Genomic DNA, 216237 nt, shown 5'->3' with positions numbered 1-216237 from the left:
TGCTGGAGACTGTGAACAGCGATCCCAGCTTCCTCAACACAGTGATCACTGGCGATGAGTCCTGGGTTTATGGGTACGACCCAGAAACCAAGTTGCAGTCATCACAATGGAAGCATCCAACATCCCCGAGGCCAAAAAACACAAAATTTGATGCAGTAGCGTTGTTCAAGTTTTTCCGTCATTTTGTCAAAAACGAAAATCCGACGGCGCTCACTTAAATGTCCTCACCCATCGGCGGTCTGCCGTCGAATGACAGCTTCTGCAGGTGGGAAAAAATTCACGCGTGTGCATTAGGATCGCCTACATACGTGCACCAATCAACGCCTCCCTAACTTCTTTTTTTTTACGCACGAAAAATAAAGGTCTGATACTTTTTGAACACACTACGTATTCTGAAAATTTGGTGTCCATCGGACTAACAGTTGCAGGGGAATTTTTGTTTTATTCATACTGATCAGATCAAGCGTTGTACTTGTCGAATTATGACGTCATAATTAAGGCACCGATGACATCACCATCAACATATCAACACGTAAGACCTTCTTCTAGTCTTCAGTAGTCCACTGGCGGTGCTTCATGGCCCAGGCAAGTCTCTTTTTCTTATTTTGCCATCTTAGCAATGGCTGTCTTACTGCCACTCGACCTGTCAAACCTGCAGCTCGAAGTCTTCTCTTCACAGATGAAACTGAGACTTGATTACTTCGACCAGTTAACACTGGTCAAAGTAGCTGTTGTCCTTGTTGACAAGTTGACAGCTGTGCTTGAAGCTGTTGTCCTGTGAGCCGCCTATCACGCAAGCTGTTGACTCTCAGAAACTTGTCTTCTGATTCTGTTGTGGCTTTGGGTCTGCCAGACCTCTTCCTGTCAGAGTTTCCTCCAGTTTCCAAGTGCCTTTTGATGGTGTAGGAAACTGTACTCACTGACACCTTGGTTTTCTTTGCAATTTCTCTAAAGGAAAGACCGACACTTTTAAGGGTTATAATGGTCTGTCTGTCTTCCATTGTTAATTGCCTTTTTCTCGCCATTGTGATAGCAATATACTACTTCCTGCAGTGCAATATTGTCCAAATAATGCTTCAGAGGGTGTAATAACAGTCTGTTCCAATACTGCTTTTATACAGACAGGGGGTTTGTAATCAAGTAATCAGCAGAGGTTGGGACACCTGTAGGAATTCTTTGCATTAACTTTCAAGGCTTAATTTACTTTCATTGCTGCAGAACAGCTGTAAGTTGTTAACCCATTACTTGTTCCCTGAAGAAGGCCTTTTTTTTTTCTTTTACAATATAACTGCAATTTACATTATTTTCCCGTTTTTGCAAACCTAAACTTTTTTTAAAGCCTCGAGCGGTTTACTGCTTACCTTTGTAGCATTTCAGGTTATTCACTGGACTTGAATTGCTTAAATTTCAATAAAAACTGGAAAAATTGAGGTGTTCAAAAACTTTTGAACGGTCTGTATATATCTTCTTCTTCTTCTATTCTATATTATTTTATTTTATTTTTTATTTTATTATATTATATTATATTATATTATTTTTTATCTCTTCTCTCTTCTGTTCTCTTCTCTTCTCTTCTCTTCTCTTCTCTTCTCTTCTCTTCTCTGCTCTTCTCTCTATATTATAAAATAAAGTTTTTGTTTGTTTGTCTGCGCAAGCTAATCTCCTGAACGGTGAAAGATAGGAGGTAACCTCTAATACAAAAAATGTCGGGATGGGCCCCAGGAAGGTTTTAGGCTAGGTGGCGAGACCGGTCGAGGCCCACCTCGGCCGGGCCGGGCCCATTTCGCAATTAAAAGCTGAGCTGAATTACAGTGGTCAATCTTCTACGGCCGCGAGTAAAAGCTGAATTATGGTAGTAAATTCATTCAAAAAGAACCAAAAATGTCGGGACGGGCCCCGGGAAGGTTATAGGCTAGGTGGCGAGGCCGGTCGAGGCCGCTTCGGCCGGGCTGGGCCCATTTCACAATTATAAGCTGAGCTAAATTATAGTAGTCAATCTTCTACGCAACGCCGGGTGCTTTCGGCTAGTATATACATACACAAGCGAAATGTCCGTTTGTTTGTTTGTTTGTGTGTGAACTTACTCCACTGAGCTCCCAAGGTTAATCGCCACAAATCTGTATCGGATAAAATATTGTTGCTGTTTTGGGAAACCACTAAAAATCATGGCAACGACCATACAGATCCCTTAGAATAGTTATTTCATAGCAGACCATTATCTTAGTCCCTTTCCCTTATTTCAGGTTATTATGTCTTTATGCGATGGGGAAAGGAAAGATAGGTCCTCCACCCATAAGGGATATTGTAACAGGCAATGCACCAGGCTCCAAGGCACACCATGGTGTCCAGGTTCAGAAACCCACCAATCAGGGTGAAAGTTACTTTGGGGGAACCTGTGGGGCGGAGTAACGGTCTCCACCAATAGGGAGCCAGGACACCTCCAATATTCCCCCCTCCCTCCACGAGGGTGAACAAAGGGATTTGAACATGTTTTTGCACTCTCTTGGCTCTTGGACATTGTGGACCTGACATGTGCCTGTATTGAGTCTCTCTCTGGCCGCTCTCTCCCGCCCCACTGAACACGTGGCCATTTTTGCTCTTGGCTGGTCTCCCTCTCTCAGGCCTCTACACCTGCATTATTCCACTCTGGGCCTGTCTCTTGTGTACTCACCACGTGTCTGCAAGATTGCTACACTCTGGGCCTGTCTCTCTCTGCCGGGTTCACTCAGCCTCTGCACGTGATTACTCTCCCTGCTCCCTCTCGCTGCGCGTGGACACGACAAAGAGGCCTTGAACTTGCTCATTTTGTACGTGTTCATTCTTCTCAGCTGGCTGCCGGACTCTCTCTTTGTGCACGTGCGCACGACCTTACCTGCCCAAGTCCGTGCTGATAATCGACTTCACTCTGCTGTGCTGGGAGGCATCTGGAGCATTGTAGCCTTTGTGCTATCAGGTTTCCTACGTTTGTTTGTTTGTTCCCCTCCCCTCTCCGTGAAAGTGTGCTGGGCCCATGTGGTGTTTATTTGTAGTAACCGTCATAAGGCATAGAATAAGCTAAGTTTCTACTTCTCGTCCATTTTTCTTTCCTATTGAAATAATCACATTGTAAATATCTGTAATAAATCAAATTGTTAAACGTTTCATTCCTCTCCATCAGTGAAAGTCTTTTCCTTCATTGATCCGCCATTGTTTGTACCCAGAGTAAAGATTGGCCATAACGACAGAAGCATTACCTTGGCGGTTACCAATGGTTTTCGCTCGCCCATCTAAATTGGTGTGCCGCCGGAGGGTACGGTACGTTCCCCGATTGGGACCGTCACGTGGTGCAGGTAAGCTATCGCTTGACGGATCAATCGGCGTTCCTAGTTGCTGATTCGCAACCTGCTAAGCACAAAGTTATTTGTGTGTGGCAGCCACAGGTCCAGTAAGTTCAGGAGGGAACGGAAGTTAACCCCCTCGTAGTAAACCCGAATCCTGGGTCGTAACCATTTGGTGTTCAGGAGTGGGATTCCTATCCGAGCACCGTAACACATTGGTGCCAGGAGTGGGATTCCGCTCCGGCGACCGTAACAATATTTTACGACCCTGCACCTAAATAGGGGTTTAAAACAGTTATTTTCTCACAATTCATAACTTATAGACATCCGAGCTGCTACCTGTCGCCATGATCTCCAAGGGTCGATCCACAAAAACAAATCTTTATAAAAAGCCCAATGTTTATCGGATTTCAACACGGATATTGATATAATTAGTTTGATGGTGAGTTTCCATCATCAAATATGTTATCATATGTGAGAAACGACTCTTAATTAAGACATTACCATGATCGGTAAGTTCGGCAAAGAAGGAGTCACGTGACCTCCAAAATGCGCTAATTATTCAAAAAAAACAAAACGAAAATAGTACAAACACAACCTATACATCGTTTTAAAGGTAATTTTACTGCTCATCTAACTTCACTCTCAAGGGTGAAAAAAAGTTTGAAGAAAAAAGAACCCACATGACGCCAAACCGCCACTTGACAACGGGTGCACCTCCAATGATTACCTCATTCTCACAACAAGGTGAGTTGTTGTTTTGATTCGTTTTGGATCATACTGCTTTGAGCTCCTCAGGTTAATCACACAAAACTTTCTACCTTCAGATTTTTAACCATGATATACCTGAAAATGGGTTTTATACCGTGACGGTGATGAGGAGGTCATTTGGCCCGTTATTGTCGTGTTGCACTCCCGAGTTAATTTATTTACGAACCCGAGGTTTCCCGTTGGTATGTCTTTACTACACCTTCACTCCTTTACACACTTTAGACCCTTTCCACCCCTTAGACCCTTTCCAACCCTTAGACCCCTCTAGACCCTTTACACACCTTTGACCCTTTACACACCTTTGACCCTTTACACCCCTTGGACCCTTTACACTCCTTTAGACCCCCTTAGTAACCATTGACCCTTTACACCCCTTAGACCCTTTACACCCATTAGAACATCTGTACACCCCATAGACCTCTTTAGACCCTTTACACCCCTTAGTAACCATTGACCCTTTACACCCCTTAGTAACCATTGACCCTTTACACCCCCTTAGAAGCCATTGACCCTTTACACTCCTTTAGACACCTTTGACCCTTTACACCCCCTTAGAAACCATTTACCCTTTACACCCCTTAGACCCTTGACACCCATTAGAACATCTTTACACCCCTTAGACCTCTTTAGACCCTTTACACCCCTTAGATGCTTTAAACCCCTTGGACATCTTTAGACCTTTACACCCGTTAGACCCTTTAAATCCCTTAGACCGTTCAAACCCCTTAGACGCCATTCGACCCTTTACACCCCTTAGACCCCTTTAGATCCTTTACTCTCCTTAAACCCCTTTGACCATTTACACCCCTAGACCCCTTTCGACCCCTTACACTCCTTAGACCCTTTACACCCCTTAGATCTTTACACCCTTTACACCCTTTCATACTATTTTCGCCCTTTTGAGACAAAAACACCTTTTGACACTTTTCAGATCTGTTGACTTTTCAACACACTTTGGCCAATTTAAGACCATTTGAACACTTTTGACCCCTTTTGCTCTTTCGTCCTTCGACAACTTTATACCCCATTTGGCCCTTTGAAAATCATTGATGCTTTAAACACTTTAGACCCCTTTATGACCCTAAAAAAACTTTAGACCCATAGATAATTCGAAAAAATTTCCTCCCAAAATCGGTTTTGCCGACCTTTTCCGTGCACTATTCGCGTCGCATCAAAAGTTGCGATGATGAACCTAAACTGATATATCTCAAAGTGAAACTGATGTTGAAACGTGAAACTGAAACTACTGATCTATGGATCATCGAATGGGAGACCAGAATGAAATGATGTGGGAAATTGCTGAAAGCAAAGCTATGGTGAATATATAGAGAGGGGGGAGTTCAGGGCTGAAGAAACAATATGGAGAGGGATAGGTGCCTGGAGGTGGTCAGTTGGCATGGAAAGAACTTTGGTGATCTTCCATCAGGCTGTAGGCCCAAAACGTGCCGAAACCCGTTTCTCAGCTGAGCTTTCATAATATTACCTTCACTCCCGAGCAGTACTTCGGAGGTACAACAAGCATGGATTGGAAATCTTAGCTGATAGAATGGAACAAGGTTGTCAAAGTTACCAGCTGCACCCATGGGGACATTTTCTCACTGAATATTTACACTGAATTCCCATTTCTATCAATACACACTCCAAAGGAAATTGCTCATTTCAGGTGAGACATTTATGCGCCCCCCCCCCCCCCGCCGTCATTGACGGGTATCTTTGCTAGTATATATATATATACTAGCTTGGCTCGGCCCGCTATGCTCACCTCACCACGCGGCGTTACAGAGGAACGGGCTTGTTTTAGCTGAGGATAATGACTGTACCTGAATTGGTTTGTTGTCATGATTTACACTAATCATAATACAAACAATTATTTTGCACAAACTTATTTGTAGTGTTTGTGATATTACATTTTTATAAGCAATTTAGGTTGAAGATTTAAGTTGGGAAAATATATAGAAATTCAAAAAAGAACCCCTCAAAACATACATACGGGAAGGGTAGGTGCAGACTGGAAGTTTGGGATGATTACACCTCACCACCACGTACTTAAAAACACCTCACCACTACGTAATGCAAAACACCTCACCACCACGAAATTAAAAACACCTCACCACCACGTAATTCAAAACACCTCACCACCACGTAATTCAAAACACCTCACCACCACAAAATTAAAAACACCTCACCACCACATAATTCAAAACACCTCACCACCACGTTTTTCAAAACATCTCACCACCACGTAATTCAAAACACCTCTGCACCATGTAATTCAAAACACCTCACCACCATGTAATTTAAAACACCCCACAGCCACGTGATTCAAAACACCTCACAGTCACGATATTAAAAACACTTCACCACCACGAAAACAAAAGTTTGAGGGAGTAGTTCAGTTACAACACAGCCACTGCCCAGATATACAGATTGATGACTGTACCTGAGTTGCTGTTTTGTCATGGTTTACACCAGTGTTTCCCTAACTTTATCCCCCCACGAACCCCCTGTGGATGTCAGAGGTGTCCACGAACCCCCAACTTTACGAGACACGATCTGAGTTATTATTATACTATAATACGCATAACAGTGCTTCGTAAAAGATCAAGTTCATAGTGTAATATTGTAATGAAAAAAAACAAGAGATGAACAAATATTTATTCGGAAACTTCAAGATCAGATCACGAATTGTATCACGCATCGATCACCCATCACACACGATGAGACGGATGCTCCTGTTTTTCCTCCAAGAGGCATTTGATCCTCGGAGCTGTCTTGGAGAGGGCCATCCTCATGTCGGGGCCGACGTCAAGGCATGCCCGCAGCTTTGTTTTCATGACGACCAACGCGGAGAACCCAGCTTCGCAGAGGTAGGTCGTGACGAAAGGCAGTGTCATTCGGAGCGCTTTCGCCGCTAGATTGGGGAAGGCCTCGTAGTTGCTTGCCCAAAACTCAGAGGGACTGGCGACGTTGGAGAACTGCATCTTCAGGCGGCCAGAGGCCTTCAGCTCGATCAGATCATCCTTGAGCTCGTTGTCGTCGTCGATGTCATCAATTAGAATCGTGAAAGGATCCTGTATCCACGGATCGACCGACAGATTCGGAAAGTATCCATCAAAACTGTCAGACAGAGACTTCAGATGACCCTTGATGTCGACGACAAGCGTGGAGCAGAAATCATTCTGAGCGTTGTCATCCACGAGGATTTGAGCGAGCTCCGGGAAGTTGACGAATGATCGCTTCTCCACGCGGTTGCTCCAAAGCCGCAGCTTTTCTCGAAGCGAGTTGATCCGTTCCGCTGCTTCAACGATCGTGAGGCTGCTCCCTTGAAGTGATATGTTGAGAGCGTTAAGGTGCCCGAAAATGTCGCTGATGTACGCAAGCCTCGCGACGAAGACAGGGTCGCCGAAGTAGTCTGCCAAGTCGTTGCCTTTCTCACGCAGGAAAATTTCAATCTCCTGACGCAGCTGGAGGACGCGGTTCAGAATTTGGCCCCGGGGTAGCCAACGCACCTCGGTGTAGTACAGAAGATGAGTGTATGCAGCACCGATGTCTTCACAGAAGACCTGGAATAGGTGGTGGTTGAGAGCCCGAGCGCGGATGAAGTTTACTGCTGTGACAACGATAGCCATTACATCACCGAGCTCCTTGGGGAGCGTCTTGGTCCCAAGGGCGTGGCGATGGAGCACACAGTGTGTCACGATGACGTCGGGGCACTTGTCTTTCACCAGCGCAACGAACCCGGATCGCTTTCCCATCATCGCCGGGGCCCCATCCGTACACAACGATCCGAGCTTCGTCCACTCGATGCCGTTTTCTTCCATGAAATGGTTCACGATATTCATAATGTCCACCGATTTGGTTGTTGTTTTGAGAGGAGAACAGAACAGGAACTCTTCCTTCACAGCAAATCCCGCCAAGTAGCGTGCAAAAACCAGCAATTGACTGCAGCTCGCTACGTCGGTGGATTCGTCGAGTTGCAAGCTGAAACGGCAGCGTGATTCCCGGAGTTCTTGTGTGACCTGATCCACAATATCCTTTGACATGTCTTCAATTCTGCGCTTGATGGTGTTGTTGCACAGGGGAACACTCTTGAGTTCTTGGCCTCCTCGGGTCCACAAACCAAGTTCGCCATCACCACGGCGCAGGGCTTTACAAGCGTTTCGCCAATCGTATGAGCCTTTTTGTCTTTTGCAATGAGGAGCGCTACTTCGTAGGAGGCTTCGTCGACGGTTGGAACCCGTGCCGAGTCAAGCTACCCTTCGCCATGAAGCGAGCTTTCTTGCTTCGGAACACGTCTTCAGAGTCGTTCTGATGAGTCGGATGGGTGCTGGTGAGGTGGGCTTTTAGCTTCGATGGCTTCATCGACGCCTCCACCAGCACTTTGTAACACAGAACGCATTGCGGACGTTCAGTCCCATCCTTCTCCACAAACTTCATGAACCCCCACTTGATGTACGAATCATCGTATTTGCGCTTTTTAGACAACATGGATTGCGGTCTGAATCTGTGAAAAAGTATATATATATATATGATGTTGATATAAATTATATGATATATCAGATTTTATTTCAACAAAAAGTACTCTAGTTTTGACTTTCAGAAACGTCTCACGAACCCCCTGGGATGGACTCACACACCCCCTGGGGATTCATGCACCCCAGTTAGGGAACCCCTGGTTTACACCAATCATAATACAAACAATTATATTGCACAAACGCATTTGTAATATATGTGATATTACATTTTATAAACAATTGAAGTTGAAGATTTAAGTTGAGGAAAAAAAAAATTAAAAGAAAAATTTCAAAAAAATATTTACATTATTTTTTTTCAAACATTTTCAAACAAAATACCCTTAGGACATACACACGGGAGAGATAGGTGCATACCAGAAGTTCGGTACGATTTCACAAGAGTTTGAGGGAGTCGTTCAGTAACAATATATGATAGACACTGCACAGATATATATATTGTTACGGATCTCGGTTTCGGCACTCCCCTTACCGAGGGGGGTTTAATCCCCTCGTCTTTTAAGCTGGCCGTCCGAGTCCTGGAACTATCTCGCTCCTTTGCGGGATGAGATTGGCCAGGGTGATTGGTCAAGGATTTCCCAAATACCTTCACCAATCTCTCTGCAAAGCAGGGAAATGAGTCCCTGCTCGAACCGCGGATTTGATGGTAGTTGCCGAGCGGTTTAGCAATCCACGATCCGAGCCGTTAGCAAATAGACTAACCCAATTATGAGCGTTTGGCCAAAATCGCGCCACAGGTATTCAATTAGGGAAAAGACTAAAGCGACCGGATGAGAGGAAAACACAAAGAATAAGAAGGAACAGGTGCAATTTATTAATTATATACAAAACCAAAACCAAAGAAGAAACGAAAGGTAAGACTGTACAGGAAGAGGAAGAAGCAGATTCACAGGGCAACCTTAAAACAGTCTTATATTATAACCCCGGACAAAACAAACAGACTCACATGAACAGGGAATGGCAGGAAGGAATGGCTGGAAGGAGGAGAAGGGTCCCGGCAGATGGTAGGCATCGAGGTCCGGCTCCAGCTTCACTCGAGTCCAGCTCCGGGTGTTGACTCGCACCGCGGCAGCGGCGAGCGCGTACTGTTGGCACGACGTCGGACCTTATACGTGGCGGGGGGGGGGGGGGGGGGGGGGGGGGGGAGGGGGTAGTCCTTTGCACGGCCGTATGCGCAGTTCATTACAATCGATGATGCAATCTCGCCCAACCTCCGCGCAGTCCGTGCCCTCTCTCTCCTCTCTCCTCTTGGGCTTCTTTCAACAACCGCACTTCTCTCCCTTCTCCGTAAAGGCGCTGCGCTTGCACTTATATAGCCCGCGTAGAAATCAAGCTGCGCTTCATCGAGCCACGCCTATCAATGAGCTCACATCAGCCCTGGTTGGCTCGCCGAAAGGGCCACGCCTCGGTCTCGGCGCTCCGCCCCCTTCTTCTCCGGCTTGACCGCGTGCGTAATGGCGTTTGAATGCAGCGAACGCTGCTGGCAAGCAAAGTAACACAATTTGGAGAGAGAGAGAGAGCAAAATGGACTGAATGGGGCCTATTTATTTAATTAATGCAACGCAGATTCAACTATTGGGAACAGATTCTTAACTGAAACACATAATAATGAAATAACTACAGAGAGGTCCTATGGTTCTCTACGTGTTGTACATGGACTAACTAGGGTGCGATCTTTAATAAAGCCAATTAATGGGGATATTTACAGGGGATCATTTATAAGGGAACATTTACTAAAATTTACAAAGTGAAGGTTCTAAAAACTGTAACAATTTATATATATATATATGTATATATATATATATATATATATATATATATATATATATATATATATATATATATATATATATATATATATATATGTATATATATATGTATATGTATATGTATATATATATGTATATATATATATATATATATATATATATATATATATATATATATATATATGTCAGATTATGTCGGACTCCGACATATATATATATATATATATATATATATATATATATATATATATATATGTCGGATTGAGACTCAAAGGACTTGAGACTGAGATGGAACAACTGGTATATTTTATTGGACTCGCCAAATACACAGACTGCGGAGAGCAGACGTCGAACAAATGGTCACAGATGATCAACTCTCCAACAAAAGCTCTGAAATAATTCGATTTAAACTTGTTATATATAGGGAATACTAGGGTGTGGCTTTAGCTCACAAAGATACAGAGAAAGAATGGGCTCACTGGTCCCCACCATCAGTCCCATCCTGTTGTTCAGTTAGTTAAAGGAAGTTCATCCAAGGCCACTCATGGGTTAGCTCAGATAAGGAGATGGTCAGCAATATGTGGCAACATGTTTACAACTTTCTGTATAGAGACTTGGGTTGGGGAAGTACAAAGGGAGTGGACACTCGTAAATGTGTCAACCTACAGGATATTGGCAAGGTCTTGTGGGAGGCTGAAAGATAGCAGCTGCAACCAAGGCCACAAAAGGGGAACAAGGGATTATGCCAATACAGGGCAAGAGCTCACAAGCACAGGACTCCTTATTAGGGTATAACACATCCTCAATGCACAAGAAAGGACTATGAGTATTTAAAAGAATACAGCAATCAGTCAAAACAAAACATGTAATTGGTTATGCTTGGTGATTGGTAGAGCAGCAAGAATTAACAAAGGGGGAGGGGAATAACAGCTCCCCACATACCGCCCTTTTGGATCTAAGATACAACGTTTTCTACAAGCCAATCAAAGGCCTTTATTGTCAAACAAAGTAGGAAAGAAGCAACTAAAGGTTCATTCAGCATATCACGTGACGGCAGCCCAGTGAGCATGTCACGCGCCTCCATGCACCACACATCGCACTCAGCGGGATGATTCGCGTATGTATGTGAGTATGTAACATGGGTCCGTAGAAATAGGAAGATCAAATAGCATGTCAAATCCAAAAGCAGTAATATAAGCTATGTAAAGGGTTCACTGAGCACACCACGCGAATGCAGCCCAGTGAGCATGTCCCGTGCCCAAAGCACCTCACATCGCACTCAGCAGGATGATCCGCGGGTATGTGGGTGTATGTGGGTGTACGGTGTGAGTCGGGTGTATGTGGGTGTATGATGTGAGTCCGTAGAGGCATGAAGATCGAATAGCGTGTCAAATCCACAACGAAGACTTCTGGTTCGGCCGGGGTCCACACCCAGGAGGATCTCCGGACCCACCCTTGGTCCACAGAGGTGCGGCCGGGACTCCCCCCCGACTGGAGCTCACCCAAGCATCCCAGGCGCAATCCTTGTAGATCTTCGGCGCTCAATCGATATTCATGTTCATTAGGCCTCGTATATGCTGGTGGTCTGGGGAAAACACAACGGCATCAGTATCAGGTGGCTTAAACCTATGGCCAAAAAATAAAGCATAACGGTCCAAAGGAGGGAGAGAAACTTCCTTTGGGTCAAAGTCGAAGTCGTCCGAGGCGATGCTGCTTCCACCGTCGTTATCCATGGACGAATCTTCAAAGCAATCAGATTCGGAACTCAGAGTATCTCCAATGTTGAGTTCCTCGCCACCCAGGCCCGGGTTTGCAGTTGGGTCCAAATCCAGAGTTGGGTCAGTGACGTTTGAACCACTGTGAGCTTGTGAGACATAAAGGTGACCTCGTGAAACATAAAGAGGCAAAGCCTGCATTGAGACATAAACATCAGTCGGGGACCCTTGCAAGTGGCCCACATCATCATCGGAATCATCATCAGTAACATTATTCTCAGGTGGCTTAGGCCTGCGGCATAGGCGGCCAGCAACAGTCATAGCCTTACACATCGAGAAAAAACGAGAGGCCTCCCTTAGGTATTTGTGGGCGTCTGCATGCGACATGTTGGGGTCCAGAGTAATCGGCGTCCTGGCAGCCTGAAATGCTCTGAGGTCCGCAACTGTGTAATCAAAATCATTATCAGTAACATCAACAACGGAAGAACAATCTTCGGAAGCGGAGATCTCATCGTCACGGCCCAGTGACTCGTTCGGGTCATCGATCCAGGATCCGCCGTCTGCAGTGTCATCTGGATCCATGGTCAGCTTGTCAGTCATCACCATGGCCTTTTCTGGTGTCGTCTTCAGTGTCCATCCTGTGGTAAACTTTCTCACACACGCAAGGACTAAAGCCTTGATTAGTACACTACAAACCACAATTCCAAGGACTATTGCCAAGGCGGTCAATATCCACTTTACTATCGTACCTGTCCATCCTTTAAACCAGTCAGTAAGCCACTGGTGGGAGGCCTCCCGATCCATTCAATCCTTTGTTAATATATGTGCACTTTCTCTTAACCTTATAATAGCAGCACTGACCCCCTGTGGAGGATCAGGAATATACATACAACATTTACCTTTAATTATCCCACATACCCCTCCTCGTTCTGCCAGTAACATATCTAAAGCAACCCTATTTTGCATAACCATTGTACGCAGGTGGACAACCGTGTCCAACATTTCGTCATGTGCTGTAGCGGTGTCGTTGGCCACCCTTTCTAAGATTAACGCAATTTTGTCAATGCGGTAACTATTCATGACCGTTCCTGCCCATGGGAAGAAGAAACTAACGGCTTTCTCCCAATCAGCGCCGTGCAAGGTGGTGGTGTCATCGTCATGCCAATAGGTGCTCCTTTGTGTCCTTATGAGTGCCGTGGTATTATTCAAGTGTTGTCGCAGTTCCATCTCTGGAAAAACTGATCCTAGATAGCAAATCCCTCCCCAATTATCAGGTAAGTACGGATAGGCTTTATTTCCGCATACAAACATGGTCCCGTGCGGTGCCACTAAATGGGTGGACATGCAAGTGAGAAGGCCTGGAATGGTGTTTGTCCCGTTTTCCCCTCTCCACGCCAACTAGAGGTGTGTGAGGTTATGTAGCGGCGAACTTGTAACATTCATTAGCAGCCTGTGTTTCCCTTTCCTAGGGTCCGCGGGGAGGGTATTCCTACACACGGATTTGCCCACCATTACTTGGCCCTTTCCCTCTAAGCAGAGGGCCCCCTGCGCCGGCTTTACCCAAACCGGCGCAGGACGTTCCTCAAAGTGTCGGGACTGGATGGGGGGGGGGGGGGGGGGGTAGTACTGAATAACTCGTTTGCACGCGGTTCCATCAGAACCTTGGCTTATCAGGGTTGTACTAATGCATTTGGTGTCTAGTGGCTGCGAGCACAAATCATTGAGTGATAGGGGTAACACTACCATTGGTATTCCAGCTGTGCTGGTGCGGGGAAGGTGCATACACATCCAACACCGTGTCCTATTCTCTGCTGTGGCCATGTGCCGTGCGACCTTCCAGTATGTGTTCTCCTCTGGCTCCTTCCTTATTTCCTGGGCAGGAGGGGGTTTAATGACATATGCGGCGCAACTAGGCCGGAATTGGTGTTTGGTTTCTCCCTTCTTTTTGTTCTTTTTAATCAGCGTGCGGGGTGGCCATATTCCGCATTCAAGTATTATTGTGGTGTCTGGGCCAACGAGTGCATGCGTCAGTAGGAGGGTAGTATTGTCGATGCCCGTGCCCCATTGATATCCTGCGGCGGTCTGACTATTCACGACCCCAGTAAATTTTCCGTCTTCCACCTTTCTAATTTTAGATAGGACTATGTGTGGTGTTGTCATGCGTGCCTGTGGTGTCCCATTGTGTACCACCATGGCTTCCATCCATCTTGCAGATAACCACTTGAAATTCGTCTCCAACTCACAGCAATGTACTACTATCCCCTGCCCCCGGGGAGCCGTTATGTATTTGACGGGGTAAAGTTTAAATAACGTGTAGTTGTCAGGTCCTGGGTATTTGGGGAGATCCTCTCTCAGTGGGTTAAAGTTCAAAAGCCTATCCTTGGCAGGGTTTGTTAGGCAGCTACCCAGAATTCCCATCATCATGACCATCATCGCCGCACTTAGGAGACTATAGTGCCCTAAAAGGTGCATTGTCTTAGGCAGTGTGGGGTGCGGTGTCTTGTGTGGCCTGTGGTGCGGGAATGGACAACTTACAATGGGTGGCGTGAATCCACGAAGGTTTACCCTCGCAGAAGACTGCCGTCGGTGTGACCAGTAGCACCTGGAATGGTCCCTTCCACCGTGGCTCCAAAGCAGCCTTGCGGGTGAAGTGTTTTACGAGCACCCAGTCACCGGCGTGGAAGTCGTGGATGGCGTGGCCTATTGGTTCAGGCAGCGCCTCTCGTACTCGAGCATGGATGCTGCGCACCACATTGGACAAGCCTATGCAAAATCTCAAAAGCATGTCATCCATCACCGGCAAAGCAAGGGTGGACATGTCCGTCGGAGCTGAGACGGGCAAGCTCATAGGTCGTCCCATCAGTATTTCGTGAGGGGAAAGACCCGTAGTGCTCGTTTAGGGGTGGAACGGATGCTCATCAATGCAATCGGGAGAGCTTCCGGCCACTTCAAACCTGTGTCTCCGCAAAGTTTCGCTAGTTTATTCTTCAAAGTCTTATTTGTTCGTTCCACAAGTCCCGATGATTGTGGGTGGTAAACGCAATGGAAGGACTGTTTCATGCCCAACGCCTTCAGGATGCCCTTGACCACCTTCCCCGTGAAATGGCCCCCCTGGTCCGAAGAAATTATCTGGGGAAGCCCAAACCTACACATGAAATCCCGCACGAGGCGCTTCACTACTGTCGGGGCATCGGACTTGACACATGGGTAAGCCTCAACCCATTTGGTGAAGGTGTCTACGATCACCAACACGTAGTGAAATGACATACTTGGTTCCATTTCCGTGAAATCGAACTCGATATTTGCGAATGGCCCGATTGGCGGGGGACGACCCCCGTCATGTGCGTGTCTTGGCGGCGCTCCTCTATTGTGTTGTTGGCAGACCACACACGATCGGCACACTTCGGCTACAATCCGTGATAAACCCGGTGCCGCCCAAGTATAGTTTATCTGTCCCATCACCCCCCTCTGGCACACATGGCCGTTTTGATGTGCCATGCGTGCCAGCCATGGCAGCAAGGCCTGGGGCGCTATAGGTTTCCCGTCAAGGGTCCACATCTCCCCTGTCCCGGGGCGTGTCGCCCCTTGTTTTATCCACTCCTCGTGTTCGGCTGTTGTCGCAGCGTTTTGCAAATTTATGATATCATCCTTAGTTGGTGTGGCGGGTGGCCCCATAGTCGGTATGTCAGCAATCTGTGCGGGTGTCCCTTTTGCCCGTGTTACCATCGGCATGTTGCGTCCTACCTGTTGGTTGGCGGCCTTCCCTGCCGCCTCGTCCGCCCTTGCGTTGCCTCGAGCGACGTCGGTGTCCGCCCTTTCATGGCCGCGACATTTTATCACCGCAATAGCGCGGGGAAGCAAAATGCTGTGGAGGAGCCCTTCCACTAGTGCGCCATTCTTTATCACTGAACCTGCAGATGTGAGGAAACCTCACATCTTCCAAATTGCTGCTTTGTCGTGGACTACTCCGTGAGCGTAGGCCGAATCTGTATAAATGTTGATGGCAAGGCCTTCCGCCAAGCTGCACGCTCTGGTCAAGGCGCACAGCTCCGCCTGCTGTGCGGAAAATGTAGGTGGAAGACGCCCGCTTTCTACCGTCTCGCTATCTGAGCACACAGCGTACCCAGATAACAGAAAACCGTCCCATGCGCGCCTAGCTGATCCATCGACATAATATGTACAATCGGGGTAGTCTAGGGGATTGTCCTTTAAATCCGATCGCACCGTGGAGACTAGCTGCACAACGTCGGCGCACACATGGGGTTCGCCCTCCTCAGGGGTGGGCATCAGTGAGGCTGGGTTGAGTGTCATGCAACGTTCGATCGTGATGTTGGCTGCAGTGATCAGTGCGGATTCGTATTGCATTAATCTAGTGTTAGACAAATGCTGTGTGCTTTGCTGTAGCAACAGCGAAGTGACGCAATGCAGCACCCGTAGCGTTACTGGGTGTCCCATGACAATGTCCGCTGTTCTTTCTACTGCGTACCTGGCCGCTGCTACGGCTTGCAGGCACACCGGAAACCCTTGTTCGACCGGGTCTAACTTTTTACTAAAGTAGGCCACCGGCCGCTCCTTGTCCCCATGGGTCTGTGTCAAGACGGACTGGGTGAAACCTCCCACTGCATGAGTGTAAAGGGTAAATGGTTTCGCATAATCTGGGAGTCCTAATGACGGTGCCGTGACCAACGCCTTCTTTAGACCCTCAAAACATCGCTTCAACTCATCCGTCCATTCCAAGTCTTCCGGGGCATTTGATTTGGTAGCCTCATACAGAGGTTTAGCTAACAGCGCAAAATCAAGTATCCAAGTGCGGCAGTATCCCGTCATACCTTGGAAGCGCAGCATTTGCCGTTGCGTCCGTGGGCGAGGCATCTCCATGATAGCGGTCACCCGTCCAGCATCCAGTTCTCGTTTCCCATGCGAAATGGCGTGTCCCAAGTAAGTTACAACCTTCCGCACAAATTGAAGTTTTGGTCTGCCTACTTTGTGGCCTTTGGCCGCCAAGGCCTTTAATAGGGCCATAGAATCCTTTTCGCACGCCTCCTTAGAAGGGGAACAAATCAACAAGTCGTCAATGTACTGCAACAACACTGACCCTCCCTTCAATTCCACATCCGCCAGGTCGCGGTGCAGCGCCCGGGAAAACAGAGTGGGGCTATCTGAAAACCCCTGGGGTAACGCTGTCCAGGTATACTGTCGCCCCCTATGGGTGAAAGCGAACAAATACTGTGATTCGAGCGCAATAGGCACAGAGAAAAATGCAGAACAAAGGTCGATAACCGTGAAATATGTCGCGACCGGTGGAATTGACATCATAAGAGCCTCCGCGTTTGGCACTAACGGATGTATGCCTTGTATCACCTTGTTCACTTCCCTTAGATCCTGTACAAACCTCCATTTATCTTTCATTGGCTTTTTTACTGGCAGGATTGGTGTGTTACATGGGCTGTTAGTTTCCACAATTATTTTCTGCTCCACCAGGGATTGGATTACTGGTGCTATACCCACGTCGGCCTTGGGTCGTAATTTATATTGTTTCACGTTTGGCAAACGCATTCCCGGCTGCACTGATATCACCAGAGGTTCGGCGTCTCGCATCCGTCCGACTTCGTCGTCCCATCGAGACCACAATTCGGCCGGCACCTCCGCTAGGAGGTCGTCTGACTCACCCGGGTCCGTTAGAACCGCTCGCATGACATAGTTGCCCTTAGGGGGCAACTCTGCCTCTTTGAACACCCCATCCCTCTGTTGTTTCCTAACGTCAATCACGTACCCTTCACCGTTATTGAGCTGTCTCACAGTCCAGTGGCCCCTTTTAAACCAATAACCATGTACGGGAACTTCCTGTAATCGCCCCACCATCCAACCTACACTTTCCGGCGGCCACCCTTTGGCAGTGGTGAGGGTGACATGGGCGGCCGCTCCTGCGGGGTATTGGGTCAACGCACGCTGACCCGCGGATAGGACTACCTCGATACCTATCCCCTCACGGCCAATCCATATCCGTGATAAATGTAGCGGCATGCGCTTACCCAGCTCTTCCTTAACCTTCTCTCGGTAATCCTCATCCTCGCCCTTTGCATCGTAATACGCCGTGCAGTGGGGTGGATTATCCTTTACGTGTTTTATCGAAATTTGGTGCAGTTGTAGCCATTCTCGCACAACTGGACTGTCCGAACACACATTAGCTATGACATGTGTCCACGTAGCCAGAGCCCCTTCGTCCAAGCGCCACCAAGCGCCGTCCAAGCGTCCCATGGGGCCGGGACGAGACAATGCCATCATCAACAAGTCGCGTTTAGATTCCGTGACGTTTACAAAAACTCCCTGCTCTGTACATGAAATTTGACAACCCAAACGGCAAAGTAAATCCCGTCCCAACAAATTCGTCGGTGCGGTAGTGGTCATTAAGAAAGCATGTTTGGCCTCTAGCGGGCCGCATGTTACTCGCACTTCCTCCGAAATAGGAAGCGCTTGGGGTAAGCCCGAAACGCCCATTATTTGAACATTCCTGTTCGTGGGGCGCAAGGATGGCAGTTGCCCCTCGTTAATTGTACTGCGAGTCGCGCCCGTATCGACAAGGAAATCTAATTGTCGTCCGTCCACGTCCAGAGTCAAGGTCGGCTCCTCTGCCGGCGTCATGGTCAAGAGAGGACACTCCTTAGGCGACCCGCTAGCGTCCCGTCAATATGCCGCGTGATGGCCCTGGGGCGGAAACCCCTTACGAGCATTTGGGCAATCGCGTCTCCAGTGTCCCAATTGCTTGCAATGGAAGCACGGTTCCTGCGGAAACGGCGGTGCGGAGGGCACAGGTCGTCCCTCTGTGGCACCCCTTCCACCTAGCCGTCGGTCTGGCGGCCCCCACCGTGACTGGTTTACTTGTTGCCATTGTGGCAGGCCGTGAGGCGGGGCCCAGGTTCCCCTAGTTCCATTCTGTGCCCAATGATTGGGGGGTGGTCCCTGGTTTTGGTAAGGGGGTCTTGGTGGGTACCAATCCTGGGGAGGGGGCCTTTGGACAGTCCAAATTTGAGGGTTTTGAGGAGGAGGGGGAGGAGGTGGGGGCTGTGTCCATTGTGTAGGAATTTGCTGTCTAGCCTTATCCATGTCGAATTGGCCATTATCGTCGACATATCCATCACACCCATCTTCCCCATGACTAATCATCTCCCCATTTGGAGGATTACCTCTATAGTTGGGTGTACCCCCACAGCATTCGCGTCCGCTATGAGGAGCCATCTTCCAATTGGATGGATAGTTAGCACGTACGTGGCTCTGACTCCGATCTCCCCTTTTATTTTGATTAAGTTGAGCCTGTTTTTCCTGGACATACATTTGCAATATTTCCTCCTTAATGTTCTTCCTTTCCTCCAAGGAGGAACCCGGGCATTGTTCCAACCTGTCGCATAAATCATTGGTGGTCATTCCCTTCCAGCCGAAAAGGACGGACTGTACCTGTCTCTTTAATGTTGGCCGGAGCCCCTCTATTAAATATTGGTTTACCAATGGTTGGGGTAGTTCTGTCAGCAGCATCGGGCCCAGTCCTCCCCAGTGCGCGATGGCCCTTTCCAACCTTTCCCGGTAATCTCCAATTGATTCTCCTGCCTTTTGTTTTATGGCTCCGATCTTTCCCCAATCCGGACCTCCTGCTGGCAACAGCGCCTGCTCAATAGACTCTAGCAACCGGACCTTTAGATCATCCCATTGCCCTTGTGTTATCTGGGGGTTTGCACCCACCGCCCTTGGGTCTGCCATCGGCCACTGTGCTCTTTGCTTAGCCTTATCCCATACCTTGGGTGGGAGCACAGAAGTTCCCATATGGGTTATATCTCGAAAGTCACAATCGCCATGCTCGCATGTGATCCAATTTGCTATGGTCGGTGCTATCTGTCGTGGGTCCTCGATGAGCAAATGTTGAATCCTTTCCCGCATCACCGTTAAGGCGGATTCCTTCCATGGTACCCTTTCTCGAACCCCATGACCTGCTGCATCAACTCCGATAACTTGCAGGGGGCACAGTTTCCCCCCCTCTGTTAATTCTGGGCATTCCTTCAATGGGGGGTATAGACTACACATTCCGGTGGTTCGGGGGCTCTCGTTCCCATTACAGCCGACCAGCGAGGGGTATAACCCGTCCTGTCCCATTGGTGGCGGGAACCCTGCGATGTCGGTCCCGTCATCTATCCCGTTAGCCCCAAGCTGTACAAACAGCTTTCCCGAGCCCAGATGGTTCTGGGGGGTAACGACCTTTGTGCCGTGGGGTGACGGCCCCTTGGGTAGCTGGGGTGCGATGGTGGCGGGGTTGCAGGGAAGGGGTGGCGGGAGCGCGGAAAGGAAAGGTGGCGCCTGAAACCCCGGGGCAGGGCTCAGGTCTAGGGCGGGGGCAGGTAGGTTGGTAGCTACCTCCCCTACCACGGGGTCTGGATCTTCCACGAGCGGCATCAGCCGCGCGTTGGCTTGCCTATCTATTTCTTTAATCGCTTTATCTTCTAATTTGTTCGCCTGCTTCCTCAGGCCCTTTAGTTTTGATACTTCACCTGCCAGGCTGGCCTGTCTCGACCTTGCCTGTCGCTTCAAAGCCTCTTCCTTCCACCAACTAAAGACTTTCCAATAGTCGGGCGGAAAATGTTTCTTTTCCTGTTCTAACTTATCTAATGCCCCATACAGCGCGTCCAATTTCTCCAGCGCAAAAGACCCTTCTTCGGGCCACGGTTCGCCCAGGTCCTTAGTCAGCGCAGCCCATCCCTTCGATGGTCTCGCAGTGGCATAGCCATGCCTTTTGTACATAAAAAATGCTGGGGTATTCCTGAGAGGCTCCCCCGTCCTCACAGGTTCATTACCCATCCTTAGAGGATTTAATTTATCGACGTTGCCTTATCCCCGAGAGGTTCGACCGCCTACACGAGTTTCGGCCGTCTAGTCACAACTTTCCTTTCCTGTGCTAACTGTACCTTACGTTCCGGACGTCCCACGCCCTTATAACACTTCTATCCTTACTTACGAAACCAGTCTATTCCCTATCCTCGTGCGCCCTCTTGAGGCACCTTACTCCCATCCCGTAACGTTACCCAATGCATCCATAAAACAGTCAGTTGCTCCAGGATCCAAACGGTCCGTTTCTTAAATTAGGTTCTTGGATCAGACTCAAAGCAGGGGACGGAACAGACGGCACCCTAGCAAGAGAGTGGGTTACAATTTGGACTGACCCCCAGGCTATAAAAGGAAAAACAAAAGAAAACCACAGCTCACCTGACCCGGATCAATTGCCAGCTGGTCTCACCACTCACTTGCCTGGGACCGCGTCCCGGACTGCACGGACTGATCCCACCGCTGCCACCAATTGTCGGATTGAGACTCAAAGGACTTGAGACTGAGATGGAACAACTGGTATATTTTATTGGACTCGCCAAATACACAGACTGCGGAGAGCAGACGTTGAACAGATGGTCACAGATGATCAACTCTCCAACAAAAGCTCTGAAATAATTCGATTTAAACTTGTTATATATCGGGAATACTAGGGTGTGGCTTTAGCTCACAAAGATACAGAGAAAGAATGGGCTCACTGGTCCCCACCATCAGTCCCATCCTGTTGTTCAGTTAGTTAAAGGAAGTTCATCCAAGGCCACTCATGGGTTAGCTCAGATAAGGAGATGGTCAGCAATATGTGGCAACATGTTTACAACTTTCTGTATAGAGACTTGGGTTGGGGAAGTACAAAGGGAGTGGACACTCGTAAATGTGTCAACCTACAGGATATTGGCAAGGTCTTGTGGGAGGCTGAAAGATAGCAGCTGCAACCAAGGCCACAAAAGGGGAACAAGGGATTATGCCAATACAGGGCAAGAGCTCACAAGCACAGGACTCCTTATTAGGGTATAACACATCCTCAATGCACAAGAAAGGACTATGAGTATTTAAAAGAATACAGCAATCAGTCAAAACAAAACATATAATTGGTTATGCTTGGTAATTGGTAGAGCAGCAAGAATTAACAAAGGGGGAGGGGAATAACAGCTCCCCACATATATATATATATATATATATATATATATATATATATATACGTATATATATATATATATATATATATATATATATATATATATATATATATATATATATATATATATATATATATATATATATATATATATATATATATATATATATATATATATATATATATATATATATATTGTTGCGGATATGGGATTTGGCCTCCATCCATATCCGCTTGTAAATATTCCCCTATTTCCCCAATACTCCCCAACTATCCCCAATCCCCCATTCCCTAGTCCCATTGTCTGTAAACAACACTCTGTAGAACCGACCTTCCCCTTTTTCCCCCATTAAATGTCGTGCCCAGGTTCACCGCATCTCACGTAGACAACTATAGGACATCTTGCTAGTTATTCTTAGTCTATGTCAGTTAAGGACTCGTTTCCAGTAATTCTGACTCTTCGTTGCACCAGAATGTGATTGTATGGCACCAGTAGTGAGTTTAGGACCTCCCAATACCTCCCCACAACCTCATCTCCGCATCCTCCCATCATCTCATGGAACTACAACAACAACTACAACAACAGAGGGGGGCGGCGCGGCGCGGGGAGTGTGCGTCCTCACTCCGGCTTGGTTAGCCGCCATTGCCCATGTGTTCCGACGGGGTTACCACGAAGGGGCTGACTGTCAGCTCCTCGTCAAGGGCGGAGCCCGGTAACCCCCCGCACCCAATAAGAAGCGGCGGGCCGATTCCATCTGGGGCGGAGCTAACGAGCCGAGGGTGTGTCACTCCCCGCTGGATATACGCAGCCACTTACCGGAGGTGACGTCAGATGCGCCCCCAGCTTGGAAAGAGAAGTCGCTACCTCCGAGCGCTGAGAGACCTCCCTGCATCTTTTGGACCGCGCTTTATCCTGTCCCTGAGCCAAGGTGCACCTTGTGCTATCCATCGACTACCTGCCCTTCCTTGCCATCAATCCCTGTGTGAGTCAGCCTTGTCCTGTTTATCTGTGGTCTGTCGGGGCTACTATAAGACCGTGATTAAGTGCCTACCTTTCTGTGCTGTACCTCTTGTCAGTGTAATCTAAACGTTCTGCATACAAATATTATAACCTCCTCCGGAGGTCTTGAGAACTGTACCCCTGGTGTCGTGTCATCTAACCCAGCCGTTGTGTCCTTTCCTTCATTGATCTAGCGTAGCGCGACTCGGCCAACGTTCGAGTATAATCAGGTAAACTGTGCAGACGCGGTCATACCAAACCGCTCGGTAAACTAACATCCAAAACCGCGTCTGTAACAATATATATATTGTTGCGGATATGGGATTTGGCCTCCATCCATATCCGCTTGTAAATATTCCCCTATTTCCCCAATACTCCCCAACTATCCCCAATCCCCCATTCCCTAGTCCCATTGTCTGTAAACAACACTCTGTAGCCCCGACCTTCCCCTTTTTCCCCCATTAAATGTCGTGCCCAGGTCCACCGCATCTCACGTAGACAACTTTCGGACATCTTGCTAGTTATTCTTAGTCTATGTCAGTTAAGGACTCGTTTCCATTAATTCTGACTCTTCGTTGCACCAGAATGTGATTGTATGGCACCATTAGTAAGTTTAGGACCTCCCAATACCTCCCCGCATCTCTTCCTCATACAACCACAACAACAACTACAACAACAGCGGCGGCGGCGCGGGGAGTGTGCGTCCTCACTCCGGCTTGGTTAGCCGCCATTGAACATGTGCTCCGACGGGGTTACCACGCAGGGGCTCACTGTCAGCTCCTCGTCAAGGGCGGAGCCCGGTAACCCCCCGCACCCAATAAGAAGCGGCGGACCGATTCCATCTGGGGCGGAGCTAACGAGCCGAGGGCGTGTCACTCCCCGCGGGACATGCGCAGGAAGACGGAGGTGACGTCAGATGCGCCTCAGCTACGAAGAAGAAAGGACGCCACCTCCTAGCGCTGAGAAATACCTCCCGGCATCTCGGGACCGGACCGGGTCGATTCTGCCCCTGAGCCAAGGTGCACCTTGAGCCATCGAATGCCTGCCCTTCCTTGCCATCAATCCCTGTGTAAGTCAGTCTTGTCCCGTTTGTCTGTTGTCTGTCGGGGATAAGATAAGACCGTGTCTAAGTGCCCATCTTGCTGTGCTTTACCTCTTGCCGTGTAATCTAACCGTTCTGCATAACCAATATTATATCCTCCTCCGGAGGTCTTGAGAACTGTACCCCTGGTGTCGTGTCATTTAACCCAGCCGTTGTGGCCTTTCCTTCATTGATTTAGCATAGCGCGACTTAGTCAACGTTCGAGTGTAATCGGGTAAACTGTGCGAACACGGCGGCCATTCCGCTCGGCCCATCATAACATCCTAATAAGTCGTGTCCGTAACAATATATATATATATATATATATATATATGCCGAGAATAGAACCATGTTCCACACCTTGAGTTCAAGAGATAACAAGATTTAATGATGAACCAATATCACAGCGCTGTGGAGGGTGTAAGAGTCATACCATTCACAATTGAACAGCATGGCCACATACACTCCTGAGTTCCTTACAGAAAGAACTTCCTTATATACTCGCAGAGTGTGATAAAAATCTCCGCTAATTTTGGCAAGTTTCAGCAGTATAATACACAATGGGGGAAACGTTGACCAGTACCCCCACCCTTGTCCTATCTTATTTGGCATGAGCCAAGGGAAAGATGCAGGAGAAAGAGCACAGTGACATTCTCAAAACTTATCTTCCATGTTGGCTTTTGGTCAAGGACAGACAGACGCGTTTTCACGAGGGGGTCTAACAGAGCAAGCGGTTTCACTATCTTTCTGCATTTTTTGGCACAGTTGGACAATAAAACATAGTTCAAAACAAGAGGGAACATAGTAAGCTTAATCCTTTTCACAAAGCAACCATTATTAAATGCAAACCACAATTACATAAGGCACAATAAAAGGCATGATCTCGACATTCCCCCATTTGGTCTCTACGAGACTACGTATCACAGAGACCAGGCCACATCGGCTTTATTTGCAAAGCAAAAGAGAATAGTGTTATATGTGGCCACATCGGGCTTTATTGAGTGTTGTATGTGTGTCCTCCAAGGGCATGCCACGCACATAAAGTACCCCGCATGCACGCTTGAAAGGTGTGTCATGTTGTGCGTGTTTGGAACATGAAGGCTCAGAACATGAAAGTCCATTAACGTTTCGGATCCACAACGAAGGCGTCTGGTCCAGATGAGGTTCTGCCCCGCCAGGGGGCCACCACCTCCCCTGCGGAACTTGCTCCCCCCACCCTTTGCAGATGCGGTCCTTGCAGATCTTCGAAGTTAATCAACGATCATGCCCATGAGATCTCTCACGTGCTGCTGTTCTGGGGAATACATAATGTTGTCAGTATCTTGTGTCTCATGTTCCTGGTCAGGGTACAGAGCGTTAAAATCCGAATCACTTGAAGCAAAGAGATCCGAAACATTTGAAGCAAAGAGAGGGACTTCCTTTATGTCAAAGTCTCCCATGGACGCCTGGTCGGCTTGCGGGTCTAGGATATCCATGTCGGGTCCCTCGACTGCCAGACCCAGCGTCGCAATCAGATCCATAGTTGGGTCGGAAGGGGGTGTACAGCTGTGAGCTTGTAATACATAAGAGGCGTTAGCCAGTACACGCAGGGGGTTTACCACACAAGTATCACAGCCATCACAGAAATCAATACAATCTTCTGAAGCGCCGGTCACATCTGCCTTGTTGAAGGACCCATTCAGGTCGACGGCCTCTGTGGTCAAGATCATGGTCTTCCGACGGCGGTTTCTTCATCGTCCATCCTGAAAAATACTTTCTTACACACACCATGATCAAATTCCTAGCCCCCCGTCCCACCAATTGGCATTTAGTTACCTCATCTCTCAGATGGTTGGCTTATTCATAGCCGCATTTCCTGTGTCGTGTCTGGAAATTCAAATGCCATATTTACTTTCACCAATTTCCGAAAATACCTTCCTTTTAATCATCTTCCCTACATCTAATAATACATGATTTACCAACCATTTCCCCCCCAACCATAATCGGTCAATGGAAATAATCGGTATTCTCCCCTTCAAAATTTCACTGTTATCCTATCAATACCTGGACATTTTTTCCCTTCCTTCCTAGATACGCGAATTTCACACCAGTATATACCCACTGGAAAAATTATCTGAAAAATAACGAAATCGTCTCCAAGTTCTCTAGCTAATCTCTATCCACAATCACCAACTTTACCCTCCTGTGCATTTTGCCTTAGGTTTTAGAACCTAGAGTCTACCAAAACAACAACAACTAGCCTCCCAAAGCCATTTCCCTGCAAGAGCGGGGGTTAGCCTTGCGGTCCCCATGACAATCTTCTTCATTTTGCTCTATCACCTCCCTTTGAGCAATAATTCAATTGATGTGATTCCCACATACCTGGTGGAGTTCTGTTCACCTGGTCTGCAGAGCCGTGATCCAATCTTCACCAGCCCCCAATCACCTCCTCGATTGGGGTCATTCTGCATGTAGCAATCTAACACAACGTTTTTAAACGAAATTCACAACTTTACATTCATTGGTCCCCCCAGTGCAAGCCAAACCCTTGTATCACCTTCTTATCACAAAAACAACAGTCCATAACTAACCACTTTCCTTTATTTCCTGTCTTTTCCATTAACTTTTTACAACCTTTTCCTCTACTTCCTCAACAATTCCTGCAGTCACCTGTCATTGACAAATAATCCATCTGAGTCGACTTTCCAATCCAATCATCTTTGCACTTTCCACGACCTTCTTCACACTTCCTCCCAAACCTTTCCTTCAGACACAACCCACATGAGTACAATGTCCCCTTCCAGGCGCGTCTGTCTAGCCACCCACAAATTGTCCACAAGACAAAATCATCATATTTCACACCTCAGCTCTCGAGACCACCCAGGGGTCCCTTGAGAGATGCATCCTAATGTTAATCAGCTCTCGAGAGCTCAATTTTGAACAGGGGTAAAACCAGCAATACTCAATTCTGCCAAGCAAGAGGCCAGAGCAGTATCACTCCCTCTTCCCTCTGCCCACCATAACTGGCAGACAGACAATGGCGAGCCATAAGCCCCAACCCTACAAGGCTCCAGCTCCCATCCAAAGGACACAAACTCCCTCAGACTGGCATAATCTCTTTGCCAGCTTATGTACGAACCAAGATTGCAAACAAATAGTTTTCCAAACAAAACTCAGTTGTCACCCTATTGCACCATATTGGCAGAATTCACTTCAGCTCTCTACCACCCTTGTGTCGAGTGGTGCCCAAAATGACATTGCACGAACTCTTTCAATACCTGTCTAAACCTACTGCCATTTAACGACGCTTCCCAGATAACGGTTCCCCATACACTATTCTGGCACAAAATTGTTGCATCCCACAGATGCCACGATTATTTGAACAAACTCATTTTCCTAATCCACCTTTTCAATTTTCATTTCAATTTAAAGTCAATCCAATGTCCTCTAATACCTCTCTTAGCATCCCATGCACCTGTTGCAGACACCTGTTTTAGCCTCTGGCCCAATAGCTGCCCAATAAACAAATAATAAAAAGAAAATAACCTGATCTATTTATTGAAATAGACCTAATTCTCATGTTGGTCAATTTTTTCACCCACTGTGACTCTCGCGTCAATCCTGCCATTCCCAACCACATTTCCAGCGAGGATGACGTCACTATTTCACACCTTTCCTTCCTTGAACAGCGGGAGTCCTCCAAGAGATGCATTCCGATGTAAATCACTTCAAAGTGCCTAATTGGCCCTCCCTGGAATCGCACCTTTAACATTACCGGCACCGCCCTTTCTGGGTTCAAATCTTACCTCTGACAGACACAAATCCACTGCTCAACTCTATCCTGACGGACTGCATCACTGAAATAAAATCCTGGCTTCAAATCAACTTTCTCAAACTTAACTATGATAAATCTGAAATAATCGTATCATTTTCCTTCGAACTCAGAGCACACCGACCAGTATACATCAAACATTGGATTCATATTTCCACAGAACTCCACCACTCTGTTAAATTCTAAACATGCCCAATGGGCAATCCACGAAAAAATCAAAGCATTTTCAGTCCCCCTTTTCCCATACACTAGCCAGTGTAAGTCAGCCAAACATAAACAAAGAGGTTCCAGCGAGCTGTGACCTCCATAACTCTAAACAACTCCACTGGCACTTTTTAAAACAAACTTTCCCAGTCACTTACTAAAATAAAGTGCAGCTCTTGTCCGTAGATATACGTTAACCAAGGTTACATGAGACTTGACAACAATAGTACTGCCCTGTGGAGCAAGGCATCAGAGACAACTCCCCTCTCCACCTGGACTTACCCCAGGTAGAATTTGGCTACCTACAGAGAAAGTACCTGCACAACACATTTACAAACCAATTCGTCCCCTCGTATTAGGGGACATCTCGAATGTTCCACCACAATTCACAGCAGGTGACCACCCACCTGCCCTCTGTCGAAGTCCAGTTCAATTTTCTGAGTTTCCATTCACAGACAGACAGACAGACGAACCCCCAACGTACTAACAGGATGGTCTCACAGAGGGCATCCATTCAAATCTGTAGGCTGCCACGATTCTTCCCGCCAGGACACACCATCATAGTCACCATAGTCACACGACATGTCAGCAGACACAGTGAATGACATTCGACACCATAACAGACACCGCAGACACTGCTCCTCCTTGATCCATATCTGCAGACGCAGTCAGACACACCCAGTCGGACAGACAGACTGGCTCCACATTACAACTGCAAACATCCGAAATGACAACAGCTAACACCAAATATTTATTGTCCCCCTTTCAGGGAAGTCAAATCAACCACCATTAAAGCACAAAACAGAAAACGACCATATACTCAGAGTATATACCATATACTCAGAGTGAGACCCGAAAATCAAGCAGACAGACCGACAATCGAACCTGTCTTTCGACACTGCCGAACGACAAGTCTGCAGACACTGAGGGAGTGACATTCGACCCCCAGTAGACACCGTGGACACCGCTTTGGTCCGCACCTGCAACTCCATCACGCGCCTCCAACTTCTTTTTCGGCGCATCGATCAACACAAATGTACCGACGCATCTTATATTCTACACATTGCTATCCAACCTTTCGCCACAGTCCCATCACAAACAATGTATCTCTCGCGGCATGCATGGTAGGAATCACACTCGCATTGCACCAACATGGAATTCGAGCACATTCCATAGCTGCGAAAATATTGTGCTGGACAAGACATTATTATCATCGACTTGCGCTTTCACACGCATGGCAAAGTCCACGGATGTACAAAGTCGAAGTGCCCTCTCCCTTAATTGATCCACACTGCACCTCGGCACACATCCTCAGATAATTACCTTCGCAAAAGCGGAAGGTTATGTTTTGATCGCTGTGTATTTATTTGTATGTCTGTGTGTGTGTATGTTAATCGCATAACTCAAAAAGTATTCAACCGAATTGCATGAAATTTGGTGGGATGATTGGTTATTATACGGGACACATTTGATTAGATTTTGGGAAACAGATTTGCTCAAATTCTGACTATTTTTAACTCGATCGTATTTCACTCAAAGTTATGAGCGACTGAAGAAGAAGATGTCCATCCAGGACGTCATCACTATAACGCGATCTCCCGCGATCATTTCAACCTCAAAAAAAATTATAATTGCAGATTTGACAATAGATGAGGCATATTAACAAACGAATGAAACAGATTTGCTCAAATTCTGACTATTTTTAACTCGATCGTATTTCACTCAAAGTTATGCGCGACTGAAGAAGAAGATGTCCATCCAGGACGTCATCACTATAACGCAATCTCCCGCGATCATTTCAACCTCAAAAAAAATTATAATTGCAGATTTGTCAAGAGATGAGGCATATTAACAAACGAATGAAACAGATTTGCTCAAATTCTGACTATTTTTAACTCGATCGTATTTCACTCAAAGTTATGAGCGACTGAAGAAGAGGATGTCCATCCAAGACGTCATCACTATAACGCGATCTCCCGCAATCATTTCAACCTCAAATGAAATTCAAATTGCAGATTTGTCAATCGGGGAGGCATATTAACAGACGAATGAAACAGATTTGCTCAAATTCTGATTTTTAAAAATCGATCGCATTTCACATAAAGTTTCACATCGCATACACTCCCATGCCAAGTACAGAACAGTAGCTGCGGCGAAGGTATGCGCTCTACCGAGTGCCCGGATTCTAGTTAAATACATGTTTTAATCCAAGCGTGCATCCTCGCACCCGCTCCACCACCACCTTCCAACCACCGCAGGTGCACCTGAACTCCATGGCACACCCGCAACTCCCTCAAAATCAGTGTTCAGAGACATGACTCCATGGACAGCCAGAAAGCCAGACAAATACGGACACACACACACAGAGATAGACACAGGTGGGTTATCGCCTGCATTCTGTACAAATTCCATGTTCCTGTCCATAAGTTGGCCCATCAAGTGTAACCCCTTTCACGAAACCTTTTCTGAGGGTCAAATGTAACAGACAGCCAAGACGGACCGGCAAATAGGCAGGGGCAAACCCCGAGGCCCCAGACACCATCACCACACACATACCATGTGACTGACCCTTCATTCTCCATACAATACAGTATAAATTCATGCACACTCATGCACACTCCAATCCTACCTACCTGTGAACTTACCTGGCCCCTTGCTGTGAGCCTATCCATCCCTTGGTTTCTACCTGGATTTCTTTCTTCCTGTGCTTTATCTGCTTCTTCCTCTGCTCTTGAAGTCTCAGCACTTCTCCTGCCTTTCTCCTATCTGGTACCTGCGCTTTTCTGATTCCAGTTTAATTTATCCTTCTCCAAAAATCACATAAACATTTCCTATTTCCACATATAAGAAATAACCAATATCTCCCTTGAGATACAAAACAAAAACGCTTCCAACTCTAGCATCCCAAAGTCTTCCTTGGAAGCATGCTCGACAATGCAGCACTGCTTCCACTCAGCACACAACATACATGTGCTCACTCCAACACATCACTTCAAGCCACCTCATCACTCGCATTGTTCACACACACGAATGCGTCCCCTGCTTGTGCACAGCATGGTCCGCATTCCTGTCTCGATTCCGTCCCACCTCGCTGTTCCCCGCGAGGCAGCTACTCCGTTGCCCCGGTAACCTGCCTGCATGTCTCGGCTCGCGTGTTCACAGCTGGATTCCACACACCTCGTACATTATAATCCTTTATTCGCCTGACTCGGCCACCCGAATGCGTCGAATACACGCACTCCGTCTCCAGAACTCAAATCATTCTAGTTTACTTCAGATTGAGTATTACTCCGACATACCTTAATCTCCCTTAAGATAGTTAATTAACGTGCACGGAACATTTTCCCGTCCATGCGCCCAGGCGGTCGCTCCCAGCGCACGGCAGCACGACCCCCATTTGCAAGAAGCAGCTCGTGATGCGTACAAGGCGCAAGGAAGCGCCCCGAGGCCATCCACCGAAAAATCCTGCCTTTTAGTTTACCGCGCCGATATTTCCCTAATCCGGTCCTCCCGCGGCGCTAACTCGCGGTCAATGCTTGTATAGCGCTTCTAACTTGTCTAACTTATCACCCATGCCAGGGCTTTTCTAAAGGGGTTCTCCCTTCTTAACTTAGCTTAACACTTATCCTGGCCATCCTCCTTGGGTCCCCTCCGTTAGTCCGCAGCCAATACTTTCTCTGGTTACTATCAACCCCATCAACTCTATCTTGTCTCTAGACTGCCCTGCCTGGGAAGTTCTTGGCTTTACCAAGAAGTCCCCCCTTTTTGCTAACTGACCCCCATTTCTTGGTTCATCAATAGACGACTTGTTACCCGAGCCAAATAGGCCTGTACTTACACACCAGATTCCAATTTGTTCGTGATCCAAGCACGGAACGACGAAATAGAAGACAGACAGCCTGGGTGATTGAACGGAGCTCAATTTGGAAAGACCCCTCAGTATGAAAACTCACGTTAATCGAATCAGTGCTGGCCAGCCTCTCCGCTGTCTCCCCACAGGGTCTGCCTCCCAAATATCGCTCAGAGTCGGATCCCACTTCTGACACCAAAACTGCCGAGAATAGAACCATGTTCCACACCTTGAGTTCAAGAGATAACAAGATTTAATGATGAACCAATATCACAGCGCTGTGGAGGGTGTAAGAGTCATACCATTCACAATTGAACAGCATGGCCACATACACTCCTGAGTTCCTTACAGAAAGAACTTCCTTATATACTCGCAGAGTGTGATAAAAATCTCCGCTAATTTTGGCAAGTTTCAGCAGTATAATACACAATGGGGGAAACGTTGACCAGTACCCCCACCCTTGTCCTATCTTATTTGGCATGAGCCAAGGGAAAGATGCAGGAGAAAGAGCACAGTGACATTCTCAAAACTTATCTTCCATGTTGGCTTTTGGTCAAGGACAGACAGACGCGTTTTCACGAGGGGGTCTAACAGAGCAAGCGGTTTCACTATCTTTCTGCATTTTTTGGCACAGTTGGACAATAAAACATAGTTCAAAACAAGAGGGAACATAGTAAGCTTAATCCTTTTCACAAAGCAACCATTATTAAATGCAAACCACAATTACATAAGGCACAATAAAAGGCATGATCTCGACATAAATATATATATATATATATATATATATATATATATATATATATATATATATATATATATATATATATATATATATATATATATATATATATATATATATATATATATATATATATATATATATATATATATATATATATATATACTGTATATATATATATATATATATATATATATATATATATATATATATATATATATATATATATATTGTTACGGATCGCGGTTAGATGTTATTTCGACCGAGCGGTGGTGTATTACCGCGACCTAACAGTTCCCCCGATTCTTCCCCAACTCACCCGATTCCACCCGAACGTTGGCCAAATCGCGCTACGCTAAATCAATGATTGGAAAGGACACAACGACTGGGATAAATGAAACGACGCCAGGGGTACAGTTCTCAAGACCTCCGGAGGAGGATATAATTACAGTGGGGGAGAAAAGGGGTAGATTACAAGGTAGTGAGGTAAAGACACAGAAGAGATAGGCACTTAGATACAATCTTATCTTATCCCAGACAGACCACAGACAAACGGAACAAGGCTGACTTACACAGGGATTGATGGCAGGGAAGGACAGGTAGTTCGATAGCACAAGGTGCACCTTGGCTCGGGGACAGGATCAAGCACGGTCCAAGAGATGCAGGGAGGCCTCACAGCGCTCGGAGGTGGCGTCTTTCTTTCTCCAAGCTCAGCGCGCATCTGACGTCACCTCCCTCTTCCTGCGCATGCTCAGCGGGGAGTGACACGCCCTCGGCTGGTTGGCTCCGCCCCCGATGGGACCGGTCCGCCGCTCCCATTGGGTGCGGGGGTTACCGGGCTCCGCCCTTGACGAGGAGCTGACCGGGAGCCCCTATTTGGTAACCCCGTCGAGCACATGTTTGATGGCGGCTCGTGGGGAAGGCCTCGTGCCCTCCCAACACCCCCTACCAACCAAGCCGGAGTGAGGACGTGCACTCCCTGTGCACGCCGCCGCCGTGCTGTTGTTGTTGTTGTTGTTTCTGAACCGTGAGGAAGAGCTGCGGGGAGGTATTGGGAGGTCCTAAACTTCCTAACGGTGCCATACAATCACATTCTGGTGCAACGAAGGGTCAGAATTAATGGAAACGAATCCTTAACTGACATAGACTAAGAATAACTAGCAAGATGTCCTATAGTTGTCTTACATGAGATGCGGTGAACCTGGGCACGACATTTAATGGGGGAAATAGGGGGAGGTCGGGTCTACAGAGTGTTGTTTACAGAAAATGGGACTAGGGAATGGGGGATTGGGGATAGTTGGGAAGTATTGAGGAAATAGGGGAATATTTACAAGCGGATATGGATGGATGCAAATCCCATATCCGCAACATTGCACCCTTCTCTACCTCGGGGCGGCTCGACCCGATAAATTTTTACCTACGTTAGTGTGGCACTCAGATGTAGTTCCCTCTACTATTAACTCAACCCTGAGTGCGACAGTTTTACAGATGTTCACAGATGAGTAAATATGTCCCCCTGCGACGTTGCACCCTTGTCCTAACAGAAACACACCCACAGGATAACCGAATCGCGGAAAGCATCCTCAAACTAAACATACAGCCGGTAGGGAGCATCATTTATACAAGACTGATATTTACACTACGATCCAGGACCTGTTCTTTGAGGAACACATGCAGATGTTATGCATAGAGAGAGAGAGCACGCATGCCAGCATCGATACACCAACCCACGAGTGCCCTGTGGCCCTACGGCCTTTAATAATGTGCAGAGCACCCCGTCCAAGCACCAAAAGCACCACCCCATTATGCACAGTCAGCACCATCCGGTGCACCAATAAAGTGTTCAATAACAATGCACAATTAAGTGTCCATGGTCACCGGTGGTGTCGCAGCCGGCCGATGTTCTGCCGCTGGTCTTGCCTTCTTGGAGTGCACTTGGCCTTCTGGCTTCTTGAGAAATAAAGAAAGGCGCCAACCGCGTCCATTTCTAAATTGTGGCCGTCAGGGGGGCCAACTAAAAGTGGTTCACCTGTATGGCATAGGTGCCACGTTGACCCAGAGGTCCATCCACGGGTGGTGCTTGACCGCCAAAGAACTGCGGTCCATTGTGGGCGGCCACCAATACCAGGTGTGTGGACCGCAAAATTTGCGGTCCATATGGTGTATCGATCCAGGCCGCAAGCAGCGGAAGTACAGGCCCACAACTGCGGAGCCAGCACCTCTCTCTCCTCTCTCTCTGCCCCAAAGCCAGATCCTCGGAGGTGGGAGACAAAAGAAGACAAGTGAGTAAGGTGGTAAGGGCGCAAAAGTGCACGCAATTCAAGGTAATGCACACTGGGGGCACATGGGAACCAGGTGAGACAGGTACGTTCCTACCGTACGCCCCCCCCCCCCCCCACCAGGTAACCTACATTGCCCCTCCCTTACCCCTTACTGTATCCACAAAACACAACACTACCCATAAACATCTACTTTACACATCAACAAACGTCCCTACTGTCTTCCCCGTTCCTCCCATAAACCAAATTCGTCTTCTCTCCCTCCTAACCAATCAAATTTGCCATTTCCAACTCTCATCAAAATTTGCCATCTCCAACTCAACATCAAAATTTGCCATCACCAATTCATCATCAGTCCCTCCTAAGGAGGGAGAGATGGAATCACCCCAATGTCTCATCCACGTCGTGATGCGTCTCACAAATCCACACAGCAATTCTCCTTTCCTGCAACACAGAACAAAGGAACACAGGTGTGGAGTCATCATCATCACCTCAGGTAAGTGGCTGCGTATGGTGCGACAGGTTCATCAATCCTAACTATTTCCTAAATGACTTTAACAACTTTACATTAGCCGGGGTCTTTCCCTGCCAATCCATTGGCCAACTTACACTATGGGTTCTAAAAACCAATTCCCATTGACCAAACTGTGGTGCTTCTCAAGTTGGGGTCTCACTCCCCCGATTCATCACTCGGTGCCCCCGCACAATTTCGGTGGCTGGGTCGTGTGACGCTCCCAGCTGGTCCGCCCACCTGCACACCTCCACCACTGTTGTTGCCTACCGAGCTCACCTGCTCCTCACCCTAACCTAACTAACTGGGGAAGGCCCTCTCGCACTCTCACCCCCTCAGTGCCCTCTCTGGCACGGCCTGCCCGATCCACACCCGGGATCCTCAGGCACCCACTGACACTAACGGCTCCCAGAGCCCACCTGCGGCCTCACCTGGCCGACATCTAACAGTGGCGGAGTGCCCAACCATTCACACTCATACTAACAGGCCACACGACCAGCCAATTTCACCACACCAATGCACCCATCCACAATACCATTCTGCAACCGCACCACAAATGCCAATATCCAACCACAATTTACCTATACCTTCTAACTATTCTTTAAACTACCCTCCCCGGGTACTCGTGAAAAGGGGTCCACTCTTCCCCCATCCACACCTTCGCACCATGCACACCACTCCATACCACTTACTCCAACTCTCTCCACACCACTCATTCCAATACTCCATGTATTCCACACACCTGTACTTGCACACCTGTGCTCTCATACTTGGTGCCGCCTGCACCCTTCTCTCCCCCAAGCGCATTTGCGCTGATCCACAACACTCACTACTCATACACTGCTCCACACACCTGTCCAGTTCTCACACAGCATCATCTCATCTAACTACTCCCCTCTGAAACTTGCGCTTCCCAGTCGTCCCTTTAAACTATTGCGCTTCCTCGTCATTATCATCCACTCTAATCTACATGCGTCCCCTCTACAGGTATCCTTGTCACTAACTAATCTTAACGTTGCCTAATGTCATCTTCTAGGTCCCTACACACAATATCCTAACCCTCCCGGGCTAGTTTTCACTGCCATAAACCCCATAAAACTAGTGCTCCTTTGCCCCCCAATCATGGGAAGGGTGGCAGGGATGCCACCCTTACCCACCGTCATACGGCGCGAGTGGGACCTTGTGGGACCACTTCGTATGTGAGTCGTTGCCCGCCTGCCGGACCCCGTGCGTCGCCCCTTGCGGGGTCAGCGCGGGGCCGAACCGGCCGGGCCCCCACAGTACATTACCCCCAAGGGGCTCCCGTGCCTCCCCTGTCCCTCTAAAAACTACCCCTGTTGGTGTCGATGCATGGGTCACACTTCCGCAACCCGCTACCCATTCCATACCACCACAACCTTGCTCACTCACACCTCGCACCTCTCCCATCACCGGACCCTCTCGCTCGCACCCTCGTTCCATACCCTCCGGACCAGCCATACACCTCACTCTTGGCCTCTCACGAACATCCGGGTCTATCTCGACCCCCAAGCTTATTAAATCACTTGGCGCATCATACGCACGACCATATTGGTCACCACTTACACCGGGTCCTCTTTCTCTTCGCTTCTCCTCCATCACCTGCGAATCCCTCATCCGGTTAATGAGCACATCATCACGATCCGAACACAGACTTTGGACCAATTCTTTTACTTCCTCCTTTATCTCTTTCTTATCCTCTCTCCGTCGCTTCTTAATTTCGCTCACCCCTTCTTCCACTTCTTCTAATTTCTGCTTCACCTCCTTCATCTCCTCGTGCGCCCCCTTAAGTTCTTCCTCTAACTCCACCTTATTTTTTTCTATATGCTCCCGCACCTCCCGCTCTTTAACCTCCATCACCTCTACGACCTTGTTCATTTTCCTCGTCAGGTCCTCATGTACCGTCTGACACTCTTTTTTAATTACCCCTACGTCCTTTTTCATCTCCTTCTGTGTCGATTTTAAACCCTCTATTACCGCTGTGTTCTTCTTTACCTGGTCCCCCAACTCCTTTTGTCCCACTGTCAGTTGTTCTACTCCCAGCGTCAACTCCTCTATACCACCTTGCAATTTTACAGTCCCCTTTCTCACCTCCTTCTCCATGCGCTCCTTACAGTGCCTCACCTCCTCGCGCACTCCTCCGACCTCCTCACTCACACCTCTTCTGATCTCTTCTCCCATCACTTGCATCTCCTGCCCAGATGCCACCCTCATCTGCTCCATTTCCTCCCTGTGAGCATCCAATTTAGTTTCTACCCCCATTCTGACCCCCTCTATCTGCTGCCCCATTTGTTTAACTTCCCTTTCTGCTTGGTCCCTCATGTCCCTCAATTTGCCTTCCATACTGTTTTCTAACCCCTCTAACCCCTTTTTCATCCCTTCCATTTGATTCTCTTGAGCGGCCATTCTGTTTTCTACCCCCGTTAACCCCTCCTGTATTTCCCCTAATCTATTGTCTAATCCCTCAAATTTGTTGTCTAGTCCCTCAAATTTGTTTCCTAATCCCTCTATTCTACTCCCTAACCCTCCGATCTGGGCCCCCATGTCCTCCCTCAATTTCTCGCTATTGGACCCCATCCTTTGTTCTAACCGTTGGCTATTGGCCCCCATGTCCTCCCTCAATTTCTCGCTATTGGACCCCATCCTTTGTTCTAACCGTTCGCTATTCTGGGCCATAAGGGCCTTCATTTGTATTTAAAAAAGGTTCAAATCCACCAGCGGCGCTGCTCCGGTCACGGGCGCGGTCGCCGTAGCCATCTGCGAGGCGCCATTTTGCGCGCCCGTAACCTCGTGCGCGAGGACGCCATTTTGCGAACCTGCCGCCCTCACTGCTTCGCTCTCCTCATGTCCCTCAATTTGGTCCTGGATCGACCCTGCCTCACTCTCCTCTACCGGAACCCAGCCGTCTTGATCTGCCATAGCGCGACTTTCAAAATTCGGGTTTTTTGTAAAACAAAACAATTTCCAACTGCTTGTAATTTTGAGCGCGTTAAGCGCGCTTCGGGCCTCGTATCTCACTCCTCGACACCAATTGTTACGGATCGCGGTTAGATGTTATTTCGACCGAGCGGTGGTGTATTACCGTGACCTAACAGTTCCCCCGATTCTACCCCAACTCACCCGATTCCACCCGGACGTTGGCCAAATCGCGCTACGCGAAATCAATGATTGGAAAGGACACAACGACTGGGATAAATGAAACGACGCCAGGGGTACAGTTCTCAAGACCTCCGGAGGAGGATATAATTACAGTGGGGGAGAAAAGGGGTAGATTACAAGGTAGTGAGGTAAAGACACAGAAGAGATAGGCACTTAGATACAATCTTATCTTATCCCAGACAGACCACAGACAAACGGAACAAGGCTGACTTACACAGGGATTGATGGCAGGGAAGGACAGGTAGTTCGATAGCACAAGGTGCACCTTGGCTCGGGGACAGGATCAAGCACGGTCCAAGAGATGCAGGGAGGCCTCACAGCGCTCGGAGGTGGCGTCTTTCTTTCTCCAAGCTCAGCGCGCATCTGACGTCACCTCCCTCTTCCTGCGCATGCTCAGCGGGGAGTGACATGCCCTCGGCTGGTTGGCTCCGCCCCCGATGGGACCGGTCCACCACTCCCATTAGGTGCGGGGGTTACCGGGCTCCGCCCTTGACGAGGAGCTGACCGGGAGCCCCTATTTGGTAACCCCGTCGAGCACATGTTTGATGGCGGCTCGTGGGGAAGGCCTCGTGCCCTCCCAACACCCCCTACCAACCAAGCCGGAGTGAGGACGCGCACTCCCTGTGCACGCCGCCGCCGTGCTGTTGTTGTTGTTGTTGTTTCTGAACCGTGAGGAAGAGCTGCGGGGAGGTATTGGGAGGTCCTAAACTTCCTAACGGTGCCATACAATCACATTCTGGTGCAACGAAGGGTCAGAATTAATGGAAACGAATCCTTAACTGACATAGACTAAGAATAACTAGCAAGATGTCCTATAGTTGTCTTACATGAGATGCGGTGAACCTGGGCACGACATTTAATGGGGGAAATAGGGGGAGGTCGGGTCTACAGAGTGTTGTTTACAGAAAATGGGACTAGGGAATCGGGGATTGGGGATAGTTGGGAAGTATTGAGGAAATAGGGGAATATTTACAAGCGGATATGGATGGATGCAAATCCCATATCCGCAACAATATATATATATATATATATATATATATATATATATATACATATTGTTACAGGCGCGGTCTTGGATGGTGATTTACCGAGCGGTTTGGTATGACCACGTCTGCAACAGGTTACCCGATTATACCCGGACGTTGACTAATCGCGCTATGCTAGATCAATTAAGGAAAAGGACACAACGGCTGGGATTACAACAAGGATACGACACCAAGGGTTCAGTTCTCAAGGCCTCCGGAGGAGGTTCTATTATGGGATATGCGGAAGGTTAGATTACAGGGGCCAGAGAGACGGCACAGTAAGGTGGGCACTTAATCACGGTCTTATAGTAACCCCGACAGACCACAGATAAACAGGACAAGACGGACTCACACAGGGATTGATGGCAAGGATGGGCAGAATCGATGGCTCAGGTGCACCTGGCTCGAGGACAGAATAGCGCGGCCCAGTCCAGAGATGCGGGAGGTCTCACAGCGCTCGAGGTGGCGTTCTTGTCTTCTCTCTCAAGCTCGGGGCGCATCTGCCAGTCACAGCACAGCGCTCGAGGTGGCTGGTGGCGTCTTGTCGTCTCAAGCTGGGGGCGCATCTCACAGTCACAGCACAGCGCTCGAGGTGGCTGGTGGCGTCTTGTCGTCTCAAGCTGGGGGCGCATCTCCCTCTCACTTCCGGTGAGTCGCTCGTATATCCGGCGGGGAGCGACACGCCCTCGGCTTGTTAGCTCCGCCCCAGATGGAATCGGCCCGTTGCTCCTTACTGGCTGCGGGGGGTTACCGGGCCCCGCCCTTGACGAGGGGCCGACAGGGAGCCCCTTCGTGGTAACCCCGTCGAGCACCTGGCCAATGGCGGCTAACCAAGCCGGACTGAGGACGCCCACTCCCCGCGCCGTCGCCGCGCCACCCCCCTCTGCTGTTGTAGTTGTTGTAGTTGGCGCTTCTTCATGGGGAAGAGATGCGGGGAGGTATGGGGAGGTCCTAAACTCACTACTGGTGCCATATAATCACATTCTGGTGCAACGAAGAGTCAGAATTAATGGAAACGAGTCCTTAACTGACATAGACTAAGAATAACTAGCAAGAGGTCCGAAAGTTGTCTACGTGTGATGCGGTGGACCTGGGCACGACATTTAATGGGGGAAGAAGGGGGAGATCGGCTCTACTGGGTGTTGTTTACAGACAATGGGACTAGGGAATGGGGTAAGGGAAAGTTGGGGAGTATTGGGGAAATAGGGGAATATTTACAAGCGGATATGGAGGCCAAATTCCATATCCGCAACATTGCACCCTTGTCTACCCTCGGGGCGTCCCGACCCGATAAATTTTTACCTATTTTAGTGGGGCACTCAGATGTAGTTCCCTCTACTATTAACTCTACCCTGAGTGCGACAGTTTTACAGATATTCACAAATGAGTAAATATGTCCCCCTGCGACGTTGCACCCTTCTCCTCACAGAAACACACCCACAGGATAACCGAATCCGGAAAGAATTCGCAAACTAAACATACAGCCGGTAGGGAGCATTATTTACAAGACTACGCTGCTATTTACACTACGATCCAGGACCTGTTTTTGGAGGAACACCTGCAGATGTTATTGCATAGAGAGAGCACGCATGCTAGCATCGATACACCAACCCACGAGTGCTCTGTGGCCTTACGGCCTTTAATAATGTGCAGAGCACCCCTTCCAAGCACCAAAAGCACCACCCCATCATGTACTGTCAGCACCATCCGGTGCACCACCATTCTTCGTTAAAATAAAAACGACAACCCCTAACCCTGCAGGTGTCTCTTGCTCTTCCTGTGGTGCACTTGGCCTTCTTTCCGCTTTCAAAAATAAAGAAAGGCGCCAACCGCGTCCATTTCTATATTGTGGCCTTCAGGGGGCCAACTGTAAGTGGTTCACCTGTTTGGCATAGGTGCCACGTTGACCCATAGGTCCATCCACGGGTGGTGCTTGGCCGCATAAGAACTGCGGTCCATTGTGGGTGGCCACAAACATTGCGGTCCATATGGTGTATCGATCCCAGCAGCAAGCAGCGAAAGTGCAGGCCCACAACTGCGTCGCCAGCACCTCTCTCTCCTCTCTCTCTGCCCCAAAGCCAGATCCTCGGAGGTGGGAGACAAAAGAAGCAGACAAGTGAGTAAGGTGGTAAGGGCGCAAAAATGCACGCAATGTAAAATGATGCACACTGGGGGCACATGGGAACCAGGTGAGACAGGTACGTTCCTACCGTACGCCCCCCCCCCCACCAGGTAACCTACATGGCCCCTCCCTTACCCCTTACTGTATCCACAAAACACAACTCTACCCATAAACATCTACTTTACAAATCAACAAACATCCCTACTGTCTTCCCCGTTCCTCCCATAAACCAAATTCGTCTTCTCTCCCTCCTAACCAATCAAATTTGCCATTTTCAACTTTCATCAAAATTTGCCATCTCCAACTCGACATCATAATTTGCCATTACCAATTCATCATCAGTCCCTCCTAGGGAGGGAGAGATGGAATCACCCCAATGTCTCATCCACGTCGTGATGCGTCTCACAAATCCAACAGCAATCCTTACTTCCTGCTCACAGAACAAAGAAAACACAGGTGTGGAGTCATCATCATCACCACAGGTAAGTGGCTGCGTATGGTGCGACAGGTTCATCAATCCTAACTATTTCCTAAATGACTTTAACAACTTTACACTACCCGGGGTCTTTCTCCGGCCAAACCATTGGCCCTCTTACACTATTGGTTCTAAAAACCAATTCCCATTGGCCAACTGTGGTGCTTTCCAATTTGGGGTCTCACTCCCCCGATTCAACACTCGGTGCCCTCGCACAATTTCTGGGCCGCGACGTGTAGCTCTCCCAGCAGGTCTACCCACCTGCACACCTCCACCACTGCAGTTGCCTCCGAGCTTACCTGCTCCTTACCCTACCCTAACTACCTGGGGAAGGCCCTCTGGCGCTCTCCCCACTCGGTGCCCTCTCTGGCACTGGGCTACCCGGGTCCGTCCTCCGGATCCTCGGGCCCCATCCACAACTCTACTGGCTCCCAGAGCCCACCTGCGGCCTCACCTGGCCGACATCCTCACAGTGGTGGAGTGCCCAACCAACTACACACACTAACAGGCTACACGCCCAGCCATTTCCACGACACTAATGCACCCATCCACAACACCAGTCTGCAACCGCACCACAAATGCCAATATCCAACCACAATTTACCTGTACCCTCTACCTAACACTTACACTACCCGCCCCGGGTACTCGTGAAAGGGGTCCACTCTTCCCCCCATCCACACCTTCGCACCATGCACACCACTCCGTACCACTTACTCCAACTCTCTCCACACACCTGTACTTGCACACCTGTGCTCTCACACCTGGTGCCACCTGCACCCTTCTCTCCCCAAGCGCATTCGCGCTGATCCACAACACTCACTACTCACTCACTGCTCCACACTGCTCCACTTCTCACACAGCATCATCTCATCTAACTCCTCCCCTCTGAAACTTGCGCTTCCCAGTCGTCCCTTTAAACTATTGCGCTCCCTCGTCATTATCATCCACACTGATCTACCTGCGTCCCCACTACAGGTATCAGTCACTAACTAATCTTAACGTCACCTATGGTCATCTTCGCTAGATCCCTACACACGATATATCCTAACCCACCCGGGCTAGTTTTCACTGCCATCACCCCATAAGCTATAGCGCATTTGCCCCACTTGGGAAGGGTGGCAGGGATGCCACTCTTACCCACCGGGCACATCGCTCACTACCAATTTGGCACATCAAATTTCAACAAATCAAAAATTTGCCAATCACTGCCCATCATCTGCCAATCATTACTGCCAATCCTTTCCCAATCATCAAATTTTTTTATATTTTTTTTTCCTAATTTTGGGGCCAAAACACTAACCTCATCACACAGTCTACTCCCTACTGCCTCTCGGTGCGCCAATTTGCTTCTAAAGCTCGGCTGCGTACAGCCAAGCCATGAATGCGGGTTGTTTGGTGCCAGCGGCTGGATACGTCCGGCACTCGGTGCAGGGACGGGGGCTTACCCGGGCCGAGATCCCGCGCACCACCTGGGCGTGGAGCCATCCAATGTCCCGATCTCGACCTGGCGGCACGTCTCAACAAAAAGTGGTCGCCATGACGACCCTTTCTATCGGGCCGCCCGCTCCGCCTAGTGGAGCACGGACGCGGCCGTTCAAAGCGAGGCCCAGCACGCACCGAGGGCCCGCTTCGGCTAAAAGTCGACCTAACCGCTGCTCCGTTTAACGTCGATGCTTCACCTGCATGCTTACACCCCGCAGCCCGTTCCTTGCTCACACATCCAGCCGTCTCCATGCTCCTCGTACCTTTCCTTACACACCCAGGTACTCTCATTCCACTCACAGACTTGGTCACACACCTGACCACCGAACACCTTGGCACACATTCGTTGGTAGCACACCTCACCAACACACCTCTTCGCACCCCTTCCTCGGTCACCTCCTCTGTGACAATCACAGGTGTGCTCTCACTCGCACACCCAACCACGTGCCTTACTACCAACTCCAGCGTGCATTCCCACTCACGCTCTACCATTCCAGGTGTGCATCCTTCCATTCCAGGTGTGCATCCTCGCTCACCTGTCACACCCAACTCATGCTCCTTGTCACTCTCACTACTCTCACCTCCATTCTTGACAGCGCACTCACCCTTACTCTTGACAGCGCACTCTTTCCTCATGCACCTGTCCGTCACACACCTTTCTCGCGCACACTCTCCCGTTACACCCTCTGTAACACTCACCACAGGTGTGCATTCTTCCTTGCCTTTGACGGCGCACTCTTTCCCCATGCACCCGTCCGTCACACACCTTTCTCGCGCACACTTTTGCGCACACTCTCCCGTCACACCCTCTGTAACACTTACCACACCGCGCTTCCAGGTGCTCCCTCGCACACGCGCTACGACCGACTCACTCTCGCCAGCACACTCACTCCTCGGCGTGCACTTTTTCCTCACACACCCCAGAGTCGGACTTCCTCGCACACCTCCTTTTTCGCACACCAGACCTGTCGCACACTTCACCAACGGCCTCTCATGAACACCCGGGTCCATCTCGACCCCCAAGCTTCTTAAATCCCCTGGCGCATCATACGCACGACCATATTGGTCACCACTTACACCGGGTCCTCTTCCTCTTCGCTTCTCCTCCATCACCTGCGAATCCCTCATCCGATTAATGAGCACATCATCACGATCCAAACACAGACTTTGGACCAATTCTTTTATCTCCTCTTTTATCTCCTTCTTATCCTCTCTCCGTCGCTTCTTAATTTCGCTCACCCCTTCTTCCACTTCTTCTAATTTCTGCTTCGCCTCTTTTATGTCCCGGTACGTCTCCTCAAGCTCGTCCTCTAAGGCTACCTTGACCGTTTCCATGTGCGTCCTCACCTGCCGGTCCTTCGTCTCCATTACCTCTATCACCTCGTCCAACCTCGTTGTCAGTCCCTCACGTACCATCTGACATTCCCTCTTCGTCGCTACCAAGTCATTTTTTAGGTCATTTTGTGTCGCTTTCAACCCTCCTATTACCGCTGTGTTCTTCTTTACCTGGTCCGTTAGTTCTTTTTGTCCCTCCGTCAGCTGTTCCACCTCCTGCGTCAGGTCCTCTATGCCCCCTTGCAATTTTACAGTCCCCTTTCTCACCTCCTTCTCCATGCGCTCCTTACAGTGCCTCACCTCCTCGCGCACTCCTCCGACCTCCTCACTCACTCCTCTTCTGATCTCCTCTCCCATCACTTGCATCTCCTGCCCAGATGCCACCCTCATCTGCTCCATTTCCTCCCTGTGAGCATCCAGTTTGGTTTCTACCCCCATTCTGACCCCCTCTATCTGCTGCCCCATTTGTTTAACTTCCCTTTCCGCTTGGTCCCTCATGTCCCTCAATTTGCCTTCCATACTGTTTTCTAACCCCTCTAACCCATTTTTCACTCCCTCTATCTGATTCTCCTGGGCAGCCATTCTGTTTTCCACCCCCATTAACCCATTCTTTACCTCTTTTATCCCGTTGTCTAACCCCTCAAAATTATTGTCTAACTTCTCACCGGTACCCCTCGCTTCGTCCATTACCCCCATTTGCCCCATAAGGGCCCCCATCATTCTGCTTTCCATCTCTTCATTATTCTTGTCCATAAGGGCCTTCATTTGCATTAAAAAAAGGTTCAAATCCACCGGTGGCGCTACTACGGTCGCGGGCGTGGACTCCGTGGCCAGCGAGGCGCCATTTTGCGCGCCTGCTACCCTCGCTGCTTCGCTCTCCTCACGTCCCTCAATTTGGTCCTGGACCGACCCTGCCTCACTCTCCTCTACCGGAACCCAGCCGACTTGGTCTGCCATAGCACGACTTCCAAAATTCGGGTTTTTATCTTTTGTAAAACAAAACCAAATTTCGCCGTTATAATTTCGAGCGCGTAAAAAAAAACGCGCTCCGGGACCGATCCCACTTCCCGACACCAATTGTTACAGGCGCGGTCTTGGATGGTGATTTACCGAGCGGTTTGGTATGACCACGTCTGCAACAGGTTACCCGATTATACCCGGACGTTGACTAATCGCGCTATGCTAGATCAATTAAGGAAAAGGACACAACGGCTGGGATTACAACAAGGATACGACACCAAGGGTTCAGTTCTCAAGGCCTCCGGAGGAGGTTCTATTATGGGATATGCGGAAGGTTAGATTACAGGGGCCAGAGAGACGGCACAGTAAGGTGGGCACTTAATCACGGTCTTATAGTAACCCCGACAGACCACAGATAAACAGGACAAGACGGACTCACACAGGGATTGATGGCAAGGATGGGCAGAATCGATGGCTCAGGTGCACCTGGCTCGAGGACAGAATAGCGCGGCCCAGTCCAGAGATGCGGGAGGTCTCACAGCGCTCGAGGTGGCGTTCTTGTCTTCTCTCTCAAGCTCGGGGCGCATCTGCCAGTCACAGCACAGCGCTCGAGGTGGCTGGTGGCGTCTTGTCGTCTCAAGCTGGGGGCGCATCTCACAGTCACAGCACAGCGCTCGAGGTGGCTGGTGGCGTCTTGTCGTCTCAAGCTGGGGGCGCATCTCCCTCTCACTTCCGGTGAGTCGCTCGTATATCCGGCGGGGAGCGACACGCCCTCGGCTTGTTAGCTCCGCCCCAGATGGAATCGGCCCGTTGCTCCTTACTGGCTGCGGGGGGTTACCGGGCCCCGCCCTTGACGAGGGGCCGACAGGGAGCCCCTTCGTGGTAACCCCGTCGAGCACCTGGCCAATGGCGGCTAACCAAGCCGGACTGAGGACGCCCACTCCCCGCGCCGTCGCCGCGCCACCCCCCTCTGCTGTTGTAGTTGTTGTAGTTGGCGCTTCTTCATGGGGAAGAGATGCGGGGAGGTATGGGGAGGTCCTAAACTCACTACTGGTGCCATATAATCACATTCTGGTGCAACGAAGAGTCAGAATTAATGGAAACGAGTCCTTAACTGACATAGACTAAGAATAACTAGCAAGAGGTCCGAAAGTTGTCTACGTGTGATGCGGTGGACCTGGGCACGACATTTAATGGGGGAAGAAGGGGGAGATCGGCTCTACTGGGTGTTGTTTACAGACAATGGGACTAGGGAATGGGGTAAGGGAGAGTTGGGGAGTATTGGGGAAATAGGGGAATATTTACAAGCGGATATGGAGGCCAAATTCCATATCCGCAACAATATATATATAGTTACGGATTCGTCACTTCCGTTGTGGTGGCTTTCATCCACTTGAGATATTTCTGGTTCCATGTATTATTATTATTGTTGTTTGAGGGAAATAGCAATTATTATTGTCAAAAGGTAAAAGGAATGTTTTAAAATGAAACAGGAACCGGACGGCGATGAAGAGGAAGAAGTGGAGAGAAGGAGGGCAGAGCGAGTGAAGTCGGACAAGAAGTGAGTCGTTTCAAGGTCCGGGGCGAACGTTGTTGAACGAAAGTCGCAAGTGAACTTTTGGGGTTCCTGGGAAAGGAATTCCCGCGACAGAGTTGTTGTCGCTGTGACTGATCCACCTGCGTGTCAGGTTTGGCGTTGGATTCCGAGGAATCATCATCGTGTCGTTTCGACCCGAGTACGGGCCGTCGGCCATTTTGACTCGCGCGCTTCGCGTGTCGAGCAAACTTTCCTTGCTTCGCGTCAGCCGTTTTCACCATTCAGACGAGGAGGAGAGAAGGAGGTTCGATTCGAGGAGAGAAGAGCAGAGGAAAGGAGGGTTGAAGAAGAAATAAGAGCAGAGGAAAGGAGAGTTGAAAGGGAACTCGTGGAAAAAAGAGTAGTACAGGAATGAGAACTCGAGGAGAAACGAGCAGAGGAAAGAAGAGCCGACAGAGAGTTAAAGGAACGTGACATGGAGTGTCAGAGGGAAATTAAACTCAAGGAACTGGAATTAATGAGAGAACGGGGAGAGGTAGCATCCATGCCGGCTAGTTCGACAACTAGTCAGAACACTTGGGATGTTGGTAGGCATGTGAGGCTGGTTCCACCCTTCAATGAAAAGGACGTAGCCAAGTTTTTTTTACACTTTGAGAAAGTGGCTCAAATGGTGTAAATGGCCTGTGGGGTCCTGGACTATGTTAGTGCAAAGTGTTTTGGTGGGTAAAGCTCAGGATATATTTTCGGCTTTACCGATTGACAAATGTACAGATTATGAGGAAGTGAAGAAAGCCATTCTCAAAGCCTATGAATTGGTTCCTGAAGCTTACCGGCAAAAATTCCAGAATGACAGGAAGAGGGAGTGTGAGACCCATGTGGAGTTTCCCAGAATGAAGGAAACCATGTTTGATCGGTGGTGTGATTCGAAGGGGATTGGGAAAGACTCCGAACTGTTGCGACAATTGATCTTGGTGGAGGAATTCAAACAGTGTGTCCACGAGGACATTAAAGTACATCTGGAGGAAAAGAAGGTACCAGAGTTGTATGAGGCAGCAACCGTGGCAGATGACTATGCCTTGACACACAGGATGGGATTCCCAAACCTATCTTCCCGCCTAGAGTTTGCCAGGGGAGTTATGGTACATCCGGTGTGGAGAACGGAGATTCATGGGGGCGGCCTAGAGATGACTATGAGGACAGATCTGATACCGTGACTCTTAGGGATCAGAAGTCTACAGTTCCAAGACAGACTTATCTTCCGGGGGGCTCGAGGCAGACCACGAGTTTTCCCGCCAGGCCTACTTGCGCTTTTTGCAAGAAACCTGGACATTTGATGTCCCAATGTTATGCCCTGGAAAGGAAAAATCAGGAGCTGAGTCAGATTAGTACAACTCCGAATGCATTGGGAAATGCGAGAAATCGTCCTTGGAGGACAGTGCCTTGGGAAGGTTCCCATGCCAAAGTTACGGCATCACAGAATGACCTTGCTCAAGAGGGTTACAAACCTTTTATTTCAGAGGGGTTTGTGTCACTGGATGGAGATTTGACTAACCAGAGACCTGTTAGGGTGTTGAGGGACACAGGAGCACATCAATCTTTAATGCTGGAAGGCATTTTGCCATTGTCAGAGAAGACGGCAACCGGTGTGAGTGTTCTTTTACAGGGGGTTGGTGGCTGTGTTAAAGCTCCACTTCATGTCATCCATTTGAAGTCTGATTTGGTGACAGGACCGGTCACCATAGGGGTACAAGCCACTCTACCGGTAGAGGGAATATCTTTTGTTATCGGGAATGATTTGGCCGGTGGTCAGGTTTATGGTAGCCCGATGTTTGTTGACAAGCCTAGCGTGAAAAATAACACTGCACAGTTGGAGCAGAAGATTCCGGGTATCTTTCCATCCTGTGCCGCGGCTTGTGCTATGGGTAGGAAGCGCTCTGAAGAGAAGAGGAAGGTACTGACTTCACGCTTTGCACAGGCACGTCTTATCAGGTACCCAAAAACTAAGTGTCAGCACATACAAGTCAGGGATGGAGGCAATGTTGGCAAGCTCTTTGTAGGTGGACTGAACTTCAAAACAAGGGAAGTTGTTCTGGACTCTGTCTTCGGCCAATCTGGACCACTCTTGGAAGTGCGGCTGATAAAAGTCAGGGAGACGCCAAAGTCAAGAGGGTTTGGCTTTGTCACGTTTGAAAACACAAAGGATGTCAAAGATGCAGAAAAGGATTTGAATGGCAAGGATTTGGATGGTCGGACCTTAATAGTAGAGAAGGCAGGCCATGGGCGTCGAGGGGGCTACAGAGGAGGAAAACGTGGAGGTAGTTTCAGGGGTGGCTATAGCTCCCGAAGGGATGATTATCAGGGTAGTGGCCGAGAAGGAGACCGCTATTCATGTGACTACAGCGAGAAGCACTCCAACCGTGATTATTATGAAAGTTAGGACGAGTTTGAAGCACTGAATGCTGCGGAGCTGCCGAGCCAAGATTCCTACACGGATTAACCGTGAACTCCACGTTCCTAAAGGCGTCCATGTAGTGAATACTTCCAGGCCTCACCACCCAACCACCATGAAACCTGGCTCTCAGCTCAGCCTCCCTAAAAAAGTGCTATAGATTTACTTGACTTTGGATTTTTGATCACAACCCCTTAACTTTCATTCAAAAAACGAAAAATAAAAATCAGAGGTGGATGAGATGGAGTTTGGCTTTGCAGGAGTTCAACTTGGAAATGGAGCATGTAAAGGGCAGGGACAATGTCGTTGCTGGTGCTTTGTCCAGAGTGAACTAACTTTGGAAATCTCTGGAGATTGTTGGAAGTTTTGTTGCATTATTTTTGGGAACTATTGATTAATTATTCGTTGCTCATGGGATTTGATGATTTGGGTGTGAGTTTACTTTTGTTTGTTGGGAGAGTTTTGCCTACAAAGAAAGTTTTCACTATGTTAAAACTTTCTTTCTTGAGGGGGGGGGGGGGGGGAAGTGTTATGGATTCGTCACTTCCGTTGTGGTGGCTTTCATCCACTTGAGACATTTCTGATTCCATGTATTATTATTATTGTTGTTTGAGGGAAATAGCAATTATTATTGTGAGAAGGTAAAAGGAATGTTTTAAAATGAAACAGGAACCGGACGGCAATGAAGAGGAAGAAGTGGAGAGAAGGAGGGCGGAGCGAGTGAAGTCGGACAAGAAGCGAGTCGTTTCAAGGTCCGGGGCGAACGTTGTCGAACAAAAGTCGCTCGTGAACTTTCGGGGTTCCTGGGAAAGGAATTCCCACGACAGAGTTGTTGTCGCTGTGACTGATCCACCTGCGTGTCAGGTTTGGTGTTGGATTCCGAGGAATCATCATCGTGTCGTTTCGACCCGAGTATGGGCCGTCGGCCATTTTGATTCGCGCGCTTCGCGCGTCGAGCAAACTTTCCTTGCTTCACGTCAGCCGTTTTCACCATTCAGACGTCGATCTGGGATGTGTGTGTGTAACGCGGATTTTGAAGGCAAAGCTGAGGTTCACCGATTTGGAGCTGTAAAACAATCATACCAGAGGGTGTGATTTCCCAGTCGCCTTGAGTGCGCCTTTTCGCATCTTCTGGCCGCGTGACCATTTTCGCCGCTTTGGCCGCGTGCGCCTTTGTGCAGTTTTGGCGGCGTGACTGGGCTTGTCACATGAACGGGATTCGGGTTTCGATTCAACATCGTTCTGACGATCGCTGGAGGGGATCAACTCTGAGCTCGAAGACGGGAATATAGAGACATTGGGGAATGTTATTTTTCACTCACTTGGAGCACAGTGAGTTACTTTATACTAGCTGATGGTACCATCATAAGATATACATTGATTGTACTTTTGATTGCTATTATTGTTGTACTGTTATTCTTGTGTGATTTTTAATACAATATTTGTTTGTTGGTAACAATTGGTGTGGTTTCACCATTGATCTTTGACACAGAATAACACATTTTTCTGCCGTGACTCCTCTCGAGGCTCGGAGGTACACCGTGACCAGGGGGTCGGGGAAGAGCACGTAACAATATATATATATATATATATTGTTGCAGATCCCGGGTTCATCGACGTACTAAGGGGGGGTCTATGCCCCGCTCCCCCTCAAACTCCGGGTCCACTGAGGCCGCCGTCCACGACTAAGTTCGTGGCTGACGGATTGCTAAGCAATGTTATTGTAGAAAGTGGATTGCAATAAGCAATGTAGAAAGTGGATTGCTAAGATTGCTAACATGTCTTTCAATCCTGACAAATCTCACACTCTTACGATGTCTCTCTGAAAAGACCGACTGGACAACCTTCCCATCCACTTTCTGAATAATCCTCTCCAAGAAGTTCTGTCACTCAAGCTTTTGGGTATCACTATCTGCCATGATCTTTCCTGGGAAAACCACATTTCAAATCTGACCTCCAAAGCCAGTCGCCGACTTGGCATCCTCCGTCGTGCGAAGTCCTTCCTTGGCACACCTGAACTCCTCACCACACACAAGGCTTTCATCCGCAGCTCAATGGAATACTGCTCTCCCCTCTGGGCTGGTGCTCCTGCCTCACACCTAGCTCGTCTTCACGCTGTTGAAACCAAAGCATTCAGAATCATTGGAATCTCCCGCGATGAAGCTAACTCCAAGGGCCTCTCACTCACTCACCGCAGGCAGGTTTGGTGGTCTTTCTGTCTTCTACCGACTCCTCTCTGGCCTTGCCCCCCCCCAGCTCTCTCTGGGCTCTGTCCCGCAAATATTCCTACAGGTCGCACAAGATCTGCCTGCAACCCTCTTATGGTTAAACTGCCAAAATCAAGACTCTGTGCTCACCTTCACTCCTTCATTCCTCTTTTCTCCCGCCTCTGGAACAAACTCCCTCACTCTCTTCAATCCCACTCCACCCTCCAGTTCTTTAAAACAGCCATTCACCACCATCTCTTATCTTCCCCCATCCAAAACCTTGATATTTTCTACCCCCGCTAATTTCACCCCAATTCCACTTTTTTGAAATACCAACTTCTGTCCTGGAAGTCCTTGGTGTCCTTGTTTTATACTTCTACCACCCTCCCTCCCCCCCCCCCCTTCCCATGCCTCCTCCCCCCAAGCCCTTTCCTTCCCACACATCTCCCTGCTCTCAAATGTTGTGTTTGTGTGCTTCCCCTTCTCTCCCCATCTTGTCTTCCGCTCCCTCTTTTTATATATTTTGTTTGTCTGGTTGATTTGTTTGTGAAGTAAATGTTAGCTCTTTCACGAGCCTCGACTCAGTATACAAAAAAAAAAAAATTCCGATCACCAACTTCCCAGCTACGCGTCGAAGAGTTTACTGGTCAATATTCCCAAATACCTTCAAGACACCTGACCGGAGAAACCGGGGATTGAACCCTCGCTTTCACACACCTTATTCAATTGCGTGCCGAGCGGATTTGCACGGTGTGGAAAGCGGCATTACCTCACGAGATTTATGTTCCTGAATCTAGCCAAATTCGGTCTCGGATGATGTGAGGCCAATGGAGAAAGGACGTACCGAACAGGTTGGAGTGTAACAACGAAATGTACAGCCTTTTATTTGGAAGGCACAGAGAATAGACAAAAGATACAGCTTAACAATTCTTAACTATCATAAACCCCACAGGCACCTTCACACTCACTCTCACACAGGGGAAAAGACTGGTTAAGGGCGTACCGATGTACGTGCTGGGATTGCTTTGCAATTGGCCACGTGGTCTGGTGTGCGCAGTTCGGTCCTCACGTGCAGCCTGGACGAGGTCAGGTCCGAAGGACGAACCGCCGCCTCGAAGTTAGCATGGACGAACTTCAGCACAGGTAGATGAACTTCAGCGCAGGTAGATGTACTTCAGCGCAGGTAGATGAACTTCAGCGCAGGTTGGACAAGCTTGCAGGTCAGCCGATGTGGCGAGGCAAAGAGCAATGGGTCTCGGGCGTTGCTGCAAAAACAAGAGAGTACAGAGCAGGAGGTCGTCGAAGTGGTGAGGCGAAATGCAAGAGCACTATCGTCGGTGAGGCAGAGCCCAAGAGGGGTGTCGTCCACGTGGCGAAATCCAAAGCAAGAGAGTGAAATTGCGATCCGCGTGGGCTTTTACCAGATCCGCCCACGCATGCAAAAATGTTCCACAGACTCCCATTGGCTGAGGCTTGTCGCATCATGGCGATGGGTTCCCGGCTCGCCATTGGTCACCTGGGCCGTGCTTTTGGCCACGCCTTCCTGCTCATAGTAATGGCTTCCCTTAACCACGCGGAGGTTTGACATCCTGCTTAACTTCAACGCATATTGGTCTTGATTACGACACAATGGGAAAGGGCTAATCTTTACATTCAATAAGACATATCTAACTACTGCAGGCTACATGTTGTCGTGCAACGAACTATAGGGGGTTTGCCTTTATGGGCCAACCGCAACACTATCCCCTCCTCTCACCGAGACTCGAGCCGATTCGTCCACAAGGAGCGCTGGGGTGAGCTGGCATTCAATTAACATTACTATTAGTGTGACACGTAGATGTGATTCCCCTAACATTTTAAACTCTAATCCCAATGTGTGCGCCTTTTTTCTTTTCTTTTTTTTAAACATTTGAATGTACATTTTAAAACTAAATATGTCCCTCCTAATGCGTTGAGAAACTACCTAACAGATTCACACCCACAACCTTATACTGTTCACGTCTTGCCGGAATTTTGAAACTAAACACATAACCGGTGGGAAACATTTTTACATTTTACACTACACACAATTTATTTTACAAAAACTATGACCGAGGACCTGGACTTGAGGAATAGAACTTGGAGAATTTGTTGCTGGAGTCATCTTCTTCTTTCTTGCCTTGGTAGGCGGGCTAACAAAACCGGCTGGCCCTGACCGGCACACAGGCCATTTCAAGATCAGGGCCATCTAAATCTTCATAATTGCACACATGGATCAATCTTTTTATTTACGAGCAGGGCCACTTGACAAGTGGTCCAAATGTGTGGCATCAGTGCCACTCAACAGGTGATCCATGTGTGGCAAGATGATGAGGCAGCCAAGAGGTGTAACCATGGAGATGGGTGTGGCCACAGAGCCAGTGGTCCATAATGTGATGGATGGGATGATGGGAGTGAGTCATGGATGGCAGCAAGATGCTGCGACGGTAAGTGTTCCTTGTGATGTTCCTGGATCGGGGAGGAAGAGAAGATGCGACGAGCAACAAGGAAAGGACACGGTGGCACATGCAAAACACAGGTATGACAAGCGGGTGAGAGGAATGCCGGCAGAGTGAACTAGAGCCTGGCCCTACCCGTTCGTGCCCCCCACCGTTAACTACACTACCCTAGCCCTCCTTGTATTTACAATTCGTCTCTACGTCTTGTCTCCCCCGTCCCCTCTTTATTCCAAATTCGTCCCCAACTCCCCCCAGGTCCTCCCAGGAAGGAAAGGCGGAATTAACACAATGTTTCGTACTCACATCGTGATGCAACTTACCAATCAAACATTGAGTCCCGTGGTGCGAAATCCACTTGTGGATGGTTGTGGATGGTGCGAAGGGGTCTTCACAAAATCCTAACTACTCTGACATCATTTACACATTTTAATCTCCCTGGGTTTGTATCCTGCCAATCGGCCTTCTTTAAACGATGTGGTTTTAAGAACCTGAATTCCCATTGCCCACACTGTGGTGCCCTCCGAATTTGGGTCTAACCCCACAATTTTCTATTCGTGCTCTCGCACAATTTCGGGGCTGGGTCGTGTGGCTGTACTAGCAGGTCTACCTACCTGCACCCCTCAGTTCACTGGAGCTGCTTCCCAAGCTTGCCTGCTCCTCACTCTAACCTACCTGGGGAAGGCCCTCCCTGGCGCTTACCCCCTGATGCCCACCTTGGCATTGGGCAACCCGGGTCCTTTCCCTGGATCCTCAGGCCCCACTCACACTAACCTAACTGGCTCCCTGAGCCTACCTGCGGCCTTACCTTGCCGACGAGCTACCAGTGACAGTGTCCCAATAACTATTTCTACCAATGAAGCCACACGCCCAGCCATTTCACTGCCTCCTGCACCTCACAAAAAAATACTATCTCCACAATCACCACCACAGGTGTCAATATCCATCCAATTTACCTGTACCAAGTATCTAACTTTAAACTACACCGCCGGGTCTCCATGAATTGGTTCCACTTCCCCCATTCAATATTTCGCACCATGCATTCCACACCATGTATTCCACACCATTTATTTTCACACCACAACTCAATTCCATTTACACTTACACACAGCATCATTAATCTAACTGATTTCCCCTATAACTCGTGCTTCCCCGTCGTCCCTTTATACGACGCACACCCTTTGTTAACAACCAGCTAAACTCTCCACGTCCCCACTATAGTTCATTGTCACAACTTAAATATTTGTCCCTAAGGTCTCTCTAGATCCCTAATCGTTATCCTAGCCCTCCCTCAGCTAGTGCTTCGGTGCCCCCATGGAGCAACCATTGCTGGCCCCTCCATGGGCCTAACAATGCTATTCCCCTAAACTAGTGCTCATGGGCCCCCCTATAGTGGGTAATGGTCGCACCACCATACCCCCACGTGGGGGGCACAATACTCCCCCAGTCCTCGAAACTATGAGCCCCTCCTTGTGGAAGTACCTGGTCGTGCCTCGGAGTCTAAGGCCAGCACGATCCACGAAGGTGCTTGCTCATCTTTGTAGGGTCTTATCCGGCCGGCATTGATGATCCGAGGAGGTGGAGTTGGTGGTCCAGGTGCCGGGGTCCATCCCTGCGCGGGGCCCTGCGGTCCCACGCACGATGACCCAACCGGCCACGGTTAGAGCACCTCACCCGGTGAGGTGCGTGCCTTCGACAATCCGAATTACCCCTCAAAACCCGCCGATCGCTCTTGCCACGGTACGGCGCCAACAATACCGTGCGGGTGCCGGAGGTACGAATCCCACATGCCGGTCCTTGCGGGACCAACGCAACACCGATTACCTCCGGTCCCCACAGTACACCACTCATTGGGGCTCGCGTATCCTACCCGTCTCACTCAGCACTACCCCGGTCGGCGTCGATGACTGAGCCGCATCATTTCTCGCACTCCATTTCGTACTTGCACAATCCGGTGCGCACACTCTCTCCACACACTCCGTACTCACACACACCGGGGCACACACTCTCTCCACACACTCCGTACCATTCGTTAGCCTCACACTTGGCCCTTCACGAATGCCCGGGTCCATCCTGACCCCCAAGCTAGCCAAACACCCCATCGCACCAAACACATTCCCGACATCGCCACTCACCTCGGGACTCACCTTCTCCCGGTCCTCTCAAGAACCTGTAATCTTTCTATTTGATTAACAGGTATTTAATCATGGTCTGAGCACCACTCTTGCACACGTTCCTCAATTCCTTCCATAATTCATTCTCCATCTCTCCTTCTGTCTTTTAAATTTCAATTATTCCTCCTTCTACCTTCTCCAGCTTCTCTTTCCCCTCTGTTATTTCCCACTGCGCCTCTATTTCCTGCTCCAACTCTACCTTCGTCGGTTTCTCTACCTCCCGCGTCAATATTTCCATTCCCCCAGTCAGTTTGGCCGTACTCTCCTTCAACCCTCGCCGGACGCGCATCTCACTCTGCTTTACCTCATCACGCACACCCGCGACCACCTCGCTCATCCTCTTCATATCGCCGCTTGATTCCTGCCTCATGGTGTCCATCCGAGTACTCATTTTATCCATTCCATCACCCATTTTATCCATCCGATCACCCATTTTGTTCATTCCACATCTCCACTCTTTTCTCATAGTGTCCATCCGATCACCCATTTTGTTCATTTCACTTCTTGACTCTTCCAAATATGCTGTGATTTGAGTCATGAATAACTCCATGTTAACCCCCACTTGCACAGCGGGTTCCGCCTCTGCCGCCGGCCCCGTGTGCGAAGCACCACCATTGTCTTCACTCCCTGCCGTGCCGTGATTAACTCCTAGTTCAATCTGTTCGCTTGTGTCTTGGGCCATTAATTCCTCATCCTCTACATTTTCGATACCCACCGGAACCTGCTCGTTTTGGTCCGCCATCATTCGAATTTAATTTAAAAAAAAATTGTTTTAAACTAAATTTCCACACACTCGTAACTTCGCAGTACGTGAAGCGTACTCCAGGTCCAATCCCACTCCCGGACACCAATAATGTTGCGGCACCCCGGGGTTCGCCGACGTACTAAGGGGGGCTTATGCCCCGCTCCCCCTCAAAATCCGGGTCCACTGAGGCCGCCGTCCACGACTAAGTTAGTGGTTCACGGATTGCTAAGCAATTCCGATCGCCAATTTCCCAGCTACGCGTCGAAGATTTTACTGGTCAATATTCCCAAATACCTTCAAGACAAGTGACCGGAGAAACCGGGGCTCGAACCCTCGCTTTCACACACCTTATTCAATTACATGCCGAGTGGATTTGCACGGTGTGGAAAGCGGCTTTACCTCACGAGATTTATGGACTTGAATCCAGCCAAATTCGGTCTCGGATGATGCTAGGCCAATGGAGAAAGGACGCACCGAACAGGTTGGAATGTAACAACGAAATGTACAGCCTTTTATTTAGAAGGCACAGAGAATAGACAAAAGATACAGCTTAAAAATTCTTACCTATCATAAACCCCACAGGTGCCTTCACACTCACTCTCACACAGGGGAAAAGACACTGGTTAAGGGCGTACCGATATACGTGCTGAGATTGCCTCGCAATTGGCCACGTGGTCTGGTGTGCGCAGTTCGGTCCTCATGTGCAGCCTGGACGAGGTCACGTCCGACGAACCGCCGCCTCGAAGTTGGCACAGATATACGTCAGCACAGGTAGATGAACTTCAGCGCAGGTAGATGAAATTCAGTGCAGGTAGATGAACTTCAGCGCAGGTTGGACAAGCTTGCAGCTCAGTCGACGTGGTGAGGCGAAGAGCAATGGGTCTCGGGCGTTGCCCCAAAAAGCAAGAGAGTACAGAGCAGGAGGTCATCGAAGTGGCGAGGCGAAATGCAAGAGCACTATCGTCGGCGAGGCAGAGCCCAAGAGGGGTGTCGTCCACGTGGCGAAATCCAAAGCAAGAGAGTGAAATTGTGATCCGCGTGGGCTTTTACCAGATCCGCCCACGCATGCAAAAATGTTCCACAGCCTCCCATTGGCTGAGGCATGTCGCATCATGGTGACGGGTTCCCGGCTCGCCATTGGTCACCTGGGCCGTGCTTTTGGCAACGCCTTCGTGCTCATAGTAATGGCTTCCCTTGACCACATGGAGGTTTGACATCCTGCTTAGCTTCAACGCATATTGGTCTTCATTACTACACAATGGGAAAGGGCTAATCTTTGCATTCAATAAGACATATCTAACTACTGCAGGCTACATTTTGTCATGCAACGAACTATAGGGGGTTTGCCTTTATGGCACAACCGCAACAATATGTATATATATATTTATCTATATATATATATATATATATATATATATATCTATCTATCTATCTATCTATCTATCTATATATATATATATATATATATATATATATATATATATATATATATATATATATATATATATATATATATATACAGTATATCTATCTATCTATCTATATATATATATATATATATATATATATATATATATATATATATATATATATATATGTATATGTATATATATATATATATATATATATATATATATATATATATATATATAATATATATATATATATATTGTTACGGACCGCGGATAAGATGTTGTGTTTGCCGAGCGGATAGCACCGCGGCCGAACAGTTACCCCGACTAACCCGATTCCCGAACGTTGGCCGGATCGCGCCACAGATATTCAATGGGGAAAAGACAAAAGCGACACGGATGTGAAGAAGAAGAAGAAGAAAACCAAAAGGTTGGAAATACTACTAAATTTATTCCTACTATTTACATGCTCAAAAAAACCAAGGAGAATGAAGGATAATAAAATAAAATAGACAGAGGGACGGACCAGAAGGACACAGTGCAAATTCCTAGCTTACCTACAGTCTTAATTAACCCAAAGACAGAACAAACAAAACAAACTCACATACACAAGGATGGAATCGTTGGAATAAATGCTGGAAGGAGGACTGGGAAGGTTTAGCTGGGGCAGATGGTTCGGCTTGATCCCGCACGGGACGTCGGGCTGGACCTCGACGGCCACCGATGCCTCCGCAATCTGGTTCCCGCGGGGTAACGGGTCGACGCTGCCTGGTGGAGTCAACGCTGCTTGTGTAACCCAAAGCTGCTGGTTCTCTGGCTCAACTCTTTCTTGGCACGTCTCTCTGTCCAACCACCTTCTTTCTCTCTTGCTTGGTCCAACTTCTGCGAGCAAGGCGACGAATAGCAGGCTTTGTGATTCCCTTAATGTTCTTCGGCAGTACCTTGCGCGCACGCTTTTATAGCGCCTCCGGCGATCAAGCCGCCGGCCTTTAGGACACGCCCATCGGTCAGCTCGCCTCGGTCCTGATTGGTGGGCACAGGCCCTCTGACCCCAAGCTGAGCACATGCTTAATGGTGGTTTTGGAGGGGATGTAATTGGCAATCGAGGCTTGGCAATGAAAGTTTTGGGAGTGGGAATGGGGAATGAAAGGGGATCTATCTGGTTTCACTTGGTGCAATGGAGTGTCATCTTAATGGAAGACAAGGCCTTACCCTAATACACATAATAAAGATATAACTACCAACAAGGGGGGAAATCTATGATTGGCTAACGTGTATGCTTTATGGAATTAACTACGGGAATGCCCTTTGACCTTTATATAACAGACTGGAGGCAGGAGGGTCCAGAATAAAGCAATAATAATAATAAACACAATAAAAGAACACTTCTCATATCCACAACAATATATATATATTGTTACAGGCGCGGTCTTGGATGGTGATTTACCGAGCGGTTTGGTATGACCACGTCTGCAACAGGTTACCCGATTATACCCGGACGTTGACTAATCGCGCTATGCTAGATCAATTAAGGAAAAGGACACAACGGCTGGGATTACAACAAGGATACGACACCAAGGGTTCAGTTCTCAAGGCCTCCGGAGGAGGTTCTATTATGGGATATGCGGAAGGTTAGATTACAGGGGCCAGAGAGACGGCACAGTAAGGTGGGCACTTAATCACGGTCTTATAGTAACCCAGACAGACCACAGATAAACAGGACAAGACGGACTCACACAGGGATTGATGGCAAGGATGGGCAGAATCGAAGGCTCAGGTGCACCTGGCTCGAGGACAGAATAGCACGGCCCAGTCCAGAGATGCGGGAGGTCTCACAGCGCTCGAGGTGGCGTTCTTGTCTTCTCTCTCAAGCTCGGGGCGCATCTGACTCTCACTTCCGGTGAGTCGCTCGTATATCCGGCGGGGAGCGACACGCCCTCGGCTTGTTAGCTCCGCCCCAGATGGAATCGGCCACTTGCTCCTTTCTGGCTGCGGGGGGTTACCGGGCCCCGCCCTTGACGAGGGGCCGACAGGGAGCCCCTTCGTGGTAACCCCGTCGAGCACCTGGCCAATGGCGGCTAACCAAGCCGGACTGAGGACGCCCACTCCCCGCGCCGTCGCCGCGCCACCCCCCTCTGCTGTTGTAGTTGTTGTAGTTGGCGCTTCTTCATGGGGAAGAGATGCGGGGAGGTATGGGGAGGTCCTAAACTCACTACTGGTGCCATATAATCACATTCTGGTGCAACGAAGAGTCAGAATTAATGGAAACGAGTCCTTAACTGACATAGACTAAGAATAACTAGCAAGAGGTCCGAAAGTTGTCTACGTGTGATGCGGTGGACCTGGGCACAACATTTAATGGGGGAAGAAGGGGGAGATCGGCTCTACTGGGTGTTGTTTACAGACAATGGGACTAGGGAATGGGGTAAGGGAGAGTTGGGGAGTATTGGGGAAATAGGGGAATATTTACAAGCGGATATGGAGGCCAAATTCCATATCCGCAACATTGCACCCTTCTCTACCCTCGGGGCGTCCCGACCCGATAAATTTTTTACCTAATTTAGTGGGGCACTCAGATGTAGTTCCCTCTACTATTAACTCTACCCTGAGTGCGACAGTTTTACAGATATTCACAAATGAGTAAATATGTCCCCCTGCGACGTTGCACCCTTCTCCTCACAGAAACACACCCACCGGATAACCGAATCCGGAAAGAATTCGCAAACTAAACATACAGCCGGTAGGGAGCATTATTTACAAGACTGCGCTGCTATTTACACTACGATCCAGGACCTGTTTTTGGAGGAACACCTGCAGATGTTATTGCATAGAGAGAGCACGCATGCTAGCATCGATACACCAACCCACGAGTGCTCTGTGGCCTTACGGCCTTTAATAATGTGCAGAGCACCCCTTCCAAGCACCAAAAGCACCACCCCATCATGTACTGTCAGCACCATCCGGTGCACCACCATTCTTCGTTAAAATAAAAACGACAACCCCTAACCCTGCAGGTGTCTCTTGCTCTTCCTGTGGTGCACTTGGCCTTCTTTCCGCTTTCAAAAATAAAGAAAGGCGCCAACCGCGTCCATTTCTATATTGTGGCCTTCAGGGGGCCAACTATAAGTGGTTCACCTGTTTGGCATAGGTGCCACGTTGACCCATAGGTCCATCCACGGGTGGTGCTTGGCCGCATAAGAACTGCGGTCCATTGTGGGTGGCCACAAACATTGCGGTCCATATGGTGTATCGATCCCAGCAGCAAGCAGCGAAAGTGCAGGCCCACAACTGCGTCGCCAGCACCTCTCTCTCCTCTCTCTCTACCCCAAAGCCAGATCCTCGGAGGTGGGAGACAAAAACAAGACAAGTGAGCAAGGTGGTAAGGGCGCAAAAGTGCACGCAATGTAAGATGATGCACACTGGGGGCACATGGGAACCAGGTGAGACAGGTACGTTCCTACCGTACGCCCCCCCCCCACCAGGTAACCTACATGGCCCCTCCCTTACCCCTTACTGTATCAACAAAACACAACACTACCCATAAACATCTACTTTACAAATCAACACAGGTCCCTACTGTCTTCCCCGTTCCTCCCATATACCAAATTCGTCTTCTCTCCCTCCTAACCAATCAAATTTGCCATTTTCAACTTTCATCAAAATTTGCCATCTCCAACTTGACATCATAATTTGCCATTACCAATTCATCATCAGTCCCTCCTAGGGAGGGAGAGATGGAATCACCCCAATGTCTCATCCACGTCGTGATGCGTCTCACAAATCCAACAGCAATCCTTACTTCCTGCACAAAACAAAGAAAACACAGGTGTGGAGTCATCATCATCACCACAGGTAAGTGGCTGCGTATGGTGCGACAGGTTCATCAATCCTAACTATTTCCTAAATGACTTTAACAACTTTACACTACCCGGGGTCTTTCTCCGGCCAAACCATTGGCCCTCTTACACTATGGGTTCTAAAAACCAATTCCCATTGGCCAAACTGTGGTGCTTTTCAATTTGGGGTCTCACTCCCCCGATTCATCTGTCGGTGCCCTCGCACAATTTCTGGGCTGTAGCGTGTACCTCTCCCAGCGGGTCTACCCACCTGCACACCTCCACCACTGCAGTTGCCTCCGAGCTTACCTGATCCTTACCCTAACCTAACTACCTGGGGAAGGCCCTCTGGCGCTCTCCCCACTCGGTGCCCTCTCTGGCACTGGGCTACCCGGGTCCGTCCTCCGGATCCTCGGGCCCCATCCACAACTCTACCGGCTCCCAGAGCCCACCTGCGGCCTCACCTGGCCGACATCCTCACAGTGGTGGAGTGCCCAACCAACTACACACACTAACAGGCTACACGCCCAGCCATTTCCACAACACTAATGCACCCATCCACAGACCATTCTTTCACCCGCACCACAGATGCCAATATCCAACCACAATTTACCTATACCCTCTACCTAACATTTACACTACCCGCCCCGGGTATCCGTGATAGGGGTCCACTCTTCCCCCATCCACACCCTCGCACCATGCACACCACTCCGTACCACTTACTCCAACTCTCTCCACACACCTGCCCTTGCACACCTGTGCTCTCACTCTTGGTGCCGCCTGCACCCTTCTCTCCCCGAGCGCATTCGCGCTGATCCACAGCACTCACTACTCATACACCGCTCCACACTGCTCCACACACCTGTCCAGTTGCACACCTGTGCAATCACACCTGTTCAATCACACCTGTCCAGCTCTCACACAGCATCATCTCAGCTAACTACTCCCTTCTGAAACTTGCGCTTCCCAGTCGTCCCTTTAAACTATTGCGCTCCCTCGTCATTATCATCCACACTAATCTACCTGCGTCCCCACTACAGGTATCAGTCACTAACTAACCTTAACGTCACCTAATGTCCTCTTCGCTAGATCCCTACAATTAACCTAACCCACCCGGGCTAGTTTTCACTGCCATACACCCCATAATCTATAGCGCATTTGCCCCCACTTGGGAAGGGTGGCAGGGATGCCACCCTTACCCACCGGGCCTATCGCTCCTACTAATTTTGCACATCAAATTTCAACAAGTCAAAAATTTGCCAATCACTGCCCATCATCTGCCAATCATTACTGCCTATCCTTTGCCAATCATCAAATTTTGTTTTTCTCTAATTTTGGGGCCAAACCACTAACCTCATCACCCAGTCTACTCACTACTGCCTCTCGGTGCGCCAATTCCCGTCCAAAGCCTGGCTTCGTAAAGCCGAGCAATGAATGCGGGTTGTGTTGTGCCAGCGGCTGGACGCTACCCGCATTCGGTGCAGGGAAGGAGGTTTACCCGGGCCGAGATCCCACGCACCATCTCGGCGTGGTGCCATCCAATGTCCCGATCTCGACCTGCCGGAATGCCTCAACAAAAAGTGGTCGCCATGACGACTCTTTCTATCGGGCCGCCCGCTCCGCCTAGTGGAGCACGGACGCGGCCGTTCAAAGCGAGGCCCAGCACGCACCGAGGGCCCGATTCGGCTATAAGTCGTTCTAAACTCTACCCCGTCTAATGTCGATGCTTCACCTGCATGCTTACACCCCACAGCCCGTTCCTTGCTCACACATCCAGCCGTTTCCATGCTCCTTGTACCTTTCCTTCCACACCCAGGTACTCTCATTCCACTCACAGACTTGGTCACACACCTGACCACCGAACACCTTGGCACACATTCGTCGCTCGCACACCTTACCAACACACCTCTTCGCGCCCCCTCCTCGGTCACCTCCTCTGTGACAATCACAGGTGTGCTCTCATTCGCACACCCAACTACGTGCCTCACTACCAATTCCAGCGTGCATTCCCACTCACGCCCTACCATTCCAGGTGTGCATCCTTCCATTCCAGGTGTACATCCTCGCTCACCTGTCACAACCAACCCACGCTCCTTGTCACTCTTACTACTCTCACCTCCACTCTTGACAGCGCACTCTTTCCCCATGCACCTGTCCGTCACACATCTTTCTCACACACCCTCTCCCGTTACACCCTCTGTAACACTCACCACAGGTGTACACTCTTCCTTACTTTTGACAGCGCACTTTTTCCCCATGCACCTGTCCGTCACACACCTTTCTCGCACACCCTCTCCCGTTACATCCTCTGTAACACTCACCACAGGCGTGCATTCTCCCTTTACACCCTCCGTAACACTCCTCACTACGCGCTTCCATGGGCTCCCTCGCACACGCGCTTCGACCAACTCACTCTTGACGGCACACTCACTCCTCGGCGTGCACTTTTTCCTCACACACCCCAGAGTCGGACTTCCTCGCACACCTCCTTTTTTGCACACCAGACCTGTCGCACACCTCACCAACGGCCTCTCACGAACACCCGGGTCCATCTCGACCCCCAAGCTTCTTAAATCCCCTGGCGCATCATACGCACGACCATATTGGTCACCACTTACACCGGGTCCTCTTCCTCTTCGCATCTCCTCCATCACCTGCGAATCCCTCATCCGGTTAATGAGCACATCATCACGATCCAAACACAGACTTTGGACCAATTCTTTTACCTCCTCTTTTATCTCTTTCTTATCCTCTCTCCGTCGCTTCTTAATTTCGCTCACCCCTTCTTCCACTTCTTCTAATTTCTGCTTCACCTCTTTTATTCCCCGGTACGTCTCCTCAATCTCGTCCTCCAAGGCTACCTTGACCGTTTCCATGTGCGTCCTCACCTGCCGGTCCTTCGTCTCCATTACCTCTATCACCTCGTCCAACCTCGTTGTCAGTCCCTCACGTACCATCTGACATTCCCTCTTCGTCGCTATCAAGTCATCTTTTAGTTCTTTCTGTGTCGCCTTTAACCCTCCTATTACCGCTGTGTTCTTCTTTACCTGGTCCGTTAGTTCCTTTTGTCCCTCCGTCAGCTGTTCCACCTCCTGCGTCAGGTCCTCTATGCCCCCTTGTAATTTTACAGTCCCCTTTCTCACCTCCTTCTCCATGTGCTCCTTACAGTGCCTCACCTCCTCGCGCACTCCTCCGACCTCCTCACTCACTCCTCTTCTGATCTCCTCTCCCATCACTTGCATCTCCTGCCCAGATGCCACCCTCATCTGCTCCATTTCCTCCCTGTGAGCATCCAGTTTGGTTTCTACCCCCATTCTGACCCCCTCTATCTGCTGCCCCATTTGTTTAACTTCCCTTTCCGCTTGGTCCCTCATGTCCCTCAATTTGCCTTCCATGGTGTTTTCTAACCCCTCTAACCCTTTTTGCATCCCTTCCATTTGATTCTCTTGAGCGGCCATTCTGTTTTCTACCCCCATTAACCCATTCTTTACCTCTTTTATCCCGTTGTCTAACCCCTCAAAATTATTGTCTAACTTCTCACCGGTACCCCTCGCTTCGTCCCTCATTACCCCCATTTGCCCCATAAGGGCCCCCATCATTCTGCTTTCCATCTCTTCATTATTCTTGTCCATAAGGGCCTTCATTTGCATTAAAAAAAGGTTCAAATCCACCGGTGGCGCTACTACGGTCGCGGGCGTGGACTCCGTGGCCAGCGAGGCGCCATTTTGCGCGCCTGCTACCCTCGCTGCTTCGCTCTCCTCACGTCCCTCAATTTGGTCCTGGACCGACCCTGCCTCACTCTCCTCTACCGGAACCCAGCCGACTTGGTCTGCCATAGCGCGACTTTCAAAATTCGGGTTTTTATCTTTTGTAAAACAAAACCAAATTTCGCCGTTATAATTTCGAGCGCGTAAAAAAAAAACGCGCTCCGGGACCGATCCCACTTCCCGACACCAATTGTTACAGGCGCGGTCTTGGATGGTGATTTACCGAGCGGTTTGGTATGACCACGTCTGCAACAGGTTACCCGATTATACCCGGACGTTGACTAATCGCGCTATGCTAGATCAATTAAGGAAAAGGACACAACGGCTGGGATTACAACAAGGATACGACACCAAGGGTTCAGTTCTCAAGGCCTCCGGAGGAGGTTCTATTATGGGATATGCGGAAGGTTAGATTACAGGGGCCAGAGAGACGGCACAGTAAGGTGGGCACTTAATCACGGTCTTATAGTAACCCCGACAGACCACAGATAAACAGGACAAGACGGACTCACACAGGGATTGATGGCAAGGATGGGCAGAATCGATGGCTCAGGTGCACCTGGCTCGAGGACAGAATAGCGCGGCCCAGTCCAGAGATGCGGGAGGTCTCACAGCGCTCGAGGTGGCGTTCTTGTCTTCTCTCTCAAGCTTGGGGCGCATCTGACTCTCACTTCCGGTGAGTCGCTCGTATATCCGGCGGGGAGCGACACGCCCTCGGCTTGTTAGCTCCGCCCCAGATGGAATCGGCCACTTGCTCCTTACTGGCTGCGGGGGGTTACCGGGCCCCGCCCTTGACGAGGGGCCGACAGGGAGCCCCTTCGTGGTAACCCCGTCGAGCACCTGGCCAATGGCGGCTAACCAAGCCGGACTGAGGACGCCCACTCCCCGCGCCGTCGCCGCACCACCCCCCTCTGCTGTTGTAGTTGTTGTAGTTGGCGCTTCTTCATGGGGAAGAGATGCGGGGAGGTATGGGGAGGTCCTAAACTCACTACTGGTGCCATATAATCACATTCTGGTGCAACGAAGAGTCAGAATTAATGGAAACGAGTCCTTAACTGACATAGACTAAGAATAACTAGCAAGAGGTCCGAAAGTTGTCTACGTGTGATGCGGTGGACCTGGGCACGACATTTAATGGGGGAAGAAGGGGGAGATCGGCTCTACTGGGTGTTGTTTACAGACAATGGGACTAGGGAATGGGGTAAGGGAGAGTTGGGGAGTATTGGGGAAATAGGGGAATATTTACAAGCGGATATGGAGGCCAAATTCCATATCCGCAACAATATATATATATATATATATATATATATATATATATATATAAATGTATATATATATATATATATATATATATATATATATATATATATATATATATATATATATATGTATATATATATATATATATATATATATATATATATATATATATATGCATTTATATATATATATATATATATATATATATATATATATATATATATGCATTTATATATATATATATATATATATATATATATATATATATATATATATATATATATATATATATGCATTTATATATATATATATATATATATATATATATATATATATATATATATATATATATATATATATATATATATATATATATATACATATATATAAGTTCAAAACACCTGGTCACAAGTGTGTCGCAATGACCGGGTCCTCAGTCGAGGCCCTCAGCATCATCCCGTTTCGGCCCTTCAACCTCGATACGGTCAGCTAAGGTGGGTCAGCAGGGGCACATACACATCCACATGCAGCAACTACACCTGGATGCGTGCATACCCTCACCCCCAGCCAGTGCGAACGCAGACTACAACAACAACAACACCTCCGCAGTCCGCATCCAGAATCCACAGCACCAAACAAACACGGTGGAACACTCAAACACCCACCTTTATACCCTTCACCACTCACCAACAAAACACACCAGATCATTCATACACACCCATACACACACATACACACACACACACACACACACACACACACACACTACACCAACCAACCAACCACCTACCCTTACAACATACACCACTCAACATACAAAAACACACTCATGCAAAAATTAATTCATGCAAAAAAACACACACCCTCACCCACTCACCCATATACACAAAATAAGAAATAATAATAGTAACAAAAAAAAAAAAACTACACACAACCAACCTACACCGTTCCACATGCCTCCATAAACTTCCTCCATATCCAAAATGAGCCTTTCAAGGCAAACTGGCCCACCTTGTCACACATCCTCCTTCTTTCTGTCCCACACACTCCCAGCCTAGCAAGAAATGCAGAAAAGGAATTGCCAATATACCCTCGACACGCCACCTCAAATGGCTGACACGAAACTCGCCAACCCTTCTCCCGGCACTCTGCCTCCAGCTCACTGTACTTTCCTCTCTTCCTCTCGTGCACCTCCTCCTTGTTCTCTTCCCAAGGTACCGACAATTCCCCTAAGATGACCTGTCTTGTTGCACCTGACCAAATGACAATGTCAAGCCGCAACCCTGTCACACAGATCTCCTCTGGGAATACCAATTGTGGCTTTAGGTGTGCCACCACCTGCCAATCACAAGCATCTGACAGCCCTCTTGCTTTCCACCCCCTCCTCTTTCCACCTCTTACCACTTGGCCCTCTTTGACAAACCACACCTCTCCCCCATCAGTCTCCTTCTCCACTCTTCTTTCTCTCGATCTCAGCACCTCTTGTTGCACCATCTGCACCACCACCGCCAGCACCTGATCATGTCGCCACCTGTATTGTCCTGCTGCCAATGCTACTGAACATGCACTCAGTGCATGCTGCACCGTTCCCACACCTCCACACAAATAACATCTCTCCTCCTGCAACAACCCCCACAATCTCAAGTTTACTGGTGACGGAAGCACATCATACGTTGCCCGCAACAGGAAATTCAACAATATTGGCTCCATCCTCCAAATCTCTTGCCACTTCAACATCCTCACCCGTACACCTTTCCACCTAGTCCAAGCACCTTGCTATGCCTGACCGACTGCTTTCACATATCTCTCCTCCTCTTCCTTTCTTCTCACCTCCCTCTCAACCATCTTCCTCCTCTCTTTCACACATGCCTTTCCCCATCGCTCATGCTTCATCCACCACAAGCCATGCTTCCCGTGCTGTACGACCCCCATGACCTCCTCCTGTTGCAACCGCTCCTCCATCTCGTCCACCTCTGCTCTTGCAAATCCACTTCCGACTTCCCTTCTTCTCTGGGAGAGCATTCTTTACCACTGCATCACTTGAATCCCGCAACATCATGAACTCCCGCACCCTCACCACCTTAAACTCCTCGGTTAATGATGTCAAGGGAAACTGGAGTTTTCCACCCTGACCATGAAAGGTGATGTTCATCAAACAGCGTGGCACTCCCAACCACCTCCTCACAAACCCGCTCACCACAACCTCCATCCTCTCCACATGCCCAATCGCAATATCATACATCATCAATGGCCACAATACTCGTGGCATCAACCCAAACTTCAAACACCATACCTTCAACTTACCTGGCAAACCACATCCATCAATCCTCTTCAAACCTCTCAAAAGCTTGTTTCTGACCTCCTCCACCCTTCCCACATCATTCAACTCCACTGTATGCCATCTTCCCAAACTCTTCACAGGGGCCTCCACAAATGATGGAACCACCTCCCCTCCCAGCTCAAACCTGTGCATGTATACATATATAATATGTTTGCACCATTATAATAATGCAAACAAGCTATGTATTGATAAATCTGTTCCTGCTTTGTGAATGAATGATATCTCAGAGGGAGCATGCTCACCTTTTACTGTCTGGTCTGGGTTCTATTTCCAGCCCAACTATAAACTACCGTCCTGGTAACTTGGAGGAAAGGTGTTACACCAAGGAATACGACATATTTTAGGGAGCAAATTAACGTGGGTGTCCGTTCACTGGCATTCAAAGATGGCTGTAAAATACACAATCAGTGCATTTTGAAGAGAACGCCATGGTGTGCAGCACCCTGGCTATATTTTGCAATACCTGTTATGAAACTGGAGAGAATACTCCTTCAATAGCAGACCTATACTGGCTGAAACTATTCAAACCTGCATACAATTATTTGCAAAATGTGTCATGACTGTAGTTGCATACGCCTCTTCAATTGAAGAAAACGCCCTGTTAGAAGTATAACCGGCCTTGTGAGCTTCAGGACAATTTGCCTATTTATTTGATTACTTCTCTTGCTTCACATCACAAGGCAACGTTCACTGTGCCAAGTACCAACTACCTTTCTTTCTCACCTGTCGACACACCGATATTTCTCATCTATCAGGTCTCTTTCACCTTCAGGATGAAGCCCAAGGGGCACAGAGAGATGAGATTCTGTGGCTCTTTGCAGGGATACCAGCGGCTTCTCCTGATCCAGGTTTGAGATTTTAAAAGGGTGTATACAAGGGTTTTGACACAAAGAAATTGGGATGATAAAATAATATTGATGTCTCGCTCTGAAGGAGATGTGAGACGATCACAATGCCACTGTCTATGTGTGTGTGTTGTTGGTTGTTATCTCCATAATTTGGGTTTTAGAAAGTTGAACTCTCCCAGGACTTGATGTGTCCATCCCTGCTTCGGTGAAGGATTGTGATTCATTGGCTAAGTTGTGAAGTTGTGTTGTTCTCGGAGTTTTGGTCCAAGGGCTCTTTTCAGGATCGTCATTGAGCCCCATACAGCCTCCAGCTGTAGTTCGTTTGTGGTAATGTTCCCAGGGATGGTTTTGAAGATCTATGTAAGGTTCTTCTTTATCATTCCCTTTGCCCAAATTATCACTCGTACAATTTTGGCACTCTTCAACTTCCAGGATGTTTTCACTTCATTCTTGAGGTCTTGGTATTTATTTTTATTTTTTTGGGATACAAGATCGAGGCTCGTGTAAGAGCTAACATTAATGACAAAAACAAAACAAAACAAACGGATACATAAGAGGAAATAAAGGGAGCTTGAGACAAGATGGATAGAGAGGGGGGAAGCACACAAGCACAACACTTGAGAGCAGGGACATCGGAAGATCTGTGGGAGGTAGAGGGCTTGGAGGGAGGAGGCGTGGGAATGGGGGTGGGGGTGGGAGAGGTAAAAAAAAACAACACATGGACACTGCTAGGACTTCCAGGAAAGAAGTCGGTATTTCAGAAAAGTGGATCTGGGGTGAATTAACAGGGGTAGAAAAGATCAAGGTTTTTGATGGGGGAAGATAAGAGATGGTGGTGAACAGCTGTTTTAAAGACCTGGAGGGGGGAGAGAGATTGAAGAGAGTGAGCGAGTTTGTTCCAGAGGCGGGAGAAAAGAGGAATGAAAGAGTGAAGGTGAATAGAGAGTCTTGATTTTGGCAGTTTCAACAGAAGAGGGTTGCAGGCAGATATTGTGCGACCTGTAGGAGTACTTGGGGGACAGAGCACAGACAGGGCTGGGGGGGCTATGCCAGAGAGGAGTCGATAGAAGACAGAAAGTTCACCAACCTGCCTGCGGTGAGTGAGTGAAAGGCCCTCACAATCGGCTTCATCGCGGAAGATTCCAATGATTCTGAAAGCTTTGGTTTCAACAGCATGAAGCCGAGCGAGGTGTGAGGCAGGAGCACCAGCCCAGAGGGGAGACCAGCTTTTCATTAAGCTGTGGATGAAAGCGTTGTATGTGGTGAGGAGCTCAGGTGTGCCAAGGAAGGACTTCACACGATGGAGAATGCCCAGTCGGCGACTGGCTTTTAAGGCCCGCTTGGAAATGTGTTTTTCGCAGCCAATATCATGGCAGATTGTGAGACCCAAGAGATTGAGTGACAGAACTTCTTGGAGGGGATTGTTGAGAAAGTAGATGGGAGGGTTGTCCAGTCGGTCTTTTCGAAGAGACATAGTGAGAGTGTGAGATTTGTCAGGATTCAAAGACATATTCCACTTGTTTGACCAGTCTGCGATTTTGACCAGGTCTGCAGAGAGTGATGAGTCTGTGGACTGCCGATCTAAGGGATGAGGTATGGAGCGGCAGAGAGTGGAGTCATCAGCAAATAGAGAGGATTTTCCAGAGAGTCAGAGAGATCATTGATGAAGACCAGAAAAAGCACAGGGCCCAGAACACTGCCTTGGGGATCTCCAGCCTGGACAGGAAGGGGGAGATGAAAGAAATCCATTCAGGGCCACACGTTGACTACGACCAGAGAGGAAGTCCGCAAGCCATGCGTGGAGATTTCCATGGATACCATTGGAGGAGAGTTTGGTGAGCAGAGCGGGGTGCCAGACCGTATCAAAGGCACTTGATATATCAAGGGAGACAGCTCTGATTTCCTGTTTGACATTGAGGACCTCCATCCATTGTTGAGGCAGCAGAAGCAGCATGTCCAGATTAGAGTGACCTGGTCTGAATCCAGAATTATTTTTAATCCTGAATTATTTGGTAATTTTCTTGATTTCTGCATTATTTAGGCCAAATTCGCTGGGTACTGATATCTCAATCAGCAATGCTGTCTTTTCCTTTTTGTTCCTGAGTACTATGTCCGATCATAATGCTTTGTTTTCTATGTTCACGCTGGGTGGGATCATCAGTGTTTTCAATGATTGATTTTGGTTCATGTTTCCATGAGTTTTGTGGAAATGGGAAATTGAAATTTCTGTAGATGTGCCAGTGGATTACTCCACATACCTTGTTCTGCCTTTGGGTTTACAGCTGTTCTGATATGAGTTTCTTTCATCCCGATAGGAGGTGACTCTTGCTTTCTGTTTCTACTTTGCAGAACCTACACTTGTCCGATAAACTCAGTCCTGCCATCTTTTTAAAGCTATTTTTGTAGTGTCCTTGGTCTTGGTCATTAATCATGATTTGTTCTCCGTCCCGGTTGAGCTGACTTCTTCTTAGCCATTCCAGTGATCCTTCTTTGTCTATCCACAATCTGTCCAACTCTTTTTTTTAAATTTCCAAGATCTTTTGTCTTTCTCCCATTTGTCACTATATATCTGCTGGTATTCCATCTTGTATTTTTATTTTGTCTTTTTTGCAATTGTTGGGCTGTGTTTGTTGCTGTTTCGTTTTGGTGCGTGTCATCTTCTAATCACACCTGCTTTCGGAAGTTTTTTTGCAAGGTGAGTGAGAGATACCTTTTCTGGCTTCTTATGTTGATGCTTGTACACAAATTGCGTCCGGTAGTCTGTTGAGCTTTTCACATACTCTGCTAATCATACAGTCATCGCTCTGCGCACTTGATAGAGTTCCATCAGGTTTCCACCTCCTTCTTTCCTCAGCAGGTAGATTGATTTTTTGTAGAACATTTTGTGGATAGTGAGGAGTTTCCTTGTTTTATATCTAGTTTTTTTAAATCCACTTGTGGCCAGTTTATGGCTTTGATTTTGTTTCTTGGGGTGAGATATGTTTTCAGGATCAGCCTTGTTCAACCCAGGTATTCTTTGGTAATTCTTTTCTGAAATTTTATGACAAATTTGGTGGTCCTCTTCTACTCCAAGCTATTTGTAAGATGCCTTGTTGTCTAGCTCTTGTGTTGTTGTATCTAGGTCGATGTTTTGTGGTCCGTTTTTGTTGATCTACCTTGCAAATGTGCGCTCGGCACACTTATCTCGGCGAAATTCCATTTAGATGTCGTCGGAGAACCGTTTCACTAATTTCAGTTGTTCTGCCAATTTTTCGTTGTTTGGTGCAAAGACGTTTACATCATCCATGTACAGTTGATGTGGCACCTTTCTTGTTTCTCTGGACGTTCTTTTATTGGATGTTAGGGTGTGTCTGTGTCCTTGCTCATGCTCATTAATGAGGTTACTTTGTGGGTCCAGGGCCAGGCAAACCAGGAGAGGAGAAAGGCTATCTCCTTGGAAGATCCCACGTCATATCTTTACTCTTGTTATTTGAAACTTTAATCAGTTTGATTATGTGGGGATTTATCTTGTGCATTTGCATGCACTTTATCATCCATGAGTGTGGGACACTGTCAAAAGCTTTTTTATAGTCTTCCCATGGTGTGGACAATTTGTTTCTTCTCATATTGCAATTTTTGAACATGGCCTTGTTCAGCAGTAGGTGGTCCATTGTTCCATCACATCCTCTCTTGCATCCCTTATGTTCTGTCTCTCAGCCTTCTTGTTGTGTTAGATGGTGGTACATTGTTTCTGTGATGATTCCTTTTAAAAGTTTGTATGTTGTTTTTGTTTACATAGATTATATTGGCCGGTATTTGTGGGATAGCTGGGTCTCTTCAGATTTTGGGATGAGGAAGGTGTTACCTTCTGTGAGCTATTCATCCTTTTCCTGATCCCCTTGGATACGTTCATTGAATGCTCGAGCGTAGTGAACATGGAGAGCATTTAACCAGAAGTTTGGGATCCCATCTGGGCCAGGGACTTTGAAGTTTGACATCTTTGCAAGTTGCTTCTTATCTTTTCTGCATCAATTATTACTGGGGGAATTTCCTTGAGATGTTGCTTCTTTTCTGGGTTTTGGATCCATTCTGCCTCTTTATTGTGTTATTTTCGATCTTCATAAATTCCTTTCCAGAATCGTTGCAGTTTATCTTTTTCAGGAGGGGATGACACATTCTGCTTCCGTTTCTGTAGTTCACGGTTGACTCTTTTCGGGTTGTTTTCAAACATCTGGTCTTGTTTTCTCCTCATGTTATCCTTGTCGTAGTTTTTTATAAGCCCATCACCTGTGCAGCAGGAGACAGGGTTTTGCAATCATTTGTCTGTCTGTTTCTGTGTGTGTGTGTGTGTGTGTGTGTGTGTGTGTGTGTGTGTGTGTGTGTGTGTGTGTGTGTGTGTGTGTGTGTCTGGGCCATAACTTTTTTACCATTTGAAATTTGTCATCAAATTTTCACCCAAGCTTTATTATGATAATATGGAGAAGGCAAATGAATAATTTTGTCAAAAGGTCAAAGGTCAGGGTCATGTAAAATCATCACTTTTCAGCAGATTGACCTGGAATTTGAATAATTTGCATATTGGTTCACTGAATTGGTTCACCAATCAAAAGCTAGAAGCTGATTTTTTTTTTAAGATCTGAAGCTCAATGGTCGAGGCTGCATAAAATCATAAATTTTAATTTAGCATTTCTTTTTTAAACTGTTGTCATTATTTTGAGCATGCAGAAGAAGAAGACATCTGAATACAAATGGATGTGGACAGGCATTGCATTTTCAGATGCTTTCTAGTTACATCCGCCACCAAAGGTGGATGGAGGGTTATGTTTTCACCCCTGTCTGTCTGTTTGTGAACAAAATATCTCAAAAAGTTGCAGACGGATTCGGACGAAATTTGGCAAAGATGTAGCGTATGTGACAAGAACGAAATGATTAGATTTTGGTGAAGATCCGAATTCGGATCCGGCTACTAGAATTTTTAAAGTGATTCTTCACCATTGGGAGATGGAGCCAAAAACTGATACATAGCAGGATATACAGTCACGTGAAAAAGTAAGTACACCAGATGTAAAGTTTTGACTTTTTCAACATATTTCAACATACAGCTATTTGATCTTCATTTCAACAATATTGATAGATAAAGGTGACATAATATAACAAATATCATGAAACATTTACATTTTGTAGTCCATTGTATAATTTAAGTAAACATAAATGCAATTTTCGCATGTGGAAAAAGTAAGTACACCCCATGAAATGTTTAAAAAAAATCTTTTTAACATATGTGGACATATCAATATTTGATCTTCATTTAAACTGTATCTACAGATAAAGGTGATCTAATTGAACAAAAAACAATGAAAAGTTGACTTTGCAATAATTTATTCAACAAAAAATTAACAGAGATGCCATTTCCTTCTGTGGAACAAGTAAGTACACCATTGGCTCTAATAGGTGGTATTGCCCCCTTTGGCAGAAACAACTTCAAGTAGGCGTTTCTTATAACTGTCTACCAGTCTCTGACATCGACTGGGAGAAATTTTTGCCCACTCCTCCATGCAGAATTATTTCAGCTGTGCGATGTTTGAGGGGTTTCTTGCATGCACAGCTCGTTTCAAATCCCCCCACAACATCTCGGTGGGATTTAGATCCGAGCTTTGACTTGGCCATTCCAGAACCCCTCCATTTCTTTCTTTTCAGCCATTCCTTGGTGGATTTATTGGTATGTTTAGGGTCATTGTCATGTTGCAAGGTCCACCTTCGGTTGAGCTTCAACTTTCCGACAGATGGCTTCACATTATCCTCAAGCACCCTCTGGTACAATGAAGAATTCATAGTGGATTCTATGATGGTGAGCTGCCCAGGCCCTGATGCAGCAAAGCTGCTCCAAATCATAATATTTCCACCACCATGCTTTACAGTTGGTATCAGGTTCTTGTGGTCAAATGCTGTCTTTGGTTTTCGCCAAACATGTCTTCTGGTACTGTGGCCAAATAGCTCTACCTTTGACTCATCTGTCCAGAGCACATTGTTCCAGAAGTGCTGGTCTTTGCCTCGGTGTTCATTGGCAAACTTTAGTCTTGCCCTAATGTTTTTTCTGGACAGCAAAGGTTTCCTCCTGGCACACCTCCCATGTAGATCAAATTTGTGCAGCCTCTTTCTAATGGTAGACTCGTGCACTTTGACATCAACAGTGGCAAGAGCTACCTGTAGGTCCCGTGATGACATTCTGGGGTTCTTAGAGACTTCTTTCAGCATCTTGCGGTCTGCTCTCGGCTGAACTTGCTGGGGCGGCCTGGCCTGAACAAGTTGGCAGTTGTTTGGAATCTTCTCCACTTGTAGATGATCTTCCGGACAGTCGAATGATTGATTTTAAATTGTTTGGAGATCTTTTTAAATCCTTTCCCAGACTCGTCGGCCTCTATAACCTTCTTTCTGAAAGCCTCAGAGAGCTCTTTTGATCTAGGCATGGTGATGCCGCACACTTCAACAACAAAGAGCAAACCAAACTAAATGTCTGAGGTTTAAATAAGACAGGTTCCTCCAAGATCTTCTCTCACGATGTTCTAATCATTTGCACCTGAGCTGGTGCACCTGATTCTAATTTTAGGTATTTGAAGTAGTGATAAATGTATGGGTGTACTTACTTTTTCCACATGCGAAATTTGCATTTATGTCTATTTAAATTATACAATGGACTACAACATGTAAATGTTTCATGATATTTGTTATATTAAATCACCTTTATCTATCAATACTGTTGAAATGAAGATCAAATAGCTGTATGTTGAAATATGTTGAAAAACTGAAAACTTTACATGGGGTGTACTTACTTTTTCACGTGACTGTATATCCTGCGATGCATCAGTTTTTGGCACTTTCTCCCAATGGTGAAGAATCACTTAAAAAATTAAATAATTCTCATATCCGAATCCATATTCAGGTCTTCACCAAAATCGCTTCTTCCTTGTCAGACATCCAACCGGTCCATCAAGTTTCGTCCAAATCCTTCCATAATTTTTTGAGATATCCTGCTATGTATCGTGTTTGGCCCTATCTCCCAATGGTGAAGAATCACTTTAAAAATTCTAGTAGCCGGATCCGAATCCGGATCTTCATCAAAATCTAATCATTTTGTCCTTGTTACATACTCTACATCTCTGCCAAATTTCGTCCGAATCCGTCCGCAACTTTTTGAGATTATGTATTCTTCATACAGGCAAGCTGCAGCCTCTTCCCTCTCTTCAGACCTTCATAAAATGACAAGTTGGTCAAACACTTGGAAAACGTCTTTCAATCTCACACTCTCACTATCTTACTCTGAATGTACTGTCTGGCAAACCCTTCGATCCACTTTCTTCACAATCCTCTTGAGGAAGTTCATTCATTCAAACTCCTGGGTCTCACTATCAGACATTATATGTATTGGGCAAACCGCATTTCAAAGTTGGCCTCTAAAGCCAATTGCCGACTGGGCATCCTGATATATATTGGTACGCAACCTTCGCTTTATATCGGTGGTTCCAAAACTTTTTTTCCTGGACCATTTCCAAACGTCTAAATTTGCACAACACCATGTTCGATTATCACAATGACATGATATAATGGCGACGACATAGGGACACAGTATCAAATATGACTACGTGATATAATTGTGACACAAAGACAATGAATCTGGGCCCTCCATGATCGGTTGCCTGTGACGTGCAATGAGTCAAGCGTGTGATATATTTTGGCAGCGCAATGTGTATGTTGTTACTCTTCCTCCTCCAACACCCTAACCCACCCCATACTGTGGATCCTCGCTAACGGCCTCTGGGTCCGCAAACCACAGGACCAACCATTACTCTATCTCCATAAAAAGTTTCCAAACAAAGCAGCGACTAGCATCTGGAAATTTTCTTTCATATCACTTGATGAAATATTGTATGTTTTAAAAAACTAGCAATAGAAAAAAAATCAACCTTTTGTAAAGAACAAACAAATTAAAAGAAAATGTACAATAGATTGCACAATATGGAAGTAAATGCTTGTCATTGTTTGATAAAATGGGTGATGTACATTTCAAAACTTAAAAAAAAAAATTTGTCAATGTTTTCAAATGTGTATTTTTAAAATCGAATTCTTTTTTTCCAGATCATTGTATTTTTTGCTGCCTCCTGTGCCCGTAAGTGATTTTAAACTTTTCTTCCTTTCCAGCAAATCATTGCTTGATGTTCCATTTCTGGTTTCGAAATTCAGTTCAGTGCGCGCATCATTGAATGTATGGGCAACCTTTGAAAATCAGTGAATTTATTTATGCAAACCAATTATTTCATGCAAATTGTCAGATCTGTTGCTAAACAGTTAAATTATACCGCATTCAATATATAGTTATCTGAACAACAACTTCTCTAATGACAACTTCGATACGATGCAGCAGCAAGTCTCTGAGAGATTGTTCTCCAATTTGCAAACCTGGAGAGAAGTCACAAGGATCATCTGAAATGCATCAGTGTTGTGTTTCTAAGAAATCAGACCTGGACCACAGGCGTACAATACTCGATCACCTCCATATTCTCTCTCTCTCGTCTTTTTCTTCTGCTTCTCCTGAAACTGTAACTCAATCATCAAGCGACATCTTGTTTCCAAAGTGGATTTAGCGTTTGCATCGTAAATATAGGAACAGGACCCAACATGTCCTTTTTCTTGAAGATATTTAGGTAATGCAGAATGGAACTCTGAAATGATAAAGAAATCAACTGGTGTAGAACAAAATGCAAACACTAACTGAAAGCATCTGAAAATGCAAAGCCTTTCTGCATCCCTTTGTATTCATACGTCTTCTTCCATATGCTCAAAATAATAATTTCTTTTTCAAATGCAAAATGAAAATTGATGGTTTTATGCAGCCTTGACCTTTGAGCATTAGATCTAAAAAAAAATCAGCTTCTAGCTTTTGAATGGTGAACCAATTCAGTGACCCAATATGCAAATTCTTTAAATTTCAGGTCAATGGGGTGAAAATTGGTGATTTTCCGCAACCTTGACCTTTGACCTTTTGATCTAAAAAACAACAACAATCAGCTTCTCGCTTTTGATTGATGAACCAATTCAGTGACCCAATATGCAAATTCTTAAAATTTCAGGTCAATCAGATGAAAATTGACAATTTTATGTGATGCTGACCTTTGACCTTTTGACGAAATTATTACTTGCCTTCTCCATATTATTCTCATAAAAAAACTTTGTTGGAAAATTTGATGACAAAAGCTCAAACGGTAAATTTAAATTTCAGGTCAATTGGATGACAATTGATGATTTTATGTGATGCTGACCTTTGACCTTTTGACCTCAAAAAATTAAGCTTCCAGATTTTCACTGCCTCCTCCACGTGGTGAAGCTTTGTGTAGATTGGAGTAAAAATGCGACTTGTAGGCGATTGACATACAGACAAACAAAAGAACAGATCAGAGCAACAAAAGAACAGATCAGAGCAACCAAAAAACTTGCGAATCTTCAATTTTCCATTGTAGTATGTGGAAGTTGGTTCTATAGGTGGAAAAAAACACAGGAACAAATGAGTGGAGATGAGCACTGACTGGATTTAGGTAGTTTCACCAGAAGGGGGTTGATTGTGGACCATTGTGCCCTGCAGAAATCTTGGGAGATGGATGTGTAGGAGGAGGGGGCGGTACAAAGCACAGAAAGAGCAGAGGATGCAAGAACCTGTCTGCGATGGCAAAGTGATAGACTCAGCTTCAGCGTGGGAGATTCCAATAATCTTGAGGGCCTTGTTCCTTGGTTTTCACAACGTCAAGCTGAGCAAGATGTAAGGCAGGGAAGCCAGCCCAGATGGGTGAGCAGTACTCCATCAAGCTACACACGAATGCCGTGTAGGTGAATATGAGTTCAGGTGTGCTCAGAAAGGACTTTGTACGACAGAGGATGCCCAGTCGGTGGCTGGCTTTGGAGGCCAATTTTGAAATGTGACTTTCCCAAGAGAAATAATGGCTGATCCTGGAGCCCAGGAGTGTGAATGAATTTATGTCGGAACGTAGGTTCTGATTTGTCAAAGGCATGAATGTATGTCTATTTCTAGAAAAAAAAACTTAAAGGAGAAATGTCAAGAAAATGTTTGTGGGTTATATATGTGGATAGGGATAGTTTTCTATTGGAAATCAAGAAGGAAGATGTTGACAAAGGACAAGGATATGGCTCAGGATATTCACTTGAATGACACAAGCAACTACAGTCTATTAAGTCTATGGATACCAAAATATTTTTTAATTTCAACAATTTTCTGGAAGAAATGGTGCATTATTTGAAAAAAGTGCAAGGGTACCAATATTTTCCACAAAAAATAAAATAAGTTATTGAAAATTGTAGACTAGGTGGTTGGGCAGATTAATGAGTGATTTGTTTTGTGTAATAATAATAATAACCACCTTTAGAGGCCATTTTCCCCCGCAAAGCGGGGGTTGGCCTTTTTCGGGAACCGTGGTTGTTGTTGTTTTTTTTTTTTCGGTCCCCTTTTTGAAGCAATGTTTTACGGCCGGATGCCCTTCCTGACGCCAACCCTTTTTGCCGCCTTTAACGACAAACAGGGAATTACCAGTGAACTGGTACTCAATTAGCCGACCTCGGAAGGATGACAGGCTGAGTCAACCCCCCTGGCGTTAATTCAGCGATCGACCGGGATTCGAACCCAGGATCCTAGGATCCTAAGCCGGCACCCAAGCCGCTAGCCCAACACCATAAAATGGATGCGGATGACAGAGCAAAAACGTTTAAGGAACATTAGAAATCAGTTCACAAGTAAAATAGCAACAGGAAGAGGGAAAGAAGAAATGGAGACAAAAATAATATTGGGTGAAGGCAGTGTACGTGTATGAATGAAAAGAGGAGAAAAATTTAAAACCACTTTTTAAAACATTGTCTCAGCAAAAGAGGATAGAAGACCCTGTTCTTACAATTCCCACAACATACTATACTAGTTTAAAAAAAAAAGCTAAAATATTTTCGCCAAAGGACCGAGGAAGATTTAGGAGATGCACAATCGGAAAATTAGAATGTGGTGATGAAGGGTTATTAAAATGAGTGGAAAAAGCAAATCAACTTCCTGATTATATTGTGAAGGCTCGTCGGAACAGTGAATATTCAACAGATTCAAAAAGCATAGCGGGTCTCCTTCAAACAAAATATTCAGCTCAGGTGTATATCTTATTTATGAAAAAGTGTTAATATTTACCCTGCGCTTGCGAAGCGTAAAGCAGGGTTAAGCATTCGATTTAGTAAGTGTGGCGTGCGTGTCTGCATTTTTAAGATTCATTTTCTCGTCAACCATTGGTCCGATTGACTCGAAATTTTACCATAGTAGCGCCTGCTCCTGTATATTTTCTTTAATTCACAATTATGACGTCATAGGTCACGTGGTACAGACGCGATCTTGGAAAAACGTTGCACCTCTATCTCCGAAACCACTCAATGGGGAAAAATTGAAAATGTAGCTCATTGTAATGAACTCCACATGGGAAATAAGTGTTGTTAACGATGATGTCATTGCCGCCTTCATTGTGACGTCATAATTCGACAAGCACAACACTTGATCTGATCAGTATGAAAAATATTTTTCTCTGCAACCATTAGTCCGATGGACACGAATTTTGATCATAAGAGCACCTCCTCCTGTAGAATATTTTAATGATAAATATGACGTCATAGGTCATGTGTTAAAAGCGCCATCTTTGAAAAATCGAAAAACGTTGCACCTCTATATCTCCGAAACCGTTCCATAGAAAAAAAAATTAAACATAGTGTGTTGGCAAGTATTCACCATGGGGAATTATATAAGTTAATGATGATGTCATCGGTACCTTAATTAGGATGTCATAATTCGACAAGTACAACGTTTGATCCGATCAGCATGAATTTTTTTCTCTGCAATTGTTGGTCCGATTGACACAAAATTTTTCACCATGGGAGTGTCCCCTCCTGTAGACTATTTCATGATAATTACGAGGTCATAGGTCACATGGTACAGGTGCCATCTTGGAAAAAAAAATTGTACCTCTATATCTCCGAAACCGCTTCATGGAAAAAATTAAAATGTAGCTCATTGTAATGAACTCCGCATGTGGAATAAGTGTTGTTGACGATGATGTCATTGGCGCCTTAATTATGACATCATATTTCGACAGGGAAAACGCTTAGTCTGATCAGTTTGAAATTTCTTGAGTGTGATCTACACAACAATTATGTCAGATAATATAAATTTATGATGTCATCGCTCACGTGGTCTGGCAGCCATATTGGATCAAAGAAAAAAAAACCCTTCAAAAACAGAAGAGTTGGCTCACACCAAGTTGACTGCACAGGGTAAGTATTCTATGAATACCATCGAGTTAATGATGTTTTTTTTGTATACAAAGTCGAGGCTCTTGTAAGAGCTAATTGAAACCAAACCACTTTTTAAAATCTTCAATCTTTAGTTTATGATTCATTCATATTCTTGAGTTTTGCTTCACTGTGCATTAAATTTAAAGAATTTTTTTTTTTTTTTTTTTTTTTTTTTTTTGTATACAAGATCGAGGCTCGTGAAAGAGCGAACATTAATCACACAGAAAGACAAACCGACACATAAAACATATAACATCGGGAGCGGTAGACAAGATGGGGAGAGAGGGGGAAGGACACAAACACAACATTTGAGAGCAGTGACCGAGAGACATGGAGACATCGAGAGATCTGAGAGAGGGCAAGGGCTTTGGGGGGGGGGGGGGCATGGGAAGGGGGCGGTGGGAGAGGTATAAAACATATGGACACTGCCAGGACTTCCAGGAAAGAAGTTGGAATTTCAAACAAGGTGGATCTGGGGTGAATTAGCGGGGGTAGAAAAGATCAAGGTTTTGGATGGGGGAAGATAAGAGATGGTGGTGAACAGCTGTTTTAAAGACCTGGAGGGAGGAGTGGGATTGAAGGGAGTGAGGGAGTTTGTTCCAGAGGCGGGAGAAAAGAGGAATGAAAGAGTGAAGGTGAGCAGAGAGCCGAGATTTCGGCAGTTTAACCATCAGAGGGTTGCTGGCAGATCTTGTGCGACCTGTAGGAATATTTGGGGGACAGAGCACGGAGAGAGCTGGGGGTGCAAGGCCGGAGAGGAGTCGGTAGAAGACAGAAAGACCACCTACCTGCCTGCGGTGAGTGAGTGAAAGGCCCTCAGAGATAGCTTCATCGCGGGAGATTCCAATAATTCTGAAAGCTTTGGTTTCAACAGCGTGAAGCCGAGCTAGGTGTGAGGCAGGAGCACCGGCCCATAGGGGAGAACAGTATTCCATTGAGCTGCGGATGAAAGCCTTGTATGTGGTGAGGAGCTCAGGTGTGCCGAGGAAGGACTTCGCACGACGGAGGATGCCCAGTCGGCGACTGGCTTTGGAGGCCAGCTTGGAAATGTGGTTTTCCCAAGAAAGATCATGGCAGATAGTGAGACCCAAAATCTTGAGCGACAGAACTTCTTGGAGAGGATTGTTGAGAAAGTAGATGGGAGGGTTGTCCAGTCGATCTTTTCGGAGAGACATAGTAAGAGTGTGAGATTTGTCAGGATTGAAAGACATGTTCCACTTGTTTGACCAGTCTGTGATTTTGCCCAGGTCTTCAGAGAGTGAGGAGGCAGCAGACTGCCGATCTGAGGGAAGAGGAATGGAGCGGCAGAGAGTGGAGTCATCAGCAAAGAGATAGAGAGGATTTTCGAGAGAGTCAGAGAGATCATTGATGAAGACCAGAAAAAGCACGGGGCCCAGAACACTGCCTTGGGGAACTCCAGCCTGAACAGGAAGAGGAGATGAGAGAAACCCATTCAGGGCCACACGTTGACGACGACTAGAGAGGAAGTCCGCCAGCCATGCATGGAGATTTCCATGGATACCAAAGGAGGAGAGTTTGGTGAGCAGAGCGGGGTGCCAGACCGTGTCGAAGGCACGTGATATGTCGAGGGAGACAGCTCTAATTTCCTGTTTGGCATTGAGGACCTCCATCCATTGTTGAGACAGCAGAAGCAGCATGTCCAGAGTAGAGTGACCTGGTCTGAAACCAAATTGATGATCAGAGATCAAGCCATTGGAGAAGAGGAAAGATTTCATATCCGAAGCAATGATGGATTCCATGACTTTGCTGATAATTGGGAGAAGGCTGATTGGTCTGTCGTTGCTAGGATCTGTTTTTGCACCTTTTTTGTGCAAAGCGGTGATGTTGGCTGATTTCCAAGCAGATGGCAGTTGACCTTGAGCAAAAGAGAGGGTGAAGAGAACAGAGAGAGGGTGAGATAGAGCAGCAGAGCAGGATTTTAGGACCCGTGGGCTGATGCCGTCGGGTCCAGTTGCAGAATCAGAGTCGAGGGTTGACAGAAACTTTTCCACCTTGTCAGGAGGAAAGGACACGGAGTCCAGGAGCAGCAGGGTACGACTGGGTATGGTGGGTACAGAGAGGGATGGGTTTGGGACACAAGATTTAGAGGCAAACACAGAGTTGAGGCATTCAGCTTTTTCACGTGCGGAGTCAGCTGTGTAGCCGTTTGAGGTAAGGGAGGGGATGGAGGGGGAACAAACACCAGAAACGGATTTGACCAGACGCCACCAGGATTTGGAAGAGGGAGACAGATAAGAGAGTTCGGTCTTGAGAACGGAGAGATATTGTTTCCTGGCTCTCCTGAGGGTGGACACACACTTGTTTCGGGCTTTGTGAAAGGAAATGAGATTTCCTTCCGTTGGATTTGCTTTCCAGGAGACGAAGGCAAGTTGTTTCTGGGCAACAGCCTCACCACAAGATTCCGTGTACCATGGACGGGAGGAAGGGTATGACAACTGAAGACGAGATGGGATAAATCTGTGCATGAGAGAGAGCAATTTACTTTGGAAGAATTCCCAGGATGAGTTGATGTCAGAGGTGGTAGAGATGGGAGACCAGTCCAGATGATTGATGGCTGCTTGAAGACCGTGCCAGTTGGCCTGAGTGAAATGCCAGACTCGTCGACGCTGAGCAGGCTCCCTGAGGATGGTCAGAGAGATGTCCACTTTAACAAGGACATGATCAGATGATCCGATCGGAGCAGAAGAAGAGCAGCAGACATTTTCAGGGAAGTTAGTCATAACCAAGTCCAGAAGAGAAGATGTTCCGTTGACTGAGATCCGGGTCGGGAAATTGACAGATTGTGTCAGTCCCAGTGAGTCGCAGAAGTCCTTTGCTGAGGAGCCATGGCTGGTGAGAGAGGTACCCACACCCAGCCAACTGGCATGATGACAGTTGAAATCACCACATATGAGGAAGAGAGAGTTGGGATGAGTAGATAGAAGTTGGTCCATATCATCAGACAGCGAGATGTAGATGGAGTCATCATTGTTTGGTGGACGGTACAACACACATATGAACAAGAGGTGGGAGCGAAGGGGAAGCCGTAGCCAGAGGTATTCCTGGGGGTGAGGTGGAGAGAGTGCAGTGTAGGGCGAGTGAGGAAGAGAGTTTTTGATAAAGATAGCAACACCGCCTCCAGGACGAGGCTCAGGTCTATCATACCGGAGGAGGGAGTAGCCCGGGAGAGATACTATGGAATCAGAGACATCATAAAGGAGGAAAGTTTCTGTTAAGCAGATCACGTCTGGTTTGACAGAAGCAACCTGTATGGAGAGATCAGTTAAGTTTGAACGAAGGCCCCGGATGTTTGAGGTCCATACCGTTAATGAAGAGGAAGGGGGAGCATCAGATACAGAAAAGGGGGGAGGAGGGATAGGGTAAGATGTGGAAGAGGTGGAAGAGGTAGGGAGAGCTGTTGAAGGTGTGTCAGAGATTTCAGAATAGCTCGGAGAAAGGGAAGGATGGGGCGGACAAAAGGTTTGATGGTGATTGGGTGAGCCACAATGAGGTGTTATTTGAGGAGGGGGAAGAGCGAGGCAGAAGGTTGGGGGAGATGGAGGTGAGAGTTTGAAGGGGGAAGAAGCGGGGAGGACGCTTTGAGGAGGGGGAGTGAGAGGGGGGAAATTGAGAAGCAATGAGGGTGGGGAGATTTGAAGGGGAGGGGTGAGGGGGGAGTTTGGGAGGGAAGGGACAAGGGGAGGGATTTGAAAGGGATGGGATATGGGGGAGATTTGGAGGGGAGGGGTGAGGCAGAAGTCTAGGAGGGGAGGGGCGAGGGGGCGTCTTGGCGGGGAGGGGTGAGGGGGGAGTTTAGGAGGGAGGGGGCAAGGGGGGAGATTTGAAAGGGATGGGTGATGGGGAAGATTTGGAGGGGAGGGGTGATTGGGAAGATTTGGAGGGGAGGGGTGAGATTGGATTTTTGAAAGTGTACGATTTATGGGAAACGAACATTTATTGCAAAATGAGTTTCTTGTGACCTTCGAGTTAAAAATACGTTTAAGGACGCTGGATGGAGGATGGAGTGCAGGAGAGTTTAGGGAATGTAGAAAAAAGGCACTATAGGAGATGGATTTTTTTTTTGGGATGAATTGATTTGGTGAGCAAGTCGAAAGCAGCCTTTTAAAGAAGAAGAAGAAAAAGGTGTTATAAAATATGACGGAATACATAACTTGAGGGGAAAGTGTAAACATTGAAGGTTAATGAGTGAAAACTATCTGGGGAAATGGGGGAGAAACACGTGGTCGAAGAACGAACGAACGAATAAGAATGAATAAACGAATGAGAACAGAGAAGGAAATGTTTTTTTTTTTTTTTTTTTTTTTTTTTTGAGTTGAGATTTACACAAGGAAGTAGGCTATGGGTGAAAAGACTGGGAATACAGAGAACGAAAGTTATTGGATCACAAACGACGGACCGCTGAGAGAAAAACAAAGCCTCAAGGTTGTACAGTGCACACTGTACAAGGCCTCAAGACACGACACGAATTAACACGATTTTCAATACAGGTATGAAAGATTTGCACCGAAAAATCTTCGTCGGGACACAATATACGTACAACACGTATATTGTATATTGAATACAATATTGAATATTATTGAATATTGAATATATTGAATATTGAATATATTGAATATTGAATACAACACGTATATTGAAGCGTGTACCAACACATACGTACAACACAATATAACATATACGTACAATATACGTACAACACAATAAATCAATACAGTTTTAACGAAAATACAAATGGGAACAATCACTTAACTTCGATTTCAAATCGTTCGCGACGCGGCAAAGGCCTTGCTCGCGACACGGCAAACAGACGATCAATTTATGAAAGATAAACCCCGAGAAACAACCAAAGTTGCACACAATAACTTCACACACCGAAAGATAAATACAGTTTCGACAAAATACAATTGTGAACAGACTTAACTTCGAAAAACGTGGAGACCGTGTGGAGCTTCGAAAATTCCTCCCACCGTCTCCGAGATCTCGCGAGACCCCCACCGCTGGAATTTTTTTTTTTTTGTATACAGGATCGAGGCTCGTGAAAGAGCCAACATTTATCACACAAAAAATCAAACACACACAAAACAGATAATAAGTGTAGCGGTAGACAAGATGGGGAGAGAAGGGGAAGCACAAACACAACATTTCAGAGCAGGGACATCGGGAGATCTGTGGGAGGGAGAGGGCTTGGAGGGAGGAGGTGTGGGAAGGGGGAGAGGGTTGGGAGATGTATAAAACACAAGGACACTGCAAGGACTTCCAGGAAGGCAGTTGGTATTTCAAAAAAGTGAATGTGGCGTGAAATTAGCGGGGGTAGAAAAGATCAAGGTTTAGGGTGGGGGAAGATAAGAGATGGTGGTGAACAGCTGTTTTAAAGACCTGGAGGGAAGAGTGGGATTGAAGAGAGTGAGGGAGTTTGTAAATTGCACCGATATTAATGTTTCTTCCAATTAAAGATGGACATCATGCTTTAAGTAGGAAAATTGCTCTAGATTATTTCGATGAGTTGATTAATATAAAAAATTGAGGTTGATAGAGTGTATAATGATTTGCTGATCTCGCTTGATTATGGGGTTTTTGTGAGTCGGAAAAGAAAGAAGAATTGGTCGGAAAACATATTGTTACGTTTATTGGTTGGAGGGGACGGTTTGAGATGACCTCAGAACAGATGGAACTGTACGGAGTAGTATGGTCTAGTACGAGTAGTTAGCCAATCCCTGATGTAATATGCAGGGACATGTAGCTTAAGGATTTCTTCTTTGAATGTGTACCATACGGAGGGTGGTGTATTGTGGTAGATCGTGAGGGATTAAGTTAATGAAATGTGTGTACAGGCCTCCCTGTAAATATCTACCAGAGACGCTGGGAGACAGTGTGAGAGAGAGAGGGGCGGAACTATAAACGTCTCCAAGGGCAGAGTTATGATTGTCCCCTGAAGGGGGTGGAGCCTAATGCCTTGAGCGGCGGAGGGTTGTCAATAGAGCGGAGGGGAGAAGACTGTATCACGTGGGTTTGGTGCGCTTGGGAGACTGAAGAGGTCTGAGAAGAATCGGCAGTGTAATAGAGAGAGTGTTCAAGGGTCGCCCTCTGAGGAGAGCTTCGGAGGGAGCATTGTGGTTTTGAGGAAGCGTGTACCTTGTTTGTCTGCCTGCTGCTTGGTTCCTGCTGCCTGTTCGTTGCCCTGCCCGTCTTCTTATCATACAGCCCATTGTCCTACCCATCACCTCCTCATCTCTCCTAATTTCTTGATTGTGGCTGCTCTGCATCCATCATCCCCCCGCAACCACCATATCTGTGTCCCCGGTTTTGCCCCTTTCCCTGTCTGTGATTGAGTCTGGAGTGAGGTGCCTTAGATTTCTTTAGATTTATTTTATGTCATTGTAAACAGTTATTTATTGAATTTCCACCTTCATATGTTATTTATTTCGGGAATAAACCCTTTTGGTTTTAAGAGATAAGGTTCACGTGTTTCACCTTAGTTCCGCGCGAGCGTAAGACCACCATAAATTGAACAGAGTCTGAGGGAGATAAAGCCTGTTTGGCCCATCCGTCCAGAGGCGGTGTTAATCGCCCTGAACACGACAATATTATTGAAGCTTTAAGTAAGCCTGGTTCATGTAGGTCTTCGCAATATGTGAGCTTCCATCCAAATGACTCGTCATAATGAGATAATCGGATGTTTTTGCTGTTGGGTAGTAAGAAGGCTGCAAATAACAATTGTTTTAATGAAGCATCAGCCATTTTAGACCATTTAATGAAAATGAATATAATTAATAAATGCCAACACAAATATATTTTATCCCATATTAAGTGAGTTTAATTCTCTCTCACGATGAAAACATCATGTATTGTAGATGCTAATGAGAATTGTTTTTTGGTATTGAAAGATGATAAAAAGTATTTGTATTTTATGGATAATTTTGCTGTCGTATTGAAAAGATAATGATGGAGATATTACCTTTGAATGTTTGAAGACAAATTATTTGTTTTATCTTCTTTTCATAATTATTTGACAAGTGTCGTGTTTTAGAGAATAAAAAATAAATTTATAATAATTATATTCAGACTTTCTTCCTGAATAAACGAGAACCACAATCCTTAGCTTTAATTTCAAAATGAGCAATAACACACCTTTGTTTCCATACCCTCTACAACTTGACCCAACAAAATAATATGAAGCATCATTGCTTCATCAGGAAACTTGTAATACCCTTTTTAATATGAGAAAGAAAAACAAGAAGTTTAGTTGTAATCTAGCTTCCATCGGATATGAAACTATACCGATCCCACCGGGAGCACACGAGGTTGCCCAGATATCTTCTGAAATTGCCCACCTTCACGCTGTTGAAACAAAAGCTTTCAGAATCATTGGAATCTCCGACGATGAAGCTAACTCCGAGGGCTTTTCACTCACTCACCGCAGGCAGGTAGGTGGTCTTTCTGTCTTCTGCCGACTCCTCTCCGGCCTTGCTCCCCCAGCTCTGTCTGTGCTCTGTCCCCAAAATATTCCTTCAGGTCGCACAAGATCTGCCAGCAACCCTCTTCTGGTGAAACAGCCAAAATCAAGACTCTCTGCTCACCTTCACTCCTTCATTCCTCTTTTCTCCCGTCTCTGGAGCAAACTCCCTCACTCCCTTCAATCCCTCTCCTCCCTCCAGGTCTTTAAAACAGCTGTTCACCACCATCTCTTATCTTCCCCCACCCAAAACCTTGATCTTTTCTACCCCCGTTAATTCACCCCAGATCCACTTTTTTTAAATTCCGACTTCTTTCCTGGAAGTCCTAGCAGTGTCCATGTGTTTTATACCTCTCACACCCATCCCCCCTTACCATGCCTCCTCCCCCCAATCCCTCTCCTTCCCACAGAACTCCCGGCGTCCCTGTTCTCGACTGTTGGACTAGTGTACTTCCCTCTCTCTCCTCATCTTGTCTCCCGCTCCCTTTATCTTACGTTTTATGTGTCAGTTTGTCTTGTTGTGATTAATGTTAGCTCTTACATGAGCCTCGATCTTGTATCCCCCAAAAAAAAAAAAAAACCTTATGAAAAAACATGGTGATGCTTCAAAAATATTGTTGTTTATGTATTTCAAAAAACATCCTTCAAAATCAACTATTAAGCTGAAAACCAACTATAAAGTTGATTTCACAACTAACAACTTATTTTGAGAATTATAAGGTTTCACTTCAAAGATGATTGAAACCAACAGACTCATTTACAGCGATGATATTATTTAAAACATCTTCAGGTGTAAATATAGTATCGATAAACTGTGAATTATTTAATTGATGGAGTCTATAACGATGGAGTAAGAACAACACTCACACGATGTCATTCATTCATTTTCACGAGTTATATAAAATATTTGTTTGTTGACCATTTTCATGAAGATTCCTGAAGTACAAAGATGTTTCATAAATGTCACCTGTTGATAAGTGTAATTAAGAGGACAAAATGCACTAATTGCATCATTTATTATCATGAACATTGGTCTTTCTGTAGAAACATCAGAGGATTCCTCACCTCCATCCTCTACATCTGCTGTAACGTATATGGGAACAGAAACCACTGTAGTTGAATCGACATCCTCGGTGTTCACAGGAGAAAATGGCGTTCACCCAACTTCTACTACAGGTAATTATATGACATTTGATCCCCAAAGGAAATACAGGTTAAGACATGATTCGTGCTTCCCAAAAAGTACCCCAAGAAGTGATAACATTGATGTGCGGAGATTTTAAGAAAACGTTCCAACGGAAAGTGCTCTGACATTATCTTTAGCTCACCTGGAACGAAGTCCAGGGGAGCTTATGCGATGGTGCGTCGTCCGTCCGTCAGTCCATCCGTCAGTCTGTCCGTCAGTCCGTAAACACTTGAAGCTTCTCCGAAACCGCTGATGAGATTGCGACCAAATTTGGTACAAATGATATTTGTTGCGTTGTGACTAAAGTTTGTTCACTGCATTTAAAAAAATCGGGGTCTGAGGGGTCTACCGGGGGTCAAAGTGGATCCAGGGTTGACCCCGCAAAACAGGAATTTGCTTTTTTCTCTGAAACTACACACGCAATTTAGATGAAACTTCACCACAACCTTCATCACCCATGATGTATCAAAGTTTGTTCACGGCATTAAAAAAAATCTGCCCCTTTGGGGATCTATGGGGGGTGGGGGGAGGGTTGCCCCCCAAAATAGGTATTTGCTTTCTTCTCAGAAACTACACACGCAATTCCGATGAAACTTTACCACAACCTTAATCACCTATGTTGTACCAAAGTTTGTTCCTGGCATTTAAAAAATCGGGGTCTGAGGAGGTACACAGGGGGAAAGGGGGGAAGGGGTGGTTGCCCCCCAAAATAGGTATTTTTTTGTTTGTTTATTTAAAGTCATATGATTATGTTAATATGATTGCACATGCTGCCCTGTCTTCTAGCAACCAGTGAAATTGGTTTAAAATACCTTTAGTCAGTGCAGTATAATGTTTGTTCTACCAGGTGAGCGCCAGGGGTATTGCCCCTATGTTTTCATCCCTCAGTCCAATGGGCTAAGGGGTATTGTTGTCACGGGGGTCGTCCGGGCGTCCGTCAACTTTTGGTTTCCGTCAATTTCAAGGAGAACGGCTTGTCCGATTAAATCCATTTTTGCAGTGTGTGTTGGGGTTGAGTAGAGGAAGGTTCCTCTCGAAAATGGGCGCGCTGCGATTTTCAATATGGCCGCGACGGCAGCCATCTTGAAATTGGTTTCCGTCAATTTCGAGCAGAACGGCTCGTCCGATTAAATCCATGTTTGCAGTGTGTGTTTGGGTTAGGTAGAGGAAGGTTCCTCTCGAAAATGGGCGCGCTGCGATTTTCAATATGGCCGCCACGGCAGCCATCTTGAAATTGGTTTCCGTCAATTTCGAGCAGAACGGCTTGTCCGATTAAATCCATTTTTGCAGTGTGTGTTGGGGTTGAGTAGAGGAAGGTTCATGGGTGCGAAATGAGTTCATGGGTTCATGGGCGAAAATTTCATTACTTGCAGTTCCTACTCGGTATACAACTTCGCTTCAAATAACAAATTATCATCAATGCTCCCTTTCACCATGCATGGGCTGAGGGGTTACGCCCGCTTTGCGGTGCTTTTTATTTTTATATATAATCAAACCAATGCGTATATGGCTATATATACAGTGTCTTTTGGAAAGTATTCACACCACTTGACTTTTTCACATTTTGTTGTGTTGCGGCCTGAATTTAAAACGGATTACATTGAGATTTTTTGTCACTGACCCGTGCATAATACTCCAGAATGTCAAAGTGAAATTTTCTCTTTCGGAATTTTGACAAAATAATTAAAAATAAAATACAGACATATCTAATTTTCATCATAAGTATTCAACCTCTGAGTCAATACTCCGTAGAAGCGCCGATGACAGCGATTACAGCTTCGAGTCTTCTTGGTTATGTCTGTATCAGCAACCGTAAAGGTTACACAAGGTACCAAAAACCCTTTGCTGTTTCAAACTCTTCCCACAGCTGTAACTCTTCCCACAGGGTCCCTCCACAGCTGTAAAGACATTCACCCATCGTAGATACATGAGAATCCCAATGTTACACACCCCAGCAGCTGCCAGACCGGTTTCACAAGTTTCACAAGCAACTGTATATGTATATATTGTTACAGGTTAGGGTTCTCTCTGAGTCCGTGTGAAATCCTCTTTTTTTTCTGTTTGCTGATGACTCCACCCTCTGCCATGACATTCCTCATCCTTCAGACAGGCAGGCTGCAGCCTCTTCACTCTCTTCAGACCTTGAAAAAAATCACAAGATGGTCAAACACTTGGAACATGTCTTTCAATCCTGACAAATCTCACGCTCTCACTATATCTCCCCGAAACGACCGTCTGGCAAACCCTCAAATTAATTTTCTTAACAAACCTCTTGAGGAACTTCAGTCATTCAAACTCCTGGATCTTAATATCAGCCAGGATCTTTCTTGGGAAAATCACATTTCCAAGTTGGCCTCCAAAGGCAGAAGCCGAGTGGGAATCCTCAGTCATGCAAAGTCCTTCCTTAGCACACCTGAGCTCATATCCACCGACAAAGCTTTCATGTGTAGCTTGATGGAGTACTGCTCTCCCCTCTGGTCTCGATCCCATGCCTCACATCTTGCTCAGCTTGACGCTGTAGAAACAAAGGCATTTAAGATTGTTGAAATCTGCATTGAAGCTGAGTTGATGGGCCTATCACTTCGCCATTACAGACAGGTCGGCAGTCTCTGTCTTCCACCATCTTCTTTATGGTCTTGCACCCTTGGCTTTTTCCGTGTTCCTTCCTCCCCCTCATCCCCGCCCCCAGGTTTTTGTGGGGCACACATGGTCCACTACCAACGCCCTTCTGATGAAACTACGTTAATCCAGGATCACTGCTCCCCTCCCCTCATTTGTTCCTCTTTTTCCCCACCTGTGGAATCAACTTCCATATTCACTTCAATCTCATTCTTCCCTCCAGGTCTTCAAGAAAGTTATTCACCACCATCTCCGATCGTCCACAATTCAAAACCTTGATATTTTCTACCCTCGTTAACTCCCTCTCCCCACTCCTTCCAAATTTCCAATTTTCCCTCGTGAGAGTTTCATTCTGTATCCATCTTGTCCACCCCACCCATCCCGTCTGCCCCCCATTCCTCCCCACACCCATTGTTTGTGCACCTCCCTCTGTTCTTGGCCTTCGCTCTGCTGCTGTTGGTGCTTCCCCTCTCTCAAAAACCGTTACTTTTGTCCTGTTGTGCATGTCCTGATCATTTCAGTGTTCTAGTACTTGCTCTTCTATAAGCCTCGATCGACTATGCATACAAAAAGAAAAGAAAAGTGTATATTGATGGGATGTATGCATGTTACCCTTGGTATGAGATTTATATGATAAAATTGGCACCTTGCAAAATGGAGTATGTCCACATTCCACAATGTGACAGCATGCTGCATTTACTGCTCATACCTGACCAGTTTTTATAATCATCAGGAATATGGCACACACATTTTTGGATTTGCACAATTTTTGTTGCTGTATGATCTTTAGTTGTGAAGATATTTTTTTTATGTGATTTTTTCTAGTGGTGGGACAAAAATGACCACCACAGCCAATCTGTGGCATTGTCGTGATGGCTCCAAATCGGAAATCCTTTCAAAAACTATACAATCTAAAACTTTCCGAAGATACATACATTTATGAAAAAGGCACAATTCTTCTATTTTGCACAAATCGACTGGACTACCAGCGTATTCAGAGCAGGAATTTGACAATAACTCGTGAAAATATCTTCAACAATTATACTGGCTCGCAGATGAGACACCCAGCTTAACGTCCATCCAAGGGAAAGTGCACTTTGTAATGCAAGATGCCAAAACACCAATTCGACAGTTTGCAGTGTAGGCTACAGGGTGATTCATAAGTTACAGGTCACAGTTTTAGCTGCATATACAAGATTTGTTTATACCATTTAACAGGGTGAGCCATAAGCCCCAGGTGTAATAACATATTACAGGAATACAGTAATCCTTAATAACAGGGATAATAACAAGGAGAGCGACATTCAAAGTACATCACCTCCATGCCAAATAAATAAACAAGCGTTACGCCTTGGTCCCTGTCGGTGAAGTGATGTGAGTTGACAAAGTGGAAGACGCAAGGCGGCCATCTTGGATTTTGACGTGGCGACCCAATTTTTAATAGCGTTCTTCCTTATGCCGAGATACACCCATACACCAGATTAGAAGTTGGTACTTCGCTTATTTTTCAAGATATTCCGCTCACAAGGTTCAGACATACATGGCGGTGGCCATCTTGGATTTTGACGTGGCGACCCAATTTTCATTAGCGTTCTTTCTTATGCATAGGTACACCCACACACCAGATTAGAAGTTAGTAGTTCGTTTATATTTCAAGATATTCCGCTCACAAGGTTCAGACATATATATGGTGGCGGCCATCTTGGATTATGACGTGGCGACCCAATTTTCAATAGCGTTCTTCCTTATGCCTAGATACACCCACACACCAGATTAGAAGTTGGTACTTCGCTTATTTTTCAAGATATTCCGCTCACAAGGTTCAGACATACATGGCGTCAGACATACATGGCGGCGGCCATCTTGGATTTTGACGTGGCGACCTAATTTTCAATAGGGTTCTTCCATATGCCTCGTTGCACCCAGGCACCAAATTAGAATTTAGTCCTTCGCTTACGCATGCACGCACGCACGCACGCACGGACGAACGCGAAAACCATAGTCCCCCTTTCGCTCCGCGGTGCGACGGGGGACAATAACAGAATCTTCAGTGTGTTGCATCGCCGGAGCACCTTCGGCACCCGGCGATTAAGTCAGGCAACAAATGGAGACTGAATTGGGAGGGAGAGGTGTACAATAATTAATTGTTTAATTAAAATAAATAAATAATAATCGTAAAATAAATAATTTTTCATCAATTAGCTCATAGAGTCATAGCATACCGAAACCACCACTGCTTCGTCCGAATCTGTAACTTTTTCATAATTAATGAATTTAGTAGTTAATCAAAAATTTAAATAATTTAATTAATTCATTTAATGTGCTTCATTCTTTATATCAAGGCAGGCGCAAAGCGCCCCTCCCTTTGTATGGGATCGTTTCTCTGTATGCAACTTTAACATGGGGACTGAAATTTCGTTTCTCGGCTTTTACTGGATGAAATCGGCTGCAAATTTCAGAAGTAAATGCGTTGTACATCAAAGTAATATGTTCCAAATTTCAGCAACGTCCGTTTCCGCATTCTTGAGTTTTACGTCCATACGGAAGCCTCTCCTCAGTGAAAGATACATGAAAGCCCGCTTGGAGTTTGCAAAAAAGCACCGAAAGGACTCTGAGACTGAGAAACAAGATTCTGTGGGCTGATGAAACCAAGATTGAATTGTTTGGCTTTTGTCTGGCCTCTCTGCCATAAAGCCCAGATCGGTGGAGTGTTGCAGTGATGGTTGTCCTTCTGGAAGTTTCTCCCATCTCCACACAGGATCTCTGGAGCTCAGCCAGAGTGACCATCGGGTTCTTGGTCACCTCTCTTACCAAGGCCCTTCTCCCCCAATTGCTCAGTTTGGCCGGGCGGCCAGCTCGAGGAAGAGTCCTGGTTGTTCCAAAGTTCTTCCATTTAAGAATTATGGAGGCCACTGTGCTCTTGGGAACCGTCAATGGAGCAGAATTTTTTTTGTAGGCTTCCCCAGATCTGTGCCTCGACACAATCCTGTCTCTGAGCTCTGCAGGCAGTTCCTTCGACCTCATGGCTTGGTTTTTGCTCTGATATGCATTGTCAGCTGTGAGACCTTGTACAGACAGGTGTGTGCCTTTCCAAATCATGTCCAATCAATTGAATTTACCACAGGGGGACACCAATCAAGGTGTAGAAACATCTCAAAGATGATCAAGAGAAATGCGAGGCACCTGAGCTAAATTTCAAGTGTCATAGCAAAGGGTATGAATACTTATGTAAATGTGACATTTCAGTTTTTTCTTTTTAATAAATTTGCAAAACTTTCTAAAATCCTGTTTTCTCTTTGTCATTATGGGGTATTGAGTGTAGATTGATGAGGGAAAAAATGAATTTAAACGATTTCAGCATAAGGCTGCAACATAACAAAATGTGAAAAAAGTGAAGGGGTCTGAATACTTTCTGAATGCACTGTATATACACATTACATATAAAACAAGAAAAAGAGCAATCAGAGATTGCAAACCCTTACCAGGATGTATTTTCAGTGGTTTTCAAGGCTTTTGTGTTGAAACAAATATGGCCGATGACGTCATCATTATTCTTTTTTTCTCCACCAGTTTATGCCGACATGGCGCTCTAGAAATTGCATCTTGATTGGATGAAGTTTTGTACTTGTTGAATTATGATGTCATAATGGAGGCCTTGGGCCTAGAGAGTTAAAAATTGGGCACAGTGTATTCCAAGGCAACTAGATTATGCTCAAGAAATTTCATCTTGATCGGATGAAGTTTTGTACTTGTCGAATTGTGACGTCATAATGGTGGCACCTATGACATCATCATTAACATATTTTATTTTCCATGGAGAGTTCTTTACAATGAGCCATGTCGCAATATTTTCTATTCAGCACTTTCGGAGATATCGAGGTGCAACGTTTTTCGGTTTTTCCAAGATGGCGGCCAGACCACGTGACCGATGACGTCATCATTAATTTTTTTTTCTCCACCAGTTTATGCTGACAGTGCACTCAAGAAATTGCATCTTGATTGGATGAAGTTTTGTACTTGTCAAATTATCGAATTATGACGTCATAATGGAGGCCTTGGGCCAAGGAGAGTTAAAAATTGGGCACAGTCTATTCCAGGGCAAGACAAATATGTGTGTAAAGTATGGCGATACTATCTGCAATGATGTAGACGTAGTACTGCGCACAAACAGACAAACAGACAGACAAACAGACAGACAAACAAACAGACAGATGAAATATCGGTCAGAGACCGAGGACTTGCCGGAATGTAATTTTTTTTAATCAGCCATTTTGGACAAATATGGCGGCCGAACCACGTGACCGATGACGTCATCATTATTTGTTTTCTAAACTAATTTATTCCGAGATCATGCTCAAGAAATTTCATCTTAATCGGATGAAGTTTTGTACTTGTCGAATAATGACGTCATAATGGAGGCACCTATGACATCATTATTAACATATTTTATTCCCTATGGAGAGTTCTTTACAATGAGCCATGTCTCAATTTTGTCTATTTAGCACTTTCGAAGATATAGACGTGCAAAATTTTTCGTCTTTTCCAAGAGGGCGGCTGAACCACGTGACCGATGACGTCATCATTATTTTTTTCTCCACCATTTTATGCCGACATGGCGCTCAAGAAATTGCATCTTGATTGGATGAAGTTTTGTACTTGTCGAATTTTCGAATTATGACGTCATAATGGAGGCCTTGGGCCTTGAGAGTTAAAAAAAAATTGGGCACAGTCTATTCCAGGGCAAGACAAATATGTGTGTAAAGTATGGCGATTCGATGTGCAACGATATAGACGTAGTACTGCGCACAATCAGACAAACAGATAGACAGACAGACAGGCAAACAGACAGACAGGCAGACAGACAGACAAACCAAGCAATCAACATACTTGCCAGAATCTTTTCCGGCAAGTAACAAACGGACTCAAATGCAATACCCTCTTCTCAGGCGAGGGTAAAAATATAGATATACTAGCTTGGTGAGGCGAGCGCAGCGAGCTACTGAGGCACGGGCTTATTTTAGCTGAGGATAATGACTGTACCTGAGTTGCTGTGTTGTCATGATTTTCACCAATCGTAATACAAACAATTACTTTGTACAAATGTATTTGTAGTGCTTGTGATATTACATTTTTATAGGCAATTTCGGTTGAAGATTTAGGTTGAATGTTTTTTTTTCAAGAAGGAACCCCTCAGCACACACATAGGGGAGGGGTAGGTGCAGACTGGAAGTTTGGGACGATTACACCTCACCACCACGTAATTCAAAACACCTCACCACCAAGTAATTCAAAACACCTCACCACCAAGTATTTCAAAACACCGCACCACCACGAAATTGAAAACACCTCACAGCCATAAAATACGGAATAAAAACACATCACAGCCATCAAACACGGAATAAAAACACATCACAGCCATCAAACACGGAATAAAAACACATCACAGCCATAAAACACGTAATAAAAACACCTCACAGCCATAAAATACGGAATAAAAACACATCACAGCCATCAAACACGGAATAAAAACACATCACAGCCATAAAACACGGAATAAAAACACATCACAGCCATAAAACACGTAATAAAAACACCTCACAGCCATAAAATACGGAATAAAAACACATCACAGCCATAAAACACGTAATAAAAACACCTCACAGCCATAAAACACGTCATAAAAACACCTCACCACCACGAAATTAAAAACACCTCACAGCCATAAAATACGGAATAAAAACACATCACAGCCATAAAATACGGAATAAAAACACATCACAGCCATCAAACACGGAATAAAAACACATCACAGCCATCAAACACGGAATAAAAACACATCACAGCCATAAAACACGTAATAAAAACACCTCACAGCCATAAAACACGTCATAAAAACACCTCACCACCACGAAATTAAAAACACCTCACAGCCATAAAATACGGAATAAAAACACATCACAGCCATCAAACACGGAATAAAAACACATCACAGCCATACAACACGGAATAAAAACACATCACAGCCATCAAACACGGAATAAAAACACATCACAGCCATACAACACGGAATAAAAACACTTCACAGCCATAAAACACGTAATAAAAACACCTCACCACCACGAAATTAAAAACACCTCACAGCCATAAAATACGGAATAAAAACACATCACAGCCATAAAATACGGAATAAAAACACATCACAGCCATCAAACACGGAATAAAAACACATCACAGCCATCAAACACGGAATAAAAACACATCACAGCCATACAACACGGAATAAAAACACTTCACAGCCATAAAACACGTAATAAAAACACCTCACAGCCATAAAACACGTCATAAAAACACCTCACCACCACGAAATTAACAACACCTCACAGCCATAAAACACGTCATAAAAACACCTCACCACCACGAAATTAAAAACACCTCACAGCCATAAAACACATAATAAAAACACCTCACAGCGATAAAACACGTAATAAAAATACCTCACCACCACGAAATTAAAAACACCTCACAGCCATAAAACACGTAATAAAAACACCTCACAGCCATAAAACACGTAATAAAAACACACCACCACGAAATTAAAAACACCTCACCACCACGAAATTAAAAACACCTCACAGCCATAAAACACGTATTAAAAACACCTCACCACCACGAAATTAAAAACACCTCACAGCCATAAAACACGTAATAAAAACACCTCACAGCCATAAAACACGTAATAAAAACACCTCACAGCCATAAAACACGTAATAAAAACACCTCACAGCCATAAAACACGTAATAAAAACACCTCACAGCCACGAAATTAAAAACACCTCATCACCAACTAATTCAAAACACCTCACCACCACATAATTAAAAAACACCTCACCACCACGTAATTATAAATAGCTCACCACCACGTAATTCAAAACACCTCACCACCATGTGATTTAAAAACACCTCACCACCATGTGATTTAAAAACACCTCACCACCACGTCATTTAAAAACACCTCACCACCAAGTAATTCAAAACACCTCACCACCACGTAATTCAAAACACCTCATCACCAACTAATTCAAAACACCTCACCACCACATAATTAAAAAACACCTCACCACCACGTAATTATAAATAGCTCACCACCACGTAATTCAAAACACCTCACCACCATGTGATTTAAAAACACCTCACCACCATGTGATTTAAAAACACCTCACCACCACGTGATTCAAAACCACCACAACGTTATTAAAAACACTTCACAACCACGGAAACAAGCGTTTGAGGGAGTCGTTAAGTGACAACACAGACACTGCCCAGATGTGTCGATATATAGATAAATGACTGTACCCGAGTTGCCGTTTTGTCATGGTTTAAACCAATCATAATTCAAACAATTATTTTGCACAAATGTATTTGTAATATACGTGATATCACATTTTATAAACAATTGAAGTTGAAAAAAAAAATTCCCAAAGAAAAAAAAATTAAAAAAAAATTGTAAAATATTTCAAAATAAAATACCCTTAGGACATACCGACGGGAGAGATATGTGCATACCAGAAGTTTGGTACGATTTCATAAAAGTTTGAGAAAGTAGTTCAGTGACAAGACAACACAACACAGGACAACACAGGACAGGACAGACGCTGCACAGATATATATATATAGATACACATTTCATACCTCTTTTTACAAAAAACAAATCTAACGTGCTGGCCCAATGGCCTAATGGATAAGGCATTAGACTCCCATACTGGGGATTGTGGGTTTGAGTCCCATTTGGGTTGAATAATTTTTTTCCCTTTATTTTTTCAAGTCTTTTATATGATCGTGAATAAAGTCTTGGATGATGAACAAATGCATTTTGTTCGTATTTAAAATGTATCTTGGGAAAAATACCAGGGGCATAGAAAAAGTCCCTTTATATGGTATGCTCCATGTGGCAAACTATAGAAAAGAAGGGACATTTTTGGCAAAAATGCCAGGGCCATAGAAAAGGCCCTTTTATATGAACTTTTCTGGAGCATTACTTGGTTCCTCCCAAGAACACAAGGGTAGTACAGCATGCACACGAGATTTTAAAATATCCCTTATTTTCTATTGTTTGGCATTTTCTACAAGCTATGGTATGTCCCTTCTTTTATATTCTTTGCCACATGGCACATAGTCTTGGCATTTTCCCCAAGAATGTTGCTATCACGGGATATCCGGCGCTGCCCGTTTGGGTGAGATTTTCCCAGTGGGTGTTTTGGGTCGTGTTGGCGATGGAGTTTTTGGCATCATGGTGGTCATCTTTTGCCTGCAGGCCGGTGGCAGCACTGCCTGTTCCCGCTCCCCAATATACACTTTATAGCAGCCTTTGGTGGCCTCAAAACTGATGGCGAGGCCAACGTGTGGCAGCTTAACACCATGCCCAGATTCTGAAGTACAGCATCCACCCAAATTTGGGGCCTCTCGGTGGTACCGTTCAGCCATGAAATAATAATGTACAAACAAACACACAAACAAACACACAAACACTTGAAAATATTGATAGAGATTGTCGGTCATGCTTTTTAACGTACTTGGAGCATCAAAATGAGCGGATTATTTTCACAACACAATTCCCACTTCAATGCATCATCAGTGCATTCCATAAATTGTAATGACTGTCCAAGTCAAAAGGGTTGATTAAACATGATGTCACTCTTTTTTTGCAGGTCCTTCACCTCCAATGAATCTCACGGTGGTTGAACAGGGTATTGGTTTCGCCACCTTGAGATGGACAGCACCAAACGATCCCAACAAGGACAGCTACAGATATGATGTGATCTGGTATCAAAATGGGTTCTTGAATTACAAGGCTAAGTTCAATCCAGAAATTAACATAACAAGTCTTTCACCTGAAACGAATTACACAGTGAATGTAACTTCATTCTTCAACAACAATGGCAGCTACATATATCAAGTGACCTGGGATCTAAATGCGAACGATCACCATGCTGGGTCCAATACAGAAATTACCATTATAAATATTTCACCTGAAAAGAATTACACTGTGCATGTAATTTCATCCTACAACAACAAATCCAGCCTTCCTGCAACAATTACTTTCACAGCAGGTATTGTTCAGTCTCCCACAGGGCACAAATATTTGTGAGGTTCCAGCATTTTTAGATAAACGATTTTGATATATTGTTCATGTTTGGATGAAACACGCTTGCACTATTTTATGTTGCATAATATGCCCTTAAAAGGTAATTTTGTGGCATTTTATTTGGTGCTGAGAGTCAATTCCCTGACCATGACCGTCAAATTGATTAATTAACGTTACAAAAGCTGAGATGTTCATGATCTTTCGCAAACAAAGGCCCTGACCACGCGTTCATATGTGAGTCAACTGTGATCGCAACTAATTGCGTCAACTAATTGCGTCAACTAACTGCGTCAACTAATTGCGTCAACTACCTGCGTCTTTTTTCGAAGCTGGTCCACGATCTTCACGCACGCTCGAAGTTAAGTAATTGTTCACAATTGTATTTTTGTCGAAACTGTATTTATCTTACGTGTGTGTACCTATAGTGTGTCCCTCGGAGATTCAAGGTGTTAATCTTTCATACCCGTATAAAATAGTCGAGTATTTCGTGCTGCGCGGCCTAGTTGTTGAAGCTTCCGACCTTGAGGCTTCCGACCCTTGCCCATCCCCTCCTGAACTCCCCCCTCACTCCTCCCCTTCAAAACTCCCCCCCAACCCCTCCCATTCAAATCTCCCCCATACTATTCCTCTCCAATTCTCCCTCCTCCCCCCTCCTCCTCAAAGCTGCCTCCTCCCCACTTCGTCTCCCTTCTATCTCATACCTCCACCTCCCCCAACCTTCGACTTTCCTCTGCCCCCCCCCCCCCCCTCAAACAACCCCTCACTGTGCCTCATCCCTTCACCATCAAACCTTTCGTCCTCCTCATCCTTCCCTTTCTTGTAACTCTTCTGTAATCTCTGACACACTATCAACTGCTCTCCCTACCTCCCCCTCTCATCCTTCATCTTACCCTACCCCTCCCCTCCCCTGTCCTGTACCCGATGCTCCCCCTCTCTCTTCATTAATGGTATGGACCTCAAACATCCGGGGCCTTCGCTCAAACCTGACTGATCTCTCCATTCAGGTTGCTTCTGACAATCCAGACTTGATCTGATTAACAGTAACTTTCCTCCTTCAAGATGTCTCTGATTCCTTAATATCTCTTCCTGGTTACTCCCTCCTCTGGTATGATAGACCTGAGCCTCGTCCTGGTGGTGGGGTGGCTAGCTTTATCAAAAACTCTCTTCCTCACTCTCCTTGCACTGCCCTCTCTCCACCTCACCCCCAGGAGTACCTCTGGCGTCGGCTTCCTCTCCGCTCCCACCTTTTGTTCATATGTGTTCTGTACCGTCCTCCAAACAGTGATGACTCCCTTTACATTTCACTGTCTGACAACATGGACCAACTTCTATCCACTCATCCCAACTCTCTCTTCCTCCTATGTGGTGACTTCAACTGTCATCATGCCAGCTGGTTGGGTGTGGGTTCCTCTCACACCAGTCATGGCACCTCAGCAAAGGACTTCTGTGACTCACTGGGATTGACACAATCTGTCAATTTCCCGACCCGGATCTCAGCCAATGGAGTATCTTCTCTTCTAGACTTGGTTATGACAAACTTCCCTGCTAATGTCTGCTGCTCTTCTTCTGCTCCAATCGGTTCTTCTGATCATGTGCTTGTTAAAGTGAACATCTCTCTGGCCATTCTCAGAGAGCCTCCTCAGCGTCGACGAGTCTGGCATTTCACTCAGGCCGACTGGGACGGTCTTCAAGCAGCCATCAATCATCTGGACTGGTCTCCCATCTCCACTACCTCTGACATCAATTCGTCCTGGGAATTCTTCCAAAGCAAACTGCTCTCTCTCATGCACAGATTTATCCCATCTCGTCTTCAGTTGTCTTACCCTTCCTCCCGTCCCTGGTACACTGAATCTTGTGGTGAGGCAGTTGCCCAGAAACAACTTGCCTTTGCCTCTTGGAAGGCTAATCCAACTGAAGGCAATTTCAGTTCCTTCCACGAAGCTCGGAACAAGTGTGTGTCTACCCTCAGGAGTGCCAAGAAGCACTATCTCTCCACACTCAAGAATGAACTCTCAAACCTGTCTCCTTCCTCCAAATCCTGGTGGCGTCTGGTCAAATCCGTTTCTGGTGTTCGTTCCCCCTCCATCCCCTCCCTTACCTCAAATGGCTACACAGTTGACACCGCACGTGACAAAGACGAATGCCTCAACTCTGTTTTTGCCTCAAAATCTTGTGTCCCAAACCCATGTCTCTCTGTTCCCACCTTTTCCCAGTCGAACCCAACTGCGCCTGGACTGTGTCTTTCTCTCCTGACAAGGTGGAGAAGTTTTTGTCGAACCTCGACTCTGATTCTGCAACTGAACCAGACAGCATCAGCCCACGGGTCCTAAAATCCTGCTCTGCCGCTCTATCTCACCCTCTCTCTGTTCTTTTCATCCTCTCTTTTGCTCAAGGTCATCAGCTCTGCTCACCAAACTCTCCTCCTATGGTATCCATGGAAACTCCATGCATGGCTTGTGGACTTCCTCTCTGGTCGTAGTCAATGTGTGGCCCTGAATGGATTTCTCTCATCTCCCCTTCCTGTTCAGGCTGGAGTTCCCCAAGGCAGTGTTCTGGGCCGTGTGCTTTTTCTGGTCTTTATCAATGATCTCTCCGACTCTCTGGAAAATCCTCTCTATCTCTTTGCTGATGACTCCACTCTCTGCCGCTCCATTCCTCTTCCCTCAGATCGGCAGTCTGCAGCCTCCTCACTCTCTGAAGACCTGGACAAAATCACAGACTGGTCAAACAAGTGGAACATGTCTTTCAATCCTCACAAATCTCACACTCTTACTATGTCTCTCCGAAAAGATCGACTGGACAACCCTCCCATCTACTTTCTCAACAATCCTCTCCATGAAGTTCTGTCGCTCAAGCTTTTGGGTCTCACTATCTGCCATGATCTTTCTTGGGAAAACCACATTTCCAAGCTGGCCTCCAAAGGCAGTCGCCGACTGGGCATCCTCCATCGTGCGAAGTCCTTCCTCGGCACACCTGAGCTCCTCACCACATACGAGGCTTTCATCCGCTGCTCAATGGAATACTGTTCTCCCCTATGGGCCGGTGCTCCTGCCTCACACCGAGCTCAGCTTCACGCTGTTGAAACCAAAGCTTTCAGAATCATTGGAATCTCCCGCGATGAAGGTAACTCCGAGGGCCTTTCACTCACTCACCGCAGGCAGGTAGGTGGTCTTTCTGTCTTCTACCGACTCCTCTCCGGCCTTGCTCCCCCAGCTCTCTCTGTGCTTTGTCCCCCAAATATTCCTACAGGTTGCACAAGATCTGCCAGCAACCCTCTGATGGTTAAACTGCCGAAATCTCGGCTCGCTGCTCACCTTCACTTTTTCATTCCTCTTTTCTCCCGCCTCTGGAACAAACTCCCACACTCCCTTCAATCCCACTCCCCCCTCCAGGTCTTTAAAACAGCTGTTCACCACCATCTCCATCCAAAACCTTGATCTTTTCTACCCCCGCCAATTCACCCCAGATCCACCTTGTTTGAAATTCCAACTTCTTTCCTGGAAGTCCTGGCAGTGTCCATCTGTTTTTTACCTCTCCCACCTCCCCCCAAGCCCTCCCCCTCCCACATTTCTCCCGATCTCCCTGCTCTCAAATGTTGTGTTTGTGTCCTTCGCCCTCTCTCCCCATCTTGTCTGCCGCTCCCTTTATTTTGTGTTTTATGTGTCGGTTTGACTTTTTGTGTGATTAATGTTAGCTCTTTCACGAGCCTCGATCTTGTATACCAAAAAAAAAAAAAAAAAAAAAAAAATAACCCTAAACCATTTCAGGAGGATATTATTTGTTTGAAAGGTTACAACACAAGTGTAAAAAGTTTCACCTGTATGTAATCAGTGGTTTAAATTAAAAAGTGAACTCTCCGCTTATCTAAGGAGTTTTAAGATGAAACTCACCTGGTCAACCAACAAGTCAAACATGAAGACCAGGTAGACAGCCAGTTGTCCTGGTACATTGTTCCATTTCGTGACCACCATCTAGGAAGTTGGTTATCTTTCATGTAATGAAGCAGTATGACCCTATAAACAACATATTTGTTTTCACACGCTCAAATCTTGTTCATAAGGAAGAACCACTGGCCTGAAATATCCGCTTGCATCAAGTCTGTTAGATTTTAAAAACACATTGAGAGACGGGTTTTTTTGGTCACGCATGTGTACACCATTATATTTGAGTGCCCCCCCCCCCCATCCCCCGTCCCCCCTGGGAGAAATCACAAGGCACTCGCAGACCTGATGTTCAGTCCTCTTCAACATCAGACTCCACAGATTCATCTTCATCATCCACCTCTATATCATGTTGACCACCAACATTGGAACAGTTCATCCTTGCACACTTGCACAAATCTGTACATGGGATACTGTTCTCTAAACAGGTACATATTCTGGCATCATTGCATCCACTTCTCTTGCAGCTGGCTGTGCAGTTAGCCAGCTCCATTACACTCTCTGGAGGGGACGGGCGGTTCATCCAGTCAATGACAAGCTCCCCGTTGCTGTCCATCTTCCAACCATGGCCATCAGGTCGTGGTATCACTGCATTTGGCTGCAAACTCCTCTAGTAAATGGCTGAAAAATATAAAATAATCATAGATATTAACAGAGGTAATGTGATGCATTTATAAACATCAGTATTTACTTTTACATATTTCTGCAATATTAAGCTCACCATAATACCATAATACCAATCTCTGTAAGAAAGGCAAAAATCAAACTGTTTCGTAACCATATAATATATTTTTTCATGTGAACATTCAAAAACTAATGTTTCTTGACCAATTTGTGAGTGATATTTTCATTTTCATAAGGAAAGGTCAAAATGGATTCATCAAATAACTTCACATTCAACTAGTTTGCAGCGAAAATATCACCATTGCACATCTATTCATAGCTGGGTTTAAATATTTCATATTAAAATACAACGATTTATATTCAGCACTGCATACCGCGGAAAGGAAGTATCGCTAAAAGCAGATAGGAACCTCTTCGCAAGACTTGTGGTTATCGGAAGATTTCGAAAGATTGATCTGCAAGAGCTTCTCACCTCCTCCCTTGGACCCTTACCTCTTCCGTTGGCCTCTGCACATGGAGGTCTTGTCAAGACCAACAAAGCCAATCTTCTTCATGCACTAGAGAGTCAACCTGAGCAGCCGGTTGTTGAAATTCCAAAAGGTGCAATATACATTGTAGATGGTATGGCAACAATACAGCAATATAACATCAACAAACTGCAAGGCCAAAGGACATTTCTCAATTTAGCTAATGTTCTACTTCAGCGCTTGGTCAACAGAGCAAAGGCTAACAGCTCAGAGGAAATTCACTTTGTCACAGACACATACAGAGATATGTCAATCAAGAATGCAGAACGTGCAAAAAGAGCTGCCAATGGATCTCAAGTGATGCGCATTTATGATCAAGCACTCCCTCAGCAATGCAAGAAATTTCCTTCAAATGGTAAAAACAAGGAATCTCTAATTAAATTCCTGTTTGAGACATGGAGTGAGATGTAAACATCAGAACTTAAAGGTGTTCAAGTGTATTTGGCTCATGGAAGTAAGTGTCACGTCTTTTTCTCAGGGAGTGCTGCAGATCAGAAGGTTCAAGTGTATGAGGTAGACAACCTCAACTCTACACAGGAAGAGGCGGACACCAGAATGTATCTTCATGCCTCATATGCAGCTAATACCAGTGCAGCCACAGACATCATCATTGTTAAGCCCGGACACAGATGTCTTTATTATTGGAATATCTCTTCAATCTGTGATTGCTGCCAAGCTCCACTTCCATACCGGCAGAGGAATTCAATCCTCGCACCATTGACCTCAAGAAGATTGAGCAGAGTATTGGAAATGAGGTCAGCAAAGCGTTGATTGGACTACATTGCCTGACTGGTTGCGACAGTGTTCATGCCCTCTATGGCAAGGGCAAAATGAAAGCCTTGGACCTTCTTCTTAAAGATAACGAATTGTGTTCTGCATTTAAGGATCTTGGAGAACGTTTTGACATCGAACCGGACATGGTGATATCACTAGAGAAATTTGTGTGCAAGCTTTATGGGCAAAAGGACGTGAAGACCGTCAACGAAGCAAGATACAACATGTTCCGCCTGGCAAGAAAGTCTGAAATCGCAATGCCTCCAAACAAAGATTCACTGACACAGCACATCAAGAGGGAAAATTACCAAGCAGGGAAGTCTCTTCCCTGGATCAAACAGTATTCCATACTTGTGCACTGCTCTTTGGTATGAAAAGCGAATTGAATAGGGCTATGCCCATGAATTATGAAAGGCGTGCAAGGTATGCAGTGCTGAATATAAATCGTTGTATTTTAATATGAAATATTTAAACCAAGCTACGAATAGATGTGCAATGGTGATATTTTCGCTGCAAACAAGTTGAATGTGAAGTTATTTGATGAATCCATTTTGACCTTTCCTTATGAAAATGAAAATATCACTCACAAATTGGTCAAGAAACATTAGTTTTTGAATGTTCATATGAAAAAATATATTATATGGTTACGAAACAGTTTGATTTTTGCCTTTCTTACAGAGATTGGTATTATGGTGAGCTTAATATTGCAGAAATATGTAAAAGTAAATACTGATGTTTTTAAATGCATCACATTACCTCTGTTAATATCTATGATTATTTTATATTTTTCAGCCATTTACAAGAGGAGTTTGCAGCCAAATGCAGTGATACCACCACCCGATGGCCATGGTTGGAAGATGGACAGCAACGGGGAACTTGTCATTGACTGGATGAACCGCCCGTCCCCTCCAGAGAGTGTAATGGAGCTGGCTAACTGCACAGCCAGCTGCAAGAGAAGTGGATGCAATGATGCCAGAATATGTACCTGTTTAGAGAACAGTATCCCATGTACAGATTTGTGCAAGTGTGCAAGGATGAACTGTTCCAATGTTGGTGGTCAACATGATATAGAGGTGGATGATGAAGATGAATCTGTGGAGTCTGATGTTGAAGAGGACTGAAAATCATGTCACCGAGTGCCTTGTAATTTCTCCTGGGGGGGGGGGGGGGGGGCACTCAAATATAATGGTGTACACATGCGTGACCAAAAAAACCCGTCTCTCAATGTGTTTTTAAAATCTAACATAGACTTGATGCAAGCGGATATTTCAGGCCAGTGCTTCTTCCTTATGAACAAGATTTGAGCATGTGAAAACAAATATGTTGTTTATAGGGTCATCCTACTTCATCACATGAAAGATAACCAACTTCCTAGATGGTGGTCACGAAATAAAAAAAAAAGAACATGTATAACTCCTATGGCCTGCTGTCTGAAGGATCTTTCCAACAAAGTCAGACATAAAGTGGTGGAGAAGCACCATTCAGGTGAGGGTTTTAAGAAGATTTTAAAGTCCATCATTATCCCTTTGAGTATGGTATTGTAGCGGCTACCGCTGGGTTTTCACAATCGCCTTGCACCTATCAAGGACACGGAGCGATCACCATGCCGGGCTCGTCCAGGACGCCCGGGCAGGCTCGCCCTCAACTTGCCAGGCCGCAGCCAGGACGCTGGGCCACGCCCCCTCTCGCCTTTCCTGGGCAAACGCTCCGGGATAATATGTATATATATTGCTGCCCGATAAACGGGCTTTTCAGAGTGCCTGAGTGTTTGGTTTGATTAAAGCAACTCGGATGAATTCCAGCTTTTTGTCGCGTCCATTCTTCCGATCGACGTGGGAGCCCCAGCTCCTTCATTGGTGACCTACCGACATGGACACGGCAGTCGCCCTTAAACTGCCTACCTTCTGGGAGGCTCACGCGGCGGTTTGGTTCGCACAGGCGGATTCCCTGTTCGCCCTGCGAGGCATCACGGCCGACGACACCCGCTTCCACCATGTGGTAGCAGCGCTCGGTTCGGCCACCGCGGCCCGCGCCCTGAGCCTCCTCGAGAGCCCGCCAGCCGCTGACAAATACGGCGCGATTAAGAAGCTTCTCCTCGACGCTTTCGCCCTCCCATCGGCGGAACGCACACAGCGCCTGCTCGACCTGCCCGAGCTCGGCGACACGCGCCCTTCCGAGCGAATGGACTACATGCTTTCACTGCTCGGCGAGCACTCTCCGGCATTCCTGTTCCGGGAGCTGTTCCTCCGTCAGCTGCCTAACCCGGTACGCCTCGCCCTGGCAAGCACGACGATCACAGATCCCCGGGCCCTTGCCAGAGAAGCCGACAAGATCTCCACCGCAGGTCAGCGCATCGCAGCGGCGACATGGGACCCACCGCCGTCCAACGCAACACCCATGGCGCCCGAGCACCCGGCACGGTCGACGACCGAACTGCCGACGCAATTGGCGGCCGCTACACCGAGCCGACCACCTCCAGCACGACGACCGGGGCCTCCACCTGACCAAGCGTGGTGTTACTATCATGCCAGGTTCGGACAGAAGGCCCGGACATGCCGACCCCCGTGCACCTTCGGCAGGCCGGGAAACGGCCGGGCCGGCGTTCATTACCAGCCATGAGCGCCGGCCACACGGGCAACTTACTGTTCATCACGGATAAAGCGTCCGGACGGCGCTTCCTGTGCGACACCGGCGCCCAACTGAGCGTCATACCCGCCTCTGACCAGGACAGGCAGTCCGCAGTTTGCGGCCCCTCCTTGGTTGCGGCCAACGGATCGACCATCCGCACCTTCGGCCCGCGCAACGTCACCCTCTGCTTCGGCGGCCAACGCTTTGCTTGGACGTTTGTAACCGCAAACGTGCCCATGGCTCTGCTAGGCGCCGACTTCCTCTGCGCACACGGACTGCTGGTGGACGTCCAACGGCATCGTTTAATCAATGCCGAAACCTTCAGCTCCCTGGTATGCACATTGAGCAGCTCCGCGCCGACCGAGCTGGCATGCGCCGTCCCGGCGGCGAACGAGTTTGCTCGCCTGCTCACGGAGTTCCCGGCCCTCACGCGGCCGACGTTTTCGGCCGTCGCAGTACGGCATGGGATCGAGCACCACATACCAACCACGGGCCCGCCGGTCTACGCCAGGGCCCGCCGCCTCGACCCAGCCAAGCTCGCCGTGGCGAAGGCCGAATTCGACGCGTTGGGGCACCTCGGCATCGTGCGGCGCTCCGATAGCGCGTGGGCCTCGCCACTGCACATCGTGCCAAAGCCGGGGGGTGGATGGCGCCCGTGTGGCGACTACCGCCGTCTCAATGACGCTACCACCCCCGACAGGTACCCAATCCCGCATATCCAAGACTTCTCCGCCCGTCTGGCGGGACGGGTCATTTTTTCGAAAATTGATCTCATACGGGGATATCACCAGGTACCTGTCAGGGCGGCCGACGTCCCTAAAACGGCAGTCATCACGCCGTTCGGCTTATTCGAATTCTTGCGGATGCCGTTTGGTCTCAAGAACGCGGCTCAGGCGTTCCAGCGCTTGATGGACGGCGTGCTGCGTGACCTGCCGTTCCTTTTCGTTTACCTGGACGACATCCTCGTCGCCAGCACGTCCCGGGCCGAGCACCTCCTCCACCTCCGAACACTGTTCGGGCGCCTCAGCGAGCACGGCCTCATCGTCAACCCGGCCAAATGCCACTTCGGCACGACGGCCGTTGATTTTTTGGGCCACCACATCACCAAGAACGGGGCCGTGCCGCTGCCAACCAAGGTCGAGGCCATCACCACGTTCCCGCGTCCCCGCACCATAAAGGCCCTGCAGGAATTCCTGGGAATGGTGAATTTTTATCAACGCTTCGTGCCCCGCGCTGCTCAACTCATGCGGCCCCTCTACGAAGCCCTCCGGGGCAAGCCGGCCAAGCACGACATCGCCTGGTCCGCAGCAATGGATGCGGCCTTCCAAAGCTCAAAGCGGGCCCTCGCCGACGCAACACTGCTCGCTCACCCGGTGCTCAACGCTCCCATCGCCCTCACCACGGATGCCTCCGACTACGCGGTGGGCGCCGTACATGAGCAATGGGTGAACGGGGTTTGGCAGCCACTCGCTTTTTTCAGCCGGCAGCTCCGGCCGAACGAGCTCAAATACAGCACGTTTGACCGGGAGCTCCTCGGTCTACACCTGGCCGTCCGCCATTTCCGCCACCTCCTGGAGGGCCGACCTTTCACGGCGTTCGTCGACCACAAGCCGTTGGTTTACGCCATGGCCAAGGTCACGGAGCCGTGGTCGGCCCGCCAACAGCGCCACCTCTCCGCCGTGTCGGAGTTTACCACGGACATCCGGCACGTCGCCGGCAAAAACAACGCCGTGGCCGACTGTCTTTCCAGGACCAGCGCGAACGCGGTCTACCTGGGCGTGGACTTTGCGCTTATGGCGGCGGACGAAACCACCGACACCACGGTGCAAGCCCTCCGGGCGGCGGACACGGGCCTCCGCCTGGCCGACATCCCCTTCGCGGACACTGTCCTGCTCTGCGACGTCTCCCAAGGCCAGCCTCGCCCCATCGTGCCCGTCACCTGGCAACGCCGCATCTTCGCCTCCCTCCACGGCCTTTCCCACCCGGGCCGGAAAGCTTCCCAGAAGCTGGTGTCGGCGCGATTCGTCTGGCACGGCCTTCGTCGGGACGTCCGCGATTGGACCAGCACCTGCACGGCCTGCCAACGGGCCAAGGTCCACCGACACACCCAGGCCCCGCTGGCACCTTTCACCGTGCCCGAACGATGTTTCGACCACGTCAACGTGGATCTGGTGGGCCCCCTCCCCCCGTCCCGGGGGTTCACACACCTGCTCACCATGGTGGACAGGACCACCAGGTGGCCGGAGGCCGTTCCTCTCGTCTCCACCACCACCGCCGACGTGGCGCAGGCTTTCATCGCCACCTGGGTCGCCCGCTTCGGCGCACCGGCGGACATCTCGTCAGACCGCGGACCACAGTTCACCTCCGAGCTGTGGGGCGCGGTCGCCCGCAACCTGGGGGTCAAGCTCCACCGTACTACGGCCTACCACCCCCAAGCAAACGGGTTGTGCGAGCGATTCCACCGCACCATGAAGGCCGCGCTCATGGCCGGCCTTCAAGACGGCGGTTGGGCCGACCGGCTGCCGTGGGTCCTTTTGGGCCTCCGCACGGCCCCCAAGGAGGACCTCCAGGCATCCACCGCCGAGCTGGTCTATGGCCAGGCGCTACGCGTCCCGGGCGAATTCGTGCCCGACGCTACCAGTCCCTGGTCCGCAGCTCACCAGCGCTCGGACCTCCAGGAGGCCGCCCGACGGTTTGCCCCCGTGCCAACATCCCACCACGGTGAACCCCAGTCCTACGTCCCCCCAGCACTTCGCACAGCGGAGTATGTTTTTGTGCGTCACGACGCACATCGGGGGCCACTCCGGCCGCGGTACGACGGGCCCTTCCGGGTGCTGCGACGGGACGACAAGTCGTTCGTCATCGACATCGGCGGCAGGTCGGACCGGATTGCGGTGGACCGCCTCAAGCCGGCGCACGTGGACGTCGACCACCCACCACGGGTGGCCCTTCCGCCGCGGCGAGGCCGCCCCCCGTCCACGGTGCCCCCCACTCGACCACCCACCACCACACCGGACCCCCTCCCACGACCCGCCAGGGGTCGCTTCGGCCGGGTCATCAGGACCCCCCTCAAATTGACCCTGCCGGTGCAAGTCGATTCTGGGGGGACATGTGTAGCGGCTACCGCTGGGTTTTCACAATCGCCTTGCACCTATCAAGGACGCGGAGCGATCACCATGCCGGGCTCGTCCAGGACGCCCGGGCAGGCCCGTGCTCAACTTGCCAGGCCTCGGTCGGGATGCCCGGGCATGCCCGGGCAGGCTCGCCCTCAACTTGCCAGGCCGCAGCCAGGACGCTGGGCCACGCCCCCTCTCGCCTTTCCTGGGCAAACGCTCCGGGATAATATGTATATATATTGCTGCCCGATAAACGGGCTTTTCAGAGTGCCTGAGTGTTTGGTTTGATTAAAGCAACTCGGATGAATTCCAGCTTTTTGTCGCGTCCATTCTTCCGATCGACGTGGGAGCCCCAGCTCCTTCAGTATAACCTATCATTAAGAAGAGGAAGACATATCATACAACCCAGACTCTACCCAGATCAGGTCGCATATTCACACTCAGTGGCCGGGCAAGCAGGAAACTCGATGGTGACGTCACTGTAATTTCAACAATGACTAAAATATCTGCAAGGCTCCATGTCGAGATAGGGATCAGTGTTCATCAATCAACAATATCCAGCTCCCTTCACAAAGATGGCCTCTATGGACAGGTGCAAAGAAAGAAGTCATGACTGAAAAAGACACATCTAAAAGCTTGTATGGAGTTTGTGAAAAAGCATCTTAATGATACTGCAGGCTTGTGGAGAAAAGTGTTCTGGTCGGATGAGACAAAAATTGAACTTTTTGATCTAAATTGAAAGTATTACGTCTGGTGCAAGCCTAACATAGTATATCACGCAGTCAACACAATCCCTACTGTGAAGCATGGCGGTGGGAGCATCATGTTATGGGGCTGCTTTTCATCAGCAGGGACTGGCAATCTTGTCAGGATAGAAGGGACAAAGGATGGTGCAAAGTACAGGAGAATCCGTGATGAAAACCTGCTTGAATTAGCCATGAATCTGAAACTGGGTAGGAGATTCACATTTCAGCTGGCAATGATCCGAAGAATGAATGAATGAATGATCGTTTTAAGGCCATTTTTCCCCGCTAGAGTGGGGGTTAGCCTTGCGGGCCCCATGACAATCATGGTTCCCTGTTTGAGGCAATGTTTTTATGGCCGGATGCCCTTCCTGACGCCAGGAGATCCGACCAGACCGCCAGGAGACCGCCAGGAGACCAGATCCGAAGAACAAAGCTAAATCCATACTGGATTGGCTGAATGAGAAGAAAATAATGTTCTTGGGAGGTCCAGTCGAAATCCTGACTTGAACCAATTGAACATTAATGGGGATACTTAAAGATTAAAGTCCATCGACGATCCCCGTCAAACTTGGCAGAACTGGAGCAATTTTCACGTGAGGAATGGGCAAAGATTTCACCATCTCACTGTGCAAAGCTGGTGGAGACCTACCCACGTGAAGAATGGGCAAATATTTCACCATCTCGCTGTGCAAAGCTGGTAGAGACCTACCCAAAAAGACTCATGACAGTCATTGTTGTAAAAGGTGCTCCCACGAAGAACTGACCTAAGGGGCTGAATAATTTTGCAACCAGTGAATTTTTTGATAAAAAATTATTTTGAAAATTTGTTTCTACATAATTTGTAATTTTTGTGAGTGTGGCATTCTTGGTAAGGGTTGAATACTTTTTCAGGCAAGTGTCCTGCATTATTATCTTACGAGTATAAAGCCCGTCAAAAATGACGGGTTGGAACAATTTTTGACGGTACAGCGGCGTGAGCATGCGGTCTTTGGGGTCCTTTGGGTCTTTGGTGTATTTTTGGTTTTTGGGGTATTTTGGATTTTCAGAGTCCTTGGGGGTCTTCTAAGTCATTGGGGTCTTTTGGGCCCTCTTTGTCATTTGGGGCCTTGGGGTTGTTTGGGTCTTTTGGATCCTCAGGGTCATTTGGGTCTTCAGTGTCTTTTGGATCTTTGGGGTCCATTGGGTCTTTTCAGTCTTTTGGGTCTTTGGGGTCCTTTTGCGTCTTTGGGGTCCTTTTGGGTCTTTGGTGTCCTTTGGGTCTTCAGGGTATTTTGGGTCTTCAGAGTCCTTGGGGTCTTCTGGGCCTTCATTATCTTTTTTGTCTTTAACAGTCTACAGGGTATTTTGGGTCTTTCAGTATTTTGAGTGAATGGGGTCCTTGGGGTCTTTTGGGTCCTCAGAGACTTTTCGGTCTTTTAACCGGTGGACACACAGTCGTGTTCAAAGATTGCTCCTTGAACTCCCCCACTCAAATCCTTCCGAAAGCACTACTCAAAGTCTTTAAAACCTAGCCACATGAAGGGGGACAGACACACACACACACACACACACACACACACACACACACACACACACACACACACACACACACACACACACACACACACACACACACACACACACACACACACACAAACACACACATTGTGTTTTATATGGTAGATGATTGAAGCTGAATACATTGAGTTATTGACATATGTCTCTCCTCACTTTCCATAGTTCCCTGTGGTGGAAACCTACCAGCAAAAGGCTGGCTCTCATCCCCTGAAATCATGTATTCGACCATGGAATGTGTTTGGGACATCGAAGCTCCTCTTGGACACGTTGTGTTACTGACCGTGGTGCATCTGAATTCTTATGATTACTCATCACCATCCCAGTGTTATGGGAACTGGCTTGCTGTTGCATACACTCAGACATCAGACAGAGACGTCACGATGTGCCATGATTCAGACGTCGGACGAACATTTATATCTCCATCCAACACGCTGCGGCTATTTTATAATAAAACTTCCGATTACGAGGCGATACGCTTCAACGTCACTTTATCATCACAAGGTAACCATTTTTACTTGTTGTCATTAAATTCATCGTTTACTCCCCAGATTACTCCCCCAAAATCTCCTCTGCTTTGATCTTTATGACAGTATTTATGTCAAGCTTGAGGTTTTGTCAGGAACATCCTTCTTGTCCTTTGATTGAAAGAAAATGTTGATGTGAGAATACTTTAAGCTGGGAATTACTAGCACTGTGTCCTTCATTTATTGTCATTAACATTTGGCTTTCTGTTGAAAAAAAATCAGAGACTCCTTCACCTTCACCCACTGAATCTGCTGTGACACAAGTGGGAACAGATACAACTCTAATTGAATCAACATCCTCGGTGTCCACTGTGGAAAGTACCACTCATCTGACTTCAACCACAGGTATTCGGAAGTGGGCAAGGTGGGCGGTCCGCTTCGAAAGTCCGCTTATCCGCTTATCCGCTGCAGCGGACTAACGTTTTCGAAGCGGATAAGCGAATCGGAACAACCCCCAGAAACCGAAGCGGATAAGCGTAAGCGGACTACCGAAAAATTAAAGCGCATCGCGATTCGCCAAATCAGCTGTTAGCCTGAGCCGTTACTCTAGAATTGTGAATATTTATTTAAGTGAATAATAAGTGAAAACTGAATATTTTATTGGACGCTTGAGCGGCAATAACGTCAAGATGGAGAGATTTCTGACTCTCCAGCCCAGCGGCAGTGCCAGGGACAGGCACACGAGCGACGCAAACCAGCAGTCCCAGCACAGCGACATCCACAACCCGGCGGTCAACAACAACAACAACATTTTGAATAAATTTTATTTAAATAAAAATGTATATTTTTGATCTTAAAAGCTTTGTTTGTCTTTGTAGTAGTTAGAAATGGCTATTTAGGCTTAAAAAGCATTAAATTCCCTTTAGAAACGTCAAAAATCGCTTTAAAAACGTCGAAGCGCTTTTAAAAAATCGAATCGAAGCGGATAAGCGGATAAGCGGTAAGCGGACTAAGATTTTCGGCCGCTGAAGCGGATAAGCGAATCGGACTACACGGGCTGGCGGAGCGGATAAGCGGTAAGCGGACTTAAAATTTTCCGAATCGCGCCCACCTTTAGGTATTCCATGATGTTTGATACCCAAAAGGAAATAGGCTTTAAAACCTGATTATCCCTTCCCCTGCAAATACCAGAACAAAAGCAATAACATCAGTCAAGTTGACTCAATCTGTGGATCTTTGGAAAGAGAGTTTCAAAGGTCATTGGTCTATCCTTACAAACACCGATATATTTTCCATTTTTCATCTCCTCCCAAATCACTGGTTGTACAAAGTTGACAAGCGTTACGCCTATGTCCCCCGTCGGTGAAGTGATCTGAGCTGACAAAATGGAAGACGCGAGGCGGCCATCTTGGATTTTGACGTGGCGACTCAATTTTCAATAGCCTTCTTCCTTATGCCTAGATACACCCACACACCAGATTAGACGTTGGTAATTCGCTTATTTTTCAAGATATTCCGCTCACAAGGTTCAGACAGAAATGGCGGCGGCCATCTTGGATTTTGACGTGGCGACCCAATTTTCAATAGCATTCTTCCTTATGCCTAGATACACCCACACACCAGATTAGAAGTTGGTACTTCGCTTATTTTTCAAGATATTCCGCTCACAAGCTTCAGACATACATGGCGTCAGACATACATGGCGGCGGCCATCTTGGATTTTGACGTAGGTTGCACCCACACACCAAATTTGAATTCGGTCCTTCGCTTACGCACGCACGCCCGCCCGCACCCACGCACGCACGGACGGACGGACGGACGGACACACGGACGGAGGGGAAAACCAGAGTCCCCCTTTTGCTCCGCGGTGCGACGGGGTACAAAAATGGTACCGCATTATTCGCCAAGGACTTTGGGGCAACGCAGGATCAAAAAGAAAATTCATTTCGACAAAAACATTTTCATTGTTCACATCAACATTGTTAAATACCCAAACAAAGCATGCAAATGAAAATTGAAGATGAGTACACAATGGAATGCGCAATACCCTGAATCAATACCAATTGCAAATTTTTCCAATACAAATTGAAGATGAGGACGCAGTACCCCCAAGATTGTTGATTTCAGACACCTTGGACATCTGGAAGCCTTTGCTCTCCAAGATTATTGTATGTAATAAATAGATTCACATGGCCTCGGGTGCAGGAGGAGGCCATTTGCTCCATCAAACATGTGCTACATCAGCACCACATTAATTCAATTAATGTGTTTTATTCATGGTCTGGGCTCATGGAAGAGCGAGGACAGAAAACATATCAGGACACAACATAGCAAAAGGAACTGCAAGAGAAAGGGGAAACACCAATAGGAAGGCGGAGGGAGATAGTCGGCGGAGACAGACAAACAAAGGATGCAGGTAACGATGAGTGGTAGGGGAGAAAGCAAGTCATGAACAAGATGGATACATAAGAAAATTTTTGGGTGTGGTGAGGGTGATTTAACGGGTACAGAAAGGATAATAGGTTTGGATGGGGGATCGCTTGAGATGGGACTGAACAGCTGTCTTGAAGACCGGGAGGGAAGAATGGGATCAAAGAGTATCGAAGGTGGTTCCACGGGTGGGGAAAAAGAGGAATAAATGAGTGGAGGTGAGTCGTGGTTCTGGATTTAGGCAGTTTCCCTCGGAGGTGTTTCTGGTGGAACACGGGTGGGGAAAAAGAGGAATAAATGAGTGGAGGTGAGTTGTGGTTCTGGATTTAGGCAGTTTCCCTCGGAGGTGTTTCTGGTGGAACACGGGTGGGGAAAAAGAGGAATAAATGAGTGGAAGTGAGTAGTGGTTCTGGATTTAGGCAGTTTCCCTCGGAGGTGTTTCTGGTTGAACACGGGCATCCTGCAGATACTTGGGGAAGGAGGGGAGAAGGGTGGGGACAGAGCATGGAGAGAGCAGAGGGTGCAAGACCAGAAATGAAGAGGTGGAAGATAGAGAGTCCACTAACTGTCTGCGATGGTGAAGTGGTACACCCATATACTTAGCTTCATCGTGGGAGATTCCAATAATCTTGAAGGTCTTGGTTTCCATTGCGTCAAGCTGAGCACAATGTGAGGCAGGGGAGGCAGTCCAGAGGGGAGAGCCATACTCTGTGATGCTGCTGATTAATTGTTGGTGCCTTGTAGGTGGAAAAGAGTTCAGGTGTGCCAAGGAAGGACTTTGTACAACAGAGGATGACCAATCGGCGGCTGGCTTTGGAGGCCTACATTGAAATGTGGTTTGCCCAAGTAAGATCACAGCTGATAGTGAGACCCAAGAGTGTGAATGAATGAACTTCCTCAAGAGGATTGTTCATAAAGTAGACAGGAGGGTTTGCCAGACGGTCCTTTCAGAAATATTGAGGCATTCCTTGTAGGTAGAACCCAACGTGTCACTCTTAATGGTGTTCACTCCGACTGGATTAGCGTCAACAGCGGAGTCCCACAGGGAAGTGTTCTCGGTCCCCAGCTCTTCGTGGTTTACGTCAATGATCTGCCGACTGAGATACAGAACTCTGTCCAGATTTATGCTGATGACACAACGATCTATGGGGACGTCACAACCCGAGCACACTCGATATCGTTGCAGGAGGACCTAGGCACAGTTGCAAGATAGGTCAATACTTGGCAACTTTCATTCAACCCAGCCAAATATGAGGTTATGCACATTGGCAAGGGAGACCGGAATGAAACGTACTACCTCAAGGGAGAAGAACTAAAAGTTAACCAGGAGGAGAAGGACCTTGGTATTGTTATAGACAACCAGCTAACTTTCCACAGGTATATAGCTGTATCTGTCCACAAGAGCAATCCGATGATGTTGGGTCTTATCAAGAGGACTTTTTGCAGCTTCACCAAGGAAACTTTCCCAGTCCTCTTCAACCCCATGGCCCGTCCTCTCCCAGAATATGGAAATGTAATTTCGCATCCAAGATTTAAAGGAGAAGCCGATAAGATAGAGAGGGTGCAATGGAGAGTGACAAAACTCATACAATAACTCAGTCAACTTGCTTATCAGGAAAGACTCAAACAACTGGGCATGTTCTCCCTTCACAACAGGCGACAATGAGGAGACATGATTGAAGTTTGCAAGATTATGAAGGGCTAAGTAGCCATGGATCCCGAGCACTTCTTTGTTCCAGCGAGTTATCATGCAACTGGAGGGCATAATCTGAAGTTGTTTGAGGAGAGGAGTTCTACGGCTTTACGAAAAAACTGTTTCAGTGAAAGAGTAACTGAGAAATGGAATAGCCTTCCTCAGTTAGTTGTAACTGCACCATCACTTCATTTATTTAAGAGCAGGTTGGACAAACATTGGTCCTCCTCTCATCAAATGTTACCTTGATTTCCCAACGAACATGAACACCTCACAATAATTACGTTCAATTTATGTTAAGTAGTGGGACATATACACACCCCATCGATGGAATGATCAGAAGTTTAAACTGGATTACCTTATACTTCCTTATAATAATGATGATGATGATAATGATGATGAATAGTGATAGTGTGAGATTGTCAGGATTGAAAGACATGTTCCAAGTGTTTGACCAGCTTGTGATTTCCTCAAGGTCTGAAGAGAGGGCAGAGAATGCAGGTTGTTTTAAAGCAACTGTCTCACCACATGATTCAGAATACCAAGAGTGGGAGGATGGGTAAGCTAACTGAAGACGAGATGAGAGGAATCTGTGTATAAGAGAGGCAGGTTTATTTGGAAGAATTTACAGGCTGAATTAATATCATGGGCGGTAGATATAGGAGTCCAGTCCTGAAGCATGATGTTTGCTTGCAGTCCCTGCCAGTTTGCCCGAGTGAACTGCTAGACCTTCCAGGACTGAGGCTGTTCTCTGAGGTTGGCCAGAGAGATGTTTACCTTCACAAGTACATGATCAGAGGAGCCAATTTTGCCAGAGGCCAAGCAAGACACATTGGCGGGGAAGTTGGTCATCACCAAATCCAGAAGGGAAGAATTGTCATTGGGAGAGAAATGCATGGGGAAATTCATGGATTGAGTCAGTTCCATGGAGTTGCATAAATCCTTCGTAGAGGTACCATGGCTGGTGAGAGAGGAACCAACACCCAGTCAATTAGCATGGTGTCAATTGGAGTCACCACATATGAGGAGGAGAGAGTTGAGTGATTAAAAGTTGGTCCATATCATCTGAAAGTTGTAGATGGAGTCATCACTGTTGGGACGACAGCACAACACACAGACAAAGATGATGTGGGAGTGGAGGTGAACTTGCAGTCATAGGTACTCTTTGGCTTTGGGAGGTGTAATCGCAGTAAGGTGAGAGTGAGGAATGAAGTTTTTGATGTACAGCGCCACTCCGCCACCAGAATTGGGATTGGGTCGATCAAACCTGAGGAGACAATAGCCAGGGAGAGACACTTCCTCCCACATGACATCAAAAAATCTTGTGTGCATGCTGGACTAACCTTTTGTTCTTAGGAGGACCAAGTAATGCTCTAGAAAAGTTCAGATAAAGGGGCGTCCGACATATGTAGGTTACAATACATTTACTTCTTCATGCAGCTGCATTAGTTGGTTCCTCGTAAGAACACAAGGGTAGTCCAGCATGCACGTGAGATTTTTTGAATGTCCCTTATTTTCTGTTGTTCGACATTTTCTACAAGCTATGGAATGTCCCTTCTTTTATATCGTCTGCCACATACCATATAAAGGGGCCTTTTCTATGCCCCTGGCATTTCCCCCAAGAATATCGATACCAATCTAATTGCTGACATCCAGAGCTGAACTTTAGTTTCACAAAGTGACATTTTGTCTCATCTGAGAAGAATGAAATGTGTGAGTCCTGCGCCGGTTTTCGATAAGCTCGCACTTAGGCAAGACCCTTGAGATAATCCACTAAAAGATGGCGAGGGAGTGACTTATGGAACCTTATGGGTGAAAAGGAGTGGGGGGCGGCGGGGAGCGGTGGCATTGGGATATTGAAGGGGTAAGGACACATATCTGGGAACCAAAGCTGTGAAATGGGATTGAATGAACACAAAGGGTCGAGGTGGTCGGTCTCTGTCAGGCCATGGGATTGACCACATCTCAAAAAGGGACCGCATAGCGTAACATAGATTTGATGAATTAGATGTTAACCCTAAACTTTTCTGTGTGGACGTTTCAAACTTAAGTCACATTATATTATGAAATACAAAGCCATTTTAATTTATTGTGAAACTGTAAACACCAAGTCCTCCCACCCTTTAACCCCATTTCACAGACGGCTGTATTCCTGCTCAACTAAAGGTGGTTTCATATAACTTGACATCAGTGTCCATCACCTGGATTGTACCAAATGACCTCAACAACACACACCTCAGCTTTGTGTCTTTGTTCTCTTCTGGAAAAGAAATTCAAAACCACACAACGAAGTACAAGGAAATAACAATCACAGGACTTTCACCATTCACAGAATACAATGTGTCCATCTCTTCCATGTGTAACGGCACAGAAAGCATTCCTGCCAGGATTGCTGTGCATACAGGTATGCATGTTTCAAAACATGTACACACATTGATGTCGAAGCTGAATTTGTGAACACAGGATGTGCATAAAATGTCGAAAACAAACAAGCAAGTAATTGCTGACAATGTACCACATAATGTACAAAACATCTAAATTGTGTGTGCAAGAGGAAGTGGAGGGAAATGCACATGATCAAAATCAGATAATATTGTCGTGTCGACGAGGTTGCTTATGTGATCACGCTGCACCGAAGCAATGTGATTCGTGAATTACCGAATTAAATGAAACCACGTTCGAGCGGAAAACGCAGCTTCCCCTCCTGCCTCGCCAAGATGAGATCTGTGTCCGACTGGTCTCTTCAAACCAGTTTGTTTTCCGAATTTATATTCCCCCAAGGATTTAACAATCAGCGCGAAACAGTTTGCGCGCATCTGCCCACATGTACTGCAGACATCCAAATCGACCCCTCATCTTACCCTAGCTTGCCTGGTTTACAGAGAAGACTCGCTTTAACTGGTCCCTGGTTACAGAAACTTCTCGAACCTACATAAATATTCCACCTAATTCAAACCGCCCTCAACGTAACAATATGATAGCAGCTATTGCCCCAAGAAATGTAAAACCGATCTGCCATTTTCAGGGTATTCATGGAATCTACGTTGTCCTATTTTGTTGCAATAATCATATTCCTCTACTTCTGCATATTTCATGAGAACAGCAATAAAAATGTCGCAATCATATTTCATGAGAACAGCACTCATCTCCGATAATAGCTGGGAAAGCATTGAGGTGTAAAACGTGTCACAAATTTTGTCCACAAATTCTCGCTTCATTTGCCGCATTTAACATCTCCAGTCTCATCAGCCCTGCATAGGAGCAGATGGGGTTTTGCAATCATGTGTGTGTGTGTGTGTGTGTGTGTGTGTGTGTGTGTGTGTGTGTGTGTGTGTGTGTGTGTGTGCCCGCCTGTCAAGAGCATCTTTTTAGCATTTGAGCTTTTGACATCAAATTTTCAGCAAAGTTTTATGAGAATGTGGAGAAGAGAAATTCAAAATTCGGTCAATAGGTCAAAGGTCAGCATTACATAAAATTGTCAATTTTCATCTGGCCTGAAATTTAGAGAATTTGCACATTGAGTCACTGAATTGGTTCAATTGGGTGGTGAACAGTTTTGTGATCATCAAGTTTGAACATGTGAGAAAATTAAGCGCTCAGACTGGGAATCAAACCGAGGCACATCTAGCTTATTGTCCCAGTGTTGTTCCAACTGAGCTATCTGAACGACACCTGTGAGTGCTTAATTCTTAATTTTCTCACATATTCAAACTTGAATTGGTTCACCAACGAAAAGCTAGTAGCTGATTGTTGTTTTTTCGAACAAAAGGTCAAAGTTCAAGGCTACATAAAATTGTCAATTTTCACTTTGATATTTTTTAGCTGATTTCGTCATTTTTCACAAAGGGAAGAATAAAACATCTGAATACAAAGCGGATGTGGATGGGCTTTGCATTTTCAGATGATTTATAGTTTTGTTTTTTATTTTTTGTCCTTCATTCCTTATACTAGTGTGATTTGGCACGCTCCGCACGCCTCACCACACGTCATTTCAGAGGGGTAGGCATCTTTGACCATTTCGGTGTCTTTTGGGTTTCATTGTGTTTTGGGTCTTCAGGGCCATTTGGGTCTTCAGGGTCTTTTGGATCCTCTGGGCCTTTCAGGGTATTTTGGGTCTTTGAGGTGTTTTGGGTCTTCAGGGTTTTTTGGGTCTTTGGTGTCTTCAGGGTCTTTTGGGTCTTTGGTGTCTTCAGAGGCTTTTGGGTCTTCAGGGTCTTCGGTGTCTTTTGGGTCTTTGGGGTATTCAGGGGCTTTTGGTTCTTCTTGATCTTTAAGGGTCTTTTTGGGTCTTCCAGGTATTTTTGGTCTTCGGGGTCTTTTGGGTATTTGGGGTCTTTTTAGTCTTCAGCGTCTTTTTGGTCTTCGGGGTCTTTTTGGTATTCGGGGTGTTTTGGGTCTTCGGGGTCTTTTTGGCCTTCAGGGTCTTTTGGGTTTTCAGGGGTGTTTTGGGTCTTCAGGGTGTTTTGGGTCTTCGGTGTGTTTTGGGTCTTCGGGGTGATTTGGGTCATCGGGGTGTTTTGGGTCTTCGGGATGTTTTGGGTCTTCGGGGTGTTTTGGGTCTTCGGGTATTCAGGGTCTTTGGGTATTCAGGATCTTTGGGTATTCAGGGTCTTTTTGAGCCTCAGGGCCTTGAAGGGTATCTTGGGTCTTTGGGGTCTTTGGGGTCTTTAGGGTATTTGGGGTCTTTGGGGTCTTTAGGGTGTTTTGGGTCTTCAGGGGTCTTGGTGGTCTGAAGGGTCTTGGGGGAATTAAAGGGTCATCAAAAGTCTGAGGGGTCTCAGCAGTCTTAACGCAATTAAGAGGGTTAATTAAGAGGGTGGTAATTTTATTTGAAGAAAAAGAAGAAGACGTTTTCGTCACATATAAACATACTTACATATCGACATAACCATATACGTTTGCTCTATTATAATAAGATGTTACAAGCAGGGGAAGTCCGGCGCTGCCCGGCCGGGTGAGCTTTTTCCAGTGGGTGTTTTGGGTCGTGTTGGCGATGGAGTTTTTGGCATCATGGTGGTCATCTTTTGCCTGCAGGCCGGTGGCAGCACTGCCTGTTCCCGCTCCCCAATATACACTTTATAGCAGCCTTTGGTGGCCTCAAAACTGATGGCGAGGCCAACGTGTGGCAGCTTAACACCATGCCCAGATTCTGAAGTACAGCATCCACCCAAATTTGGGGCCTCTCGGTGGTACCGTTCAGCCATGAAATAATAATGTACAAACAAACACACAAACAAACACACAAACACACAAACACTTGAAAATATTTCTATAGATTGTCGGTCATGCTTTTTAACGTACTTGGAGCATCAAAATAAGCGGATTATTTTCACAACACAATTCCCACTTCAATGCATCATCAGTGCATTCCATAAATTGTAATGACTGTCCAAGTCAAAAGGGTTGTTTAAACATGATGTCACTATTTTTTTGCAGGTCCTTCACCTCCAATGAATCTCACGGTGGTTGAACAGGGTATTGGTTTCGCCACCTTGAGATGGACAGCACCAAACGATCCCAACAAGGACAGCTACAGATATGATGTGATCTGGTATCAAAATGGGTTCTTGAATTACAAGGCTAAGTTCAATCCAGAAATTAACATTACAAGTCTTTCACCTGAAACAAATTACACAGTGAATGTAACTTCATCCTACAACAATAAGGACAGCCTTCCTGCAACAATTACTTTCACAGCAGGTATTGTTCACTCCCACTCAGGGCATAAATATTTGTGAGGTTCCACATTTTTAGATAAACGATTTTGATATATTATTCGTGTTTGGATGAAACATACTAATTTATGTTGCATAATATGGCCTTAAAAGGTAATTATCTGGCATTTTATTTGGTGCTGAGAGTCAATTCCCTGACCATGTCCGTCGATTTGATTATTAACTTTAGAAAAGCTGAGATGTTCATGATAGAAAAATATTTGATTAATGGCCTTAAAACGATCATTCATTCATATATTATATCCAGTGGCCTGAAAAAGTATTCACCCCTCCAAAGTTTTTCACAGCTACCTGAGCTTATTTCATCATGCTTTCAAATCAAACGTAACATATAAAGTCTTCACAAACCAGTCCAAAGCGGCAAAGATAAAGTCGGAATGCAGATAAAGCAGATAAAGTATGAATGTCAGATTAACAGAGAAAATCAGATGATTTTCAGTTGCATAAGTATTAAAACACTTTCGCTAATTAACCCAAAATCACGTCAGGAGGATATTATTTGTTTGAAAGGTTACAAAACAAGTGTAATAGGCTTCATCTGTATGTAATCAGTGGTTTAAATTAAAAAATAGAACTGCCAATTTATAACTGCTGGCAGTGATGACCGGTTTCCAACCGCCTTCCCACTTTCATACAACCTCGCTTTCATTGGACATGCTTTGATACAACCCTGCTTTGATACAACCCTGCTTTGATACAACCCTGCTTTGATACAACCATGCTTTGATACAACCCCGCTTTGATACAACCCTGCTTTGATACAACCCTGCTTTGATATAACCATGCTTTGATACAACCCCACTTTGATACAACCCAGCTTTGATACAACCCAGCTTTGATACAACCCAGCTTTGATACAACCACGGTTTGATACAACCCACCTTTGATACAACCATGCTTTGATGCAACCCCGCTTTGATGCAACCCCGCTTTGATACAACCCCACTTTGATACAACCCAGCTTTGATACAACCAAGCTTTGATACAACCCCACTTTGATACAACCCAGCTTTGATACAACTCCACTTTGATACAACCAAGCTTTGATACAACCCTGCTTTGATACAACCCTGCTTTGATATAACCATGCTTTGATACAACCCCGCTTTAATACAACCAAGCTTTGATACAACCCCGCTTTGATACAACCCAGCTTTGATACAACCCCGCTTTGATACAACCATGCTTTGATACAACTCCGCTTTGATACAACCCCACTTTGATACAACCCCACTTTGATACAACCCCACTTTGATACAACCCCACTTTGATACAACCCCACTTTGATACAACCCAGCTTTGATACAACCACGGTTTGATACAACCCACCTTTGATACAACCCAGCTTTGACACAACCCAGCTTTCATCGGACACACTTTGATACAACCCAGCTTTGATACAACCCCGCTTTGATACAACCCTGCTTTGATACAACCCCACTTTGATACAACCCAGCTTTGATACAACCCTGCTTTCATCGGACACGCTTTGATACAACCTCACTCGGATACAACCTTCCTTTCATACAACCCCACTTTCATCATAATTAAACCAACACTGGAAAGTCACATGGCTGGGGAAGATAAAATGTAGACTTTATTTTTTTTCACACAATAACAACTTCTAACTTCCAGACCGTACAACCAATCATGTTGAAATGTTAAACACTTATTTTCCTTGATGCCAGCTACTTTACGTTAAAGTTTCATGTTGATCAATGCAGCGGTTAAAGAAAAAGATGGTTTTAAAGATTTTCCTTCAATTAATTCTTTATTTCTGCCAAATCATGTGACTTGACGCAAATTCCAAAAGACCATTTGAGCTTCCAAGTTCGAAGCTTTGATATGTACATATGTGTAGGGAACATATAGGGAACATATGTGTACAGTTTCCACGATATCTTAAAAAATGAGGGAGGAGGTAGGTTTTAAAGTTTATGCTTCAAAACGTTATAAGTCCGAAACCATGTGACCTAAGACTTCGCGTCCTGGAGATCATTGTTCGTCTTTGGCATATGATCATACCTGCAAAGTTTTGGCTCTATCTGTTCATCCGTTTCGAAGAAAAAGGGTTTTTTGTGTTTTTCACGATAAACAATATGGCCGCCGAACCATGTGATCTATGACGTTAAAATGTTTTAATTCTGATTTTTTTTTCACTCAGGTCATGCACAAAAAAATATCATATTCGTGGAATCAAGGGTACTATTAGTCGAATTATAACCTGATAACGTCAGCACTTTTAAGATGCTAAATAAACATATTGCAGAGTTCTTTGGAATAACTCAATTTTTTCCATTGAGCCATTTCAGAGATAGAGGGGAAAAGTTGAAGGGTTTTTTTCCAAGATGGCGCCCATACCACGTGACCTCTGACGTCGTAATTAGCAGTAAATACTACCCCGCTTTGATACAATCATGCTTTGATATCAATCATGCTTGATACAATCAATCACTTGTTGAAAATTCTGTGCCAATCGGACCAACGGTTACAGAGAACATTGATTTTAAAGTTTTCGGACATGCAAAATGTGCAAAAGAAGAAGAAACTCGCAAGAAGCAATAGGTATTCCTCTGCATTGTATGTAGAAGAAACCTGCTTAAACTCACCACTTATTTCAAGAGTTTTAAGATGAAACTCACTTGGTCAGCGAACAAGACAAACATGAAGACCAATAAAGTGGTGGGGATGCACCGTTCAGGTGAGGGTTTCAAGAAGATTTCAAAGTCCATCATTACCCCTTTGAGTATCGTATAACCTATCATTAAGAAGAGGAAGACGTATCATACAACCCAGACTCGACCCAAATCAGGTCGCATATTCACACTCAGTGGCCGGGCAAGCAGGAAACTCGATGGTGACGTCACTGTAATTTCAACAATGACTAAAAGATCTGCAAGGCTCTATGTCGAGATGGGGATCAGTGTTCATCAATCAACAATATCCCGCTCCCTTCACAAATATGGCCTCTATGGACAGGTGGCAAGAAAGAAGTCATGACTGAAAAAGACACATCTAAAAGCTTGCATGGAGTTTGTGAAAAAGCATCTTAATGATACTGCAGGCTTGTGGAGAAACGTTTTATGGTCGGACGAGACAAAAATTGAACTTTTTGATCTAAATTTAAAGTATTACGTCTGGCGCAAGCCTAACATTGTATATGATGCAGTCAACACAATCCTGACTGTCAAGCATGGTGGTGTGAGCATCATGTTATGGGGCTGCTTTTCATCAGTAAGGACTGGCAATCTTGTCAGGATAGAAGGGACAAAGGATGGTGCAAAGTACAGGAGAATCCTTGATGAAAACCTGCTTGAAATAGCCATGAATGTGAAGCTGGGTAGGAGATTCACATTACATCTGGACAATGATCCAAAGAACAAAGCTAAATCCATACTGGAGAATGGGCAAAGAATGGGCAAAGATTTCACCATCTCGCTGTGCAAAGCTGGTAGAGATCTACCCACGTGAAGAATGGGCAAAGCTTTCACCATCTCGCTGTGCAAAGCTGGTAGAAACCTACCCACATGAAGAATGGGCAAAGATTGCACCATCTCTCTGTGCAAAGCTGGTAAAGACCTACCCACGTGAAGAATGGGCAAAGATTGCACCATCACGCTGTGCAAAGCTGGTAGAGACCTACCCACGTGAAGAATGGGCAAAGATTGCACCATCTCGCTGTGCAAAGCTGGTAAAGACCTACCCACGTGAAGAATGGGCAAAGATTTCACCATCTCGCTGTGCAACGCTGGTCGAGATCTACCCACGTGAAGAATGGGCAAAGATTTCACCATCTCGCTGTGCAAAGCTGGTAGAGATCTACCCACGTGAAGAATGGGCAAAGATTTCACCATCTCGCTGTGCAAAGCTGGTAGAGACCTACCCACGTGAAGAATGGGCAAAGATTTCACCATCTCGCTGTGCAAAGCTGGTAGAAACCTACCCACGTGAAGAATGGGCAAAGATTTCACCATCTCGCTGTGCAAAGCTTGTAGAGACCTACCCACGTGAAGAATGGGCAAAGATTTCACCATCTCGCTGTGCAAAGCTGGTAGAGACCTACCCACCTAAAGAATGGGCAAAGATTTCACCATCTCGCTGTGCAAAGCTGGTAGAGACCTACCCACGTGAAGAATGGGCAAAGATTTCATCATCTTGCTGTGCAAAGCTGGTAGATACCTACCCAAAAAGACTCATCAGTCATTGCTGAAAAACGTGCTCCCACGAAGAATTGACCTAAGGGGCTGAATAATTTTGCAACTAGTGAATTTTTAAAAGTTCATTTGGAAAATTTGTTTCTGCATAATTTGTAATTTATGTGAATGTGGCATTCCTGGTAAGGTTTGAATACTTTTTCAGGCAAGTGTCCTGCATTATTATCTTACTAGGGCATTGCCCGTACTATATCTATATCTAAAATTATATCCCCCCCCCCCCTCTATTTACATGAAATGGTTTGGTCCAAAGCGAACGGCTTCCGGAGTTTGGTAAAGAAATCGCCATCGCGTGCACAAACGCGCAGGAAAGCGAATGAATCGCAAATTCGTTTTTATTAGTTTTAAAACATAGTTTAACGCCAACATAGTTTGCAAACGTGAAATAAATGAATACGCTCTCAAATGTGCCATCCGAGGCAGAGTCTGTTCGCCACGTTCGGCACACGCGATAGTTCGCTGCTCTCTGATTGGTTGAATCGTTTTTTGGACATAGCTCGGTAAGTAATTGTCCGATTAATATGAAACCTTGAAAAGGCACATCCTCGGGTCCCCAGCAATATACCTGGCAAGTTAAAAGTATATCGGACCCGTGGTTGTCGAGAAACAGCGGTCACAGACAAACGTACAAACGTACAAACAGAGATTACTGGAATTATAGATAGATGATTGAAGCTGAATACATTGAGTTATTGACATATGTCTCTCCTCATTTTCCATAGTTCCCTGTGGTGGAAACCTACCAGCTGAAGGCTGGCTCTCATCCCCTGAAATCATGTATTCGACCATGGAATGTGTTTGGGACATCGAAGCTCCTCTTGGACACGTTGTGTTACTGACCGTGGTGCATCTGAATTCTTATGATTACTCATCAGAGTCATCACCATCCCGTCTGAATTCTTATGATTACTCATCACCATCCCAGTGTTATGGGAACTGGCTTGCTGTTGCATACACTCAGACATCAGACAGAGACGTCACGATGTGCCATGATTCAGACGTCGGACGAACATTTATATCTCCATCCAACACGCTGCGGCTATTTTATAGTAAAACTTCCGATTTCGAGGCGATACGCTTCAACGTCACTTTATCATCACAAGGTAACCATTTTTACTTGTTGTCATCAAATTCATCGTTTACTCCCCAGATTACTCCCCCAAAATCTCCTCTGCTTTGATCTTTATGACAGTATTTATGTCAAGCTTGAGGTTTTGTCAGGAACATCCTTCTTGTCCTTTGATTGAAAGAAAATGTTGATGTGAGAATACTTTAAGCTGGGAATTACTAGCACTGTGTCCGTCATTTATTGTCATTAACATTTGGCTTTCTGTTGAAAAAAATCAGACTCCTTCACCTTCACCCACTGAATCTGCTGTGACACAAGTGGGAACAGATAGTCAGGCAGCTTCGGACCGGATTTGAGATGGATATGGACGTTCTGGACAAAAGCTCCAATTTTTCCCCACAAATTTTCCACCCGTTACCTTAGCTTTCCATTTTTGATAGGCACCACTTCTTCCGAATACATTATGGTGGCCATCTTGGATTTCCAAGATGACCGCCATGTAAAAACCTATATCTACCAATATCTCAGCTTCTAAGCCACTTCGGATCACAATCTTGGTGTCTAAACATACATTTTCTGGGTCAAGGAATACAACTATACCATTTAGAAAAGGAACAGACGATCTTTATTTACACAAAAAATAAAGTGAACATAAAACTTGAAAAGTAAATAAAACAGAATACTGTTAAAGCGCCATCGTCACTGAAAATACTGCAAGGACTGTAACTAAATCAACTATAAATGCGCCGGTATATTGTCATCACACACCACTGCACATGCATTCTATTCCCAGCCTACTTCTCACAGTGACAACTGCAGAGTTCAGTGCACTTCCAACTTGCCTTTCTGCATGCGCACCGAGCTCCACATCCACTTTGAATCTCGCAGCTACATTTGACCAGTTCACTGCAGGCCTTGAAGACCACAGGTAACAGTTCCACACAGGAACCCATTAATGGCTGTCCTCATCGAGAGTCCATACCAATCCTCTGGAGTAGGTGCGTGTTGTTCAATCTGCTCACTGGTGCACCATATTTCTGCCTGATATGCAATAGTGCATCCTGTGTTGGGGGAAGTCTCTCCATTGTCTTCCCCTTCTGGCAAAACAGCTCCTTTCTAGCTTCATCCACATGTTGCAGGTCACTCGTCTTATACAGGATAACAATGAAGCATCCCAGCAGCTGGAGATGTTGAGCACCAACCTCTACTTCTATGTAAGGATGAAGTGCCATGTACAGAACATTCAGAAAGTATTCAGACCCCTTCACTTTTTTCACATTTTGTTATGTTGCAGCCTCATGCTGAAATCGTTTAAATTCATTTTTTCCCTCATCAATCTACACTCAATACCCCATAATGACGAAGAGAAAACGGGATTTTAGAAAGTTTTGCAAATTTATTAAATAGAAAAAACTGAAATATCACATTTACATAAGTATTCAGACCCTTTGCGATGACACTTGAAATTTAGCTCAGGTGCCTCCCATTTCTCTTGATCATCTATGAGATGTTTCTACACCTTGATTGGAGTCCACCTGTGGTAAATTCAATTGATTGGACATGATTTGGAAAGGTACACACCTGTCCATAGAAGGTCTCACTGCTGACAATGCATATCAGAGCAAAAACCAAGCCATGAGGCCGAAGGAACTGCCTGCAGAGCTCAGAGACAGGATTGTGTCGAGGCACAGATCTGGGGAAGCCTACAAAAAAAATCTCTGCTGCATTGAAGGTTCCCAAGAGCACAGTGGCCTCCATAATTCTTAAATGGAAGAAGTTTGGAACAACCAGGACTCTTCCTAGAGCTGGCCGCCCGGCCAAACTGAGCAATCGGGGGAGAAGGGCCTTGGTAAGAGAGGTGACCAAGAACCCGATGGTCACTCTGGCTGAGCTCCAGCGATCCTGTGTGGAGATGGGAGAAACTTCCAGAAGGACAACAATCACTGCAACACTCCACCTATCTGGGCTTTATGGCAGAGTGGCCAGACGGAAGCCTCTCCTCAGTGAAAGACGCATGAAAGCCCGCTTGGAGTTTGCAAAAAAGCACCTAAAGGACTCCCAGACTGTGAGAAACAAGATTTTGTGGACTTTCATGTGTCTTTCACTGAGGAGAGGCTTCCGTCTGGCCACTCTGCCATAAAGCCTACATCGGTGGAGTGTTGCAGTGATGGTTGTCCTTCTGGAAGTTTCTCCCCTTTTCTCCCCGGATTTCTCCCTACCCAGGTCTTCGTAGATATCATTGATGTGATGATATGTAAAGTTCTTGCCCGTACCATAGGCAACCCAAATGCTCACATCTTGGCACAGGGTGATCAGGTGATGGAAGTTGCCAATGATAATCACCACTACATCCGTGTCAACAGTGCGCACCAGACAGTTGGTACAGCCATTCTGAAGAGCAGTCGTAAGTGATTCAGCAGCCTGGTGTCCGCTTCCTCATGATCACATGGTGCCATGGATTGATCGGTTCCTCGAAGAATAGCTGTGACACCAGATGTGATGATGATTTCCTTCTCTTCGGGGAATCCACAGTGGCAATCTTGTTGGAAAGGAATGCAAACAGTTCCTGTTTGTTGGCTGGGTGAAGTAAGAAGTCGGCCCAATTTCCTGGGAGCTTGTTCTTGCCCACAACCTTTCTCTGAACACCCTTTCCTTGCTTTTCTCGAGTGGATTTTTTGATGATGCTGGAGATGTATGTGTCCCATACTATATCAACTCTTTTGGAATTTTCTAGTTGTTTTATGATGTATGGAACAAAGACGCGATCAGCATACTCATCAAATGTCACAATGTTGGTAGTGGGGAGCAAGTGCACCACAACAGCTCCATCAAGAAACTTCATGTCAATGGAATCAGGAGGATCATTGTGGGTGTCTTTGGCCAGAATGTGCATCAGATCAGATTTCTTTCCTAAGCGCAATTTTCCATCATCAGATAGTGAAGGGGGGGGGAAGGATGATTCTCATGGCTGAAGAATGTACTCATGTCACTAACCCTGTGCTGCATCACGATGTACAGGCGAGAGAACAGAACAACAGCATCCTTGAGTAGGGACATCTTTCCCACTTGTTTGGTCTTGGATTTTGGCCATGGACAACTGAAGAGAGGAAGGGCATTCTTCTTAGTCAGCTCATGAATGGAGGATGGGCAATCAATAATAACTTCTTTGCAATATTTGACGTGCTGATCCTTTCCTAGTCTATGTACTGTTCGCACCGTGTTCACCACAGATTCATCCAAAACATTCCGTGTGTCTAGTGCCAGTAACTCATCACTGTCATCAAGTAAAGGGTTTCCCAGCTCATTGATGACCTGAACCAGACTCACAGCCTGCTGCTTGAAACTTCTCTTTGTGGAAAATCCCTCTTCATGATGATAACCACAATCTGAGTCTTCATCTTTTGGGAGGTAGTCCTCTTCAAACTCCTTTAGTAACCTTGCTTGTTCAGGCCATGAGACCATCCATTTTCTGAAGGCTGAAGGATTTTAAGTCAGACCGACTGCACCCCCACAACCCTTGACCGCTTAATTATGCTGTTCATGGGCTTGGTCGATTGGGATGGTCGAGAATCTGTTGGTGGTTTTGTGGATGACCCAGTGACTGTGCTCCTCAAACTCTTTGAGAATGGGTGCTGGCAGACTCTCCATGTCTCGAATGTGTATTGGAATCCACCGTGCATAATTGTGGTGGTTTAGAGCGAAGAACCATGGAACCAAGGCCTTGAGGCTTTAAACATACAGAAGAAAATTCCCCTCACACCATGATCTGATGAAGATGAGTCCCAGGAGTTCCATGTTGAGACCTGTTTCCCAGTACTGGAATGTTGGACTCTTCTGTACCATTTCCTCCCTCCACGCCTCCTTGGCTTCATCACTGTGTGTTCCCTCAGAGTGCAGAAAAGTATCCTCCTGGAGCTTTGCCAATGCCAAAGCAGTCACCTGGTGAGTGTGCCTTGGTCTGGTCAGATGTGAGGCCTTCAGAAACGAGTTGGCAGTGCCTGATGATGCAATGGCAGCTTGTGTTAGCGCATTGGTCCATCCGGATCCCTCCAAGTAGTCACCATACGTTTTCCACATAGCCATCTCTATGTGCAGGCCACCAAACATTGCTATGAACTTATCCTCTCCGTGTGTGTCAGGCCAGTTCCACTGAGTGAACTGGCAAGAGCATAGAGTGGTACATCAAAGGCTATAACTATTATCTGTCCAGGATTGAGAAATTATTTAGCTCAATGCAGCACATTAATTCCATACTTGATCATAGCTGCAATAGCTGCCTTCTCATAGAAAAGGGGCAAGAGCTGTGTAAGGGTGGTGTGCTGATCTGCTGATGCATCTTGCATGGAGGCATGGAATGCTGACCAGGTAATAGTGTCACCTTTTTCAACTTCATCTTTCTCCATCTGTTGTCTAGCATGCTCCAGCCAGCTCTTCTCCTTCAATTGTGCACCTACCAGTTGTCCGTCTTTTGGTGCTGATTCATTTGACAGTTGTGGGACTGACACTTATGCTGTCTTCAAAGCAACAGCTGGCACTGTGGTGAAGCTGTCTGGCAACTGGTGATTATTCTTCGTATCAGTCAAACACAGTCTGATGTCGTTCTGCTTCACTCCAAAATTAGACGAATTAGTCAGGTTCACTATGTTAACAAATATAATTTCGTTCAAAATTTTGGTAGATTAGCAAAACTATACATTTTTGGAATATTCAGAGCATGAGGAATCCAAAAATTTATGTTTACATTTGCGTAGACACCTTTGCGAAAATGACCCTCAGGACAGTGATGAAGATAGTCAGGTTCACTATGTTAACAAATATAATTTCTTTCAACATTTTGGGATTAGCAAACCTGGACATTTTTGGAATCTTCAGAGCATGGAGAATCTGAAAATCAATGTTGGCATTTGCACAGACACCTGCATGGCCGCCATTTTGGATTTTGAAAATGGCCGCCATAACATACATATTTTGCGCGATCTCGGCTTCTAGTCAACCTGGAGACTTAATTAAATATGCTAATCCTATGTTTTCTGGGTCAAGGAATCCAATAAAGGCCTCAAAATAGTGCTCAGGATTAGAGAAAAGCAACAAACAAAGGTAATTGAAAACCATTGTCTTTATATTTGTGATATAACTGTATTACATAATACATGATATTGCAAGTCCTTTGAAGTTATAGGTTGTTATAGGAAGTTATAGGTAGTATCAGATTGAACTATAAGTCCTATACACAGGATCTACGAGGTCTACACCGTTCAGGAATATGCTTTTACAGATCTTCATCACTGTCCTGAGTGTCATTTTCGCAAAGGTGTCTACGCAAATGTAAACATTAATTTTTGGATTCCTCATGCTCTGAATATTCCAAAAATGTATAGGTTTGCTAATCTACCAAAATTTTGAACGAAAAAACATAGTGAACCTGACTAAAGTGGGAAACTGAAACAGACTGATGTCTGTGCCATGAAATGACCCCTTAGCAGTTGTACTTGAAGGATTGTAATCCAAGTCGTCAAGCGCACCAACAGTAAATAGTCCACGTCACAGCTCAGCATGAACCACAGCTCCTTTGTCCTGAAAGTTCTCACAGACAGCAGTCGTAAGCTGGCTCAAGCTGAAGAACTCTGTCGTAGCTTACACTGAGACCCAAGTCATATAGCTTTGTGATGATCTTTTTCGACCTGGTCTCTGTGTGAATCTTCATTCCGACGCACAGCAGCAATTGTGGTTCCCTATCCAAGGAATGCCGACACTTAGCAGAAGTCGAAGCATGTTTCTTGAAGTTGAAGAGAATGGTCTGAGAGACTGTGAGGTTTGCCTGCGAGTCTGTGGAATCTTGGTCTTTCAGGTCAGCACCATTCAACAGCATAGACACAAGGGTCTTGAGAGAAGATGGCACTGATCCTTGTTGACAACCAGAAGGAAATTCGCCATCAAAGTGGAAACCTTTGTAGCTGACAATATATTTGCGCACTATCTTGACAGCCTTAGCCAGCAGTAGTGCATCACCTTCATTATCGCATGCCATGGCTTGCTTTAGCATTTGCTGCATACCATTTTCAAATTCCAGAACCTTATTTTTGCCATCACTTTGCTCTTGTGCTTGCGGGAAGTATGCTCGAGCTTTCTCCTTGAATCGGGTTCGGTTAGTCTCCTTATCAACACAAAGGTATCGTACGCGGTTTTCATACAGCTGATGCAAGACTGAACATTTGAAGTAGAAACTCCCATCAGCCACACAGTTTTCTACATGAGTAAAGAGCTCCACAAGTGCTCTTGCCTTCATCTTCTTTTCCTCAGAAGAGCCTCCCGATCCCTGCTTATTTTGCCGCATCAGTGATCTGTAGCGATTCCGTAGTTCTGTTAAGCACTGCAAATGATATTTAGCCTCGAGTGCTATAAGATCGCCACCTTCTATTCGAGCCATTAACTCTGTGTCCTGCAGCTCGGTAGCCATCTGTCTTATGGTCTCATCAGCTCCAATTGTTCTAAATTCATGTAGGTGTCCATCCTCTCGATGACAAAACAGACAGCCCATTTTGTCAATCAACGCTGAGGCCGTTTAACCCCAGAAGTGTGCTCTCTGCAGCGTCATCCTTGTCACACTTTTTAGGAGCTCTCTCCAACTTCTCTTTGCTGAACTTGATGTAGCAAGATTTGTGCCATGCAACCCGGTTTTGGACCAGTTCACCTACAGTCATGTCTTCTCCAGAGTTAATCACCACTGGCAATGCTCCCAGGGCTCTGAAAGAATAAACGTTATTCAAGAAGGAGCTGTGTGGTTCTGACTTATCCCCAATTCTTTGTGCATCGAGTGGGCATTTCAGAAGCTCCGTCGTCTTTTCTTGACAGATCAAGCACGTGTTCCAATCTATCATGCTGGTCAAGCTGAAAATAAATGAAATTATTAATTTCTTATTAAATAATCATCCTATAAAACATGTCACTTAACTTCTCCATCTGTTTTACTTCTTATTCTTTCCTCGATGTTGATGGAACTTTTCCGCCTGAAAAAACCCTGAAAATAACCAAGCCTTGTTTTATTTTTGACCAAAGAGGTTTTATACCCCCCCCCCCCTTCCCACGCCTCCTCCCCCCAAGCCCTCTCCCTCCCACACTTCTCCCTGCTCTCAAATGTTGTGTTTGTGTGCTTCCCATTCTCTCCCCATTTTGTCTTCCGCTCCCTCTTTTTATATATTTTGTTTGTCTGGTTGATTTGTTTGTGAAATAAATGTTAGCTCTTTCACGAGCCTCGATTCAGTATACAAAAAAAACCCCCAAAAAAACCAAACTGACACGATCCTAAATGGTATACAGTAGTTGCATTCCTTGACCCTGAAAATGTGGGTTTAGACACCAAGATTATGATGCTAAGTGGCTTAGAAGCTGAGATATTGATAGATATGTTTTTACATGGCGGCCATTTTGAAAATCCAAGATGGCCGCCATAATGTATTCGGAGGAAGTTGTTCCTACCAAAAACGGAAAGCTAAAGCTATGGGTAGCATGTGGGGAAAATTTAGCGCTTTTGTCCAGAACGTCCACATCCATTTCCTAAGCTACCTGACTAATACAACTGGTTGGAGGGAAGCTGATGGGGGCAGGACGAGGTGGAAGGTGAGAGCGGCAGGCTGAGGGGGGATCAGATGGGGGAGTGGTACCGACATGGAGTGGCTTGACACCATGGAGGAACGTGAAGGGGAAATTTTTGTCGTGGGCGTACAGCCTCTGTAAAATTGACACCTCAGGATTCTGAGACTGTATGACCTGTGACAGACTTCCTAGTGGGGTGGTGGTGACAATATTTTGGTTGAAGGCATGGGAAATAATCCTTGTCAAGGAGAAGAGCAAAAGATTTTGCTGATGATGAAGAATAAGGATGAAAGGGTTGTTCCTGATGGAGTAATAAGCAGTGTGAGCCATTTTAAGATTCATTTTGGAAGCTTTATTGTTAGTTATTTTTAATGTTGTGAAGAGGATTTGAGGAAGAGAAAAATTTTCATTTTCAAGTCAGATGCGATGACACAGGACCAACCCGAAATGGTGTGGAGAGTGGACACCACAAACGGCATCAATGATGGTTTTGGCTTGCTGTAACAGCCAACATCCAGGAATGCAGCAGCAATCCACCACAGTGCTTTTCGATGAGGAACATTGTGTTAACATACTCCACATAGACATGGGCGTCGCCGGGTATAACATCACCGGTGTTACGTGGTCCCCTCGGTGAATACCTGGTCTCGGTGACCCCCGGACCGTGAGAGGAACTTCGCCAGAAAGCTGTATTAAATATGCGCTTTCGCCACGCAATCCATATGAATTTCACCCCAGAGACAACTGACGTTCAAGGATATATTTCAATGGGAATGACCATACAATTGCAATGACACAACCACGGAGATTTTCCCCGAGCAATCAACCATATACAACCATCAACAATTCCCAATTCACAAGCACTTTCCTATGAGTAAGATGGCCATCTTATATACGTGTGTCCCGGTGAGTACTCACGACACCCTTTCGGTCTCGGTCCCGCACAATGTCTCTGGGCCCCTCCTGACCAAGATGATGGTCGCCGTCACCGCACTCGGGCGGTAGAACGAACCCCGGGTGGACGTGTTTCCACCGGGCAGGTATCGTACCAGGCACCGTGGCTGCAGCCCCTCGTGGCCACACGAAGCGAATACGGTAAAGCAAGCCAAACCCCACGCCGCTTGCAAGGTGCGTTAGGCCCCAACGGGCGACCCGCACGCGTCTGTTTGGACGGTGCCGCGAACGAGGCCAGGCGCGGGGTCGATGCACGGCCCCACGTCAACTTGCCGTCTCCACCGGGCAGGTATCGTCCCGGTAATTCCTCTCGCCAGACAGGCTTCGGATCGGAACGCCGCTTTTCCACGCAGCGCAAGGTCGATCCCACCTTTTGTCGGAGCGGGGCGAGGAAGAATAATACTCGTCCCTTTTCTTCCTCGTGTCTTTTTTTCTTCCGTTTCCGGTCACTTCCGTTTCCGGCCACTGGTTCAGAAGGGCTCCTGACCCTCCAACCACAACAACTACACAACAACTTAATATACTACACACGGATAAGCAAAGACCTGAATGGTAATTCACATACATTCACATAAATATGTAACACTCCCCCCCTTCAAGAAAGAAAGTTTGAACCCAGCGAAAACTTTCTTTGCCGGCCAATTTGGAGAAACAAACCAGATAACTCAACCCCCCCACATTATCAGTTCCCCCCGGGCACAGTTATCACTTAAAAATAAAGCAACCAAAATTTCACCACAACCCCTCCAGATTACTCACTCTGGACTAAGCACCAGCAACGACATTGTCCCTGCCAAATCAAACTCCATCTCATGACCCTCTGACTTTGACCGACAGTTTCTTGTGAAGGAAGGTTAAGGGGTTAATCAAAGATCCAAAGTTAAGCCACTCGATAGCACTTTTTCCGGGAGGCCAAGCTGAGTATTCACTACATGGATGCCTTTAGGAACGCGGAGTTCACGGTTAGTCCGTGCAGGAAAGTTCTGTACATGGGCGCCTTGAGGAACGTGGAGTTCACGGTTAGTCCGTGCATGAAAGTTCACTACATGGACGCCTTTAGGAACGGCGTTCACGGTTAATTCGTGTAGGAATCTTGGCTCGGCGGCTCCGCTGCATTCAGTGCTTCAACTTCTCAGAACTTCCCTAATAATTATGGTGGGACCACTTGTCCCTGTAGTCCCCTGAATAGCGGTCTCCTTCTCGGCCACTACTTTGACAATCCTTCCTTCGGGAGCTGCTGTAACTCAGGGAGCCTCCATAATAATATTGATTGCGGCCACCACCAAAACTACCGCCCAGTTGTCCTCTCCTGTAGACCTCTCGACGCCTACGAAATGCCTTCCCTACGGTTATGGTCCGACCCTCCAAATCCTTGCCATTCCAATTCTTCTCTGCCTCTCTGGCATCTTTTGTGCTGGCAAACGTGACAAAGCCGAACCCTCTTGACTGTTGCGTTTCCCTGTCTCTTACCAACCGCACTTCCACCAGCGGCCCATATCTGTTGAAGACAGAGGTCAGAACTTCTTCCTCTGTTTTGAAGTTCAGTCCCCCTACAAATAACTTGGCACTTTTGTCGCCATCCCGAGCAGGTGTGGTGTTATTTTCCCTGCTGGGCTCTTTACCAACCCTCAGGTTACCATAAACTTGACCCCCGGCCAAATCATTCCCGATAACCACAGATACACCCTCTACAGGAAGCGTGGCTTGTAAGCCGACGGTGACCGGTCCTGACACCAAATCGGACTCCAAATGGATGACATGAAGGGGAGCACTAACACCGCCCCCGATCCCCTGTAAACGAACACTATCCCCCGTTGCCGTCTCCTCGGACCATGGCAAAATGCCTTCAAGCATTAAAGATTGATGGGCCCCTGTGTCCCTCAATATCCTAACCGGTCTCCGGTTAGTCGAGGCTCCATCCAGTGACACAAACCCCTCTGAAATAAATGGTTGGTAACCCTTTTGATGGCGATTTCTTACGCTAGCCATCGCATTCGGAGTTGTAATAGTTGGACTCCGCTCTGGGTTGTCCCTTTTCATGAGGTAACAACTGGACATCAAGTGTCCAGGTTTCTTGCAAAACGCGCAAGTAGGCCCAGAGGAAAAACTCGTGGTCTGCCTTGGGCCCCCTGAAAAATAAGTTTGTCTTGGGCCCGCAGCCCTCTGACTTCGAACAGGTGGGGTATCCGCGTTGTCCCCATAATCCTCTCGAGGCCGCCGCCATGTATTGTCGTTCTCCGCACCTGCTGTTCCCCACCTCCCCTGCGGAGATCTAGGCGAGGCGTTAGGTTCGTGGACCCCTATTCGGTGGGTTAAGGCATAATCATCTGCCATGGTGGCTGCGTCCCACAACTTTGGTACCTTCTTTTCCTGCAGGTACACTTTGATGTCCTCGTGGACACACTGCTGGAATTCCTCCACCAGGATCAAGTCCCGCAATGTTTCGAAGTCTTTCCCGACTCCTTTTGACTCACACCACCGATCAAACATGTTTTCTTTCACTCTGGCAAACTCCACATGGGTCTCACTCTCCCTCTTCCTGGCATTCCTGAATTTTTGCCTGTAAGCTTCCGGAACCAACTCATAGGCTTTGAGGATGTGCTTCTTCAGTACCTCATAATCTGCACATTGGTCCATTGGTAGCGCCGAATAAATTTCCTGAGCTTTCCCCACCAGCACACTTTGCACGAGTATGGTCCAGGCCTCCTCCGGCCAGTTTAATTGTCGAGCCACTTTCTCAAAGTGTGGGAAAAATTTCGCGACTTCCTTTTCACTGAACGGTGGAACCAGCCTCACATGTCTGCCCACATCCCAGGTTTTCTGGTTAGGTGTCGACCCCGTCAGCAAGGGTGGTGCCTCTCCCCGTTCTCTCATTAACTCCAGCTCCTTGAATTTGATTTCTTGCTGAAGCTCCATGTCACGTTCCTTTAATTCCCTTTCCGCTTTTCTCTCCTCTGCTTCGAGGTCCCTTGCAGCTCTCCTCTCCTCTGCTTTTCTCCCTTCTAACCTTTCCTGGAGTTCTCGTTCCACTCTCCTTTCCTCTGCTTGTTTCTCTTCTCTCCTCGCTTCTGCTTTCCTTTCTTCTTCTGCTAACCTTTCCTGGAGTTCTCGTTCCACTCTCCTTTCCTCTGCTTGTTTCTCTTCTCTCCTCGCTTCCGCTTTCCTTTCTTCTTCTGCTCTTTCCTTTTCTGCTTTCCTTTCTTCTTCTTTTAACCTTTCCTGGAGTTCTCGTTCCACTCTCCTTTCCTCTGCTTGTTTCTCTTCTCTCCTCGCTTCTGCTTTCCTTTCTTCTTCTGCTCTTTCCTTTTCTGCTTTCCTTTCTTCTTCTGCTCTTTCCTTTTCTGCTTTCCTTTCTTCTTCTTTTAACCTTTCCTGGAGTTCTCGTTCCACTCTCCTTTCCTCTGCTTGTTTCTCTTCTCTCCTCTCTTCTGCTTTCCTTTCTTCTTCTTTGATCCGTTCCTGGCTCCGTAATTGCAACTCCAGTTTCCGGAGCTCAACGTCTTCTGGTTCTTCGGGTAGCCACTCCCAGGCTAACTCGTCCCATGTTCCTAATCCCACCATAGATTGTATCACCGTGGCCTGCAACTCTGCCTTCCTCAAATTAGTTCGGACCTCCAAGTTAAAATGTTTGGCCAATTTCAAGAGGTCCGACTTTAGCAACGCTCGGAACTGTGCCTCACTCGGGGTTACCCCAAAGTTCTGTGCCACAAACGCCATGGTGCCTATCGTTAACACCTGTTAACCTTCACCCAAGACTTTACCCCAATTTCTCAATTTTTTTTTTTACCAATTAATAATTAATTAATAAATTTTAATTAATAAAAAAATTATTATTTTATTATTTTATACAATTTTAAATCCCGGACGTAGACCCAATTGCGAAACCGCAAATCGTAATTTGGACGAGCCCCCAATTCTGTTACGTGGTCCCCTCGGTGAATACCTGGTCTCGGTGACCCCCGGACCGTGAGAGGAACTTCGCCAGAAAGCTGTATTAAATATGCGCTTTCGCCACGCAATCCATATGAATTTCACCCCAGAGACAACTGACGTTCAAGGATATATTTCAATGGGAATGACCATACAATTGCAATGACACAACCACGGAGATTTTCCCAGAGCAATCAACCATATACAACCATCAACAATTCCCAATTCACAAGCACTTTCCTATGAGTAAGATGGCCATCTTATATACGTGTGTCCCGGTGAGTACTCACGACACCCTTTCGGTCTCGGTCCCGCACAATGTCTCTGGGCCCCTCCTGACCAAGATGATGGTCGCCGTCACCGCACTCGGGCGGTAGAACGAACCCCGGGTGGACGTGTTTCCACCGGGCAGGTATCGTACCAGGCACCGTGGCTGCAGCCCCTCGTGGCCACGCGAAGCGAATACGGTAAAGCAAGCCAAACCCCACGCCGCTTGCAAGGCGCGTTAGGCCCCAACGGGCGACCCGCACGCGTCTGTTTGGACGGTGCCGCGAACGAGGCCAGGCGCGGGGTCGATGCACGGCCCCACGTCAACTTGCCGTCTCCACCGGGCAGGTATCGTCCCGGTAATTCCTCTCGCCAGACAGGCTTCGGATCGGAACGCCGCTTTTCCACGCAGCGCAAGGTCGATCCCACCTTTTGTCGGAGCGGGGCGAGGAAGAATAATACTCGTCCCTTTTCTTCCTCGTGTCTTTTTTTCTTCCGTTTCCGGTCACTTCCGTTTCCGGCCACTGGTTCAGAAGGGCTCCTGACCATCCAACCACAACAACTACACAACAACTTAATATACTACACACGGATAAGCAAAGACCTGAATGGTAATTCACATACATTCACATAAATATGTAACACCGGGTATAACATTGCCGGGTATAATGTCGTCAGGTTTAACGTCGTCGGGTTTAATGTCGCCAGGTATAACATTGCCGGGTATAATGTCGTCAGGTTTAACGTCGCCGGGTTTAACGTCGCCGGGTTTAACGTCGCCGGGTATAACGTCGCCGGGTTTAACGTCGCCGGGTATAACGTCGCCGGGTATAACGTCGCCGGGTATAACGTCGCCGGGTATAACGTCGCCAGGTATAACTTCGCCGGGTTTAACGTCGCTGGGTATAACGTCGCTGGGTATAACGTCTTCAGTTTTAACATCTCAATGTACACAGGGATCTCGGAGTTGGCTGTCTGAATACATCATGGTTCTGGGGATGTCCTAAAGGGTTTCAAGAAACTCGCCAGGCCATAACGTGGTTGTAGTCGCTGGCAAGCACAGATGGCACACACCTGTCTATATAAGGTCTCACAGCTGACGATGCATATCAGAGCAAAAACCAAGCCATGAGGTCGAAGGAACTGCCTACAGAGCTCAGAGACAGGATTGTGTCGAGGCACAGATTTGGGGAAGCCAACAAAAATATTTCTGCTGCATTGAAAGTTCCCAAGAGCACAGTGGCCTCCATAATTCTTAAATGGAAGAAGTTTGGAACAACCAGGACTCTTCCTAGAGCTGGCCGCCCGGCCAAACTGAGCAATCGGGGGAGAAGGGCCTTGGTAAGAGAGGTGACCAAGAACCCGATGGTCACTCTGGCTGAGCTCCTGAGATCCTGTGTGGAGATGGGAGAAACTTCCAGAAGGACAACCATCACTGCAACACCCCACCGATCTGGGCTTTATGTCAGAGTGGCCAGATGGAGCCACTCCTCAGTGAAAGACACATGAAAGCCCACAGGATCTTGTTTCTCACAGTCTGAGAGTTCTTTAGGTGCTTTTTTGCAAACTCCAAGTGGGCTTTCATGTGTCTTTCACTGAGGAGCGGCTTCCGTCTGGCCATTAGTGCCTTTCCAAATCATGTCCAATCAATTGAATTTACCACAGGTGGACTCCAATCAAGGTGTAGAAACATCTCAAAGATGATCAAGAGAAATGGGAGGCAATGGCTTGATCTCTGATCATCAATTTGGTTTCAGACCTGGTCACTCTACTCTGGACATGCTGCTTCTGCTTTCTCAACAATGGATGGAGGTCCTCAATGCCAAACAGGAAATTAGAGCTGTCTCCCTTGACATATCACGTGCCTTCGATACGGTCTGGCACCCCGCTCTGCTCACCAAACTCTCCTCTTTTGGTATCCATGGAAATCTCCACGCATGGCTGGCGGACTTCCTCTCTAGTCGTAGTCAACGTGTGGCCCTGAATGGGTTTCTCTCATCTCCTCTTCTTGTTCAGGCTGGAGTTCCCCAAGGCAGTGTTCTGGGCCCTGTGCTTTTTCTGGTCTTCATCAATGATCTCTCTGACTCTCTTGAAAATCCTCTCTATCTCTTTGCTGATGACTCTACTCTCTGTTCCTCCATTCTTAATCCCTCAGATCGGCAGTCTGCAGCGTCCTCACTCTCTGCAGACCTGGACAAAATCACAGACTGGGCATACAAGTGGAACATGTCTTTCAATCCTGACAAATCTCACACTCTTACGATGTCTCTCCGAAAAGACCGACTGGACAACCCTCCCATCCACTTTCTGAATAATCCTCTCCAAGAAGTTCTGTCACTCAAGCTTTTGGGTCTCACTATCTGCCATGATCTTTCCTGGGAAAACCACATTTCAAAGTTGGCCTCCAAAGCCAGTCGCCGACTGGGCAACCTCCGTCGTGCGAAGTCCTTCCTTGGCACACCTGAGCTCCTCACCACATACAAGGCTTTCATCCGCAGCTCAATGGAATACTGCTCTCCCCTCTGGGCTGGTGCACCTGCCTCACACCTAGCTCGTCTTCACGCTGTTGAAACCAAAGCATTCAGAATCATTGGAATCTCATGCGATGAAGCTAACTCCAGGGGCCTCTCACTCACTCACCGCAGGCAGGTTGGTGGTCTTTCCATCTTCTACCGACTCCTCTCTGGCCTTGCCCCCCCCCCCCCCAAGTTCTCTCTGGGCTCTGTCCAGCAAATATTCCTACAGGTCGCACAAGATCTGCCTGCAACCCTCTTATGGTTAAACTGTGAAAATCAAGACTCTCTGCTCACCTTCACTCCTTCATTCCTCTTTTCTCCCGCCTCTGGAACAAACTCCCTCACTCTCTTCAATCCCACTCCACCCTCCAGGTCTTTAAAACAGCTGTTCACCACCATCTCTTATCTTCCCCCATCCAAAACATTGATCTTTTCTATCCCCGCTAATTTCACCCCAATTCCACTTTTTTGAAATACCAACTTCTGTCCTGGAAGTCCTTGGTGTCCTTGTGTTTGATACTTCTGCCACCGCCCTCCCCCCAAGCCCTCTCCCTCCCACACATCTCCCTGCTCTTAAATGTTGTGTGCCCTCAAGTGTTTGTGTGCTTCCCCTTCTCTTGTCTTCCGCTCCCTCTTTTTATATATTTTGTTTGTCTGGTTGATTTGTTTGTGAAATAAATGTCAGCTCTTTCACGAGCCTGAATTCAGTATACAAAAACAAACAAACAAAAAAAAAACCTGAGCTAAATTTCAAGTGTCATCGCAAAGGGTCTGAATACTTATTGTCTGAATGCTTATGGTCTGAATGTGATATTTCAATTTTAATTTTTAAATAAATTTGCAAAACTTTCTAAAATCCTGTTTTCTCTTTGTCATTATGGGGGATTGGGTGTCGATTGATGAGGGGAAAAATGAATTTAAACGATTTCAGCATAAAGCTGCAACATAACAACATGTGAAAAAAGTGAAGGGGTCTGAATACTTAAAGAATGCACTGTAGATTGTATGGTACAGATGGCATTGTATTGTTTCAAACTCGCATTGCTTAAGAAAGCAGAAATTTGGGTAATTATTTTGCTCAAAATATCACGAAAAACAAAACAAAAATTCAATTCACGAAACAATATTAATATTCTTGGGTAAAATGCAAGGGGCATAGAAAAGGCCCTTTTACATAAGGGTATGTGCCATGTGCCGTGTGGCAAAGTGTAGGATAAAGTATAATTTCTGCTGATTCAAAGTCGGTGAATAATGAGTCAAACTGATGTACATATGAAATAATGTGATGTAACAACATACTGACAATTGTCTCTGGAGTAACATTGTAAAACTGTGCAATTATACCACCTTAATGTAAACCTAAAACATCCAAATTAAACAATTAACATGTTGGTTTAAAAACAAAGATTAATCATTGAAATCAGGGGTAAAAATAGTGCATGTGAGATCGTGATCGGGATTTCCAGAATTACTGCGATCATCTCCTCGAACGTTCTTCAGCTTCTGTGGACAACAACATTTAATTTACTGCATGTTCTTCAAGTCTGAAATATATATGACTGCTTTATAAACTTTGTTTTCTTTTTCCAACAGATATTAATGAATGTGACAATTCAACTGTGTGTGTGAACAATGCCGATTGCTTGAACCTGCATGGAACCTACAACTGCACCTGCCAGGAAGGATTTGTCGGAAACGGTGATATTTCCTGCCAAGGTGTGTTGGTTTGATTCCTGTGCTGAATTATTTTAACTCGATCTTGATCAGATTAATTTTAATAGTAATCTGTTACTCCCAGTTGGGAGCTTTTGTGATGCCTCCACTGTTTACCCCGAATAACTTGCCCCATGAAAAGACTGCGACACACATTGAAACAATTAATAAATTATTATACAAGAGAGATTTAATAATTTCTCTCAATAATCATTTTATATCCAAATAGATTTTATGGGACAGATGTGATTGTCTGAGATGGTTTTGTATTGTTTCATCATTGCATTCTGTCTGAAGACATTTCTTCATGTTTTGTTTTTGATTATTTAATTTGGGACAATATGATGATATGAGTTTAATACTTTTGTTCTATATTTCTTCTATATCAGATATTAATGAATGTACAACTCAAAAGGTCTGTGGAAATCACTCAATATGCCGGAACGTGATCGGTTCTTATAATTGCTCATGTGAGAGAGGCTACGAAGGAAGTCCCTGCATGGGTGAGTTTTTCTTTAATAAGAATCCATATGGTCAGCTTTTTATAAAATAAACAAAATCCCTGTCATAAATTGAATTGCCCCGGCACATTTAATGATTTTGAAATTATATTGTTTTGCGGAAAGGAGGTAGTCGGGATCCATAGCTACTTTGTGCTGAAAATAGCATGGACTGTGTGCTTAGTTGCTCAGATTTACTCATGTATCAGGGTTTTGTTGTAGTACGTTGTATGGTAAAATGTGCACCGAGGAGGTGATTACTGTTAGCAGAATAAGATCAGGGCCTGTTTTGTAAAACCCTCTGTACAGGCGAGGCTGGGTGGAGGACTTGTGCATAAAGACACCTAGAAAGCCCTACGCGCTGGAAAAGGACATAAACATGGGCCGTTTGACCATGAACTGCAGACAGTGGTGTTGTAGTAAGCTGTGGAGTCACGGAGAGGTGTGGAACACTTTAGGAGAGGCCACCCCACAGGGTTGGATGGTCCAAATATGGCATCCCAGTCAACGGGCAGCCAATGACGTGACAAGCCGCGTGATGTAAAGGCCGTTCCAGAGGAGGTAGAAGCCGTGCCCATGCAGGAACACAGCGGTTGGACCTTGGACCTTGGAGAATGGCATAACAATCCCTGTCTTTCTTCTGTTTTTTCCCACATTACATTCTGAACTCAGCATCCCTCTCTCAATTGTGCTATTGAAATTGCCATATTTAAAAATGACCAGATTTACACCTCATCCAGAATAAGAATTGACACACATTTCATGCTTGATATAGTCATGGACAAAATGAATAAGTATTGTCGCGTCTGTAGCCGATCAAGACCAGCCTTGGAGAGATAGCTGAACAGTCAACTTCGAGGCGAATTTCGAACCTTGGCGGGATTATCCTTTCGCGCACGCGGTAAAGGCCTGGAGCCTTATCTGATCGGATGGCCGACACGGGGTTTTATTCCTGACCCACAAGTGAGTAAACGGACATGACACAAAAGTAAAATTCAACAAATAACGAATTTATTAAAAATAATTTGAAGCAATAAAATTGAAATTTGAGGTAAAACGATAGTTCTAATTGAGGCACCAACACTCAGACACAAAAACAGACAGGGCTGCCCCCCAAAATAGGTATTTGCTTTCTTCTCAGAAACTACACATGCAGTTTCGATGAAACGTGACCACAACCTTCATCACCCGTGAAGTATTGGGGTTTTGGTGGGTGGGAGGGTGGGGGTTTCCTCCCAAAACAGGTATTTTTTTGTTTATTTGTTTAAAGTCTTATGATTATGTTAGTATGATTGATTCTGCATGCTGCGCTGTCTTCGAGCAACCATCAAAATTGGTTTTAAATACCTTTAGTCAGTGTAGTATACTGTTTATTCCACTAGGTGACCGCCAGGGGTATTGCCCCTATGTTTATTATTTCCCCAAGCGCATACGAGCCAAAAATGTGACCGCCTGCACTGCACCCAGCATCACAACGCGAGAGCCCCCAAAATGCTGCGACCGCCCAATCCGATCACCAGAACCATGGCGAGAGAGAGTGAGGAGGATCTTCCTCTTTTGTCCCTCACTGACGTCACCCCGACTAATGCCGACGTCCCATCACATCGTCCCTTGGCTCCTCAGCCACATACGAAGCTCGAGGCGTGGTCTGTTAATTACGGTCCTTCGAGGCGGAGCCTAGCCGTCCTTCGGGAATGTTCAGATGACGTCGGCAGTCGTTGGGCCGGGTTTACTTGCATGATGGAATGTGTTGTGTTCCTATCTGGTTGACATCACTGCCAGCTCGTCATGGGAGTGGCATGGAGTGTTCGTTTACCATTAGGGGTGTCCTTGGCGAAATCAACGTTATCAATAGCAAATAACATACCTTCCTCGAATGACATCCGGGGGTAGGTACTGTCCATCGTTGACAAGTATTCTCTCGACTGCTGTTGAACAGATCTGCCCTTCCAGTCGAAGAAGTATGTTTTAATCAACAGACACTCCGAATTTGTACAACATGTTGATGAGTTCCTTGCTCCGTGTTGCTTGACGAATAGCGATTACAATTGGGAGTTGTTGTGGCATTTCACGACCTGACTGACTGATTTATTGTTCGCAACCTGCTACCTTGACAGGTACATTGTCAATGTAGTCTGTGCTAGTCTGGTGGCATGTTTGTTGATTTGTGCGGATTTCTCATCAGTCAATAGGGTGGTGTTTGTGGTCCTTTTTTAACCCAACGATGGAATAAAACATTGCATCTGTTTCGGATGGAGTTTCTTAGTTTGACAGGAATTGCACCTCCATGAAATCTGGAGACATATCAGCGAAAACTTTTGATTATTACTGTTGGAATGTATGGCCAAATGAATAAAAATGCGCAAAAATACATGTTCCGTGTAACGTCTCATTCCCATGACCACAACAGTTTCCCAGAATGTCATCGTGGTTTTTAATGTGCTTTGGGGTCCTCTTGACACATTTAGACAAGTGGTTTGCTTTCATCAAGAAATTCCCACGAGACTTCTTTACCATATGCAGTACTATGCTCCTGGACTACACGAGGAAATGCTGTCTGTATCTTTCATGTTAAAATAACTAAATTCAGGAAGTTAAAATGTACTCCTATTATTTTGAAAAATCTCCTTTCATGTTTCACAGATGTGGATGAATGCAACGGAAACAATGATTGTCATTCCAATGCAACCTGTTCCAATACGGATGGTGGCCATAACTGTACCTGCAAGGAAGGATTTACTGGCAATGGATTGGTTTGCATAGATATTGATGAATGTGAAAGCAGCAGCACCAACGAGTGTGATCCGAGCAGCACGTTGTGTGTAAATGGAATTGGAAATTACCTGTGCAGATGTCGCACTGGATATGAAAACGTTTCTGCAGGAAAATGTCAAGGTAAGGTTTTCAACAATACTTGGGGAAAAGGGACGATTGGAGGGGGAGGGGAGTGGGTGGGCATGGGAGGAGGGAATGAGGTCAAACTCGCATTGCTTAAGAAAGCAGAAATTTGGGTAATTATTTTGCTCAAAATATCACGAAAAAAAACAACAAAAAAACCACCTTTAGAGGCCATTTTTCCCCGCAAGCGGGGGTTGGCCTTTTTCGGGAACTGTGGTTGTTGTTGTTTTTCGGTCCCCTTTTTGAAGCAATGTTTTACGGCCGGATGCCCTTCCTGACGCCAACCCTTTTTGCCACCTTTAACGACAAGCAGGGAATTACCAGTGAACTGGTACTCAATTTGCCGACCTCGGAAGGTATGAACAGGCTGAGTCAACCCCCCTGGCGTTAATTCAGCGATTGACCGGGATTCGAACCCAGGATCCTAGGATCCTAAGCCAGCACCCTAGCCGCTAGCTTAGGATCCTAGGATCCTAAGCCAGCACCCTAGCCGCTAGCCCAACACCAGGGTCTAATATCACGAAAAACAAAACAAAAATTCAATTCACGAAACAATATTAATATTCTTGGGTAAAATGCAAGGGGCATAGAAAAGGCCCTTTTACATAAGGGTATGTGCCATGTGCCGTGTGGCAAAGTGTAGGATAAAGTATAATTTCTGCTGATTCAAAGTCGGTGAATAATGAGTCAAACTGATGTACATATGAAATAATGTGATGTAACAACATACTGACAATTGTCTCTGGAGTAACATTGTAAAACTGTGCAATTATACCACCTTAATGTAAACCTAAAACATCCAAATTAAACAATTAATATGTTGGTTTAAAAACAAAGATTAATCATTGAAATCAGGGGTAAAAATAGTGCATGTGAGATCGTGATCGGGATTTCCAGAATTACTGCGATCATCTCCTCGAACGTTCTTCAGCTTCTGTGGACAACAACATTTAATTTACTGCATGTTCTTCAAGTCTGAAATATATATGACTGCTTTATAAACTTTGTTTTCTTTTTCCAATAGATATTAATGAATGTGACAATTCAACTGTGTGTGTGAAAAATGCCGATTGCTTGAACCTGAATGGAACCTACAACTGCACCTGCCGGGAAGGATTTGTCGGAAACGGTGATATTTCCTGCCAAGGTGTGTTGGTTTGATTCCTGTGCTGAATTATTTTAACTCGATCTTGATCAGATTAATTTTAATAGTAATCTGTTACTCCCAGTTGGGAGCTTTTGTGATGCCTCCACTGTTTACCCCGAATAACTTGCCCCATGAAAAGACTGCTACACACATTGAAACAATTAATAAATTATTATACAAGAGAGATTTAATAATTTCTCTCAATAATCATTTTATATCCAAATAGATTTTATGGGACAGATGTGATTGTCTGAGATGGTTTTGTATTGTTTCATCATTGCATTCTGTCTGAAGACATTTCTTCATGTTTTGTTTGTGATTATTTAATTTGGGACAATATGATGATATGAGTTTAATACTTTTGTTCTATATTTCTTCTATATCAGATATTGATGAATGTTCAACTCAAATGGTCTGTGGAAATCACTCAATATGCCTGAACGTGATCGGTTCTTATAATTGCTCATGTGAGAGAGGCTACGAAGGAAGTCCCTGCATGGGTGAGTTTTTCTTTAATACGAATCCATATGGTCAGATTTTTATAAAATAAACAAAGTCCATGTCATAAATTGAATTGCCCCGGCACATTTAATGATTTTGAAATTATATTGTTTTGCGGAAAGGAGGTAGTCGGGATCCATAGCTACTTTGTGCTGAAAATAGCATGGACCGTGTGCTTCGTAGCTCAGATTTACTCATGTATCAGGGTTTTGTTGTAGTACGTTGTATGGTAAAATGTGCACCGAGGAGGTGATTACTGTTAGCAGAATAAGATCAGGTCCTGTTTTGTAAAACCCTCTGTACAGGCGAGGCTGGGTGGAGGACTTGTGCATAAAGACACCTAGAAAGCCCGACGTGCTGGAAAAGGACATAAACATGGGCCGTTTGACCATGAACTGCAGACAGTAGTGTTGTAGTAAGCTATGGAGTCACGGAGAGGTGTGGAACACTTTAGGAGAGGCCAACCCACAGGGTTGGATGGTCCAAAGATGGCATCCCAGTCAACGGGCAGCCAATGACGTGACAAGCCGCGTGATGTAAAGGCCGTTCCAGAGGAGGTAGAAGCCGTGCCCATGCAGGAACACATCAGTTGGACATTGGATCTTGGAGAATGACATAACAATCCCTGTCTTTCTTCTGTTTTTTCCCCCATTACATTCTGAACTCAGCATCCCTCTCTCAATTGTGCTATTGAAATTGCCATATTTAAAAATGACCGGATATACACCTCATGCAGAATAAGAATTGACACACATTTCATGCTTGATATAGTCATGGACAAAATTACTAAGTATTGTCGTGTCTGTAGCCGATCAAGACCAGCCTTGGACAGATAGCCGAACAATTAACTTCGAGGCAAATTTCGAACCTTGGCGGGATTATCCTTTCACACGCGCCGTAAAGGCCCGAAGCCTTATATGATCGGACGGCCGACACGGGGTTTTATTCCTGACCCACAAATGATTAAACGGACATGACACAAAAGTACAATTCAAAAAAGAAAGAATTTATTAAAAATAATTGAAAGCAATAAATATGAAATTTGAGGTAAAACGATAGATCTAATTGAGGCTCCTACACTCAGACAGAAAAACAGACAGGGTTGCCCCCCAAAGTAGGTATTTGCTTTCTTCTCAGAAACTACACATGCAGTTTTGATGAAACGTGACCACAACCTTCATCACCCGTGATGTATTGGGGGTGTGGTGGGTGGGAGGGTTGGGGTGTGGTGGGTGGGAGGGTGGGGGTTTCCTCCAAAAATAGGTATTTTTTTGTTTGTTTGTTTAAAGTCTTATGATTATGTTAGTATGATTGATTCTGCATGCTGCGCTGTCTTCTAGCAACCATCAAAATTGGTTTTAAATACCTTTAGTCAGTGTAGTATACTGTTTATTCTACCAGGTGAGCACCAGGGGTATTGCCCCTATGTTTATTATTCCCCAAGCGCATACGAGCCAAAAATGCGACCGCCTGCGCCCAGCATCACAACGAGAGAGCCCCCAAAATGCTGCGACCGCCCAATCCGATCGCCAGAACCATAGCGAGAGAGAGGAGGATCTTCCTCTTTTGTGCCTCACTGATGTCACCCCGACCAATCCCGACGTCCCATCACATCGTCCCTTGGCTCCTAAACCACACACGAAGCTCGGGGCGTGGTCTGTTATTTACGGTCCTTCGAGGCGGAGCCTAGCCGTCCTTCGGGAATGTTCAGATGACGTCGGCAGTCGTGGGGCGGGGTTTACTTGCATGATGGAATGTGTTGTGTTCCTATGTGGTTGACTTCACTGGTAGCTCGTCATGGCAGTGGCATGGAGTGTTCGTTTACCATCAGGGGTGTCCTTGGCGAAATCAACGTTATCAATAGCAAATAACATACCTTCCTCGAATGACATCCGGGGGCAGGTACAGTCCAGGTTGACAAGTATTCTCTCGACTGCTGTTGAACAGATCTGCCCTTCCAGATGAAGAAGAATGTTTTATTCAACAGACACTCCGAATTTGTACAACATGTTGATGAGTTCCTTGCTTGACGAATAGCGATTACAATTGCGAGCTGTTGTGGCATTTCACGACCTGACTGACTGATTTCTTGTTCCCAACCTGCTACCTTGACAGGTACATTGTCAATGTACTCTGTGCTAGTCTGGTGGCATGTTTGTTGATTTGTGCAGACTTCTCATCAGTCAATAGGGTGGTGTTTCTGGTCCTTGTTGAACCCATCGATAGAATAAAACATTGCATCTGTTTCTGATGGAGTTTCTCAGTGTGACAGGAATTGCATCTCCATGAAATCTGGAGACATATCAGCGAAAACTTTTGATTATTACTGTTGGAATGTACGGCCAAATGAATAAAAATGCGCAAAAATACATGTTCCGTGTAACGTCTCATTCTCATGACCACAACAGTTTCCCAGAATGTCATCGTGGTTTTTAATGTGCTTTGGGGTCCTCTTGACACATTTGGACAAGTGGTTTGCTTTCATCAAGAAATTCCCACGAGACTTCTTTACCATATGCAGTACTATGCTCCTGGACTACACGAGGAAATGCTGTCTGTGTCTTTCATGTTAAAATAGCTAAATTCAGGAAGTTAAAATGTACTCCTATTATTTTGAAAAATCTCCTTTCATGTTCCACAGATGTGGATGAATGCGACGGAAACAATGATTGTCATTCCAATGCAACCTGTTCCAATACGGATGGTGGCCATAACTGTACCTGCAAGGAAGGATTTACTGGCAATGGATTGGTTTGCATCGATGTTGATGAATGTGAAAGCAGCAGCACCAACAATTGTGATCCGAACATCACGTTGTGTGTAAATGTAATTGGAAATTACCTGTGCAGATGTCGCACTGGATATGAAAACGTTTCTGCAGGAAAATGTCAAGGTAAGGTTTTCAGCAATACTTGGGAAAAGGGACGATTGCAGGGGGAGGGGGTGGGTGGGCAGGGGAGGAGGGAATGAGGTCAAACTCGCATTGCTTAAGAAAGCAGAAATTTGGGTAATTATTTTGCTCAAAAAATCACGAAAAACAAAACAAAAATTCAATTCACGAAACAACATTAATATTCTTAAAAGCAACAAGCAACGAAACAGCAACAAGACGGAACATTGAATCAATGGCAGTGCCTCGCCAGGGTGTATAGATTATATTATAATCGAGAGTGAACGATCTATATGAAAGTAGATCTGCATGTGAATTCACATATTGACTGTCATAAAGGTAATGGGTGAGGGCCCTTTGGTAATGGGTGAGGTTAAATGAGATCCTCAGATGCAAAAGACACAAATCGGGATTGATCCTCCAGCACACGTTAATCGAGTGATTCAAACACAGTCGGTGAATGTTGGTGAATAAATGAGTCAAACTGATGTACATCTGAAATAATGTGATAGAATAACATACTGACAATTTTCTATGGAGTCAAATTGTAAAACTGTGGAATTATACCACCTTAATTGAACCCTAATGCATCCAAAATTAAACAATCAATATGTTCATTTATAAACAAAGATTAATTGTTGAATTCAGGGGCAAAATATCCTCATCTGAATGTGCATGTGAGATCGTGATCCGGATTTCCAGAATTACTGCTATCAACTCCTCGAACAACGTTCAGCTTCTGTGGCTACAACATTTAATTCACTCCAAGTCTGAAAATATATGGCTGCTTTATAAACTCGTTTCCTTTTTCCAACAGATATTAATGAATGTGACAATTCAACTGCGTGCGTGAAAAATGCCAAGTGCATCAATCTGAATGGAACCTACAACTGCATCTGCCGGGAAGGGTTTGTTGGAAACGGTGATATTTCCTGCCAAGGTGTGTTGGTTTGATTCCTGTGCTGAATTGTTTTATTTTCATATTAATCTGTTACTCATAGTTGGGAGCTGTTTACCCTGAATGACTTATCCCATGGAAAGACTGCTGTGCAGATTGAATTAATTAATAATTTATTATACAAGAGAGATTTAATAATTTCTCTCAATAATCGTTTTTTATTGCAACAGATTTTATGGGACAGATGGTATTGTCTGAGATGGTTTTGTATTGTTTCATCATTCCATTCTGTCTGAGGACATTTCTTCATGTTTTGTTGTTGATGATGATTTTCTTTGGGACAATATGATGATATGAGTTTAATATTTTTGTTCTGAATTTCATACATATCAGATATTGATGAATGTACAACTCAAAAGGTCTGTGGAAATCACTCAATATGCCTGAACGTGATCGGTTCACATAATTGCTCATGTGAGAGAGGCTACGAAGGAGATCCCTGTGTGGGTAAGTTCTTCTCTAATTCGCATCTCAGCTTTTTATAAAATAAACATACATCAAATTCCCTGTCATACATCAAATTACCCGAGCACATTTAATGATTAGGCCTTGAAATAATATGTATTCATGCTATTGTGCTTTAATCTGTGCGAAATTCTCACTGTCAGTACAAACACTATACTAAGACTAAAGCTTTAAAATGTGGGTTTCAACCGAGTTGATGTTCCCCGAAGCTACCCGAGGATTGGTTGTAGTTAATTATTTTGAGATAGGTATGTGTTAGATTTGTTAAAACCTGATCTTACAACCTTCAAACCATTCTGTATTTATTTTATTTGGCATTTGCTTCTCATATTTATTTTGGTAAATTGGTCACTGTGTGTCATTAGTTTTATTGCACTTTTATATCACTCCTGTCCTTTGCCTTCATCTCATTGCTTCATTCATAATTTTGCATTATAATAAATCTCCTTCAATACTTTGATAACAGAAAATACATTCCTATATATTTTGTGTGTGTATGTGTGTGTGTGTGTGTGTGTGTGTGTGTGTGTGTGTGTTCTATATATATATATATATATATATATATATATATATATATATATATATATATATATATATATATATTGTTGCGGATCTCCAAACGTCGGCTCTCCCCTTATCAAGGGGAGGGGGGGGGGGGGGTTAATCCCCTTGTCCTTTTATTTGGCCGACGCGAGTCTTGGAAGTTATAACGTCCTTCCCGGCACGGCGTTAGGTAGGGTTTGTTAGGCCTAGGGATTCGCTACTACCTAAGTACTAACGCCGACCGGAAACGAGGGAATAGCTCCCGCTCGAATCACGGATATGGATGGAATATTGCCGAGCGGATAGCAATCCGCGACCCGAGCTGTTAACAGGTGACTAGACCCGATTGTAGCGGTTCCGAATCGTGCCACGCTTACCCAATTAGAGAAAAGACTGATGCGATCGGATTAGAGGAAACCAGGAAAATAGGAAGAACAGATCAATTTATTACAAATGTACAAGAAGAGGAAACGAAAGAAATGTACATGAAAGAAAGAGGAAGGAAAAGTACACAGGGCAGTCTTAATTACAGTCTTAACTTATTCCCTGGACAAACGGGCCCGTCTCACACACAGACACTCACACGGGGATTGCAGATGAACAGGTTGATGGTCACCAGCGCATCCAGGCTCCAGTCCGGCTCCGGTCCAGCAGACGAAAAACCCGGCAGGCAGCTCTTCACGTATCGTAACGCGAACAGACAATTATAATGACGGGGGAAGGCTGATATATTGCGTACGTAGTATGCGCACTAATCGCTCCAAGCGCCCCCTCTCCAATGTCCTGCTTTGAAATACCAATGCTGGCGAGCCCTCTTTGATCAAGCGCATAAGCTTCCTCTGTGCACAGTTCTGTAATCAGCGCGCTTCCTTGCAGTCCTTGCTTGGTAATCGCATTAGTCCTTTACAATCGCAACAGCGCTTTCCACAACGATCAGTCCTTTTACCAAGCGCGATTCCTTGCAGTCCTCGCTTGGTAATCGCATTAGTCCTGTTAAAGGGCTTTGTGCGCTGGCTTTTATAAGTCAAGCCAGCGATCGCTCCGCAAGCCCCAACCACGCCCTGTCAGGTGATGTCACTCCAGCCCTGGTTGGCTGGTTATCGCTTACCGGCCCCGCCCTGACGGCTGGGTGACGTGGCCACACCTCCTCCCTGGTGTTCCGCCCCTTTTTCCGGCCCTCACCTCGTGGCTTATGGCGGTGTTGAGCAAGCTCAAGGGCAGCGAAGGCTGGTTTGGGCGGAAGCCCAGCGAGGTTGCAAACGCCGCTGGCCCTAAAGGGCGAGGGCGATGGCTAGTGCTTAATGGCGTCGCTTGGAGGGGAGGCTGGCAAAATGGACGAGTGGGGACCTACTCTTATTTGATTGACGCAACGCAGATTCAACGATTGGAAGATGGCCTTATCTACCACATACTAAGAAATAACTGACGTCCTATGGTGACCTACGTGTTGCTTGTGGCCTACCTATGGGGTGCTACCTTTAACCTTTATTGATGTTATATTTATTTACAAGTGTGGGTTCTCAAAACCGCAACAATATATATTTTTTTATTTATAGATAGATATATACACATATGTACATACATATATATATTTTGTATTTCATGTATCACACACATTATACAATTACGAGGGACATGATGGAGATATTCTGGATATTGAAGGGAATTGTGTGGACAAAATACGTGAAGAACAGACAGTGATAGTACCAGGGGAATTAGCTGAAGAGTAAAGAAAAGGCGAATTAAGACCGTCATAAGACAAGGGTCTTTCACTCAGAGAGCAGTTAATGCATGGAATGGTCTCCCTGGAAAGGTAATGGCAGCAGAAACAGTAGATATAATAGCTTTATATTGGAATTAGATTGGTACTCAGAACCATTGAGGATAAAGGAGTACAGATACATTTTCAGGACTTGAAGATAATTTGCGTATGGCTGGGTGATTGTGTACATCTGTGCTGAGTGTGATGGCTATGAGAGGGTCTCGTCAAGGGATAGTGTGTGGTTGGTGTTGTATATCCTTCGCTATAAAACTATTTTCACCCACCCCGTACCCAAAGAAAAACCAAATAAGTAAATTAAACACACAAAAAAATCCCATTTTAATTTTAATACCTTTGTATTATCACTGAGCCTGCCACAATTTTCACATTCCAACTCCTCGCCCATTTCCCCGATTAATTGAATTTGTGTTGATGGATTTAATCAATCTGGTGTTGGTGTGGCAGAGACATGATGGTCCGAATGGCCACCTCATGTGTCGAGCTATTATTCCTTGTTATACTTACTACTCCAATACACTTGCTCTAACCTGTCTAGCCTGTGTCCAAATCTCGTTCCAGCGACAAACTGTCATCCTGGTATTTCACAGGCAGGGTGATTCATCAATATGTGTGCTATCCCTTGGATGGACGTTAGCCGGGCGTCCCATCTGCTGGCATTAGTTGATGGATGTTAAAGATCCCACGGTGTCTATCGCAAACACCATGGACAAATTCCAAATTCCTGCCGTAACGTTTGTTGAACGTCAGGCCTGGCCAGTCATTTCGTGAATGACTTGAACCAATCTTCCCCCAGCCAACCACACATAAATGTGGGAATAATTGTGGCCATTAAAGAAGAAGAAATTTACTACCCTAATCTGAGTCATTGCAAGTCCCCTATTGTTTCTCAGCAACCGATTCTGTCAGCCTGAAAATAATTTTTTTCACAATCGTTGAAAATCCTGGTTGTTGCATTTATAATATCACGAGGAAATGTTAAAATAACATCTTTATTCTTGGTATTGTTAAATAACATATTCATGTTAAAATAACTAAATTCAGGAAATTAAAATGTTCTGCTATTATTTTGAAAAATCTCCTTTCATGTTTCACAGATGTGGATGAATGCGACGGAAACAATGATTGTCATTCCAATGCAACCTGTTCCAATACGGATGGTGGCCATAACTGTACCTGCAAGGAAGGATTTACTGGCAATGGATTGGTTTGCATAGATATTGATGAATGTGAAAGCAGCAGCACCAACGAGTGTGATCCGAACACCACGTTGTGTGTAAATGTAATTGGGAATTACTTGTGCAGATGTCGCACTGGATATGAAAACGTTTCTGCAGGAAAATGTCAAGGTGAGGTTTTCAGCAATACTTGGGAAAAGGGACGATTGGAGGGGGAGGAGGTGGGAGGGGGGGGGGGGGAGGAGGGAATAAGGTCAAACTTGCATTGCTTAAGAAAGCAGAAGTTTGGGTAATTTTTTTTCTCATCTTGGTGTTCACGAAACAACATTAACATGGCAGGATTTTAAAATATATTTCTCAACTCCACTCCATCCCCTTTCCTTCTCTAGCCTCTCAATCTCCTCTACCTTTTTCGTCCCCTCCATTCTAACGACGCTGTCTTCCTTCTGGCTTTTGTCCCCTGCCCCTCAGACAAGGTCGGAAACGGACATTAAAATGAGCTCTGTCCAACCAACCGACCAATCATCTATTCCTCATGACATTATCCCAACCTGACTAGATCATGTCTGTGAATGCCTGAATTGTGTTGCCATGGCAACCATCTCAGTAATTTGGCTTGTGTACGCGATAATTGAAAAGCATTGCAAAATTTAGTTTTGATATTAAATAGACGTATTTCTCATCCCACCCAAAATGCAGGGGACCTCAAGTATCATCTCCTTGTTTTCTATGAAATTCTCAACTCAGCATCCCTCTCTAAATTGTGCTATTGAAATTGCCATATTAAAAATGTCCGGATTTCCTCTCGTCCAACAAGAAGAATCGACACACATTTCATGCATTATATAGTCATGGACAAAATGACTAAGTATAAAAGTGATGGAATAAATGTTTTCTGTTGAAGATTGCGGCTCTTAGAAAAGTGAGATAAGAAGGCAAGAGGAGCATATTCTGTGTTCAAGAGAGAAATTGCACATTTACTTGTTTCCAGTTCAGACTTGAAGACTCTTCAGGTAGAAACCGATATTCATGAAAACCTTAACAAACCACAAAGGGGGTGTATTCGTTAAAAATGTCAGTTTCATTGTCTTGTACAATGGTAACAAATGAAACTATAAATGGTTTATAACAATTTGTTACCTGTTCTTCTCTCTCAGACATAGATGAATGCAAACCTGGAACCTTACTCTGCAATGGGAAGAACGAAACTTGCACAAACACCATCGGCCTGTACAAATGTGACTGTGAAGATGGCTATGACCGAATCAATAGCAGCTGTGTGGGTAAGGAAGAAATTCCTGTTCAATCCAACAAACATGTATTTCACAAAATCCTATTTAAAAATAAAATTCAGCGCTTTCTTCATTTCCTTTGCTGAGGACTGGTAGAAGAAAAACAGCATCAACTGTGTCGGTGGTATTTTAACCAAAAACCATTGTCTACGTCACATAGCCTTGTTAACTTTGTGCTTCTTATCTGCGATTGGCAAGGCGGTTATCACAAACAGACAGAATGTTGTAGCTGGAATTGAAATAGATATTTGGCTTTCCCATCCCCCAATAAAGCTCTGGGAGGAACTATTTTAATAAGAAAGAATTTTAGCTCTTACACGAGCCTCGATCTTGTATACAAAAAAGAAAAAGATGTCATGCAGAGAACGATACTTGCAAAATCCACCATCACTTCTCCCCCACCCACTCCCCCTACACCCCCCCCCGCACCCTCCATACAAAAAATGTTACCGTGGATACATCAAATTGTCCATTTAATTAAGATTAAAATTGACAATCTTAATCATAGCTTGGGTCAATCGGATTAAAGCTGATGATTTTTCAGATGAAAATAGATGATTTTAGAAGTTTGACCTTGAGTTGACCATTGCCCTTTTGATCTCAAAAATCGTTGGTTTCCCCAATTCAGTGATGCACTGTGCAATTGCTCTTTCATTTTCAGGTTAATCAGATGAAAATTGTTGCTTGAATTTCGACCTTGAGTTGATGTTTGATCTCAAAATAGTTTGTTTCCCAATTTAGTGACTCAATATGCAAATGCTGTTCAACTTTCAAGTCAATCGGATGAAAAATGACGATTTTAGAAACATGACCTCAAGATGACCTTTGACATTTAAAAAAAAAATACAAGATCGAGGCTCGTGTAAGAGCTAACATCAATCACAAAAAAAAACAAAAAAAACAACGAACGAACGGACACAAAAAACATACAATAAAGGAAGTGGGAGACAAGATGGGGAGAGAGAGGGAAGCACACAAGTACAACAGCAGAGAACAGGGACAACGGAAGATCTGTGAGAGGGAGAGGGTTTGGGGGGGGGGGGGGAGGAGGCACGGGAAAGGGGGGGGGGGGATGGGGTGGGAGAGGTATAAAACACATGGACACTGCGAGTATTTGCAGGAAAGAAGTCGGAATTTCAAAAAAGTGCATCTGGGGTGAATTAGCAGGGGTAGAAAAGATCAAGGTTTTGGATGGCAGAAGATAAGAGATGGTGGTGAACAGCTGTTTTAAAGACCTGGAGGGCGGAGTGGGATTGAAGAGACTGAAGGAGTTTGTTCCAGAGGCGGGAGTAAAGAGGAATGAAGGAGTGAAGGTGAGCAGGGAGTCTTGATTTTGGCAATTTCACCAGAAGAGGGTTGCTGGCAGATCTTGTGTGACCTGTAGCAATATTTGGGGGACAGAGCACAGATAGAGCTGGGGGAGCTAGGCCGGATAGGAGTCGGTAGAAGACTGAATGACCACCAACCTGCCTGCGGTGAGTGAGTGAAAGGCCCTCGGAATCAGCTTCATTACTTCAGTTTCAGTGAGTGAAAGGAGATTACAATGATTCTGAAAGCTTTGGTTTCAACCACGTGAAGCCGAGCTAGGTGCGAGGCAGGAGCACCAGCCCATGGGGGAGACCAGTATTCCATTGAGCTGCGGAGGAAAGCCTTGTATGTGGTGAGGAGCTCAGGTGTGCCAAGCAAAGAGTTCGCACAATGGAGGATGCCCGGTTGGCGAATGGCTTTGGAGGCCAGCTTGGAAATGTGGTTTTCCCAGAAAAGATCATGGCAGATAGTGTGACCCAAAAGCTTGAGTGACAGAACTTATTCGAAAGGATTGTTCAGAAAGTAGATGGGAGGGTTGTCCAGTCGGTCTTTTCGGAGAGACATAGTAAGAGTGTGAGATTTGTCAGGATTGAAAGACATGTTCCACTTGTTTGACCAGTCTGTGATTTTGACCAGGTCTGCAGAGAGTGAGGAGGCGGCAGACTGCCGATCTGAGGGATGAGGAATGGAGCGGCAGAGAGTGGAGTCATCAGCAGAGAGACAGAGAGGATTTTCCAGAGAGTTGGAGAGATCATTGATGAAGACCAGAAAAAGCACAGGGCCCAGAACACTGCCTTGGGGAACTCCAGCCTGAACAGGAAGGGGAGATGAGAGAAATCCATTCAGGGCCACACGATGACTACGACCAGAGAGGAAGTCCACAAGGCATGCGTGGAGATTTCCATGGATACCATAGGAGAGTTTGGTGAGCAGTGCGGGGTGCCAGACCGTATCGAAGGCACGTGATATATCAAGGGAGACAGCTCTAATTTCCTGTTTGGCATTGAGGACCTCCATCCATTGTTGAGACAGCAGAAGCAGCATGTCCAGAGTAGAATGACCTGGTCTGAAACCAAATTGATGATCAGAGATCAAGCCATTGGAGAAGAGGAAGGATTTGATATCCGAAGCAATGATGGATTCCATGACTTTGCTGATAATTGGGAGCAGGCTGATTGGTCTGTATTTGCAAGGATCTGTTTTTGCACATTTTTTGTGTAAAGTGGTGATGTTTGCTGATTTTCAAACTGATGGCAGATGACATTGAGCAAAAGAGAGGGTGAAAAGAACAGAGAGAGGGTGAGATAGAGCGGCAGAGCAGGATTTTAGGACCCGTGGGCTGATGCCGTCTGGTCCAGTTGCAGAATCAGAGTTGAGGTTTGACAGAAACTTCTCCACCTTGTCAGGAGAGAAGGACACAGAGTCCAGGAGCAGCTGGGTTCGACTGGGAAAGGTGGGAACAGAGAGAGATGGGTTTGTTGGGGGAGTGGAGGGGAGGGCGAGGGGGTGGAGTACAACGTAGAAAGAAAATGGACACTACTAGGAATTTCAGGAAAGAAAATGGAATTTGAAAAAGGTGGATTTGGGGGGTATTGACGGGGTGGAAAAGATCAAAGTTTTGGATGGGGGAAGATAAGAGATGGTGGTGAACAGCTGTTTCAACAAAAAAACGTTTTACGTCAGTAGTACCAGCAAAGTATGCCATGCTTTATCCATTTTGTTTGCATTTTGATGTTGTAGTTCCCACACTGTCGATTGAAAAGTGTTGGCAATTGTGCACTGGTATCCTGGGGAAGATCTCGACATGGAGTTAATTGTTAAAAAAGCACTGCTGACAGTAGTTGTGAGATCTAAAGTGTGCCCATAATAGCACCGGCATAATGGCCCAAATTGCTTCCTCCTTCACTAAAGTTGGAATTTATTTCAATTTCACAAATATCCTTCACAAAGTGTAATAATTTCTTCATGCATTTAAAACACCAGGAGAAACTACAATCTCGACACCTGATACCACGTCTCAGCCAGGATCAAGTGCAACAACTCACTCACAAGTCGTAGCTACAATCTCCACAACTACAGGTAAGACAAGCTCTGCCTCGAAATCAACAGCAGGTATTTTAATGAAATGCATCTCTGAAGAAATAATAATAATAAAGCGACTGTGCATGGGATATTCTTTACCAGTTTAGAACAAGTCAAGGTCGGCCGACTGTACTTCAGATCAAACTTTCTGAACCAGAGGCAGATTTAACATCTTAAACAAGTTTATGAAAACACAGAAAATAACAAAAATCCCAGCAAACTGATCTCCCAGATTTGATTTTGGGGCATCATCAATGTAGATCTGAGATGCAGTTGAGGCCGAAGGCCTATCATAGTGTATAGGGTTTGGAAAATTAATAATGTGTAGCGGCTACCGCTGGGTTTACATAATCGCCTTGCACCTACCAAGGACGCGGAGCGATCACCATGCCGGGCTCGTCCAGGACGCCCAGGCAGGCCCGCTCTCGACTTGCCAGGCCGCGTCCGGGATGCCCGGGCACACCCCCTCTCGCCTTTCACGGGCAAACGCTCCGGGATAATGTGTATATATATTGCTGCCCGATAAACGGGCTTTTCAGAGTACCCGAGTTGTTTTGTGACAATAAAGAAACTCGGACGAATTCCAGCTTTTTGTCGCGTCCATTCTTCCAATTTACGTGGGAGCACAGCTCCTACATTGGTGACCCGACATGGACACGGCAGTCGCCCTCAAACTGCCTACCTTCTGGGAGGCTCACGCGGCAGTTTGGTTCGCCCAGGCGGACTCCCTGTTCGCCCTGCGAGGCATCACGGCCGACGACACCCGCTTCCACTATGTGATAGCAGCGCTCGGCTCAGCCACCGCGGCCCGCGCCCTGAGCCTCATCGAGAGCCCGCCAGCCGCTGACAAATACGGCGCGATTAAAAAGCTCCTCCTCGACGCTTTCGCCCTCTCATCGGCGGAACGCGCACGGCGCCTGCTCGACCTGCCCGAGCTCGGCGACACGCGCCCGTCTGAGCGAATGGACTACATGATTTCGCTGCTCAGCGAGCACTCTCCGGCATTCCTGTTCCAGGAGCTGTTCCTCCGTCAGCTGCCTAGCCCGGTACGCCTCGCCCTGGCAAGCACGACGATCACGGATCCCCGCGCCCTCGCCAGGGAAGCCGACAAGATCTCCGCAGCAGGCCAATGCATTGAAGCAGCGACCTGGGGCCCACCGCCGTCCGACGCAACGCCCATGGCGCCCGAGCACCTGGCACGGTCGACGACTGAACTGCCGACGCAATTGGCGGCCGCTACGCCGAGCCGACCACCTCCAGCACGACGACCGGGGCCTCCACCTGACCAAGCGTGGTGTTACTATCATGCCAGGTTCGGACAGAAGGCCCGGACATGCCAACCCCCGTGCACCTTCGGCAAGCCGGGAAACGGCCGGGCCGGTGTTCATTACCAGCCATGAGCGCCGGCCACACGGGCAACTTACTTTTCATCACAGACAAAGCGTCCGGACGGCGCTTCCTGTGCGACACCGGCGCCCAACTGAGCGTCATACCCGCCTCCGATCAGGACAGGCAGTCCGTGGTTTGCGGCCCCTCCTTGGTTGCGGCCAACGGATCGGCCATCCGCACCTTTGGCCCGCGCAACGTCACCCTCTGCTTCGGCGGCCAACGCTTTACTTGGACTTTTGTAACCGCAAGCGTGCCCATGGCTCTGCTAGGCGCCGACTTCCTCTGCGCACACGGACTGCTGGTGGACGTCCAATGGCGTCGCCTCATCAACGCTGAGACCTTCAGCTCCCTGGTATGCACATTGAGCAGCTCCGCTCCGACCGAGCTGGCATGCGCCCTCCCGGCGGCGAACGAGTTTGCTCGCCTGCTCACGGAGTTCCCGGCCCTCACGCAGCCGACGTTTTTGACCGTCGCAGTATGACATGGGATCGAGCACCACATACCAACCACGGGCCCGCCGGTCTACGCCAGAGCCCGCCGCCTCGACCCAGCCAAGCTCGCCGTGGCCAAAGCCGAGTTCGACGCTTTGGAACACCTCGGCATCGTGCAGCGCTCCGATAGCGCGTGGGCTTCGCCACTACACATCGTCCCAAAACCAGGGGGCGGCTGGCGCCCTGTGGCGACTACCGCCGCCTTAACGATGCCACCACCCCCGACAGGTATCCGATCCCGCACATCCAAGACTTCTCCACCCGTCTGGTAGGACGGGTCATTTTTTCAAAAATCGATCTAATATGGGGATATCACCAGGTACCTGTCAGGGCGGCCGACGTCCCTAAAACGGCCGTCATCACGCCATTCGGCTTATTCGAATTCCTGCGGATGCCGTTTGGCCTCAAGAACGCGGCTCAGGCGTTCCAGCGCTTGATGGACGGCGTGCTGCGTGACCTGCCGTTCCTCTTCGTTTACCTGGACGACATCCTCGTCGCCAGCACGTCCCGGGCCGAGCACCTCCTCCACCTCCGAACACTGTTCGGGCGCCTCAGCGAGCACGGCCTCATCGTCAACCCGGCCAAATGCCACTTCGGCACGACGGCCGTTGATTTTTTGGGCCACCACATCACCAAGAACGGGGCCGTGCCGCTGCCAACCAAGGTCGAGGCCATCACCACGTTTCCGCGTCCCCGCTCCATAAAGGCCCTGCAGGAATTCCTGGGAATGGTGAATTTCTATCACCGCTTCGTGCCCCGTGCTGCTCAACTCATGCGGCCCCTCTACGAAGCCCTCCGGGGCAAGCCGGCCGAGCACGACATCGTCTGGTCCGCAGCAATGGACGTGGCCTTCCAAAGCTCAAAGCGGGCCCTCGCCGACGCAACACTGCTCGCTCACCCGGTGCTCAACGCTCCCATCGCCCTCACCACGGATGCCTCCGACTACGCGGTGGGTGCCGTACATGAGCAATGGGTGAATGGGGTTTGGCAGCCACTCGCTTTTTTCAGCCGGCAGCTCCGGCCGAACGAGCTCAAATATAGCACGTTTGACCGTGAGCTCCTCGGTCTACACCTGGCCGTTCGCCATTTCTGCCACCTCCTGCAGGGCCGACCCTTCACGGCGTTCGTCGACCACAAGCCGTTGGTTTACGCAATGGCCAAGGTCACGGAGCCGTGGTCGGCCCGCCAACAGCGCCACCTCTCCGCCGTGTCGGAGTTTGCCACGGACATCCGGCACGTCGCCGGCAAAGACAACGCCGTGGCCGACTGTCTTTCTCAGGCCAGCGCGAACGCGGTCCACCTCGGCGTGGACTTCGCGCTTATGGCGGCGGACCAAACCACCGACACCATGGTGCAAGCCCTCCGGGCGGCAGACACGGGCCTCCGCCTGGCCGACATCCCCTTCGCGGACACTGTCCTGCTCTGCGACGTCTCCCAAGGCCAGCCTCGCCCCATCGTGCCCGTTACCTGGCAATGCCGCATCTTCGCCTCCCTCCATGGCCTTTCCCATTCGGGCCGGAAAGCTTCCCAGAAGCTGGTGTCGGCGCGATTCGTCTGGCACGGCCTTCGACGGGACGTCCGCGATTGGACCAGCACCTGCACAGCCTGCCAACAGGCCAAGGTCCACCGACACACCCAGGTCCCGCTGGCACCTTTCACCGTGCCCGAACAACGTTTCGACCACGTCAACGTGGACCTGGTGGGCCCCCTCCCCCCATCACGGGGGTTCACACACCTGCTCACCATGGTGGACAGGACCACCAGGTGGCCGGAGGCCGTTCCCCTCATCTCCACCACCACCGCCGACGTGGCGCAGGCTTTCATCGCCACCTGGGTCGCCCGCTTCTGCGCACCGGTGGACATCTCGTCAGACCGCGGACCGCAGTTCACCTCCGAGCTGTGGGGCGCGGTCGCCCGCAACCTGGGGGTCAAGCTCCACCATACTACGGCCTACCACCCCCAAGCCAACGGGTTGTGCGAGCGATTCCACCGCTCCATGAAGGCCACGCTCATGGCCGGCCTTCAGGACGGCGGTTGGGCCGACCGGCTGCCGTGGGTCCTTTTGGGCCTCCGCACGGCCCCCAAGGAGGACCTCCGGGCGTCCACCACCGAGCTTGTCTACGGCCAGGCGCTGCGCGTCCCGGGCGAATTCGTGCCCGACGCTACCAGTCCCTGGTCCGCAGCTCACCAGCGCTCGGACCTCCAGGAGACCGCCCGACGGTTTGCCCCCGTGCCAACGTCCCACCACGGTAACCCCCAGTCCTACGTCCCCCAGCGCTTCGCACAGCGGAGTACGTTTTTGTGCGTCATGACGCACATCGGGGGCCACTCCGGCCGCTGTATGATGGGCCCTTCCAGGTCCTGCGACGGGACGACGAGTCGTTCGTCACCGACATCGGCGGCAGGTCGGACCGGAATGCGGTGGACCGCCTCAAGCCGGCGCACGTGGACATCGACCAACCGCCACGGTTGGTCCTTCCGCTACGGCGAGGCCGCCCCCCGTCCACGGTGCCCCCCACTCGACCGCCCACCACCACGCCGGACCCCCCCCCCCCCACGACCCACCAGGGGTCGCTTCGGCCGGGTCATCAGGACCCCCCTTAAATTGACCCTGCCGGTGCAAGTCGATTCTGGGGGGACGTGTGTAGCGGCTACCGCTGGGTTTACACAATCGCCTTGCACCTACCAAGGACGCGGAGCGATCACCATGCCGGGCTCGTCCAGGACGCCCGGGCAGGCCCGCTCTCAACTTACCAGGCCTCGTCCGGGACGCCTGGGCATGCCCCCTCTCGCCTTTCCCGGGCAAACGCTCCGGGATAATGTGTATATATATTGCTGCCCGATAAACGGGCTTTTCAGAGTACCCGAGTTGTTTTGTGACAATAAAGAAACTCGGACGAATTCCAGCTTTTTGTCGCGTCCATTCTTCCGATTTACGTGGGAGCACAGCTCCTACAAATGTCTTTTTCTGATTCTTCACCCCCCCCTTTCCCCCCGAACTTGACTGTACCTGCATGTATCCCATCATGTGAGCTTTTTCTTAACAAAAACTGCTCAATTTAGGGATCGCTAAGCAAGAACTTCCTTGAAATTTATTGTTTTTCGTGTTGACCTGAATCAGGACAAAATGCGCTGTAGTTCTCTCATGGTTGATGTAAGCTCATTCAAGGAAAATGGAGGGGTTATAAACTGGAACAATGGGGAAGCACAATGGAGGAGTTGTGAATCTGATTGATGGAATGGGTGGTGTGAGGGAATGATTGGGTTGGAGCAGCAAGGAAAGGAGTGAAAGATCAGGGATTTTGGAAAGCAGTTGAACTCCAGCTGCGAGAGTAACGTGCATATAGACGTCCAGGTTTGCTCGACTGCTGCAACTACAAGTAGTTGTCGCCAGTCTTCCACCCTTCCTTCAATTGCTGTAGAAATGATGGAGTCGTATTAAATGTGCCAAACGTCATCGTTGATCTTGCTGTGCAAAGTTCATCACTTCAGTCAATTTGTTTCCTGAAGTTTATTTTACCAACTAAATTTCAAGCCAGTTTTTAGTAAGCCATGGCACCGAGAATGCAATTTTTTCAAACCATTAAAATAATTTCTTCTCCCTGGCTCCCGCCCCACCCTTCACCTTGCAGGTCTGATTAAAATGAAGGTGAACCTCAAGATGACAGCTACCAATGAAAATTATTTGCAGGAGATGCAGAATAAGAACAGCACTACATACAAAGAGTTTGTGACAAAATTCGAGTATGAGGTATGTTTTTAAAATTAATTTTTCTCAGGTCAAGAAACAATGAACATCACACATTCTTTATATAATTATGTACACATTTTACTAGTTACGAATCATTTCATGTTCATTCATTTGATTTGTTTGCTTATTCTGAAGATCTCGGGCCATATTCAAAGTTTTTGTCTTTGTTTCTTTAACTTGAATTGTTTTTTCCCTTGTAGATCATTCAATCACTGAAGGGTGTTACATCAAATTTTTCCAAACTTGTGATATTGAACCTTACGTAAGTCAATCGCACTCATCTTCTAAAAAGTACACGTGAAATATTAATCAGAGTGATTAGTAATGTTGGATGGCAAAGATAACAACTCTATGGTATTGAATTTATCATATATTGGAAGCTATTCCCATTTGTACACCTGGCTCATGATGGTTGGATCCCCAGTTTAAATCATGGCGATTGCATACATTTGTCCATTGTCTGCCAATGTGCTGATGTTAATATCAAAATCTACCCATGCCTCCTTTTGTCTTTTGTGTTTTCCAGTTATCATTCATTTTCTTCTTTCCAAAATCGACATTCTTTGGAAGTGAAAGATCCATTTGTATGATGGTGGAAGCATCTTCCTCTCTATAGTCAGGATATTGAAATCGTCTTTGCATTTGTGGCTCAGAAATGTAATATTGGAAAATAATCTACTTTCTAGTATTGTTCTGTTCACTGGAAACAAAAACGTTCTCGCTTGAATAACAACAAGAAAGAGCAATCAGAGATTGCAGACCCTCACCAGAACATGTTTTTAGTGTTTTTAAGGCTTGTGTGTTACAACAAATATGGCGGCCGAACCACTTGACCGATGACGTCATCATTTTTTTTTTCTCCACCAATTTATCCATAGATGACGCTCAAGAAAGTTGAACTTGATCGGATGAATTTTGTACTTGTCGAATTATGACGTCATAATGGAGGAACCGATGACATCATCATTAACATACAGACTTGGCATTTAATATGGAATTTTTTTTTTTCTTGACTTGGGTTTACTTTCTGAACTCAGTATATCAATCTGGTGAGTTTCTTTTACCCTTCGGTGATGTCTTTGTTGAAAGAACCATGTCACTGATTGTCTTTCGCAGCAAGAAGTCAATAACAGGATTATATCACAGGTGGCGTGAGAAAATGTAAGGACGGGTACATTTGACGATTGGCTTCACAATCGGGTATATATGGTTGTTGCGTTCTGTATTAGTGGAAAACAACTGCTGCACGTCTACAAAAGTTATTGCCGCTTCCTCTGGAGATGGTCCGTCAACTTGACAATGCTGTTTGTCATGGAGTGATGGCTTTACAAAATTCTCGCATGAAACAGCGTGCTATTGCTCGGCAGTATGGCATCACTCAAGGTCAGGTGTCAAAGATCCTGAAACGAAATGCTCAGAGGGGTGTCCCTACTCCAATACCGAGGCCAGGACGTCCACGCAGAACCACAAGGAGAGATGATCGCCAGCTGCACCGGTTAGTCTGCAATGGCCGTACCAAGTCAGCTAATCGGCTTAGGGCTGAGTGGCAGCAACTGACAAATGTGCCTGTATCCAGAAGGCTGGTCAACCAACGACTGGTTCAAGCAGGCTATCGTGCCAGGCGTCCCCTGAGAAAGCCACGCCTGACCAGACAACACAGCCAGCGACGATTGCAGTGGGCCAGAGAGCACCGTCAATGGCAGCCAGGACACTGGAATCACGTGACCTTCAGTGACGAGTCTAGATTTCTGGTCTATCGTCAAGATGGCCACGTCCGAGTGCGCAGACAAGTGCATGAAGCCCACAACGAAGATTGTATAGTGCCAGAGTCCAAGCTGGAGGTGGTGGGGTGACCATTTGGGCTGCTTTTCATGCAGGGGGCAAAACTGACCTGGTTGTTCTGAATGGAAACCTGAACCAGTTCAAGTACAGGGTCATTCTGGAAGAAACATTGCTTCCATTTTCTCATGCAGCCTTTCGAGGAAACTTTGTCTCCCAAGATGACAATGCACAGCCTCATTGTGCTCGCATGATCCAACACTTTCTTGCTGACCGTGGTGTAGAGCATATGGAGTGGCCTGCCTTGTCCCCGGATATGAATCCGATAGAGAACTTGTGAGCAGAATTAACGCGTCAAATCGACAACTTGGACCAGCAGCCTACATCTGTGTGTGAATTGCAGCAGGCTATTGTAACTGCATGGCAAGCGATTCCTGTCCAAACTTTGGCAAATCTCGTGAACAGCATGCCTCGACGTGTACGTGCTCTCCTGAATGCTCGTGGGGGTTACACGAAGTACTGAACTGTAATTTTACTGTCCGTAATCCCAGTCATAATTGAGCTTTTGTTTTTGTTGAAATTTTTTTTGGCGAATGTGCAAAATAAAGAGATACTTCTGGAAAACGTACAGAAGTTTAACACAGTACTGTCCGTGAATTGAGTTCGATATCAGTTTACATCACTTTCAAGGATCAATTTATTTGCTTCGAAATGTCAAATGTGGATATTGTTTCTTTTAAAGGTCACATTAACAAAATCTAGAATAATTTCAACATAATTCCAATGAACTTTTGGTTCTAAGTCATCTTGAAAAGTAAGTTCACCCCCACAAAAAAATATTCCATATTAAATGCCAAATCTGTATGTTATTTCCCATGGAGAGTGCTTTTCAATGAGCCACGTCTCAATTTTTTCTATGCAGCGCTTTTCGAGATACAGTCGTGGCCAAAAATATTGGCACTCTTGCACTTTTTTCTAAAAATTCACCGTTTCTTCCAGAAAATTGTTCAAATTAAAATATATATTTTGGTATCCACATGTGTGTTTCTTTGGTTTACAGTGGAACAAAAAAAGCTTTTAAAAAAATGACTAAATCTTCGCTTATTCCACACAGAAATCCTAAAATAGCCCGGACAATATTATTGGCACCTCTTAGAAGTTGTTAGAAGTAATTCGATTTCAAGCAGGTGATTCTGCTTTCCTTTGGAATTGAAATCACCGATTGAGTTGAGTTGAGTTGCTGGTGCCTGCAATATAAAAATCACTCATTCAACCAGTTTGAACAGAGAAAAGGAGTCATTCTGCTGTTTTGTGTCACTGTGTGTACTGCAATGAGCACGGAGAAAAGAAAGAAAACCAGAGAATTGTCTGAGGAAGTCAGACACAAGATTGTGGCCAACCATGGACAATCTCAAGGCTGCAAGTCCATCTCCAGAGACCTTGATGTTCCTGCGCCAACGTACGCCCATGGTACTGCAGCCAACCTCCCTGGATGTGGCCGCAAGAGAAAACTTGATCGAAGATTATAGCGAAGGATTGTTTCAATGGTGAAGAGAGCACCTCGATCAACTGCCAAACAAATTCAAGCTGACCTTCAGACACAAGGTACAACAATTTAAACACGCACCATCCGTCGCCAACTCAATGAAAGGGGGTTCTATGTTAGGAGACCCAGGAGGACCCCACTGCTAAGAAAGCCCGACTGGAGTTTTCCAAAACACACCTGGACAAGCCAAAATCCTTCTGGGAGAATGTCCTGTGGACAGATGAGACCAAATTAGAGCTTTTTGTTAAAGCACATCATCTCTATGTTTACAGAAAACAAAATGAAGCCTTCAAAGAAAAGAACACCTTCCCTTCCTTCAAACATGGAGAAGGTTCAGTGATGTTTTGGGGTTGCTGTGCTTTCTCTGGCACTGGGTGCCTTGAATGTGTGCATGGCATCATGAAATCAGGAGATTACCAAGGCATTTTGGAGCACAATGTTCAACCTCGTGTCAGAAAGCTGGGTCTCCAGCGAAGGTCATGGGTCGTGCAGCGGGACAATGACCCCCAAACACACTTCAAGAATCACCCAGGAATGGTTCAAGACAAAACTCTGGACTGTTCTGAAGTGGCCAACAATGAGTCCAGATCTAAATCCCATTGAACACCTGTGGGGAGATCTGAAAACAGCAGTTGGGAGAAGGCACCCATCGAATCTTGGAGAGCTGGAGCAGTTTGCACAAGAAGAGTGGGCCATACTGCCAGTAGAGAGGTGAAGGAAGCTCATTCATGGCTATAGGAAGCACTTGACTGCAGTTATTTTGTCAAAAGTCTGTGCTACCAAATATTAAGTCTATGGTGTCAATAATTTTGTCAATGCCATTTCTTTATATTTTCTGATTTAAAAGGATATACAGACTTGGCATTTAATATGGAATATATATTTTTTCTTGACTTGGGTTTACTTTCTGAACTCGGTATATGAATCTGGTGAGTTTCTTTTATGCTTCGGTGATTTCTTTGTTAAAAGAACCATGTCACTGATTGTCTGTCGCAGCAAGAAGTCAATAACAGGATTATATCACAGGTGGCGGGACAAAATGTACGGACAGGTACATTTGACGATTGGCTTCACAATCGGGTATATAAGGGTTGTTGCGTTCTGTATTAGTGGAAAACAACTGCTGCACGTCTACAAAAGTTATTGCCGCTTCTCCTGGAGATGGTCCGTCAACTCGACAATGCTGTTTGTCATTTAGTGGTGGCTTTGAGAAATTCCGGCATGAAACAGCGTGCTATTGCTCGGCAGTATGGCATCACTCAAGGTCAGGTGTCAAAGATCCTGAAACGAAATGCTCAGAGGGGTGTTCCTCATCCAATACTGAGGTCAGAACGTCCCCGCAGAACCACAAGGAGGGATGATCGCCAGCTGCACCGGTTAGTCTGCAATGGCCGTACCGAGTCAGCTAATCGGCTTAGGGCTGAGTTGCAGCAACTGACAAATGTGCCTGTATCCAGAAGGCTAGTCAACCAACGACTGGTTCAAGCAGGCTATCGTGCCAGGCGTCCCCTGAGAAAGCTACGTCTGACCAGACAACACTGCCAGCGCCGATTGCAGTGGGCCAGAGAGCACCGTCAATGGCAGCCAGGACACTGGAATCACGTGACCTTCAGTGACGAGTCTAGATTTCTGGTCTATCGTCAAGATGGCCGCGTCCGAGTGCGCAGACAAGTGCATGAAGCCCACAACGAAGATTGTATAGTGCCAGAGTCCAAGCTTGAGGTTGTGGGGTGACCGTTTGGGCTGCTTTTCATGCAGGGGGCAAAACTGACATGGTTGTTCTGAATGGAAACCTGAACCAGTTCAAGCACAGGGCCATTCTGGAAGAAACATTGCTTCCATTTGTTCGTGCAGCCTTTCGAGGAAACTTTGTCTTCCAAGATGACAATGCATGGCCTCATCGTGCTCGCATGATCCAACACTTTCTTGCTGACCGTGGTGTAGAGCATATGGAGTGGCCTGCCATGTCCCCGGATATGAATCAGATAGAGAACTTGTGGGCAGAATTAACGCGTCAAATCGACAACTTGGAAGAGCAGCCTGCCTCTGTGCGTGAATTGCAGCAGGCTATTGTCACTGCATGGCAAGCGATTCCTATCCAAACCTTGGCAAATCTCGTGAACAGCACGCCTCAACGTGTACGTGCTCTCCTGAATGCTCGTGGGGGTTACACGAAGTACTGAACTGTAATTTTACTGTCCGTAATCCCAGTCGTAATTTAACTTTTGTTTTTGTGAAAAAAATTTTTTGACTAATGTGCAAAATGAAGAGTTACCTCTGGAAAACGCACAGAAGTTTAACACATTACTGTCCGTGAATTGAGTTTGATATCAGTTTACATCACTTTCAAGGATCAATTTATTTGCTTCGAAATGTCAAATGTGGTTTTTGTTTCTTTTGAAGGTCACATTAACAAAATCTAGAATAATTTCAACATAATTCCAATGAACTTTTGGTTCTATGTCATCTTGAAAAGTAAGTTCACCCCCACAAAAAAATATTCCATATTAAATGCCAAGTCTGTATTAAGTTCTGAATCAACAAAGGTTCTGCAATATTAACAGTGAAATAAAGAATTGTGGAGACCAAATACTTTTGTCAATTTCAACTTATTTGTAGAGAAAATTGTGAGTTATTTGAAAAAAGTGCAAGGGTGTCAATATTTTTGGCCACGACTGTATAGAGGTGCAAAGTTTTTCTGAGATGGCGCCCATACCACGTGACCTATGACTTTATAATTGTCATTAAAAAATTATACAGGATGAGGTGCACCTATGGTGAAAATTTCCTGTCAATTGGACTAACGGTTGCCGAGAAAAAAAAATTCATCTTGATCGGATGAAGTTTTGTACTTGACGAATTATGACGTCATAATGAAGGAACCTATGAAATCATCATTAACAGATGTTATTCTCCATGGAGAGTTCTTTACAATGAGCTATGTCTTAAGTATTTATATGCAGCACTTTCGGAGATATAGAACCACTTTCGGAGGTACAGAGGTGCAATTGTTTTAGTTTTTTCCAAGATGGCGCCCATACCACGTGATCTATGACGTCATAGTTATAATTAAAAAATTCTCCAGGTGGAGACGCACATATGGTGAAAATTTCCTGTCAATGGGACCAACGGTTGCAGAGAAAATTACATTTATTCTGTGTGGACAAACAGACAGACAAATAGACAAACAAAGGACTCGAATGCAATACCTCTGGCGAGGGTAATAACCAGGGAACAAAATGGCAAGCAAGCTAAAGCAGCACTCGGGATATGAGAGCAACAAGGTATGTAGGCAAACTGGGTCTGAAGCTCCAAAGCTTTTCCCAGCAATCTACAAACACACACATTACAAACTCCAATAGAGATGAAGGTGGGAATCAGAAGGTGTTGCCAGCAAGCAAAACATCTACTTGTCAAACTGGAGAGTTTATAGAATACGACACCCGCACAGTGTTCAACTGAGTTAAGAACATAAAATAAAGTGTATTTTCTTGAGTTATTTCTATCATGAAACTTACTTTTAATAATAATGATGATAAACTTGATCCAATAATGCGATGTCATGATGATGGTGACGATAAAGACGAGTTGGTGGAGATAATGGTGAAAACAAGCGTTATGCCTAGGTCCCCCGTCGGTGAAGTGATGTGAGTTGACAAAGTGGAAGACGCAGAAAACATGCTATGATATGATATTTCGCTCACAAGGTTCAGACATACATGGAGGCGGCCATCTTGGATTTTGACGTGGCGACCCAATTTTCAATGGCGTTCTTCCTTATGCCTAGATACACCCACACACCAGATTAGAAGTTGGTACTTCGCTTATTTTTCAAGATATTCCACTAACAAGGTTCAGACATACATGGCGGCGGCCATCTTGGATTTTGACGTGGCGACCCAATTTTCAATAGCCTTCTTCCTTGTGCCTAGATACACCCACACACCAGATTAGAAGTTGGTACTTTGCTTATTTTTCAAGATATTTCACTCACAAAGTTCAGACATATATATGGTGGCAGCCATCTTGGATTTTGACGTGGCGACCCAATTTACAATAGCGTTCTTCCTTATGCCGAGATACACCCACACACCAAATTAGAAGTTGGTACTTCGATTATTTTTCAAGATATTCATCTCACAAGGTTCAGACATACATGGCGGCGGCCATCTTGGATTTTGATGTGGCGACCCAATTTTAAACAGCGTTCTTCCTTGTGCCTAGATACACCCACACACCAAATTAGAAGTTCGTACTTCGCTTATTTTTCAAGATATTAATCTCACAAGGTTCAGACATACATGGCGGCGGCCATCTTGGAATTTGACGTGGCGACCCAATTTTAAAGAGCTTTCTTCCTTATGCCGAGATACACCCACACACCAGATTAGAAGTTGGTACTTTGCTTATTTTTCAAGATATTTCACTCACAAAGTTCAGACATATATATGGTGGCAGCCATCTTGGATTTTGACGTGGCGACCCAATTTACAATAGCGTTCTTCCTTATGCCTAGATACACCCACACACCAAATTAGAAGTTCGTACTTCGCTTATTTTTCAAGATATTCATCTCACAAGGTTCAGACATACATGGCGGCGGCCATCTTGGAATTTGACGTGGCGACCCAATTTTAAAGAGCTTTCTTCCTTATGCCGAGATACAGCCACACACTACATTAGAAGTTGGTACTTCGCTTATCTTTCAAGATATTTCGCTCACAAGGTTCAGACATATATATCGTGGCGGCCATCTTGGATTTTGACGTGGGTTGCACCCACACACCAAATTCGAATGCGGTCCTTCGCTTATGCACGCACGCACACACGCAAACACGCACGCACGCACACACGGACGGACGGACGGACGGACGGACGGACACACGGACGGAGGGGAAAACCATAGTCCCCCTTTCGCTCCGCTGTGCGACGGGGGACAATAAGCTGTTCCTCGATCATAAACTGACAATCATAAACTGATCAGACAGATGGACGAACGGACGACCATGAACCAATTGCTTAACCTCACCCTTCACTTCACATTGACAGGGTAATAATTCCAGCAGGATGAATGTGAAGCACAAACAGTTCAAGCATGCATCTTCAGAGGAGAATAAAAGGCTTCCAATGTGACCTCTTTTCAAAGTCTCCAACATGGAGGTGATAGAGGTGTGTCTGTGTTGCAGCCAGGAGATGGTATGGATAATGTGCACTATGCTTTCGTTTTTATAACGGCTTTGTAAGACATTGCATAATGCGCTATCCTCCATTATTCCATCTGCTCTTACGTACAATCATTTTATTTATCTGCTCTTACTCTTAGCAAAAATAATAGCATATAATTAATTGCACAGGGGCCATCGATTTATTTTACATAACGAATGTGGCAGAACTTTTGACTTACCCGCTTGTCCGTACTTAATAAATAGATACCTGCAGATTTGGTTAATTGTACATTGCTCCTTTCCTATGCCATCTCCATGCGCTGCATGACGTCATTGCCGGGCACCGAAGGGGGCCTGGCAATGTCGCACGCTGGAGGATATGTTATTTATTTGGCATGGGGGCGCGGTGTACTTTGAATGTATCTATACTCATTTTTGATGTGGTGATTAATCTTGTTTTTGATTAATTATTTGATTATTTGATCAATGACTTAATTAATTGATTATTATTTTAAAGTTTCAGATGAAACGGTGGTGGTTTAGGTGTTCTATTAGCCAATGATTAATTAATAAATTATCTTCTGATTATTATTTATTTATTTTCATCATTAATCATTTATTTATTTTATTTTCTTTCTCATCTGGCCAATATCCCAGGCACCTTTTGAGCTAGGAAGCTGATATTTGGACACGGCAGTGACCAAGTGATGTGGCCTTCAAGGATATTTTTTGATTTGATTAATCGATTAATTATTGATTGATTAATCAGGTAATTATTTAATTTTTCCAATTAATGACTTATTTAATTAATTTTCAAAAAGTTACAGCTTTGGATGAAGCACTGGTGGTTTCGGTATGCTATTAGCCAATTGATTTGGAAAATATTTTCTGACAATCTTTTATTGATTTTAATTATGCAGTTAATCAATCAATTATTGTACAATTCTCTCTCCCAATACAAGCCCTGGTGTTGGGTTAGCGGCTAGGGTGCCAGCTTAGGATCCGAGGATCCTGTGTTCGAATCCCGGTCGATCGCTGAATTAACACCAGGGGGGTTGACTCAGCCTGTCATCCTTCCGAGGTCGGCAAATTGAGTACCAGTTCACTGGTAATTCCCTGTTTGTCGTAAAAAGGCGACAAAAAGGGTTGGCAGCAGGAAGGGCATCCGGCCGTAAAACATTGCTTCAAAAAGGGGACCAAAAAAAAATACCAACCACAGTCCCTGAAAAAGGCCAACCCCTGCTTGCAGTGAAAAATGGCCTCTAAAGGTGGTTTTTTTTTTCTTCTCTCTCTCTCTCCCAATACAGTCTCTATGAGCTGCATGGCGGTATCGCCGGGTGCCGAAGGCACCCTGGCAATGCCGCGCTGGAGGATATTTATTTACTTGGCAAGGGGAGGGGGGGGGGGGGGGTGTACTTTGAATGTATCTGTACTTGTATTTGTTTTGTTCACCAAGAGTACACAGAAGACAGTGTAAATCTCACAGAAGTGATCTATTTTATGACAAACCACAAGTGTAGATAATTGTTGAACAATGCAAGGTGATGCTTCCAATAGTTGCATCCCAAAATATCAAATACATGGATATGGGTTCAGCCACTGTTTGTACTCTACTGTATAAAAGGAGGGTCATTGGGGTCTGACATAGTGAACCATTTTATTGTTGTTACTCATAGATAAGTCCAACACTCCTGGAGCTCTTAGTGTCTATAGAAGAAAAGTCTGAATGCTTTATTACCATCTGAAGAGGTGAAAGAAGGTACATTCTCAATGTATTCAGTTATCTTTGTAACGTTTAACTTCCTTCTGCTGCAGAGCCTCGTGAAGAACAGAAAACATTGGATATCCTGACTTTTTTTTGTTGTTGTGAAGTTCCAAGATTGATCTTGAGCAATTGTGTTTAAAGGGGTGGCCAAATGGTGAGGACACCTCTGGTGGTGGGTTCATATGTAGCCGAACGCAACATTATTTAAATATTTGTAATCTGTGAGCAATGGTGTTGGAAGAATTATCATGATTATGCTGTTGGATTGTTGGTACAGTAATAACCCAGCTGGCTCTTCGTCTGGTCCACATGCGATGTCGGTCCACCCTGTGATTGGCTCGTAACACCCTTACCATATCTAGGATGGGCGGTAAAATGCTACAAAATCCCAGACGATAGATGGGAAAGAAAGAAAAGCACCATAGTTGTATGGTTAACATTTTAAAAATAACACCCTTGTAAAATTGTAAAATGATGATGATCTTCAGATTTGTAATCAACATAAATTCTATTTTCAAGAAAATCTTGCAATTTACAGCAAGACACAAACTTTCAGCCAAATGTTTTCTTGATTTCTCTGAACATCGACTTTTGCCATCTTGAGCATTTTAATGATTATATATATTTTAATATTATGCTTAATCTGGCGCTTTTCATCTTGCCAAGCATCTCTCGCCCTCTCAGCTGTATCTCCCTTTCATTATCCACACTCCACATGTTTGACACATTAATCCAGTATTTGTCAACTTTTCCGAATCCAAACGTTGTACTTATCTCCATTCCATTACCCCCCTTTTCTCCCTGCTGCTGAATCGTTTTTTTGTACCTATCTAATCCCATATTTTCCTTTTATCTTATTAAATGAGTGATTCATTGATATTGAATGGTGTATCACAATGCGATCTGCAGTCTTTCTCCACTCGTTACTTATTTTTCCTGCACGTCTCGTACCCACCTCTTCTCTTATTTATCATTGTTGGAAGGTGAACCTCTCATCCTCTCTTATTTAGCTCACACATGAACCTCAATATGTTCATTTATATAGAAATGATGGAGAGGCTTTTTGTTTGGCAAAATTAATTGGTGGATTAATCTCTCACATCAGTTTTATGAGCACAATTACATAAAGACTGTGGAAGTCTCGTGTGCTGACACAAAATGGTTCAAACAACTCTCGTGGCCAAAAGGCAAAGGTGTCCAAATGTTAATATTACACATTTAATTTCTATTTCCCGTGCCTTTTTGTGACCGCAAGCCCCCACCTGGCCCTGCCTGCTAACAAGAGGTTTTTACACATACAGTACAATTTTATCCCTAACTACACGATCTATAAATTACATCATGTATGACATGGCCTCCGTAGCATCACGTGTAACAAGCCAACTTACTTTGACATTTTCATGTTTACAAGAGTAAATCTATGTCACATGAATCACACGGACCATACCACACTTACTACATCCTAACTATATGGATCACACTCCCCTTCCCCCCCTCACAAAACCCAGGTAAAAAAAAGATGGCAAAAACACAAAACCCAGGCAGGCCTACCTTATCAGACAATTTCATTGAACCAATTCAAACCCCATCAATTTGACCACGTCCCCCAGTTGAAGTCACCTGCTCCAGTTGTCAGCGGAGTCCAAATTCCAAAATTCGAATCCACCTAGCCAATTTCACGGGCTACCTGCCTTCCATAGCACATATCAGGTTGCATGGGACCAAGTGGAACATCCCCACAAACACAACAACAACATTAACCATTACCTTCCCTGCTGGGCCATGGCATCACAATTACCTACAGGTGCGGCCTCAACTCAGCCACAGGGAGGTCTTATAATGTGGTGGTGGTGGTGTAGCAGTACGTGGTGTCTGCAGGGAAACAAGAAAGGCCCATCGCGAGGGAAATCCTGACACCCTGCCGCAGGGGGTCACCCAAATTGCACTTCTTGGCCATCCATGGTCGCCAGGGGTCCTCCACCCCATTGACGACCTTTCAGGTGTGTTTTCCATTCGCAGCCACTTGCTGTAATACCAGCGGGGGCGGTGGGGGTTGAGGGGGGCTGTCTGTCACCATGGAAGTGAAGAGATTGCATTGAGACACTGGTTTATTCTGCATGTTGGTCAGTTAGTCAACACTATCAAAGTGACCTCAGCACCATCCGACACACACCACTGTGTGTGTTACGGAATGAGGTGTTTTACGGCGGCCGGAGTGCAAATCCTGCCACCAACCTCCTTGAGAAAGGACCCAGTGAGTTGGTACTCATTTTGCCGACCTCAGAAGAATGACAGGCTGAGTCAACCGCACCTGGTGTTAATTCAACAGCTGACCGGGATTCCAACTCAGGACACTAAGATCCCAAACCCTGCACCCAAACCATTAAGCCAACACCAGGCTTAGGGTGGTTGAGGGACATCAGACATGCATACATACTGAGAGACAAACACTGTAAACACAGGAACCAAACATCTACGCCATAAAATATCGTTTGTTTAATCACGAATTTGCTGGTTCTAAAAGCCTCCATGTGAGTTTGAAGAAGAGGAAGAAGTGCTAATGTATGGTTTATTCACACAGCAGTTTGAACGGAAACATTTATTATTCTATGACAGTAGAAACCCTTTATAAGGACACGGAACAACATGCAAAATTATATATACAGTAGTGATATTTTGCAAAGCAATAGAAAAAAATATATAAAACAACACAGAAGCAATCCACAAACAACAACAACCACAGCCACGATAACAATCGAGTGTTTTATAAGATCCTTATAGTCCGGTTGCCAAATCCAATTTTTTGGCTGAACCTGGAAATTTTATGCAAAGTTTTTTTTTTGATTGATTTTGGTAGCCTAGGATCTACTCTTTCAGAATCTGCCGGGTGTACTCCGTGCAACCTTGAGAGTTTTGAGAAATTCAAGATGGCGTCCAAGAAAAGTCCGGCAGAAGTATGACTGAACCTGGAAATTTTATGCAAAGTTTTTTTTTTGATTGATTTTGGTAGCCTAGGATCTACTCTTTCAGAATCTGCCGGGTGCACTCCGTGCACCCTTGAGCGTTTTGAGAAATTCAAGATGGCAGTGACAGTGTGACAGTGAGTGACCATCTTTCAGAACCTTCAATGCAGTACCTTTGCCAACCCCATAGCAGCATGCTACCGTATCACACCCAGTAAGAGCATGGGCTGGCAGGAGTTCATTCACAAAAGACACATGCTTCTCTACGGTTTTTCCAATGGCAATGACTGTTCGTTCCTTAATTGGTGATTCCATGGTGATACGATTTTTCATGCTTCCAGCGTGATAATAATGAAGCAAGAGAATGAAAACGTCAGTGTCATCGGATATCACAGTTATATCACAGTCGATAATTTTGATGCTGAAATCTCGTCGCAAAATGGAAAACTTTCCACCCACTCGTTAGCTGTTCTGGTTACACAACCTGAATCAACATCTGATGCTGATCGATGCCATAGAGAAACAATCCCACGAATTTCAAAGGAGGAGATGTCGGAGCCAATAGAATATGATGTCACCATACAGAGATACAATGGTCCCAAGAAACCAAAAATGCCCGAGAGTGCTGCTGTTAGCACAGTTCTCCCACTCAAGTTACTTGCGCAACAGGCTACTCTAAAACAAAGAGCGGACGAAACTGACTTTGCCTTCTTTCAGGATGTTCAGAAACAGAATTGTCCCGAGTACAATGGCTACAACACAGCTCTTACACGCAATCAAGGCCAAACAGAACAACCTAAGACTAAGACGGCATACCTACCTTTGATTGATCTTGTGCCATTCCACCCAGATACAATAATGACAGCAATGGTGGAAGCTCAAAAGGTGACACATAATGCTGACCAAAAGTTTGTGTTATTTACCTGTGACTTACAACTGTATAAAGTTGCATTACATGTGAAGTGGGCTTACCCAGAAAAGTTTTCAGATGTCATCCCGCGCTTGGGTGGCATGCACTTTTTGATGAGTTTCATAGGCTGCATCGGGACTCTGATGGAAAACAGTGGACTGGAGGAAGTTCTGAGTGATGTGTTTTGAGGAGTCGCAAAAATGTTGACTGGAAAGAAATTTCCGCAGAACGTTCGAGCATTGAGAATGCTGGCTGAGGAAGTTCTTCGAGGAGTACTTGATTGCAATACACTTGAGTCAAAGGAGGACTTCATGGAGGTCTTGGAGAACATAGCCAAAAGGAGTAAGACTGCCAAACTGTGGGTGGACATGTTAATCAAACCAGTGTTCCTTATGATGAGGTTTGTCCGAGCTGAGCGGGAGGCTGATTGGCTGTTGCATCTTGAGGCATGCAAACAAATGCTTCCCTATTTCTTTGCCGCTGGCCATGTGCATTATGCAAGGTATGGGTTGTGCTACCTAAGGGCAATGGAAGCCCTCCCAGAAGAGGTACTAGTCCGGTTCATGAAAGGGGAGCATGTGATGAGGCACCAGCGCGGGCTATGGAATGGCCTGTGGAGTGATATGTTTATAGAAACTACTTTCATGAGATATGGCCATGCCCCAAATGGCATCATAGGAATAACATTGAAGCCGGATACGCTCAAGGTCTGGGCATGTAGTCTTCATACATGTAGTACTGTGGAGGCTGCTCTGGACGAAATGCTTGGAGACTCTGGAGACCAAGGAAGTGAACATAAGGAAGAAAAGAAGGCACGGATAGAGAATGACAACAAGGACCGAGAAGCCATAAGGAGGAAGCTTCAAAAATGTATCGATCCACTTGATCCCGAGAAACATCCACAGGATCTAGTGAACATTGCAACTGGTCTACATGGAACCCCGGCAGTGAATGTGCAGGACGCTGTGCAGAAAGGATTCGAACAGATGTGCGAATTTGGAGAGAACTTACCTGATGGCTTACATGAAACAATTCACAAGACCGTGACTACCATGGTGGCTACAAAGAAACATGTGAATGTGGGAGGTAGTAAAGTGTACGACATGAATGTCATCTACTCCAGGGTCATAGGCCAACAGTCTAGAAGTGGGCGTGATGTTGACATAAAAGATGTCCTATCCTACGAATTGGCCCCAGTACCAACGTCTATGCTTGACCCCACAGGAGAAATGAGAGCTGCAACATCAAAGTCTTCCTTAAAGCGACAGCTTCTGGTTGAGGTATCTGCTCGGACAACAGCAAGCGAAACTTCAGTAGTTGTGATTGATGGTTCCGCCCTACTCTGGGTGATTCCTTGGCCTGCAGAGGGCACCACTACACACTACGCAAACAACTTGAAACACGCCATTGCCAAGAGACTAAAAGTTGGGGACGTTCACCTAGTGTTCGATCGGTACTACGATTACAGTACTAAGAGTGTCACCAGAAGTGCTAGGGCCACTGGAGTTAGCCGAGTCCACGAGCTGCAGTTGAACACCAAGTTACCACCTCAAGTGACTGTGTTGACGGTGACCGAAAACAAGAAGCAGTTGATAAACCTGATTGTCAAACTTCTGATTGAAGACGAGTCATTCCATGAATACACCCAAAGCCACAAGTTGATAGTGTTTGGTGAGGACGCTGCCCCATTTGAGATCAGCCATGGTGGTGTAGTGATCAGAAGGGCGGACCTTTCAACTAGTCATGAGGAAGCGGACAATATCATTGTCCAACAGGTGATGCTGTCTGCTCGAAATAATGAAGAGAGTGATATAACTGTGATATCCGATGACACTGACGTTTTCATTCTCTTGCTTCATTATTATCACGCTGGAAGCATGAAAAATCGTATCACCATGGAATCACCAATTAAGGAACGAAGTCAACGAACAGTCATTGCCATTGGAAAAACCGTAGAGAAGCATGTGTCTTTTGTGAATGAACTCCTGCCAGCCCATGCTCTTACTGGGTGTGATACGGTAGCATGCTGCTATGGGGTTGGCAAAGGTACTGCATTGAAGGTTCTGAAAGATGGTCACTCACTGTCACACTGTCACTGCCATCTTGAATTTCTCAAAACGCTCAAGGGTGCACGGAGTGCACCCGGCAGATTCTGAAAGAGTAGATCCTAGGCTACCAAAATCAATCAAAAAAAAAACTTTGCATAAAATTTCCAGGTTCAGTCATACTTCTGCCGGACTTTTCTTGGACGCCATCTTGAATTTCTCAAAACTCTCAAGGTTGCACGGAGTGCACCCGGCAGATTCTGAAAGAGTAGATCCTAGGCTACCAAAATCAATCAAAAAAAAAACTTTGCATAAAATTTCCAGGTTCAGTCATACTTCTGCCGGACTATTATTTTCACGTGTTTTACTTCATGTGTTTCACGTGTTTGTTTGCGTTTCACACTGAATGAAAAACCTAAAAGTAGAGCATGCAGATTGTGATACATGATGGGTTCAACAATAGGAATCAAAATGGCGGTGTGTGGAGTCAGCTGTCGTACCGCCGTAATGACATCACATCACCCCTGTCATTTGACCAGATCCTCAGCCCTAATTGGTGTATGTCCCCGTTTGAGGGGACATACATACATACATACATACATACGTACATACATACATACATATGTCGGGCAGTGGGGGGGGGGGGGGGCACCACGTGACCCAGGGCAGCTGAGAAATATATATATAATTGTCTTTCTTTTGCTTGCTTCAAAAAAACTAGATTCAATTGCAAAACATGTTGTTTTACGGCTCGGTCAGATCCAGCCTTGGAGACGTTTTTCAACATTTGCCAAAGGGAAAAGTTATGGGAATAGTTGCCATTTAATTCTTGTTTAACCTCGAGCAGAGTATGATTTAATATGTATCCTTTGATTTGTATGTGCCTGGCTCAATATGTTTTACTGCCAAGTATAAACACCATTGAACTCTATTATGAGAATGCATCACTGGGCCTTGTAAGCCCAGCTTGTTTGGAATAATAGCTTGAGAAATATCTTACTTTCACACACATCTGTGCCTTCAAACTCGGCCCTCTCTTGTCTGAGGTCATTACTTCAGCGGAGAGTTTTTTTAGGCTTTTTTGTTATATAAGGGATCTTGTTTCAGAGTATTTTCAGTGTGGCTCAGACTTGCACTGCCTTGTGTGACAGGGCTCTGCGTTTCCGGACGCGCTCCACAATTGTGTTGTTCGTTTCATTAAACCACTCTTGCTGCTTCAAACGTGCCTCTTCTTGAGTTTAAAGAGGAATACCGACATATCTGGTACCAGGAGTGGGGTACATCCAGCTACAGGTCGAGGAGGGCTCGCTCCTCAGGTCGGGAAGAGGCAAGGCCAGCGCTGGCAATAATAGGCTGAGGTAAGCTTATTTGCACACCTAAATTGAAAGCCTCTTCCCTTCCCCTTGGATATGGCGAACCTCTATTGACTGTACCTGAGCGTGTATCTTGAACCAAATTTAAGCAGAGCACCAATGGGTTAACGAATCGAGCAAGGAGGGCGCCTGAGGTTAGGAGGGATACCCCTCAGGTTAAGGCATACCCCGGCGTAGGGGTAGGTATAGTGCCCCGGCGTGGATATAGTGCCCGTGGGTATAGGTAGGTATAGTGCCCCGGCGTAGGGGTTGGCTAGACCCCGGCGTGGGTGGATAAGATAAGTAATAGGTATAAAGCATACCCCGGCGTAGGCATTGATACGAATAAGTTAAGCTAGGAAAAGAAGGGACAACCCCTTTTAGGAATGCCCCGGCGTGGGTGAATAAGTTAAGTTTATGAGGAAGGTGATAATCGAGATTCCCACCCCTCCTAAGGCCTTCGTCCAGTCCCAGGATTAAAGGCATGCACATCCAGTGCGTTTTTAAGGTGGGCATTGGGGAGAAAATGCATACCCGCAGGAGGGAGTTCTGACAATATGCTACAGGCAGCACAAGTATTAGCTCTTTCCAGACAAGAGATGAGGTTAGATCTGGAGAAGTAACAGGGAGGATTATAATGCACGAGGCGCGTGAATCCAGCTGTGAACGCGCGAGCCGGACGTGCAGGCAGGTCGCTATGGCGACGTGGTAACGGCCCTCGCGGGGAACCACGAGGCGGGGCGGAGGCGAGACGGGAATGCGGATATCCCATGCTGTGCACGGCATGGACGCATTCGGGTGGCCGAGGCAGGCGAGGGAGGATTATAACGAGCCAGAGACAATGATTAAAACAGTGAGCTATGAAAGGAAAATGATGCAGCCAGGCGTTGTGGTTGCACCTTTGTGAACAACGCGAGTGATGAGATGGCTTGGAGGGATGTGGTGAGCACATGTACGTTGTGCACTGAGTGGAAGTGGTGCTGCATTGTAGAGCATGCCTCTAAGGATGGCTGTGGGATGCCAGAGTTGGAAGCGTTTTGTTTTGCATTTCGAGGGAGATATCGGTGATTTTAATATTTTGAAATATGAACCTTATGTGATTTTTGGAGAAGGATAAATTAAATTGGAAGAAGAAGAGCTCAGGTACCAGGTAGTAGAAAGGCAGGAGAAGTGCTGAGACTTCAAGAGCAGAGGAAGAAGCAGATAAAGCACAGGAAAACAGAAATCCAGGTAGAAACAAACAGGACAGGTGAGCCTGAAGAGGGGATGGATAGGCTCACAGCAAGGGACCAGGTAAGGGCACAGGTAGGAAGGATTTGGAGTGGTTCTTGAAATATTGAGAACAAGATTGTACAAAGTGACGCCTGTGCATGAATTTATGCTGTATGGTATGGAGAATGTATACAAGTTGGTCAGATAGGCGTGTTGTACACGACTCACTCAGGTCGATGTGCTGTGGATTTTACGACTGTCAACAATGCTGGGTGTGCACAGTGGTTTGAAATGCGGGCCGGTACGAAGTGTCAGTCACGTGGTATGTGTGTATAAGGGAACGAATGATTCGCAATACGTTGCATCGGTGGGAATGGGAGTGACAGTGAAAGTGCGCACCGAATCAAAAAATGGCATGACGATCTCATATCTGAATTTAAATCGAATTTTTCTGTCATTGACGTGTGTATCTGTGTTTATTGTGTGTATTTGGTCGACTTATGGACGTGTGAATAATTGACAAAGGGCTTCTTGTGTTGCCTGCATAAATTAGGCAATGTCGATGAGTACTGGCAACTTGTGTATTGTATATGTGTATTGGATGAGTATATCCCTGAGGCAGCTCACCCTAGTGATGAGGTTGCCATGTGGGATGTCATGGATTGCATTTTTGGGTCAGAGGTCAAGGGTCAGATATCCTGTTGTTGCAACCTGACCACATTGGGTATGGTGGAATGATATTATATGATGTAAAGGTAAAAATTTAATTGAGTAAATTTGGGGCTAAGAAATAGATGGTGTCAGTTTGGATTTTTATTGAGATTCAATGTGGGATTCAGTCTGCTTGTGGAAAAATGGCAGGCAAAAATGAGCCTGTATGGAGAGCATGTGTAGACAGGGTTTTAAAACGTATTTAATTACATCCCCACATTACCAGCTCTCCAGATTTAGCATGGGAGTAAAAGTCAAAGATGATAGGCTGAGTCAACTAACTGGGTGTTAATTCAACGGCAAGGCAGGGACTTGAACTGGGCTGACGTGGGATTGCACAATGTGTTGAATAAAGGGAGATACTCACTTAAGGACGGGAGCTCTGAGCTCTCTCGGTCGTTCTCCAGGTTGGAGGAAACGGTTTCTTGGGAACGGTTACACTTGATGGGCTGCCGTTGCCGTTTGCAACAGAAATTAGGGCAGGAATGGGGAATTTGTTCAGAATGCCGGCGATAACCCACCTGTGTCTGTCCCTGTGTGTCTGTCCCTGTGTCTGTCTGGCTTTCTGGCCGTCCATGGAGTCATGTTTCTGAACACTGATTTCGGGGGGGGGGGGGGGGGGGGGGGTTGCGGGTGTGCCACGGAGCTCAGGTGAACCTGCGGTGGTTGGAAGATGGTGTGAGGCAGTGAGTTCCAGAGGGTGGGAGTGTGTCTGGAGAGGAGGTCAGTCAGGTAGGATGGGGCCAGGTTATTGAGGGCTTTGTAGGTCAAGAGGAGGATTTTGTAATGGATTCTCTGGGGGATGGGGAGCCAGTGAAGCTTATAAAGGACGGGGGTGATGTGGTCACGGGTCCGGGAATGGGTGAGTAGACGGGCAGCGGAGTTCTGAATGTATTGGAGTTTATTGATGATTATTGAGGGTGAACCATAGAGGAGGCTGTTGCAGTAGTCCAGTCGGGAGGTGATGAAGGCGTGGATGAGGGTTTCTGCAGCCATGGAGGAGAGGGATGGACGGAGACGGGCGATGTTTTTCAGGTGAAAGAAGGCTGTCTTTGTGATTTGTTTAGTGTATTTGTCAAAGGAGAGGGTATGATCAAAGATGATGCCAAGATTCCGGATGTGAGGGGAGGTGGATACTGGGAAACCGTCAATGTTGAGGGCGACGTTATGGGTGGATTTGGTGAGCGTTTTTGGGCCAATGATGATTATTTCAGATTTATCATAGTTAAGTTTGAGGAAGTTGATTTGAAGCCAGGATTTTATTTCAGTGATGCAGTTTGTCAGGATAGAGTGGGTGGCGGTGGAGATTGACTTGGTGGAGATGAAAAGCTGGATGTCATCGGCGAAGCAGTGGAATTGGAGACCATGACGGCGGATTAAGTGACCAAGGGGGGACAGGTACAGGATGAAGAGGAGGGGGCCAAGAACTGAACCTTGGAGGACACCTTGGGGGAGGGGAGCAATGGGGGATTTGCAGTTATTGATGGAGATGAACTGGCGTCTGTCAGAGAGGTAAGATTTGATCCAAGAGAGGGCAGTGCCGGTAATGTTAAAGGTGCGATTCCAAGGAGGGCCAATTGAGTGCTTTGAAGTGATTTACATCGGAATGCATCTCTCGGAGGACCACCAGCTGTTCCAGGGAGGTAAGGTGTGAAATAGTGACGTCATCTTCGCTGGAAATGTGGTTGGGAATGGGATGGCAATGGGGAAGGAATCGTTGTTGTGGTACTGTGTACAATGTCATTGTAAATCTGAAGAACGTCGGGTGGCGAGTGTGGACATGTTAATTGGCCAGGATGTTGCGGAACTCTGTTTTATGTTGTGGCCTAGTTGTTGACAACATCATTGCACCAACAGAGGAAGGAGTAAAACAGGACACTAAATTTGACCAACATGAGAACTATTTTTATTTCAATAAATAGATCAGGTTATTTTCTTTTTATTATTTGTTTATTGGGATATTGGGAATATTCATAATAAATATTGGGCAGCTATTGGGCCAGAGGCTAAAACAGGTGCCTACAACAGGTGCATGTGATGCTAAGAGAGGTATTAGAGGACATTGGATTGACTTTAAATGGAAATGAAACTTGAAAAGGTGGATTAGGAAAATTGGTTTGTTAAAAATAATCATGGGAATAATGGCATCTATGGGATGCAATAATTTTATGCAATTGATTGACCCAAGAGAGTATGCCTGAACCAATAGAAGCATGGCCATCCACACCTTCCAAGCCGGTGACCAGGTGCTCGTGGAGCACTTCACCCACAAGAACCAAGGTGGACGGGACCGTTCCAGGTTCTCCTGACCACACCAACAGCGGTGTTTTGTGAGGGCAAGTCATCCTGGGTACACGCCACACATTGTAAGTTGGCCCTCCCCGCACCCACGGTCACTGAAGTCCCACCAACCACACCCATCGTCACACAGGATGGGGCAGGAGCTGCACCAACCGATATGCCATAGACATATAGGAATAATTACACTTGCACTGCTATGTTTATGTCACCTCGCCAGCACAGCGCCCACCACGCCACACCCCAAGTGGGCGGACATGGTGACATATGTTGAAGGATTATATGACGACCTAACCTCTAAGTCTCACGTCCATTATCAAAGCGCTACCTGGGGCCAGAAGATAAACGTACCATGTTGTCTAATACCATCAAAGGACCCCCGTGGATTTATATAGTGTGGAGGGCTGTAATGGCAAATCCAAACGGAACGAAGTCAACACAAGTTGCCCTCTCTCATCAGAGGCAAGTACAATGGGGAGGAAAGTTTGGACCGACAGCAAGTTCCGCCAACGCAGGATTTGAATGGGGAAAAAGCTCGAACAATTTAACCACGCACGCTTTACTAGAAAGAAATACCACCCTGATATTGATATGTGAAGTTACGACCATACAATTATTGACTTCCCGGCCACCATGCGTCACACACATAGTGACACCACGGGCCCCAATAGTGGTTAGGAAGAGGGCAGAGGGAAAGGAAAAAGCCAACAGTGTATGGTCCGGGATAGCAGCCTGGTTCCGAGGATGGACGGGAATCGTTGTAAAATGGCTGTTGACAGGCCTGGCCATAATCGTAGGAATCGTACTCACCCTGGTCAAAATAAAGGCCTTGATCATGGTGTGTGTGAGAAAATGTTTCACAGGATGGACCACACCAACTGCTGCTCCCGAGATTGTCCTCTCGCTACATGGAAAGGACCCAAAGGCCTTCGGCGAACCGGCCAATTCTGTCATTTCGTGGCAAGATTCGAACACCCACGACTGGATCGTCGACCTAGATGACTCATGGCAGGAGGATATGGCTTTCTACGACTCCTGGCATGGCACCAATGACCATACCGATCCTGACTGGAATTCCCTTGAATTTAGTAGTAGAGGTTCTTCTAAGAGCTATTATGCAAACAGCGAGGACGAAAAGACGAATGAATGTCCAGGAGTACCACCATTTGTAAAGAACATTTTTGGGTTACCCCCTCTGTGCAAATCACCCGACACCACGGATACTGACGCTGATTCAGACAATGAGAAGGAGATTTGTGGGAATGAATATGCTACCCTCTCTCCCACAGAACAATCACATGTACAAGGCTTGATGGCATTGGACGTCGATTGTTTGCCCTGATTCGCGAGGATCGCACCTGCATAAGGAGCGCCCCTCATCAGGCCGGCGACTGAGTCGCACCTACGCTGCAGGAAGGGTGGGCTTGGAACCCGGCCGGGCCTCAGCTATCTCCGAACCAGGGGTCTTCGTCGTGAATTATGGCTAACAATATGCGTTAAATGTCGGACAGCCACAACCAGGGGCCGGTATACCTCCCAGAGCATGCGTGACGCATTGCGCGCCTGGCATGTGACTGGGGGGCACTGGCCTGCTGGGGTTATATTGTCTCTTTCGATGTGTTGTCTCAGAGACAAAAGGGAGATAATTGTCGGGCAGCGGGGGGGGGGGGGGGGGGGGGGGAGGGACACCACGTGACCCAGGGCACCTGAGAAATAAAAATATAATTGTCTTTCTTTTGCTTGCTTCAAAAAAACTAGATTCAATTGCAAAACATGTTATTTCACGGCTCGGTCAGATCCAGCCTTGGAGACGTTTTTCAACATTTGCCAAAGGGAAAAGTTATGGGAATAGTTGCCATTTAATTCTTGTTTAACCTCGAGCAGATTATGATTTAATATGTATCCTTTGATTTGTATGTGCCTGGCTCAATATGTTTTACTGCCAAGTGTAAACACCATTGAACTCTATTATGAGAACGCATCACTGGGCCTTGTAAGCCCAGCTTGTTTGGACTAATAGCTTGAGAAATATCTTACTTTCACACACATCTGTGCCTTCAAACTCGGCCCTCTCTTGTCTGAGGTCATTACTTGAGCGGAGAGTTTTATAGGCGTTGTTCGTTATATAAGGGATCTTGTTTCAGAGTATTTTCAGTGTGGCTCGGACTTGCACTGCCTTGTGTGACAGGGCTCTGCGTTTCCGGACGCGCTCCACAATTGTGTTGTTCGTTTCATTAAACCACTCTTGCTGCTTCAAACGTGCCTCTTCTTGAGTTTAAAGAGGAATACCGACATATCCATACAGACAGACAGACAGACAAACACTGTTCTTGACGGCTTTGCCCTGTGGGCTACACCGTAAAAATTTCTGCAACTTTACCATCATTTTTGCAGCGTATTTTACACCACCTTCTTTAGCACGTTACATTGCTTATTTGTGCCTGGTCTTTGTGTTCTTTATGACATCCTCACACACAGTGTTACGGTTTGTGACCCTTTTCTTCTTCCTTCCCCCACACCCCCCTGTGAGTTAGACCAAGTGGTTTGGTCCATGTGTATAAAGCCTATGATTGGCTGTGGGGCAGGGGAGTGGCCAGGAAGGTGATTCAGAGGAGTGAGTGGCCATTTTGGAGGAGGGCTTATGGCAGGGTGCTTTTTCGGGGTTTGTAGAGTGTCCAGCTGCAATCTCTCCACCTGAAGGGTGACGTTGATCAAACTTGTGGACTTGCCTACTCTTAGCCTCTCATGCTGGGTCTGCCTTGGGGCCTACCGTTGGGCCTGCCCTGGGGCCTATTGTTGGGCCTGCCTTGGGGCCTACTCGTGGACTTGCCTACTCCTACCCTCTCGAGCTGGGCCTGCCTTGGGGCCTACTGTTGGGCCTGCCCTGGGGCCTACTGTTGGGCCTGCCTTGGGGCCTACTCGTGGACTTGCCTACTCCTACCCTCTCGAGCTGGGCCTGCCTTGGGGCCTACTGTTGGGCCTGCCCTGGGGCCTACTGTTGGGCCTGCCTTGGGGCCTACTCGTGGACTTGCCTACTCCTACCCTCTCGTGCTGGGCCTGCAGTGGGGCCTACTACTGGGCCTGCCCTGGGGCCTACTGTGCGGCCTAGTCTTGGACCGGCCTAGTCTTGGACCGGCCTAGTCTTGGACCGGCCAAAGTCTTGGACCGGCCTACTCTTGGACCGGCCTACTCTCGGACCGGCCTACTCTCGGACCGGCCTACTCTCGGACCGGCCTACTCTCGGACCGGCCTACTCTCGGACCGGCCTACTCTCAGACCGGCCTACTCTCGGACCGGCCTACTCTTAGACCGGCCTACTCTTGGACCGGCCTACTCTTGGACCTGCCTACTCTTGGACTGGCCTATTTGGGTTTTTCCCTCTTTTCTCCCTTCTTTGTTTTATGTGTCGGAAGAGATTTTCGTGTGATAATCCATAAATAAAGACCGTGTGATTGAAGGCTTGGTTTGGTGTGCTTCAGGCCGTAACAAATTGGGGGCTCATCCGGGATCTGATTTATATGATACCTGTCTTGGATTTTTTTTTCCCGCATTTGTAAGTTTTCTCATTGGCAGATAATTTGACTTTTGTTTGCGGTGCTGGTACTTATACTGCAGTTGTACACCATGGCTGAGGTGATGGATTTTGAAGTGAAGGAATTTTTGGAGAATAAGGGGCCATCAGTGCAAGATGTAGAACTATTACGTAAGGTAGAGTTACGAGCTGTAGCTGATCATCTTGGGGTTAGTGGGACATCTTGCATGAAAAAGGCGGAGATTGTTTCGGCTATTGTCAGTCGCATGAGTTTCGAACCGTGGGTAAGATTGAGGAGTGAAGCCTTGGAATTAAACCGGATAGAATCAGAAGAAAGACAGCTCAGACTAAAGTTAGAAGATAAGGAATGGCAAAGAGAGTTTGAAAGAGAAAAGGAAGAACAGCAAAGAGAAAAGGAAGAAAAGGAAAGAGTTTGAAAGAGGAAAGGATGAAAAGCAAAGCGAGTTTGAAAGAGAAAAGGAGTAACAGTGTTATGGATTTGTCACTTCCGTTGTTGTGGTTCTCATCCACTGTAAACATTTTTGGTTGCATGTACTATTATTGTTATCGTTTAAGTGAATTGGAGATAGCTGTTTTCAAAAGATAAAAAAAGTTAGTGTTTTAAAAGAAACCGGAAACCGGATCGGGAACCGGACGAGGAAGAGAAAGAAGAAGAAGAAGAAGAAGAAGAGGAAAAGGAGGCGGATTGAGTGAGGTCGGAGAAGGAGCCGAGCTGCGTTGAGGTTTTGAGCAAACGCTGGCGAACGGGGGTCACAAGTGAACTTTGGGGTTTCCTGGGAAAGGGATTCCTGCGACAGAGTTGTTATCGCTGTGACAGATAAACCTGCGTGACAGGTTTTGCGGTTGATTCCGAAGAGAATCATTGGAGTGCCATTACGTCTCGAGAACGGACCGTTGGCCATTTTGCCTCGCGCTGGATTTTCGCATCGCTCCAGGTTTTTCACCTCGCTTCAACCATTTCACCGCATCCAGACGTTAACCTGGTGTGTGTGTGTAACGTGGATTTTGAGTGTGAATTTGCGGTTCGCTGATTGGGAGCCGTTGAACGTCCATACCCGAAGGTGCGATTTCCCAGCCGCCTCTTGAGGACACTTTTGCCTATCTTTGGCAGTGTGACTGTCAACCGAGCGGGATTCTGGTCTCGATACAACATCGTTCTGACAATCACTAGAGCGTGCATCGACTTTGGTTTGAAGCTGGGACAGAGACATTGGGAATGTTATTTTCGCTCACTTGGAGCACAGTGAGTTACATTGTACGAAACTGATGGTACCATCATAGGAATTATATATTGGTTGTACAATTGATTAATATTGTTATTGTGCTGTTATTCTTGTGTGATCTTAATACAATACTTGTTTGTTGGTAACAATTGGCGTGGTTTCACCATTGATCTTTGACACACCGAATAAAACATCTTTCTGCTGTGACTCCTCTCGGGGCTCGGAGGTACACCGTGACCGGGGTTTGGGGAGTAGCACGTAACAGAAATTGGGGGCTCGTCCAGGATAGAATTCCCTAACATTCCCCAAATTCCCAAATTTGGAATTTTCTAACATTCCCAAATTTTTCAAAAAATGGATTTTTTTTTTGTGTGAAGGTTAACAGCTGCTAACTGATCGTCACCATGGTGTTTGATGCAGAAAAGTTTGCGGCGTCCCCTAATGAGGCACAGTTCCAGGCGTTAAAAAGATCGGAACATATGATATTGGCCAAATATTTTAACTTGGAGGTCCGAGTTCGTATGAAGAAAGCAGAGATTCAGACATTGGTGGTGGAGTCTCTTGTGGGACAAGGAACATGGGAAGAGGTAGCCTTGGATTGGTTACCCGAGGAAAAAGGAAATGTGGAGCTCCGGAAAATGGAGATGCAACTGCAGAGCCAGGAAAGGTTAAAAGAGTTGGAATGGAAAGCCGAGGAAAGAAGAGCAAAGGAAAGAGCAGAACAGGAACTAGAACTCGAGGAGAGAAGAGCAGAGGAAAGGAGAGCTGATGAAGAAAGAAGAGCAGAGGAAAGAGCAGAGGAAAGGAGAGCTGAAAAGGAACTCGAGGAGAGAAGAGCAGAGGAAAGGAGAGCTGAAGAAGAAAGAAGAGCAGAGGAAAGAGCAGAGGAAAGAAGAGCCGAAAGGGAGTTAAAGGAACGGGACATGGAGTATCAGAAGGAACTTAAACTCAAGGAGCTGGAATTACTGGGAGAATGGAGAGAAGTAGTATCCATGCCGGCTAGTTCGACAACTAGTCAGAACTCTTGGGATGTTGGTAGGCATGTGAGGCTGGTTCCACCCTTCAATGAAAAGGAGGTAGCCAAGTTATTTTTACATTTTGAGAAGGTGGTTCAAATGCTAAAATGGCCTGTGGGGTCCTGGACTGTGTTAGTGCAAAGTGTTCTGGTGGGTAAAGCTCAAGATATCTATTCGGCTTCACCGATTGACCAATGTGCAGATTATGAGATAGTGAAGAAAGCCTTTCTCAAAGCCTATGAATTGGTCCCTGAAGCCTACCGGCAAAAATTCAGGAATGCCAGGAAGAGGGAGAGTGAGACCCATGTGGAGTTTGCCAGAATGAAGGAAACCATGTTTGATAGGTGGTGTGACACGAAGGAGATTGGGAAAGACTTCAACCTGTTACGACAATTGATCTTGGTGGAGGAATTCAAACAGTGTGTCCACGTGGACATTAAAGAACATCTGGATGAAAAGAAAGTACCAGAGTTGTATGAGGCAGCAACCGTGGCAGATGACTATGCCTTGCCACACAGGATGGGGTTCCACAAACCTAACTTCCCGCCTAGAGTTAGCCAGGGGAGTTACGGAAAATCAGGTTCGGAGAACAAAGTTTCATAGAGGTGGCCGAGAGAGGACTCTGGGGACAAATCTGATACCGCGACTTTTAGGGATCAGAAGACTGCAGTTCCAAGACATACCTATTTTCCGGGGGGCCCGAGGCAGACCACGAGTTTTTCCTCCGGGCCGACTTGCGCTTTTTGCAAGAAACCTGGGCATTTGATGTCCCAATGTTACGCCCTGAAAAGGAAAATCAGGAGCGGAGTCAAACGAGTGCAACTCCGAATGCATTGGCCAATGCGAGAAATCGTCCTTGGAGGACAGTGCCTTGTGAAGGTTCCCATAACGAAGTTACGGCATCACAGAACGACCTTGTTCAGGAGGGTTACAAACCTTTTATTTCAGAGGGGTTTGTGTCACTGGATGGAGACTTAGTCACGTGAAAAAGAAAGTACACCCCATGTAAAGTTTTGACTTTTTCAACATATTTCAACATACAGCTATTTGATCTTCATTTCAACAATATTAATAGATAAAGGTGGTATAATATAACAAATATCATGAAATATTTACATTTTGTAGTCCATTGTATAATTTAAATAAACATAAATGCAAATTTCGCATGTGGAAAAAGTAAGTGCACCTCGACATTTATCACTACTTCAAATACCTAAAATTAGAATCAGGTGCACCAGCTCAGGTGCAAATGATTAGTAAATCGTGAGAGAGGATCTTGGAGGAACCTGTCTTATTTAAACCTCAGACATTTAGTTTGGTTTGCTCTTTGATGATGAAGTGTGCGGCGTCACCATGCCTAGATCAAAAGAGCTCTCTGAGGCCTTCAGAAAGAAGGTTATAGATGCCTATGAGTCTGGGAAGGGATTTAAAAAGATCTCCAAACAATTTGAAATCAATCATTCGACTGTCCGGAAGATCATCTACAAGTGGAGAAGATGCCAAACAACTGCGAACTTGTTCAGGCCAGGCTGCCCCAGCAAGTTCAGCCCGAGAGCAGACCGCAAGATGCTGAAAGAAGTCTCGAAGAACCCCAGAATGTCATCACGGGACCTACAGGTAGCTCTTGCCACTGTTGATGTCAAAGTGCATGACTCTACCATTAGAAGGAGGCTGCACAAATTTGATCTACATGGGAGGTGTGCCAGGAGGAAACCTTTTCTGTCCAGAAAGAACATCAGGGCAAGACTAAAGTTTGCCAATGAACACCTAGGCAAAGACCAGCACTTCTGGAACAATGTGCTCTGGACAGATGAGTCAAAGGTAGAGCTATTTGGCCACAGTACCAGAAGACATGTTTGGCGAAAACCAATGACAGCATTTGACCACAAGAACCTGATACCAACTGTAAAGCATGGTGGTGGAAATACTATGGTTTGGGGCAGCTTTGCTGCATCAGGGCCTAGGCAACTCACCATCATATAATCCACTATGAATTCTTCATTGTACCAGACGGTGCTTGAGCATAATGTGAGGCCATCTGTCGGAAAGTTGAAGCTCAACCGAAGGTGGACCTTGCAACATGACAATGACCCTAAACATACCAGTAAATCCACCAAGGAATGACGGAAAAGAAAGAAATGGAGGTTTCTGGAATGGTCAAGTCAAAGCCCGGATCTAAATCTCATCGAGATGTTGTGGGGGGATTTGAAATGAGCTGTGCATGCAAGAAACCCCTCAAACATCGCACAGCTGAAAGAATTCTGCATGGAGGAGTGGGCAAAAATTTCTCCCAGTCGATGTTAGAGACTGGTAGACAGTTATAAGAAACACCTACTTGAGGTTGTTTCTGCCAAAGGGGGCAATACCACCTATTTTAGCCAAGGGTGTACTTACTTTTTCCACATGCGAAATTTGCATTTATGTTTATTTAAATTATACAATGGACTACAAAATGTAAATGTTTCATGATATTTGTTATATTATACCACCCTTATCTATCAATATTGTTGAAATGAAGATGAAATAGCTGTATGTTGAAATATGTTGAAAATGTCAAAACTTTACATGGGGTGTACTTACTTTTTCACATGACTGTTACTAACCAGAGACCTGTTAGGGTATTGAGGGACACAGGAGCACATCAATCTTTGATGCTTGAGGGCATTTTGCCATTGTCAGAGAAGACGGCAACTGGTGTTAGTGTTCTTTTACAGGGGGTTGGCGGCTATGTTAAAGCTCCTCTTCATGTCATCCATTTAGAGTCTGAGTTGGTGTCAGGACCGGTCACCGTAGGTTGACAAGCCACTCTTCCTGTAGAGGGAATCTCTTATTATCGGGAATGATTTGGCCGCTGGTCGAGTTTCTGGTAATCCAATGTTAGTTGAAAAGCCCAGTATGGAAAATAACACCGCACAGTTCGAGGAGGAGATTCCGGGTATCTTTCCATCCTGTGCAGTGACTCGTGCTATGGGTAGGAAGCGCTCTGAAGAGAAGGAGAAGGAAGGTGATGTGGATTTGGGTTCCTTAGCGATATTGGAGGAAAAGTCTGGAAGAGATAATAGGAAAGGGAGTGACATCAAGGAACCGAAGGAAAAGGTGGCATCTGGAACAAAAGAGGAAATGGAGTGTCCGTCGGAGACATCTGGGAACGAGGTTGTACAAACGGTGCTGGTCCGAAAGAGACTTGTTGAAGAACAACACGGAGATTCGGAGCTCCGGAGTTTGATTGATAAAGCCGTTACAGAGGGAGAGGCTATGAAGATACCTGTTGGTTACTTCATGAAAGGGGAAATACTCATGAGAAAATCGAGACCACCAGAGGTCCCAGCAAACGATGAGTGGAAAGTTCATTACCAAATTGTTGTGCCACCGCCGTACCGGAAGGAGATATTGAGTTTGTCGCATGAGACACCTTTGGCCGGGCACCTTGGAGTGAACAAGACATGTGACAGAATATTGGTACATTTTTTCTGGCCAGGATTGCGACGTGATGTGGCGGAGTTCTGTAAATCTTGCCACTCTTGCCAGCTGGTGGGAAAACCTAATCAGAAAGTCCCATCCACACCTTTAAAACCAATTCCAGCTTTTGAAGAGCCATTCAGCCGAGTCATTATTGACTGTGTAGGCCCTTTACCTAAAACTAAGGCTGGACATTAGTATTTGCTGACCATCATGTGCGCTTCCACAAGGTTTCCAGAGGCAGTGCCTCTTATAAAAATTACTGCGGCAGTTATTGCGAAGGCCTTGATTAAATTTTTCACTTTGGTTGGCCTACCTAAGGTCATCCAGTCTGATCAGGGTTCCAATTTCATGTCAACACTTTTTCAGCAAGTGGTACACCTGTTGGGAGTGGAGCAAGTAAGATCAAGTACTTACCATCCCGAGAGCCAAGGGGCCTTGGAAAGGACCAGACATTAAAGAATGTGATCAGAACGTATTGTTTTGAATGTGACAAGGATTGGGATGAAGGAATACCCTTGTTGTTGTTTGCTACGAGGGAATCTGTTCAGGAGTCATTGGGATTCAGTCCTTTTGAACTTGTGTTTGGACACGCAGTACGAGGACCATTGAAATTAGTGAAAGAACAGTGGCTACAGGAGGAGTCACAGTCAACAGTGGTGGAGTATGTGTCAACGGTTAGGCACAGATTGGCAAAGGCTTGTGAAGTTGCGAGAAGCAACTTGAAAGTGACACAGGATAAAATGAAAGTGAGACATGACAAGAAATCTCAGATAAGAAATTTCAGTCCTGAGGACCGAGTGTTAGTGTTGCTTCCTGTTCCAGGTCAGCCACTACAGGCTAGATATTTTGGTCCCTATGCAATCGAAAGGAGGGTTAATGAGGTTACGTGGTGACAACTCCCGACCGACGGAAAAAGCGGCAGCTGTGTCATGTCAACCGACTGAAGAAATATTATGAGAGGAAGCCTGTGGAAGAAATGGTTCCGGTCTCACCTGTCGTGCCTGTAGTCGGGGTGCAAGAGAATCCAGAGGTTGAGGCCGGTGTGAAGTTTGATAACTTTGATGACCAGGCTTGTCCCAGATTGACGAACACGGAAGTGTTGAGTCATTTAGATGAGAAATTAGGTCATTTGACGAGGGAACAACAAGGACAACTGTCCAGCCTAATTTTTGAGCTTGCACATTTGTTCACAGATGTACCTGGTCGTACTGACTTGGTATATCATGATATTGAGATGGGGGAAGCCACTCCTGTGAAGCAACACCCATATCGGATGAACCCTGTGAAGATGGAGTATCTTCGGAAGGAGGTTCAATATACAGGGTGAGTCAAAAGTAGCGCCCAATTTCTGTTTTTTCGGCTGTCAGATTATTTCTGGGATGTCATGTTGTTAATAATTGTCTTGCAGATTATTAATTTTCTTTTTTTTGTTTGTTTGTTTTGCAGGTTATTTCTGAGAGTTTGGAAAGTTACTGAAGTTGCACCAAATTGAACCATGAATTACCTTTCAATGAATCAACGCATTGCGGCCGTGAAACATTACCACAAATGTAATGAACAACCAACGATGGCGGCACGCCGTTTGGCACAGGAATTCGATATTAACCCACCCCAGGGAAGAAACATACGATTGATTGTCGAGAAATTTGAAGCAACAGGGTCGGTAGCCACTGCAAATAAGTCCGGTCGTCCGAAAACGGCAACGAATGTAGCTAAGTGTTTCCCCCGTAATAATTTTCCGTAATAATTTTCCCCCGAATAAATGGTTAGATAAACATGTCATTCATTTATTTCTACCTTCTTGTGCACTGTAATACAAATGGCAAACAAACAATCAACTGACAGAAATATATATATATATATAAACAGAAATCGGGCGCTACTTTTGACTCACCCTGTATGTTGGAGAATGACATCATCGAACCAAGCAGCAGTGAATGGAGCTCACCATGTGTGTTGGTTCCAAAACCTGATGGCAGTTTTCGCTGTTGTACGGATTTAAAACGGGTTAATGCAGTGACCAAGACCGACTCATATCCCTTCCCGAGGATTGATGACTGTATTGATAGAATAGGCCCAGCTAAATTTGTAACTAAATTTGACTTACTGAAAGGATATTGGTAGATTCCTCTTACTGATAGAGCCAAGGAAATCTCAGCTTTAGTCACACCAAATGGGTTGTATCAGTACAAGGTTCTTCCCTTTGGATTGAAAAACGGGCCTGCTATATTTCAACGGCTGATTAATAAGCGCATTGCAGACCTTGAGGGGGTGGAGGCTTATCTGGATGATGTCATCATCCACACTATGACCATGGAAGATCATATTAAACAAATTCATGCATTTTTCAAGAAACTGACCGAGGCAGGGTTGACCATCAACTTATCTAAGAGTGAGTTTGTAAAAGCACAGGTGGTGTTCCTAGGCCATGTAGTAGGTCAGGGTCAGGTGCAACCGGTGACAGCCAAGATAGAAGCCATTGATCGCTTCCAAGTTCCAAAAGGGAAGAAGGAGCTTATGAGATTCTTGGGTATGGCTGGCTGGTACCGGCGGTTCTGCAGGAATTTTTCTGATGTGGTAGCCCCTTTAACGAATTTGCTGAGGAAAGAGACCAAGTTTATTTGGGATGACAAATGTCAAGCTGCCTTTGCCCACGTCAAAGCGATATTAATGAGCTCTCCTGTCCTAGCAGCCCCGGATTTTCAAGAACCATTCAAGTTGGCCATTGATGCAAGTGATGTGGGGCTGGGGCAGTTATATTACAGGAAGATGGTGATGGCATGGATCACCCGGTGTGCTACTATTCGAAAAAGTTTAACAAACATCAGGCAAATTATGCCACCATGGAAAAAGAGACCCTTGCTCTCCTGTTAGCACTTCAGCATTATGAGGTGTATCTGGGAACTACTACCTTTCCTGTAAAAGTCTTCACTGATCACAACCCCTTAACCTTCATTCAAAAAATGAAAAATAAAAATCAGAGGTTGATGAGATGGAGTTTGGCTTTGCAGGAGTTCAACTTGGAAATTAAGCATGTAAAGGGCAGGGACAATGTCGTTGCTGATGCTTTATCCAGAGTGAACTAACTTTGGAAATTCCTGTCGGTTGTTTGGAAGTTTTGTTGCTTTATTTTGGGGAATATTAATTATTGTTGCTCATGTGAATTGATCATTTGGGAGTGAGTTTTACTTTTGTTTGTTAAAAGAGTTTTTGCATGCAAAGAAAGTTTTCACTATGTTCCGACTTTCTTTCTTGAGGGGGGGGGGGGGGGGGGGAAGTGTTACGGATTCGTCACTTCCGTTGTTGTGGTTCTCATCCACTGTAAACATTTTTGTTCCATGTACTATTATTGTTATCGTTTAGGTGAAATAGAGATAACTGTTTTCGAAAGGTAAAAAAAGTTAGTGTTTCAAACAGAAACACACGACCAATTAACTTTGATTAATTAATACCATTTCATTGTTATCAGAGACCAATAAAACAATGTGTATCACTTGGAATTGAAATTTTACCTAAAATACTATGAGAGATTCAAGGAAAATGGAAACACCATGGCGGCCATCTTGAAATTAAAGATGATGGATGCCAATCTTTATGCAATTGATCCCATTGGATTCAGAGACCATGAAAACATGGGGTAAGACACTGGAACTGTGGTGTTATCGCTCATAGTATAGAATTTATTGAGGGAAATAGGTCACAGAGGGTGGTCATGTTGAAATTCAATATGGCGGCCACCAGGGGTTCTGAATTTTTGGGCGCCCCTCAGGAAAACAATTGTATAGGTCCATACTACATCTGTGCCAAATTTGGTGCTTTCCTGAAAAAATGAACGATACGCCCTATTTTTCGGTCTTAACTGCCTAAGTAATTATGGTAACGTCTTAATTAAGAGTTGTTTCTCACATATGATAACATATTTGATGATCGGAACACACCATCAAACTAATTATATCGATATCCGTGTTTAAATCCGATAAAAATTGGGCTTTTTAGAAAGATTTGTATATGTGAATCGACCCTCGGAGATCATGGCGACAGGTGGTGGCTCGGATGGTTTTAATTTATGAACTGTGAGAAAATAACTGTTTTACAACCCATATTTATGTGCAGGATGGTAAAAGATGTTATCCTATAAAGTTTCCTGCCCATTACTCTTTGGAGCTCAGAGGAGTAGGTTCACAAAAAAAACAACAAATGGACATCTTGCTTTTATATATATTGTTGCGGGTTTGAGTTTGTACAATAAAGGTTAATTTCCCCCTCATAGTTTAGTCACATTACAACATGTCGCCTTGCGATAGTTCAGTTATTTATTAGTGTGTGTGAGCATAGTCCTTTTCCTGTCTTAGTTTTGCGTTGAGTAGAATAATGAGAGTAGGTCCTTCATTGCCTTATGTCGCCTCTATTGCCTTATGCCGCCGTACGCCTCCTTATGCCGCCTTTGGCTTTTTGACGCGAATTAACACGAGGCAGGCCTGGCAAATCGAGGCAAGACCAAAGGCAGGGCGGAGGAGAAGCTGACGGTAAGTGCGAGCCGCCAATCAGGGCTCGAAAGGAGTGGCTGCGGCACTGCGTCACAGGGCGTGGTTGGAACATTTGAGAGGGCTAAGGGGGTTGGCCATATAACCCGTTGCGCGAAGCCCCCACCCCAGTTATGGGAGAGGCGCTTGTGAAAGTTCTGTGCAGTTCTGTGGAGGGAGGCGCTTGAACAAGTTGGGCAGAGGCGCTTGAACAAGTTGAGAGTTCTGTGAGAGTTGAGTGTTGTACAAGTTACGAGTTCTGAGAGAAGACACGCATGAGCTGAGCTATAAGCGCTCTTACGAATTGAGTGCTCGGTTGAGCTTGAGGCAGAACCTCTATTGGGTTACGCGAGTGATAGCGCGCTGGTAACTAAACGCGTTGTGGAAAACCGCCCAGCCGCGCTGAGAGACGCGTGCATTTCCCTCCTGCCTGCCTCATCTGCCATTCTGTTCGAGAGATGCGCTACAAGGATCCCTCCCACCGCCTGCTTGCCTTCATCGCGGGACGTGCTGTGACCGGGGAGAGCCACGCCGGGCGGGGCCGTTCCTGGACGACCAAGGCAGCGCGTGAACATCATCCTGCCTTCATTTCCCCTCTGTGAGTGTGATCGGGCCCGTGTCTGGGTTTACATAAGCCTGATTAAGACTGCTCTGTGTCTCTGTGCTTCTACCGATCATTGTACATAATAATAATTAAACCTGTGTTCTTCCTTTATTCGACCGTCTCGTCTTTTCCATCATTGACTAAGCGTGGCACGAATAGAACCGCTCTAATCGGGTTCCAATACCAAAGGTAACTGCACGGACCACGTGGTACGCAATCCGCTCGGTGTACTCAAATTACACGCGGCTCGTGCGAGGCTTGATTCCCCGCTTCCGCGGCGGCGCAGGTATTTAGGTACGTGCGAGAATTGTCCCGAAACCCTACCTTGCGTTTGCCCGGGAGGGGCGCTTCAAGTCTCTCGGTTGCGCCGACCCAAGAAGAACAAGGGGCTTAATCTCCCCTTGGTAAGGGCAGGAAGGGCGGCGAAAACCGTAACAATATATATATATATATATATATATATATATATATATATATATATATATATATATATATATATATATATATATATGTCGGAAACATGCTTTTATTATATATCCTTTTACTTGTATCCTCTGATAAACATGATTTGTATTTAATAATATTGTTTGCTTCACCACTATATGATTGGAATTACTTCACATGGCTTGGAGCACGCTTTACTGCCCAACTATGGCAGAATTGAGAAACTGCTTAAACCACATTCTACACATTCCTTTCCATTGAAGAGAGGCCTGGATAATATCTGCTCTGAAAGACAAGGGTTTGAGAATGACAAGGTCTTGCTCCCACATTATTCCCTCACACTCAGCACTGCCCCAGGATGGGATCATGGTGGGAGGCTGTTAAGCCCACTTTTGTCCTTTGTCTAAATTCACCTCTTTAGCGGAGACTTTTTCTATTATTCTGTCTATATAAAGACACACCCTTTGTCGAGTTCCTTTAGAGGATTTGGGACGCATGCTGTTCTTGTAGCTGTATGTGCCAATACCTTTCCACAGCTGTGTGGTCTTTCAATAAACTACTTGTTACTCCTTGAACTCAAGTTGTGGATCCAGGTTCGATTCCCAACATATATATATATATATATATATATACATACATACATATATTGTTGCGGTTTTGAGAACCCACACTTGTAACTATGACATTAAAGGGTTAAAGGATGCACCCCATAGGTAGGCCACAAGCAACACGTAGGTCACCATAGGACTTCAGTTATTTCATTAGTATGTGTTTAGATAAGGCCGTGTTTCCAATAGTTGAATCTGCGTTGTGTCAATCAAATAAGGAGTAGGTCCCCATTCGTCCATTTTGAAAGCCTCCCTCTCCAAGCAACGCCATTAAGCGCTAGCCATCGCCCTCGCCCTTTAGGGCCAGCGGCGTGTGCAACCTCGCTGGGCTTCCGCCCAAACCAGCAGCCTTCGCTGCCCTTGAGCTCACCCAAACGCTGCCATAAGCCACGAGGTGAGGCCCGGAAAAAGGGGGCGGAACGCCAGGAAGAAGGTGTGGCCGGGAAGCGATGACCAGCCAACCAGGGCTGAAGTGACATCGCCGACAGGTGTGGCTTTGGGGCTCGCGGAGCGATCCGACATACATCCGACGTACGATAGGCCGACGTACAGCCGAAGCGAGCTCTCGGGGCGTGGTGTTCTTTGTGTGCTGCGGGGGCCGGCGGGGATCGTTGCCGTGGCGTTTTTGCAAGGAGCGCCGTGCACGATTCGGGCCGGGCGGGGATCGTTGCCGTGGCGTTTTTGCAAGGAGTGCCGTGCACGATTCGGGCCGCGTGGCCGTGGATTCGGGCTGTGTGGTCGGTGCCGCGTCGTAGTGGCGACCGGCACGATTCCGGGGGAGAAAGGCCAGGTTGGACCTTCGCCCCCTGGCGGACGCGGTGTTCTGACCGGGTGAGGTTGGGTCATCGGGCCGGAGACCGCAAGGCTCTGCGCCGAGATGGACCGAGCCTCGGCCCGAGTATGCCCCCTCCCCAGAATCGAAAATGCCGGACGGACCCAACCTACAGGAGACAGACCATCCGCACGCATTACTCGGTTTTTCGAAGCCGAGCAGTAGGAACGTATTTCCCGCACCGAGAGGCTCAAGCATAGTGGACCAATAGAAATAGTGATGTAGAGGGATGGTAGCTCTACCATGCCTCACATCAATTTTGGGGCAAAGGAGCAGTAGTTTTATGGGGTTTGGCGGTGCGAACTAGCCAGTGAGGGTTAGGATAATGTTAGGAATTTAGAAAGATGACCATAGGTGATTTGAGAATTAAGTAGCGACATTGTACAAGTAGTGGGGACGTAGTGTAGAGTAGTTGGATGATAATGACGAGGGATGTGCAGTAGTATAAAGGGATGACAGGGAAAGCACGAGTTTTAGAGGGGCAGTAGATAGTTAAATGATGCAGTGTGTTTGTGGTGTAGTTTATTAAATGAGGAATTGAATGAGAGTCTTGCTGGTGAGCATGTTGAAATGAGGAATTGAGCGTGGGAAAAATCTGAGCGGCTGAGGCAATGCTCGAGAGAGATGTGTGTGTGTGTGTGAAAGTGTATGAGCAGAGTATTGAGGATGTGTGTAATGGTAATGACAATGAGTGCATTGGCTTGCATGGTGTGTAAGTAGAGAATGGTTGTGTGGAATAAATGGTGTGGAGGAAATGGAGTGTGGAATGAGTAGTGTGGAGTGCATGGTGCGAAGGAGTGAATGGGGGAAGGATGGACCCCTTCACGAGTACCCGGGGAGGGTAGTTTAAAAGTAGGTAGAGGGAGTAGGTAAATTGGTTGGATATTGACATCTGTGGTGCGTGTGGAAGAATGGTGTTTGGATGGGTGCATTAGTGACGTGGAAATGGCTGGGCGTGTGAGCCTGTTAGTGCGTATGGTTGGTTGAGCACTCCACCACTGGTAGTCTGTCGGCCAGGTGAGGCCGCAGGTAGGCACTGGGAGCCAGGTAGAGTCAGTGTTGTGTAGAGTTCAGCGGGGCCCGAGGATCCCAGGAGAGGACCCGGGTAGCCCAATGCCAGAGAGGACATCGAGGGGGTAAGCGCCAGGGAGGGCCTTCCCCAGGTAGGTAGGTGTGAGGAGCTAGGCAAGCTCGGGTGGCGACGTTCAGTGGCGGAGATGCGCAGGTAGGTAGACCTGCTGGGAGAGCCACACGACCCAGCCCCGAAATTGTGCGGGGGCACAGTATAGAAAAATCGGGGCAGTCAGACCCCAAATTGGTGGAGCGCCACAGTATGGTCAATGAGAATTGGTTTTTAGAACCACATAGTGTAAAGTGGCCAATGGATTGGCAGGGCAAGACCCCGGGTAGTTTAACTGTGTTAATGTCAATTAGAGTATAGTTAGGAGGAAAATCTCTTCGCACCATCCGCATCCACTCACCAAGGGTGATAGAACTCCACACCAGATTTTGTGCAAATGTTTGAATGGTAAAGACGCATCTTGACGTGGGTGAGACATTGTGTGTATTCCATCTCTTCCTCCTTAGGAGGGATTGATGACGAATTTGGATTAGGGGAGATATGGGGGACAAGACGGGTAGAGACGAATTGGTAAGTTTGTAAATTGTGTAAATACGGGGAAGGGCAAGGGTAGTGTCGGTTGACATGGGGGGTGACGTACGGCTAGGGACGGGCTTTCTCAGCTCGCTCTCCAGCACCCCTCATGTCGCATTGCCTTGTTTTGATGTGTACCCTTGCGCCGTTGCCCCCGCTAATCTCTGCTTTGTCGTCCTTCCCCACTCATGAACCATGGTCTTTTGTCCGAGGAGAGTGTGCAGGAGTCTTGAATTTTGCTGCCTGCATGCCTGCCTGCACCGGTACACCCTATGGACCACACGTTCTGTGGCCTGGCACTTATGGACCACATGTTCTGTGGCCCGGCACCTCTGCTGGGACAGACCTTTGCTGCCAGCAGTATCTGGCTTGCGGACCACTGTTTTAAGTGGCATCAATGCCATGCAGGTGGACCACCGACGTTGGCCCTGCTGGCCTTAAATAAAAAAGCGGACGCGGTTTGTGCCCTTTTTCGTAATTAACATCAAGTAAGAAGATTAAGCCAGAAGACAAGATACATCGGCCCAGCAGAGGAGCGCAAGAAGACGTCATCCTTTATTATTTTTGAAATGTGATGACTGTGCGTTTTGGTGCTGGTGCTTTTTGTCCATTTTTTAAATTATGGTGCATTTTATTGGGTACATATGTGTATGGTGTATCGGTGCAGTGCATTGCAATGGCATTTTCCTCTTTTCAAAAAGTCCTCTTTTTCCCACAAAAGACAGGTCCTGGGTTGTAGTGTAAATAATAGTAGTCTTGTAAATAATGCTCCCCACTGGCTTAAATGTTTAGCTTGAAAACCATTCCGTAATTCGGTTAATTGTGGGCGTGAGTCAGTTAGATAGGACGCAACGCAGCAGGGGGGACATATCTAGTGTTAAAACTGTCGCACTCAGGGTAGTAGGTTAAAAGTAGAGGGTAACCACACCTAAGTGTCACACTAATTAAAAGATAGTCCTATTGTTTTGGCTCGGGCCGAGCCTAGGAAAAGGGGGGGGGGGGGGGTGCAGTGTTGCGGTTTTGAGAACCCACACTTGTAAATATGACATTAAAGGGTTAAAGGTTGCACCCCATAGGTAGGCCACAAGCAACACGTAGGTCACCATAGGACTTCAGTTATTTCATTAGTATGTGTTTAGATAAGGCCGTGTTTCCAATAGTTGAATCTGCGTTGTGTCAATCGAATAAGGAGTATGTCCCCATTCGTCCATTTTGAAAGCCTCCCTCTCCAAGCAACGCCATCAAGCGCCAGCCATCGCCCTCACCCTTTAGGGCCAGCGGCGTGTGCAACCTCGCTGGGCTTCCGCCCAAACCAGCAACCTTCGCTGCCCTTGAGCTTGAGCTCGCCCAAACGCCGCCATAAGCCACGAGGTGAGGCCCGGAAAAAGGGGGCGGACCGCCAGGAGGAAGGTGTGGCCATGTCAACCCACCATCAGGGTGTGGCCGGTAAGCGATGACCAGCCAACCAGGGCTGAAGTGACATCGCCGACAGGCGTGGCTTTGGGGCTCGCGGAGCGATCGCTTGGTTGAGTTATAAAAGCGAGCGCAAAGCCTTTTTTACAGGACTGCGCGTAGAGGACTGTCGTGATTGCAAGACAACTGGTTGGGAGAGCGCTCATAAGGGAGGACTGTGAGGAATGCAAGGAAGCATGCTGATTAAGAGGACATTGGAGAGGGGGCGTTTGGCGCGAATAGTACGCATATTACGTACGCAGCATACCAGCTTTCCCCCCCGTTATATAATTGTCCGTTCGCGTTCCACTATACGCGAAGCTGCCTGCCGGGTTTCGTCCGTTGGACCGGAGCCTGGATCGGAGCCTGGACCGGAGCCGGGCTAGAGCCTGGATGCGCTGGTGACCATCAACCATCTACCATCCCCGTGTGAGTGTGTATGTGAGACGGTCCCGTTTGTCCTGGGGTATTAAGAATAAGACTGTTTAAGGCTGCCCTGTGTGCTTCTTCTTCCTCTTCCTATCCTGTACATTTCTTTCGTTTCCTCTTCTCCTCCTTGTATATTGTTAATAAACCAATCTGTTCTTCCTATTTTCTTGGTTTCCTCTCCATCCGATCGCATCCGTCTTTTCTCCATTGTGTAAACGTGGCACGATCGGAATCGCCATAATCGGGTTTAGTCCGTGTTAACGGCCCGAATCGCGGCTCGCTTCGCTCGGCGTGTCCACTAACGCCGTGGTTCGGGCGGGAGTTACTTCCCTGCTTCACGGTCGGTGTTAGTAATTAGGTATTCGGACTAAGTCGACCGATAACCTGACCTAATACCGACCGGAAGGAGTGTATAACTCCCAGGACTCGGCGTCGGTCAGATAAAATGACAAGGGAATTAACCCCCCCTTGATAAGGGGAGAGCCGACGTCCGAGATCCGTCACAATATATATATATATATATATATATATATATATATATATATATATATATATATATATATATATATATATATATATATATATATATATTGTTACGGTTTTTAGAACCTTCACTTTTTAAATTTAGTATTAAATTTCCTGTGTACATTTCCCCTTTTAATTGGCTGTTAATTGAAATAAGTGCACCGTAGCTAGTCCATGTACAAGCACGTAGGCCACCATAGAACCTCTCTATAGTTATTTCTTTATTCTACGTCAGTATAAGGCTCTGTTGCGCATTAGTTGACACTGCATTGCACCGAATCGAATAAGATAGATCCCCTTTTTCAAATTCCCCCAAAGCCTCCCTTTCCAACTGCATTTATTGCCAACTGCATTTATTGCCAACTGCATTTATTGCCAACTGCATTTTCCGCCATTACGGCGTGGTCAGCTCGGGGAAGAGGGGCGTGCCCGCCCATCGTCATCAAGGGTGGCGCCAGAGAGCCCGTGCCCACCAATCGGCACTGCGGAGAGCGACCCTATGGGCGTTTCCAAAAGGCCGGC

General features: G+C 46.3%; 3 protein-coding genes across 3 annotated transcripts; 2 read left to right on the top strand and 1 right to left on the bottom strand.

Annotated features, from left to right (window-relative positions):
- Window positions 1–6796: 6796 nt before the first annotated feature.
- On the bottom strand, window positions 6797–8131 carry LOC137425820 (protein FAM200C-like). The gene has a single exon (XM_068114543.2). It carries the CDS (start codon window positions 8129–8131, stop codon window positions 6797–6799), a length of 1335 nt encoding a protein of 444 aa, XP_067970644.2.
- A 62865-nt stretch (window positions 8132–70996) lies between these two features.
- On the top strand, window positions 70997–184776 carry LOC137424498 (uncharacterized). Its single transcript, XM_078775523.1, has 22 exons — window positions 70997–71205; window positions 79318–79348; window positions 92078–92209; window positions 118056–118394; window positions 118640–118762; window positions 124621–124884; window positions 127917–128180; window positions 133152–133532; window positions 150352–150474; window positions 150861–150974; window positions 153615–153866; window positions 154894–155016; window positions 155403–155516; window positions 158159–158410; window positions 159225–159347; window positions 159699–159812; window positions 163251–163502; window positions 164489–164614; window positions 167915–168010; window positions 173526–173644; window positions 173845–173906; window positions 183950–184776. Exons 1-22 carry the CDS (start codon window positions 71131–71133, stop codon window positions 183957–183959), a joined length of 3489 nt encoding a protein of 1162 aa, XP_078631649.1. The 5' UTR covers window positions 70997–71130; the 3' UTR covers window positions 183960–184776.
- Window positions 184777–205529: 20753 nt separating this feature from the next.
- Window positions 205530–206378, top strand: LOC144891691 (uncharacterized). Its single transcript, XM_078775522.1, has 2 exons — window positions 205530–205967; window positions 206091–206378. Exons 1-2 carry the CDS (start codon window positions 205621–205623, stop codon window positions 206134–206136), a joined length of 393 nt encoding a protein of 130 aa, XP_078631648.1. The 5' UTR covers window positions 205530–205620; the 3' UTR covers window positions 206137–206378.
- The last annotated feature ends 9859 nt before the right edge of the window (window positions 206379–216237 follow it).

Source organism: Myxine glutinosa, chromosome 4, assembly GCF_964187855.1.
Source record: "Myxine glutinosa chromosome 4, kmMyxGlut1.1, whole genome shotgun sequence".
In the NCBI taxonomy this organism is placed as follows: Eukaryota; Metazoa; Chordata; class Myxini; order Myxiniformes; family Myxinidae; genus Myxine; species Myxine glutinosa.
The sequence above is the reverse complement of the archived record's forward strand: the minus strand, read 5'-3'. Positions and strand labels throughout refer to the sequence as shown.

What these genes read in the sequence shown, in the direction of transcription:
- LOC137425820 (XM_068114543.2), bottom strand. Translation starts at nt 8,131, where the DNA reads ATGTCAAAGGATATTGTGGATCAGGTCACACAAGAACTCCGGGAATCA.
- LOC137424498 (XM_078775523.1), top strand. Translation starts at nt 71,131, where the DNA reads ATGAAGCCCAAGGGGCACAGAGAGATGAGATTCTGTGGCTCTTTGCAG. An exon ending in CGGTGATATTTCCTGCCAAG is followed by an intron (nt 155,017 to 155,402) that starts GTGTGTTGGTTT and finishes CTTCTATATCAG; the next exon opens with ATATTGATGAATGTTCAACT. An exon ending in CGAAGGAGATCCCTGTGTGG is followed by an intron (nt 159,813 to 163,250) that starts GTAAGTTCTTCT and finishes CATGTTTCACAG; the next exon opens with ATGTGGATGAATGCGACGGA.
- LOC144891691 (XM_078775522.1), top strand. Translation starts at nt 205,621, where the DNA reads ATGGTTCCGGTCTCACCTGTCGTGCCTGTAGTCGGGGTGCAAGAGAAT. An exon ending in AAGGAGGTTCAATATACAGG is followed by an intron (nt 205,968 to 206,090) that starts GTGAGTCAAAAG and finishes TTTGTTTTGCAG; the next exon opens with GTTATTTCTGAGAGTTTGGA.